The sequence below is a fragment of the Bacillus rossius genome (assembly GCF_032445375.1).
Source record: "Bacillus rossius redtenbacheri isolate Brsri chromosome 9 unlocalized genomic scaffold, Brsri_v3 Brsri_v3_scf9_2, whole genome shotgun sequence".
Lineage (NCBI taxonomy): Eukaryota > Metazoa > Arthropoda > Insecta > Phasmatodea > Bacillidae > Bacillus > Bacillus rossius.
In genome coordinates this window covers 28,718,253-29,006,610 of record NW_026962013.1, presented here as the reverse complement: position 1 = coordinate 29,006,610, position 288,358 = coordinate 28,718,253, and the positions used below count along the sequence as shown (strand labels likewise).

The 288,358-nt window shown below is 37.6% G+C and overlaps 7 protein-coding genes across 9 annotated transcripts; all 7 read left to right on the top strand.

The window, feature by feature from the left end:
* Positions 1 to 72,113: 72,113 nt before the first annotated feature.
* Positions 72,114 to 93,572, top strand: LOC134543299 (uncharacterized). The gene is made up of 3 exons (XM_063388215.1): positions 72,114 to 72,449; positions 87,627 to 87,758; positions 91,979 to 93,572. The coding sequence occupies exons 1-3, from the start codon at positions 72,392 to 72,394 to the stop codon at positions 92,128 to 92,130; spliced, it is 342 nt and encodes a 113-aa protein (XP_063244285.1). The 5' UTR covers positions 72,114 to 72,391; the 3' UTR covers positions 92,131 to 93,572.
* Positions 93,573 to 96,529: 2,957 nt separating this feature from the next.
* LOC134542889 (uncharacterized) lies at positions 96,530 to 117,825 on the top strand. The gene is made up of 7 exons (XM_063387474.1): positions 96,530 to 96,584; positions 97,635 to 97,782; positions 99,337 to 99,380; positions 110,102 to 110,239; positions 114,174 to 114,341; positions 117,464 to 117,636; positions 117,676 to 117,825. Exons 1-7 carry the CDS (start codon positions 96,530 to 96,532, stop codon positions 117,823 to 117,825), a joined length of 876 nt encoding a protein of 291 aa, XP_063243544.1.
* A 20,834-nt stretch (positions 117,826 to 138,659) lies between these two features.
* Positions 138,660 to 164,810, top strand: LOC134543194 (uncharacterized). The gene is made up of 3 exons (XM_063388089.1): positions 138,660 to 138,886; positions 157,640 to 157,795; positions 161,998 to 164,810. The coding sequence occupies exons 1-3, from the start codon at positions 138,814 to 138,816 to the stop codon at positions 162,213 to 162,215; spliced, it is 447 nt and encodes a 148-aa protein (XP_063244159.1). The 5' UTR covers positions 138,660 to 138,813; the 3' UTR covers positions 162,216 to 164,810.
* Positions 164,811 to 171,862: 7,052 nt separating this feature from the next.
* On the top strand, positions 171,863 to 183,190 carry LOC134542861 (uncharacterized). The gene is made up of 3 exons (XM_063387432.1): positions 171,863 to 172,013; positions 176,722 to 176,874; positions 180,796 to 183,190. The coding sequence occupies exons 1-3, from the start codon at positions 171,938 to 171,940 to the stop codon at positions 181,026 to 181,028; spliced, it is 462 nt and encodes a 153-aa protein (XP_063243502.1). The 5' UTR covers positions 171,863 to 171,937; the 3' UTR covers positions 181,029 to 183,190.
* Positions 183,191 to 193,206: 10,016 nt separating this feature from the next.
* LOC134542997 (uncharacterized) lies at positions 193,207 to 202,611 on the top strand. Its single transcript, XM_063387652.1, has 3 exons — positions 193,207 to 193,359; positions 197,699 to 197,869; positions 200,332 to 202,611. The coding sequence occupies exons 1-3, from the start codon at positions 193,296 to 193,298 to the stop codon at positions 200,541 to 200,543; spliced, it is 447 nt and encodes a 148-aa protein (XP_063243722.1). The 5' UTR covers positions 193,207 to 193,295; the 3' UTR covers positions 200,544 to 202,611.
* A 5,401-nt stretch (positions 202,612 to 208,012) lies between these two features.
* Positions 208,013 to 216,208, top strand: LOC134542756 (uncharacterized). 2 transcript variants are annotated; one of them, XM_063387259.1, is made up of 3 exons: positions 208,013 to 208,353; positions 213,798 to 213,959; positions 214,994 to 216,208. In XM_063387259.1, exons 1-3 carry the CDS (start codon positions 208,296 to 208,298, stop codon positions 215,200 to 215,202), a joined length of 429 nt encoding a protein of 142 aa, XP_063243329.1. In that variant the 5' UTR covers positions 208,013 to 208,295; the 3' UTR covers positions 215,203 to 216,208. The 2 variants fall into 2 exon arrangements, with proteins under 2 accessions (XP_063243329.1, XP_063243330.1); XM_063387260.1 differs by having other exon boundaries at positions 208,036 to 208,167.
* An 18,646-nt stretch (positions 216,209 to 234,854) lies between these two features.
* LOC134542956 (ankyrin repeat and SOCS box protein 2-like) lies at positions 234,855 to 284,948 on the top strand. Of its 2 annotated transcripts, none has more exons than XM_063387582.1 (9): positions 234,855 to 235,211; positions 239,738 to 239,892; positions 242,170 to 242,232; positions 242,345 to 242,428; positions 249,766 to 249,828; positions 249,945 to 250,019; positions 263,316 to 263,390; positions 271,396 to 271,449; positions 283,944 to 284,948. In XM_063387582.1, exons 2-9 carry the CDS (start codon positions 239,812 to 239,814, stop codon positions 284,445 to 284,447), a joined length of 999 nt encoding a protein of 332 aa, XP_063243652.1. In that variant the 5' UTR covers positions 234,855 to 235,211; positions 239,738 to 239,811; the 3' UTR covers positions 284,448 to 284,948. The 2 variants fall into 2 exon arrangements, with proteins under 2 accessions (XP_063243652.1, XP_063243653.1); XM_063387583.1 differs by having other exon boundaries at positions 234,855 to 239,364.
* Positions 284,949 to 288,358: the final 3,410 nt, after the last annotated feature.

Here is a 288,358-nt window from a genome sequence, read left to right as displayed (position 1 = left end):
TGTTTCCAAAAATGTTATATAGGTAGCGCTGTATTCTTATTACGACGATTAAAAAAAATACATGTGGTACCTAGTATTCCATTCTGCCAAAATTCCTTATACATTCTACGGAATGAGGACGACGAAGCTGGACTCCCAATCATCCGTTTCATCCGTCCGTCACCCGTCCGTCCGTCAATCACGTGACCTGCAGCCAATCAGATGGCCCGAAAAATTCCACCCGTCCGTCCGTCAAAACCTTGCCAATCTTTAGCTTTTGACGGACCAACGGATGGTTCACCGCCTTGTAAGTCGATCGTCTTCAATACGACTTTCCGAAAACAGTGTTCCATTTTTCTAATTTGCAATATATAGAAGGCTGTGTCGTATTGACCGATTATTATTGTCATAATAACGGTAAAGATTGCTTATGAGAATGAGCTTTTCGGAAGAAATGCTGATAAATTACGTCCGGGAAAGGGAGCATTTGTATAATATTATATAGCAAAAACTATCGGGATAAGCAACTGAGGAAAAAAAAGCCTGGATAGAAATAGCTTCTTTCTGTTTCCTTTGACGCAGTAATAAAAGAAGCATAATTTTATTTATTGCTGGCATGACTAATGTTATTTTTAAGATGGCACCAGTTTAATCCATTTGTCAAAGCACGGTTCCCGCCTGTAAACTTATTATCACATTCATAAAAAGAAAAAGTTAATTATCCCAAGTAAATTATTTTCACCAAAAGTTAACTACAATTGAGAAAGTATGTGGCGGAAAGTTGTAGCACTGATATTTTAGAATAGTGACGGACGGACGGATGGCGGATGGTTGAGAGTCGGTAATAATTGCCAAGAGAAATAACGGACCGAAATTGACGGACGGACGGGTGACGGACGGATTAAACGGATGATTGGGAGTCCAGCTTACTCATAAAATTGTAATGTAACTACTACACGCCCAAGCCAACTGTGGTCCCGGGAAAAATGTGAACTACCCAAGGTCAGACGGACCCCTCCCTCCGTCGTCATCCCTTCCACCACACTGTCCCCTCCTTTCCCTAGTCCGCCTCAAGGCTCGGAGCGAATCATGTCGCGGGTGGGACGGCAAGTAGAGTTGTCACCATACCCCTCCTCATTCCCCACCCCTCTCTCGCTGCGACACTAGCGCTCCCGTCACTCCCCTCCTCGGGATCACAGTTGGCTTGGGCGTGTAGTAGCTTCAAAGAAGTTACATTTTTGCACACTCGAATAATTGAAGTAATTGTAGATAATTATATAATGAGTGCAAATCCAATTCAAATATTCAAGGATTTTCTTATGTAATGTGTTCATTATTATGGTGATAGAACACAAAAAACCCAGATATGCTGAAATGCGAGGGAAATATTTTTGTGTAGTGTAGTTTATTGGCACAGGGCAAGCAGCACAGGCGTTCTAGGGGAGACATAGGCTCGTACATTTCAAATGTTGATGGGCTTCGCACAGGCTTGCAGTCTTTAAAAATTAAACTCTGCCGAAATTTAAGTATTTTTTTTATTTTAGAAAATAAAAAATATTACTTTGCGTAGCATATTATCCTGCTTCATTAAAACTGTCATATCTAATTCAAATTCAGTTTTTGTGCCTTACAGCATGACATAAAATAACAACAAAAACACAAGATATACACTGATACACATCAATGCAATAAAACACGAAACAACACAACACACAGATTGATAAAGTTCAGTTAACCAATTTGTTACTTTGGTTTTTACAAAAATCTTAAACCGAAACTAAAATGGAGTACACAAAATAAATATGTAGATTACAAACGTTTTACCAATTAATATTTGTAGATTATTCAAACGGAGTTATAATTTTTTACACATTTTATAGTTACTAATGGTTTTAAAAGTGTCACTAATTCTGTAATTGCAAATTGGAATTCTTAATCCAAACCGAGTCATTATGTCTGAACCAACAAAAATGGTAATAAAATGTTTATAATAAAAAGTGAATCACTGATCGAACGTCTAATAAATAGAAAATACAAATAGGGTATAAAGGAATGTAGCATATTCAAAATAATTTGAATGCCTGAAATCTTTAAATATTAATTTAAGAACTTTTTCTGCATACTTTTAATTCTTTTGATGCAGAGAAAGTTTTAAATTTAATAAAACCTAAAGATCTTCATGTTGGTGAAAAATGCTTGGCATCCAATAACACCACGTTTAATTTCATTAGGTACTTACTATGTGATAATTCTGATTAATTAAATTAGTTTTTTTACTAAAGGTAATACAATAAAAGCTGTCTTAATTCAGAGACGTTTGTTAACTTGAAAATCAGATCCAGACAGCTGAAATATTTTGCTGAATAGTTTCACAAACATATTTTCCAATTATATATTTTTTTCATCACCATCATCTTTTCTTGATCAATTCTGATGACAGTTGGAATATAATTTTTTAATATTAAAGAGTAGTTGAGATAAACTACTACTTAAGGAACACCTAATACCATGAAATTGTATTTGCAAATTTGACTACAAAGCGTCTATTTGTAAGATAATTAAAACGTATACCACGCATTGCTTGACGAGGCCTAAAATGAACAATTTTTCAATCATAAGATTATGTTGGAAAGTATCAAAGGTTTTGCTCATGTTGAAATAAATAGAACATTTTATTTAAATCTGGATTTAAACTGGTACACACACAGACACACATATATATAAAGTGTGTGTTAAAGACGAATTCCTGATTGAAAAACTATGTGGTTTTACAGAAATAATATTTTTAGGAATAAAATTCATGTGCATTTAAATATTTTTTCGTCAAAAACTGCTAAAATACCTACTACAAAACAAAGGTTTCTGACTAGAATTTAACCGTCAATAATACTTCAAGAAAATATATACCGATAAATGGTTGAACACACAACCACTCACTGACTTATACACACTTAATTCAAATATTTTATGCACAAAAGCAAAAAAAAAATAAATTTTTTAAATGTTTGTTTGAACTTTATTTATAACATGTTGGAATTATAATGCTACAGTTACTAAAAACTAAAACGCTACAAAACTACAAAAAAATTTTTGCAAACCTCCGTTCCCCCGGAGAAACCCCCGGAATGGCCACCGCATGGGGAGCCCAAGAAAAGAAACGGGCTCCCCATTTGCAAGCCACCTGGAAGGTTTTTTTCTCTTCCACTCACCGTTTCTTTGGTAGCCTGACTTGTTACAAGGGATTGCATTCATACCAAAGAAAATGTCACCATTTTGTCTGGGCAATCCGCCTTGAAGGAGCCGGGGCGCGAACCCGGGTCCTACAAGTCACAAGGTAGGCGCTCTACCCCAGAACCAGAGTGGTAGAGCGGATACTTGCAGTCTTCTTAACACTGACATGATGTTATTCCACGAGTTTACTGTAGTTTCGTGTGTCATTAACACGTGCAGTAACATCTAACCTCGGTAACGAACAAATTTATTTGTTCATATGTTGTTCGTTCAGTATGAATTATGTAATTTCATAACAGTGAAATATAATTTGTAAAACTTGTCTGGCAATTTTTTATTTGATTATCTGCAAACAATCTTACACTCCCGCTGTACAATAATTATATAGAACTATAGACTGGTAACAAACAAATTATGTATGTCCATGGTAAAGTTATTTTGAATTTAATGCTAGATATTAAAAGAGTGTGTTTAGTTAAAATATGTGTGTGCTTACAAGCATGAAGTTATTGTATAAACATTTTATTTATTTGGTTTTAAAGCCACATAAAAGTTAACTTGTTTATATTACTTTTGGCTTTCTTTTGTTTTACCGTGCTTAACATGCACAGTTAATCGCTGGAAAGCTATTCAAACAACTGTTTGCAAATAACTAAATATTTGAGGTACTGGGGCAACACGAAGCATAAATGTTAACACTATTTTGTAGTGATACAGATATTTTCATGTAAATGAACAAATAGTTAAGGTTACATAAATATTTCAGTTCCATTTACAAAGAAAATTTACGGTGCACAACGGCAAACAGAATAAATCAACTATGAAACTTAACAGATAAAAATTGAAAAAACCAAGGGCTATACAGAGATGCACAGGTGAACCCAGCGATGTGAAGAAACAGTGATGACAGCACAGACAAACACCGTAAGCAACAGTTGAGCGAAAAAACAGATATTTTGAAAACCACAACGATCATAGCGCAGACTAACACAGTATATGATTCCTAAGAGAACATTTGCGACGTTTCGGGAAAGAGATCTTAAGGCACAACCAGACTGATGTTTTTCATGACATACAGTTTAATTAGTAATGGCGTTTGTCCGAAAATACATCTTGAATTAATTTACCTATTATTTAAAATGTTGTTACGTAGATTTTTTTTCGTATACAGGTAGTACCGAGCCCAAGAAAAAAAATTTCAAAACTGTAACCCGACAACGGAAAAAACACCAAAAGGTAAGAAACAAGTTAGGTGTTGATCAATATTATAGTCTTATTAAGTAAGATCAATCTTTTATAGTTAAAATATTCTATCAGTTTTATATAATAACATTATAATTTAATTTACCATTCTTGTATATCAAACTAAAATGCTTGCTTGTGTATCAAATTAAAATGGTTGCTTTTTGTAGTTGACAAAGCACGACTACGGCATTTTAATTGAATTATAATGTAATTAATGTGTAAGTGACAGTGGATTTCAACTGAACATATCAAATGACTTGTTTTACTCAATAAGACGATATCAAAATGCATCTACCTTGCTTCTTACCCTTTTTTTCCCGTAGTCAGGTTACAGTTTTTTAAACTTTTTTTCTCGAGATAATACTGATTATTTCTTCCGAAAATTGGCGCATGATATATTTTAACTAATAATTTTTTAAACAGTATAAATAAAATCGTAAATTCAATAATTAAAATAATTGGGAGTAGTAAAACAATACTAGAAAGAAAATATTTATAAAATATAGGCATTACCCCCAGTTATTTAATGAAATGATTTTTTCTACAGCAACAAAATTTGCTGTGGTTACATAACATCATTCAATTATACATAATTTTAGTCACCCAATGTTCAATCTTAAATAAATTCTCTATTATTTGCAATAACGTTGTTGTTCAGCTACAATTTCAAACATCTATACCAGCCTAGGGAAGATCTTTAGACCATAACCATTAGAGGTTTTCAATTTATTTTGTCGTGAAGAACCTGCAGTCTAATTCGGACTCACTATTTATACATCTGCTTCACGTTCACTGACTTCAGTGCTCTTGACAACACGTCACTGACGACCCTCAACCAGCAAAGAAAAAAGATAAGAAATTGTTACTCGAACACGTGTACAATCCGCCAAAAGCTCGACCAATTAGCGCTCTAGAAAAATAAAAGGCTTGGTTATGTATTGACAAGTTGATGAAATGAAATGAATACTTAAAATAATCGTGGCTCTAAAATTAAATTTTTATGAGTCGTTTAATGTAAGAATTAAATTTCTTAGCATTATACACTCTTTCTTGGTGTACACCAGAGAGTGAATACGTTCTTTCATTAAAAAGTTACGAGCAGCCAGTTTTTCAATGGTTGATTGAAAAAAAAATTCAGTTAAATACGGACTCACCATGATCCGTCGCATCCGTCCGTCCATGGATCATGTGGCCTCCAGCCAATCAGTTGGCCTGAAAAAAAAATTCCATCCATCCTCATCAAACTCTTTCCAAGCTTTATAACTTTCGACGGACGGATAGATAAAATTACCTCCATCATGTCTGCAACTTATTGCCTGCCAACTCTTATTACCTTAAAAAGTTAGTAAGTTTCTTGCTTAGTTCAAACACATTTCTAACTTGCATTTGAACACATTTTAGTTTGATATTTGAAACGAAAATTTACTTAGACACAGAAGTGCAATTAAATTTCGTACGGAAAAACTGACTGTTTAAAATTGATATTGGAGAGAAAAAAAACATTTAGTTAATTGATTTATAAGCACTTAGCATAAATGATCTTTAAACTAATCTACCCTTACAACAGAAATATTCTCCTAATTTAAGTATTCTAGTCAGTTGGCAGCATTGAAATGTATATTTATTGTTACGAGTATACTGGAGGTGAGGCCCCGAGGCAGGCCAGCTGGCCCGTTAGCCCGCTGGCGCGACACGCCTAATCGTATTAACAACGGCGCCTCGCTACTCCCCTCCGCCACCCGTTTTCCAACGCTTCCTCCAAGATCAGGGCTTTCCCATTGAAATATCAATGGCTCCGGAGGGTTCGGCGCTTTACTAGAGCCCCGCCTGCGTGAAGTGACGTACTTAACAAGGACGCCATTGTTCTGGAAGCTTCGGGTGTCTGATGACGCCACGCTTCAAAGGGGTGCGAGGACATTCCAGAAGTGGGCTGAGGGGTATAGAAACGGCGATGCCAGCCTCCGAGGCAGTGAAGTGAAGGGTGCGAGTGACCCCACGGTGAGCGAAAGCGGTCGACGAGCGGCGTGCTTCACGTGCATCGGGACTGTGCTGTGTGCGACGGACGAGTGAGTGGTGTGAGGACAGTGTGTTTTGACAAAAGTGCTAGGTAGAAGAGACGAGCAGTAGGGAGAGCCACTGTCGAACTGAATTATAGTGGGGAGAGTAAACGGTGGGCAAAATGAAACAGTGATTGATTTGTGAACAGACATTTTAAGTGTTGTATTTTAATTAATAGTGTAAATAGTAGTTAATAAATAAAACATTATTTAATTAAATGGGCTATCCTTTGCGAACCTGTTTTCCCACTCGTAGCGGACGGGCGTGCCATGCAGAGTGTTGTGAATCGCTCGGCTGGTTGATGGACGAGCGGATGGTGGAAGGACGGATTACGGAAGGATACGACGGATTATTAAAAGTCCACCTTAATCTTGAAGGAACTTTTATTTAAGTCATGTGACTCAAAACATGTGGCGGAAGCAATTCGTATTGACCAGAAAATATATGGAATTTTTCAGCGAGACATCCAAAGGTGTTAAAAAAAAAACGCGGTTCAACCAAAGCAGATGCTAGCGTAGGGGGGAATGTTTTGTAAAACGATAGTGTTTTGTAAACCAGTCTTGTGGTGTTTGGTGACGTTTGTTGAGTCAACAGAACCCAGTGGGCTGCGTGTCTCGCGAAGCGCAATATTTGCCGAGGCGTGTCAACATCGCCAAATAGTGCCAACCGCAGAAAATAAACAATTTTTTTAATTCAGCAATGATTTTTGCTGCAAGTGGTTTCCGTTGTAACCTGTCACACCGTACATCGCAACAAGCACTGAAAATTATGCACACGACGGTACTTACTGGCTGACTGACCTCTTAAGTTCCAGTCTAAGGTATGAAGTGGGATCAATGACCGACCTCCTCTAAAGTCACGGCGTCCATCTTGATGTCGAAATTCTTCAAAAAAAGATTCAAAATTCCTCCAAATTTCTATAAATTTCCCGTTTTCAGAGAAAATTTCCTGTTTTCAGGGAAAATTTCTCGTTTACTTCCCAAATACTCAAAAATTCTCAATTCTAAACACATTAAAAGATTTTGCCTTTAAAAAAATCCCCAAAACGTCTTAAGTTTCCCCACGACATGCCGTCCTAAGCCTCTGGAGGGGAGCTTTGACCTTGACTTTGACCTTTGACACTGCATTTGACCTTGTACTTTATTTTGACCTTAACCTTTAACCTAAGTCGCCATCTTGGTTTCGACCATCTGTTCTGCTGGAGACAAACCATAATAGCGGCCTCCAGCAGACCACAACAAGATGGCGACTGTGTCGTCAAAATAGGAAAAAAGTGACTGTGATATCAGATCTAAAATTGCGGACGTGGCGTCATAATTCAAGATGGTGACCGTAACGAAAATTGAAACGGGCATTCGATTTCAAGATGGTCGAAACCAAGATGGCACTTTAGATAAAATGTCAACGTCAAAGGTCAAGGTCAAATCTCCCCTTCAGAGGCTTAGGGCAGCTTGTCGATGGGAAACTGAAGCTGTTTTGGGTAAATTTTGTTCTTTTAAAAGGAAAAGTCTTTTGAGACATTTTGAAGTTTGAATTTTTGGAGAATAAAACGGGAAATTTTCCCTCAAAACGTGAATTTTACCCTCTAAATCGGGAAATTTATAAAGATTTTGAGGAGTTTTGACACCAAGATGGCCGACGTGACGTTAGAAGTCAGTCGGTTATTGACCCCACATCACACCTTAGCCTGGAAACTGCGCTCGAAGCCCCTTTCCTATATATTTATGTCATTGACCTCACCTCACAACCTCAACTCCAAGCCCCTGTCCTATACTACTCTCATCAGAGCTTAACTAGAAGTGCAACACTCCGGAGTGAGGCGACCGACGTCATAGAGGGTGAGTGGAATATTGAGTGCCCCATTCCTCACTCTCGGGAAAGCGTTGATGAAGAGACGTTACAGCGCTGAATTTTTTTTTCTCGTTTCAATTAACTTATATTATAATTGTGAAAATATTTATGACCTTTTCCAACATTATAAGGGTGCTTTTTTTTTTGTATGATATTGTGAACTCTTAGAATGAAAAAAAAAAAAAAAGCTTGCACATCAATTAAGTAGCACAAAATTTTACATGATAGTTTATTGCTGAGACAGCTACGTCATCACACACCAAACCTTAAAGCAAGTATGCTTATAAAACTCCTACGCGACACACTCGTCCTGACCGCCGCTACTCGTGGACGCAGCTCGCTGGAAACACCCAGGCCTCACCCAAGCTGCACAGTTCGTAGACATGATGGTGTTTAATATATATTGTACCCATAGGCGTGCCTACAGGGGGGGGGGGGGGCAGGTGGGCCATGCCCCCCCCCCCCCAAATGTAATCACTCAGATCGGCATTTTCTCTAATGCGTTCGTTAATATTCACATATTCCTGGCACTGTGACATTCAAACTGTTTTTCAGTGTTGCAGCGTGCTAATTAACAATATTTTAAAACATTTTATCGTACTGGAAATACAGCCGCCTTAGTTTATTTAAAACACGACGTCCCTTAAAAGGGCCAAGCAAAAAAAAAAAAAAAAAAAAAAAGAGGTTTGTTAAAGTTCTGTTGTCTGCATTCACTAAAAAGTTCATTTCAAGGTAGATCTGGACCAAGCTATTGGAAAATTCGAGAGGGAAAACTGTGTAAGTACCCTTTAAACATTGTCTATGAAAAAAAAAAACATATTTTAAAGATTGTTAAAATTATACGGACATAAGTATTAACTAGTAAACATATCTCGTTGATACTGCACAAAATTATAAACACGGCAATGAGTGAATGTATTTAGGCTATTTAAACATTCTAAATTCAGCTTCTGATTTAAACATTTAGCAGCCCCCCCCCCCCCCCCCCAAATGGAAATGTCTGGGCACGCCTATGATTGTACCCTTCATTCTTTAGTTTTACATTCCAAGTGGATTATCAAAGAGCGAAGTTTCACTCCTAACGCGCGTGGCTACCACGCGCCGATTTTATTTTCCGGCCGAGCTGCAACCTCGAGGAACGCCCGGAGGAGAATGTTACTGCCACGGACACCGCCCGCCGATCGGGTGACCTCGTTCGGTTCCAGACAGCCGCGACGCAGCTGCGGGCCCCGGAGACGCGAAGTGGCGAACCGGGTCGGCGTCAATCACCGGCAAGCCTGACATTTCACTGACCGCCGCGCCGGTCGTTCCCCGCTGCGCTGTCCGCCGAGTCCGCTAAGGGCGACGCTGACTCGCGCGTCTCACGCCTCGTCGCCCCTACGGAACTGGCGTGCTCGTCTTCGCGTCGGTAACGCGCCTCTAAAAGGGATCTTTCAAAGCCCCCGGCTACCCGGGTACACACATGGTGCGCAGAGCTTCAGGAAAAACAACGTTATTTCAAAACTACTCAAGACATCCGAGTGGGGCATGCATACTAAAAGCATTTAAGAATACGCTGAGGGGCAAAAAGTGCTTTTGATTCATTTCGGATTAAGTTTTAAAACCGTGTTTTTAGAAGAGAGAAAATGGTTGAGAGGTGTGTTTTCGTAGTAATTTTTAGGCGTAAAACAACCGGTACAGATTCTTGAATGCACTAAAGGGACTTGCATTACACCTTTATCTTCATTTCTCCGCCGTATAATGTTACGGTCACCGCTCAGATTTCACAGTTATCCTGTGACGACGAGAATGCGCGTCAGTTCAGAGCCTTGCGCTTAGAGGCTATACCGGGCTAAAAATACCAGCGAGCGTCGCACTTATCATCCCGACTTACTAACACACATACACCCCTGAGAACGCGACGGAGTGGCGTATTGATTATAATGGCGATTATACTATAATAATTTTTTTTGTCATTGTTAAATTATTTTGTAGCAATAAAATAATCATAGCTGCAAAAAGAAATCTTGTATATGTGTATGTGTGTGTGCGCGCGCGCGCTTTCCTCGTGTGTTTTTTTTTTGCAATAGAAACTAAGTTATGCTTTTCAGCGCTCAAAATTTTCAGCTATTCATTTTTTTAATATTTGAAACAAAAGATAAAGCATTTCAATATAGTGTTTGGTTTGTTTGAATTGAAAAATAAATCATCTCAAACTTAATTCGGTTCATATTCCCAGAAAAGCAACGAACAAAAAAAAAAAAAAGGTTACCAACATTTACTTTTGATAAAGGTTTATAGACTTTCAGGTTGTTTGGGTTGCCTCTGAAACCCTCACATATCTCGTATTTCCAAAGAGAATGAGAGCGTTGGTTATAGCATTGTGTCGCGAGTGACGGATCCAAGGGGGAGCACCAGGGGCAAGTTCCCCCCCCCCCCCCCCGAAAAACCAGTTGTCTGCTACGTTAATATTGCCGGCAAAAATGATTGTTTCTGAAACCAATAACATATTTTAATACAATTAATTAATTTCTTGTAGAATCATAAAATCTGGTTGTTGGATGTTATGTGTAGTGCGAGTAGATTAAATACAATTTTAGTAATTTTAAGAGATTTTTTTCTCTGGCTATTCTGAAATCCTATTCTGGATCCGCCACTGAGTCGCCACTCTTATTTTTATCTCCCTTGCCTCGCAGCCTCATCTCGTCGGGGCACGTCCTGGCGCCGGGCGAGCCGAACACGCCAGTGCGCGTGCGTGCCTCCGGGCGTCGCTGGTATCAGCGCTCCGAGCGGCGGTTCTCGGAAACGTGCCGCCGGCATGACACACCTCGACGGGCGACTGCGTACAAAACAAAGGAGGGCGAATGGAAGTGCCACTCCTACAGTGGGATCTGAAACCATGTTTCACGCATCAAGTGGCGTTACCTGTTGTGCGGGCCCGTAACTACTAGCAAAAAAAACACACACACACACACCAATTGCTCATTAGAAGAGATTTAAACCGTGCGAAACAAAACTTAACGCTTTTTGTAATAAAGAAAAAAGCATGTCCTAAGTAAATTAGTAGGATATGTATGCCACACCACACAATATGTGGCTACCAAAATAAAGTTGAATTAATTTTCACTCGCATTACTTCTCGCAGTTAATATTTAGCTATGTCAGTTATACATTATGGATGCTGAACTCTAGCGGGTGGGCCCAGAACTACTTCAAAAAACTCGGTCTCAGTCTCGGCAACCAGAGTTTCTGCCCCGTGGGCGACTGCTGCGTCTCTGCGCTGCTAGTGTTCTCGTACGTTGACGGCTGTTCGATGTGTACGCGGCATTTGGTGGGCGTAATTTCGTGAATGCGACGGAACGGAAATGTGTAACAACTACGGTGCTGCCATCCATGGCGGATTGCGTGAGCCTAAGTTCACAAAGGCTTTTTAGAGAATAATAAGATAAAATTCCTTGTCGAAAATCAAATCCAAAGCCGGGGCGGGGTTTAGTATATTTTTTCCAAAGTTTTTTTTTCGCTCTTATCGGAGCCGTTTCATTATATAGTTTAAACTTTCGGTCTACCAATCAAATGATTCGATAGTTGACGTGCCTGCTCCGGCAGCGAATTCTAGCGGCGGGTGCGGAAACTACGTGTGATTCGCGTCCAGAAATGTAGTTGAAAACACGACTTGCGTACATGTATCACGCTCGGCATTATTTTAAAGAATTCTACGTTAAATTTCGTGTCCGAGTTTCGTATTATAGGTTTATTTGCTACATGAGAATACATGAATTTGCTCGTTACCGGTTCTTACTCGGGCATTTATACTTTGTGTTCTCCCAGTACCTTAATAGTACATGTTATTTGTCAACCATTCCCTGAATAGTTTTCCAGTATTAACTGCACACATAAATAAAAATAACAAAAAAAATATTAAGTCCAATCTTTATATATTCTATTATAATTTTTTTTGGTGTAAAAAATGTTTGAATGAAATATAATTAAATATATAAAATTATGCGACAATTTTCGTAAAAAAATACTCAGCATTATCTCGAAAAATGTATTTCATGTATGCAAAAAATAATCATAGCAATGTGTTGTACAAATTTACAATATATTTCTTGTAGTATTACAAACTATTTATTGACAACTGGTTTCTAACAGGAATTTATTTTGTGGTAGTATAAAGAATTGTTTTTTTTACTTGGCTTCTGTTTTGTTTTTTCACTTGTAAAGTAGTAGATCACATAGAGTCGTTGTGGGACGGGTATTTTTTTAGGTTGTTCTTAAAACTTTACAAATTACCAGTGTTGCAGTTGTGTCGTGGGATTTAAGGCCCCGATGTCTCCATGTGTGACGACGCAACTTCGTACCCAGCCGGCCACGAAGGACGCCTACGTGTATTCCCTGGATGTCATGTTCAAGGTCACGCTGACACAATGCTGGCCGTCAGTCACGCTCTGTCTTTCTCGCTCTGTGTTAAGGTCGGTTCACGACGAGAAACGGAATCCTTCTGACACATGCGCGTAAAATCGAGGGTACGCGTTTTGAGACATTTTATGTTCATCGCGGTTTGAATACTTGAAAAAAAAAATGTAGGTATTCTGCATTTAATATAAAGTTTTAATATAATATTACGTATCTCAAATTCCAGGCTTTGCTCGGACGACCCAAATTATATTACTATTGTGGTATCTGGTAAGGGGGAACTCCCTTTCCCATTTGAATAGCAATTTTTTTTAAAAGTTATAATTAAGTTTAACGCAAATTACTTACTGGTGTACGTATGATATCATCTTTGTTTGACAATACTCACTTCATGGTGGCAAATTTTTTTAGGATTATTCGCAGTAAATTCGTTACAGTCTATTTCCATCATTAGCCTTCATACAGGTACGATTTTATTTCGGTAACAATTTGCTAACCAAAGTGATTTTAACTTCAGAACAGACACAAACTCCGTAGACCAATGGGTAAAACTATCTATAGCTGTATTTAAAATTAACAATTTTTTTTTGTAACATGTTAACTGAAAATTAAAAAAGACATGTTTATATCTATGGTCAATAACTCTTTTTTTAATATCTTCGTGTCTTCATATCAATAAATATGAATAGTTTATAATGAATGAATAATACATAAAATTAAAATGTAACTATAAACGTTCCATTTCTCCAAGATAAACAAATTTAATTAGTATATATGTTTACTACTGCGTTTTCCTTAATTATAATTAAAAAGTACATTAAAATATTATCCTACAATTGGAACCTCGGTAGATAGATTTCTTGTCCCTTAAAACAGCTATTCTGTAAATTTCAACGAAATCGTTTGAGACGCTTTTCAGAAACCGTGTATTTAGGTATATTTATATATGGGATCATGAAACACATATTAGCATTAATGCATCTAGATATTTTAAGATGTATTTATTTATCAAAGTTATTAGTTTGAGGGAAACATTTGATAGCCGCAAAAAAAAGTTAAATCCATTAAAAACTAAAACTGAAAAATCGCATTCAAAAAAAATTATAACACGTCTGAAAATAAAATCTGTAAAAGAAAAAAAAATAATCTCTCGAAGCAGTGTCCAAAATCAGTAGGATTTCCGGGGGGATATATTACGTGTATCATTCCCGTTTCACAGTTACGATTTTGCAAGCGCCCTCACTGAGCTGCTTTTTGATTCCGTTGAGAGGGAAAAGGGTTGGGGTGGGGTCACTAACACCCCTGCCCCTCCGGACTAACGTTCATGCCTTGAAGGACAACATGGATGGTCGCGGTCATGAATTTTAGTGACGTCATATGCCATTCTATGGACTGAATTCAATAAAAATAACTGTATGTGATTTGAAGGAAAAAAAAATTTGAATATATGAAATGGCCATAAGACGTAGGAAACACCCACTTATACGATCCACGATACAGGTTTTACCTAACGATGCTGATGTGTTTACTCTTTCAAGTTGTAGTCCTTGGATACGTCAACATGTCTACATATAGCTGGCGAGAAAAATTCTTAGCTATTTATCCTTTTCCAACAAAACACTCATAAACATTTTTGGCTTTTTTCGAAGGCTAGACAGTCAAACATTTCAAATATTTTATTTAAAAAAAAGTAAAAACAATCGGTAGACAATACTCTACCTCTATTGGTTGAAATTAAAAAATTTAAATAATTAATTTGCTTCAGGTTTACTTGAACACCTTAATAAGTCAAAATTTCTTGGCTATAAGCCCATGGCCAAGAAACGGTAGCGAAAAAGAAGAATAGTTATGTTTTAGTAACTATAGAGCTAAGATGGTCGTAAGTTGCTTAGTAAGAGAAATGTTTTGGCCGAAATCTACGATGCCTGCAAACACTTGGCACATTCGGTAGAACTACACACATTTTTTTCCTCTTAAATTCGCATTCTAATACTAGAAAATCGTTTGTAAACAGCCAACATCGAATAACAAGTGTCTAAAAACTTGGTAAATATCATAATTGTTCTCATACTTGCACAGTAAATTTGGGAAGGGGGAGGGGGAAGTTTCGCAATCACGATGAGGTATACATACATCTTAGCACGGTGCGCAGCTCTCGGTACACGGCAACTGGTGGGAGTAATTTCGCGGGTGGAACGGAAGTCGCATGGAACGGAAATGTGTAAGAACGTTGGTGCCAACTGTGGCGGATGGCGCAAACCAAAGTTCACAAAGCTAAAGGGAAACTTTATAGTATTGCCTATTTGATAAAATATTACAAGATGGGCAGTATTTTAGTGAAATTCATTGTCGAAAATCAGGTCCAAACTCAGGGTTTAGATTTTTTTTAAGCCTTTTTTCGCTTTTATTGTAGCCGTTTCATTATACAGTTTAACCTTTCTCTCTGCAAATATAATGATTCAATAGTCAATGTAGCTTCTCCGCAACGAATTATAGTGGCGGATGCGGAAACTACGTGTTATTCACGTCAATATATGTATTTGAAAACACATTCGTAGTTTATTTATCACGCTCGGCATTATTTTAAAGAATTCTACGTTAAATTTTGTGTCCGAGTTTCGGATTATAAGTGTATTTTCAACATGAGAACACATGAATTTGATTCATACCGAGGTTAGATGTTACAAATCTCTGGCGAGTACTGAAAGACTCGTTCACTTTTTTTTTTGTTTTTGTATTCAATCCAAATGTATAATTTTTATTTTAATACTTTAGTATTTAATCCAATATTTGTTGCTTTCCGATGGATGGGAACAGTACACGATGGAAAGATGAAGATTGCCGTCAGTGGAGGATACCGGAAAAATTTTGGGGAGGTGATTTTTAAAAGTAAAATAAAATTATAGTTCATGTATTAAAACATCTTCCGTCTAAAAATTACATTAGGATTTTCAACATTAAGTACTTCCTGTGAGGTTTGTAGTTCCAAGTAATGCAACAACAAAATTCTCGGGCCACGTGCCCCTTCCCCTCCCCCCCTCCAAGAAATTTCCGCGGGCCTACGCTTGCGATTCCTACAGATTTACGCACCTGCTTCCTAGGTTCGAATACCGCGTAGAGTGTGTATTTTATGGAGTTTTTGACGTGACAACGTCTAATAAATCGATGAACGCCGGCTGCACGCACGAAAAAGTGTCCCGTAACGCACATTGTCCCACTACGATGTGTCCCGTTACGCTCATTGTACGCTTGCGCCGGATCTATCTCTCTTCCACTCGATTGGAACAATCATCGATTTGACTTTTCAATCATGTTTTCGTCGTGTGAATTATTAATATTATGTAATTTAACGTTCGTCCACCGATTTTCAGCACAATCGGTACGGTTATTTAAAAGTAATGTTGAATTTTCAAATACGTTTTTGTACGAACAATGGTGTTTTACAGTTACACATAATAAATCAAATTACACCTGGGATCTTTTGCACAATGTTTTAAAAAATATTGTAACACATTATAAATAAGTTTGGTGTATTTTGATGCGTATTTGTTATAAAATCGTATTATAAAAACGAAATAATATTATTCCCCTACGGTGACGGACGCGAACCAAACGAATCGCGCTATCTGTCCGCGTTCGCGGCAACCAGGCACTATTTAATACATATTTTCCTTTGTTTATCGCGAGGAGCGTTATTATTAATGAATTATAAATAAAATTTCGTGCCCGGGGCCACAATTGCATATCATTTTGAGCACTGGAATACATAAAAACGAAAAATATTCTCGACGAATTTTAATCTGTGGTTTTCATTGCTTATTACAACAACAATTTCGGCAATAAAGGATAATTATTCTTGCATTTTAAAAATCTGATTACTAAGTATAATTTCAAGTATTTATTCTTTTATTATTTAAAAAAGTAGCATCTGTCGGCGAGTACAGTAATAATAGGTTACGTTACAATTGACTAAAGTATTATGGTGATTCATATAATTGATGATAGATATTTGATTACAGTTTATTGATATGAAAACTTGTTCATAATTATATTCAAACTTTATGGCTAAACGCCAGTTTTTAAAATTAATTAAGAGTCATCTACACGTGAACTGTTTCGTCGACTGTTTATAAAAAGATGTGAAAAGTTAATGTGGTTTTCATTGCTTATTACAACATCAATTTCGGCAATAAAGATTAATTACTCTTGCATTTTAAAACTCTGATTACTAGTAAAATCTCAAGTATTTATTATTTTATTATTAAAATAAATTGATTTAATTTTATTCATAAAAGTATGCAATCATTTCATCAATTTTTTGTTATGACGTTGTCACGTTAAACTATCGTCCGTAAACCGACTTTACAGACAACCAATTTTTTTTTTTTATATCTAACATTTATTTTAAAATAACTTTACCATCGACAGTGCAAGCTCTTACATATGTTTTTACTAGTCTATATTTCTATATAATTATTGTACAGTGGGATTGTATGTTTGTTTGCAGAAAACCAACTAAAAAATTGGCACAACCAATACTGAAGTCCTGCGCACGCCTATGTATGAAATTACACAATTCATGCTGAACGAAGAACATAAGAATCTATAAATTTGTTCGTTACCGAGGTTAAATGTTACTGCACGTACTGCACGTGTTAATGAGACACGAAACTACAGTAAACTCGTGGAATAACATCATGTCAGTGTTAAGAAGACTGCAAGTATCCGCTCTATCACTCTGGTTCTGGGGTAGAGAACCTGCCTTGTAACTTGTAGGACCCGGGTTCTCGCCCCGGCTCCTCCAAGGCAGATTGCCCAGACAAAATGGTGACATTTTCTCTGGTAGGAATACAATCCCTTGTAACAAGTCAGGCTACCAAAGAAACGGTTGGTGGAACAGAAAAAAACCTTCCAGGTGGCTTCCAAATGGGGAGCCCGTTTCTTTTCTTGAGCTCCCCATGCGGTGGCCATTCCGGGGGTTTCTCCGGGGGAACGGAGTTTTGTAAAAATATTTTTTGTAGTTTTGTAGTGTTTTAGTTTTTAGTAACTTTAGTATTATCATTCCAACAATTTATAAATAAAGCTCAAACAAACATTAAAAATATTAAATTTTTTTTGCTTTTGTGCATAAAATGTTTTAATTAAGTGAGCATCAGTCAGTGAGTGGTTGTGTATTCAACCATTTATCCGTATATATTTTCTTGAAGTATTATTGACGGTTAAATTCTAGTCAGAAACCTTTGTTTTGTAGTATTTTAGCAGTTTTTTAAATATGACTTTAGGTGTATCAGTTTTTGTTTTTAATTTTTTTGTTACTATTTGTTTTAATTTCAACTCAACCCCCCTTCCCCCCAATTATTTGTTTCTGGCACTTAGTTAATAGCATAGATTTATAAAAATATAGACAAATACTTCTCAGAATATCCACGAGCTTAACGTCCATACGTCCATTTCTTTATTTTACCATCTCATGTTTTTATGTTGCCTGGTTTAAGGGGAATATATAGGTTGGATTTGACCACCTTTTTGTTATAATTCTTATTTTGAATTGTTTATCCCAATTTGTGGCATGCCAAGGCATAAATAATATTTTCGAGACCTTTTTTGCAACCACATGTTTACTAATATACTCTTAGTCTGTAAGCACCGCGAGGAAAGTACTTATTCCACGCGGGTGACCAGGGCCGCAACTAGAGTCTCTGGCACCCGGGGCATGAATGGATTCATGAGCCCCCCTCCCCCCCTTTTTTTTGCACATACCACACCAATAAAGCGGGGGGTCCGGGGGCCCTCCCACGGAAAAATGGTGCTATTTAGGCATTTTCCATACCCACATGTAACAGTTTCTGTGCTACTGTAACTTCCATGCATGAACCCACTATGTCCATAAAGTAGTCCGTATGATCACTACACTTGTTCATTAAATTTTCGTTTTTAAATGTTTTTTAAGGATTCAAATTCAACTTGCGAGACCTTTATGCAGCAAAGATTTTGATGATATCATCATAGCAAATAGAGGATGCTCTCTTGTGTTCATGGAAATAATGCTCAAATTCGACAGTCTGTCTTGCCTCATACTATTTCTTAAATAATGTTTTTACAATTTTCAATTTTCTGAAACTTCTTTTGCCTGAAGAAATTGTTACAGGAAGAGTAAGAAATATCTTAAGGGCTGTGGTCAGGTTTGGATATCCATCTTGAAGTCTGTGTTCGTGAATGAGCTTCAAGAGGGTCGCTGCAGATGCTGTTTTCATAGTGTCATCAACTGCCAGGCTTTATGTTTAAAACTTTCCATTTCTTGAACTATTTCTTCTCCATTGATGTCATTTTTGTATGTTTCATACAACCATTTGGCTGCAGTCTTCAAATCTTTAACTTAAATTTTGTAGATGTTATTCCCATTTAAAAAGCTAAACTTGTCATTAATTGCTTGAAGAGCCTGAAACCGGGATTTTTAAGCATTTACTATTCCATCAATGATATCTAACAAAGCTATTCTAAACAGATCGTGCTCTGATAAGTTGGAAATTTCATCTTCGCAGCATTCGTCAAACATTTTCTTCTTTTTTCTTTTCCTTTTTCCTTTAAAATCAGCAGGTACATTGTTGTTCTCAGCAATCTGCTCATGTCTGTAGATGAGATGATAGCAAAGCTCAAAAGCTGCAGTGTGCAAAAATCAAAATACATAATTGACAACCGGAGTCGGGTGATGTAGCAAGATTATACATCAATTATCATCACACAAGACATTAAAATGTAGAAATATACGTATAATTTTATTCAACATACCTTTGTTGCAGACTGTCTCAGATAACCATGACGACATAAAACATGATGATAGATGTGCTGCTTTGTTTCGTTCTTTGGTTTTCTTTCTGTTTTCAGATCCCGAAGGTTTCTTTGACATTTTAATCAATTAACAATTAATTGCTCTAAACTAATTTACCACAAAAAAACTGCTAACTCTTGATCAACACAACCACAACACAACCAATTATAGCCACGGTCTTATAAATATAAAACTGGAAACACTACAGGCACACGTCGACGCCACTCCGGACAGCTGAGCTCTGAGTGCTGCATGACCCAGGCGTCACGCCACCCCGACGAGTGACTTGAGTACCGCCTGCGGTGCGCCACTGCTTCCTCACAGCCAGTGTATACTGTATTTGTATAGAGGACGCATAACAACTTTCTAACTTCTCCCTTTACAATTTTTTATGTTAATGGTGAACTTAACATTTTTCTCAGAGTATTTTAAAATAAATATGTTGAGATGTTATATTGTAAATCAGATTAGACATTCCTGGCATGCAAGTTAAAAAACGTTTTACCAGTTACCAGTTGTAGTAGGAATTACAATGCAAGCGATTTCGGCGCCCCCACGGCTTTGCGCCCGGGGCGTATGCCCCACTTGCTTCCCCCTAGTTGCGGCCCTGCGGGTGACTACAACTGTAACGATAAACACACCAGTTGACTTCAACTAGTAACCAAAACTAAGTCCTATGCCGCGTCAAACCAACAAATTTAGCATAGAAGCTTTTTTTCAAGCGGTATAAAAATATTTGTAACTATAAGTTAGCGAGGCCCGATCCCCCTTTAACAATTCCGGGTGGTTTTCAAACAAGTAAAAAAATGAAGTGTAAATAAAATGTGAAGATAAAGTGGTACAATGAGGTGAAAAAGAGATTTACGAGAAGTGGGGATCGCACTTGATGATATTCGAGGGCGTGACCTTACGATGGAACTCAGAGCATGGCCGGAGTTCACAAGAAAATCCTGAGCTTAGAACAGGCAAGACGCGGACTCAAGAAAGGAAGCAGCGACATCGCGAGGTGAATGCGAGTGTACTGGGCAAATGTTGAAGACCGAGGAAGGAAACAGTTGGAATAACGTGGTCCATCGCTGGCCAAAACGACAAAATAAATAAAAAAAGGGGCTAAAACTGTCCGAAACACAGTTTGTGCGAGAACAATATTTTTTTATTGTGGTAGACATGATTCAGCTACATAAGTACTTTACATGTATTTTCCATCATTGTATAATCTGAATAAATAATAGGCAATTACTGTTTATTTTTTCGCTAATATGAGAAAAACAAGTAAGTAGAACAAAAAAATACTTTACATTGTATTACACTAAACAAATACGTTTTCTAATTTTTTGCTGCCATTCGCTTTTGTCTTTTTGTTTGTGTGCTATTCACTAGGTAACTAAAAAAAGAGCACGATATTGTTCGCGTTTTTTAAATGGCGAACCGAATCAGAAATACCACATCATCGAGTCACACACCTAGCGTTATCACGTCCGTGCTTATCTGATTCACCTTGGATTACCTCGAAATTCTCAGAACTTTCCCCTCATATCAACTCTTTGAAAGCTCTTCGCACATACACTACGTATTTTACCGCACTGAAATAAACTGTACTGAATTTGTGTTATGTGGCTCTCAATAATTACAAAATGGCAAATAATTATCCAAAATTTTGATAGACAGTGTGTTGCGTTTATTACCAAATTTCGTTAACCTTAGTAAACGCTATTCTTTCAATGTTTTAAATTATTCTTCTGTTAAGTGTTCTCCAAACAGAATTCAAATAGTTTTCTTAACTGCGAAGCTTAGTTTCGGATTCTTTATGATCACTGGCCAATTTAAATCCTACATCCATACTCCTATAGTCTACACGTATGGCATTACCTCATCACAGGGGCTCTTATATGAAAACAGGAAATTATTGCAGCGTTTTATTAATCGCATACTTGTCTGCCCACATTTATCCCGAGGCATTAATTTCCTCCTTCCTCTTTATTTATCTGCTTATAGATCAAACTGAGGTTTACGTAACTATATCACTTAAAACTCTGCGCAATAAATTTTTCACAGCTAAAACTGTCAGTGACAAACACCTGTTTCAGCCTTAATTTGCTGTCTAAGTAATACAGGTATATAAACGGGAACCACGAAACAAAATTGTCATAGAAAATTTGCAATGGCTCTTACGTGCTATTGTTAATCAGACACATATCATATATCGTTAACGGTTTGTAGTCGCGTAGGTTTTACGTTCACCTCAACCCCGGAGGACTTGTAAAAGCATTAGACTCCCCCCCCCCCCCCCTAACCCGAGTCTTGACGAAATTCGAAAGATTTTAATAACACATACTTTGCACTTTACAGTTTTGGTATATTTGTACATTGGTACATTTGCTTTGTTTTTTTGCTTTTTGTAGTCTTTTTTGGACTCAATGTCTTCGTCTTCGGTATGATGCTGTACCTGACGAACGGGCTTGTTTTTCGCTCACGACGCCACCTGCGGCTGCTCAAGGCCGCTAGACCCGACCACGTCAGCTCCGTGTTTGCTGCGCCTCGCGAGGTGTTTACGCTCTCCGTCGCCAAGTCCGGTAACAAAAAAAAAAAAAAAAGTCCTGCGAGAAACCTAGGATTCTCAGACACGGAGTCAGACGCCCGAAAAAATCCAATAATCCATTTTGTTTTTTTTAATTACCTCTTTAGGTGCGTTATGAAAAAAAATGGTGAGTGAATTTATAGACAAAATTTTCACATGATTGAAAAATAGGCTACATACAAATTAAAATTACATATGTGCTTTTAAATCTCATACATTATTGATTGACATTGAATACTGGTCCATATCATTCAAAACATTTTATTTATTGTGAATATTATTGTTAGAATTTGTGTCTATAATTTTTTTTTCATTGTACTAGATAAGTATGGTTGTGTTACACTTTTTAGGCGGCTTATGTAAAAATGACGAGAATTAATTTTTACGTTACGGACACAGCATGCCACAAAAATTGACAGTATGAAAAAAAAATGCTACATACAATAAAAATTATATATGTATGTGTGCTTATAAAGCATGTATACTGTATAGCCTACTGTTCCAAATAATTAAAAACATGTATTTATTGTGAATATTAGTGATAGAAATTTTGTTTATAACTTTTTCAAATGTATATATAAGGAATTTATGTCTCAGAATGTATATTTGTTTGTATTGTAGATTATGAACTATTACATTTTTTTAACATTTATGAACTATTTTTAAAAAAATATTATTATTTTAAATTTTCATTATTAATTAAAATGTGTCTTGGTTATTTTACTAAATTAAAAAAATATATATGATTTCATACACGTGTACTGAGTGTTAATTTAAAATTTTAATTTGATTTAATTTGATACTTTACCAACCGTATTTATAATATCACTCCCGTCCTTTTATTATTTTTATTTATATTTATTATTTGCATTCGAAATTAAGGTTAGATTTTATTACGCAATTCTGGAAAGTCGGAACACGGTGTAAATTTATATTATGAAGTTATTTGGACTGCGAAGAACTTTCGTTAAATTTTAGGCACGTTCTTCGTTTTAAAGTTCGTAAGTTTACTGTGATTTCGAACACTGTAGTGCTGGAAAGAGTTACCTGGTGCAGGGAGCTTGATTATTATACTCTCGCAAATGACCTTGTTTACGAGTGCTTTGCTTATAAATAGACTTGGTTTCCTGTCGACTCGAAAAATGATAACACGCCAGATAACACTGGCAGTTGTGTCCCGAAAAGTAGGTTCACGTAGGGCTCACTGCGTTCCAAAGGTGGGAAACAATACGGAAGTTTATTTTGAAAACAATACCCTGAATAATCACCGTAACTCGTTGTATATGTAAATATTACATCATGTAGATGCCTCAAAATTCTGTAAATTAATTTAAATATATAATAGTTTAAGAACACCTACTATTAGTATGCAAACAATAACACATTTAGAGTTATTTTTAGTTCAATGGCACATTGGGTGGTGATGAGAGGGGGAATTGGAAAAAAAAATTAAAATTACTTTTTTGAAAAATATTACTTAAAGGTTCGTCGTTGATTTTTTATCACTTTGAAAGAAATTTTACTACGAAATATAGACACTACCACATCTGTGAGAAGTCATAAGAACTACAAACTGTAGGATTTCTCATAAAATTACACCTCTTCCAAAAAAACGACCCATTTTCCGTTTTGAGCTGGATATATGCCCTTGTCCACAATGGTATTAGACGTATCAACTTGTTGGTATACGTATTATATATATATAATATATATAATTTGTATGTCGATGAGCACATGGTTAAGTTATACCGCGAATTTCCAGTTTATGATTGAGTTAGTCGTCGTTAATTCAAGCCAATGAAAACGGGCTAGAATGTTATGAAAGCTGAGTTTTTTTAATTTGTAGGTATCGTCTGCATTTTTTAGTGCATTTTAGTTAGGAATAGTTGCCGATTTATATTTTGTTCAATGTAGCATTTTTATCTAAGGAGTAATTTTTTATGAACCTTGAAATATCAGTAGAATGATTACTAATTAATGTAATGCTATTATCATCTTTTCCTAGCCTACATAAAATGGCAGTACGGTTTAAAAAAGTTCATTAATTATGAATACATTTTTATACTACCGTGCAATAGCAAAGGAAAACCAGAAACCCATAAAGAATAAAGGCTTTGATCAGAGATTTTTTTTTCAAATATCTCCTTTAATTTTCTTATAGTAATTATATAGTTTCTTGACATTATGATAATAGTTCCTTATTTCCTACTCCTTTCGTATCATACATAAACTTCTTTCCCCGAGGAAACATTATTTCGTGCCAACAACACAGTCTACTATGCTCTGATTGGTGCTTCCCATATTTATTAAGGAAAAAATATAAAATATAACCGTCTATGTTAAGTTTTAAGTCAACATACGATTGGCACACGACCCGTCAAAACTCCTACACGATAATCGTGAACCATCCTTCTAGTGTCGTATCGTAAGAATACTTCTTAATTCTTAATTTTGAATGGTAAACCCACCCTTAAGCCCTGTGGCAGCCATTCCGCTTCCCGCGAACCATTTTCGTCCCGCCACATAAAGGCCCAGCCACAATCAACATTAAGGATTCACAAGCACAACACAGTATTATACATAACAGTTTAAATCCGTGTAATTCAGTCTGACTAGCTACAATCGTGCATTGCGATAAGCATTTACACAGGCTTGGTATTAGTATTAAGTAGAGTTTGCTCTAGGTTTAAGACTTCCTTAATACCATGTAAATTGCTAAAACCGTGATATGTTTTCGGCCAATCAGAACGTTCTACTACGTCGTCATTTCAAAAACTTATTTAATAAATAAGAAAATGCTTGTGTTGGCTAGCTTGTGCCGAATATTATATTATTTTGTTTGTTAAGTTCGCACAATGTAGTCAAGCTACAGACATGGTCCGAATTTACGAAGGAGAAAAAAATAATTTTGCAATTTTTGTGCTTAGGTATGTGGATTTTATTCTGTTAGTACTAATTTTGTCTCATAATTACACACTACAAATTACAACGGCATTAATTTTCCGAGGGCTAAAACAACCAATTAAACAAAGAATGGGGTTAAATTTATGTCCGTTGTAGCCAGGCCGAAGTTCTAGTTTAGTGCTGTGTTAAGTGCTTATCGCTAACTATCCTTGTGTAAAAACTATGTTAAGGTCTGGCTAGTGTCTATGATAGTGTTCCTACTCAACTGATTAGCGCCCTGTCGCTTTGTCAAATTTTCGCTTCCAACACGTTCCCATATGTTGTGTCAAATAAAGTTGGAGGTTTATGACGTCACCGAAAAATTAATAGCACAGCCATGTTTGTTTGACAAGTTGGATGTCTTTAGTTGCCATTAAATATTTTGCATATAGAATAGGTTCAAAAATATGTTAGATGCAATCAACCAGAATCGTGCCTATCGAAAACGGAAATGACATTCGTTTCCGTCACAAATAATCTTTAAAATTACAAAGAACACATATGTGATTTAAGAGGTTATTAAAGTGAATAAACTAAAATAATGATAATATGAATGTCGTATGCGAATTAATTATATGTTTAAAAAGAAAATTATGATTCTAAAACCTAAAAAAAAAACACTGAACATTTATTTTTAATATGTATTGAATATTATCGTGAGTTAAATTTATATATGTTTAAAAAAATTATAAATGCACAAAATGGCATAACAAGCTCAAAGATTCCATCCAGCACTACTATGCGTTATTTAATTTCAAAATGAGATCAAAAATTGGAAAGTTTGAGATAGGTAGCTCTGACCAAAAGTTATCTTTGATGGTGTGACATTATTAAAAACATATTTAAGGTTATCTGTCCAAATTTATTTGAGGTAGAATATTGGAAGCCATTTTCCGTCCAATACTATCCCACCCCTCCAACACTATTGCCAATTATAGTTGGAGATGAGTATTTGGCAATGTGACAAGGCCTTTGATAGATTCAGATCAAAACAAATATCGTAATAGGACAGTATGGGAAACTCTGGCCAGTTAGCCTTGGCGAAGCGTGAGACAATTTACTGCTATTTCACACTCCGCGCCGCTAGATTCCACTAGAGTAAACCAATTTTACGCACTTAAACGTAGGTACACTCCACACCGCCAGGTTCGCTTGCATCACTTGTTTCTTACCAGTTTCCCGTATTGTCCCTATTACAATATTTTATCAAACAAGTCAACGATTTCTTTAAAAATTTCCGTTCGTGAACGATACTTTTCAAATGCTGTACTTTAGAGCTGTGATTTTACTTCTACTGCTACAGTCTGTGCCATTTAACGTGTCAAATTTGACAGTTTCTCGCAAGCAGTACCGAACCTCTACGCATCCTTATGCCATTTATTGTCCCGTCAATATTGTTGCGATTGATTGTGTGTTCGCGTGCAACCATCATAAGCTGCTTCGCAAGTAACAGTAAAACTGGTCATATTTGCTTAAAATGAAGTGTTCTTATGAACCAAAGTGCCATAAAAAAAACCACGGAAAAAGGTGGGAGTGAAAGAGAGATAGTGTTGTTGACGATACTGTTTTTTTTTAATGTTGACGGCCCTGTGCTAAGCTGCATAGTCGATAATGAATGTGTGTCGCAAGTAGGCTTCTGCGCGGATGCTAATCCTTTAAGACTGTAGCTGATGATATAACGTTTCAAAACACACACGCGGTAAAAATTAAAACTCTCCGCAGTTAAGGGATACTGATTAACTAGACGTTGGTTAACATCAACAACAATAATATTCTAAACGTGCGTTTAAAGTTTTGATAAGGATGCACTTTGCCACAAAAAAAATTGTTTTTGTTACAAAGTTTATGCTGAAGCAAACAAAAGGTTTGACGTGTATATTTAAAGCCATTAAAATTGTGACAAGATACTTTTTTAAGTTAATAAAAACGTGTTTATATCTAAACAATTGGGTTATTCTTTCAACCTGATATCTCCCACTGATAAAGATATATATATTTATAGTGAACACTTTACGAGTTTTAGACAATTATTTTAATCTGGCAATCTAAAAACGATATTTTATTAATGATTTGAGACCTACAAGAGAAATTATAAAACAAAATTTGAAGTATGACTACATAAGAAAGTGGTTGAAAGTTCTGAAATGTGATGTAAAAGAATAATGATGGAATTCCGGTGGATAGATGACAAAACAAATGAAAAGGGGGGGGGGGGGGGAAGTAACGTTTGTATCGTCATCGCTAAAGCGCGATGACTCAAGTGGCGAAAGTTGATGTTTCGGATTCCACCCGAACACCCCGGCATGACTAATGGCCAGTTGTAACGTAAGAGTTCAGGCGTGGTCTCATGTCATTAGCTGATACGATCATTGTACGATCACATTTCATGATTCACCATTCTGTTACGAGCGCCGATCGAAGATTATTGGGAACTTCGGTGTGAACCAACTCTCGGGTCGGTTCATGGACAATGATCTCGAATCGACACGGCCGGCATTTTCCCGGACTTTATACACACTAAAAAAAAATATTGTAGATCATATATAACTTACGTATCAAAAATTTCACTTATTCTAGTGGTACAACTTCTCACGCGAAATGCCTACTCATATTTTAAATGTATGAAATGTTTGTTATTTTAGTATAGTTTTTCTAACATTTTAATTCACCATAATAATTTTCCATATTAAAGTTTAAAATTTTTTGACGTGACAACGTCTAATAAATCGATGAACGCCGGCTGCACGCACGAAAAAGTGTCCCGCAACGCACATTGTCCCACTACGATGTGTCCCGTTACGCTCATTGTACGCTTGCGCCGCATCTCTCTTCCACTCGATTGGAACAACCATCGATTTGACTTTTCAATCATGTTTTCGTCGTTTGAATTATTAATATTATGTAATTTAACGATCGTCCACCGATTTTCAGCATAATCGGTGCGGTTATTTAAAAGTAATGTTGAATTTTCAAATACGTTTTTGTACGAACAATGGTGTTTTACAGTTACACATAATAATTCAAATTACACCCGGGATCTTTTGCACAATGTTTTAAAAAATATTGTAACACATTATAAATAAGTTTGGTGTATTTTGATGCGTATTTGTTATAAAATCGTATTATAAAAACGAAATAATATTATTCCCCTACGGTGACGGACGCGAACCGAACGAATCGCGCTATCTGTCCGCTTTCGCGACAACCAGGCACTATTTAATACATATTTTCCTTTGTTTATCGCGAGGGGCGTTATTATTAATGAATTATAAATAAAATTTCGTGCCCGGGGCCACAATTGCATATAATTTTGAGCATTGGAAGACATAAAAACGTAAAATATTCCCGACGAATTTTAATCTCGGCCCCAGCGCACCACGAGTGTCTGGGTTGGAGATTAAAGCCGAAATTCTTTCTTAAACTTACTAATACTTATTTTATTAACTGCAAGGGCATTTTTTATTAAATTCAACCAATTTTTTAAAGTCAAAAGCTATTCATATTTTTCATATTTCAGACTTTCGTTTTGTATTAACATTTAAATACCAGTATATGTATTCAGTTATTAAAGGTCGAAGGGTAGGCAGAGATTATATATGCTGCTATCTTGTGAAAATCGCTACAACCATTCGTTCGCCGAGTCACAATCGATTGTAGCAACTCGTGTCACTCCAGCCTACCAATAGAAATGCAACTAACATTTCTACGATACTGTTACTACCTGTAGTAGATTGTAAATGTATGTTCACGCAAGCTAAGATATTGTTGTTGCAGTATGTGTTGGCGCAACGATTAGAAGATCATTGGATCGCAGATCGAAGAGCAGAATAGTGCAACTGGCCATAAATAATTTACGAAGACTGAAACAGTAAACGAGTGCCTCAGAAACCACTATAATCTCGGACACTACTAGCACGCCAGTGTGCGTTACTGCCTCAAATTACAATCCTGTTGACGAAACGTTAAGGAAAAAAAAAATGTGAACGCTTATTTCAGTGTTCACCAGTGATGTCTAACATCTAACCTCGGTAAAGAGCAAATTCGTTTGTTCTCATGTTGCAAATACACTTATAATACAAAACCCGGACACGAAATTTAACGTACAATTCTTTTAAATAATGCCGAGCGTGATAAATATACGCAAAATGTATTTTCAACTACATTTACGGACGCGAATCACACGTAGTTTCCGAAACCCGCAGGTACAGAATTCGCTGCCGGAGCAGCTACGTCGACTATTAAATAATTTGATTAGCAGATCGGAATTTTAACTATATAATGAAACAGCTACGACAAAAGTGAAAAGGCCTGAAAAAAAAGAACACTAAACCCCGCCTTTGAAAGGTATTGACATGGAAGTTTAGTAAAATACTGCTCATCTTGTTAAAATGTACTAAATATTTAATATTATAAAGTTTTCCCTTCGTCTTTGTGGACTTTAGTTTGCGCCATACGCCACAGATAGCAGCACCGTGGTTGTTACATATTTCCGTTCCTTGACTTCCGTCGCATTCACGAGAGCTAAGATGTTACATATAAGAAAGTAAAAAAAAAAAAAAAAAAGAATCCCGGAGGTACCACGTTTTTAAAACCGGGATTGTAATCTTAGTGCTCGGGATTGTCAGGAGATCGCATGGTGTGACGTGGTTGAAGTCACTTGCCACGTCGCCATCGCCACATTGCAACACGAGAAACACTGCGGGAATGGTTCTTGACCACGCCTGGCGGTGGTTAACAAGTACTAATTAGAAGTACAGTCCCTTGAAACTGTTTCCACAATGTCTCGCAAACACGGCGCGGACCATCAGCTGGACGGAAAAGTGGCCTCACGAAGTGATCGTGTAAATGGGAACGTATGCGTGGCCATCCCCTTTGTTAGAATTGTTATGGTCGAGCTGGCAACGCTGCCTCCGCGTCGCTGGAACGTTTCGCCCGCCAGCCCGCCCTGCCACGTGGTTGCCGGGGAGACTGTACCCGCAGCCCCGCCGAAGCCTCGGCGACTAATCTCCGCGGAGGGGCACTGCGCTGTTGACTGAGTGTGTACGGGGGATCACGTGAGGAGGGGATGCCTGCGCTGGCATTTCAAGGCTTCCCTCGCGGCACGCTCCGTTCCGCTCGCAAGTGGAGCACCGGCACACGAACCTTCCCCCCCTTGACACGACCAAACAACTTCCCCTCCTTCTGCTTGAGTCTCTTCCCCTGCAGGGCCGTCAGCTCTCCAGGCCGCGCGCCCTGTCAGTGTAGCCGTGCATACCAGAGATATGGTGCATGCACCAAACACTCGTACCATATAACTAGTGCGCATACCAGAATTATACGCTTTACATCAATCACGCGCCAGCAATTTTTGGTCAAGTAAACTTTACTTGAAGTAGATAAATTAATATAGTGTTTTAGACTGCATTATTAGCTACGTTTTAAATGAATATCTGCCTCGAGACTATTATATCAAAAGTATTTATTTTTCTTTTTAAAAATATTTCTACAAATATTAAAAACTTATAAAATATTAAAAAAAAGAGCTAGTGTTTTTAAAAGAGTAGCAGGAATATCTAAAAAAAAATAATAATAATAAAAGCTTAATTTGATATTCCTGGTATCAGAAATTTCGCCTTTGTTTATGCCTACATTGCGTTTAGCGAGTTCACTAGCTACTCGCTTGAGATTACACTTGTTGGTTGCCATCAAACTCGCTCGATACAATCACGCCGACTCCACTAACTGTTCGTTCGCTTTGGTTCAGTATGTAAGGTTCGATGACTGGTTTTCGGTTCTCGCTAATCGCCTACCATTGCTGGGTTTCGATTGGTCGCTGAAGACTCGATAAACACTTGAAGTACAAAATTGCTAAAGAATAATAATAAACTATACGATTTTCTTTCGTTTTAAAAATGAAATAATCATAAAAAAATAAAAACATCCAGAAAAAATGCAAACATCGAAAACTTCAAGAAAGAGTGGGTCTAAGCGAGATTTAAGTTTTAATCGTTCTGTGTAATCGATCCTCGCTGAGCTAGTAACGGCAAGCTCGAACGCAAAATTATGTTTTTTCTCAGACGAGTACTAACTCAATATAATTGAGCTTCAGAAGACAAATCTTTTTCATCACATAACTGCATAGCAAGACCAAAGGTTTCAGTCAAGAGGAAATTTTATGAGGCCAATTTACAAGCTATAAGTCGGTGACGAAGCCGGGTTTATAATCTACAAAAATGAACGCAAGACGTATAAAGTAAAATAATGACTTTTTCAAATACCCGCTAATAAATTACGCAAGAACGCAATGCGAGCTTCGGGCAACTTTAAACTTCTTCCGTTTCAGCTTGTTTCCGCCTTTTATTCAAAGTTAGTCTGAATTAAACCGGCAGACTTCAGCTTCAGGTTCATCACAACAAAATAAGTTGAAAACCTCTATACAACCTATGGTTGAAAGTGCTTCCCAAGGTTGGTATGCGTCTTTGAAGTAGAAGCTGAACAACACTTCTATTGTAAATAACAGAGAAAGTATTTAAAATGTTACACTGAACGTCTAGATTATGTTTAACTGTTTGAAGTTCTACAACCACCGCGAATTTTGTCGCTGCAGCAAAATTAATTCGTTGAAATAATTTTCACAAAAATACGTGATAAATGAAAGTGTTACGCCAGCTTTTTTCAGTGAAATAATTTTGCTACAGCGATTTAATTAAGCATTATAAAGGACGGTCAGCGTTCCATCTTAATAAATTTCTCTATTATTTACGATAAAAATCTTGCTCAAATCTTCAAAGATGTATACCAGCTTTGGGGAAGCACTTTAGACTATAAGTCGTATAGAGAGAGGTTTTCAATTTTTTTTTTTTTATTATTTGGTCGCGATGAACCTGCAGGTAAAGTTTGTCGGTCGAATTCAGAACGAATTTAAAGTGAAGTGTCCCGAAAACTCTTTTTTAAGTTTCTAACATATATGTATTGGAAGCTGCAAAAAATTTTTACCACACGCATAAAGTATTCTCCTACCAAAGTATCGCACAGTGAAAGCAAACGACGCTTTTTAATGAAACTTTTATGAAAGAAAGCCCGAGGAAAAAAATTTTTTTTTAGAGTTTCACAGTTTCAAGTTTTAGTGTTGGTGACTGAATTTTTGTAATCTTCTGTAATTTTCTTGATTTTTTGCCTATTGCGAACTTGCGCTATTGCAAAGTTTATAAACCCAGCCTGAAAATGGAAAGCTTATTTTGTCAATAGTTTGGGAGAAAAAACTTTCTTGCTCGTTCATTGTAGTATTTGCGCTAGATCGTCATTTTACATCACAATCATCAAGAGCCTGTTTCATTTATGTGAACTTGTTAGCTTAGTCACCAGGTCGTAAAATAGTTGACACCACTTCATAAATTTTATTGTGATAGTCTCGATGCAAAGTCAGAATATTACTAGTGGTAGAAGTTAAAGCTAAAAAATATTGTATTGAAAAAATGTATTAATCTAAAGTGAAAGTTTCAAGAATATCCAATAAATAAATGTAATCATTTGTGCTTTCCTTTACTAAGAATAGCTTAAACCTTATGTTAACTGGTTGGTTCTCAAATCAGCACGTTCCCAACAAGTCACCAAATGACGTCATCTCATGAATTTCTTCTCCTTCAGACCCCAAGCACATTAGTCGGTAGTTCAATGACGTAGGTTATAAGCCCCGTTCTACAATGGCATGGAAACGGAAACGGATCTTCCAGAACATTTCACTGTCGCGTGTCTGCTGCTTCCACAATGACCGGATACGTAAAAATATAAATTAATAAGATTCCATTTGAAAGTTACGAAATAATAATAAATTAAAAAATATATTATGCCTCAAAACCTTAGGCAGAATTTACATTTATAATAAAAAATAAAACCCTAAGTCAAAATAGAACACTAGATATGCCTGTACAAAAACCAATTTTTTTTACGTATTTAGAACATAAACAAACATGGCTACCACCGCAGCCAAGAACTCGATTTCTATTGGTCGCATGGAGCAACGTAAACGGAAGAGCTCAGCATTGCCAAGCTAATCCGAACGGTTACGTCTCAGTCTGCGTGCTGTTGTAGAAACTCTGTTCCATGAGATCCGTCTCCGTTTACGTGATCCGTCTCCGTTTTCCGTGTCATTGTAGAACGGGCCTAAGCTGAATCTCTAGCTAGGAGGGGGGCGCGGAAGACTGCCATATGGGAAATTTACCATAATGACTGTATTCCGCCTGGCCTCTTCGAAAAAGGCGAAAAAGTACCATAACGGAAATATGCCATAAGTTCAAAGGACGAGGCGGAATTCTACCATATTTCCTTATACATTCCATGGATAGAGACCTGCAAAATTCGCGGGTTCAATGACCTCCAGGATAGACTCTACTACACTCTACACACTCGGGCAAATGCCACCTGTCCATTGGCTGCTGACTTGTGAGTCGTCTCGACCGAGTGTCTGTGATTCGACACTTCTATGAGCGAGGGTCTCTAATTGGCCCTCATTACTCCAGATTAACAGTGAACCAGTGGTAGAAGCAGCGCTAAGGTATAATTATTTGAATTGTAGCATATCACGAAATGAATCCGCGAATTTTGCAGGTCTCTATCCATGGAATGAGTACAGCTGCTTGGCTCTCGAAGTAGTGTATAGAATACGTCGCTAGGTAGCACTGTTAACCCCCTAGCGCCTAGCTGTATCTTAGGTTAACTTAAAAGGTTACAGATAGCGCTTATGACGGTTACTATCTGTAGTTCCAGTTATAAATCAACTCAACAGATCGCGCACTAATAGAAACAAATGTTTCCAAAAATGGGTTATAGGAAGCAGCACTGTATACTTATAGCCGCGATCTGTAAAAATAAAAATATGGTACTTTTCCTCCTGTTTTGACGGGTGTGGTGAGGCGACGGAAGACTGCCATACTGGAAGACTGCCATACTGGAAGACTGCCATACTGAAAGACTACCATAATCGAATAATTCCGTCTAGGGGCGACGGGAAACTACATAAGTTAAAACGTGGCCATACAATCCTAATACTCAAACGACACGAGTAAATTATGTCAATTATCTTAGAAAGAACTTGAATAAATAAACAGCATACAAAAGTAGTATGTAAATGACGGACCTGGGACAGGCGCCAGGCGGTGGATTGTGATTGTCGGTCCGCCATCTTGGATTGTGACGTCACGGCGGCCATCTTGGATGGTTGTGACCTTGACCTTTGACCTTGACCTTGAATTTGATCCTCAAAAATCGCCAAAATCCGCCAAAATTGGGCAAAATTTGCCCAAAATTCCTCAAAAATCGCCAAAATTTCCATTTCTGTGGAAAAAAGTTCCGCCAAAAAATCTCAAAAAATTCCACAAATTAAAAATTTCTCATTTCGAGGGAAAAATTTCCCGTTTCGAGGGAAAAATTCCCGTTTTTAGTCCTTAAAAATCCCAGCGGCTGAAAATTCCTAAAACTGGCTTAAGCATCCTTAACTCAAGCCTCAGTTAAGCCATTTCTAGGAATAAGGATACCATGACCGCCATCTTGAATTATGACGTCATCGTTGCAATTTCCGTTACGGCCGCCATCTTTAAATTTATTATCCGATTTTAATGAAAAAAAATTTAAAATTCATAAAACAAATTAAATAATAAAATTTTTAATAAAATATTTAAAAAACAAACATTTACGACACGGAGCTCGGAGTCCTCGGTTCGAACCCGACGAGTGCAAAAAAAAATTAAAATGGCGACCGATCCTTCCCCCGAGGTGGCTGCAGGCATACTGACTCCCACCACTTTTTATCATCATCTAGTATGATGTCATGGCCGCCATCTTGTCTTCGATGCTGGAAGCCATCATCATTGTATCGTCGGCTAGAGTGCGCCGATGACATGTTAGTTTAATTCGTATCCGCAAGAGTGCAGTAATCATTTATTACTGTGACATCCGCCATCTTGTCATTTGGCCGCCATCTTGAAAATCCGTAATTATTTAGCTAGAAATTCGGGAAAAGTTCCAAAAGTCATTAAATAAATCACTCATTAATTTACATATTGATTCGATCGATTCCCGTCCTCGGTTCGATACCCGATCGTTGCAATAATGTTTAATCTTATGTAAAAAAAATAATTTAAATAAACCATGTTCAACATTCTTAAAGAGACTTTAAATCCTCTACTACCACCATCCTATCAGACATCAAGACCACCATATTGGAAATGTGTAATTTTAATGCTAGAGATCCGGGAAAAAGTTCAGAAATCATTAAATAAATTTCCGATCAATATACTGATTAATTAGATCGACTAAGATCCTTGGTACGATCTAGGATGATGCAAAAAAAATTAAATATATCATCAATTTAACATAATAGTAACAGGTTCGAGGAATTAAACACCGCAAGTTCTTTTACAAACATAATATTTATTACATAATTTCTATTCTACTACAGGATCACTTACGAAAGCCAACAATCTTATAATCATTTAGTTCCGCAGCGGTGTGAAATGACTAATTCTTAGCTCCAATCGGTTTATACTAGACAGAGTCCAGCCAGAACCTTTACAGACATAGTCCACCTCTTCTTGACAGAGTTTCTGGATGCCGTTTTTAACAGTTTGCTTCACATCGTTAGAACTGTAAATTACTGCAGCAGATGTCTTGAATGCACACTTCTTCACTTCGTCATCGAACGGATATGGCTTTCCATATATACAGTCCAACCACAAGTTATATTTCAAAGGACCGTTTGTTGCTACATCATCAGTAGTAAGCTGATTGATTATCTTCTGTCTGATATCGTCAAGAAAATTACAAATGTCCTTCGACTCACCGAACGTATTTAGATAATAGTAGTCTTTCAACGTTCCACGAAATGCAGACTGCGCCAAGTAGAAGCCATTATCGTTCACTTGTAATGCTACGAACACAGTCTTAGGTTTAGTTCCATGTTCAGACGTCATAACAATCGGTTGCTGGGCATCTGTTTTTTTGGTTGTACGCTTTCGTGTCTCCAATCTAAAGCGAGGAGTCGAAATGTCGGCAGGTAGTTCAGCAGTAGGAGCACAGACTCCACCTTTACAAATTTTCGCATGATGTCGCAAACTGTCAATTCGAGTAAACCATTTAAGGCACTCATCACATCGAAACTTCATGCGAGAAGGATTCTTCGCGCATTTGCTCCGCTCATGTCTTCGTGCATCATGGTAAAATGCGAACGACGTATCACAGTAGCTGCAAGGATACCGTGGTGATGAAGACGATCCTTTCAGACCCGATCCAGATACAGGCGTTGCAACAGTAGTACCATTTCCAGGCATTCTCTTATGCACATCGATGCATCGTTGTTGCGCCGAAACCTTTACTTTCTGCCGCACAGCAGGACCTTTGCATGCCTTCATGTGCGTTTTCATATTATCTTTTCTGGCAAACTGCTTATGACATTTCTCACAAACAAACATTTTACGATATAGGTTCTTGGCACATTCGCTCCTCTCGTGTCGCCGAGCATTGCTGTTGTTTGAGAAAATCTTGTCACAGTAACAGCACCGATGTTCGCTAGTTGTCAAATCAGCATCCATTGAAGTCTCCATCGAGGTCGTATCGTCGATCGTCGTGGTTTACTGCACATCCAGCTCAGTAGTCATTAAGCTATCTTCTGCTGGTGGTATCACATCTGTTGAAATCTCCTCCAATGTTGACATCGTCGTCGTTGCCAACGGGATCTGCACCACCATTGTCGTCGCTGTCGTCAAGGTTCCCGTAGACGATGATACAACGTCCATCGAGTTCGGCGTTAAAGTCGGTAAATATGCCATCGAGTTCTCAAGAACAGGTAATTACGCGACTTATTCACCAGATGAAATAATCTAGGTGATCCTTACACCGTCGACGACAGTAACAAACTGAGTGACCTGCTGTCTAGGACTCGCTTATATACATGCACCGGATGGAATAATACGCAAGTCAAATCAAGAACCACTTACTATAATACCAGAGTCAAAACAACATTAAAAATAGAAGGACCATCAACGAAAAGGCAGCACATTTGGAAGCACCGACAACGAAAAGGCAGCACCGACAACGAAAAGGCAGCACATTTGGAAGCACCGACAACGAAAAGGCAGCACCGACAACGAAAAGGCAGCACATTTGGAAGCACCGACAACGAAAAGGCAGCAGCGACAACGAAAAGGCAGCACATTTGGAAGCACCGACAACGAAAAGGCAGCACCGACAACGAAAAGGCAGCACATTTGGAAGCACCGACAACGAAAAGGCAGCACCGACAACGAAAAGGCAGCACATTTGGAAGCACCGACAAAGAAAAGGCAGCACCGCCAACGAAAAGGAAGCACATTTGGAAGCACCGACAAAGAAAAGGCAGCACCGCCAACGAAAAGGAAGCACATTTGGAAGCACCGACAACGAAAAGGCAGCACCGCCAAAAGAAAAGACAGCACATTTGGAAGCACCGACAACGAAAAGGAAGCACCATCAACGAAAAGGCCGCACCGCCAACGAAAAGGAAGCACATTTGGAAGCACCGGCAAAGAAAAGGCAGCACCGCCCACGAAAAGGAAGCACATTTGGAAGCACCGACAAAGAAAAGGCAGCACCGCCAACGAAAAGGAAGCACATTTGGAAGCACCGACAACGAAAAGGCAGCACCATCGACGAAAAGGAAGCACATTAATTTGTCATTGACTGCAATATTCATTGGTTCCAATATTCATTGGCTCCAATATTCATTGGCTCCAATATTCAATGGCTCCAATATTCATTGACTCCAATATTCATTGGCTCCATCAGTCATTGACACCTACAGTCTTTTGGTTCCAAAAGTCTTTTGGCCCCAAATATATTAGGCTAGAATTCTTCGAGTCTAAGAGACTATGAGACCACATGGCTACGAGTCTAAAATGATCTAGCTGGTTACGAGTTATACATGACTTGCGAGGCTACAGAGCTACGAAGTTTCTAGTACACAGGTTTACATGACTGCGAGGATACAGGACTACAAGTCTGCAAGAGTACTTGACTACGAAGGTACTCGTCTACATGACTCCAGTTACCGCATCTGTCTTCGACAGAATTTTCTCTTTTGCTCCAACTGCTCCATCAGCATTATGTTATAAGATTACAAGGCCTCTTGCTTACGTAGCTTCAAGTCTACGAGCCTCCAATGCATCATGACTACGAGACTACGAGCCATGAGGTTACGAGTCTATGCGATTGCGAGTCTTCTAGGTTACGTGATCGCGAGGCTATAGGACTACGAAGCTTCCAGAACGCATGGTTACGAGACTGCGAGGCTACAATTCTACGAGGTCCCAAGACATCCTGGCTACGCGACTACGAGCCATGAGGTTACGAGACTACGTGACTACGAATCTTCAAGTTTACGAGACTGCGAGACTACAGAGCTACGAAGCCTCTAGAAAACGAGTTAACGTGACTGCGTGGATACAGGAATACAAGTTTGCATGAGTTCTTGACTACGAAGCTACTCGTCTACAAGGCTCCAATTGACACATCTGTCTTCGATGGAATTTTCTCTTTTGCTACATCTACGCCATCAGCATTATGTTATAAGATTACAAAGCTACTTGCTTACGTAGCTTCAAGTCTACGAGGCTCCAATACATCATGACTAAGAGACTACGAGCCATGAGGTTACGAGACTATGCGATTGCAAGTCTTCAAGGTTACGTCATCGCGAGGCTATAGGACTACGAAGCTTCCAGAACGTATGGTTACGAGAATGCATGACTAATTGGCCGCATGGCTACGAAACTTTATGTCTCTAACTGACTACAATAGCACTATTCAGTGGTGAGAGTTAATTTATTTCATGCAAAGGTACTTGCTGCAAGCAGTTCCGCTTTTCAACATCAGATGACGTCACGTTTTGCTTGCAGGTAAAATAATATTTATTTATTTTATGCGGGATGCGGGTTGTTCACTATCGATCGCATAAGAAGAATGGCATCGATAGTCTTCAAGGAGAAGGAAGTTCGTCCTTCCTGCTAGTGCTTCTCAGATTTCTCACGGTCCGCCATATTGGATTGCGACGTCACGGCTGCCATCTTAGATGGGTGTGACTTTGACCTTTGACCGAAACCGCAGGAATGATCGCAAGCACTCGGATTAATCATCAAAATATTGATAAGAATAATCAGGAGCACACGGAGAAAACCATCATAATATTGGCAAGAATAATCAGGAGCACACAGAGAAAAACGACACACGTTTTCTTTGATATCATAAAATTACAGAAAAAAATATTTAAAAATAAAAATAAATTAATAAAAAATTTAAAATAAAAACAAAAAATACATAAAATTCTGGCTTGTACTAGAACTCTATCTTTGCTCAACAATGATAAGTTTACAAGCTAGCAGAATCTGTTTATGTATTTTTTGTTTTTATTTTAAATTTTTTATTAATTTATTTTTATTTTTAAATATTTTTTTTCTGTAATTTTATGATATCAAAGAAAACGTGTGTCGTTTTTCTCCGTGTGCTCCTGATTATTCTTGCCAATATTATGATGGTTTTCTCCGTGTGCTCCTGATTATTCTTATCAATATTTTGATGATTAATCCGAGTGCTTGCGATCATTCCTGCGGTTTCGGTCAAAGGTCAAAGTCACACCCATCTAAGATGGCAGCCGTGACGTCGCAATCCAATATGGCGGACCGTGAGAAATCTGAGAAGCACTAGCAGGAAGGACGAACTTCCTTCTTCTTGAAGACTATCGATGCCATTCTTCTTATGCGATCGATAGTGAACAACCCGCATCTCGCATAAAATAAATAAATATTATTTTACCTGCAAGCAAAACGTGACGTCATCTGATGTTGAAAAGCGGAACTGCTTGCAGCAAGTACCTTTGCATGAAATAAATTAACTCTCACCACTGAATAGTGCTATTGTAGTCAGTTAGAGACATAAAGTTTCGTAGCCATGCGGCCAATTAGTCATGCATTCTCGTAACCATGCGTTCTGGAAGCTTCGTAGTCCTATAGCCTCGCGATGACGTAACCTTGAAGACTTGCAATCGCATAGTCTCGTAACCTCATGGCTCGTAGTCTCTTAGTCATGATGTATTGGAGCCTCGTAGATTTGAAGCTACGTAAGCAAGTAGCTTTGTAATCTTATAACATAATGCTGATGGCGTAGATGTAGCAAAAGAGAAAATTCCATCGAAGACAGATGTGTCAATTGGAGCCTTGTAGACGAGTAGCTTCGTAGTCAAGAACTCATGCAAACTTGTATTCCTGTATCCACGCAGTCACGTAAACTCGTTTTCTAGAGGCTTCGTAGCTCTGTAGCCTCGCAGTCTCGTAAACTTGAAGATTCGTAGTCACGTAGTCTCGTAACCTCATGGCTCGTAGTCGCGTAGCCAGGATGTCTTGGGACCTCGTAGAATTGTAGCCTCGCAGTCTCGTAACCATGCGTTCTGGAAGCTTCGTAGTCCTATAGCCTCGCGATCACGTAACCTAGAAGACTCGCAATCGCATAGACTCGTAACCTCATGGCTCGTAGTCTCGTAGTCATGATGCATTGGAGGCTCGTAGACTTGAAGCTACGTAAGCAAGAGGCCTTGTAATCTTATAACATAATGCTGATGGAGCAGTTGGAGCAAAAGAGAAAATTCTGTCGAAGACAGATGCGGTAACTGGAGTCATGTAGACGAGTACCTTCGTAGTCAAGTACTCTTGCAGACTTGTAGTCCTGTATCCTCGCAGTCATGTAAACCTGTGTACTAGAAACTTCGTAGCTCTGTAGCCTCGCAAGCCATGTATAACTCGTAACCAGCTAGATCATTTTAGACTCGTAGACATGTGGTCTCATAGTCTCTTAGACTCGAAGAATTCTAGCCTAATATATTTGGGGCCAAAAGACTTTTGGAACCAAAAGACTGTAGGTGTCAATGACTGATGGAGCCAATGAATATTGGAGTCAATGAATATTGGAGCCATTGAATATTGGAGCCAATGAATATTGGAGCCAATGAATATTGGAACCAATGAATATTGCAGTCAATGACAAATTAATGTGCTTCCTTTTCGTCGATGGTGCTGCCTTTTCGTTGTCGGTGCTTCCAAATGTGCTTCCTTTTCGTTGGCGGTGCTGCCTTTTCTTTGTCGGTGCTTCCAAATGTGCTTCCTTTTCGTGGGCGGTGCTGCCTTTTCTTTGCCGGTGCTTCCAAATGTGCTTCCTTTTCGTTGGCGGTGCTGCCTTTTCTTTGTCGGTGCTTCCAAATGTGCTTCCTTTTCGTGGGCGGTGCTGCCTTTTCTTTCCCGGTGCTTCCAAATGTGCTTCCTTTTCGTTGGCGGTGCGGCCTTTTCGTTGATGGTGCTTCCTTTTCGTTGTCGGTGCTTCCAAATGTGCTGTCTTTTCTTTTGGCGGTGCTGCCTTTTCGTTGTCGGTGCTTCCAAATGTGCTTCCTTTTCGTTGGCGGTGCTGCCTTTTCTTTGTCGGTGCTTCCAAATGTGCTTCCTTTTCGTTGGCGGTGCTGCCTTTTCTTTGTCGGTGCTTCCAAATGTGCTGCCTTTTCGTTGTCGGTGCTGCCTTTTCGTTGTCGGTGCTTCCAAATGTGCTGCCTTTTCGTTGTCGGTGCTGCCTTTTCGTTGTCGGTGCTTCCAAATGTGCTGCCTTTTCGTTGTCGCTGCTGCCTTTTCGTTGTCGGTGCTTCCAAATGTGCTGCCTTTTCGTTGTCGGTGCTGCCTTTTCGTTGTCGGTGCTTCCAAATGTGCTGCCTTTTCGTTGTCGGTGCTGCCTTTTCGTTGTCGGTGCTTCCAAATGTGCTGCCTTTTCGTTGTCGGTGCTTCCAAATGTGCTGCCTTTTCGTTGATGGTCCTTCTATTTTTAATGTTGTTTTGACTCTGGTATTATAGTAAGTGGTTCTTGATTTGACTTGCGTATTATTCCATCCGGTGCATGTATATAAGCGAGTCCTAGACAGCAGGTCACTCAGTTTGTTACTGTCGTCGACGGTGTAAGGATCACCTAGATTATTTCATCTGGTGAATAAGTCGCGTAATTACCTGTTCTTGAGAACTCGATGGCATATTTACCGACTTTAACGCCGAACTCGATGGACGTTGTATCATCGTCTACGGGAACCTTGACGACAGCGACGACAATGGTGGTGCAGATCCCGTTGGCAACGACGACGATGTCAACATTGGAGGAGATTTCAACAGATGTGATACCACCAGCAGAAGATAGCTTAATGACTACTGAGCTGGATGTGCAGGAAACCACGACGATCGACGATACGACCTCGATGGAGACTTCAATGGATGCTGATTTGACAACTAGCGAACATCGGTGCTGTTACTGTGACAAGATTTTCTCAAACAACAGCAATGCTCGGCGACACGAGAGGAGCGAATGTGCCAAGAACCTATATCGTAAAATGTTTGTTTGTGAGAAATGTCATAAGCAGTTTGCCAGAAAAGATAATATGAAAACGCACATGAAGGCATGCAAAGGTCCTGCTGTGCGGCAGAAAGTAAAGGTTTCGGCGCAACAACGATGCATCGATGTGCATAAGAGAATGCCTGGAAATGGTACTACTGTTGCAACGCCTGTATCTGGATCGGGTCTGAAAGGATCGTCTTCATCACCACGGTATCCTTGCAGCTACTGTGATACGTCGTTCGCATTTTACCATGATGCACGAAGACATGAGCGGAGCAAATGCGCGAAGAATCCTTCTCGCATGAAGTTTCGATGTGATGAGTGCCTTAAATGGTTTACTCGAATTGACAGTTTGCGACATCATGCAAAAAAATGTAAAGGTGGAGTCTGTGCTCCTACTGCTGAACTACCTGCCGACATTTCGACTCCTCGCTTTAGATTGGAGACACGAAAGCGTACAACCAAAAAAACAGATGCCCAGCAACCGATTGTTATGACGTCTGAACATGGAACTAAACCTAAGACTGTGTTCGTATCATTACAAGTGAACGATAATGGCTTCTACTTGGCGCAGTCTGCATTTCGTGGAACGTTGAAAGACTACTATTATCTAAATACGTTCGGTGAGTCGAAGGACATTTGTAATTTTCTTGACGATATCAGACAGAAGATAATCAATCAGCTTACTACTGATGATGTAGCAACAAACGGTCCTTTGAAATATAACTTGTGGTTGGACTGTATATATGGAAAGCCATATCCGTTCGATGACGAAGTGAAGAAGTGTGCATTCAAGACATCTGCTGCAGTAATTTACAGTTCTAACGATGTGAAGCAAACTGTTAAAAACGGCATCCAGAAACTCTGTCAAGAAGAGGTGGACTATGTCTGTAAAGGTTCTGGCTGGACTCTGTCTAGTATAAACCGATTGGAGCTAAGAATTAGTCATTTCACACCGCTGCGGAACTAAATGATTATAAGATTGTTGGCTTTCGTAAGTGATCCTGTAGTAGAATAGAAATTATGTAATAAATATTATGTTTGTAAAAGAACTTGCGGTGTTTAATTCCTCGAACCTGTTACTATTATGTTAAATTGATGATATATTTAATTTTTTTTGCATCATCCTAGATCGTACCAAGGATCTTAGTCGATCTAATTAATCAGTATATTGATCGGAAATTTATTTAATGATTTCTGAACTTTTTCCCGGATCTCTAGCATTAAAATTACACATTTCCAATATGGTGGTCTTGATGTCTGATAGGATGGTGGTAGTAGAGGATTTAAAGTCTCTTTAAGAATGTTGAACATGGTTTATTTAAATTATTTTTTTTACATAAGATTAAACATTATTGCAACGATCGGGTATCGAACCGAGGACGGGAATCGATCGAATCAATATGTAAATTAATGAGTGATTTATTTAATGACTTTTGGAACTTTTCCCGAATTTCTAGCTAAATAATTACGGATTTTCAAGATGGCGGCCAAATGACAAGATGGCGGATGTCACAGTAATAAATGATTACTGCACTCTTGCGGATACGAATTAAACTAACATGTCATCGGCGCACTCTAGCCGACGATACAATGATGATGGCTTCCAGCATCGAAGACAAGATGGCGGCCATGACGTCATACTAGATGATGATAAAAAGTGGTGGGAGTCAGTATGCCTGCAGCCACCTCGGGGGAAGGATCGGTCGCCATTTTTATTTTTTTTGCACTCGTCGGGTTCGAACCGAGGACTCCGAGCTCCGTGTCGTAAATGTTTGTTTTTTAAATATTTTATTAAAAATTTTATTATTTAATTTGTTTTATGAATTTTAAATTTTTTTCATTAAAATCGGATAATAAATTTAAAGATGGCGGCCGTAACGGAAATTGCAACGATGACGTCATAATTCAAGATGGCGGTCATGGTATCCTTATTCCTAGAAATGGCTTAACTGAGGCTTGAGTTAAGGATGCTTAAGCCAGTTTTAGGAATTTTCAGCCGCTGGAATTTTTAAGGACTAAAAACGGGAATTTTTCCCTCGAAACGGGAAATTTTTCCCTCGAAATGAGAAATTTTTAATTTGGGGAATTTTTTGAGATTTTTTGGCGGAACTTTTTTCCACAGAAATGGAAATTTTGGCGATTTTTGAGGAATTTTGGGCAAATTTTGCCCAATTTTGGCGGATTTTGGCGATTTTTGAGGATCAAATTCAAGGTCAAAGTCAAAGGTCAAGGTCACAACCATCCAAGATGGCCGCCGTGACGTCACAATCCAAGATGGCGGACCGACAATCACAATCCACCGCCTGGCGCCTGTCCCAGGTCCGTCATTTACATACTACTTACAAAGTATTGTGATTCTAATTCATGTGTTAATTCCAGGTCACTAGTTGAAATGAAATGCAATCTAGTGACTGAAAATCTCAATTCCCTGACAACCGACGGTTAAGTAAGTAAAATATTGCATGATTTAATTCATATGTTTAAAATGCCACGACATATTGTCACCATCACGTGTATAACCATCTATAGTACTGAGGTTGTAATTCCATTGATTTAATTTTACGTTATGTCTATCAAAAGAACGATAAAATAAATTTAACATGAATTATTTCACAGATAAACATATGTTTACGTTAGTAAATCTTTAATAATACCCACATTATATTTCTGATGGGCTATTGGGGTTCACTTTTCGTGGGCTGACATCACTACTACCTTACTTCTTAATGGCGGTGGTGTTGTTTTTGTCATGTTGGGGATGTTACAGGGTATTGCGATTCCAGCATTATGTTTTTAGCATGTGCTGTGAAAACCATTAGATGAGTATTTTAACATATAGATGTACAGAAAAAAACTATTGCCATTAAGAAAAGATAAAAAAATCACATTTCCAACCTGTGAACTGTGAATACGGAATATTTGTTATACGTTACTTGAGAACGATTTAAGTTTGCTGTTTAAGTTTTACTGATTAAGTAGTTGTGAAATGAGACCTATATTTTAAATCCCTCAATGACTAAGAAATCATTTAGAAATACTTTAATGACCTGGTTAAGTGAAAACAATTCAGAATATTAATTTATGAATGCTTTGAAATAATTTTTATGTATGTTTACCAGGGGAATAGCCTATTTCCAAATTATTTTTCTTCTTATTCTGAAATGCTTGCTTGTCCGTAAACATATTAATAGCGAGGTCAATGCAGACGGCAAAACACAGCGCCACAGTAGAGCGACAATGTGAAAAGAATGAGCCGTGACCTATAGTACGGAACCATCCCACTATTTTTCTAAAAAAAATCGGTGGTGCTGTATCGAGACTCAGGGCCGTTGGTTTCACGTGAAACTTCTATATCAGCGAGTCGCTTTTAGTGTAATAGTTTAAAATAAAAACAATAAAAATTGGTTGTCTGTAAAGTCGGTTTACGGACGATAGTTTAACGTGACAACGTCATAACAAAACATTGATGAAATGATTGCATACTTTTATGAATAAATTTGAATCATTTTTATTTTAATAATAAAAGAATAAATACTTGAAATTATACTAGTGATCAGATTTTTAAAATGCAAGAATATTTAACCTTTATTGCCGAAATTGTTGATGTAATAAGCAATGAAAACCACATTAACTTTTCACTTCACTTTATAAACAGTCGACGAAACAGTTCACGTGTAGATGACTTGTAATTAATTTTCAAACTGGCGTTTAGCTATAAAGTTTAAATATAATTATGAACAAGTTTTCATATAAATAAACTGTAATCAAATATATATCATCAATTATATGAATCACCATAATTTTTTAGTCAATTGTAACATAACCTATAATTACTGCACTCGCCGACAGATGCTACTTTTTTTAATAATAAAAGAATAAATATTTGAAATTATACTAGTAATCAGATTCATTTTCTTACGTACATTTGACGTAGAAATTATTTCATATTACACATTTATAAACAAAGTTTTAAATTTTCACTTTTATCGGTGCGGCGCAAGCGTACAATGAGCGTAACAGGACACATCGTAACGGAACAATGAGCATAAAGGGACACAGCGTAACAGAACAATGTGTGTAACGGGACACTTTTTTGTGCGTGCTGCCGGCGTTCATCGATTTATTAGACGTTGTCACGTCAAAAACGAGAAATTGACTACGTACTAAAAATTTTAATTCAAAACAGACACTAAATTGTAGGTTACTATTAATTTCAATTAATATTCGGCGAAAATTGTGTTTAACATTGGCTTGTGATATGTTAAATGAGATACCAAAGGCATAATATAAAAATTAATGATTTTTGGTGAACGTACAATCTGTATTGCCCAATGTTGTCAGTTCTCTATACACAATCACACGTATCACCGCGCTATCACATCTGAGTCGTGAGCTACACAGAACAGAAATTTTTTCCGAACCTAAATTAAAACTAAGTGTATTTGAGAGGTCTAGGTAAGGAGTGCGTCTCAGGCCGAGGCCTATATAGTTAGAAAAATGTTAAAGCAAGATAATACACACCTTTTCGTCAGACTTTTTCTGGTACCCATATGTTTCGTTGTGATTTTTTTGACGTTTCACGTCAAAATGATACGACAATTATTAGTCGAGTTTTGAACCTATGTTCTCTGGAATACGAATATAGTGAGTGTCTTACGACTCGGTCCATAAACTTCGATAATGTAACTTTTCTCATCATTAGATTGCCTTGTAGTGATTCATTATGCTACAGGCGTGAGTGTACGATTATTGCATAACAATACAAATACATAGTTTCAGGCTATAGTACTCAATGTAGGCTATCATCACATGTCTTAAAAAATTATTGACATCTAATATTATAAGTACAACTATCAAATATTACGGTCTCCTCAATTTTAATTCACGTCTTTAGAGTATATCCTGTACTAGTGCGTGTAACTACATGTGATTTTGTTTACACATTTACCATGGGTGTAGACAGTATTTGTGCAAGGGGAGGGCAGAAGCCCGTTCCTCCTCCGGAAACTCTTTTACGAAGATAATGCTTGAAAATACATTTTTAGGTTAGTTGACGATCCCTTAAGTACTTTTTAAAATTCCTGCCATTGTAATTTTTGTAAAATAAAATTCTTTGTCTAAATAAATCTGGAAACCCTACTTTCCCCCCCCCCCCCTTTTTTTTTACTACGCTCTTGACACTTATTGTTACAGAAACAGGTTCCTCTTTTGAATAAGCTTCTCTGCACTAATACCTGAGCCTTGTTAACAGAAGTGTAAACAAATATACACATAAAACAAACAAAACACAAATCTGTTCAAAGAACGTCAGTATCTATGTGAACATCAACAAATTCAGTATAGTTAATTAAATAAAATTTCCACTGACAAACAACATTTTAAATAATAGGTAAATTAATTCAAGATGTATTTTCGGACAAACGCCATTACTAATTAAACTGTATGTCATGATAAACATTAGTCTGTTTGTGCTTTAAGGTCTCTTTACCGAAACGTCGCCAGAGTTCTCTTAGGAATCATGTACTGTGTTAGTCTGCGCTATCATCGTTGTGGTTTTCAAATTATCTGTTTTTTTCGCTCAATTGTTGCTTACGGTGTTTGTCTGTGCTGTCATCACTGTTTCTTCACATCGCTGGGTCCACCCGTGCATTCTGTATAACCCTTGCTTTTTTTCAATTTTTATCTGTTAAGTTTCATCGTTAATATATTCTGTTTTCCGTTGTGCACCGTAAATTTTCTTTGTAAATGGAACAGAAAAATTCATGTAGCCTTAAATATGTGTTCCTTTATTTGAAAATAACTGTATCACTACAAAATATTGTTACCATTTATGCTTCGTGTTGCCCCAGTACCTCCAATATTTGTTTGAATAGGTTTCCAGTATTAGCTATGCATGTTAAACACGGTAAAACAAAAGAAAGCCAAAAGTAATATAAAAAAGTTAACTTTTCTGTGACTTTAAAAGCAAATAAATAAAATGTTTATACAATAACTTCATGTTTGTAAGCACACGCATATTTTAACTAAACACACTCTTTTAATATCTAACATTTATTTCAAAATAACTTTACCATCGATAGTGCAAGCTCTTACATATGTTTTTACTAGTCTATATTTCTATAAAATTATTGTACAGCGGGATTGTAAGTTTGTTTGCAGGAAAGTAACTAAAAAATTGCCAGACTAGTTATACAAATTATATTTCTCTGTTATGAAATTACATAATTCATGCTGAACGAACAACATAACACATAAATTTGATCGTTACCGAAGTAAGATGTTACTGCACGTACTGCACATGTTAATGACACACAAAACTAAAGTCAACTCGTGGAATAACATCATGTCAGTGTTAAGAAAACTGCAAGTATCCGCTCTACCACTCTGGTTCTGGGGTAGAGCGCCTGCCTTGTGACTTGTAGGACCCGGGTTCGCGCCCCGGCTCCTCCAAGGCGGGCAAATGGTGGCATTTTCTCTGGTAAGAATACAATCCCTTGTAACAAGTCAGGCTACCAAAGAAACGGTGGGCGGAACAGAGAAAAACCTTCCAGGTGGCTTCCAAATGGGGCTCCCCATGCGGTGGCCATTCCGGGGGGTTTCTCCGGGGGAACGGAGTTTTGCAAAAAAATTTTTTGTAGTTTTGTAGCGTTTTAGTTTTTAGTAACTGTAGCATTATCATTCCATCAATTTATAAATAAAGCTCAAACAAACATTTAAAATATTTAATTTTTTTTCGCTTTTTGTGCATAAAATATTTGAATTAAGTGTGCGTAAGTAAGTATTATTGACGGTTAAATTCTAGTCAGTCAGTTTTTGACGAAAAACATTTATAGGCACATGAATTTTATTCCTAAATATATTATTTCTGTAAAACCACATAGTTTTCAATCAGGAATATAGTCTTTAACACACGCTTCTTTATATATATATATATATATATATATATATATATAATGTGTGTGTGTACCAGTATAAATCCAGATGTAAATAAAATATTCTATTTATTTCAACATGAGCAAAGCCTTTGATACTTTACAACATAATCTAATGTTTTATAAATTGTCAATTTTAGGCCGCGTCAAGCAATGCGTGGTATATATGTATTAATTATCTTACAAATAGACGCAAATGCAATTTCATGGTATTAGGTGTTCCGCAAAGTAGTAGTTTATCTCAACTACTCTTTAATATTTTATAAATGATATTCCAACAGTAATCAGAATTAATCAAGAAAAGATTCTGATGAAAAAATATATAATTGGGAAATTTTTTTGTGAAACTATTCAGCAAAATATTTCAGCTGTCAGGATCTGATTTTCAAGTTAACAAACGTCTCTGAATTACGATAGCATTTATTGTATAACCTTTAGTAAAAAAAAACAAATTTAATTAATCAGAATTATCACATAGTAAGTAATGACATTAAATGGTGTCCTCATTTAAGACCTTCGAGTTATATTGGATGCCAAGCTTTTTTTCACCAATATGTAGATAATACTATTAGCACACATGAAGATCTTTAGGTCTTATAAAATTTAATACTTTCTCTGCATCAAAATATTTTAATTAGAAAAGAATTGAAAGTATGCAGAAAAAGTTCTTAAATTAATATTTAAAAATTTCAGGCATTTACATTATTTTGAATATGCTACATTCCTATATAACCTTTTTTGTATTTTCTATTTATTAGACGTTTGATCAGTGATGTACTTTTTATTATAAACATTTTATTACCATTTTTGTTGGTTCAGACATAATGACTCGGTTTGGATTAAGAATTCCAACTTGCAATTACAGAATTAGTGATACTTTTAAAACCATTAGTAACTATAAAATGTGTAAAAAATTATAACTCCTTTTGAATAATCTACAAATATTCATTGGTAAAACTTTTGTAATCTACATATTTATTTTGTATACACCATTTTAGTTTCGGTTTAAGATTTTTGTGAAAATCAAAGTAACCAATTGGTTAACTGAACTTTATCAATCTTTATCTACCTGTGTGTTGTGTTGTTTCATGTTTTGTCGCATTGATGTATATCTTGTGTTATTTTATGTCATAATTCGTTTATAGGAATAATTAGAGGTTACTCACTTATTTTACACACATTTTTGTAAAGGTGTTGTCACCCCCAATTATTTAAACGAAATATTTTGTATAGTGCGAGGAAGTTAGCATGTAAATACAATAAAAATAAAAATTATTATGTACTGTCATACCCAGGACCAAGTCAAAGGGAGGGTGTTCGAACCTCCCACAAAGAACTCAGGTTTGTAACTTAAGCCTTTTCTAAAATGTTAAATTCCATTTAGCTTTGGTTGAACTTTAAATATTTCTAAAGATAGAGACAACCTACTTCAGTTAGGTATTAAAGAAACTGTATACCAAAAATCGGCTTAACTACTTTGTAAATCTAGATGCTAATACATAATGCAACGAAAATTTAACTGATACAATCGACACATAATCTAAAAGTGGGCACACAAGAAAATAGCACCCGGCGTTCATTTTGAAAGAGTTATAGTACTTCTAGACGACTTAAAACTGTAATTAATTTTTTAATTTCATTTCGAGCTAGATCCAAATTACCAAATCTAGAAACTGGTAGAAACAACTGCACTTGACAACCTTACTTTGAAGTTTTTTTTTGCAGGTGGAGACACAGCAAAAAGTTGCCCACGCCAACTGTTTTTTTTCGCAGTGGAAAAAACCCTTCTGCCCACGTAAGCAGCTAAGCCACGCCTCTTGGAAACAGAAGCAGTGGTGCACGTAAGACATATTCTTTGGGGAGGAGGAGAGTGATGTTTCTAAAGAAACGAAACTTTCAACCATTTGCTGCACAGGCCCATGTAAGATAGAACTATAGCATTAAATATGTTAAATGTTTTATTATTGAGATCTCAGGTTCGATTCGCGCTCTGTCGGAAAATATTTCTCTTGTAACGTTCTGTTTAAAGTAACTTGCTACAAATTCTAAAGTTATAAAAATTAGTACTATACAGACAAACAATTTCTGCACTATTATAAAAAGATTCCTTTGAAAGCCAGTTGCCAATACATAGTAATACTACAAGAAAGATATTGTAACTTTGTACAGCACATGGCTATGATTATTTTTGCATGTATGAAATGCGTTTTTTCGAGATAATACTGAGTATTTCTTATCAAAATTTGCGCATCAATTAATATCTTAATTAATGTTTCATTCAATCATAACTTTTTTAACTATGGTAAAGGTAATAGAATATTGAAAAACAAAGTACTTTATTTTGTTTTATTATGCTCATTAATTAGCGCAGTTGATACGGTAAATTTATTCAGGGAACGGTTTACAAATAACTTCGACTGTTGGAGGTACTGGGTCAACACAATGCACAAATGCTCGGGTAAGAATCCAAACACGGTGTTAACGTGAACATATATTATTATTTTTTTTTGTAGCAGGCTTCTTTAGTCTCGTCGTTAGCTCCCTGTTCGCTGCCGCGAGCTAATTCTCTTTCTCGCGCAGCTGTAGTTCTCCCGTCACGGTCAGTTAGGGCTCGTTCGAAGGTCCGAATTAGCACCCCGGCTGTGCGACTCATCCGCCTCGTGTGCCGGTTAGCGTCTCCGTGAGCACTATCACTCGTGGCCTTTGCTTTCGCCACGTGAAACAATGCAATTGTTTCAAAGCTACACTGTATTTTTTTTTTGAAAATGGAAAAAAAAATAATTTACTTAGAATTACAGATATTTGTAAATCTCTACATTCACATCAAAATAACTGTAGCATTACAAAAGTGTTTCCAGGACATTTATTCTTTGCATTGTCCCAGTACCTCCAATAAAAAATATCTGTAAACCGTTCCCTGAAAAGCTTTCCAGAGTTAACTACGCACATTAATTAGCATAATTAATCAAAATAAATTCCAATGTTTTTTTTTTAAATATTCGATTATCTTTTCCATTGTTCAAAGAAAATTACAAACTATTTCTTGGTAACTAGTTTCCAAATAAATATTTTTTTATAAACGTACAGAAATTTTTTCGGTGTTACAATCTTACTACCCAAATAATTCTTGCTCCAACAAACCAATTTGTGATTACAGCAACTTGTAAATCTTAAATTGCTTGCAAAAGAAATGGGTTTCTGGTATTTTTGATTCATATTTTTTTTGTTTTAATTTATGTTTAAATCACATATCCAAATCATTTCCGTAACATGGTAAAGATAATAGCAGGCTTAGCCATTTGTTTAATTTCCTTTCGCGGGGTGTATTTTCTTTTAGCGACGTCTTCCCAAAATATTAATCACGGAAAAGGGGGGGGGGGGGGGAGTGAAATTATGATTACTATACGTTAGCTTTATTTCTACGCTATAAATTGTTAATTTCTCGTCTCACCGTCCAATTGTCACTGTTATCATTCCTCTACACTAACAAAAATACAGGGGAAAAAAGGTTAAACCATACAGCCGTGATCATATAGTCGCGAACAATATTTATCAAATGCTGTTCGTAACGTTCGAGAAATTCCGAGAAGGAGCGAGTTGGGTAATTCGTTATGACACTCGACTCGTATTTGGCGGCCCGGCCATCTTTACTTTGATTTTCCCGGCTGTTTCCCGACTTTAACAATGTTAGTCCTGTAAATAAGTAGCCTACATAGTAAGTATAACACATTTGATTTAGTCCATGCTGTACATACCTCTGTAAATGATAAAAACATGCATAAATGTATAACAATTGTGTGTGCACAAGAATATATTTATATATACACACCTTTCACCATACACTTCACTGATCTGACGAAGAATTTCAGCCACTGTCACGTCTCAAGCACTAAGAAAACGAATCACTGCACGTATTTCACAGTCGGCGGGATTCTCAATCGGCGGAGGCATTTTAAATACTCACGAAAAAAACCTTAACACGGTCGAATGTTTCCGTAATGGCGTCTGCGCCTTGCCAACAGACGTAGGTACGCAGCCCGCACGCACGGAATGCCGACCGCAGCGCTGCAGCGGCCTAATTTCAAAACGGCAGTTAACTTGGAAAAAATACACACACCTCGTAAATAAATTTCTCCGGGCGGATGCCGGAATTGTTATTTTCAGTGATTTCTTACACCAATACACCGTGTCTGGTGTTACCACCAAAGGTGAACCCTGAAGAAGGGGGAGGGGTAGGGGTAGGGGAAGAGAGACGGGAAATATACATCCCTCCTCAAAAAGCCCAAAAAATCTAACGTTCCCAGCAACAAAGGAAAGAACTGAATTCAAACAGCTGGCAAAGAGGTCATTCCCCCACTTGCCCCCTTTTCTAGATCGCCTCTGATAAGCTCGTCAAACAGGAAACGAAAGGCCCAACTTAAAAAAAAAACTGTTTTTAAAACATAATTGTTTCTCCGAACACGCTAACTTCGTTTAGCTATACAATACAAAGAATTTTTCTTCTACAGCCTAATTAAATTTGCTTCTAATATTTCGTGTTTTCGCACATAATTTAAAAAAAGTTCATAATATAACAATATTGTTATGTAAATAAAAGGTTTTTCTTTCTACCAAAAGACCTTAAATAATGTTTTTTATGAACGCAAAGGTAACCTTTTATTTCCGAAAACCCTGAAAAACTAAGGTTGGTTTTGAGTAAACCTAATTTTGATTGATTTATAAATAATGTACTATAAATAAATAGTTTTAATTCCTAGATTACATATGAACGGTTAATTCAAAATTGTGTTAAATGTGATTTCATTCTTTTGGACATGTTAGTACCGACTTAAATATTTTCCATTAATTTAATGAAAAAAATTAAGTAAGGTCTTGTTTAGAAGAATAAATACATTTTTAAACAATTAAAAATTAATTTATTTTAAAAAACACGAAATGAAAAGAAAAATAATTTAGTATACTAACCCCTTGTGTCAGTAAATTAACTGTTTTTTGGACTCTTTTTGCATGGGAATAGGATTTTAGCGGAACTACTATCATATTCAGACAGGTTTTCTTGTACCATAAATTCATCACTCTATCTTTCCCTTTTGTAGAGGAAAAATCACTGTGTAATTATAACTTACTATAGTTGGTTTCTACAGTGAAATACGCGACTTCCTGAGAACCTGCGCTGTCATTGGTGACCATGGTCGGATAGATTGTTGGGGCGTTAACCCGTTAACACAGTCGGACATTCGATAATTAGTGGCGGTAACAACAACCGGTCCTTGACACAGTTCCATGCGGACAGCGCGCCTCTCGGCCAGTGGAGTTCACATTGTGCCAGTCAAGGTGGAGGCAGTTCCCCAGATGTCGGGACCATGGGCCAGCGTGGTAGTAGACAGCGCGCCTCTCGGCCAGTGGAGTTCACATTGTGCCAGTCAAGGTGGAGGCAGTTCCCCAGATGTCGGGACCATGGACCAGCGTGGTAGTAGACAGCGCGCCTCTCGGCCAGTGGAGTTCACATTGTGCCAGTCAAGGTGGAGGCAGTTCCCCAGATGTCGGGACCATGGGCCAGCGTGGTAGTAGACAGCGCGCCTCTCGGCCAGTGGAGTTCACATTGTGCCAGTCAAGGTGGAGGCAGTTCCCCAGATGTCGGGACCATGGACCAGCGTGGTAGTAGACAGTGCGCCTCTCGGCCAGTGGAGTTCACATTGTGCCAGTCAAGGTGGAGGCAGTTCCCCAGATGTCGGGACCATGGGCCAGCGTGGTAGTAGACAGAGCGCCTCTCGGCCAGTGGAGTTCACATTGTGCCAGTCAAGGTGGAGGCAGTTCCCCAGATGTCGGGACCATGGGCCAGCGTGGTAGTAGACAGCGCGCCTCTCGGCCAGTGGAGTTCACATTGTGCCAGTCAAGGTGGAGGCAGTTCCCCAGATGTCGGGACCATGGGCCAGCGTGGTAGTAGACAGTGCGCCTCTCGGCCAGTGGAGTTCACATTGTGCCAGTCAAGGTGGAGGCAGTTCCCCAGATGTCGGGACCATGGACCAGCGTGGTAGTAGACAGCGCGCCTCTCGGCCAGTGGAGTTCACATTGTGCCAGTCAAGGTGTAGGCAGTTCCCCAGATGTCGGGACCATGGGTCAGCATAGGGGTAGACAGCTTTTGACCATTTATCGTGAATAGCTTATTTAGATGATTACATTGATTTATTTTTGAAGCAGGAATAACCTGTGCTATGTAATATCTCGTAAATGTATTGCAATATTGTGATAAATATAAAAAGTTCCCAACTCCTCCCAAAATGCCACCTTACTGTGCTCTCATTGGCTGTTGCGCCACGTGTTCGTAGCAGCAATAAAATATTGTACTAATTAACATCCCATGCAAACGACCGTACTATGCCTAGACCTGAAACATGGAGGTCAAAATATTGTTCCCAGACCTGAAAATCCGCATTATTTTCTGGTACCGGAATGAGTTTCACTCATGTGTACACAAATAATATGGGTGTCTGTTGTCCATTGGCTACACCCACATTTTGTCTTCCTATCGAATTGCATGTGATGGGTCATTTTAATTTTGTTACGTTGCTATTGGCCTCTTATCCTTCGGAAAGGAAAAAAAAGGAGGGTGAAAAGAGTGTTAAAAACTACATACGGTCCAATGAGAACACAGTTCAAGTATATAATATTAAAAATCAGCCTCTCTCCACGAATTAAAGTGAATTTTTGATGTGTCTAATTTCTAAGTTCTTGTCCATATAACATTTCATCTATAAAGAGTTATTTAATTTTGTTTATTTGAGGCCATATTTTAAATATTATTTGAAATGCTTACATTTACGCCATTGGCTTGCAATCGGAGGAGAAAATAACAAAAGAACTAACGATCACAGCACTACCCAGTATTTTCTCACGTCCAGCCGCGGCAAAACAGGATATCCTCTATCCGGTGGTCGTTCGCGTCAGCAAAGACGTCCAAAATTTCCGTTCAGCCGAGGGTGTATCTGCGAGGCGAAGCGAAAAAAAAACCCACACACGTGCGACGAAGAATCGAGTCGATGCAAGCACTCGCCGCCCGAATGATTGGCCGGCTCGAACGAGAAAGGAATTCGCTGCACCGGTTCGACGGCGAACAGTTTTTTCCAGTTCGAAGTTCGTCTGACGCGGTGAACGGAAGCTGGAAACGTTGGCTGCTCTCCGAAAAAAAAAAAAAAAAAAAAAAAAAAAGCTGGCGTGAGCGCTTTCGCAACTATCGATGGGAAAAGTTGCAATAACTGGGGAACGTCTTTCCGACCCTCTCATTATTTTACACGCAAAATAACAATTTTCTGTACATTTATTCCAAGAAATAGAAAGATATTGTAACTTAGTACAACACGTGGCTATTTTTTTGCATATAAGAAATACATTTTTCGAGATAATATTGAGTATTTATTACGAAAATAAGCGTATAATTATATATTTTAAATGGTGTTTCATTCAAGCATAATTTATTTTGAACCATGGAAAAGATAATCGAATATTCAATAATGGGACTTTATTTTGTTTTATTATGCTTATTATGTGCGTAGTTCATACTGGAAAGCTTTTCAGGGAACGGTTTACAAATAACTTGAACTATTGTTGGTACTGGAACAACACAAAGCGTAAATGCCCGTGTAAGAAACCGAACTCAGTATTACTGCGAACACTATTTTGTAGTGATGGAGGTTTTTTTTTATTAAAATGTACAAATTTCCAAATATCTGTAATTTTACATGAATATTTCTGTTCCATTTAGAAAAAAAATACACGCATGAAATGATTTCGACACAATTTTTATATGTATAAATATATTTTTTATCAAAACAAATTCATAGGCTTAGTGGATCCATTCAGGCTAGGCCACGTCCCACCATACATACACACACACACACACACACACACACACTCTCTCTCTCTCTATCTCTCTCTCTGTCTATCTCTCTCTCTCTCTCTCTCTCTCTCTCTCTCTCTCAACAATTTCTTTCAGTCACAGACATGATCTTCAATGCTACACAAACGCACTGAAGCTGATGGCAAATAAAATATTTTATTTCATAGTTTCTGTAGAGATACGTAAATAAAGTAGATTTGTCAACTAAAAGATGATACTAATTTGATATTTTTGAATTTCCCTCCCTGAAATAATTTTATTCAAATAATTTTCCTCGAATGTCAAATATTTCAAGGTTTGATAGTATTTGACAGAATTTTCTTGGAGTGAGCTCGTAAAACGTAGGCATACATAGAAAAATTGCAATCAGGAATGCGTGAAACCCGAGTTTCGATCCCTTTTGATTTTTTCATAAAGTTTAGAGGGTCGAATTTTTAAGCACAGAAGATTCATCTCACAGTCATATATTTTTTTGTCATTACAAATAATTAGGACTATTTCTATCAGTGGCGAATATAGGTTATAATTTTAGGGGGGGAGGGATATGGCCATTCTTGTTGTTTTTTAAGCGAACTACAAGGTGTATTAAACAAAGTGTTGGGATGAAACCATCTAGTTATCATTATTACTTTTTTTTAGTTTTTCAGGTTATTTTTATTTTTGAACTGAACTAATAATGCTTTATTATATGATTGCGCGTTGTTTTATAACACGCGCGCATTTAACATTATCTAATTTTGTATGATTGGTCTTCAACATATGATATACAAAGAGAAAATTGTTCTATTTGGCTAAATATATTAGTGGTTTCATCTGCTGAAACGGACTGAAAAATAGACTTCCTGACATTTGTCATAATTTGAGACTGGATTAAATGACCTAACGTGTTAATGAGCTCGTTTTGAATAAAAGAACTTGTTGTGTACATGCTCTTCCCACCACTGCTAATTATTTGGTTTATAAGGTCATTATAGCCACTGTTAGCTATGTATCTCAGCAGTGATCGAAAATTTCCGCCAATTTTTCCCGACTTTTCTAGGCCTATTCTTCCACCGTCATAATGACCTCTTACTGCCATTTGCTGCCTTCCGCAAAATAGTATAGATAATCCATTTTGCAGGAGTATAACGACAGCAATTTCATTTCAAGAACGTGGGGATAAATAACGTAACGAAAATACAGTGTTAAGCTGTCGCGAGAAGACGCGTGTTAGCTGTCGTGAAGCATCGTGTGTGGTTTCGTGCTTTGTCTCGCTGTGTCGCGTCGCGTATTGTCTGATTCTGTGTGCGCCGAGCCTTAAAACCATCACGGATACCGCAGGATGCAGACTGGGATCGCAGAGCTGGCATTTTGACGTGACAACGTCTAATAAATCGATGAACGCCGGCTGCACGCACGAAAAAGTGTCCCGTTACGCACATTGTTCCGTTACGCTGTGTCCCTTTACGCACATTGTACGCTTGCGCCGCATCTATCTCTCTTCCACTGCGTCCGAGGAGAAGAAAGACAGCGACAGCACACAACTTACATCTTCACGTGAACTGTTTCGTCAACTGTTTATAAAGTGAAGTGAAAAGCTAATGTGGTTTTCATTGCTTATTACAACAACAATTTCGGCAATAAAGGTTAATTATTCTTGCATTTTAAAAATCTGATTACTAGTATAATTTCAAGTATTTATTCTTTTATTATTAAAATAAAATTGATTAAATTTTATTCATAAAAGTATGCAATCATTTCATCAATGTTTTGTTATGACGTTGTCACGTTAAACTATCGTCCGTAAACCGACTTTACAGACAACCAATTTTTTGAAGTGTAACATCCATCTTAGCTCTCGGTATACGGCATTCGGTGGGAGTAATTTCGTGAATCGAACGGAAGTCGCATGGACAGGAAATGTGTAACCCCGGTGATGCCGTCTGTATCGGGTGGCGCGAACCAAAGTTCACAAAGCCAAATGGAAACTTTGATGTGGTAAATATATGATGAAATCTTACAAGATGGGTAGTGTTTTAATAAAATTCCTTGTAGAATGTCAGGACCAAAGCCAGAGTTTAGTATTTTTTTTTCAAGTTTTTTTTCCGCTTGCTTTAATCGGAGTCGTTGAGTAAATTTCGGTATGCGAATTTAATGTTTCTATAGTTGACGTAGCTGCTCCGGCAGCGAATTATAACGGCGGGTGCGGAAACTACGTGTGATTCGTGTCAAGAAATATAGTTGAAAACACAATTTGCGTAATTATTTATCAGGCTCGGCATTATTTTAAAGAATTCCAAGTTAAATTTCGTGTTCCGAATATCGTATTATAAGTGTATTTGCGGCATTAGAACACGTGAATTTTGCTCGTTACCGAGGTTAGATGTTACGCATATCTTCTTTTTTGACGTGAAAACGTCTAATAAAGCGATGAACGCCGGCTGCACGCACGAAAAGGTGTCCCGTTGCGCGGTGTCCCGTTACGCTCATTGTACGCTTGCACAGTATCTATCTCTCTTCCACTCGATTGGAACAACCATCGATTTGACTTTTTCGAAGCACATTAAACTTGAAACACTCCCATTCGTTTCCTACTTTTCCTATCATCGTCCTATCCTTAACAGAATAACACAGATTGGAAGAAGTTAAATAGCAAACATGTATAAAAGTTATAGTTAAAATAATCTCTTCGTTTAAGTAATAAACATATTTGGATGAATGAGTGCAAATAAAAGTAAATGTATCAATTAAATTGTAGATTTCATTTCACTCCTTCTTTGTATCCATACAAAATAGTGATAATTCAATAAAAATGAATCAATTGTATTCATAAAAGTATGCAATCATTTCTTCAATGTTTTGTTATGACGTTGTCACGTTAAACTATCGTCCGTAAACCGACTTTACAGACAGCCAATTTTTTTTTCCCCCCCAGCTCGACTTCGGAGCCACGCGGCCTCCCGGGAGTCCTCGCCAGCTCCTCGCCGCGCCCGTTGACCCAATTAGAGGCGCGACCCGACTCGACTCGACTCGTCTGCACGAGCCAGGCTCGTGCGCGGCGCTGCTGGCGTCGTCGGAGCTCCGCGCGCCAGATGCGCGAATTGGAGCGCGCCTCGCACTCTTGGGGCGACCTCCTGCCACAGAACAAGGAGGGAAATAAAGAAGTGCGACTCTTACAGTGGAAACTGAAACCATGTTTCACGCGACATGTGTCGCTATCTGTTCGGCGGGCCCATAATTACCAGCAAAAAAAAAAATCGGAATAGAGGTTCTCATACATTTTAGTTAATACAATTTTTTTGGTTATATTAAGTTATCTTCTTGGCGGCGCAAAACTGATTTAATCGATGCGAAAATACTTAATGCTGTTTTGTAAAAAAAAAACCGTCATGTAATAAATAAAGGAGTAGGAGGTGCAAAAACTCATTGTATTTCACACCACAAAATTAGTGGCTACCTAAATAGAGTGCATTTTCACTGGTTTGTTTGCCTGATGATAGCTTATACATTAGTTCTCCTAATAAATTAATGTAGTTATGTCAGCAATATATTATGAAAACTACTATCTAGCGGACGGGCCCATAACTACTTCAAAAAACTAGGTCTCAGTCTCGGTAATTAGAGTTTATCCGCCATGTCTCCTGCCAGACTGCGTGCCGCAGCACCAGGGCCGCGCCACCGGACAGGCGGAATATCACCGCTCAACAGAAATACATATAACATTTGTGCAGGTTGAGAAATGCCAACATCTAAAATTATGTTTAAAATAGAAAGAAAACTTAAAAATTTCCTAAACATTATGACTTAAATAAAAAAGGAATATTAAATAATTTGGTTCAGAATTTATGATATGGTGTATCATATATAATCATTTATCATCATTATCATTCATCTTTTCTCATAAACATTCATCATCTTTCATTTGATTCATCATTTATTATCATTTATCATCATTCATCATCACTCAACATTATTCATCAACATTTATCATCATTCATCATGCATTATCATTCATCATCATTTATCATCTTTCATTATCATTTCACATCATTCATATTCATTCATCATAATTAATCAATCATAACAATTCATCATCATCATCATTCATATAAAAGGAGTGGTGTATTTAGTAAAATAGCAAAATATTACACTTTGTAATTTTTTTTTTTGAAAATGTTGAATTATCTTGGTAGCAAGTGTAAACGGAGGCACGTGTGTATTTTTTTTTTTTTGCAACTGAAACTGAAGTTATGTTTTTCAGTACTCCTACTTTGCGGCTATGCAGTTTTTAAGTTTTGAATAAAAAAAATAAAGCATTCTAACATAGTGTTTTGGTTGTTCCATATTGTAAAATAGATAATCTTAAACATTTATGGTGAAATTTACCAGCAACTAACGACAAAAAACAATCAAGGTAGCCAACATTTTCTTTCCAAACGTTAACGACTGCTAGGTTGTAAGGTTGTCGATAAATACCGCACAGTTAGCTGATTTCCAAAGTAAATAACAGCGTCAGTTATAGCATTGAGTTTCGACTCTTTATCTTTCTTGCTTTGTGGTGCAGACCGGATGACAACGCGCCGTTCGCAAACCGCCCAACTTTTATTACAAAAGTCCGATTACGAATATCATTTAAGAGCCATTGCACTCGTCTATGTATGTTTTGTTTCATTGTTTCCTCTTTAACGTGTAATTTTTGGACAGTGGAAAAAAAAATCTAAAAGTTTTTAGGAACGAAAAATTCAACACACAGTATTATAAGTGGTATAGGGACGTGCAGAGAGTCTTTATCTTTAATATTACAGCATAAAATTGTAGGGTCGCCACTATATGTCTCACAGATGCGCGTTACCAACGCTAAGACTGCACGTTAGTTCGGCGCTTAGCACGTAGAGGCGAAGAGGCGTGCGGTGCACGAGCCAGTGTCGTCCTTAGCGCCCGGCCGGCCGGGCTCACTCGTCTCTACACGGGGCGACGGAAGACTACCATACTGGAAAACTACCATAATAACTGTATTCCGCCTGGCTTCTTCGAAAAAGGCGGTAAAGTACCATAATGGAAAACTGTCATAATTTTAAATGAGGCGGAATTCTGCCATATTTTCTTATACACTCCATGAAATTAGTACAGCTGCTTTTCTCTCAAAGTAGTGTGAAAAAATACATCGCTATGTAGCACTGCTAACCCCCTAGTTGTTTCTTAGGTTAACTTAAAAAGTTACAGATAGCGCTTCTGACGGCGACTTTCTGTCGTTCCAGTCATAAAACAACTCAACATATCGCGCACTAATAGAAACAAATGTTTCCAAAAATGGGTTATAGGAAGCAGCAATGTTTACTTATAACCACGAACTGTAAAAATAAAAGTATGGTAGTTATCCATTATGACACATTTCCTCCTGTTTTGACGAGTGTCGACAGAAGACTGTCATACTGAAAGACTGCCATACTGGAATACTACCATACTGAAAAACCGCCATACTGGAAGACTGCCATACTCTAAGACTGCCATAATGGAAGACTGCCATACTAAAAGACTACCATAATCGAATAATTCCGCCGGCGGGCGACGGAATAGTGCCATTATGAAAATATCATAAGTTAAATCGCAACCATACAGACCTAATATTGGAACGACATAATTAAATAATTTGTATAAATAAGTAGCATACAAAGTCTTGTGATTCTAACTAGAGTTTTAACTCCAGGTCACTAGTTGAAATGAAATGCAATCTAGTGACTGAAAATCACAATTACCTGACAACCGATGGTTAAGTAAGTAAAATATTGCATGATTTATATCATATATTTTAAATGCCACGACCGAGTATCACCATCAGATGTATAGTCATCTAGAGTACTGAGGTGGCAATTCATTTGAGTTTATTTTACGTCGTGTCTATCAAAAGAACGATAAACTAAACTTAAGCATGAATTATTTCACAAAAAAAAAGTTTACGTTACTACATCGTTAATAATACCCACATTATGTTTCTGATGGGCTGTTGGGGTTCACCTTTCGTGGGCTGCCTTCATTACGACCTTACTTCTTAATGGCGGGGGTGTTGTTTTTGTAATCTCGGGGCTGCTACAGGGTATTGTGATTCCAGCATTATATTTTTAGCATGTGCTGTGAAATCTCTTGTTGTGGGATTTTTTTGTACAAAATAATTTTTTAGGACGAAAATAAACATACACAACCATTAAATGAACTTTTGATACTGTAACATTTAAAACATAATATATGTTTTATAGTATTACACGTAGAAATATTACACATCTAAATTAAAAACACTGAATTCCTATTTTTGTTCCACTAAAATTACAAATAAAAAAATATCGATGTCACTGCGATGTGCACAAATAATAAATAAAAACTTTCTGTAGTTGTGTACTCATTTAATAATCCCGATGATTTAATTAAGTTTCTGAGGGTTTAATTGTATGAAATAAAACATTTATGCTCCTGCTTAACCTTGAGGTAAGCTATTACCAAGAATTCTGTACTCAGTAGTACTGCAAGTTCCAATAAAATATATTTGTATTCAAATAATGTAAATATTTCTCAGTTAGTAAGCAAATCTTCTAAAACTATTTTCATCTAAATTCTTAGTCTTCAGAAACTGATCGATTTAAGGTCAGTACTGTCATTACCTAAAATTCCGGCAATGTCAGTGTAAATGTATCTTTTAATTTGACCTCTCCAACACTATCATTGATTTTATTTCTTAATTTAGATTTTGAAAATGCCCATAAGCAAACAGTTGTTTGAATAGCTTTCCAGTATTAGCTGCGCATATTAAGCACGGTAAAACAAAACAAAAAAGCCAAAAGTGATTTAAAAAGGTTAACTTTTCTGTGGCTTTAAAACCAAATAAATACAATGTTATACAATAACTTCATGCTTGTAAGCACACACATATTTTAACTAAACACACTCTTTTAATATCTAACATTTATTTCAAAATAACTTTACCATCGACTGTGCACGCTCTTACATATGTTTTTACTAGTCTATATTTCTATATAATTATTGTATAGAGGGACTGTATGTTTGTTTGCAGAAAAACAACTAAAAAATTGCCAGACTAGTTAAACAAATTATATTTCACTGTTATGAAAAGACACAATTCATGCTGAACGAAGAACATAAGAATCTATAAATTTGTTCGTTACCGAGGTTAAATGTTACTGCACGTACTGCACGTGTTAAGGACACACTCGTGGAATAACGTCATGTCAGTGTTAAGAATACTGCAAGTATCCGCTCTACCACTCTGGTTCTGGGGTAGAGCGCCTGCCTTGTGACTTGTAGGACCCGGGTTCGCGTCCCGGCTCCTCCAAGGCAGATTGCCCAGACAAAATGGTGGCATTTTCTCTGGTAGGAATACAATCCCTTGTAACAAGTCAGGCTACCAAAGAAACGGTGGGTGGAACAGAAAAATCCTTCCAGGTGGCTTCCAAATGGGGAGCCCGTTTCTTTTCTTGGGCTCCCCATGCGGTGGCCATTCCGGGGATTTCTCCGGGGGAACGGAGAAATATATAATATATTAAATATTATTATAAATTAAATATTATTATAAATTAAATATTATTATAAATATAAATATTAATTATTTTTTTTCAGTAACATTTAGTAGCATTATCATTCCATCATGTTATAAATAAAACTCAAACAAACATTTAATGCTTCTGTGCATAAAATATTTGAATTAAGTGTGTATCAGTCAGTAAGTATACCGATGTTGTGTATTCAACCATTTATCGGTATATATTTTCTTGAAGTATTATTGTTAGTTAAATATTAGACGTTTTTGACGAAAAAAATATGTGTGTGTGTGTGGTTTGTGTACCAGTATAAATCCAGATGTAAATAAAATATTCAATTTATTTCAACATGAGCAAAGCCCGTGATACTTTCCAACCCAATCTTATAATTAAAAAATTATAAATTTTAGGCCTCGTCAAGTAATGCGTGGTATATATTTGTTTTAATTATCTTACATGTAAACCCTTTGCAGTCAAATTTCAAATGCAATTTCATGGTATTATGTGTTCCGCAAAGTAGTAGTTTATCTCAACTACTCTTTAATATTCAATAAATGATATTACAACTGTAATAAAAATTGACTACGAAAAGATGCTGATGAAAAAATATATTTGAGAAATATGTTTGTGAAACTATTCAGCAAGATATTTCAGCTGTCAGGATCTGGTTTTCAAGTTAACAAACGTCTCTGAATTACGATAGCTTTTATTGTATAACACTTAGTAAAAAAACTGATTCAATTAATTAGAATTATCACATAGTATGAAATGACATTAAACGTGGTGTCTTCTCTTAATACCTTCGAGTTATATTGGATGCCAAGTTTTTATTTTTCACCGATATGTAGATAATACTATCAGCTGCATTATTAAATTTATAACTTTCTCTGCATCAATAACTGATTGTATACTTTGTTATTCAAATTGATTAGCTACGAAGTAGAATATTGTGTCGTAATTTTGAATTAAATAACTAATTTTGTTTTTAAAAAGAATTGAAAGTATGCAGAAAAAATTCTTAAACTAATATTTTAAAATTTCTGGCTTTTAAATTCCTTTGAAATATGCTACATTCCTATATAAAGTTAATTTGCATTTTCTTTTTACTAGACGTTAAATTAGTAATACACATTTTATTTTATACGTTTTATTACCATTTTTGATTCTTCAGACATAATATCTCGGTTTGGATTAAGAATTTAAACTTGCAATTATTGAATTAGTGACACATTTAAAACCATTAGTAACTACAAAATATGTAAAAAATTATAACTCTTTTTGAATAATCTAGAAACATTTAATGGTATAAAAAGCTATTTAAAACTATTTTAGTTTCTGTTTAAGATTTTTGTGAAAACCAAAGTAACCAATTATAACCAATTAGTTACTATGAACTTTATCAATCTTTATATTTATATCTGTGTGTTGTGTTGTTTCGTGTTTTGTCATAAAGTTAATGATATGTATTATTGTTTTATAAGTGTCGTAAGGCACAAAAAACAGAATTTCAATTTGACCTGACAGTTTAAAGAAGCATTGTAATATTTTTTATTTCGTAATATAAAAAATATTTAAATTTTAGTAGAATTTGTTTTTGAAAGACTGCAAACCTGTGTAAAGCCCACCAACATCCTATGTACGAGCCTATGTCTCCCTTAAACACCTGTGCTGCTTGATCTGTGCCAACAAACTACACTACATTACACAAAAATATTTCCCTCGAATTTCAGCATCTTAAATATCCCTTTTTTGACTTTAATTTAATATGGATATTAAAAACCCTAATAATGAAAACATTACATAAGAAAACCCTTGAATATTTGTGTTGGATTTACAATTACTTCAATTATTCCAGTGTGCAAAAATTTAAATTCTATGAAGCCAGTTACATTACAATTTTATGAGTAAGGCCGTTTTACTCATTCCGTGGAATGTATAAGAAATGTTGGCAAAATTCCCCTTCGTCCATTTTTTGTTATGGCAGTCTTCCATTATGGTACTTGCCCGTCGCCTTCGTCAAAACAAGAGGAAAAGTATCATAATGGAAAACTACCATATGTATTTTTTTTTAAATCGTCGTAATAAGAATACAGTGCTGCTCCCTATAATACATTTTTGAAAACATTTCTTTCTCCTCGTCCGCGATCAAGAAATGTTTTGTTATTGCAACAAACACCGTCAGAAGCGCTATCTGTTCTCTTTCTGGAGTATGGCAGAATTCCGTCTCGTCCTTTGAAATTATGGGGTTTTTTCCGTTATGGTACTTTTCCGTCTTTTTCGAAGAGGCCAGGCGGAATACCGTCATTATGGTAGTCTTCCAGTAAGGTAGTCTTCCGCGGCCCCCTCTACTCACCGTTGAGAAAATTTGTGACCCAGCAGAAAATGCAAGCGTGCCAACTCAATAAATTTACAACAATAAAAAGGCCCTAATTTATTACCAGTAATGACAAGAAAATGTAATAACCAAGCTGAGCGTTAAACACCTCTTCCGGGTCCGAGAAGTAAGTCGTACGCCCGAAAAACCCGCGTTCTTGCAAATTCGGACATGTTTTTTTTTGTAGCATAACAACATATGTACAGTTTTAATGTGGATGTCATAACCTAACCAAACACTTAAGGTTTATGTCCTTGGCTTGGGGGGGGGGGGGGGGGGGGGCGGCAGAGCCCACTATGCCGGTGTGTAACTGATGATTGGTCAATCTGAGGTCGCCTGCCGTCCGGGTCAGGCACGCGGCACATTACCAGTGTTGCCAGGTGAAAAATAAAATACGTCCAGCCTAAATAAAAAATCCCTTTTAACCTCAAAAAATTCCAATATCCAAAATATTTTAAAAAAAACTAATAGTATTGAATTTTAACTTATAAATTATAACAGCTCTTGAAAATAAAATTAATATTTCTTTGTTACATCCTACGCACTTCGCAGTAGGAAAAAAAGTATGACAAACCAACATTATTTTCATGTTAAAGAAAGAAAACTGTGTTTCTAAAACCCACGCAAAAAAAAATCTCGTACTTTTGAAAATATATACGTTTGTTGGTGTTAATAATTGATCAATCTATATTTGCTCGAAAAATACCTACAGTTCAGGGATTTATCCTTCGACTTGGCAACAGTGCGTATTGCCAGGGGTGGGAACAAACGGACCACTGCGCCCCTCCCTTTCCGAACCGTTAAGGAGGGGTGGGGGATAATAAAACAAGGAACAAGGCCCTGTAATCAGAGGAAATAGTAACTTATCATAACAAACTACTATTCATTTAATTTTTATACAATATATTTGATATTGTTTATTATTGCACTGACCCATGAATCCTCCTTCCCCATGAAAAAGGTCAAATTCAGAATACTTCCCCCCCCCCCTTTCTGCCCTTCTTTACTGTTTTGGGTGGATACACCCTGTTATTGTGCCCATTGTAAGACGTTTCGCATCTGGTAAACAATGATTCGAACCCCCGAATCTTTGATATATATTTTTTTAAAGACTTTCAAACGATTTAATTATAAGACGGCCGCTTGAAGCGTCATTGCATGTAAGCACGAAGAAAAAACTGCTGTGTGTGTTTTTCCTTGTTTCGTTTACCGGGAATTGAGCTAGGCTTGCCACAACATGGCTTCTCAAGAAACAAACTAATGTTCACTCTGGAAGAAGATCCAGGAATAGTGCAATGTAAAAGTGCAGGTCCATTTTCCTCGATCAGATTGGAATAAAATGGATTTCGTTATATGTAGGCTTATACGCAGGGGAGCAAACCTACAGGATTCGCGAGCTGGTAAAATAAAGAAGGGGCTTGGGTTAGATTCAGCGGCCCTAGGTTATTGCGCTTGAGGTTAAGAGAAATTAGGCCCCGCCGTCTTGGATTTTTCCATCTTTTAGCTTTAAATATATTTTTTAAACTATTTATCCCGATTTGTGGCATAAATCATATCTGCCAGACATTCTCTCTATGCCTTGGTGCAATAACATTTTTACCAACAGGCTCCAGTCTGTAAGCACCGCGAGGAAATAACTTATTATTTCACGCGGATGACTGCAACTATCATGATACTCACACCAGTTCACAAGTGCTGACTTCAACAATTAGCCAGAAAGTCCTATGCCAAGTCACACCAAAAAAAAAATCAGCATGGAAGCTTTATTACAAGTGGTATCAAAATATTTGAAATTGCAAGATGGTGAGACATAATTACCTTTTACTGACACAAATATTGATCTTTAGATAGAGTGCTCGTATGTATTTTTTTTGGGGGGGGGGGGGGGGCGGGACCTAGATTTTCACACACATTATGTTTACAAGGTAAATAGAGAAGAGTAGCGTAAGTTTTCGCAATTATTAATCTGTGACTACTCGTATAAAGAATGGAGCATGAAATACTTCCCTGTACAATTTATTCCTGAGAATTGAATTTGAACTATTTCGCTAACATAGATATGTATTACCATTTTCCCATTAAATGTTTACTCTTATTTCAGATCTAAATGCAAAATAATTTGCGAAATTATTAAACAAAGCTCATCCATTCCTAAAATAAACTGAAAACTTCTTAAAATTAATTTTTTTCTCCTGAAAACACAGTTTGTTATTACGTTAATCATTCCCGTTTCATGGTTACAGTTTTTCGAGCGCAAGCGAGCACCATCAGTGAAGTGATTTTAATTTTAAAGTATTGAAAAGAGGGAGGTGGTGCAGGGGCGCTTCCTGGATTCATGTCCTTGGGTATGCTAACAGGAATACAAAAATTACACTACTTGAATGCCAGACTATTAACACAAATACAATCTAAATTATATATTCGTATAAGAGGATATATATACATATATAACTTTAAAATATTCTTCACTGTACACTCTACAAATAAAATAATTAATAAATTTGATCAAATACCAAATTTACTCTCATATGACTATTTATGTGTAGTTATATAACTGACGTTTAGTGAAGTCAGACCCCCCATATCATTCTGTGGGCCCCGTTGCTAGAAGTCATTATGCCCCCCCCCCCTTTTTTTTTCAAACAGAGATAAAAAATGTTTTTTTCCCTTTATGTATATTGTTTAATTATATATTTTTTAACATTTTTACAATTATTTTTAAAACACCTTAAAACTAGTTTTAAGTCAGTGTTTCGATTGTCAACGTAAATTGATTTTGAATAAAGGCAAATAAATGAGTGTAAGTGTTCTGCACTGTCAACATGGTGTCACGTCATTTGTTGGTGGTTTTATTACTCACAGTTGTAGATTCAGACACGTTCTGTACGCACAGCAATTTCCGAATGATATTACTCTGGTGTAATATTTCATCGGTGACTAAATTTAGGCCTTACTGTTTAATTGTTTTCTATGATTTATTTAAAATTGTCTACTGTTTTGTTTTAAGTTTTTTTCTTCTTTCCTTCGCAGGCCCCCTAGACCCATGGGCCCCGTTGCCATAGTAACGGTAGCACCGGCCATGTGGGGGCCCTGCGTGAAACGTAGGGTTTACCAAAGACTATACAGATTTATAGTATTTCGCATTACACATAAACCCCTATGCGAGATCTCGGTGAAAGCAGAACGAATTTTTGGGTGAATCTAGGTGACCTGTTGAAATAGTCTACCTCAGGAATCACAAACCTCAAAGGCAGTAATGCACGTTGTTAATGATAATGTAACTGTCCAAACCGCGTGTTAACATTACTTTTGTTTTTAGTACAAAAATTTTTATGATATAAATATATATATATCTTTTTTCAAATTCCCTCCCGAAATAAATTTCTGTGTCCGCCACTGTGTCCTTACTCCTAAAATACATTGTTAGTGAAACGAAAATGTAATTTTTACACTGTAAGGATATATATATATATATATATATATATACTGTATATATATATTCCATTATTGTAATACATTCATTTTTTTTCAAATTTGTATATATATTTATAATTTATTTTTATTTTCTTTAGTATTTTAGTATTTATAATTCTTGTATTTAAGTAATTTTGGGATTAGATTTAATAAATAATGTTTAAGATTGTCTGAGTTCTAAATGCTCTGTGTTGGAAGCCTAATGGTTAAGTGCAAGAAAAGCTAAATGCCCTAATTTCAACTTAAATTAGTTTATAAATAGATAAATAAAAAGTAAGGACAAGATTATATGCGGAATTGCGATAAGAGCGAAATAACACCAAAAAGCATGTCAGTAACCATATAACACTGAAATGTAAGTTAATGCACCATGGAGCACCGAAATGCTACTATTATGAAAATAATCAGCATTTTAAATTAAAACTTAAATTCAAATCACAAAAAAAACCGTACTATTTAATATAATAAATTCGATGAATTTAATGTATTCAAAATGAAGTATTTATTAAAATGTATACACTAAGTAGATTGGAAAAATTTATTTTTCTCTTTTATGATCTTACAACTGTTATTAGTAACTCATTTTTTTTACATTACAATGTTGATAAAAATTTTAAACGAATATTTGCAGATTTATTTTTATTGTTACAAGTGCATCATATACCAGTCAAAATGACACTGTTTTGGGAAAATAAGTATAATGAAACATTTACGTCATGTATATTCAATAATAAATGCTATCTTTACGGGAGAAAAAAAAAAACAGAAAATTATAAATAATAACACCGAAATCTCATGTTTGAAAAACGAAATTGGCTAATTATTAAATCATAAAATCTTGTCTCTAATAAACTAATCATTAAGTTCGGTATATTTGCCAACACAATTGTCAGCTGAGTGGTAAATGAAAATGTATTTCTTGGCTGCCGTATTACTAAGTATTTATACTTAATATTTAAATTGTATTTATATAATTTATAACTGCATTTTTTTTTATCTCGTTCATTCACTTAATGATCGTTTGTATAGCACTCGTCGTCTACCGTCCTCCAACATTCTCAACTATTAGGTATCACTTATGATTAAAAAAAAAAAATAGTATCCTCGACCGAAGGTGTTTTACAAACGAAAATGACGGCATTGGACGATTTCGGACACTTCGAACGAAACGCTAACGTCAGATAATACAGCTGAGGACGCGGGCGAAATGCCACGCGCCAAGCCTCCTGAAATGACGTAACCGTGCTCCATTTAGCAGCGCGCCGCGAGTGTACCGGCGCACTGATTCGTCAGAACAGCTAAAGCAAGAGAAGTGGTGGGGATACAGGAGGGAGGTGCGGCCTAGCCTCGCGATGTATGAGAGGAGGGGAAAGGCAGTGCCCTTCCACAATTGTTATAAAAGCTGTTTTCGAAGCGCGCGCGTTTCAGAATTACGTATCGAGCTGAACAGAACAAGAGAGCAAGAGCGCGCAGGGAGCCCAAGTGGAGTTTGGGTGCTGTGTGCGGGGACTCGAACCCACGCTCTTTCTTTCCTTCCTCCCCTCTTTTTTCCAGCCCTCTGGAACTCCTTTTCCTTCTTTAAAAACAATCCTTTTATTTACGCCCTTTACTTTCATCCCCTGCAACGTTGTCCCTTCAAACGAACAACTCGACACAACATGGCTGCCGTGGCGTTCGTTCTTCTGCTCGTCTCTTTCTGCTTCCTCGTGCACACTGGTGAGTTATTATTTTTTATTAATTTTCTCTCTGATTTGTTATTGTACTTTTCGCTGATGAACCTTTTTCTTAGTAAGTCTTTCATCGTTCTCCTGCTATGCGTATTCGTACATATCGCTAAAAGTTTTTGCAATGTCGTTCAAGAAGTTTAAACGTGCTCGGGATGAAATATACCGTTTTATAGGTTTGTCTTTATTTTTTGAAATTGTGTGTTTACTACTTTACCGTGTATTTTACAATTTATATTTCTAGCTCGTGAATATTTGAATGATTAATATTGTTTCCAAGTGGAACAATTAGTTTCATCGTTAACACAAATCATATTTTTTTTTCTGTTGCGTTAAAATTTATGAATTTCTATGGTTATATTATCTTTCGGAAATAAGGTACATGCATACTAGAAATTTTGAATTGGTTGCATTTAATTACATTGGTTCAAAAGTATACTTTTGTGAAATAGTCTAAAGTCTAAGTTGCTTACTGGGTATGAAATATTGGCTATGGTTGTGAAACTCGTATAGGATATATTCGCTGTTTTTTTTTACCTGCATAAAAAAAAGTTTTGAAGCTATCATGTGTTGTCTTAAAGGTTGTACGTACGTAAACGAGAAAAAAAAATTGATTTTAATTCTTAACATGTGACTAGCGTACACTTTGTACCGAAAAATAGTATGCAGTTAAACTACATATTTCACTTCGCAGTGTAGATTGGACGGTTGTTCCCTTCGTTTCTGCTGGTAGAGGTTTCAGCCATTCTCAAACAGATGTTCATGCCTCGTGGGTTTGCTGCGCCACGGGCGTGACTGTTTTGGGACGGGAAAATGGCGCCGAACTGATGATACCCTGTAGTGACGTCACGTCCTTTGCACGTGGCGCTCGCTGCTTTCCCTCTGATTTAAAAATTAATTTGCTAAAAAAAAATTACAGCTCATTACTGCAGTTGCATTAAAATAATATGCTGCCACATTCAAAGTAAGCACTGTAATAAGGGAGTATGTCTAGGTCTTAAAAAGTACAATGGAAAAGATATTGTTCAAATGTGTCATTGTTTGGAGTTTGATATACTTTATGTAATTACAAAATAGTAGTTTTTATGTACAAACATTTGCCATTTAAAATTCGGCCTGAAATTTGAAATGAAGCAAATATCTGCCAAAAAAAATCATAATCATTAACCAAATGAAATATTAAAAGACTTTTACAGTTAAAATGTCCTATTTAATGAAATTAATTAAACGCAACTACCAAAAGTTATAATTTCACCACTAATGGTTTGGTTAAAATAACAATTATTAAAACCTTAAATAATTGCCAAGTAAAATAATTGGTAAATCTGTATTGTACGGATTAGCGCCAAAAAAAATCGTAAAAATATGAAATAACTTTCATTATATGCTATCTTACGTCCTCTTTTCAGAACCGCCTGCGGAGATTAAAAATTCCAATTACTTTTGGAGATATCGAATTTTTTAATATTAATTTTTTGGCGATTTTTTTTAAAAAAATTTTAAAAATCCGAAAATACCTTTATTCTGTGCTCTTTAACTTCCTCTTTTCATTAAACCCGGCGGAGATCAGAAATTCCAAATACTTTAGGAGATATGGAATTTTTTAATTTTCGTGATGTGCACTGATGCGGAGTTCAGCCGGAAGCCTACGATTCACACATCCTTATGGACATACCCGAATACTCACGTTGGCAAGCCTTCTTTTCTTAAAATTAGCAAGAAGTAATTAAAAATACTTTAAAACACTGTGGATGGTTGGTTATATTAGGTAAGTATAGCTACATTAAAAAAACTGTAAAATCATTTTATGGTTGCTTAGCAAATAACTTTTTAATATGTAGCTATCCAGCGCTAGGTAACCCTTAACATGATTTCACAGTATTTTTAATGTAGCTATCCTAACCAAATCAACCATCCACAATGTTTTCAAGTATTTATAATGTAGCTAACATAACCTAATTGACCATTAGTTTTCATGAGTTGCATATTTATTTACAATAAACAAAAAAACCCGAAGATGCACGATCGGGCGTTTGCCTCTCGTCTGTTGAAAGAAGGCTTGCCAACGTGAGTATTCGGGTATGTCCAGAAGGATGAGTGAATCGTAGGCTTCCCGCGTTCCACCAGTGTTGCTTGTTTACGAGTATGATTTTTTTTTTTTTTTTTCGCGACGTAGTAGAACGACTACATCACGTAAAAAGAAAATTACGTGAGTTCCTACTGTTCATCCTTTTTCCCGGTTTGTTAGGTCAGGTCAGCTACATTATAAATACTTTAAATGTAAACAACCATTAAAATTAATTTTATTATTTTTAATGTCCGTTCAGTTTCAAAGTATTTATACTGTAGCTGACCTGACCTAATCTACCTTTGTCCCGTTTTGTTAGGTCAGGTCAGTTACATTATAAATACTTAAAACTATACAAGTAAAATTAATTAATATTATTTTTAATTTCCGTTTATTTTGATGTATTTATCATGTAACTAACCTTACCTAATGGAAAATTTCTGTTATTTAGGCATTCACGCACACACGGCAAAATATAAAATGGCGTCTGTTGAATGATTACATAGGGCTTGTATTGCAAAATAAGAACGGCGATATCTCCAAAAGTAATTGGAATTTTTAATCTCCGCAGGCGGTTTTGAAAAGAGGACGTAAAAGAGCATATAATGAAAGTTATTTCATATTTGTACTATTTTTGTTGGCGCTAATCCGTACAATACAGATTTACCAAATAATTTGTAAACTTTATTTGGATCGCTAGAAAAGTGTTTATATTGTCTGCAGTTGATATAAATGAGGAGCTATTTCAGGGATCATGGCTTTCAGAAAACATAATTTGTTTACTGCACCAGGTTGCCGGTTTTGCCACTTACTAATCGCCGGGCACGTCATGCCGGCCGTATGGTCAAAACTAGACACGTTCTGATTATCCGCTATCGACTATGATAGCTCATGCGTGCCACTTTTGTAATGTGTTAAATACTGTCCGCAAAAGGTGATGCTGCCATCTTAGCTTGAATTTTGAGATTGATGTATGACAGTACCCGTTCGGCTCTCAGGCTTTGGGATATTCCTAGAGGTCAAGAGTTCAAGTACCAGCGTTTTGTAGGGTCGTTGGGAATTTAACTGACGAGCGGAGGCCTTTATGCGTTAAATTCTTGCTGTCTATAAATGATTTAAATGCAATTCTTTACATTATGTTTAGGATAAATTCTGATGCTTAAAAACAGCAAGGTTGAAGCCTATACATAAGTTTATTTTGACGGTGACTGGAAAAAGGATTAAAGGGAATGAACGTATTATACGTTAGCTGTTATTTATTTATCGTATTTATTGGTACCAAAGTAAAGTTGATAGCAGTTTTCCAACTAATAACCACATTAAATAATTCTGTACCATTGCATTACATTTAAAAAAAGCATAACACTTAAATATACTTGAGGAAGTAGATATGAGAACCCCCCCCCCTCCCCATCCAAAAAAAATCTTATCATTTTAACCAACAAAAGTAAAGTAATTGAAAGTTTAACAGCGAGCAAAGTGGTTCTATCCCTCCCTTCTCCCCCTTCTTGAAATGAAATATTGGGTATGCACCTGACTTGGATCTATCTCCCATTATACTTTTAATTTAAAAAAACTTATATTTTTATTTGTTCGTTACTTTACAATTTTGTTGTTTCTCGTACAGCAATAATTCTTAAAATAAATTTTCGATTGTGATTTAAACATCCCTGATATCCTTTTACCTCCACCTCCACAACCGTTAGCATTGTATGTTTATATATACATACATATATATACATATATAATATACACACAGAAATAACGTAATCCATATCTTTGAAGTACAGCGACCTAAAACACAAGTAAACCAGTGTGACATAGTTTTCCACTTTTTTCTCACACGCCTATTGTGTATTAGCGTCTAAAATTTTCAGCTTGAGAATTTTATAGTCGGTGAATACTCGGAAGTGATTGCGATCTATAGTGTTCCCGTTTGTCCGGACATGAGCTTTAGTTGTCTGTAGAAAGAAAATCTGGTCAGGAATAATTTGGTTGGACAGTCACTATGACCAAGCGACCACCACATTTATATTTTGGGTCGTGACTCAATTTCGTGGCAGTCTGGCTCCATCTCGTTGGCCTAAAATTTTCGAACGGAAAAATTAATGAGAAACTATTTTTTTGAACCTACCAATATTTTTACAGGATTAAATTTCAATGAGTTAATTTCCGCAACATGCTTTTTTCTGCGCAATTGTGCTGTGTCAGTCTTGTAAGAAACAAAATTACTCAACTTGAAAACTTGTAGAACATTAAAATTCTGTTGGAAAAGAAGCAATTTGAGAGTAGAAGTGGTTGTGGTTGAGAAAAAAAAAGTACGCATTTCGACAATGGCAGTATTAAATCATGTTCCAAAACGCATACAGTGTATTCATAGTGCTGCAAAAACAGAGGTTTGTTAGATAATAGTTTCAACCATTAAAAAAAAACTAAGAAGTTGAAGGTGCTGATAGATAAAAGCCTGTAATCATTGGCAAATTAATTTCATGGTACGTTAAAATAAAAAATACTTAATTTAACTTCATGCTGCTTCTGCCATTTGCTCGCAGTTTTGTCTGGAGGACTCTGGATCATTTGAAGTTTCTCAATCTAACAAGTATCGAATTAAAGGCCACCCGGCAGAAACACTTTACACATGAGCATACATGAACAGATGGAACTAACCATAATGTGCGGAAGTCACACGTGTCATTTTCCAGTACTGTTGAATAATTAGCAGTCGAGTAGTAGTAACTTCGGACCGCTCCTCAAGTCTTGGCGGGCTATGATTTGGTCACCACCGCGCGTACGTCCTGTCAAAAGCCTAGCAAGCTAGGAAGAAGTTGATTTGTCGTGGGCCATTCAACCCAGGCTACTTGTTACGACACACGTGGCCAGGGAGTGCCAGCCTTTGGGGGGAAAAAAAAATGGCACTTGGCCATTTGTAAATTACACCATCTTGGCAGGAGTGCAACGGACGGGTGGAAAATAGAGCGACATGTTGTCACATTATAGCTGGACAATGATCCGTCTCATCCTTCCGTCACCCGTTCGTCAATCACGTGACATACAGCCAATCAGATGGCCCGAAAAATTCCATCCGTTGTTCAAAACGTTACCATGCTTTAACTTTCTACGGAAGGACAGATGAAATTATAACCTCAAAGTTGTCTGAAGGAAACTGTCTTCACTTAAAAAAATTTTTTTTTTAAATGTTTGTTTATTTGCTAAGTTTCTTTCGTATTATGGTTTTAACTTGCTTATGAACACGTTTTAAGTTTTATATTTGAAACAAAAATTGTCTTGAGACACAAAAGTAATTAATAATGCATGGTAACAAGAAAAAATATATTTTAATAAATATTTTAAGATTTTATCGTTTATAAAGGGCTTAGCACACATGATCGTCAAACTGGTAAACCTTTACACGATAAATTAAAAAAAAATTATAAGTCTTAATAGTTGTAGAAAAGTATAACGACGGACGTGCGAATCATTGTGAATCGCTCGGCTTGTTGAAGGACGGACGGACACGACGGATCATTGTTGAGTCCAGTTATACTCGTTGCGCTGTTGAAACAAATAACTAGGCCTATGCATTTATTCACCTAAGGTATATCTTAGAAATATAACCAGGTTAGTAGTGAATACGGTCCACTAGGCAACTTCAAAGAAGGAAAATTAAAAACAAAAAAAAAACATCCATTGTGTAGACTTGGACCTGCATATACATCATCCATATGTTTTAGTTGTCATATTAGGCACATGTACCCTATTAGGTTGTAAAATACGGTAACTTCAAAACAACAGATATTATTTCATCATGACTGAGAACTTTCTAGCACGTACAAAAATCGATATAGGATATTACCTATTCTTCGACATTCGTTCGCGTCAAGGTCTAGGTGGCGGTAAAAGTTCGACATCTCTTGAGTGGCCTCGGACACTAGAGTCGTGGTAGATCCATGGCCTTTTTAGAGAGAGGAAAACCGATTATCGTTTAAAAATTGTTTAGTTTTCGGCTTCTGACGTTCTGTCTTAAGTTATCACAACTACTATGCAGATATTTGCGTGGATAATTAATCAACCAGTTAGGCTTTCAAACGATACCGATATTAAAGTAATTCTAATTCTTATATTTTGGCCCAGAGCACAAGTACGTTTTCATGCACCGTGAGCATATTGGTAGCCATTTAGAAAATAGGGGTGAAATTTATCTTTGCCGATGTTTTATACAGATCTGAAAAACCTGGAAAAATCGGGGGATTTAAAAATGCTCCAGGAAAATCAGAATGTCAGCAGAAAGTCACTAGGTTGTAAATTAACAGGTAATCTGAAATACAGTGTTAATTAAATAATGTTTTTAGAACCATGCACTTGCCAACCTTTACGATTTTTTCGTAAAATGTACGAAAATCACGTCCGTTTTACGATTGTACGAGGATGTCTGCATTTTTTTACGAATTTTAAGTACGAGAAGTTTATTAAAACATGTATTTTCCGTCTGCCTTAAATGTTTTATTGTATGGTTTGTGAAAGCTGTTGCCATGTGTTGTTGCTGTGGAAACGAGTGCGGTAATTGTTATATTATTGGTCGAAGGCCAGCGAACCACGTAATTTGTTGTTCGATTGTATATCTTTCCTTATTAGCCGCCTGAGTTACATTGATGCGCTTACAACCAATCACGAACCAGTTTAAATAGCATGTTTTTAGTTTGGCAAGATAGTGTCGTGCATAAGCGTATGTTGTGATTCTTCAGTTAAAGTTGAGCCAATTTTGATTTTGTTTATTACAGATTAGGAAACAAATTTATTGCAGGTGTTTAATAAAAACGTTATGTGCACAATTAACGGAAGTGGAATCAAGTGAAGAAGAAAATGCCCCTGAAATGTGATACACATTATTCTCAGGCATTTCGTGATACATACACGCGGGATTTTCCGTGTATTCTTAAATCTAGCAATTTCGCATTTTTTCAGTGTGTAGATGCGAAATTAACATTGGGCACGGCGGAAGATATGACATCAATCTCCACGTGAACTGTTCAAAACATCTCGCAAATGTTAAAAGTGTCGCAGTTAGTTAAAAGGTTAGTGATTATTTCGCTAAAAATAACAGCACGGACAATGCTGTAATACGTGCAGAATGTATGTTTACAAACTTTTTGGTTGAACATAATATTACTTTAAATGTTTTGGATCGCGCCGGCCCGTTATTCAGAAAAACGTTTTCAAATTCTGAAGTAGCAAAAAAATTGGTTGCGCAAGAACAAAGTCGACGGCTATCGTGAAAGAAATGGCAACAGATGCAACTATAAAATTGTTTGTAATTTACAAACTGTGGCATTTTCAGTCGCGGCCGACGGCAGCAATGACTCTGAATCCAAATTATATCCACTAGTAGTAAAATTTTGTGATGCAATTTTGAAAATGATAGTGTCAAGGTTGCTTTCATTACCAGTACTCCAGGGATATTCTACTGGAAGTTAACTGATATCAGTGTATATTGTAACAAAGGTACACTCTGTTTATTTGTAGGGTACCACAAGGAACGAAGTTTTTTCTTTGATGTGATACTAAGCAAAAATGTTTCGTAAATATGTATTGTACGGATTAGCGCCAAAAAAAATCTTACAAATATGAAATAACTTTCATTATATGCTATCTTACGTCCTCTTTTCAGAACCGCCTGCGGAGATAAAAAATTCCAAATACTTTTGGAGATATGGCCGTTCTTATTTTGCTATACCAGACGTGTGTAATAATTTGACCGTCGCCATTTTATATTTTGCCGTGTGCGCGTGAATGTCTAAATAACATAAATTTTCCATTAGGTAAGGTTAGTTACATTATAAATACTTCAAAATAAACCGAAATTAAAAATAATATCAATTTATTTTACATGTTGTATAGTTTTAAGTATTTATAATGTAACTGACCTGACCTAACAAAATGGGACAAAGGTAGATTAGGTCAGGTCAGCTACATTATAAATACTTTGAAACTGAACAGACATTAAAAATAATAAAATTAATTTTATTGGTTGTTTAGTTTTAAAGTCTTTATAATGTAGCTGACCTGACCTAACAAACCGGGAAAAAGGATGAACAGAATAAACTCACGTAAGTTTCTTTTTACATGATGTATTCGTTTACGTGAGAGTCCTTAAGATCCACATAAAGTTCTGCCATTCCCGATTACACCCGAATATTCACCTTCGGCCAACCTCGGGATTTATTTATTTTTGCGCAGGAAAAATGAATTGAAATATTAAAAGTGGTCGGATAGGTTAGCTACATTAAAACACTTTAAAACCATTTGGATGGTTAGTTAGGTTAGTATAGCTACATTAAAATAAACAGAGAAATATTAATAAATAAACCCGAGGTTGGCCGAAGGTGAATTGTTCGGGTGTAATCGGGAATGGCAGAACTCTATGTGCATCTTAGGTTTCTCCGTTCGGGAACATCGCAAAAAAAAAAAAAAATGATACTTGTAAACAAGCAACCGTTATCGCCGCACGAGTGCACAGGATGAAAATTAAAAAATTCGATATCTCCAAAAGTATTTGGAATTTCTTATGTCAGCCGGGTTTAATGAAAAGAGGAAGTTTAAGAGCACAGAATAAAGGTATTTTCGGATTTTTAAATTTTTAAAAAAAAAAAATCGCCAAAAAATGAAGATTAAAAAATTCGATATCTCCTAAAGTAATTGGAATTTTTTATCTCCGCAGGCGGTTCTGAAGAGAGTACGTAAGATAGCATATAATGAAAGTTATTTCATATTTGTACGATTTTTTTTGGCGCTAATCCGTTTAATACATATTTACCTTTCGATTACTAGAAAAAAAATGTGATATCATGAAAGTTTATTAATTTTTCAATTGCCGCGAGCAGTTTACGCGTGTTATATTATTTTTTATGTATTTTACTAATTGAGGGTTTCAAAAGTTGCCAAGTCTGCATGCAAACTCTAACTGCAAAAACAATACCCATGGTGCCAATGATAAAATTTGAATCATGGGCGGAATTAGTATTAAATAAAATAAAAGTGATACCAATAAACTCAAGGCTGATGTACACTATGGAAAGCACTTTTAAGACCGTTAGTCGTATGCATGTTTTAAACTAATTTTTTTTCATGGCGAATTTACAGCCGAATTCTGGTGGTGAAATTTGTAACATTCTGTAGACGTAAGAGCAAACAATCTATTAGTAACTTTTAACCTTGTAACAGCTGGACATTTTGTTTGAATTGTGCATTTGGATGAAATAGCTACTAGGTATGTAATGTAAAAAAAAGGGCAAAATTATTAGATTATTGTTAGGAAAAAACAGAAAGGTCAGGGAACTTCGAGCATGAAATTCTGTAATAACCTTTCTTTACATTATCTCCATACACGTTGCCCGCCACGCGAATGTATTTACGCCTGAGGCAGTTTCCCCATGCGTGAGATGAGACGCTAAGTGGAACCGGTTCCATTAACACAAGGAAACCAGCGAGCAGCTGTTCACCGTTATTTTCTAACCATAGTCTGTGGAATATAACTTGGCTTATATTTGACAGTTTTTAACCGAAGGTCTCAACTAAGTTCTCACAGAACCACGTGGCATTTTTTTTGTAGAGGGAACATAAATATTGTTATGAAATTACAGATATTTGTAAATTTGTGTATTTACATGAAAACAACTGTATCTCTAGAAAACAGTGCTCACAGTAATAACTGGATTTGGATTCTTACCCGAGCATTTATGCTTTGTGTTGTGTCAGTACCTCTCAATAGTTAGTTATTTGTAAACTGATACCTGAAAAACTTTACAGTTTTAACAGCGCACATTAATAAGCATGATACTCAGTATTATCTCGGGAAACGCATTTCATGTTTACAAAAATAACCAAAGCCACGTGTACAAATTTACAGTCTCTTTCTTGTTGCAATGCAAACTTATTTCTTAGCAACTGGTTTCCAATGGGATATTTTCTAACAGTACAGAGTTTTATTTTCTATGTAAGAACACTAACAACCACATGGAGTTGTTTGACAGTGGCATAAAATACGTAGACCATTGGATGCTTCTTTTGAGAACTGTCAAAATTTGAGAAAAGTAACATATACTATATCACTCAAGTGCCGTTAAATTACAAGGTTGTACTCTGGAATTGTTGCCGGATGTTGCTACCTGAATGGGATCAGGAATGATGGATGAGCTATTTCATACCAGCTGTTTACGGAAATGTTTGAAGAAACGTTCACTGAGACTAGATCTGGAAATCTCTCGTATTCCTCTCCCGAATCATATACTGTTACACTCAGTTACAGGTACCTACTGCGAGTATATTATTTTTGGCATATTCTGCTCTGACATTAATGCTGTGGCGTAAGAAACAACAAAAAAAAGATTAATGTAGCACCACACTAACTAATCATGCATAAATAATAATTATTTCAAAATTTTGAGAATATTTAGGTGTCAGTCTGAATGTTCTTTGCAGAACGTGTCAAAAATGTCCCACATTACATTAAACACAGTATATAGCCTATGTCCTAAGGAAGTTAGTGTTTTGATTTTATACCGAACGATAACTATTTTATCAGTCAAGTTGGTAAATGGAATAAATGGCAATGGCAATGATAAATGTGGAGCACTTAATTAAAATTTTGTGTTTCCTTGATTAATAACTGATCGAAACTTTGCAGTGCCTTAGGCCTTGGATAACCTGAGAAATTATAATTGCCATTTCATCAAGCTGAGGCCGGCTTGCTGAATCGGGATATAAGGAAAACGTAAGCGTAAAACCTCGCGTTGTAATCAAGGGGAACGAATAATAACTTCGCAACTAATTTCCCTTCCTTTCCTGGAAGCCAGGCTTCCTGGCAACTTTCACATGGACGCAAGCTATTTTCCTTGTCGAATTTTTGTTTGACAGTAGTTGGGTCTAAATCTACAAGAAAAATCTTTTAGCAAAAAAATTTATTTATTGCGATGTTTTATACAGTTTGTACGCACATTGGTCAGGGAAAGTCAGGGAATTTATATGAATTCCCGGAAAATCATTTGTAATTCCCAAGTGATAGTTGTCATACTCCATTTTGCCATCATCACTTCCAAACTGTAACATAAAATCTAGTAGTGGAAAATCTCGGTCGAGTTTGTTAATGGGCAATATCTGACCAAAGGCGTAACGGGGAAGGTTTTTTTTGGAAAAACAGAAAAATCGCTGTAACTCCCATAATATGCAAAAAATATATACACGTTTGAATTATTATAATTCGTAGGAGTAATACCAAAATCTTTATTATATGATTAAGCTTTTGATACGACCAACCACAACTGCAAGGAGTTGATAAAATAAGGGGTAGGATTTAAAAAAATTCATAACTCCCTTAGTAAGAACATTATCAAATCCGTTAAAATTGTTTGTAATTCTTATATTTTTTATCTAAAACTTAGTCTGAAACAATTTTTGATATGACGAACAAAAAAAGGGGTAGAATTAAAACAAATCATAACTGCCTTATTAGGTACACTATCAAATCAGTTCAAATTGTTTATAAATTTAATTTTACCCTAAGACTTTGAAACAATTTTTGATAAAACGAATTATTACCGTTAAAACATGGGGTTGAAATAAAATAAAATCAAAACTTTCGTAGTATCACATAAGTTTGAATTTATTTCAAACCATCTTAATTCTTGGTGCAAAGAAAATTTTTTGGCGACCACATTATTAGTGTAAGGGAGGAAAAATAGTGTTACTAGTGTTACTAGTAGAAGGTAGAATAATTACATAATTACCTTAGTTGGCATGTAATATGAAATTCGTTTTAAGCTATTCGATGCTGCGTTGTAAACTATTCAATGTTGAATACATAAAGTTAAAAATATTAGTAATATTTTCGCTGCATGATAAATGAGCAAATATTTAATAGAATATTTTGTAATATTGGATGACAATATGTTACGTACATTAAGTTTATAGAAGTTTCCCAAAATATTTCCAGAATAAATAGGTACTTCGAAATCTACCTACGCATGTAGACTCTGCAGAAAGGTTTTTTTTTTTTTTTTTTTTAAAGGTTGCCGTTTAAACACGTGTAACGACTTGTAGATGTAAAATGTAAGTTTGACTGAGCCCAGTTGATCCGAGTCCTTGACTCCAGTACGTTCGCGGGAAAGGTTTCAGACAAGGTCGCAGCATCTCGGGTAAGCTCAAGTGATGTAACTGCGTTTAAGTTTCGAAGGTTTTCAAACCTCGTTAGCCTTCACGTTCAAAGTAAAGGACTTAACGCACTTCGTCCTTGGTCCAAAAAAAAAGATCGGCCGTGGCAACGCTTATTGTACCGCGTCAAATATTTATTTGGCTCGTTAATCTGTATGTTAAAAACTCGTCCTGTACTTGGGAAGTGAGTTGTCTCCGATACACAAACCCGTGCACTATATTCGCCACGGAGTGTTTTGAATTTTTTTTTTAAAATTATGACCTGTTTATTTGACGGCTCAGACTCGTTGCTTAATCAGGCAATACCGCCGCAGGGTAAGCTGCAACTGTACTGTCATAACCATTGCGGGCCTCTAGGTCCGAATGCAAGATCCGGGCATCGAACCGTGGGCCACGGATTGCCGCCCACTACCTCTAGTTGTGAAAATAGATATTAGGTTTTAATGGTGATGTAGATAACGGATGTTTGCTGGCCCTGGTGTGTTGTGTCGTATGACTGTTGGTACCAAGGGCGTACGCGCAGTTGGGGGGGGGGGGGATATGGGAGAATGCCCCGTCCCCGAAATAAAAAAAATCTTATCATTCCCACCATCAAGAAAAGAATTTGAAAACCAACAACCTCCGCCCTACCCCGAAATGAAATTCGTCATTCGCTCCTGGAGTTATTACATTTTAATGTCTCGTTGACCGAATAATACAGGAAAAAAGCGATTTTTAAGTGTTATCATATTAGCTTAAATCCACAATAGGCTTTAAGGTTACTTAACGATTCGCTTAAGCCCCGCCCTTAAAATATGATTGTGTATACATGAGTATAATGGTTTACGAATGTCGTTTTAGGCTTCCGCGGAAAATAAAAATTGTCCTATTTCCGCAAGAAGCCTTGTAATTGATTGGTCAAGCGAATGTGTGAAGTCAACGTTTGTTGGTGCCGTAGATGTGTTGGTTTCAAAAATTCGTTACTGCGCAGCACAGCGCATATTATACAGCTGTATTCACACCGTGGTCTCGACCATTGATGAACATAGACTGGGGCCCATTTCACAAAAAGAAATATTTGTAACGAACAAGCAATACTGCTATTGCAATCACACAAGATACAAACTTCTTGAGTTTACGCCTTCCATATTTGAAGTGTAGTTTACCGAAAACTTCTTAACGACGCAGACGTCGTGTGTATAGAAGCCACCATGTTTTTTTTTTTTTTTTTTTTTAAATTTAGACCTCAATAATGTATTTCCTCCCCAGTAAAACCCAACATGTCCCATGCACAGAAGCTGCAGGAATTGTTTTTCCAAGTATGTAGTTAGTTTTAATATCGGTTAGCACACGTGTTACTATACGCATGTTTTCCATAAAAACTTGACATGTGCCTTTCATGTTACTAATAACATTATTGTACATGTTTTATATTTTTTTTTCAACGAAATCATCTAACTTACTTCACTTGTTAAACTTGCGCTCAGTGAAAGAAAATAACATTTTAAAATAAATTTATTGACAATATCTTGTTTTCGTGATGAACATGAATTATATAAAGAAACCCGGGGAATAAATTATATTTATACTGTTTTGAAACTTCAATTTGAAGGGTTGGTGACGTCTTTGTGTCTTTCGTGCTTTATAAACGAGCGTGATTATTTGCGTTGGTTGCGTTTTTACGTCGTTGCGTTCGTTGTGTAGTTTATAAAACCCGGCCGTAGCCCGTGGGCGCTGGCGGGCGCGGCGCGGAGGAGAAAGTCAGTCGGGGCCTATGGCGGTTTTCTCTCGCGGCGCCGGTTCGAACCGGATCCGGGCAATCACGGCCCCGCGCAGGCTAGGCAACCCCAGCGGGCGCGATCACGCGCCGGCGGCCACCTGTTCACGTGATCGGGTGACGTCACTCAGCGGGGAACATCTGGCGGCGGTTGTCGTGCCGCGATTGCCCCACCACCGCCACCGCCACGGTTGGCCAGCAAGCCTGCGTTTTGTTCACTGACCCGCGATCGGTTCGCTGCTCGCTCGGGCGCGCCATTTTGCGAGACTTCATTAACGATTTTAAATAATTCCGCCGACCTTACAACATCAAATTAACCTTTAATTTTAGCATCGATCACCTGGATGGGCGAAACCTTCTCCCCTCCCATTTTTTCCCCCTTTTCAGAAAAAAAGCTAATTTTTATGAGAACTTTTATTTGTGTCAAATTACTTTTACAACAGGAGAAAAAAAAATTAATGATGAAAGAACATGGATTCTTAGCGTCTGACTCGGGGTCAATGAATATTAGAAACGACGCTGGGTTTCGCGAACGGCTTTCGTTACCGACCGGCCTTGCCATATAGTTGCATTCCAGCTAAACAGAACCCGTAGTAGGAATTCTAGCCGGTTCCAGTTAATCTAAGCATGACGGAAGTTCTTTGTGCATGTTCACAGTCAGCATGTATTGTCATGCATTGGTATGTGAGGAAGAGTTGGGTCTCACAACTACTATACTATACTTGTTAATTTTTTTACTTTTTTTCACCATTACAAGTGTTGTGCCGATTTATCATAATAGGTATTTAAAAATAGGAACTATAACCAAATGTTAAATTAAAAATGGCAGGGTGTGATTCCCCTTGAACACTAAATTTGTAATGATGTTTTGCTATTCAAATTGATAATACTAGGTAGTTGACTCATCCAGATCTCCGGACCCCAATAGCAATATGGAAGCACATTCTGAATTCCATACTGTATTGTAGCATTTAGTTAAGAAACTATTGTAGCCTCATTAAAACTACTAGTCATGTATAAAGCGGTTATAAACAACAGCTTTTCTTGTAATAAAAGCAGTTTGTTGTAAACTTTACTGTGAGAGATTATGAAATATTTACTTCACATATGTACTATTAACATTGTCCATTTCTTTGTTGTAGGTGCAGCGATATCCTGCATCAAGTGTGGTGACCTGTTCACATTCAAGAAGGAGTGTGGCGAAGTCACGAACAAGGCCAATCACCTTGTGGAGTGTGATCCTGATGTGACAAAATGTTACTCCATGATAACACGTGAGTGTCATGCCATGGCTCCTAGGGGTGTGTGTTGGTTGTGTCACGTGCTTGTTCACTGCTGTAGTCGACTAGAGAAAATTACTTTCCATTTTGGATGTTCCCTATGCTTGCCAAAAATAGCGAGTTTCACTCTTGAATGGCCCAGTTGGAATATAACAGCTATGTTGTTCAATTTACGTTATTTGTCTGAAAATAACCATGCAGTGTAAAAAAATACTTTCCTGTGGCCAAAAGAGTTATAACCATTTTTAGTTTGTGGAAAACTTATCAGGTGCTAAAGGCATGTGTGGTAAATCATGTCTCTACTAATGACTATGTGGTTAATGAATTTACATATGTGTACAAATTTTTGAAGTTATACTTCTTTAGGCGAGTTATGAAAAAATGATGAGAGTGAAATTTTAAGATGCACGCGCATCACTGTAACACAAAATTAACAGGTTGAAGCTGCCCACTAAACCGCTCATTAAGTTTCGACCAACAAAATAGAAATAGAACCTCTATTAGGCATGCTCGTCGCCTCTGATCACTGTTTTCATATTTATAATATTTATCCACATGTTTCTAGTTTCTACATTCACAACACGTGTTTTAGTTTCATACAAGTGTGAATTATATATGTGCTAATAAATTATATTCAGCAGTGATTTAAATTGAATATTTTGATTAATATTATTTACTATTTGTAAACATTAGTAAAAAAATTGTGCTCCAATATAATTGAGGTTAACGTATGTATTATTTATTGATATAAATTAAAATATTATCATTTAATATAATATTAATACTAAATATTATTAAATTATTAATGTTAAATATTTATTATTGGTTATTTAATATTTACAAAATATATAAATAAATTTTTTAAAACATTTAATAAAAAAATTGTGATACAAATTAACAGTGAACATCAAATAAAAATATTAATTTTTAATATTTATTATTAAATTGAATAAATTATAAATATTTATAAAAATAAATGAACAAATTTAATGAAAACTTTTTGATAAAAATGAAAGGTGTGAATATTAAATTAAGAAAATAATAAATATTTAAAATTAGGAATCTTATAATATTTAGTACAAATTGTCATATATATTTATTCTATAAATTTTATTTATTTAATTTTTCATATTTAAACTGAACTTTATTGACTGTTAACTATCTTTTTCCAGCCCTTTTGTTATTTTATTGTAATTAATTATTTGCATGCCATTAAAAACAATTTTTTAATGATGCCAAAGAAGTAAAACTTCTCACGTGCATACATAAGTACACGCACCCATTTTTTTTACATTCTGTGTGTACTTTGAATATTTAATTGTAAAGTTATAATTTAAATATGCAGAGGTTTGGGATTTTGCCAGACAGTGACATTGTAGATAGACAAATTATATAAAATTATATAGTATTTTCATGCCTTAATTGAGTCATTAATCACATATATTGTGTACACAATTATACACGTGCTTTCAGTTTGCCAGCAATGCATAGTGTTTTTTTTTAAATGGGTAATTCTAATGGAAACTCGAAATTCCTGTCCTAGCAATTTTTACAATAATCCTAAGCGATTTAGGATGGTATTTTTTTTTTTCGGAAAGAATATCATCAAGGCTAATAATGTTGGTCATAACTTAAGAACCGTACGGGCATTTGTGAAGAATAATAAATATATAGTACTCTGAATATCATTCCCTCACTATGTCCCAAACTCCAGATTAAAACATTGTCTAAAGTTTTTATCGAAAACTTCTTAAAAAATTTGTTTGCAACTATGGCTTGTCTATTGTAAATACAACAACTTTTCAAAATTTCTCTGAGTTTAGGATCATAAGTCATGAACAAGTTGTCTAATGTTGACTTAACATGTGTCCCATGAAAAATTATCATTCCCTCACATCATTACCAACAGTCGATAAGTATGTATATTCTTGAGGACTTTAGTAATAGTCTCATTAGTTTTTGATAGTTGGTAGTATGGTCACTTGTTCGAAATGGCAAATTGACTTCAAGCTTGTTAAAGTACTTGTTGGAAGAAGATGTCATTGTAATTTTTTAAAGATTACATTTTAAACAATCATTCCATCACAGCGAAGAATAAAGAAGGTAATAGTAATATTTGAATTTTGATGACGTAGTAAAGTATGTTTTTAAAGGTAGAAAGTGTAGAGAAAACTTAGATCGTTACAAAAGGTTATGTTGCGAGATTTTTTTAGGTTATGGTTTATTTTGTCATTCCCTCACATTTGATTATTTTCAGTTATATTATAAGTTTGTTCAAAATAATGTTCAAGAATCTCACTAAGAGATTTTAAAAATTTCTAAAGAAGTACAACATTTTTGGTAATTTTATATTGATAGTTTATTGTTGTAATTGAACTGTGATTACTACTACGATAAGAAAGTTTTGGTTTAAGTATTCTTTTACTCATCTTGCAAGTTGCAATATGAGTTTTAATACATAATTTTTAAGTTAATGTAACCTAGTAGTATTCTAAAGATATTTAAAAAATAAATAATACGATTTCATATGAGAAATGAATATAAACATCATTTCCTCACCTCAGTCATCATTCCCTCACATTTGATTATTTTCAGTGCTCATAAATTCGTTCAAAACTCATTTATTCTGGGGACCACTATATTTTTCACTTCTAGTAACATGAGTACTACAAATTTAAGATAAAACGAAGATGAATTTATTTAATTATTTTTCATTAATCTATTGATAGGTAATTTCGGGATTTCATGAGAATTACCCTAATACTTAATTCATCATGGTCATACTTTGGAATAAGTTAATGTTCTCTGTTTCCATAACTGGGCAATATATACAATTTAACTTTTATAATCACATTTCTAAAAATATTTCTTCATAAATATCTGAAATTAGGAAAAGTAACAAAAGAAATCCATTGTTTAATAACTTTGGTGTGGTCTCATTATGGAAGTGCATTCTGCCTAAGAATTTGGGCGATGCTGGATTTACCTTTGATTTTGCACTCCGTTATAAAGAATAGTGGGAAAAGAATTAAAAATATATTTGAGACACAGTTAAAAATTGTGGTGAATTATTGCCAATGATAAATTTAGATTTAATTTTATGAATAATGTATATACCAAACAGTTGCAATATAAAGTCGCTTATTCCTTAGATGTTGAGAGAATTATTTCTTGATGTATGCAGTCTAAACTTATTAATACAAAATTGAAGGTCCATAATTTTGGCACTTATAACAAGATTTGTGCTAACAAAACTATTACAAAATTAGCTTAATCACTACCGCTATGTAAACCCATTTGTTAATTACTTATAGGTAAACTACAATTATTTTAGAAGAATATTTAATTTTCTAGCTTTTTTTTTCAGTTATATGCTAAACCAAAGAGATGGGATCAGTATAATTTAAGTTGAAACTTTGCTTTGTTTCCCCATTCTGGAATATTATACATTATTGTTTAGCTTGAGACATAAAAAACTTTTGTTTGCATAATTACCTTATTTTGTATAAAAAAAAGCTGGTTAGCATAACTCCTAAGTATCTAATTTATAGAGACTAAAAATAGTTTGTATTAATGGTTTTGTACTACTAGGGTTAGGTTTTTTTATGAATGAGGTTGCACTGTATTTTAAATTGCTGTCGAAAGAAGAAAGTAGAAATGTAAAGTAGTGTTTATCTTATTTTTTTTTGTTTTGGTTTAGTATATTTATGTGCAATTTATGTAGGGGGGCTAGGAAAAAGGAAAACCTGGAAAATTAAAGAGATTTTCAGCAACATGGAAAAGTCTGGGCTGGGTATTTGTGAGGTAGTTGGAAATTTCTTTTAATGATTCCTTCTTTCCCCTTTGCAACCAGCATCTAATTGTTCAAAATGTTTTCCTGCCAATTATTTTTGCTTCTAAGTATATCAGCACTTCAACCATTGACTTCAGTATTATCGACAGGCAGTATGATAAAATAATTATTAGTTTATCAGTTGCCTTTTGCAATAGTGAAGTTTTGCATGACTGAGAGTTGTGATTTAGAATGTGAATTTTTTTATAGTTACAGGTAGGCAGCTATGTAATTTAGTGGCCGGGGAATACTTTTAAAAGTCAGGGAATTTTGTATCACAGTTTTGCTAGCTGTCCTGGTGAGTGATGTGGAAACACAACCACAGTTTGGCAATATTGAAACTCAAGATTTTTGACGAGAGTCTATTCTGTCTGTTGTGCAGCTCTGATGGGGAAGGTTGCGGTGCGAGGCTGCTACACGGACGACGTGAAGTACTTCTGCAATGCATTTGGTGCATGCGAGAAGTGCAGCAACGACTTCTGCAATGGCAAGAGCAACCTCAAGCACAAGTTTCTGAAGGCAAAGTACATCTAGGACCTGTGGAAGAGAGATGGAGAGAGAGAGTTCACGGTGGTTTTCGAAGTTCCTTGTTCGTCGAGTTGACGAGTCTCTTGTTTCCCACACGCTGTTGACATTTTTCTACCACTGTCAGTAAGAACTTAAAAGGTTGGAAACCAAATTTGAAGAACATGATTAACTTTTGTTTCTTTGTACTTTAGGACTAGCCACTATGGTTTTCAAAAAAATTGTTTTAAAACTAAGTAAAATTTTGCATACATAACTAGTTAAAAAAAAGTAGCAAGATTTTTTTTAAAAAGGCTACAATGATCAGGTGCAAAGGAATACTTTTTGCTTGTTAGTTAAAATGGAGGGAAGAGTCTATATTTATATATATTTTTAAAAAAAATTTTTTTAAGATTTTTAAAATTTCGGTAGCGTTCTAGAACAAACGTTTTGATTCATGTGGAGTTAATATGTTTGTCAAGTCGTGCAAGCTGTTGGGCAACTGGATAAGTCGAGTCCTCTCTCGTCTACACGTTTCACCATGTTATAAGGGACCTGGGAGATTCCTTGTTGGTTGAACACCAGCTTGCACCAATTAATTTTGTTCGTTCAAAAAGTATTCCTGTGTGATGTGTACATACGTACACATATATATTAACATTTGGGCACTGCTCATGTGTTTGAATTTTCGGATGTCTTTGTAAATTCTGAATGTTGACTGCTGTGAGACTCATATTGTATTAAAGTATTATTTAAAATGTATGTATTATATGTTAATTGTAATCATTCAACAGAAAAGTATTTTTTTTTCTATTTTTACATATTTGTAATGGATACTTTTTCACTCTGAATGTGTGTTGTGTTAGGTTTAAACTCTCGCCATGAAGATGAAATTTGGTTTCTCAATAGGCAAAATCCAAAAGTTAAATTGTTTTGAATGAATACATATATTCATAGGATGATTATTAATATTAGTTTGACTTTCTATTTGTGTGATTGAACATATTTGTTGCTTTTCTTTCATATTATAACTTGCTATTAACTGAAACATTGAGTTTTTTTATGTTTATCAAAATTGTAAATTTTAGTAATATATTTAGTACCTACTCTTTTTCATAGTCACTTTAAAGGAATAAAAAAATTGTTATATAACTAAATTTTTTTAGTAGTCAATACATCCAGCCTAATCATAAAAATATTAGTAGTATCGTTTGTGAATAAATATGTTTTTCATATCCTGAAATAAGCTGCAAGTAATTAAAATATAAAATAGTAACAACTAAATTTTTATTATATTAAATATTTGTTAATTACAGAGAGTACTGGTTTCATTTGATATTTGATACCATGTATATACTATAGTGTGACAGTGTTGTTAAATTATTTTGGCAGCATTTGATAATGTTGCATGACTGACTTCTTTTGTACGAATGATGAAAAGAAAGTATTTTCAATAAAATTTGTAAAATCAATCATGTTATATTATTTGTCTTGACAGTTCACACAGTTAAAAAACAGTTTAATCAGTGGTTTTATTAGTAGCTAATCATTGATCCATAGTAATTTTTTTTTTGCAAACTAAATGTATAAAAAAAGTAATGACACACACTAGTACATTGTTCTTTTACTAGGACAATTAGATTGTTGAAAATTCTAAACATACTCAGAAGTGAAAACACTGAAAAAAATATTTCACAAGCTTTTTGGCTTGTGCATGTTTCAAATAGTGTACTACACCTGAAGGTTTAAAAAATGAATTTGTATTTGTGAGAATTTTTTTGAGAATTATTGATTCAATTGGCCCAATTTGGTTGTGTGTTATACACAGTGTTGAAATAAGAATTTGAATGATTGAGTTTAAAAAAAAAAGAAACACTAGCGTATTTAAGGGGGAAAATAAATCTTTGGCTTTCGGTTTTACCAATTACAATTTTGATTCGCTACTTCCAAGGACTATGGTCGTTAGATGCTTTGATAATTTATATGAAGTTTATTATTGCTTTTCAGATATAATGGGGGATTTTTCTTTTCAAAGTTAATTAACTAAATACTATCAAAGGCCACAATAATGAAGAAAATATTAATTTGTGTTTTGTACCTAATATGAACTAATGAAACTCATCCAGGATTACTTTTTTTCTCAATGAATGCTTGGCTGGGCTTGTTCACGAATTTAATCATGGGAAGAAACAGTTAATATTGTACATACAATGCTGAGAATGCTCAAACATGAGAAAGACTGTTTTTACGTTTTGTCTGCATGTGTGCGACACATTTAGAATATTGTTAGGCGATTGTTTTTGTATGTCTGATATTCCCAGGTAGTTTCACACTTTTATTTTACTGTAAATACTGATTATTAACTTGGCAAATAGTATACTTGCCTGCATAAAACATCTTTTATGGTCTGAAATTGTAAGTAAACAGTTGAAGGACTTAGCAGTGGTTAATTTGGTTACAATGAAAATTGGCATCTGTATGATGTATGTTTACTATAATAGGTATTACAACAAAGAATATCACTTATTTAAGCTCTTGCATAACCCATATAGGCCTTAATTCTGCAATGACAAAGCAAGCTACTGTATAGTTTTAAAAGTAGTTTCTTTCAATAGCAGATTACATACCTACATTTGTTAAACTAAAACAAAGCGTATTTGTATGGTAAATTGACCCTCGAATGTGTATATAGGTTTATAAATTTCATGTTGAGTAGGATCATTAAAAATAGCAATTTTAGAGTGCCCACTCTAACAGGTAATTATGTTCCTAAAAATCTAAATGAAACTATTAATTAACCTCTACATTTTATGTGAAATTTACCATATAAATAAATGCACTCTTAATTTTAAGTGCTTCCTTATAAAAAAAAATTATGGAACCTGCAACACAAACACAAAATGTAGACATAATTGGAGATTTTGGAGTTCGCTTAATACATATGTAATTTTGGTCTTAAGTAATATGCGATAATGTTCCTTGAGGGAGTAGTATCCTGAATTATTTTTCTTCTAATATTTAGTGTTTTTGCACTTAATTTTTAATAAATACATAATATAACCAAATTAAATTATTTATAGAGGTATTGTTTACTGAATAAGATCTTATTTGCTGGTTCTTATTAACTTGCCGACTGTAGGATGGTAGTTTTTATGAACTTGCTGTCTTAAAACTTAATTTGTAGTGAATCATTCATTAAATTAAAAAAAATTCCAAAACTCTGAAAAAATTTAGGTTTCTATGGTTTTTGAAAAAACTAGTTTTCATTGAGTTTATGAATGACTAGGTAAAACCCACAGCTTCGCTTGTGCAATCTCTTGATTATTGCTAACATCTTACCATTTAAAGAGAAGTATGTAATAAACTCCAAGAAGACAAATTTTAAGGTGCATAAAATATTTATTTCATAACAAAATTGTTTTTAGTATAATCAAGTATAATCAAGTACCTATCTGATTTGATTTTAAAACTTCAGTTATAGTGTGTTCAAGTATGTATTTTTTACCTTATGAAATCACATTTACCTCAATTTCACGAGGCAAACAATTAAAAAAATTGTTAGTAAAAATGCACATATTTAACTATGTTAACACGAAACTGAGGACCTGGGGGCAGATAATTTTGTCATAGTATTTAATGAACAACTTTTAAAACCCTGCAGCTTAAGAAAAATAAATTTATAAACCAAATATTACAGGGGTGGTAACTGTGAACATAAGTTCTGCATATCGCAAGTAAATTTTTTAACTAAAGATTTTCATCCTAGCAGGTTAAACCCAAACATTACAAAATAATATGGAAAATTAATCAGCTCTCCCCCCCCCCCCCCCCTCCTCTACACGACAGCTCTGCCGCAATGCATGTGAGTAGAGACGTGGTTTGTGGTTTTAGTTCAATTTTTGTTTTTAAAACAGGGGTTTTTGGTGTTAATTTTTTTTATAAAAGCTGTTTTGTAATACATACTCAACAAAAATTGGAAAAAAATTTATATGCTGCAGTTTTACAGTAAAGTAATTTTTATTAAATTGGTATCAATGGATAAATTAAAAAAAAAATTAACAGTCATTTAAGGTATAAAATTGATTCAATAAGAGATGTGCAATAAAACAAATTGAATTAATTTTTCTGCACAAAATAAAATTGAATAAATTTTTCTGATCCATGCACTTTGGTACAATTTTTGTCCGGAGAAAAAACATTCCTTGAAATTCAAACGATAAAAAGATTTTTTTGAAATTTGAATTAAGGTTTGGTTAAATGCTACTCAATTGTATAATATTACTTGCATTTCGGTGCTTAATTGTGTGTTAACTTTCATTTCAGATTTGTACTGTGATTTGACATGGTTGTCTGTGTTATTTCTGTTTTATTGAAACTCATCTGATAATCTTGTCTCTACACGAAACTTCACGGAGAGAGGGGTATAAGAATGTACTGGAATGCGTGCAAGTACACAAGTGAAGAGCAAGTTTGTGAGTACGCAAGTATGTGACAAGTGCTCAAGTATGCAGATGTGCTATGATGCAAACATGCCGTCAAGTGCCGCAACCCTGAACCGTCTTCCCCCTCGCTATCAGTATCTCAGTTCTGATTATTGCTCATTTAGTTGCCCTCTTGATTGTTTCACTTTCGTTATTACTCTACCAGCTGTTAAGAAGTTTCACTTCAAAAGTATATGAAAAATGCTCGTGTTTGTTTTTTTTTGAAGAGGGAGCTACAATTTTTGAGCGCTGTAAAAATTCTGATCTCATGAGGAAAATAAGTACGTGATGGGGGAATCGGGAGAGAAGGGAAATAGTCAGGTATGAGTAGGGGAATCCAGAGAGGAGGAGACAGCAGGGAAAAGGTAGAAATGATGCAGTATATTGCACAATTGCATGCTTGCATACTTCTACACTAGCACACTAGCACACTGCACACTACCACACTTGCACAATAGCACACCTGCATGCTTGCTGACTTTCACACTCGCATACATACTTGCGCAATGGCATAACTAATTGTTTGCATACTTGCATACATATATATTGTTTTGTATGTAACCTCCGACACAGAGAATAATGTTTCCTATGCCTAATAATATAATCAAGAAGTTTCACTGCTGTTGGTGCGTGGACTCTGTGCACACAATTTTTGTTTCTGCTGTTAAAGAATTCTGCTGTTATTAGTAGAGACCGGAAAAATTAGCGAATTCATTTCGCAATAGGCTAAAATACAAATAGTTATACCTCAGTGCTGCCTCTGCTATTGGCTCACAATTCACCTGGATGACTCTGGGCCAATGAGAAACACCCAACCAAAGCTTTATCGAATCACAGGCTGCTGCTACGTTGGGACGTCTCACAAGACAGCAGCCAATGAGTGGGTGACATTTGACCGAGTGTACGTGGAACTATGGAGTTCATCCTGCAGGTCATTGAACCCGCGAATTTTTCCGGTCCCTAGTTGAGTTTTTGGTGGAATATTTGTCTTGAGCCACTTGTTGACGTGGGTAGTGTTTGATGTTTTACATTGTGGAGGCATTGGGCTCGCAGGGAACGTGTCGTTCGATTGGCGGCGAGGTGAGGGCAAGATCTCCAAGCAGCAATGGTTCTCAAGAGTAGTCGGTGAGCACGGTCGTAGGCCAGACCATGATAACATTATCGAGCCGTGTGTGCTGCGCACCATGATGGAGCAGTCTTGGTCTGCGAATGTGTCATTATTTGACAGCAATGTGAATGAACAGGTACGAACGTCAACAAATTTGTATAAAATATTGTTCTAAATGAGTGATGACTAAATTCACTGATCCAAGGGGTTAGACACACATGAATTAATATTATTTTTTACTCTTTTTTCTATCCTTTTTTAAGTTTTGTACAGTGACCAATAAATACGGTATGTGGCATGAGTTGAAGTAACTAAAAATTCTGTAAAAAATTTACAAGAAATTAAAAGAAAAAACTAAAAATTTAAAGAATTTATAATGGAATTAATAACATGATTACATAAATAGATATAATATTTTTGATTATTATTGAGACAATAATGTTCGTTCTACTGACAATTTATTCAACAAACATGCAAACTAGGTAACACGCAGCTAAGTGTTAACAATTAAAGTTCTTTAATCGGGCTCTCAGTGTATGGTTCGGCACATTTTTCAATCCGGCTTCAATCAAGCTGCTAACATACACGTTTTTTCAGGTGGATTCTTTCTGTTTGACTTTGGCTGCCAGGTGGCATTATCTGCCTGCGATTTCAGTTAACTCAAATTTTATTGTAACTGTAAGTTTTTATTTCAATACAGTGTGAAAGTTTTCTAGTGGGTTGAAATTTAACATTTTCACATTCATTTTTCCAGTTAAAAATGTATTGACGTTCAATATTCAAAAAAAAAAAAATTGCTGAACCGCAATGCCAGTGGTCCTTACATTGCTGAATTAAAGACCTTTTACCTGTACTTCGAATAAAGTTGTGTAGGTTTAGGCCTGTGCCAATACTAGTTTTTTTATACAGTGCAAATACATATATCGAATGGTTAAAACATTTGCAAAGCAGAATCAAATTGTGCATATTGTTCTCTGCAAACTGTATTTATTACACTTAATGTATTAATTATAGCATTGAAGTAAAAAAAATAATGGTTTAATGTTTGTAATATTTGAACTGATTAACTGACTAATCAGTTGGGTCCTAAATATATAACACCATTTAATAAAAATTATAAAATAACACTGCATAACATTAATTTTGACCTTTCGTAAAAGCAAATTGAGTGTCGTCACCTTGAGATTTTTTTTAAGAAACCAAATTCTTTTTATGCATAACATATATATATAACAAAAAAAAAAAACTAAATAATTCCATAAGCAAATGCTATGCTTCAAAATGTTTTAAAGCTTTGCAACAAACAAAAGTTTCACGTCCGATGCAAAGCTTTGCATAACAACCGAAGCTTCAAAATAAAGGAATAGTAAATGTCCTGGCGAAGTATAATAAAATTTAAAAAAAACTTTGATTTGCTTAGTCGAGGCTTTGCACAGGTCTACTTAGGTTTTGTTGGAACTGAACGAGAAACTGTACAATTATTATTGTGTGCCAATGAACCATTACATTAAATATTCCTTGTGTTGCAGCAACCCCTCTGGACATGTGGGCTGGCCTCTCAGGCATTGGGTGTTTCTGAAGGAACTTCGCGGATGAGGATTCCATCGCGGCAGGCTGTGATGCCGTATGACCATGTGGTGTTTCCAGGCGGGTTCCTGACCATGTGTACACGCTCCGCGTCGTGGCGGCAAGTAAGGTGAGCCTCAGTTACACTGGGTGAGTTTACTAGCCGCAGGTGGCAAAAAAAAAGCTAGTGAGCTTTAGTGTGTGTTGTCTTCAGCTCAGCAAGTGTCAATTACCTAATTTCTACCTTATTCAGATGAATTGCTTGTGAAGTAATTTAGTTTATGACAAAAAAAACAATAGAAACAAAGTGTCTTTATGGGTACAGTTCGATACAACTCACCAAACATATACTATTCTGTAGGGTAAATAAATTTAGTTTAATTACTCACAAGAAATTTGCAGTGAGATAACATTTCAAAAATTAAATCAGTTTGCTTTCTAGCTATGGTTCTTTTTATTTTTTAATTTCTACTTTTAATGTTGGTATACAACAAACTCACGAGGTGTTCTACATCAAATATTATTAAGCTTAATTGGAGATTACATGAACCAGTAATATTATGCTTTACCTTAGTTTATTGCATCCGTTTAATCTTTGTTTATATGTACAAATTTTAACAAAGATATTGGACAAGTTATTTTATAACAAAATACAATGATAAAGTTATAAAACACCAAATTAACAATATGTAGTGTAATTTTTATTTTTTGAAACAGGCAGTGTCTCTGTAGTAAGTGTATGTGATTTTTATCAATTTTAACTCCAACTGTGTGTTAAAAAGATATTCATTTAAATGATGTGGTGCAAGGGTCAATTTTGATCTAAATTAAATGCCTAAGCTAACTAACATTTGATTGGATAAGGGTTAATACTATGTCGGTCAAAATAGCTTTGCAAATAACTCATTATTTTGGAACCATTTTGAAAGATAAAAATAGTTACTGTGAAAATCCTTAGAAGATAGAATAATGCTATTGCGGACTTCTATGTAGGCCTTTTCAAGACCCACAACTCTATAGTACATTCATTTGATGTATCAGTCATGTATATGTCAGCATAAGGCACATAAACACCCTAAAAAGTCTTTTTTATGACATGATTATAAAATAGAGATTTCTCTACTATCTTTAAATTTAATATGAATGAATTATGCACATAAACATTCTGGAAGAAATTTTCTAAAGAACCGAATCAAAATCCATTGTGAAGTTTAGAAGAAGTAAGCGAACATAAAGATTTGGATACCAACTTTGTTTAGTACTACATTTAGAAATAATATGTTTGTAAACAGCATATTTATTTTGATTTATTTTTACCTTCAGATTTTTATCATTAAAATTTGCTGCTTTCATGATAAAAACATTTGTCAACTATTATTTCAAATTATATTTTTCTTCCTTCCTTTCTGTGAGTAACCAATGCTAAAATATGTAATTTGTGTTTGGAGTTTCACACAAAATTTACTTGAAGTTTTGCTCACAGCTTGCAAACTATTTTAGAGGAATATCTTTTTTTAGAAATCCTTATTTAAAGCAGAATATTTCGTATAATGATATGAATTTAAAAAAATTTCCTAACAATCGTTTTTATATTAGTCATCTCATAACAAAAATAATCCAAAATATCTAACTGGGACAAATTTTCACATTGTGATCCTTCTAGAAACATTTTCAAACACATTTGTAATTTACTTAATGGGCTTTTTAAGACATTTGTAAATCCAGTTTTTGACAAATGATAATCTTCGTTGTGTTTCCTTCACTGGCACCGGCAGTGATGGGAGCAGTTTGAGTGAAACCCTCTGCATTCAACGCCGACTGTCAATGTCAGTTAACCATACTGCCAACCGTCAAGGTGGACAGTTCCAATAGAACAGTACCTTCAGATGGCAGTATGCAGTGTACCGGCTTTGAATATATATACTGTATAGAAGTCGCCAGCCCAGGTTAAAATTTCTAATACGGTTTTGAGGTAGTTGGTTAATTCACCGCTGCAATCGCCACCATCTCTAGGGCATCGACTTGTGGTGGTCCCTAGCAGACAAGTGTCGAACTCTTCAAACACCCCTTCCCCCTTCTCCAGAATGACGTTGAGCTGCAGTGAATGATGGATGAGGGGTGCGGGGAATGACAGCGGACGACAGCGCTGCGCTCTAACGTGTAAATAACAACTAAGACGATACAGGGCGTTACGGCAGCGCACTGCAGCGGTGAAGTTCCCAAGCTGCTCATCATACGATTCTGAAAAACGTAGAGTAAATCCTATCCACTCGCGACTTCTATACAGTATATATATTCAAAGGTACCGGTAATGGGTGTTAACTGAAGGCCATATTTCAATAGTCGTAGATATCTGTTTAAAAAGAAAAAGAAAATTTGAGTTATCCACACATTCATGTTCATACAGGTCATTTTAAAGGAAGGTTAATCCTTAGCAACAGGCCATGAACTGCAATGTTTCTGGTACCTATCTCATTGACGGAATTTTTCACCACTCATTTGTGTTAAACGTACTGTATCTCAAAATGCAACGAATGGGAGGTGTACCGCTGCTGAAATAAGGCCTTCAAATTTCTCTTGTTCAATGTCTGGTTGTCTGATTCAGGTGGAAGCCCAGTGGATTCAGCCCGGGCAGCTGTCGAGACAGCAACCTATAAAGGGGACCTCAGCCATTGGACGAAGAGATACACGTTGCGAATACAGGACATGCAAATTATTGTCACTTTTTCCCAAAGAAATAGAGAGTAGATTGAACACATGGTTAGCAATGGTTGCCTTAGAAAACACCTCAGGAATGTACAACAAAGATGAATAAATAAACACCCAGAGAATAAGCCAATATTTGCTGATGTCAAATGTTACATGCTTAGACTACACAGAGAACTCTGTGGAAGGAATTGAGTAATTTCTGAGGAATTTTCTACAACATGCATTAACCAGCAATGGTGTATAGTATGTGCAAGAATTATGTTAAATCCAGGTGTGAAGCCATTCTTTTTCTTCAGCTAAATGTTGCTCCATATTGGTTACATGTCCAAAACATTGGCTGAAGTGTATTGTTTGCATTGTGGAAACAGTATTATTAATGTATATGGCTTTTTTTTTATGAAAGTGACTGTTTTTAAGGACGGAGTTCTTAATTTATTTTTAGTAATTTATTTTTTGTTGTTAATGGCAGCCAGGTAAATTGTATTTTAGTTCAGACTTTATGAAGCACAATTGCTGTAATGCTTTGGGCGAAACAATATGGCGATGGCAAAGTTAAAAAGTGACTTCAATCATGTCTCAGCATGCCATCTCCTGACAATTCCCTTCTCCGAGGCAAGAATCATTCAAAGAACAATACAGAAAATAATTGTGAGTTCTTAATTTTTCCATGATTCAAGTGCCAGTGCTCTGCCTCTGTGTGTGTTCCTAGTTTTCAGTGCTGAAGATGATAAATAATTATTTAAGATCCGCACAGAATATTCAGATATAGTGCAGTCTGTGGACTATGGTAAAGTTATCCATTCCTTTGCAAAGAGGAAAGTTAATCGCATGGCAATGTATGTTATTCTGTAGTTGTAATTTTGAATGTAAATATTATAATATACTAGCTGCAGTACCCGGCGTCACAGAATAAACAATTGATAACATAAGCGACAAAATGTGATTTTATCCTTGGTTAGTGCGTACTAGCAATCTTATGCTCTCGGGGCGTACACAAATGTAAATAAACAATGTTTTCCCATTGAAAGTAAGGGGCGTATGATTTAATGAACCGTTTGTGTGGTAGTAAATACAATAATTCGTCGTAATTTCACAAATATGTTTGAATTCATAGTATTTAGAGTATTCATGTGTGATTCCAATCAACATTATTCTTTTGTAGTTGCTAGTTCGTGCGCATTCTAGACTTGTGTTCCGTGATTCAGGGAATTGTGCAGTAAATTCCGAACAAATTTATTTCAGAAAGAATGCATAATTTTTGGTGTAACTCGTCGACATGTTATTAAATAATGATTGAAAGCCAGTAGGCGTCTTCTTGTCCATCTCGTTTGCTGGAAAGAATGCGTAATATTTGTGTAACTCTGTGCTTACTGCCATGCAACGTGTCTCAATGCCTTCATTTATTTATTTTTTGCCACAATTCACCTAAGACTACAGCAATCAAAATGTAGAGTGATTTTTGTCTATAATTTAATATGCCATTTATATTACAAATGCCACACTTAACATACATGTGATTTATTTTCCTGTAGGCCTAATGTAATATTGTTGAGAGTGAATTTCTTTAAGTCGTTGCTTTTAATTGGCCCCTACGTTATGTAGTTAACACGTATAAAATATGTATTTACATACTTATAATAAACTTTGTAAATGCACATCATATCTAGGTATTTCTAATGTAGGCCTAAATAGCTACCTACTTTTTTTGGCTTGTTAAATAAGTAGAATTTCATAACAAATTAATTTAACATTTAAGTTTACTTAACCATTTTCTTATTGACATTAACTGAAGAAACTTTCTTGTCTGTAAATTTTAGCTCTTAATGGGAGGACAACATATCATTATGTCATTTTGTTTAGCTTATTTTGTCCATCTTGTCAGATCTTTTGTGTTTACACGTTTGTACAAAGATATTAGACGTCAATACAAAACAACAAAAAAACCTTGCATAATGTTAATCAATGTACGCAAATGTGAAGCCTACATAATTAAATCATTTACAATGCCAGAATTCACTCGCAATCACTAACTAATACAGTACTTAATTCAAATCCGACTTAACTGCTATCCCAGCATTGGCTAAACGCGCCCCGAAAAGATGGCGACCGAAAAGTAAACAAACGATGAGCGAGTACGCGGGTAAACCCACTTTGTCGCTTCTGTTACCAATTGTTTATTCTGTGCCGGCGTTGCCCGGGCTGAACACCGGGTAAAGGGGACCTTTTTCGAAATCAGATGTAGTTAGTAAATATCTTCTTAATTTGAATGTCAAGTATGCAAAATAATTTACATCACTTTCAGATCCCGACAGACGTTCTGCCAGTGTTTAGTTATTTACCTGTATATATCTAAAATTGGTGGTCTGTATGTAGTCTAGACTCTATAAAGCACTATAGAAAAAACCTAAAAAATAAGAAATACTAATATTGAAAAGATTCCATTATCTAGCTAATGCTCGGCATGCATTGCAATGCCTTAATTCAGTTTTGTTTTTTAATATGTTTGAAGTAGTTACACATATACAAATAATATATATATATATATATATATATATATATATCTATTTATCTCTTTATATCTACATATATACATATATACCTCCCACTATCTCTCTCTTCTATATTAAATCTCTATATAGCTCTATACATCTATATATCTCTTTATCTAACCCATTTAATTATCTATACCTCGCTCTATCTCTATTTATCTCTCTGTCTCTCTATCTCACTCTATACATATATCACTCTATCTCTGTCTCTCTTTTATATTTACATAAATTGTGTCATGCGTGCGCACAACAAAAACAGACGAAGTGCCGCTATATAATATGAAATAAACACATTTTTTGAAACGATTTGTGCTCCAACTATTGCAAAATAGTTATACCGTCTCAGAAACCTTCACGAGCATGCGCATAACCACTCACCAAAATTTCATCGCAATCGGATGAATGGTATAGGAACGCATACGGCACAAACAAACGAAAATTAAAGACATGACAAACGCATCAAACGTTGGTGCGTTTAAAATTCAAGGCAACTAACTCTATCTATTGACGAAGTTAAGAACAAAACTCTTATGAGCGCCTTTATTTTGCTAGCCGCTGCGAGCTCCACTAAGTGGGCTGGTCGCACCAAGGAGAAAAATATGAATTTTCCGGACATTACTATGTGTATGATCGTGTGTCAGACATAGAGAAATGACACTCACTCACTATTTGTATGTGTAGGCCTATGACCTATGATTTTTTCTGTTATAAAATGAAATTATCCCTTTTTCACTCCCTTAGGGATGGAATTTCATATTAATATGTGGTCTATGTGTTAATCCAGGTAATGAGCTCGCTGTAGGTAGGGAAGGTTGATCAAGTGATAATTGATCAGCTTTCGACCGGGGTTGAGAAATATAAAATTCTATTAAAAATTAGGGGTTGGTAATAGAAGTGTGAAAATTTAGGGTTGTATGTATTTTTAATGCCATATTATAAAAAAAAAATTTTAAAAAATTTGTCAAAAAAATTAAAAAAAATTTTTTAGTGGTGGACAACCCTTATCACTTAGGGGTATGAAAAATAGATAGTAGCCGATTCTCAGACCTACTGAATATGCATACAAAATTTGATACAAATCGGTTAAGCCGTTTCGGAGGAGTATGGTAACTAACACTGTGACACGAGAATTTTATATATAAGATATGAAAATTGTTAATACTTGTATTTTTGTTTGTACGCTATTTGTCAATTTTATAAAGTAAAATTAGTTTAAAAAAAAAAGTATAAAATAATTGAATTTTTTGTTAAATAACTAGGCCTGTGTGAACATTAGTTTTCTGATGCAAAGCAAATATCAAATCAAATGTTTTAAGTATTTGCAAAGTCAAATTTAATTGCAAATATTGTTCTCGGCAAAGCTGTATTAATTAAACTACACGTATGAAATACAGGATTGAAGTTAAAAAAAATAATAATTATATATTGTATAATGTTTAAACTGGTTAAGTAATTAACCAATTGGGCTCTATATGTAACATAATTCAATAAAAATTATAAAATAACCATGCATGATTAAGCAATTCATAAAAGCAAACGGAGTGCCATCTTTTGATTTTTACAAGTAACCAAGCATAACAAGCAAAACATATTCAACACAAAAATTACCTAAATTTTTTCAAGAATCGAATCTTAGACTTGCAGTGTTTTAAAGTTTTGCATTAAATGCGCCACAGGTACTTAAGCAGCGACGCTAGCCTCCGCGGGAGTTCCGCGAGCGTTCCATGATAGTTCCGAGTGCGTGGAGAGTTCGGCGAGTGCAGGGAAGTGCGACACCGGCGAATAGAGTGAGAGACCCCTCGAGAGCGGCATGACGTGGAGCGACGGGACCGTGAGAGTGCGACTGAGTGGCGAGAGACTGTGTGTGTGGACAGGCGCCTGGTAAGGGGCGAATCACTGTTGAGCCTGGCTCCAGTGAGTGGTGCGAACTGCTGAACTTGACAGACATTGAGAGACTTGCGAATAAACATTTTTAAGTGCCAGTGATTGGTGATCGGATATTGTTTAAGTACAATTAGTTATCAGTAATGTAAATATTAGTAATTAATAAAACTGTAATATTGGGCTACATCTTACGAACCTAGTTCTCCCCACAATAGATCGTAACAGTACTAAAATTAAGAGTTGGTTAAGTCTGCTACACAAACTATATATGGAAAATAATTGTTGAAATATTTAAATTATGAATTAAAAATATTGTGTTTTTAATTATGTAGCTAACCGTACTTTACTTAACCTAACTTAACCTAACCAACTAACCTTTCCTTTCAGTTCCTATTTGCCATATTTTCCAAGACCTACTGCTCTAAATATTTATCCAGAAAATTTTCATAAACCGCAAAATACCATAAAATCCAATGCAATCAATTTCATAAAATATTTTAAAAAACGTGAATTTTTTTTAAAAAGCTATATTTTCTAATAGTGACTAAATGAGCTCATATTTACATATTTAAACCCTAGGTATTCAAGATTTTTTGTTGTTAATGGCAGCCAGGTAAATTGTATTTTAGTTCAGCAATATTATAAACACAATTTCTGCTAATTTGATCTGGAATCTTAAACCATTATTTACTTATTATTTATATTTTTAAGTCACAGCATGTTATGTTATAGATACATATAGCAAGTAAGCTGCTACTGTATACATAGTTTTAGATTGATTGTGACTTTTGTTTTATATGCCTTTTACTATTTTAATGGCCATATTAATGGAGTGTCCGTGTTTTGTAGTGGTGTAGTCCATAGTTGTTGATTATTATTAATTTTTTTCCCCCCACTTCTGGTGTATGTAATTAAACGAATACAAATAATATTTTGTTTTCAAGTTTTAAATGACAAATACACCGTGTTTAAAATAGTTCACGCAATTATTCTGTTACTGTTGAGTGAGACAGTAGTGAAAAAAAAAAAAAACTTTGAATACTTGTTGCATGTTTAAATCGTCGCTTATTGTTCATGTGTTTTGGTTATGAAGTCCCATTAAAACATCATAACAGGCTATTTATATCGCACAAATGACATAATCTCAACATTAAATGTTGGTATACGACAAACTCTTGAGGTATGCTTCTGTACTCTGTTTTTCATTTGCAGTAGATGACACAAACCCAATATAATTTTGTCTGACGTTTGTTAGCCTTTCTTAATTTTCTTTTATTTTCTTCCCAGTTTTGAGCACCTGATTTATGTCAATATTCCACAATTTCCTGGAAAAATTTAGCATGTTGTATGTTACGTGATTTGGATTTTTAAATAAAAAAATAAAAAATAAAAAATTTGCACGCATCTATGAGCTTAATGATACTGCTCTAATATTTCGAACTCTGATCAAAACTGGACTCAATGTATATTTAATATGTCAAGCAACCAATATTTTTTAAGCTACACTAATTTATTATTTGCATTTTCAACGATACACACCACTGTTTCTTGCGTGACATTCCTGATCTTTGTACTTACTGATCTTTTAATTAATATTCCAAGCAAACTGGAGACATCTGGAACGAAAAAAAAACAAAAAAAAACACATGCAACACGATTATGCTTCGCCAACTGTGTATGTATGCAGTGCCCACTGTAACCCGCTAAAAATGAATGAATACAGCAAGGTTTTTAACATCATTGTGCCGCCAAGCGACAACCAAGCCAATGTGTGTAGATCCTGGGGGCAGGGAGACCTGGTCCCCACTGGAATCAAAAAGCCCCTCAATCAGCTTGGTAAGCTGATAAATTCTATGGAAGTTTCATGGTGAAACAGAAGTGAAAGATAATTTAAATTTATTTATTTTGTTTATTTATTAACTTTTGTTACTTGCCTACAAACAGTTTTGGAAACCTTGGTGGTAGGTACAAACAAGAAACATAAGAGGCAACAACAATATTACAAACAAACTAAACACAAAATGAACAAATACTAATAAAACAACAAATATTAATACAAGGAAACAACTATAACTATAAACAAAAGTTCTACGATATTAAAAACAAATAAGTACTAACAGAAAAAATACAAAAAACAATTATATAAACATAGAAAAAAATAAAATAGTATAAATTAATTAAACTTAAGGATGGGCAGATGATATAATTTTTTAAGGTGAATTTCATTACTATGTAGTTAACTGAAAGAAGCTCTAATATTTGTTGAAATGATTTATAAGATTGTATACAATATCATTCTTTTTTTAAGGTACATAGAAAAGATGGCTTATGGCTGTTAAAAGAAGGAATTTTAATGCCAGTATTTTCGAAATAATGTTGTATTTCAAAGTGAAAAATTCCTTATGACTATTCAAGTGTCCAAAAATATTTTTATTATTATGGTCTTAGTATTTCATAGTATGTTCTTCAAAAGGATTCAGTAGTGCAAGCTATTTTATTTTTTTTGTAACTATTCAAAATTATAATTTTAACTTTACTTTTAGTTAATGTCAATTCAAATTTAATTATGGTGTATACAATTATTCAATGCACTAACAACAGAATTGAGAAGTTTTCACAAAAAAAAAATGACTTTGTGTAGTTCATCAGTAGTCACATTATTTAAAGTTTAGTTCTAAAATAAAAAAAATTACAATAGTAAGAAATTAAATGCTAATTATGTGAAAGAAATAAGCTACAATTAGATGAAGCCCATTTTGTTGCATTTACTTCAAGAGTTATTCTCCCTAAAAAAAAATCTCAAGGGTAAAAATAAATTTAAAATTATTTTTCAGTATAAATAAATATAAAAAATTTAATTAAATTTAATTCTGTTGGTTGGCCAAATATTTTAATAATTACATGTACTCTCTTGAAGTGAGGTGACTCAGTGGTGAGATAACAAACTGACTCCTATTCCGGGAGACCCGAGTTCGAATACTGGTGTGCCTGGGCCTATGATAAAATTCCATTCGTGACTTTTGTATTTAGAAACTGAAATGAAAATACTTTTGCAAACTCGAAATCACACATGTAAACAATTATGTGGCCGACGACATCCTAGCTGTATGAAATTTTTTTTAGGTCTTTCAATAATATATTTATTTTGTTTGGAAAAAAAAAGGGGGGGGGGGGGTGGGTGGAAGAAGTGTACCTTACAGACAGCCCTTCCCCCATTCTCCTCGTTGCAGGCCTGTATCGGTTCGGAAAAAAAAAAGTATAAATTATGTTTTGAAAATAAACAAACCAATAATTCTGAACAATTGAAAAAAAAAAAAAACCTTTGATCTCTGTTGGCGAAACCGACCTCCTGGTTGTTTTTGTTTTCAAGTGCTTTTGCTCGCGCGCGCATGTGTGCTTACCGATGGCATTCTTCCTTCCCCCCCTCCTCCCTGCTCGGTAGCCCCTTCGTCCAACCCGATCACATTCGGCAATGTTGCTGACCTCAGTGTTGGGATGGTCGCGACGGGTACGTGTATGGGGGAGGGGGGGGGAGGAGGAGACAAGCCCTGGTGTCAGGTGCACAGTCGGCTCGTCGTCAGCAGAGATCCCTCCACCCCCCCCCCTCCTGGTACACTTGTCCATTGTGGCGAGGGTATGGTGATGATGACGGCACAAGGGAACAGGAGCAGGGGTTGGGTAGGGGGGAGGGGGTTCTGGGACAGCCTCCCTGCGAGCCAGAAAGCCGTCAGGTGCACTCCAGAGGACCCCAGCTGTGGTGGTCGCCGCCGCCTGCAACTGCTGCTTGATCATGGTTCGAGTCCCGCTGGCAGCTTTGCTGCTGTCTTTGCTGTTCCGCGCAGGTGAGGAACCGACTGTACTTCTTCCACCTGCCGCTACAGCGCATTCTAATCCTAACACTTTCTGCGTGTGTGTGTGATTCCTTTTTCCTTTCGGCGAACAACACATCGCTTGTCATGGGTTATCAGTTTGGAATAGGCGTGTAAGCCAAGTTACGTACGTCTTGCTTAAATTATGCGCAGGTTATTTTTTGACAGGAAAAAAAAATGGCCAGAAATCGATTACAAAAGGCTCTTAATTAGTTTTAGTGCATCATGTTTTCCCTGCTTACATGTATGAAGTCAGGATCACGTAATTCGTTTCAATTTTCGACAGTTCTCAAAACCAGTACCAGTGGTGACGTTTTCCCAAATATCACTTGCAAAGCAACAAGTGGTGTTTGTATATGCGACAATCACACTAAGTTGTTTTTTTTTAAATAAAAAAAAAGTAAGCGGGTCTTTCAGTACTCGCCAGACATGTGTAACATCGAACCTCGGTAACGAACAAATCCACGTGTTCTCAAGTTACAAATGCACTAAGAATACGAAACACTGACTCAGAATTTAACGCAAAGTTCTTTAAAATAATGCTAAGCGAGATGAATATACAGAAATAGTTTTGAAATAGACTTCTCATCGCGAATCACACGTAGTTTCCGCACCCGCCGCTATAATTCGCTATCGGAGCAGCTAAGTCGACTGCAGAAATTTTAAACTATATAATGAAACGGCTCCGACACAAGCGTAAAGACCCCGGCTTTGGGCCTGATTTTCGACAAGGAATTTTATTAAAATGCTGTTAAAATTCATCAAACTTTTTATTCTATAATGTTACCTTTTGTTTTTGTGAACTTTGAATAGCGCCATCCACCACAGATGGCAGCACCGTGGTTACATATTTCCGTTCCGTTCACGAAATTACTCCAACCACATGCTGTATACCGAGAGCTGAGATGTTACACGTCACAAATTGTTGACAGAACAACGGAGGCAGAAGAATACGCAGACCATTGGTGCTGTCAAATTTGAGCCAAGATAAATGACGCAGACCACTTTTTTTTTTATAGGGTATTGATGATAGGCTTTAGTGAGCTAAATGTTACAAACTTACATCCTTTGCCACCAGGGCCGGATTTAGAGGTCTGGAGGCCTCGGGGCAACAGAGAGCGGAGGCCCCCTGGCCCCAAATTATTTTCCAAATAAAATGAAAAAAATTTTCAGTCGAGTTTTCCAATAAATAATTTATTGTGAAATCAAGTAGATTCTCTTAGTATTTAAAAAACATACATAAATATAATCGGAGACAAGAATTATATGAAATTAAATTTTAGTGTTAATGAATATTTCTGTTAATATTTAACAATAATATAATCATGTATGTACAAAGTACTCTAGGTAAAGGTAAAACAGTGAAAAAAGAATATCAAAGGAAAATATGTTTACTAGTGTTTACTTGTCGGAATTTAAAATTTTTTTTTCCCCGAAGTCTTTATTGTGGGGACCCTCCGTTTGTGGAGGCCCCGGGGCTTTGGCCCCGGTTGCTCCCCCTAAATCCGGCCCTGCATGCCACAAGTGGGGCTCGAACTAGTGACTCCATGGTTTGGGCCCAGGTACGCTGACCCATGTAGGCCTACCACTGAGGTCGGCCACTCTGTTCACAACCGCTCGCACATAACAACTCCCAACGTGGTGAAGGCTTGGTCTAGTTAGAGTTTTCAATTTCTTGACAATACTATTACTCGAAAGCGTTCCCTGTAAATGTATCACGATATCTCTTTTGAATTTGTTGATGGACCACAAAATTTTCCTCATCTGATGTCTACCAAACATTTCTCTCAAACAGTGAAAGTTTATACAAGTGATCGTTAGGGACACCTGTATTTCGCGAATAAATTTCGTGTCAAGGTATTTCACAAAATACTATAGCTTTTCTCCTGTGGTTATTGGCTGAGGTCGATGAGAGGTGTCGTCCCACTCTTGACGGGGCCAATGAGAATGTGGTTACCGTACTGCTGCACCCTCACAATTTACCATGACTCTTAGAAAAAGCTACAGTGTTTTGTGAAATACCTTGACATGAAATGAAATCGCGAAATACAGGTGTCCCTAGTGATCGTAGTAAAGAAAACGCGTGGGACTTTTTACCGCTGTTAGATGATAATCTTCAGTAAATATTCGTTGAGAAATAAGGTAATGATACCGTGATAAATTTACAGCAACATCCCTTAGTTAACAATAACGTGAAGCTTGGCCGCTAGACGGCGTATAGAGCTTCGCGTGTTTACGCGCCATTCAGAAACCGCTACAGATTTGTAAAAGTTGCCTGAGAACAGGTGGTTTCGTTTCATAGTTTCGTTTCCAACACGTTTTTAGGTAGATTTCGAAGAAAGACTGCCTATTGTAGCCGTTACCATACTGCGACTTTGGAATTTTTTTATATAGTTATTATTATTAAACATTTTTTTCGTATTCCATGCAGCTGATATGTTTCGAATGATTTTAACTAGATGCATCCAGCAGTGATTAGCATACAGCGAATTTCATTTTATGCCTACTAAAGTAGTTACTTTTTTTGACCAATTTTTCATCCCTTGCGTGGTCGTATAAAAATTTGCTTTCAGTTTTAAGATAACATTAAGATTGTTTAAAATAGACTCGAAAGAATTTGATAGTAAGGAAGATTTGAATTTTTTTAATTTCAACCCCGGTTTTTACGGAAATAGTCCGTTTCATCAAAAAAATGTTTCAGCTAAACGTTTAGATAATGACGTAGAAGTGATGCTATGGAATTCTCGAAAAAGCTGCTTGTGTTTGTGTTGAATATGTTCCTCCTCAGTTTTCGTAACGGCTAACGATTGACGCTACCAAATTTATTTTATTTTACTTAAAGTATCTACAATTATTTTATTCGCGTGGAAAATATTTATTGATTTATGCAGTTAGCTTTATGTGGATAGTGTGATTGAAAATGTAAACTCAAGAGGTCAGCTTTATAAGTTAAAATTTATTTTTAGTATTTGAACACTGATTTGAAATTTCAAAAGGACTCATGGACTTGTGAGATAAACTTTATAAATTTAATTTATGTTCAATTGGTGTGTTTTTGTTCTAAAAATAATAATAAAAAGGGCATAAGCAGATAAGAGGTATTATCAAAGGCAACGTGGGAACAAACCGCGGAAAGAGGCGCCAAAAAAGGTTCCAGTGTACGGATGCGAGAGTACAGGGCAAGGGATTTTTTTTAAAATTTGAGATCATATCGAATCCTTTTTGTTCAGTAACAATATACTAATGATTTATCTCTATCTGTAGATGATAAGCAAGAATTTCACTTCTGTCACCCGAGACACCACGCACACTTTATTTTTTCCAATTTGTGAAACATATACTAATATACGAATTATTGGGGAATTTTGAACTTTTTTGACGTGACAACGTCTAATAAATCGATGAACGCCGGCTGCACGCACGAAAAAGTGTCCCGTTACGCACATTGTTCCGTTACGCTGCGTCCCGTTACGCTCATTGTACGCTTGCGCCGCATCTATCTCTCTTCCATTCGATTGGCCTATGCGTCCGAGGAGAAGAAAGACAGCGGCAGCACACAACTTACATCTACACGTGAACTGTTTGGTCGACTGTTTATAAAGTGAAGTGAAAAGTTAATGTGGTTTTCATTGCTTATAACAACAACAATTTCGGCAATAAAGGTTAATTATTCTTGCATTTTAAAAATCTGATTACTAGTATAACTTCAAGTATTTATTATTTTATTATTAAAATAAAAATGATTCAATTTTATTCATAAACAGTATGCAATCATTTCATCAGTATTTTGTTATGACGTTGTCACGTTGAACTATCTTCTGTAAACCGACTTTACAGACAACCAATTTTTTTTTTTTCCCCCCCAACTCGTCCCGCGAGGTTGCCAGCAGGACCGACGCTGTTGCAGGCGCGCCGCTGCTCTGCTACGTGTGCGACGCCGCGGAGGACCCGTCGTGCGCCGACCTGTCGTCCAGCCTGTACTTCCGGTTCCGCCACCTGGGCAAGTGCAAGGGCTTCGTGGACGAGGACGGCTGGCCGATCGGGCGGCCGCTCTGCTACAAGACCGGCCGCCCAGGTGAGCGATGCATCATTCCCGCACCAACAGAAGGAAATAATTTTACAGCAAACGGTGGGTAAAGATGTTCTATTTCCCCCCCCCCCCCCCTTTCCCGAAAAACCCATCCATGAAATTAAAAATGCCAATTATAACCGTGTAACAAGAATGATAAAAGTAACAATAAATCCAAACCTTATGCTTTTTTTACGGATTAAAAAAATATATTATAAAGATTCATACTTTTTGCAAGCATTCAGGCCTAAGTGAGATGAATTACCCCCCTCTCCCCCACACACACAAATCTCTTACCCTCATGAGACTGAGGAACAACCTGTATTTATTGGCCTTGTTAGTTCTATCAATGTTTTTATTTACGTAAATTCGTATTTTACAATGAATGTAGTAGGCTACTTATGATTAATATTTATTTTAATCTTTTTTTTCCCTTTCATCTGGAATTAAATATTTCCAAATAACATTTCCTGCCTCAACGATTATGCATTTTTAACCTTGCATGATACTGGACACACTTAACTTCTAAAACGTTTTTAGCCCTGCCTCCACCAAGTAGGCAAGGTTAATTCCTTTGCCATTTCAAACAAAACAAAAAAAATGGAAGCTTTATTGCAAGCGGTATCATAATATTTTAAATAGTAAGCTGGAGAGGCGTAATCCCCCTTAAAGCGACCGGCGTGTTAGCTGCAAGCAATTTCAATCGGTGATCGTAATTTTTGTGAACTATGCTTGAATTTGAATACTGCGTGTGTTCATGGTCCCCTGGATTCAGGGCCCGGGCCTGGAGGGAGTTTGGACTTATACAATAGTAACCATAATCATATCCTGTATTTTCAGGTTAAATAACATTGTAAAAAGAGTGTAGGTAAGAAATAACCAAGCAATTATAATGTAGTACGGGGGGGGGGGGGGGACACGTATCCGATCCTGGGTCCAAGGCCGTAATCGAATGTGGGGTCATGCGTGTGTTATACTACAAGGACAGAAGACTAAACACCATTGATATGATTTTTACACTCTTTCATCGATATATAAGCTAAATAAGGCCACAAAGCCCTAGAAAAAAATGTGTGGGAGTGTTTAAGTACTCGTCAGAGATGTGTAACATCTAACCTCGGTTACGAGAAAATTCATGTGTTCTCATGTTGCAAATACACTTATAATACGAAACTTTGACACGAAATTTACAGTAGAATTCTTTAAAAAAAAGTTGAGCGTTATAAATATACGCAAATTGTGTTTTCATCTAAATTTCTGGACGCGAATCACGCGTAGTTTCCGCACCTGCCGCTGGAATTAACTGCCGAAGCAGTGGATCCTATAAAATAGAAAAAGACTTGAAAAAAACTAACTAAACCCGGGCTTTGAAGACCTGATTTTCGACAATGAAGTTTATTAAAACACTGCCCATCTCGTTAAAATTCATTAAACAGTTAATACTATAATTTTTTCTCTTTTGACTTTGTGAACTTTGGTTCGCGCCATCCGCTGTAGGTAGCAACACCGTCTGTTACACATTTTCGTTCTTTGACTTCCGTTCCATTCAGGAAATTACTCTCCCGGAATGCCGTATACGGAGAGCTTAGATGTTACACATCAAAAATTGTAAGGCTGCTCCTCCACATGCTAAAGAAAAAAAATCCCTAGTTACCTCAAACAAATTTGTTTACACATTTTGACTATTTATTTTACACCTACACAGAAGCTAGCATTTAAACATATATTTTTATGAACAACACATCATTTATTCACTTGCGACCCGTTTATTGTAAACTGAAAGCGTGACAGAACCGCAGTCCTTTTGTTCACAAGAAGTTTGAAAAGCACCGAGTGTCAACTGTGTTGTAATCAGTATTTTATTTACTCGGTAACTGTTCCGTATCGCGTATCCAATTTTATTCCTTGATGCTGATGGCATGATCCTGTACTACATGATGCTTACTGTACGTCGAAAGATCCTGGACACAACAAAACTTGTGTTATAGCAAAGAAGTATGAGTATTAGGTGAACACAAATTAAAAAAAAAGGGGGGTGGGGTTGTCTGTAAAGTTGGTTTACGGACGATAATTTTACGTGGTAACGTCATAGAAAACATGATGAAAAATTGCATACTTTTTAATTTTCAAATATTATTTACAGTTTTTGCAAATTTAATTTAAATAATTTGTTTAAATATAATCACGAACAATTAGTTAAAAAGCCCGCCTTAACCTGTTTGATATTATCGAAGATTTTCTCGCACGGTGGTTGGCAGTTCTTGCACACTTGGCTCAGGCGGAACGTGACAATTTTTCGTGCGTGCAGCCGGCGTTCATCGATTTATAAGACGTTATCACGTCAAAAAGAAAACCTGATGATTTTTTTAATTGTGATATTGGAGTTTTTTTTTTGGCCAGAATCTTCTGACGTACTAAATTTAAAAAAAACCAGCATTGTGTACCACAGGATCATGCCATCAGGATCGTGATATCGTAGAGACCGGAAAAATTCGCGAATTCATTTCGCAATAGGCTAAAATACAAATATGTAGTTATACCTCAGTGCTGCCTCTGCTATTGGCTCACAACTCACCTGGGTGACTCTGGGCCAAATGAGAAACGCCCGACCAAAGCTTTGTCGAATCACAGGCTGCTACGTTGGGACGTCTCACAAGACAGCAGCCAATGAGTGGGTGACATTTGACCGAGTGTACGTACAACTATGGAGTTCATCCGGCAGGTCATTGAACCCGCGAATTTTTCCGGTCCCTAGCAGGGGCGTAGACAGGGGGGGGGGTTAGGGGTTCAACCCCCCCCCTCCTTAGCACCAAATCTTTAATTAATTTCTTATTCATCACTCAAACAAATTTCATATTAAAATTAATAAAAAATTTACCATTACAATATTTAAATTTTAAGTATCGAAAACTGCTAAAATAGCACTATTTTACACCTTAAAATCCAAATTTTCCCGGGGGAGAATCCCCGGACCCCCCGCTTTAATACGGCGTGGGGGGGGGAGGGGGGCAAGCTTCTTAACACCCCCCATACACAAATCCTGGCTACGCCACTGGTCCCTAGTGATACGTGATAGTGTGCTGTGTACGGGCGGGCGTGCTCAAGTGCGCGCGTGTGTGTGTGCGCAGGCGCCGTGAGGCGGGGCTGTCTGTCCGCCGAGCCGCAGGCGTGCCTGGGCGAGCCCTGCAACGTGTGCGACTCCAACGGCTGCAACGGCTCCGCCGCCTCCGGTCGCAGCTGCCCGTCCTTCCTGTGGAGCGCGCTGCTGCCCGCCGCGCTGTCTGCGGCGCGGCGCCTGCTGGCCCGGTAGCCCGCGGTACTGCGCCTGCTGGCCCGGTAGCCCGCGGTACTGCGCCTGCTGGCCCGGTGGCCCGCGGTACTGCGCCTGCTGGCCCGGTGGCCCGCGGTACTGCGCCTGCTGGCCCGGTGGCCCGCGGTACTGCGCCTGCTGGCCCGGTGGCCCGCGGTACTGCGCCTGCTGGCCCGGTAGCCCGCGGTACTGCGCCTGCTGGCCCGGTGGCCCGCGGTACTGCGCCTGCTGGCCCGGTAGCCCGCGACCACGGCCCCCCCCCCCCCCCTTCTGCGGCTCTCGCGCACATGGGGTTTGCACGGGTGACGGGAAGCCTTCTTTTCACAGACGAGACAACCAAAAACCTGAAGTTCCCCGAAGTTCATGTTTTTTTTCCCCCCGTATCTTTAATGTAGCCAGGGCCGGTGCAAGGTAAATTGGAGCCCTAGGCGAAAAACCTTATTCCCCCCCCCGCCCCGGCTGGACACCCCAAAAAAATTTTCCTTGCCTCAAAATACATCACGTAATGTAAGCAGGCTTGTGTTTTTTTTTTACTTTTTTTACTTATTACAAATCATAAACAGGTCACCGTGGACTTTAATTAATTACTTATATCAATTTAAACATTCCAAACTGTTACGAAAATCCATTTTCATCTAGTTTCAATAATTGTTAAACATATTATATCAGCTGTTATGTGTCGTGCTGCGCCGCCCCCAGCTACTTGGCGCCCTAGGCGGTTGCCTAGTTCGCCTGTATGGACGCACCGGCCCTGAATGTAGCTATCCTAACCAAATCAACCGTCCACAAAGTATTTATAATGTAGCTAACCTAACCTAATTGACCATTAGTATCCTTTTATAAACACCGCCATATTTATTTACAATGAACAAAAAAAAAAACCGAAGATCCACGATTGGGGTTTGGCTCTCTCGTCTGTGAAAATATGGCTTCTCCACGGGTGACAGCCACAACCGATCAATTCCGAAGTTATCCGGAGTTTGCCGATCGCTCGTGGGAAAAAATAAAACACCGCCTAGCCTAACCTAACCTATCCTCCCGGGGAAAGAAAATAAACAACTATTATTTATTATACTGACCGAACCTATCATAACCTAACCCTTTACTTCAGTATAATTCGGAACTGTTCGGGTTGTAGTTGTGGCTTTCATCGCTGTGAAGTGTAAGCTACCCCGTCCATGGTGGTTGATGGGGTAATTATTCTACGAAGTGGGCGTCTGTTCTGAAGTTGAAGTTGGAAATTGGATAGCAAAACAAATCGTAGATGTTTAAAGGATAATTATGATATAAATTTGTTTTATAGCTTGAAGAGAATTCGCCGGGAAGAATCGTAAAGATGCCATCATGTAGTGAATATTGCTAAACAAACATATCACCAACACATCTGCAAGAAATTAGCGTTAAACGTCATTATAACCAAAAATTTGTTTTGCTATGCAGATAGGTAATGGGAGTGAGGGTTCGTTCTCATTTTGACTTCAAGAATGAACATGGCAAAGATTTTACACGCCAGCTTCTTTACTTCTTATCTCCATGAGTGTGACCGACGTTATTGGAGCCATCTTCAAGGGGGATAGACTAATCACCGCCAATTTGGATTCATCATTGTCTGTGTTTTTTTTTTATAATTTTGAACTATTCATGCAAATAATCGGCATGACAAGGCATAAGTAATATCCGCGCAACATTTTTTTGTTCCAGCATGTTACTGAAGGGGCGGCAATAGCCAATAATAGCTAAGAAGTAGAGACCTGCAAAATTCGCGGATTCATTGACCTCTAGGATAGACTCCACAGTCCTTTAAATACTCGCGGAAATGACCCCTGTTCATTGGCTACTGACGCGTGAGACGTCTCAACTAGGCTGTCCGTAATTCGGCACTTTCTTGGTTTAGTGTTTCCCATTGGCTCACAGTTCCCCGGATAAAATGTGGGTCAATTGCAGAAGCGGTACGAAGGTATACTTGTTTTGATGCTAGCCTATCGCGAAATGAATCTGCGAATTTTGCATGTCTCTACTAAGAAGTAGTTAATGACTCTTGTCACGAAAGCTTAGGATCTAGATTCGGCAGTTTGTTCCCAGAGTGCAAAGAAAAGAAATGCTTTATTCAAGCTTGCACCATGCTCGCCGCGACAAGCCAATAAGCCCACAGCAAGCTTGTTATGGCCAGGGTCGTGTCTATAAGACAGGCGAGGAGATGATGCAAAGTATGTCTCTCACTCTCAATTTATTCGTTTCTGAAATTTACATTTACGTTAAAATATATAAATAAATTAAACTCTATCACAATTCACCATTTAGAAAAGAAAAAAAAAACATTGCACCATAAGACATGTTTTGGATAACAAATCCAGTGTTTGATCGTAATTATCTGGTAATTTTTTTACATAATTGCAAAACTTTGCTAAAGCATGGTCATGATAAATCGTTTAAAAATCCACCCCTCTAAAAAGAATTATTCAAAGATATTTAAAAAATGTTTTGTTTTTGTTGCGTTGTTGCGGAAGTTTTGAAAATCACGGCAAATACGATTTATCTCGTGACATCCTATCTCAACTTATCGACAACCCCTGGATATGTAATAATAATAAAAAAAACTTTAAGTGTGTAGCCTTATTCGTTTGGGATTATTAAGTATTCCTTCGCAACTTAATTTTGTGGCCCGGGGTTCAAATACTGGCTACATATGAACACCTTAATTTTAAATTAATTATTAATCAAGCTGCAGTAAATTGATTACATTTGTAACCGCAATCAGAAGTCACTAATTAATTATTTCTCTTTCTTTTATTTTAAATTGCAGTCGACTTATTTTAGCTGTAACTCATTTTGGCAATACACGCTAGGCTATAGCATACATAATAAAAAACTTTAATTTTTAATATTTTGTTTCTAAAGCTCGTTTGCAAAGGGATAAAATAAATCCAAACTATTGGGGACCTCTCCACCTCAAGGATAATTTATTTCCAGCTATTTCAATAATTTTAATACTATCCACAGCTTTCTGCGAAAATTTATTATTTAAAATTTTTTATGACCCGAAAATATACTACACTTATTAGTGTGAAACACGTATTTAAAATGTAATGTCTTAGCTCTCGGTTTTCAGCATTTGGTAAGAGTAATTTCTTGAATAGAACGGAAGTAGCATGGACCGGAAATGTGTGACCACAGTGCTGCCATCTGAGGTGGATGGTGCAAACCAAAGTTCACAAGACAAAGGAAATTTTATAGTATTAACAGTTTAATGAATTTTAACAAGATAAGCAGTATTATAATACAATTCCTTGTCAAAAATCAGGTTCAAAGCCGGGGTTTAGTATGTTTTCAAGCATTTTTCGCTTTTATCGGAACCGTTTTTTTATGTAGTTTAATATTTTGGATTGCTAATAAAATAATTTAATAATTGACGTAGCTGTCCTGGCAACGAATTCTAGCGGCGGGTGCTGAAAATAAGTGTGATTTGCGTCAAGAAATGCAGTTAAAAACACAATTTGCGTACGTTTATCACGCTAAGCATAATTTTATGTAGGTTATAATTCTAGGTTAAATTTAATATCCGAGTTTCGTATTATAAGTGTATTTGCAACGAGAACACGTGCATTCCCTCGTTACCGAGGTTATATGTTACACATCTCTGGTGAGTACTTAAAGACTCACTCACATTTATTTATTTTTCCCAGACTCACAGCAAAGTAAAATATCTCTGGAACAAATTATTTCTGCCACGTCATGTCAAAAATGCTTGTAATTTGGAGAATAATTTAAAAAAAAAACAGTATAAAAATAAAATATGGTAGGACTTTACCTTGAGACTAAAGCAAAGACGAGAAAGTTATAATTATGTATATAACATAGCCACCAATATCACAACGATCTGTATTTATGTAATGAAAAAGATTTTTATTTGTATATATGTATTTAAAAATAAAAGGGGAATATTATTATGCTTTCAAATACTTTCATGTATATTATATAGTAGTTTTTTTAATAAATAAATTTAATTTGTACTTTGAATGAAATTTCTTTGACTAGAAGTAGTGTCATCTTAAAAAGTGAAATATTTAATTTTTATTTTTTTTTGCATATTATTTTATACATTTTATCAATTTTTTTGAAAAATAATGTGATGTAAATAGCCATTAAGGAATTTGTAAATTATTTATAGGTACCTTTTTATTTAGTTATCATATTTACTTAAAATGTTTTTTTAAGGACAGAATACAAAGCTAGTTGAAGTATATTTTACATATTTTGTGTTGTGATACTTAACTATGCTCTTAATTACAGTTATGAGCATGCTCTGTCTTTCTATGATACAAAGTGTACATATTTTTCATATGTCAAACATACATATAAGTTTATTACTAAAAATAAAGAAAGAAAATCTTTTTAAAGTTGTTTGATTTCTGAGAATTTCAGCATAAAATAATGAACAATCTATTTAAAATTATTATGTGTAGAAAATTACACCTGATTATTTCTCAGGTGACATTAAAATAGTTTGACTGGTTTGAGGCACCTTCTTCTTAGAATAGGACTCATGGTTACAAATAAAAGTATGCTTCTAACAATCTCATATTTTTCAGTAATGTTTTAAGCCTAGTACACACAGGCTCCTTATTGGTACAAAAATGTGCACACATTCTTGTACACACGGCCTAGTGGCGAACTATCATGTGAACGGCTGTCAAGCATGCTAAGAGACTAATGCGCAAGGACTTATCAACTCTATATTGCGATATAGGAACGATACTATTTTTAATTATATATCGTGCACATGTTCTGTGCCAACATTTTGAAAAATAAATAGCTATAAATCATTGAGAAAGTTAATATTTGATTTAGAATTTTCCGTTATTAAAGTATAAATTAAATATGGTTTTATCACATATATGTAATTTCTGGTTAGCACAAAAGCTTAGTAACAAGTCTCAAATTTGACAGTTGTCGGAAGTGGTACTCATATCCCAAATGTTACCTTTCAAAGCAACGCATAATGCTGGGTTAACACCGACAATCACTTGAAGTCGTTTACAAACATTATTGACAGAACTGTGTGTACGTACATCATAGGTACAACTTTTGAGAACACTGTCAAATTATTAAACACGTTACATACTATAGAATATACTGAATTTCCCATTACTCAACGTTAAGCCAAGGATAGTTGATATGCCAAATAATTATGGTTCTGAATTTAAAAAACAAAATTCAAAATGTTTTGCAGTTTCCGAGTTAAAGGCATTTCTTTCAAGAGTTTTTAAGTCCCCACCCTGCACAAATTATTGTATACTGTGGCAAATTGTTTGCTACGCAATCATAAATAACCCTACTACTGATAACAATTCAAAATAAAATCAAACATGCTATACTTTTCTAAAAAATAAATTCTTAGCTCAACTTTTGCGGGAACAAGTTTTAATCGAGTAACTTTGACTATCACACTGTAAAAAATACTTTGCTAACCAAGCAAGTTATTTTAATTATTTAGCCATCTTTTCAAATGACTTGCTAAGAATGCAAAATAATTTTTTTACAGTATGACTAGTAAAATTTACCTGATTAAAAATTTGTACCAAATTACTATTTCCTTAAAAGTATAGCATGCGTGTTTTTATACCTTTACCTTCATTTCTACTTCATATAATTTTATGGTTACAACTCAAAGCTCATGCTTGTCCTATGCAAATTGCTTGCAAGTTCAGAGCCTAGCGTTTAGAAGTGACACCGCGCTATCGAACGTCCTATAATCATTCCGTCTCACGAACACAAATATACCCATGACCAGACGGGGCCTTAAGCTCAAAAAAATTGCAACTGTATAAACCATTGTGTTATTTTCAGGAGATGGCATGCTGTGACGAAGTTGCAGTCACATTGTTGCAAAACCCGAAACGTTGCGGAAACGGTGCTTGACTACGCCTGCTGATGTTTGATGAGTACGAATTACTCTGTCCGTCGTTAAACAAAGTCACTTCCACAAAGCACAGTCCTTTGTAACTGTTTCCTTAATAGAAACACCAAACGTCAACCAGTGTTTTTTTTTTTGGTGTAACATATTAGCGCATTTGGTAGGAGATTTCAGGAATGGAACGGAAGTCACATGGAACGGAAATGCGTAACCACGGTGCTGCCATCTGTGGCGGATGACGCGAACCAAAGTTCACATAGACAAAGTGCAACTTTATGGTATCAACTGTTTGATGAATTTCAAAAAAGATGGGTAGTATTTTCATAAAATTACTTGTCAAATATCAGGTATCAAAGTAGCATTTTTTTTTAAAAAGTCTTTTTCGCTTTTACCGAAGCCGTTTCATTATACAGTTTGTTATTTCAGTCTGCAAATGGAATGATTTGATAGTTGACGTAGCTACTGCGGCAGCTGAAACTACGCGTGAGTCGCGTCTAGTAATGTATTTTGGAAACACAATTTGCGAATGTAGAATTGCACGTAATATTTCGTGTCCGAGTTTGTAGGTGTTTAGCGCGAGATGAGAAGCCACGATATTTGCTCGTTACCGAGGTTAGATGTCTAGAGACCGGAAAAATTCGCGGATTCCTTTCGAGACAGGCTGGAATCCAAACTCGTTTAGCTTAATGCTGCGTCAGTTATTGGACCGCAATTTACCTGAGGGAAAATCAAGGCCAATGGCAAACATTCAACAAAAGAAGTATCGAATCATAAGAATCGCAGTAAGCAGGTGTCCCGAGCCGGTGATCCAATGACCAGGTGATAGTTGCCCGAGTACATAGAGAATCGTGGAGTCCATCCCAGTGGTCATTGAAACCGCGAATTTGTCCAGTCCCTATAGATGTCACACTTCGCTGGTGAGTACTGAAAGACGCGCTCGTAATTGTTGATGTTGTTGTTGTTGTTGTTGTTGTTGTTTTTGTCGTCTCGCAAAGATGGTTCAGACCGTCAGCGGGACGAAGAGGTGACTCCTGAGCGGTACCTAGGGTTACCAACCGTTCCGTATTGTACGGGATTTCCCGTATTCTGTGACTAAAAGAATTATCCCGTACGTAGGAAGGACGGGACGTGATATTTCCCGTATCTTGTTTAAAGTTCAATTCACACACCTGCATAAAATTGAAAAAGTATTTTCCCGCCTGCGCCGCACCACCTGCTATATGTATTGCGACATTGCGAGGCTCCGTTTACTCCGGAGTTCACTGGCCACCAAATAGTTCATGTTGACGCCGACAGGTGGCATCACTCGTCCGCGCTTAGTCTGTTATGTTTATGTTGATATTGTGTTGAGTTGAAAACGGATAAAGTTATCTTTATTATCATATCTTTATGTATTAAATTCATCACTCAAAAAATTATTAGGCCAATACAAAAAATTTTAATATTTCAACCAGGTGCATAATTTATTTTCAGATACAAAAACTGCTAAAATAGCACCAATTTGCATCTAGAAAATCAAATTTTTCCGCTCTATTAGGTGGGGTTCAGTGTCCCTTATGGTCAGGGTGAAATAGTTTGTAACCCTAGCGGTACCTGACCGAGGACTTGCGGCGCACGACGAAGGTAGAATTGTTCACTCCTGGTCGGAGGCTGTGCAGCGCGCACTCACGCAGCGGGTTGTGACCGGGAGGTCAATCGCGCGTGTCCCGGAGTGGTCACGCCTGGTTGTAGCCCCGTCCTCGACCCAGATCCCCCTCTCCCTCCTCCACTCCTGCAACACCTCCTACCTCGTCGGCCGCTGAATACAACCACGGAGGCAATAAGTTTTAGCAAGTTGGCATGAGCCGTGGAGGTTTTACCAGTGCGTGTCTTTTCTGAAGGGGGAAGCCTTCTATTCACAGACGAGAGAGACAAACTCCCGATCGTGCATCTTCGGTTTTTTTTTTTTTTATGTTCGTTGTAAATAAATATACAACTCATGATAACTAATGGTCAATTAGGTTAGGTTAGCTACGTTATAAATACTTTAAAACATTGTGGACGGTTGATTTGGTTAAGGATAGCTACATTAAAGATACTGTAAACGGTTTTCCCTCCACCTGTTGTGGTACGGGGGAAAATAAAAAGCGAGCATGAACTTCGGGGAACTTCGGGTGTGGCTCTCTCGTCTGTGAAATGAAGGCTTCCCGTTCTGAAGTTTAAGTCAGCTTTTCGACCAATTGTACAGCGAAACAAATCGTAGCTGTACGAAGGCTAATTATGCAATACATTTTAATAGCTCGAAAAGAACTTTCCAGGAAGAATCGCAGAGATGTCATCATATAGTGAATATTGCTAACCAAACTAATACCAACACATCTGCAAGAAATTAGCGTTAAACTTCATTATAACTGAATTTTTGTTTGTCATGTGGTCAGGAAAAGAAGGTGAGAGGGGTCGTTATGATTTTGACTTCAAGTATTTACATGATAAAGATTGTACACACCAACACCCTTTCTTCTTACCTACAGGGTATTTGCAGGGCTTGCTATATTAACAACTGAAGTCAAAACTCCCATTCTCATCCGGATAACAAAATATATTTTTTTTATTACATTGGAAACGCGAATACATTCGAATTAAGATAGCTGGATATTCTTGTAAAATTAACCACCAAATGATTTATACGTATCTTCCTGGTTCTGTTCCTTTTTTGTTCATTACGTCAAATATTCAGCTGCAAACGTCTGATTTTTCGCTGCTGCAACTGCCAAAAAAATCCCACCTTCAACGGTTCTACGGTTCTATGTCCAACAGCAGTCAAGGTTTTGGTTCAACGGTTCTATCTACATCAGTCTAGGGTTAGGTTCTACGGTTATATTTCCATAATTATTCAATGTTTTTGGTTCGGCGGTTCTATCTGCATCAGTAGTCTATGGTTTAGTTCGGATGTTCTATCTGCATCAGTCTATGTTTTGGTTCAGCGGTTCTATCTGCATCGGTAGTCTATGGTTTGGTTCGGCGGTTCTATCTGCATCAGTAGTCTATGGTTTGGTTAGGCGCATGGCCGTGACGCACACTCGAGGACTACCAAGTAGAGCGGGACAACTCAGTTCTGGACTAGCCTCTGCATTCGTCACCCGTGGATGGAGACGGCCGGAACAAAGGTTGAATCATTTCCGTGTCCAAAGAGGGGGAGGGGGGGGGGGGGCGCAAAATAACACCGTGTCTACTGAAGCAACAATCACGCCCGGCGTGTCTTTGGACTTTTCCCAATACGCGCGATCTTCAGCGGCCTATACTGACAGTTGAAATGCTACGAATTATTATTTTTTTTTTGATAAACGCAATAGATGTAGAGCAAAGCTTACATTTCAAACTTTTGACGTGACAACGTCTAATAAATCGATGAACGCCGGCTGCACGCACGAAAAAGGATGACTCATTGTCCCGTTACGCACATTGTCCCGTTACGCTCTTTGTACGCTTGCGCCGCATCTATCTCTCTTCCACTCGATTGGAACAAACATCGATTTGACTTATTCGAGGCACATTAAACTTGAAACACTCCCATTCGTTTCCTACTTTTCCTATCATCGTCCTATCCTTAACAGAATAACACAGATTGGAAGAAGTTAAATATCAAACATGTATAAAAGTTATAGTTAAAATAATCTGTTCGTTAAAGTAATAAACATATTTAAATTAATGAGTGCAAATAAAAGTATATTTATCAATTAAATTGTAGATTTCATTTCACTCCTTCTTTGTATCCATACAAAATAGTGATAATTCAATAAAAATGATTCAATTTTATTCATAATAGTATGCAACCATTACATCAATGTTTTGTTATGACGTCACGTTAAACTATCATCCGTAAACCGACTTTACAGACAACCAATTTTTTTTTTACTTAGCACATAAATTGTACTGTTTTGGTTATGTATCAAGCGCTGACGTTCTTCATGAACGAAAATATTTACTTGTTCCCAGATGTTGGGGGAAAATAAAAGTTTGGAGTTAACCATAGAGCTTATAAGATGCAGAGAAGTCATTCAAGTAAGATATTTCATGATTGCTAAATTTTTCATTTTTATTTCGGTTTTGTAATTTCCACATATACAAGTATACACACACTGAACTTACTTTCCTATTTTTTGACATTTGGTAGCTTTATTATTTGATGGAAAATTTTACTTCTAGCACTTATTGCAGATCGTATTCGTGTAATTGTCACAGCTATGGAGAAAAATATACACTTCTTGCTTAATTCTTTTATTTATTACCGTAAGAAGAATTAATTGTTTCATACTTTAAACTTGAATGTTGCATGAATATCAATAGTTTAGCCTTAAAATTAACTCCTTATGAACCAAACGTGTATTAGATATACAAAAAAAGCTGAATATGCTCATATACATAAAAGTTATATTAAATAAATTTTTTTTTGCAATATTTGTAGGATAAATAAACAAAATACAGTTGAATAATGCACATAACGATTTTTCCAACTCAACATGAAATATTTTTCTTCAGTCTGTTATACCAATTTATTAACAATATGCAATAATAATTATTATTATATGCAGGGCCTTCAAGAAGGGGTTAGAGCATGTGAGTGTGTGTGTGTGGGGGGGGGGGGGAGGGGGTTAAGATCCCCGGATGTATTTACCCTAATGCAGGACAAATAATGATAAGTCTGGAAACATTAAATTATGCAATATGCTAAAATTAAGTTGTAAAAACAAACAGTATAAAATATGAAAGTGACAGATTTACCTAGAGCGACAGTTGTAAGCCGCTTATGAGCCTATGCGCAAAACACTAAAATCTATACATACTCAAAATATATCATAAAAGTGAAAAAAAATTAAATTAACGCTAATGGTTGTTGTTTTCACTCACATATTATAAAAGTGAATTGTAGTATAAAATAGTAAAAAAAAAGCGTGGTTCTTGTGAAGTTTGGCAACCCGTAGACAACCCCCAGGTGGGCTGGGGCCTTAATAAAAATAAACCTCTTAACCTCTACATACGTGTTCTGGCTTTTACACTCGGCGGCCCCTATAACGTCCGTGCCTGTGATGCAACTAAAGTGCTCAGCGGGCGTATAAAGCAGAGATAAACGTATTTAATCGTCGCGGGGTGGTGTCGCAGCCTCGAGGCTCTGGCCTTCGGTAGCAGCGCCTCCCTGCGGGCGACCGGCGAAGCTCGCTGGCACTGACTCTGGTGACCGACCCAGTGGACACTGTGCGAACAATCTGCCGCTCTCGCCTCGCCAGGTTGAGCAGGTGTCAAAAGATGTGCGTAGTTATGACATTGCATTTGTTTAAAATTTACCACACCAACATTATGATAGCAAAAAAAATACACGTAGACCATAGAGTGGATGTCTGTTCTGAGGTTCAAGTCAACCGTAGTTGTATGACGGCTAACGCCAGAAGTTTGTTTTATTATAACCATAACAATGTTTGGCTATTAATTAGGGAAAGTTTTAGGAGGGATGGTGTTTGATAACAATTTTTACTACAACTATTATATGATTTTAAACGATATATTTGACCAGTCGACGTATAATTTGATCATATTTAGTTTGGTACTAACATTTGATATAAATGAACGATGAACCCAGACAACACATTTTTGGGTTTTTGACTGTCAAAAAATCGTCTCAAAAGGACTGGAAATCGGCTTTTTTGGTATCGCTGCCTCATTTCATTCAGGTTCCCTTTTTCAGTCTTCAATAATTGTTCGTCACGCCATTTTCATGGGACGAATAAAGGCCCCATCCAACGGCTGCGTCAGATGAGTGAAGTTACTTGGCAAGAACACAAAGTGAATATTGTTGTCGTGACTAATTTTAATGACTTCAATCGTTAAGTGAGACGACAAGTTGTCTCCAATAAGAATTTTTTTTACCATATAATTTCTTGAAATAAGGTATAGCATTAGTGTCGATCCAATTGGAGAAACAAAAAGAGTCTAACCGACTTGGTACGATTGTATCTGGAATTGTCAGGACCACTAAAACTCCAACTATCGTACACGTGTTGTGCTTTGTATACAACGTATGGAGGTAATATCTTACCATCACCTGATGCGGCAAACATTACGGAAGTAGATGACCTACTTGAATTAATCACAGGTTCCGGATATTTGTAGCCTCTTCTTGTTATCTCCAAACGTTTCCCAGAATCATGCACCAAGTTAGTTTCGTCGTAGTTTACAGTATTACATGGGGAATATCCTTCAGATCCTGACCAAGGTGGTCAAAATAGGCATTTATTGTTTCTGGTGTCACATCAGCTCAAGATCGTGTGATGCTCTGACACATTCTGGAAGACAATTGAATTCTATGACTTTTAAAAATCTATAAACAAAATCTCGGGTTGGCAGGTTGTTAAGCCATCTAGGGATTGTTTGTCCTTTTCCATCTAAATAATCTTTCACTATAGATGCCGTAAAGTTAAAGATTTCACTGGGTAGCCCCAATTACATAACGAACAGTCGCTCATCTGCCTCATTCAAAATGGTTTGTGTTTCGTGATTTTTTTTTAAATTTAACATCAACTTTTTTTTTGTGCTATTGAGTTCAACGCTGTTTTTATCTGTTATTCAGAATAACTCCGGTATTTATTCAACGACGCATAATTTATTGGCATTTTTCCTCATCCTAAAAAAAAGTAAAGCCAGTACGGTCAAACAGTTGGTGTATAAGTAATATGTGGCTGAAAAAAAAAATCAACATTTGTTTTGCTTGACAAGTGTAGGGAGGAGAGGAACAAAAAAAAAACACAGTGTTCCTATTTACCCTACACTTCTCAGATACGTGTGACACCATAACCTAAAAATTTTACTGACTAAAAGTAATCTGAGATATCATTGACTTTACATGTAAGTTTGGCTCTGATAATAACGGTTTAGTACTTACTATAGAAGTTTTGTGATGACACAAATATTGAGTTAAAGTTTTCCGTTACGTTACTTTTCGTTACGCTCGGATGACGTAATCGGCTTGACTCACCCTACCTGCTGTAAAGAAGGTATTATTAAAAATTGGTCGTCTGTAAAGTCGGTTTACAGACGATAGTTTAACGTGACAACGTCATAACAAAACATTGATGAAATGATTGCATACTTTTATGAATAAAATTGTATCATTTTTATTTTAATAATAAAAGAACAAATACTTGAAATTATACTAGTAATTAGATTTTTAAAATGCAAGAATAATTAACCTTTATTGCCGAAATTGTTGTAATAAGCAATGAAAACCACATTAACTTTTCACTTCACTTTATAAACAGTCGACGAAACAGTTCACGTGTAGATGACTTGTAATTAATTTTAAAAACTGGCGTTTAGCTATAAAGTTTAAATATAATAATGAACAAGTTTTCATATAAATAAAGAGTAATCAAATATATATCATAAATTATATGAATCACCATAATTTTTTAATCAATTGTAACATAACCTATTATTACTGCACTTGCCGACAGATGCTACTTTTTTTTAATAATAAAAGAATAAATACTTGAAATTATACTAGTATGTAATCAGATTCATTTTCTTACGTACATTTGACGTAGAAATTATTTCATATTACGCATATATAAACAAAGTTTTAAGTTTTCACTTCTGTCGGTGCGGCGCAAGCGTACAATGAGCGTAACGGGACACAGCGTAACGAGAAACAGCGTAACGGGACACAGCGTAACGGAACAATGAGCGTAACGGGACACAGCGTAAAGGAACAATGTTTGTAACGGGACATGTTTTCGTGCGTGCAACCGGCGTTCATCGATTTATTAGACGTTGTCACGTCAACAAAAAAACAAAAAAAAACATTCTGGCGCCTGGAATCGAGAGTGAAATCTTGGTGCACGTACCAGATATTCGGTACGTAGGGCGACTTTGCCTGCAGTGAGTGGTCTGGACGGTCGCCAGGGAGGAAGGAGGCGGGGTGATTGTTTTTTTTTCGACCTCCTTGGCAGGCGCTTCGCGCCGTTTAGCAGGCGGGACGGCGTCGCGCTCCGGGCGCGGCCTTGAGCCGTGCGTGACGACGCGACGTGTCCGTCGCGGGCGACACGTGTCCTCTGCGCGGGGCCCCGGAAGTGACATCACCAGGGCTGTCCCGACTGCGAACGAAACTGCGTACCGTCAAACTTCGATTAAACCGTCGTCCCTCTTTTAACCACCAGTTTCCGCCATAAAAAATGGCCCGAGTATTAACAAACCATCAACATTCTTAAAAACCTTTTACGCCCTACCGTGTAAATCTGGCAGTGACCGCACCGTATGACGGCGGAAAGGGACTAATTAATCGTCGGTGCGCCACAAACTTACCGCAAACCACTCGCCAAGGGCGTCGCCAAGGGGTGGTAGGGGGGGGGGGGGCAGCTGCCCCCCGCTAGAGCCCTGGAGATTCAAAAAAATGTAGCCAAATGCAAAAAAATACACACTTTTCCCACAACTTGCCCCCCCCCCCCTAGGCCATCGGCTGGCCATCGGCTGGCGACGCCCTTGCCACTCGCTATTGTGTTTACATGCGAATTTTAGTCCCGGGCCTGCAAGTGAAATCAAGTTGCTGTGCTCGAGAGAGTTCTGTTATTTCTTTTACCTCGGTTATCCGACACTGTGGGATGACTAATGCCTAGAGACCTGCAAAATTCGCGGATTCAATGACCTCCAGGATAGACTCTACTACACTCTACACACTCGGGCAAATGCCACCTGTCCATTGGCTGCTGACTTGTGAGTCGTCTCGACCGAGTGTCTGTGATTCGACACTTCTTTGAGCGAGGGTCTCTAATTGGCCCTCATTACTCCAGATTAACAGTGAACCAGTGGTAGAAGCAGCGCTAAGGTATAATTATTTGAATTGTAGCATATCACGAAATGAATCCGCGAATTTTGCAGGTCTCTACAGTAATGCCAGAAGTTTTTTGTTTGATAACTTGAGAGTAGCTCGCTTCGAAATTAACTACAAAAATGTCATCATGAAATGATTATCTAGCATTTCATCTGCAAGGAAGTAGCATTAAAATTAATTATAACTATATATATATTGCTATCCAGGTGTTCTCATTTCAATTTCAATATTTTAAACATAGCAAGAATGCACACACCCCACAATGGCTTCCGGGCGTTGCGATATTTCGATGGGGGAGGTCATGGGGCGACTTCAAGCGTGGCACGTGGCTTCTCCGGACAGTTGGTAACCCTGTGGTGCTAATCGCACCGGCCGACCAAGGACTTCTTCTCTCACTGCCGAAGAGACGGCCGCAGAGCTACCCCCCGAACAAACTTCGGCGTTTATCGGCCGTGGTCGGCGCGACGACAACTGATAACTAGTGACGGAGTAACGAAACCTCCCGCTAACTCGACCGATAATTGGCGTCGAAGACAAGTCCTCGCCTCTGTCGCCGAATGCCTCTCTGGGGCGCCTGTTGATGTTCGTTGGCTCGTTAAAAAAAATATAATCATATTAAATATATTTTTTGAAATAGTATTTTCGTCTTTTAATAAAGAGTACTAATGTGTTTAAGTTTCATAAAGCAATTTTTATTACAATTCAGAGCGAAGAAACCATAAAATAAAGTTAAAACAAATCGAAGACTATATAATTATATGACACGGTTTCATTTACCTCCGGGGGCATCAGTGGCTGATGCATAAGTTCATGTCTATAAACCACCCTCCTCCCCCCCCCCAACCACACACTCCTGCTGATTCACCACTGGAATACGACTTATTCATAAATAGCACATTACAGGAATAAATCCTCTTCGTCCTCTTTTGTGCAATTTTGCGTTATATTATCAGAGAAAATACGTATTTTTTATAATGCACTATACATAGAAAATTATATCTGCAGGCGAAATGAGTTCTTAGAGGTGAAAACAAGTTTTGAAATTTTTACTTGTACTCGGCTAGCTGGGTAGCTTTTTAGAGAGACAACGGCTCTTCTAATGTTGGTAAGACAGTAGAAAAGCTCATCTCCCCCCTTTCCCAATTCTCCTTCTGTCCAAGTTTCCATTGGAAGATTACTCATCAGGACAGCCCACACGGTCTCGTCTGCCGCGCCGGGTGGGCGGGGCCTAACCATCACAATCACAATCACCGCTCATTAGTACCGCGTTCATTCATTTTAAGAGATCTAACCACATCAATTGTGTGATTTACTTTCTGGAAAAAAAAACACTACAGAATATTGACTACTTATTTTTCCCTCCCCAAAGTCTGGCATAAAGAGCGCCAGATAGGCAGCACACGTGGAACTTCTTCCACCACGATATGAACCCGTGTTCCCGATTCTTATGCGTCAATATCTTGTGTCTGAGCTTGCACTCAGCTCAGTGCATATTCTCGCCCCGAACCGCAACCCGGCAGTTTTCTCTATTCAGTCCGCAGTGACAGTCACCTGAACTCATTTATGTTGTTTGTGTCTCATCTAGAATATGACAGTTCTCGAAAGTAAGTACCAAATTCACACGTATTCTTCTGCTCCACTGTTGTGCCATCAACAGAGTTTCTAAACAACTCCGTGTGGTAGTCGGTATTCGTAAACAAACTTCACGTGTTTGTTTGCAAGTGACATTTGAGAAATGAGCACCACTGGTAATATTTTTTGAGAACTGTCAGATTTGATACTTGTAGCATGGCACGTAATTTAACATAGCATATCAACCCATTATTTCTGCACCGTGTAAATAGAGGTAGTGTAACTTTCACTAGGCCTGCGGTTCGATTCCTGGATTTGGATGTAAAAATAATCATAAACATAGAAAACAATAAACAAACGAAGCAATAGCTAATGTATGGATTTAAATAAATGAAACTAAACTAAAACAACCGTTGCAAAAAAAAAACAGGAAGCGTGTGAGTGAATTGTGGCTTAACGTTTAAAGAGGTAATTAAAAACGGATAAGAGATGGAGCTGGAGCAACCACGGAACCGTTTTGAAGGGGGGGGGGGGGAGGAAAGAAACGGGAGTACCCCAAGAAACCCAAGGCCATCGGGAAACGTCCACCGTACGCAGACGAGAGGGAGCATACCCACTCCTGCGTCGAGAATCTGTACATCGGCATCGACCCCAAAAGTGGCGGCTGATGGTCGCTGACTCATCCTGGAAGCCCCGATAGCGCGTCGAGTTACCTGCTTAAAAAGCCCTGCGAGATTTTTTTTTTTCGTTGGGTTGGAGGAAGGGGTTGGGGGTAAGTAGGAAAAAAGGGGGAGGGGTTACGTGACAGCCTGCAACAAGAGTCCTCAGGCACACGATAGTTGGCCAAGTGACCCCCCAGTATAATGTCCTCCTACACCGGGGGAAAAAACGAGCAGACAAATGCCAAATAATAAGTAGACACCTGCACAAGATGCGTCATTATCCAGATCCTGGCGAGACTGCAGACGTGTGTAAAATCGAGTCTTTGTCGGGTGTTTTTATTGGCTGCTGCCACGTTTCACCTCCTCTCTTGTCGCACGCTGCGATGTCGAGAGAAACTTAAGAGCCCGAGGGCAGGTAATTTTGGTCGGGCTCCCCTCCCCATTACTTAATGTACGATTTTTCAAACTACACAGTAGCAGACCCCTCCAGCAGACGAAAACAAAATGGCTGCGGTGACGTCGGAATCCAATATGGCGACCTACATGATGTTCGAAGTTAAGATGGTGGAATCCACGATGGAGGGTAAGGATAAAAGAAAATAGCTATGGCCCAAAGTATCCTTGAACAGGTTTTTCTGGTATATTTGCAGACTGAGTGGAGGTTGTAATAGTTCTTGTGCCTTGGACATAAATAAATGGCAAATTCATTCTTTCATTTTGTCTGTGTCTGCGGATGTGACATAACAAACTGCAGCTTAATATGATGATTTCTAAAGGAACAGCTGGAATGTGATTTGTGTCCTGACGGGAGCAAATTTTTAAACGTCCCCTCCCTCCAAGATTGTATCCAGCTCAAAATATAAAAATGATGATAGGAGAATTAATTTTTTTTTTGGGGGGGGGGGGCATTATTGGAAATTAAATCACATAAGTATATGTGGGAGGAGAGTCAGTGATTTATCATTTCTTGTTTATTAGAATAAGTTAACAATTTTCTAACTACAGCTCATTGCCTCTTTGTTTGCGAAAATCCATTGATGGTTAATGCATACATACACTTTGTAACGCTCAGTACGTATTATTTCATTAGACTGCAATGAGGTATGCCCGCGGTAGAGATTTTTCCCATGTAATTGGCGGTCGTCTGCAAGAGAAGCCATCGCCCTATCTGGCCGAGCCATTCAGGAAGCGTTTGCTTCCGCGCTGGGTGGCTGTGATTGGTCAGCTGACGGGTGGACACGTACCTGAAATAAACCCAGACAACCACGAAACCAAGACAATGCTAGAATGCTACACGACTGGTCTGGAAATCGTTTCGCAAAAAAAGAAATATATACATGGCTGTATCTATAACTAGAGACCGGAAAAATTCGCGGATTCATTTCACGATATGATAGAATTCAAACAACTGTATCATTATATTGCTTCTCTGATTGGCTCACAGTTTATCTGAAGGACTTTGAGCCAATGAAAAACCTTTAACCAAAAAAGTATCGAATCGCAAGCGTCCCAGTTGACACGTGTCACGAGTCGGTAACCAATGAGCAGGTGGAATTTGCCTGAGTATGTAGGGGATTGTGGAGTCCATCCTAGAGGTCATCCAAAGCGCGAATTTTTCCAGTCTCTATCTATAACGCTACCAACACCTCCTCCAGCAGATGACGCGAGCCAAGAAGCGGGTGACGCCAGCCAGCATTATTACGGTCGAGGTCGCTGGCAAAGAAGTGCTTGGTAGACCGCTCCGAGGATGTGCTGATGACGTAGTGCACGATGCGTGTTTGTCGAGAAGGGGAAAGGGGTGGAGTGGGAGGTAGGGAGTTTCTAATGACGAGTCCAGAAGCAGGAACTGGCTCCATCGCGCGCGCGGGGGCGCGTGGAAAGCCTCAGTTACCCTGGGCGAGTTAACCGGCAAACTAGCTCTGTAGCGTCGATTACACTGGACGAGCGAGACTCGCGTACTCGCTCGAAACATTTTTTCTGCGCGGATTTATGTTTACGCATATTTTTTATTTGCAAAGTTTTCCGCTTGATTTATTTCGTGTGATTATTTTTATTTGAAACCAAAAAATAAAACAATAACAAAGTAAATTATTTTTTGGATAAGCAATTGCTAGTAAGGATGCGTCATTTGTAGGCGCCGCTTTAACCAAATGATCATTTAGTTTCAAAGCTGCTTTCAGTGATAAACTTCCCAGGATATCAAAGAATATTCTCTCACACAGCTAAAACAATAATCATATAAACACTGTTAAACAATACTGATTTGCACAAGTAATTGAAATAATACGTACCGTGGCGCGGCGCACAATAAATGGGGAAACGCAAAGCGTAAATTGCCCGGTTAAGAATCCGAACCCCAGTACAACTGAGAACACTATTTTGTAGTGATACAGTTGTTTTCGTGTAAATGTAGGCATTTACAAATATCTGTAATGAATGGATATTTCTGTCTCATTTACGATCGCATTGAGCGAATTTTGTCGCGACGAGAAAATTCACAGGCGAGCAGACACTCACTGTATGCTCTTCGAACAATCCAGAGCAGGTTTGAATTCAGTCAAGACGGCGTCAAAGCGCGCAACTGTGTTCTGCCATAAATAACGTGTTACAATTTGAAACATACGTAAGGCCGGCATTGTTTAGGTTGGATTTCGTGAAGTTGTCAACAGGAACGGGTGCCAGATGGAAATTATAAGATGTTCACAAACTGTTGAAAACTGAACACCTTAAATTCTAGAGAAAAAAATTTCATAAGAACGCTGACTGAAAATTATTACCCAGGGATATTCATAATTTTACGTGTACTAAATTCACTTAATTAAGATTTGAATTCACACTAATAAAATCTTGATATGTACTAACAATACATACAGAAAACTTGAGTCAACAGCAAATGCCACTCTTCTTCCTTCCACACTGGTGTTTACTCTGTTTGCAACGGAACACAGAACTCGGATGCCGGAATGCGGCGTAGTTTCCGCGCATATGTGAAATTACTAATAACTCTTAAGGGCGGTATTCCAATACGTTCGGGTAAGGTAGCGAATAAGCACTGCCCTTGTTGGGACACAACCGGTACCTAACTCGCGGGCCGTATTCCAGAACGTGTCCCAAACCGAATCCCAGTAAGGAAAAAAAAAATCGACAACCGTTTTAATAAACGGTGCCCTGCGCGAGGCTAGAAACTGGTTACAACGCATTCTAGCGGACGTGTTGCAACCATCGATATAATTGTTACTGCAAAAACACTAAAGTTAGCAGCACCATCGCATAAAAATATACCCGCCCTCTAATTTTTCAAGTACTTTTAAAGTTGCGATTATTTTTTGTTATGACCATTAAAGTGTACAAAATGTATTCCAGAATAGTTTCGCTATCACAAAGTTTCATTTGGCACACCAACATGCTTGGTACGTCCCCCGATGATCACAAAAGTAACTATACACGAGTTAATGGCGCCAGACGCGGGTTCGCTGGTCGAAATCAACCAAAAATTGAGCTCTGCGCATGCGCGGAATTTGGGCAACAGATCGGCAAAGAATAATACACAAAAAATAAGGGACTGAAATATGGTTAGGTTAAAGATTTAACTTATTCAACACCCAAACCCTTATTTTTTTTGTGTCTTGGAATAACGGCCTTAGTTTATTTGATGAAAATTCTTCGTTGGAAAGTTCGTAAATGTGGTGTAATTTCTAAGAGCATGCTGGATGGAATGCATTGGGGTAAAATCGCGTAACTTAGTTGAGGCTAAAGATACGTTTTTTTCCTAACCTAAGTTAAAAAAAACTAAGTGTGTAAGGGAGAGACCTAGGTAGGGGAAGATTGTAAGTGCGTCTCAGGGCAAGCCCTATACGCTCTAAACGCTTTAACCATGCAGAAAAGGTCACGTGCATGAGACCTTCCGCCCTTCCCAACACTGTAATGAGTCGGCGCGTGGGCACCAGTCTACGAAGAGGACTGAGGGGGGGGGGGGAGGAGAAAGTGAGGAAGGCGGGGAGAGTTGTGGTGGGGGGAAACGAGGGGAAGGTGGGAGTGGCAGGCACCTTTACTGTTGCCAAACACCGACGGGCTGGCGGCACTCCTACAGCGAACCGCCGCTGGACAACCCGCCTCGTACACTCGGGAAAAGGACACCCAAGGACACTCCTTCTCGCCCGAGGATGACGGCCGCTCGAGGACTTCCTTCTTTGCCCCTGGCGGCAGGACTCGTCGTACTGCTGGCTGCCGGCACAGGTAAGGTCCTTTTCAGGGGGGGCTAGAGATTCACTGCACGTTTTAAGAGCATACTACTTCATGAAACAGGCCTTGTCCGAATTCACCTGAAGTATGTCATACTTCTCCCCGAAAGTGACATCACGAGGGCTGTCCTAACTGGAAGTGAAGTATGCAAGTATGCGAGCAAAGGAATTTTTGTACTTCTCGCTTACTTCCAGACAAAAAAAGTCGCTAATTTTTTAAAAAATCTTTTTGTAGATTTTTAGAGTGATTAAAGACTCGTAAAATTGTTTCCACTGTACTTATATTTTACTGGACTTAACAGATTGAACGAAAAATTTTTACACGTTTATAACGAAGTTTCAAAAAAATACACGCCTCGTATATAATGATTGTAACTTACAAAACAAGGTTTCTGTAAATGTGTGTGTCAGTAATGAAGTATACCAAATTAATTATTTCACAAAAACATTTTAGTTGGAATGAAATTTATTTACATAGTAAAATGAAAACATGTTTAGTTGGTAAAAACCACTTTAAGAAGCCAAAAATTGTAAACGTCGAAATTGCTTTAGTACACCCCAAGAGCAAGTAAAATATGAAGGGTCGCAAATATATACGTGTTCACTTGAATTCGGCTGACTTTATCCTTACAATAGCAATTTAAAGTGTTAAAATTTATATTAAAAAATATTATTGTTATGTTTAATAATTTTGAACCCTGGACGAAAAATTAGTCCAAAGTCATGTTGGAATGTAGGTGGTTTTCAACAATTCACAAAATGCTAAAAACATTTTTTTTAAATAAACACAATTTTTTTTTTTCCATTTATTGTAGGTATGCTGTAAACATTTTTGAGTGCATAGAAAAAAACATTGCCAAATTATGAAAATTCAGTATGCGGCCACAGCCTATTAATTAGGGACCTTCCAAGTATTGGCCTTTAGTGATCTCAAGGAAACCCTGGAAAAACCCAACACAATAATGTATCGGGATTCGAACCCACGTACTCTCGACTGCTAGTACAGCAGTATTACCGTCATGCCAGCTCACTCTATATTTAATTTTTGTCTTTTTGCATAAAGTGACTTGTCAGGTGTTTTCGTGAAGAAAATTTTTTCGGTACATTTAAAAAAAGATTACTTTGGAAACCAGTTGCCAAAAAATAGTTTGGAATACAAAAATAAATATATTGTAAATTTATACTACACGTGGCTATGGTTATTTTTGCATGTATGATACACGTTTTTAGAGTTAATAATACGTATTTCTTGCGAAAATTGGCACATCTGTTATATTTTAGTTGGTGTTTCCTTCAAGAATATATTTTTTAAACAATGAAAAGCAATTTGCCTTTATTTTGTTGTATCATGCTTCTTATGTGCGCAGTTAATAGTCGAAAGCTATTCAGTGAACGGTTTACAAATAACTTTAAGCATAAATGCCCAGGTAAGAATCCGAATCCAGTATTACTGCGAACAATATTTTTTTTTAGAGATACAGCTGTTTTCTTGAAAATGTATAAATGTACAAATATCTGTAAATTTACAATAATATTTTTGTCCCATTTACAAAACAAAAAAATTCAGCGAAAAGCCAAAGATACGACGAATGCAATAGACTAAAGTGAACTATGTTCAACAAAGATGAGGTGAATACTTGCACGTGGGTGGACAGACACGGCTATAGGTGAAGATCTCGGCGATGTGCGTGTGGTGAGGGAGGTAGGGGGGGACGATAGGAGTGAACTCATCTCTATTAACGCCGACGAAGGCTGGGCCGCGACCCAAAAGACGAACGCCACGTGTTCCCCCCTACGGCGACCTCGGCTCCTGGGCGGATCCCCGCCTCTCTATTCCTGGCGGTTAGCGCTACAGGCGCGCGAGGCGCGGGTCGCCTACAGTTGCTTGCGGGTCATCCTGAACTTGCCCCGCCCAGCGCCGCGGCCTGCCTTTCCAACCTCTGTCCCTTTCCTCTCCTCGAGTGAATAGCTCTGTCCCTTTCCTCTCCTAGAGTGAATAGCTCTGTCCCTTTCCTCTCCTAGAGTGAATGGCTCTGTCCCTTTCCTCTCCTCGAGTGAATGACTGTCCCTTTCCTCACCTCGAGTGAATGACTCTGTCCCTTTCCTCTACTCGAGTGAATGACTCTGTCCCTTTCCTCACCTCGAGTGAATGACTCTGTCCCTTTCCTCTCCTCGAGTGAATGACTGTCCCTTTCCTCTCCTCGAGTGAATGACTGTCCCTTTCCTCTACTCGAGTGACTGACTCTGTCCCTTTCCTCTTCTCGAGTAAATTGCTCTGTCCATTTCCTCACCTCTGTCCCTTTACACTCCTCGAGTGAATGAACGAGCGACAGCTACAGATAGGAAAATTTGGCGGTTCCATTTCGCTATAGGCCGAATCCAAATGCGTATAACTCCAAGCAGTTTTCCGTGATTGGTGAATTTGTTTTGAACTCCCCCAACGCAAGAAGTATCGAATCACAAACATTACAGTTAACAGGTGTCACGAGTCAGTAGCCAGTGAGCAGGTGTAATTTGTCCGAGTATATTTGAGTATCGTTCATCCTGGAGGTCAGTGTAACCGTGAATTTTTCCAATTCCGCCTGTGTCCAGCCGCGAAACTCAAGTATTTCCACGGTCGATGGACACGGCAATCTGGCCCCATCCATAGCCAGAAGGTGCCGGTCGAAAACCAAGAAAAGATAAGATAGTGCATGACAGCCTAATAGCTTGCTGATGGGTTAAAATAGTGGTTGTTGAACGTTCAGCCCGACAGTATCGCCGTAGTTAATAGATTTGCCATCCTTTATTCACGTGAAATCCAAAGGACATTTAGGTACACACGAACGAACGTTCATCAGTTTCAATTGAATTAATTCACTTGAAAGGCCCATCGAATGACACTTACACTTTATACCTGTGGCCATCTTGTCATTGAATGGGATTTTTCTGTCTCAATTAGAATGGCTTCAGCACTTTCATGACAATATAATGAGTCCCGAAAACGACTTGAATAATTTTGTGAAAATTTTAAAGCGGTGCTAGCTAAAATGGAAAGAAATTACAACCGGAAACATTTGTTGCTGTAAAAATAATCAGTACATTTCAATTGTTAAGACTTTGCGAGGCTGATTCACTAAATAATTTTTTTCTGACCAGTAGTATATAATAGCCGGTCCTGAAACTGGCTTCTGGCTGTGGAGCGTGTGGGCACGTCCGCCATCTTGGATTGTGACGTCACGGCGGCCATCTTGGTTGACCTTGACCTTGACCTTTGACCTTGACCTTTAATTTGATCCTCAAAAATCGCCAAAATCCGCCAAAATTAGGCAAAATTTGCCCAAAATTCCTCAAAATTCGCCAAAATTACCATTTATGTGGAAATAAATTCCGCCAAAAATCTCAAATAATTCCACAGTTCAAAAATTAGGATTTCGAAAATCCTCAAAAGTCGCTTTGCCCTAGAAAAAACGAAAACTCCTAAAAGCGGCTTAAAACTCCTAAGAGCTAGTCGCTTATAAGCCGCCGACCTTGAAAATAAGGATGTCATGGCAGCCATATTGGATGATGACGTCACCGTTGCAAATTTTGTTACGGCCGCCATCTTTAACTTTTTTATTTATTATCCGATTTTAATGAAAAAAAATTAAAAATTATAAAAAAAAATCAATTTAATAAAATTTTAATAAAAGATTTATAAAAATTATATTTTTACTACACGGAGTTCGGAGTCCTCGGTTCGAACCCGGTGAGGGCAAAAAAATTAAAAATGGCGACCGATCCTTCCCCCCGTGGTGTGTGCTAGCAGACTGACTCCCACCACTTTTTTTCAAAGCATATAGATCGTCATCTAGTATGACGTCATGTCCGCCATCTTGTCTTTGATGCTGAAAGCCATCATCAATGTATCGTCGGCGAGAGTGCGCTCACGCCATGTTAGTTTAGTTCTTATCCGATAGAGTGCAGTAATCATTTATTACTGTGACACCCGCCATCTTGAAATTTGGCCGCCATCTTGAAAATCCGTAATTATTTAGCTAGAAATTCGGGAAAAGTTCCAAAATTCATTAAATAAATCACTCATTAATTTACATATTGATTCGATCGATTCACGTCCTCGGTTCGATACCCGATCGATGCAATAATGTTTAATTTTATGAAAAAATAATAATTTCAATAAACCATGTTAAACTTTCGTAAAGAGACTTTAAATCCTCTACTACCATCATCCTATCAGACGTCAAGACTACCATATTGGAAATTCGTAATTTTAATGCTAGAGATTCGGGAAAAAGTTCAAAATTCATTAAATAAATTTGTAATCATATACTGATTGATTGGATCGACTAAGGTCCGTGGTTCGATCCCTTGTCGATACAAAACAACATTAATATTTTAAAAAAGTACCACTAAAGTGTAAGGTTTGAGAAAATAAAAAACACCGCAAGTTCTTTTAAAAAAACTTTTATTTCATACATACTACACTACTACAAGTACAAAAAAAAAAACACTGACAAATTACTAAAGTTTTGTGGATTTCTCGATTCAAACAGTCTTCTTATTGTACGTACTAAGCCTTTTACATGACTTTAAATGTCTATACGATCCGTTCATCACCACAGCCAGAGACGGACTGAAGTTCATATCACTTATATAGTCTCATTAGCCGGTACAACACATGAGTCGAAACAATAACCATGTTCATTATACGTCTCGGAGCATTTTTTATAATGACGATGTAAGCTATCGAGACGTGAAATTAGTTTATTACATTTTATACACTGAAAATGTATTCTTTGAACATTATTAGAACAACCGCTCCTTTCATGTCTGCGCGCATTTGAAGTTCTAGTAAATGATGCGTCACAATATTTGCACTGATGCGATGCACGCTCTTCATGAATTGAAGTCTGGAATGCAGATGGTGAAACTTCAGCTGATGGTGGAACAGCACATATCGAAGTCTCCTCCAGTGTTGTCAGAGGCGTTGCCAACGGGATCTGCTCCAACATCGTCGGCGCCGACGTCATGGTTCTCGTAGTCGATGGTACATCCTCCATCGAGTACGACGTTAAAGTCGGTAAAGATGCCATCGAAGTCTCAAGAACAGGCAATTACGCTACTTATACACCAGAAGAAACAAACTAGGTGATCCGTACACCGTCAACGGCAGTAACAAACTAAGCGTCCTGCTGTATAGGACTCGTTTATATACATTAACCGGTTTGAATAATACGCTAGTCAAATCAAGAACAATTTACTAAAATACTAGAGTCAAAACAACATTAAAAAAATAGAAGCACCATCAACAAAAAAGGAAGCACATTTGGAAGCACCTTCAAAAAAGGAAAAACAATAGGAAGCACCGACTACGAAAAAACAGCACATTTGGAAGCACCGACAACGAAAAGGCAGCACATTTGGAAGCACCGTCATCGAAAAGGCAGCTCATTTGACAGCACCGACTACCAAAAGGCAGCACATTTGGAAGCACCGACTACGAACAGACAGCACATTTGACAGCACCGACAACGAAAAGGCAGCACATTTGGAAGCACCGACTACGAAAAGGCAGCACATTTGACAGCACCGACAACGAAAAGGCAGCACATTTGGAAGCACCAACTACGAAAAGGCAGCACATTTGGAAGCACCGACTACGAAAAGGCAGCACATTTGGAAGCACCGACTACGAAAAGGCAGCACATTTGGAAGCACCGACAACGAAAAGGCAGCACATTTGACAGCACCGAAAACGAAAAGGCAGCACATTTGGAAGCACCGACAACGAAAAGACAGCACATTTGGAAGCACCGACAACGAAAAGTCAGCACATTTGGAAGCACCGACTACGAAAAGGCAGCACATTTGGCAGCACCGACAACGAAAAGGCAGCACATTTGGAAGCACCAACTACGAAAAGGCAGCACATTTGACAGCACCGACAACGAAAAGGCAGCACATTTGGAAGCACCAACTACGAAAAGGCAGCACATTTGGAAGCACCGACAACGAAAAGGCAGCACATTTGGAAGCACCGACTACGAAAAGGCAGCACATTTGGAAGCACCGACTACGAAAAGGCAGCACATTTGACAGCACCGAAAACGAAAAGGCAGCACATTTGGAAGCACCGACAACGAAAAGGCAGCACATTTGACAGCACCGAAAACGAAAAGGCAGCACATTTGGAAGCACCGACAACGAAAAGGCAGCACATTTGGAAGCACCGACAACGAAAAGGCAGCACATTTGGAAGCACCGACTACGAAAAGGCAGCACATTTGGCAGCACCGACAACGAAAAGGCAGCACATTTGGAAGCACCAACTACGAAAAGGCAGCACATTTGACAGCACCGACAACGAAAAGGCAGCACATTTGGAAGCACCAACTACGAAAAGGCAGCACATTTGGAAGCACCGACAACGAAAAGGCAGCACATTTGGAAGCACCGACTACGAAAAGGCAGCACATTTGGAAGCACCGAAAACGAAAAGGCAGCACATTTGGTAGCACCGACAACGAAAAGGCAGCACATTTGGAAGCACCGACAACGAAAAGACAGCTCATTTTGGATGCACTATCATAAAGGCAGCACATTTTGGAAGCACCATCGAATAAGGAAGCACATTTGGAAGCTCCATCAACAAAAAAAAAAAAAAAAAGCAAAAAGGATGCAAAATTTACGAGATCTAAGTCTTAGTTAGAAATCAGAATACAAGAAATAAAAACATTAAATTCTTATAATTTAAATTATTTATTTTATTTCTTTACATTATACAAATGCAAGTAAAACAAGCCATTATTGTATGTAGCCAGCTTCCCTCAGTTCCTTTAGTATGAAGGATATTTCTTTGATGCACGAATAGTTTCCTGCACAAAGCGAACCATGTAGAAGTCTTAACCGGTCAACCAATATGTTTGGATCTTTCCATGATGTGTAATCATTCTCTTCTACCACCATCTTCCTTGCACCTTTATAATAAATATTATGATCTCTGGTGTCTTCCGTTTTACCACCAACCTCAGGGTAACTTTCATGTTTGAGACGGTGATCATCACAAGCTTGATCAGATTTATTTAATATATCACGTCGTTTCCAACGTTTCGGTCTCAGGACACCGCCACATTCTTCGATCTTGGCAGCTTTAGGTGCTTCATCATAGTCTATGTCTTTGTCAGCAGCCTCAGAGTCACTGTAACAATCACCGTAGAAGGAATCGTCTTCACCCAATTTACCATAATAATTCGATGTTGATGATGTTGAAGTGTCTTCATCGTCTTCATGCTTCCTTTTTAGGAGTCCATCATTTTTACAAAGTAGGAAAGAACTACTTGAATTCGGCTGGAATATATTCTCACTTTTCACGTTAAGGATTCTTCCATTGTCTTCATTCTTCCGTAAATCATCATCCTCCTTCAATTTTAGTTCTTTGTCGAGATCGGAAGAGCCAAGAAAATTATTGTCGTAATGCAGATCACTCTTCCTTAGGCTAGTAGATTCATCGTTGTCCTCTAGCTTGTACGCAGGCTTGGCGCTACAAGTTCTGCCATGTCTTTTTAGGCTCTCTCTCCACGTAAACGACTTGCTACATCGAACACAACTTATCATATTGCGCAGTGGATTTTTAACACAGTCATTCTTCTCGTGTTGTCTTTTATTCTTTCTCAAGATAAACTCTTTACTGCAAAACTTACACCTATGTTCTTTCGATACAGCGTCAGATCCCAAATCAGAATTCATATTAGTTACTGAGACTAATGTCAGATGCAAACTAAGAGTTTTAAATTAGATATATTACTTAAATATAATTTTTTAATTATTTCATCAGCGATAATTAATATATCTCATGCAAAAGTACTTTATGCATGTAGTTCTGCTTTTCAACAACAGATGTCGACACATGTTGCTTGCAGGTAAATAATATTTAGTTCTTTTATGCGGGATGCCTGATGCTCACTAACGATCGCAAAAGAAGGATGGCTTCGATAGACTCCAAGGAAAAGGAAGTTCGTCTTGCATGTTGGTGCTCCACAGATGTCTCATGGCGTAATATTAATTTGACTGAGTAATGATATTTGTCAATTCCACCTGATAAAAAAAATTGCAAGTTTTGATTTAGTAGCAGAAATTATCGAATTAAATGTAAATCCAATTAAAATGACATGTCTCATTAGACAAAAAAAAAATCCATGCAGAGAGCGGTTCCTCAGAATAGTCAGAAACACTTGAAGAAACCACAGGAATGATTGCAAGAACACGGGAAAAACCATCAAAATATTGACATTAATAATCAGGAGCACACGGAGAAAACCATCATAATATTGGCAAGAATAATCAGGAGCACACGGAGAAAACCATCATAATATTGACCAGATTAATCAGAAGTACTCGGAGAAAACCACCACATGTTTTCCTTGATATCATAAAATTACAGGAAAAAATATTTAAAAATAAAAATAAATTTAAAAAAAATAAAAAAATGCATAAACAGTTTCTGATAGCTTGTAAACTTATTATTGTTGAGCAAAGATAGAGTTCTTGTACAAGCCAGAAATTTATGCATTTTTTTATTTTTTTTTTTAAATTTATTTTTATTTTTAAATATTTTTTCCTGTAATTTTATGATATCAAGGAAAACATGTGGTGGTTTTCTCCGAGTACTTCTGATTAATCTGGTCAATATTATGATGGTTTTCTCCGTGTGCTCCTGATTATTCTTGCCAATATTATGATGGTTTTCTCCGTGTGCTCCTGATTATTAATGTCAATATTTTGATGGTTTTTCCCGTGTTCTTGCAATCATTCCTGTGGTTTCTTCAAGTGTTTCTGACTATTCTGAGGAACCGCTCTCTGCATGGATTTTTTTTTTGTCTAATGAGACATGTCATTTTAATTGGAGTTACATTTAATTCGATAATTTCTGCTACTAAATCAAAACTTGCAATTTTTTTTATCAGGTGGAATTGACAAATATCATTACTCAGTCAAATTAATATTACGCCATGAGACATCTGTGGAGCACCAACATGCAAGACGAACTTCCTTTTCCTTGGAGTCTATCGAAGCCATCCTTCTTTTGCGATCGTTAGTGAGCATCAGGCATCCCGCATAAAAGAACTAAATATTATTTACCTGCAAGCAACATGTGTCGACATCTGTTGTTGAAAAGCAGAACTACATGCATAAAGTACTTTTGCATGAGATATATTAATTATCGCTGATGAAATAATTAAAAAATTATATTTAAGTAATATATCTAATTTAAAACTCTTAGTTTGCATCTGACATTAGTCTCAGTAACTAATATGAATTCTGATTTGGGATCTGACGCTGTATCGAAAGAACATAGGTGTAAGTTTTGCAGTAAAGAGTTTATCTTGAGAAAGAATAAAAGACAACACGAGAAGAATGACTGTGTTAAAAATCCACTGCGCAATATGATAAGTTGTGTTCGATGTAGCAAGTCGTTTACGTGGAGAGAGAGCCTAAAAAGACATGGCAGAACTTGTAGCGCCAAGCCTGCGTACAAGCTAGAGGACAACGATGAATCTACTAGCCTAAGGAAGAGTGATCTGCATTACGACAATAATTTTCTTGGCTCTTCCGATCTCGACAAAGAACTAAAATTGAAGGAGGATGATGATTTACGGAAGAATGAAGACAATGGAAGAATCCTTAACGTGAAAAGTGAGAATATATTCCAGCCGAATTCAAGTAGTTCTTTCCTACTTTGTAAAAATGATGGACTCCTAAAAAGGAAGCATGAAGACGATGAAGACACTTCAACATCATCAACATCGAATTATTATGGTAAATTGGGTGAAGACGATTCCTTCTACGGTGATTGTTACAGTGACTCTGAGGCTGCTGACAAAGACATAGACTATGATGAAGCACCTAAAGCTGCCAAGATCGAAGAATGTGGCGGTGTCCTGAGACCGAAACGTTGGAAACGACGTGATATATTAAATAAATCTGATCAAGCTTGTGATGATCACCGTCTCAAACATGAAAGTTACCCTGAGGTTGGTGGTAAAACGGAAGACACCAGAGATCATAATATTTATTATAAAGGTGCAAGGAAGATGGTGGTAGAAGAGAATGATTACACATCATGGAAAGATCCAAACATATTGGTTGACCGGTTAAGACTTCTACATGGTTCGCTTTGTGCAGGAAACTATTCGTGCATCAAAGAAATATCCTTCATACTAAAGGAACTGAGGGAAGCTGGCTACATACAATAATGGCTTGTTTTACTTGCATTTGTATAATGTAAAGAAATAAAATAAATAATTTAAATTATAAGAATTTAATGTTTTTATTTCTTGTATTCTGATTTCTAACTAAGACTTAGATCTCGTAAATTTTGCATCCTTTTTGCTTTTTTTTTTTTTTTTGTTGATGGAGCTTCCAAATGTGCTTCCTTATTCGATGGTGCTTCCAAAATGTGCTGCCTTTATGATAGTGCATCCAAAATGAGCTGTCTTTTCGTTGTCGGTGCTTCCAAATGTGCTGCCTTTTCGTTGTCGGTGCTACCAAATGTGCTGCCTTTTCGTTTTCGGTGCTTCCAAATGTGCTGCCTTTTCGTTGTCGGTGCTTCCAAATGTGCCGCCTTTTCGTTTTCGGTGCTGTCAAATGTGCTGCCTTTTCGTTGTCGGTGCTTCCAAATGTGCTGCCTTTTCGTTTTCGGTGCTGTCAAATGTGCTGCCTTTTCGTTGTCGGTGATTCCAAATGTGCTGCCTTTTCGTTTTCGGTGCTGTCAAATGTGCTGCCTTTTCGTAGTCGGTGCTTCCAAATGTGCTGCCTTTTCGTAGTCGGTGCTTCCAAATGTGCTGCCTTTTCGTTGTCGGTGCTTCCAAATGTGCTGCCTTTTCGTAGTTGGTGCTTCCAAATGTGCTGCCTTTTCGTTGTCGGTGCTGTCAAATGTGCTGCCTTTTCGTAGTTGGTGCTTCCAAATGTGCTGCCTTTTCGTTGTCGGTGCTGCCAAATGTGCTGCCTTTTCGTAGTCGGTGCTTCCAAATGTGCTGCCTTTTCGTTGTCGGTGCTTCCAAATGTGCTGCCTTTTCGTTGTCGGTGCTTCCAAATGTGCTGCCTTTTCGTTTTCGGTGCTGTCAAATGTGCTGCCTTTTCGTTGTCGGTGCTTCCAAATGTGCTGCCTTTTCGTTTTCGGTGCTGTCAAATGTGCTGCCTTTTTGTAGTCGGTGCTTCCAAATGTGCTGCCTTTTCGTAGTCGGTGCTTCCAAATGTGCTGCCTTTTCGTTGTCGGTGCTTCCAAATGTGCTGCCTTTTCGTAGTTGGTGCTTCCAAATGTGCTGCCTTTTCGTTGTCGGTGCTGTCAAATGTGCTGCCTTTTCGTAGTTGGTGCTTCCAAATGTGCTGCCTTTTCGTTGTCGGTGCTGCCAAATGTGCTGCCTTTTCGTAGTCGGTGCTTCCAAATGTGCTGACTTTTCGTTGTCGGTGCTTCCAAATGTGCTGTCTTTTCGTTGTCGGTGCTTCCAAATGTGCTGCCTTTTCGTTTTCGGTGCTGTCAAATGTGCTGCCTTTTCGTTGTCGGTGCTTCCAAATGTGCTGCCTTTTCGTAGTCGGTGCTTCCAAATGTGCTGCCTTTTCGTAGTCGGTGCTTCCAAATGTGCTGCCTTTTCGTAGTTGGTGCTTCCAAATGTGCTGCCTTTTCGTTGTCGGTGCTGTCAAATGTGCTGCCTTTTCGTAGTCGGTGCTTCCAAATGTGCTGCCTTTTCGTTGTCGGTGCTGTCAAATGTGCTGTCTGTTCGTAGTCGGTGCTTCCAAATGTGCTGCCTTTTGGTAGTCGGTGCTGTCAAATGAGCTGCCTTTTCGATGACGGTGCTTCCAAATGTGCTGCCTTTTCGTTGTCGGTGCTTCCAAATGTGCTGTTTTTTCGTAGTCGGTGCTTCCTATTGTTTTTCCTTTTTTGAAGGTGCTTCCAAATGTGCTTCCTTTTTTGTTGATGGTGCTTCTATTTTTTTAATGTTGTTTTGACTCTAGTATTTTAGTAAATTGTTCTTGATTTGACTAGCGTATTATTCAAACCGGTTAATGTATATAAACGAGTCCTATACAGCAGGACGCTTAGTTTGTTACTGCCGTTGACGGTGTACGGATCACCTAGTTTGTTTCTTCTGGTGTATAAGTAGCGTAATTGCCTGTTCTTGAGACTTCGATGGCATCTTTACCGACTTTAACGTCGTACTCGATGGAGGATGTACCATCGACTACGAGAACCATGACGTCGGCGCCGACGATGTTGGAGCAGATCCCGTTGGCAACGCCTCTGACAACGCTGGAGGAGACTTCGATATGTGCTGTTCCACCATCAGCTGAAGTTTCACCATCTGCATTCCAGATTTCAATTCATGAAGAGCGTGCATCGCATCAGTGCAAATATTGTGACGCATCATTTACTAGAACTTCAAATGCGCGCAGACATGAAAGGAGCGGTTGTTCTAATAATGTTCAAAGAATACATTTTCAGTGTATAAAATGTAATAAACTAATTTCACGTCTCGATAGCTTACATCGTCATTATAAAAAATGCTCCGAGACGTATAATGAACATGGTTATTGTTTCGACTCATGTGTTGTACCGGCTAATGAGACTATATAAGTGATATGAACTTCAGTCCGTCTCTGGCTGTGGTGATGAACGGATCGTATAGACATTTAAAGTCATGTAAAAGGCTTAGTACGTACAATAAGAAGACTGTTTGAATCGAGAAATCCACAAAACTTTAGTAATTTGTCAGTGTTTTTTTTTTGTACTTGTAGTAGTGTAGTATGTATGAAATAAAAGTTTTTTTAAAAGAACTTGCGGTGTTTTTTATTTTCTCAAACCTTACACTTTAGTGATACTTTTTTAAAATATTAATGTTGTTTTGTATCGACAAGGGATCGAACCACGGACCTTAGTCGATCCAATCAATCAGTATATGATTACAAATTTATTTAATGAATTTTGAACTTTTTCCCGAATCTCTAGCATTAAAATTACGAATTTCCAATATGGTAGTCTTGACGTCTGATAGGATGATGGTAGTAGAGGATTTAAAGTCTCTTTACGAAAGTTTAACATGGTTTATTGAAATTATTATTTTTTCATAAAATTAAACATTATTGCATCGATCGGGTATCGAACCGAGGACGTGAATCGATCGAATCAATATGTAAATTAATGAGTGATTTATTTAATGAATTTTGGAACTTTTCCCGAATTTCTAGCTAAATAATTACGGATTTTCAAGATGGCGGCCAAATTTCAAGATGACGGGTGTCACAGTAATAAATGATTACTGCACTCTATCGGATAAGAACTAAACTAACATGGCGTGAGCGCACTCTCGCCGACGATACATTGATGATGGCTTTCAGCATCAAAGACAAGATGGCGGACATGACGTCATACTAGATGACGATCTATATGCTTTGAAAAAAAGTGGTGGGAGTCAGTCTGCTAGCACACACCACGGGGGGAAGGATCGGTCGCCATTTTTAATTTTTTTGCCCTCACCGGGTTCGAACCGAGGACTCCGAACTCCGTGTCGTAAAAATATAATTTTTATAAATCTTTTATTAAAATTTTATTAAATGGATTTTTTTTTATAATTTTTAATTTTTTTTCATTAAAATCGGATAATAAATAAAAAAGTTAAAGATGGCGGCCGTAACAAAATTTGCAACGGTGACGTCATCATCCAATATGGCTGCCATGACATCCTTATTTTCAAGGTCGGCGGCTTATAAGCGACTAGCTCTTAGGAGTTTTAAGCCGCTTTTAGGAGTTTTCGTTTTTTCTAGGGCAAAGCGACTTTTGAGGATTTTCGAAATCCTAATTTTTGAACTGTGGAATTATTTGAGATTTTTTGGCGGAATTTATTTCCACATAAATGGTAATTTTGGCGAATTTTGAGGAATTTTGGGCAAATTTTGCCCAATTTTGGCGGATTTTGGCGATTTTTGAGGATCAAATTAAAGGTCAAGGTCAAAGGTCAAGGTCAAGGTCAACCAAGATGGCCGCCGTGACGTCACAATCCAAGATGGCGGACGTGCCCACACGCTCCACAGCCAGAAGCCAGTTTCAGGACCGGCTATTATATACTACTCTGACCATTGTTGTATCACACTTTTGTCATTTCAAGTTTGATAATGAGATGCGTTATTATTGAGGGAAAAAAATCAAGTGCGCGTGTAACTCATTACACGTAATAAAATTGAAACTTCTATGTATGTATATCGCAAGGGGTAAGATGGCAGAGAGAGAGAGAGAGAGAGAGAGAGAGAGATAGAGAGAAAGAGAGAGAGAAAAAAGACAATTTTCCAAATAAATATTACTCACTTTTGAAATACACCCAAAGAAAAACTGTGCGTGTTACTGTTTCTTCGAACAATTCTGTCATTTGGAAAACGCCAAATCTCTGAACGAAATACGAAATTCATAACTGGTAGCGCTATCTATGCGGTAAATGCAGGGACTGTCTCCACAGTGCTCTCTACGCTGCTGGCTGAACAAGGAGGAACGCGAGCGCACTGGTAGCAGGCATTCACAGTTGATTGTATATGATACATATTTCTATATTCTGAAACAAGCTCATGCACACTCTATGACTTATTCCTTCGTTAGTATTATCTCTCTCGGTTCTATTTTTTTTTTTTGGGCGGGGGACGAAAAATCATTGTTCAAAGAGGAGAACGAAAACGAGCCCAACAACGTATAAAGCATAGTGCTCTCGCTGTATCTTTTTTAGCCAAGTACCTATTCTCTGTCCTTTTCGGGTCAGAAACGTTTCACAACATTGTTTCACGAAAAATTTGGCATTGAAATTTTACTCTCATTGCGCCCAAAGAAGTTTCACTTCAATAAATTATGCGTCAGTCTCTGAAAAGGTGTTGGGGGAGGGGGTGGGGGGGTGTTTCACCTCTTTTTTTCCCCTCCGTGACTACGCCCTTGTATGTTGTGGCAAGAAAGGCAGAGCTTTATTCTTCCTTCGCCGTTGGTGAACGCGGCCGCGTCAGGGTGACGAAACGCAGGACGGATGTGTGCGGTGGAAACCTTCGACGCGCGCAGCTTAGTCACGGCGATAACTGCGTGTCGCGTCAAACAGCCCGCGGGTCGCGGCGGCAGGACATCACCGGCGAGAATAGCTTCGACGACGTGGGCGCTTGTGGACTCGCGCCTCTGGTTCTGACGGTAAGGTCGGGTTCGCTTACTGCGCGCAACGACGCAACGACGCAAAAAAAAAAAAAAAAATCACGGTCGTCTACAAAACCACGAAAGTTGCAATGCGTCACAACCTTACAACTTGAAATTGTAAACCAGTGTAAAAAAATTATTCCCCAGGCTTCTGTAGGTAATTGTTTTTTTTTATCATAAAAACGCAATGCGTCACAACCTTACAACTTGAAATAAATTGTAAAAGAGTGTACACAAATTATTCCCCAGGCTTCTTTAGATAATTGTTTTTCACCATGAAAACATATAACATGATATACAATAATAACATACAGTATATAATAAAATTCATAATACAATATATGATATATACATGTATATAATACAATATATAATAATTGGTCTAAAAAGTTATTTTCTTTCACGCTGCAATTTCTTTCTTTTACACGAAAATAATTGTATCACTACAAAATAGTGTTTGCAGTAATACTGGGCTTATGCTTTGTGTTATTTGTAAACCATTCCGTGAATAGCTATTCGATATTAACTGCGCACATAATAAGCATGATACAACAAAATAAATTTATATTGCTGAATATTCGAGTATTTTGACTATGTTTTAAAACAAATTGTGCTTGAATGAAACATCAATTAAAATAAAAAAGAATGCACCAGTTTTAGTAAGAAATACTGAGTATGATCTCGAAAAAACGCAAAAATAACCAAAGCCACGTGTCGTACAAATTTACATTATCTATCTTGTATTTATTGGTAAGAGGCGAAAACGTGATGTATACAGTAAAACAAACATGATGGCTTATGTGCACATAACGTCTGCGTCTTTAAAAGTTTCCTGAAAACATTCACTTCGAAAATTGTAGGCGGAAACGCAAGCCGTAACGAAAAAAGGCAAAAGTTGCCCGGTGCTTAAGTTGCGTTTTTACGCCTTGCGTACTTTATAGACGAGTATTTGAAAAAATATTTGTTGAACTTTTTGCGACTTGCGTTTATTATGTTCTTGCGTTTCTTGCATAGTTTGTAAGTCCGGTCTTACAGCTAAATACAGTATTTTAAAGGCGCTTTGTGATAAAACCGTAATAACACCGAAAATGATGTGAATATTTTAAAAATTTAAAACTATTTTGTGAGTTAACATTTCGTTTAGAATGGCAACGTGTTTCGAAATCAGCATTTTTATTAAAACGTAACTCAAATAACATAAATATTACATTTTAGTACCTGATTTAAAATAGAGAATGTCATCTATTCAGTGTGAAGATTTGTACTAAATTGTATAGACCAAATGGAAAGAAAAAAAAATTACTTTGTTTCATCCGAATTTCGTATCAACTGATTTTTACATTACTGACTTTTCTTATATTTTGCCAGTTAATAATTGTTACTACATCCTATACATGCTTATTGTAATCTATATCCTAGATATTTTTATTACAAATTGTTTTAATATGGAAATGTGTCGTGTAGCCTATCGCAGTTAAATTTGACAAAAAAGTACTAATCATGTTTGGCTACAGTATTTTTATATGTATATGTATAAAAATAAACTCAATAACACCTAAAACTCCTGTTTGAAACAAAGATAATTGATGTAAAAAACAATACCATAAAATCTCGTCTCTATTTATGGCACGTTCGTGCTGATTCAACCCGGTGCCTGGAGGTCTCGCGGGGGCGCTAAGGGCGACACTGGCTCGCGCATAGCACGCCTCTTCGCCTCTACGCGCCAGGCACAGGACTGGCGTGCAGTTTTGACTCGTCGGGAACGCGCCCCGCCCACCCGGCTTCAGAACAAACCACGCCATTTGAAAACTGCTCAAGCTATCTCAAGTGAGGGTTGTTTATGAAACGCATTTAACAATACGCCAAAAGCGGATTAGTAGTTCTGTTTCCGTATTTCGTTTTTTCAAACTGTATTAGCAGATTTAAAAGGGCTGAAACGCATGTTTTCAGAATTTTTTTTTTTTCCCGGCATGAAACTCCCGGTATAGATACTTGAAAGCGCCCAACGGACCTGCATTACACCTTTATCTTCATTTATTTGCCATAATGTCATGGTTACCGCTCAAATCTCATGGCACGACGAGAAGATTGCGCTCAAGTTCAGAGCCTTGCGCTTAGAGGCGACACCGCGCTGGAAGCACTAGCGTGCGACGCACTTATCAACCCCTGACTAGGCGGACCCCTTCAGCGGTGTATGTATAGTTTCAGTCGTTGCTATGGGTTATTTCTGTCTCCACACACACTCTCTCTCCCACAAATTTATTTAGGCTCTACTACATCGACATAATAATTAAGTTCGCCACTCATAATCTCTAATGCCCTCGATATGTAAACAAGACGATAAGCACCGATCTATTCTATTTATTCCATCATTTCGAACAAACTACTGTTTTTTTTTTCTTTTCCGATACGAATTTCGTTTTTGAACTCGACCTTCCTGAATTTCACCCTTCATGCCCACAACAGCACGGAAGCAGTTGTCGCCAACTTCGTGACCTGGAAAACCTTCTTCGCTTGACCGATCGTGAGGTCGGTAGAAACCGCGAAGGTCAAACCAAAACAAAACCGCGAAGGAACCACCGGAAAAACTGGGAAATTAGGTGGTTGACGCGATTGTAAAACAAAGAAAGTGATTTGAAAAGTACACGTGATCTTGTGTGTCAAAGAAGCTGGAGAGTTGGTGTGTGCAGTTCTTGGATTATTAATCATCAAAGTCAAACCAAGAACGACCTCACTCCAGTTTCTCACACGAAATTTAACTTCGTTTATGGAACGGAAGTCGCGTGGAACGGAAGTGTGCAACCACGTTGCTGTCACCTGTAGCGGATGGAGCGAACCAAAGTTCACAAAGCCAAAGGGAAACTTTATAGTATTAACTGTTTAATGAATTTTAACAATGTGGGCAGTATTTTAATGAAACCCCCTTGTCGAAAATCAGGTCCAAAGCCGGGGGTTCAGTAATTTTTTTCAATTATTTTTCGCTTTTGTCGGAGTTTGAAATTACGGCCTGCAAATGGAATGATTCTGTGGTCGACGTAGCTGCTCCGGCAGCGAATTCTAGCGGCGGGTGATTCGCGTTCAGAAAATATTTTTTCGTGTATTTATCACGCTCGGCATTGTTTTGAAGAATTCCACGTTCGTATATTACACAAGTGTATTCGCGACACGAGGAGACACAAGTTCGTTCGTTCCCGAGGGTTGGATGTCAGTCACGTATAGCTAGGGACCGGAAAAATTCGCGGGTTCAATGGCCTGTAGGATGAACTCCATATAGTGCTACGTACACTCGGTCAAATGTCACCCACTCATTGCGCTGCTGTCTTGTGAGACGTCCCAACGTAGCAGCCTGTGATTGGATACAGCTTTGGCCGGGTGTTTCTATAATTGGCCCAGAGTCCTCCAGGTGAGTTGTGAGCCAATAGCAGGGGCAGCACTGAGGTATAATAGCTATTTGTGTTTTAGCCTGTCGCGAAATGATTTCGCGGAATTTTTCCGGTCTCTACGCATAGCGGAAGACTCGCTCACGCAACAGTCTCTTGGTCTGTGTCTGCCCCGCAGCCAGCGGCCTCAAGTGCTACTCGTGCGCCTCCGACACGGACACCATGTGCAACGACCCCTTCAACTCCCGCCACGCGCTCACGGACTGCGAGTCGCAGCGCACCTACAACCAGCACGCCAACATCGTGTCCTACTGCAAGAAGGTGCAGCAGATCAGTGAGTATCTTCTTTTCTTTTTGACGTAACAACGTCTGATAAATCGATGAACGCCGGCTGCACGCAACGAAAAAAAGTGTCCCGTTACGCTCATTGTACGCTTGCGCCGCATCTATCTTCTCTCCCACTCGATTGGAACAACCATCGATTTGACTTTTTCGAGGCTCATTTAAACTTGAAACACTCCCATTCGTTTCCTACTTTTCCTATCATCGTCCTATATCCTTAACAGAATAACACAGATTGGAAGAAGTTAAATAGCAAACATGCACAAAAGTTATAGTTAAAACAATCTCTTCGTTAAAGTTACAAACATATTTGAATTAACGAGTGCAAATAAAAGTAAATTTATCAAATAAATTGTAGATTTAATTTCACTCCTTCTTTGTATCCATACAAAAGAGTGATAATTCAATAAAAATGATTCAAGTTTATTCATAAAAGTGTGCAATCATTTCATCAATGTTTTGTTATGACGTTGTCACGTTAAACTATCGTCCGTAAACCGACTTTACAGACAACCAATTTTTTTTTACGACGGGGAAAAAATATTTCCCTAACCTAACTGAAAACTAAGAGTATTTGGGAGGGGTCCGGGGTAGGGGAGGCACCTAGGTGCGTCTGAGGCCGAAGCATATACGCCTGGTCATCTTGTGCTCTGCTCAGGGATTGGCCAGCCATGGCAGCGATTGATGCCGTGACTAGCTCCCCTCACTCCTAAAATCTAGGCTAAGCTAGTCTTAAAACTAAGACTTAAATCTATGTTGGGTTGGGGCCAGGTTAAAACCTGGAAACACACTGGGGGAAACCTTGAGCTCAGTCATGGGGCGTGCAATTATGCATGCATTATTAGCTTAGAAGATTTCAGGATGAGGATGGACCGGACGAAGAAATGGTTGGGACAGAAATGTTCCCAGGTAAAACCTTGCGTGCATTAGGCGTAGGAGAATACAGGCGACAAGAGTATGGTCTGGATGAAGAGTTGTTCAGAGTAGAAAAGAGTCTACCATCCGGGGAGTTTAGGCACTTGAAATCGTGGTCCGCTCTCATGTTTTATCCGTGGTTGTATTTCATGACCAGGGACGTGGGCGCCCCTAGTGGTGAGTGGCTGCACTGACCACTCACTCCGCCAAGTCCTGCCGCTTGCTTGTGCAGCTTTGCCGTCGATATGATTTTATTTATTTTTTATATTTTTTGTTTATTATATTTTGAGTTCCTGCCAACGGTCATAGCGTTAAATGTGTTGGCACCTAACGAATAATACACAAAGAACAGAGACAATCACAATCACGAACATAGGACAACATTAAACATAAACTATGATGACAACAGACGCATTATCAAGAACCTAAAATAACAAAAAAATAACATTATCATATTAAAAATTATTTTCACAAATTTAAATAACAACAATAAAAATAACGCTTAAAATAGTTAATTTAATGCACTAAAATTAAGAATTCAAAATTTCTTTCAAGAAAATTTTTGATTTTAAAAATGAGTTCAAATTTTTCAAGTAACTATTACAATTATCAGTGAAACGTTTGGAAAACTCATTGTTTTCGCAAGGTGTTCGAAATAATGGCGATTTTCTGCGTTTAAAAGCAGGAACTCGTATGTGCAAATTTGTTTTATATTTCTGTGCTAGGATATAAATTAGTAAAACAATTTATTACAAAAACAGTGTCTGTCGCTTATTTTTATAGGTTGCAATGTGTTTACTTATAGGATCTCTGGGGTTAGTTCATAGCAATCATATAGTCATAGACGTCATAATAACAATAATAACACGTCCAAGTGCCCAAACCCCGCATGGCAGACATTTTTCTGTCCAAACCATTTCTTCGTCCGGACCATCCTCCTTATCCTGAATTTTTCTAAGCTAATAATGCATGCATATTGCACGCCATATGACCGAGCCCAAGGTTTCCCCCCAGTGTTTTAACAGGTGTTAACCTGGCCACAACCTAACATAGATTAAAGTCTAGATTTAAGATAGGGGAGTTGCTGCTGCCATGGCTGGCCAATCCCCGCACAAAGCTCACGATGCATGCCACCCTCTTCCTGCATGGATAATTCCCTCCCCTAACCTGGAACTTTTCCACAAAACGCACTTAGTTTTAGTTAGGTTAAGGAAAAAAATTAAAAAGGCACCATTTTGCAAGATTTCGTACCCTCAAAAAGGTTTGGAGTGTTTTAAATGTCACCGACTTAACCAAACCGAACTTTAAATTTAGTTAAAATCACCTAGAAAAAAAAAGAACGAATGTTTTTTTTTGGGGGGGAAACGAAAATCCAAAGATGCACGAATGCGGATTATTCGGGCATCTGACTCGGATTCGGCAAATCTTAGGTTTCTCACTCGACAGACATCCGCTCTCATTCGTTAAAAAAAATATAATAAAAAGGTTGTAATTGACAGTGACTGCTGGTACGTAACGCGTGTGTGGCGATGTTCGTTGGTTCGAACCCAGCTCCGAGGCGTGACTCATTATAGGTCAGTACCTCTTTGATTCTGAGCCCACCATACAGTCTTTGGAAAGATTTACTTGCAAAAACGACAACAGTTTCATCCTGTCTTCTTTCTTCGTCCTTGGCCGTCCTGTAAAGTTTCCATGGTTTTTAATGTATTTTTTTTTTAAACGGGAAGATGATCCACGATCCAGGCAGCGTATTTTCTGATAGGGTGACTCCTTTGCGAATGTAATAAATATCGGCACGCTCTGCAGAGGTGCCCCCCCCCCCCAAAAAAAAAAACACTATGACTCACCCCCCCCCTAACCTAATGATGCCCCCCCCCCCGAAATTTTTTGTGCCATTTTCTCAATGATTTTATAATATTATACTTTTTTAGTATTATCTTTTGTCACATTTTGCATTAATTAAAACTAATTTTGTTCATAATAATAATAATAATAATTTTGTTCATATGCGTGTGTGCACTTATTGTCGAAGCGGGGATAGGGACCATCCTGAACCGACAGATGCCAAACTGCTTTTGTTGAGGAAAGTGCGGGGTTGCCAATTTGATATACAAGATCCCTTTCAATTATCAAAGCACCAGAAACGTATTTTCACATTAGAAGCTATAAGTATGTAAATTATATGTATATTTTCTCGTCTTTTGACAACCCCCCCCCCCCCTGAAATTTTAATGACGCAGTCTGCGTCGTTACCCCCCCCCCCCCCCTTGTGGGCACCCCTGCGATCTGAGTTCCGGGATGTTGTCGCACCGCGCGCCCTCTGCCCTCCTCGGGCGAGTCACGCGACTGATGACGTCTTCCGGGCGGTCGGCAAGAGCGGTCCTAATCAGCTTAGCGGGCGTCGCCGCGACGACTCACGTCTCGGAGCGTGTGACCGAACTGGGCGTGGCCACTTCCGCGCGACGCGTGCTATTGGCGCGCGAGCCGTCCCTCGCGCCTTACGACTTGGGGCCATGAGATTATAGGTAAATACACACGAATTAAATTTCCTAAACAATTAGGCGTTAACAGGCTTTGCATGGATAGGAAAAAAAATATTTTTTTAAAATCATTATAAAATAACGATAAGATATAAATTAATGCCAAATGTCAGGCTCCATATCTGTATCCCGAATTCAAATCTATTCAAAAGGGATTAGGTCCCTAAACTTTAATTTTTTTTATTTATTTTTGTTGCTAAATTCTAAGTTCGTGTTTTTTATGTCAATTTTTTTGGCATGTCAAGGCACAAATATTATCTCCAAGACCTTTCATAACTTGTCGCAACCACACATTTTACTAACAGGCTCTAAGCCTGTGAGCGCCGCGAGGAAATAACTTATTATTCGAAGCGCCAGTCCACAATTAGCCAAAGCCAAGTCTTATGCCATATCAAGCCAAAAAAAAAAAAAAAAAAAAAAGGCACGGAATTTTTTGTGGCGAGGCCTAGTTCCCCTTAACCAATACTGCCACTATGTATATGTTTGGAAATACCGTTACAGGGAGAATGGATTAAGATTTTAAAATTATGTTCACTTGTGAGATATACTACGTGCATATCAGATTTATAAGTTGTAGCAAAATTTCTAACGCACGTGTGACCACGTGCCAAGAAGCACAAGAGAGTTCCACGCCGGTGCGACGTTGTTATTGTGTTAGGCCTGTAACGGTTTAATCAGCGGAAATACAAGAAAGCGGTCCAGTTTGGTAGTTTTTTTCCCCCCTCCGGGTTGTCCGCAGGGAACAACGACCACATCACGGTGAGGGGCTGCGCCTGGGCGTCGGAGATGGACAAGGACAGCATCTGCCGCAGCACGGACACGCCCTTCTACATGGAGCAGAAGTACTGCTCCGTCTGCAGCACGGACGGCTGCAACTCCGCCCCCGGGTCGCTGCTGCCATCTGTCGTCAGCGTGTTGGCGCCCGCCGCGCTGGTGGTCCTGCTCAAGACCGCCTGAACCCACCACCCCCTTCCCGACGGCAAGGACTGCTTCAAGACTAGCTAGCGCCCGGCGGGTCGAGTCGCCGACATTTTGTACATAACACTTGTATCGATGTTCACATCAGGCTTTCTGAGGCCATCGTCTGTGTGAAGTAGCTTGGCTTCCGGGTTGCAGCCTCGCGTCTCCTTGGCGAATGGTTCACCCGACGTTTCGGTCGACATTTCAGTCGCCATCATCATCATCAAGGAGCAGCAGAAGCCAAGCTGCTTTATACTTATGTATATTATAGTTGGGATTAAGATCTTAACGTGGCGTAGGACCGTTCTGCGATGACACGAATCTCCCGAAACACGGAAACGAAAAAAACAAACAAACAATGAAATTGCATTTTAAGGTTACGGAATATTAAAATATATATATAGTTCTTCGAGATCATAGCACGGGCAGAATGAAGATATATGACAAAATTAAACGACTCAGTAATAATAGAACAATAGATCTGATTGTACTTTAAACAATTTCTAACACATTTAGAACATAAAAAATAAAATAACCACCGCAGCCAAGTACTTGGATTCTTATTGGTCGCACGGAGCAACGTAAACGGAAGAGCTCGGCGTTGCCGAGCTTATTAATCTGTGCGGGTTCGTCTCCGTTTACGTAATCCGTCTCCGTTTCCGTGTCATTGTGGGACGGGCCTCATAAGGAATGATTTATAAACTACGCAAGAATGCAGGACGCATAATGCTCAGCAACCACGTTATAGAGTACCGTTTTTTTTTTAAAAACTACGCAAGGCACCAAAAAAAAGAAGAAAGAAACAACTCGAGTGTTGTTCAACTTTCAGTCTCCTTGCGTTTTGGCGTGTGTTTCCGACGGTCAGATTCGAAAAGGAGTGTTCTGAAAACTTTTTAAGATGCAAACGTTATGTGAAAAGCAACCCTTGATGTTCTATTTATTATGTTTTACATATTTTTAAACTTGTTAAACTTTCTCACAGTAAAATAATATTATACTTAAAAATCAAAATGTTGAAAATTCCTTTCGTTTTCGTGAAAAATACTAATTATTAAAAAAAGGCCCAGAAAAGAAAATTTGTTTTCTACGGTTTTACAATTTCAAGTTGTAGGTTTGGTGACGTCTTGCGCGCTTTATAAATGGCCGTGATTTTCTTGCGTTGGTTGCGTTTTGCGTTTTTGTGATGTTGCGTCTCTTGCGTAGTTTATAAACCCGGCTTAAGAGTCACATGTCTGTAACAAAACATAACATAACCTCACAATTATGTCAAAAAATTTGACTTAAGGACGAGTATTTCTGATTTGTAACGGAAAATTATGCCTGCAGGTTAGTCTGAAATATAAATAGCTATTTTACTTATTTTTGTAGTTAAACAGAATAAAATATTTTTGAAAGATTTCATCTGTACTGCTTGTGAATACAAATATGTAACTGGCATTTAGCTGCTCGAAATATATGTTACAAACAGGGGACATGATTTTGGGACAAAAGTGCAATCATTTGTAATTTTTTTTCACCAACATAAAAATCTGTGAGGTACCGATGTTTTTTTTTATTCTGCAGGACAATCACAATGAACGCAATAATATTCCAGAATTGTATTCACTTGCATGTATATTTGTACTATAAATAACTATTTTAATAACTACCAAAGATTGAATAAATTAATCAGACATAATAAAAAAAAATTCATCTCAATCTATACTTGGTACCAAACATTTTATTTTCTAGTTTCTATCAGTGTAATTTTAATTATAAAATTGTGAACATTTGTAGTTTTAGATGCTTTTCTCAATTTTATTCGTGCAAAATTAGCTAAATTTTGTGATTTTGGTTACAATACTTTACTATTATTTATAGTTTCCCAACAGTTCACTTTAATTAGTACCAATGACTATCAAGATATAATGGGATTTCTGAATTCGTTGCGTTTTCCATAATATTTTGTAATATACATTTACAAATACTTAAATGCTTGGTCACCACGTAATACAAAATTTATACTATATATTTATTCTGTTGATATCAAGTGGGATAAAGCATGATTAGTAGAATATAGAATTATATAAAATTATATGTAAATCAAATTTATAAAGAACCATAGTTATTTTTTTCCTAATATTTTATTCCCAATGACTGTCTATTCACATACCATACAAAAGTAAATTATGCACGTGAAAATATGTAAATTCACTATAGAAACTTATTTTATTATTTTTCAAGACGAAAAAACATGCATTAAAAATTTATCCTAGCTTATATGTAAGAAGATCCATGGATTATTTTGCGGATAACAAATACAATCATCAGACAGTTAATCACAACTTATTAAAAATATACTGGTAGAGAGATACCTTTACTACTAGAGGTAAAGGGTACTCCAGCTCAAGAACAATCATAACTGGTAACTCAGTACCAGGACTGATAGTAAGTTATAGTAGAAATTACTTTCGCAGGTAAATCAATCCCCGTCAAAAAGAAACATGAAACAAAATCTTCAAGTATTTTTAATGTAATATTCATTGAGAAACAAATACTCATTACTTTCATTTTACAGTTTGATGGTAATGTTGATGTAAAACAATAAAATGAATCAGTAAGAACATTTTCCATTGCTTAACATGAGTAAAAAAAAAGGCAGGACAACAACCAAAAGACCAAACAAGACTACACAGTAAACTTCTTGGATTCTGTATTGAGACCATGTCCATGTAACTGACGAACCCGCGACGTTTCGGCATGCCTTTTTGCAGCCATCCTCAAGCTCGACTGACAACTGTCAACTCAGAAGTCAATAACTAGTTAGTGACTCTCGCCACGAAAGTCTACGTTCTATAGAACTGCACGCAAATATGGATCAACATAGGTTTCTAGCAGCCAAACAGAAGGAGTCATCGTTAGGGCCATGCATTTTTCGCGAATAAATCTTAACGCCTATTAGACTGCAACAAGGTGTACCCGCACCAGCGGTTTCTTCCTTGTGATTGGCGGCCATCTGCGAGAGAAGTAGTTACCTTATTTGACCGAGCCACTCGGGACGCGTTTGCTTCCGCACTGGAATACTGTGATTGGTGTTGTGACAATCGACATGCGCCTGAAAGAAATTCACCCAATCACGAAACACAGACGATGGTATGGTGTTTTAACTTATAACTAATCTCGGAATATTTTCGCGAAATATGTATGGCCCTAGTCATCGTTAAACTTGAACTCACTTCAAAGTCACTTAGCAGCCTTTATTTACATCCGTGATCTGTAAATATCAGCGGGCTAGTGGTTCGCTGGCCAGTTATGGTAAAAGGAACACGAAACCACGCAATGGCGGTACGTTGACAGTATATTGTACAGCTCATCCTGCGATGGTGATGCCTGATCATCAGGGGTATGCACACTTCGTAAAAAAATGACCGAGACTAGCTGAAAGTTAAAACACTGTGGCATCGTCTGTGTTCCGTGATTGGGCGAGTTTCTCTCAGGCACAGGTCGATCGTCACAACACCAGTCAGTCACAGTAATTCAGTGCGGGAGCAAACACCCGCGACACGTAACGCCCGGTAAAATAATGCAACGACTTCTCTAGCAGACGGCCGTCAATCACAAAGAAGAAACCGCTGGTGCGGATATACCTTGTTGCAGTCTATTAGACGTTAAGATTTTTTTTCCGCCAAAAAATGCCTGCCCCTACTGATCATGCAAAAAGTCTGAAATAATAGATGGATTCACCGTCATAACCTATGTGTACACGCGGTATTTGTATTTTTCATGCAAGTTTAATTTCTAGCGGATTATTATTTTACTTTCTTTAAGTTATACGTCGTAAAAATTTAACTTATAATTAGAGACACCTGTATTTCGCGATTTCATTTCATGTCAAGGTATTTCACAAAATACTGTAGATTTTTCTAAGAGTCATGGCAAATTGTGAGGGTGCAGCAGTACGGTAACCACATTCTCATTGGCCCCGTCAAGAGCGGGACGACACCTCTCACCGACCTCAGCCAATAACCACAGGAGAAAAGCTACAGTATTTTGTGAAATACCTTGACACGAAATGTATTCGCGAAATACAGGTGTCCCTACATATAATCAATCATCTTCATTCGTAGTTTAGGCTACACCAGCCAATATATTGCTGTTGGGGTGAATATCAGCACCAAGGTAAGCTTTAGTCCTTACACATTTTGTTTATTAGATAGGCATGAGGTATATTTATGACAGCATTTCGTACTTGTTCTTAAGAAATATTCTAGGTGTACAAAGGCGAATGATCAGTATATTGCTGCTACCAAATGCCGTACACCGAGAGAACAGATGTTTAAAAATGAATAAAATGAAACTTATGTAAACGACACACATTATTACAAAAAAAACTGTTCATTATTTAGCCGTACTTATAAGATAATTAATTTATCACAAAAATGTATAGGCCAACCATATAAACTCATACATGAAGTTGCTTCAAAATTATACACATGGGTGCGCGTATTTATGTACGCGCGTTCGAAGTTATACTCACTTGGTTTAATAAAAAACTTACTTGCATGCAAATAATAAATACCTAGAAATCAAATAATAGAATGACTGAATTGATATTATAAATACGGCTGATAGTGTATAAAATAGATTAAACTAAAAATGTAAATAAATACTTAGTATTCAATAATAATATAAACATAAAGATAAATTTATTATTTGATTTAGTGAAATTTTTACCTAATAATGAAAATCAATAAATTTACAGCATTTTTATTCTTAGTTATTAAGTTTAATAAATAATTTCATAATAATTTATAATGTAAATAAATTATACATACGGGGAAATAACTTCAAAAACACACCTATGAAAACGGCCAGGAGACTATTTAACCTTCCACAGACACCCTCTGCCAGCGACAATGGAAGCTTCCAATCAACAACATCAACGGGAACATAACCTAACTTATATAAATATACTTGAAAAGACAATTGAAAAAATTTCCAAACCCAATTTCTATTACTAATATTCATATTAAATACGTGATTTAATCATATGAATCAGTATTCAGTATCAATTACAAAATATTTTTTTTAACCATATATATGTTTTATTTGTATGTAGCCTTTTTTTTTTCATTCTGTGAAAATTTCGTTTCATGTTGCGCGCACAGCGTAAAAATTCTCTCTCGTCATTTTTTTTTACAACGCGCCTAAACAAGAATAACTATTCTAAAAAATTGTTCGCTCCGTGGATGAAAAACCACACGTTCACGAAAACGCTAAAGTGTTGCTGTCGCATCGAGTCCCGTTACGCTACTGCGACCACACAGCCTGAAGAAACATCTGCCTCGTCTTCACGACGGAACTCCTTGAGAGGCGCGTGCGCTGCCGAGCGCGGCCGTGTCGCGTGTTGCCGCCACGGCAGGCGCTGAGCCTTGCCTGCCGCGACGACTACTTGAAACGAGGACTAAATGGTAAAGTCGCCGGAGATCAGAGGTTGAGGTCAGAGACGAACGCGCAGGCAAGCGGAAGCGACGTATGAGTGCTCCTAGCGGCAGCTGGCTGCCCGTGAGTCACTCCCAGAGTTCGTCTTACCATTTTACCCCCCCCCCTCCCCCCGCCATCGCTTCCCACCAATGCACGGACATCAGCAAACGAGCACTTTTGAATGGGCACTCCCTATACTCTCTCTCTCTCCCTCGCTCTCTCTCTCTATATATATATAAGATTAAAATGAACCTAATTTTGTACATTCCTTTACCCACCTACGTTTTTTCCGTTTTGGGAGTTAATTCCCATAAAATAAGTTTTCAGTAGATGCTCATGGAACATAAAGAGCATACTCGCCAAATTTCAAGTTTTTAGTACTTATATTAGTTCCAGAGAAATTTGTCTGAGGTAAACTAGCATATATAGGTATATTTAATGTTACTGTAGCTTACATTTCTGTTTGAATAATTCTTTCTTCTTACACATAGCTTTTGATTGTTTTCTATGAACACTCTAAAACACTATTGCAAGGCGTGAGTAATTGCACTGACAATAATTCATTACACTTTTTTAAATGATTAAACACTTATTAACTTAATGTCTTTAATTCATTTCTTTGCGTGGAATTATATAAACATAAAACGAGAATATTTTGTGAAATAGTATGCATAACTCTTAAGCTGGGTTTACGGACGAAAAACTTAAGAATAATAAACTTAACTTGTCAGCAGATGAGCACATGGTTAAGTTATACTGCGAATTTCTGGTTTATGATTGAATAAGTAGTCGTTTATTCCAGCCAACTGAAACGGGCGAAAATGCAGCCACGTTATATAAGAGGAATGTTTTTATTTATAGGTATAGTCTGCTTATATTGAAGTGCGTTTCGGTGGGAAAACGTTGTCGAGGAAGTAGTAGTGAATTGAGAAGACAGGGACATGGTCCAGAGTTTGGTACTGTGGTGCAAGTCAATGAGCGACCACCATCTTGGACTGCGAAGTCACAGTCGCCATCTTGGATGACAGTGACTGAAATATGATACTTAGGGTGTAATTCAACTCCTCGATTACATTTTTACCTGAAAACTCACAAAGGATTTTATTAAAAAATTTTTTTAAAAATGTACTTTGCTCTCCATGGACTTTTGAGACATGGGATTGATTCTGAAAAAGGCAATATATTATATTTTAAAATAATTTCTCCACATTATTTACCAGGCAACTGACCCCACCACTTTGACCAAGAAATACATATTTTTTTCACCCTTATGACGTCGTGGCGGCTATCTTGGATCGGCCATTTTGTTTTCGTCTGCTGGAGTGTGCACCCGCCATCTTGGTTTATTTTTTACCCGCTAGAGTGCAGTAGTGTTAATCACAAGACAGTCAACTATTTTCGCTTCTGCCATCTTGTCGCTCATTTTAGTCGCCATCTTGTAAATTCGTATCTAATTATCAACAAAAAAATTCGAAACAAATTCTAAAAAAATATATATATATTTAAATAATATCTAAAATATATATTGATCGACTCGTTCTATTCCTTTCCTTGGTCTGACCACAGGCAGTACATGGTTAATTAAATTATCTCATTATACAAAGTCTAGGTTCCAGGTGCAATAAATGAAAATATAATCATCATGACGAAAAATTGGACAGAGGAGAAAGGAGATAGCACACACAAAGTGCCAGTCACCCATGTGGTGAGTGTTGTGTGCTCGATACCTACCTCGGGCATAAAAGCAACTTTGTTATTGCATCGTGATCGATGTATTGTTTATAAACACACATTAAGTTAAAAGTATTCATGTACAACTAGTCGAAGTACCTGAATTCCAGCTCGTTGATCACAAAGTACTAAAATATTCTCAAGGCCACGGCCAGAGGCCGACCGAACGAAGCCTGCATGTCGCTGCGGGCAGGAGACTGCGACCCAGCGCTCCAGTGTTGCCAGCTCGCAGACACGTTGTGGCAACCAGCTGTTCGCGCGACGCACACAGCGACACTTTACCGAACAGCTCGCCAACACGTAAAAACTTTGTTCAAATAATAATCCCTTACACGGTAAAGAACTTGCTGGAATAACTTAGAAGTACGAAAGATGGAATGAGAATTAAAAACTATCCCACAACTATATAACTATATAACTCACGACCGAAAAAAAAGTTGTAGTGCATATACCAGAGTCGAACCCAGGCCATATGCCACAAAAAGACATCGCTAAGAAACCTATAAACAACAAATCTACAGCAAGCCTCCTTCTGGTATAACACACATGATGCTTGAGCCCAATGTGCCGAAAAGTATCAGGTGTTAAAATCCAAGCGAGATCTGAAATAAATTTTTTAGCCATTTTTTTGCATATTCGTTTCTACAGACATACTAATCATCCTCACTGCAAACAGGGACTCTATATAATATACATGCCCAGCTGAATAAATATGTTACTATCACTACTTAATGCATATCTAGATGGCATATTACGAGTTCTTTATGACTACTAGAGTGCCAAATACAAGAATACATACCAAGGGTCTCCGAACCATGAGGCCTTCTTTGTACAGACTTGACACGCCTTTCAAACAAGTCATGAACAATGCCAGGCATGTATACCAAACATCTCCAAACCACGGGACCTTCTATTTCGAGACTTGTCACACCTACTTTCCAACAAGCCATGACCATATTTCTAGCAAACAAGACAAGACAAGACAAGATGATAGATTGACCAAATATCTTATGTTTCATCTATAGAATCAAGCATTCCTGAAAAAGGTTTTACGCTTAATACAAGACCAAAAGGTGCTAAACCTTCAAAGCTTCAGTCCTGACTACAGACTTGACTTCGCACATTTAACGAAAAGGACTTAAAGTTTGGACCCTCATTCAAGTCGATCGGTAGGATACAATCGCAGCATACAATCGATACTTATCATCTACCATAGTGAGTTTTGCAAAATAAATATGTACCAATAAAAGTCTTGAAATATTCTAAAAATAAGGGACAATTCATTCTTATTGGCCTTTTTATCACTCTGTCATAAAAATATTTATGCATTTACGAAATATTGACACATCAATTTAACAGTTAACTTATTAAGGTCTGTCATTCCATTTGATAGTCCGTCGCACTCGAAAATATTTACAAGCAATACATAAGAATTATTTCTCTTGATAAATTATTGCAACTTTAAATAAACTTGAAATATTTATTTTAATTATTAAATATATGAATTTTCAAAACAATAAAAATAATACATACATATAAACAAGTTTCTTCTCGTGCTTTATCAGAACGTGCCCGTGTGTGAGCCATTTTGTTTCTAAGGTAGGTTTAATGAAGTACAGAAATTACCAAAGAAACCGTTAAGAAATAATAATAATAATTTTAATCACTGATTCAATTGCATACCTTATATTAGAGTACCTTCGATGGCAAATTAAGGTCCCACGTTTAAAGTTGTGGCCAAAGTAAGGTTTTCAGTAGAGATTTTTTGATGTGAAACATCTTAGCTCTCGGTAAACGGCATTTGGTGGGAGTAATTTCGTCAATGGAACGGACGTCGCGTGGAACGGTGCTGCCATATGTGGCGGATGGCGCGAACTAAAGTTCACAAAGCAAAAAAAAAGTGAAACTTTATTAAATTAATTGTTTAACGAATTTAACAAGATGTGTAGTAATTTAATAAAATTCCTCGTCGAAAATCAGGTTCAAAGCAGGGGGTATCGTATATGTATTTTTTTTTAGAATTCTTTATTCGCTTTTATCCGAGCCGTTTCATTATATAGTTTCTTTTTTCTTAACTGTGGGGTTTGAAAAAATTGGTACATTTGCACAATAGGGAAAGGGGGACCGACAAAATTATTTGAACCAGGGCCCTTTGTCTCTCTCTCTCTCTCTCTCTCTCTCTCTCTCTCTCTCTCTCTCTCTCTCTCTCTCTCCCGTTTCCCTCGTGTCTGATGACCACCGACGTGCATGAGACATGAACACTCTGGTTCGTTCGTTCGCTCTCTCTTGCCCCCGCCCTCCCGCCATACATTAATCCCGACGGGATGAATGGGCCCAGGTCAGGAGGTCGGGTGTCGCAGGGTCGCGCGCGCCGACGGCGGGACGGGGTTGGGGGGGAAGGGGGGATAGAAGATACAAGAGCGAGCCCGGGGGCGCGCCGGCCCGTCAGTGTCAGGCGGAGAGTCGAGGAGAGAAGGGCCCGGCCGTCGTCGTCGTCTTCGCCGGTGAACACACCTCTCCTCGCGATGTCGTCGTCGGCGTCGTCGTCGACGCTGCGCCCGTGGGCGGCCGTGTTGCTCGCTGTCTTGCTGGCGCGCGCAGGTATGTGACGACGTCGTCTTGCACGGGGCGATCCGCTAGGAACTACCGCAACTCACACGTGGAGGCCCGGGTTTAACTCGAGACCCTGCTGTACACAAACAAGCGGGCGTCCGTTGTCCATCGATAATAGGGGCATGCAGATTTGGCGAAAAGATTTCGAGACTAGATGAAAGTTAAAACACTGTAGCACCGTCCGTGTTTCGTGATTGCGCGGGTTTCTCCCAGGTACACATCGATTGTTACAACACCAATCACAGTGATTCAGTGCGGAAGTAAAAACGCGTCCTGAGTGGCTCGGTCAAACAAGGACACGACTTCTCTCGCAGACGGCCGCCAATCACAAGGAAGAAACCACAGGTGCGGGTGTACCTTGTTGCAGTCTAATAAGTGTTGAGATCTTTTCGCGAAAAAAGGCCTGCCCCTAGGCATGTAGATTTCGCCAAATAGATTTCGAGTTCTAGCTGAGAGTTAAAACACTGTATCGTCTGAAGTAGCTTGGCTTCTGGGTTGTAGCCGTGTCTGTGGCAAATAATTCACAGACGTTTCGGTCAGCATTGCAGTCGCCATCATCAGGGAGCAGTAGGTAACTGCTCTCTGATGATGGCGACTGCAATATCGACCGAAACGTCGGTGAATTATTCGCCAAAGAAACCGGCTACAACCCAGAAGCCAAGCTACTTCAGACATTGGACGTGAAAGCCTGCGAACATTATTACTGTATCGTCTGTTGTTTCGTGATTTGGTGAGTTTCTCCCAGATACATATCGATTGGAACAACACAAATCACAGCAATTCAAGAAATGCGTCCTGAATTGCTCGGTGAAATAAGGCAACGACTTATCTCGCAGAGTGTCGCCAATCACAAGGAAGAAACCACAGGTGCGGGTATACCTTGTTGTAGTCCAATAGGCGTTCAGAACTTTTCGCGAAAAATGCCTGCCCCTAGCTATCGACTACTGTCACATTTTACCTCGCCGCCGGATTGCACGCGGTTGGGTCATCTGAAGTTTGAAATGTTGTTATTGGTCTCCTTTTCTTGGGAGGCGGGTAAAAACTACCCACGGTCCAATTGCATGCAGACCAGTCTGTGTCCAAATTATAACGCGAATTTTCCATTGTACCATTGTTCCAATTATACCATTGTGCTGAGCCTGTTACTGCCTCACAGTTCATGCGGAGTAGCCTGCTGTGGATCAGGGAGAGACCTTGGACCAGAGAAATGTCAAATCAGTGACAAAATGTCTCTAAAGTCAGTAGCCAATGAACATGGGGCATTTTCCCGATTACGGAGAGGACTATCGAGTCCATCCTGAAGGTTATCGAACTCACATATTTTTCCAGTCCCTACTCATACAGAGAAGTCCGACATTTTCGCGAATTCATTTGGCGTAAATTCATAGTTTTCACACACACACACACACATTTATATATATGCACTATACCATCATATGCTTCCATATTGGCTGGTTTTTTATTTATAACCTCCCCTTATTTGGAGTGGGTCGGTGTGATTAGGTATCACTACTACCAGCTGGTAGTTGATTGGCCCATGGTCGTAGAGGGGAGTGGTAGAACTATCGTGAACCTATCATCAGTGTAGTGCTAAGGTATATAGTATTTTTGCAGTCTAATCGGTGACAGAGATAATCTGCGAAATACCCGGGTGTCTTAACTCATATGGCTTATTCATAAGGGCACGTATTTTTCGCGAAAACAATTCTGATCCCTCATTACATTGCATCGCGCCAGTGGCTGTTCTCTTGTAATTTGTGGTCGTATGCAAGAGAAGCCATTGCCCTGTTTGGCCGGGCCATTCAGGACGCGTTTGCTTCCGCACTGGATGGCTGTGATTGGTGTGCTGACAGTAGACATGTGCCCGGAATAAACCCAGCCAACCACGAAACACGGTTTTAACACACAGCTGGTCTGGAAGTCTTTACGCGAAAAAGACATGGCATCATTTGAAGTAAAAAACGTAATATAATAGTGCATACTATTCCCAATATTGAAGGAGAAAATTAACATATAAAAACATCCCTTTTGGCACAGCCTACAGGCGTAGGTAGATTTTGAAGTACCTATTTATTCTGGAAATATTTTGGAATATTCTATAAAATTCTATAAAATTCTGGAACATTTTAAGATATTGAACAAACTCTCTTTATGTTCTCCAATAATAAAAAAAATGTTTGATTACACATTTTCTCATTTTCCATGCAGCGAAAATATTATGAATGATGCATGATGCAACCAGCTTAGAACAAATTAATATTATGCCAACTAAACCTTCAAAAAACTATTTTTCATCCCTTACACTAATAACGTGGTCGTATAAAAGTTTGATTTGCACCAAGGTTTAAGATAATAATAAGAGTGTTTAAAATAAATTTGAACGGATGTGGTTCTAAGAAAGTTTAAATTTTCTTAAATTTCAATCTCTGTTTTTACGGTGATAATTGGTTTCATCAAAACATTTTCAGCCGAAGTTTTAGATAAAGTTTAGGATTTGATAGTATACTTTCAAATCTGTTTATTTCCACCTCTTGCAGTAATGGTTGATTAAATAAAAAATTATTTTAACTAACGTTTTAGGCAATATTCATAAAGTTAAACAAAAAATTAAGAATTGATTTGGTAACGTACGTGGTAGTGAAGTTTTATTATTTTTTTCTTATTCCAACCTCAGTTTTTTAACCTTTTGCAATAATTGTTTCCATTTTCAAAAATTGTCTTAGACAAAAGTTTTGGATAAAAATGACCAGTTTTACAAACAATTTTCGTTTTTTAACCTCTTTTTTAACCCCTTTTCAGTGGTTTGTTGTATCAGAAATGATTTCAGACATATGTTTTAGGTAATATTTGTAGGGTTTGCAAACAATTAGAACGGATTTAATAGTGGGCCTACTAACGGAGTTACACATTTTTTAATATTTAACCCCTGTAAAATCCCACTCCTTCCAGTAATGGTAGGTTGTATAAAAATTATTTAAAAAAAGTTGTAGACAGTAATTCGTGGTTTTACAATACATTAGAACAATTTTATAGTTCACAGGGTACGGAAATTATAAATTTATTTTTAATTCTTCCCCCCCCCCATGTTTTTCAACCCCCTTAAGCAATGGCTCACCAATGCATCAAATATTTCAGACAAAAGTTTTAGATAGCAATTATTAGTTTTACAAACGATTAGAACATATTTAATGGTTTAATTACTAAGGTAGTTATGCATGAATTCATTTTTTATTTTAACCCCTCTTTATCCACCCTTAACATAAATGGTTAGTTGTATCAAAAATTGTTTTGGATAAAAGTTTTAGAGAATATTTATAAAGTTTATAAACATTTTGAACGGAATTAATAATGTAATTACTAAGGAAGTTGTTAATTTTTGGTCAAAAATTAAAGAATTTCAAGTCTACGGTCAAGGTCAAGATCATGACCTTGTCGGCTTAGGGTGGCTTACTATTAGGACTCTTAAGCCTTTTTAGGAATTTTGGTTCTTTTTTCGGTTTCTTCTATTTTCGAATTTTTGAATTTTTGAGGACTAAAATGGGAAAATTTTCCTCAAAACGGCAATTTTTCCCTCTAAATGGGAACAATTTTTAGAATTTAAATATTTTTTTAGTCATTTTGAGTCATTTTTAAGGAGTTTTGAGGAATTTTGAGTCCAAGATGGCGATTGGCTCCAAGCTCCACAGCCTGAAAACCTGTCCCAGAAAATACTTTTGTATACTACTCTTTTTTTTTATCGGAGCATTATAAAGTTTGAAATTCCGTAGCAGCTCCGGTGGCGAATTCTAACGCATTCTCGTATATTTTATCACGCTCGGATTTATTTTAAATTCCGTGTCCGAGGGTTTGTGTCGTGAGCGGCATCTCCAAGATGGGAACCGAGGTAACGACAGGGACGTCGGAACGTTTTCATGAGTGGAGAAGGGGGGTGGGGGCGAAAATATGTATCACACTTACCTCAGTCCTAGGGCGGGGGGTCCGGGGGTTTTCCCCCGGAAAAATTTGGAATTTCAGATGCAAAATTGTGCTATCTAATGAGTTTCCGAACCAAAATATTAAATATACCATTCCAAGAATTTGATGACGTAGTATGTATTAAATAATACTCTGACAGTAGATGTAGTACAATTTAAATAAAATACCATCTAGGAATTTGCAATCATTTTACAGTATATTGACAATCATAAATTTGATTTTCTAATCAATGTGATCACCAATGCAACGTTTGTAACTACTGGTTGAGAAAAATACTACTAGGACCAAACATTTATTCTGTGAAAAGGAGGGGGTGGGGGCGAAATGCCACTCTCGCCCCCCCCCCATGCATAACAGCACGGGGGCGACGCGCCCCTGCTGCCCCCCCCCCCCCTGTTCCGACGTCCCTGGGTAACGAAGTCTGCCGGTATGAACGCCCGTCGCGAGCGGGAAACGTTTGACGGCGCTGACGCCAGGGGGGTCCACCTCACCAACACCACCGATATAATGATGTTATATGTTTTCATACAATTAAATACTTGATGTATTGTATTTCGGTAGTTTTACATCTTATTTGTAGAATGCTGAAAATTTAATTTCCAAATAAAAGGATTTTTAAAAGTATTACAGATGAGAAACAAGAATGATTTATGTTTAACTGAAATATATTTAATCTAAATTCCTCATTGCAAGACCTCACCCCCTCCCTTGTCCCGTCCAGGCGGCGCGCTCAAGTGCTTCCGCTGTGAGACGGGCACCGACCCGCGATGCCGCGACCACTTCGAGCAGAGCCAGCACGAGCTGTTCGACTGCGAGGAGACCCGCTACGGCCACGCCACCATGGAGGCCTACTGCAAGAAGCTGGTGTACGCAGGTACCGTGCACTGGCCTTCCCCAACTCACACACACACGCACAGTTGAACCTCTAACATCCGTGACCCGGTCAACCGGGCATTCGGTTAACCGGGTTCTCAATTAAAAATTAAACATTTTTGACGTGACAACATCTAATAAATCGATGAACGTCGGCTGCACGCACGAAAAAGTGTCCCGTTACGCTGTGTCCCGTTACGCTCATTGCACGCTTGAGCCGCATCTATCTCTATCTTCCACTCGATTGGAACAACAAGCATCGATTTGACTTTTTTCGAGGCACATTTAAACTTGAAACACTCCCATTCGTTACTTTCCTACTTTTTCCATCATCGTTGTCCTATCCTTAACAGAATAACGCAGATTGGAAGAAGTTAAATAGCAAACATGCATAGAAAGTTATAGTTAAAATAATCTCTTCGTTAAAGTAATAAACATATTTGAATTAATGAGTGCAAATAAAAGTAAATTTATCAATTAAATTGTAGATTTCATTTCATTCCTTCTTTGAATCCATACAAAAGAGCGATAATTAAATAAAAATGATTCAATTTTATTCATAAAAGTATGCAATCATTTCATCATTGTTTTGTTATGACGTTGTCACGTTAAAATATCGTCCGTAAAACGACTTTACAGACAACCAATTTTTTTTGGGGGGAGGGGGTAAACTAAGCCCGTGAAGTGTAATTCATGAGGGACGGGACAGCTAAAAACTACGTATTAAAATTATAAACGGTCGTTCAAAGAAACGGACATACGTTTTTGTACATACTTCCAGAATTCCATGTTGATTCAATGCAAGTTATTCGATGAATTTCACGTACCTATGGATACATTAATTTTTAAATATAATTCATAATTTTTAGTTGAATCTGTGTATTTTAGGTCATTAAAATAATGTAATTTATTAATATTTTTTAAAAATAAAAATTACTGGAAGTTAAACTTGTAAATTATTTTTGTGTAAATCACAACACTTTGCTGTATTATATATACCAAATATTTTTGAATTCAATTACCCATGATTTTTGCTTATCCATGCTGACCTTCCACACATTAACCCGGTTAATCAAGGTTCTACTGTATACAAATATACCCACATGGGGGTTATTTTTTTCTACCTCCGATTGGCTTTAAAAATACAAATATGGATAACATAATAATTTTACTACCAAAAGTTCAGCAGGGTCTTACTTATTTTCCACATAATCGCCAAAACGATCGAGAGGCATTTTTCATATCGTAACACAAGCTTGTCGATGCCTTCTCCGAAGAAGTTAGCCGCCAGTGAACAGAGACACAGGGCCAGCGCCTGGTCTCCCTCTCCCTCACGACGCCGCTGTGAGGCGGGTGGACTAATCGCGCGGCGCAGTCGCTCCAGCGGCAGCGTCAAGACTTATCGCAAGATTTGTGCAAATTTGGGCAGAATGCGCCGCACTAGTAGTCTATCCGCCTTACAGCGACGTTTCGAGGCAGAGGAGGAAGATCCAGGCGCTGGCCCTGTATCTCTATTCACTGACGGCTAACGTCTTCGGAGAAGTCATCGAAAAGCTTGTGTTACGATATGAAAAATGCCTCGATCGTTTTGGCGATTATGTAGAAAAATAAGCAAGACTCTGCAGAAATTTTGATGGTAAATTTATTATGTTATGAAAAATTGTTTTTCTTTACAGCCCATCATATATGTACCAGCCCTCGTATGTATGTATTTTTACGAATTATATGCCAAGAAATAGTTTGTAATTCTACAAGGCAGATATTGCAAATTTTTACAACATATGGCTATGCGTAGAGCTCAGTTTTTCGTTGATTTCGGCCAGTTGGTTAAATCGCATCTGGCACCATTAACTCATATATATATATATATATATATATATATATATATATATATATATATATATATAAATTTTTATGATTGTGGGAGGATGCAACAAGCATGTTAGTGTGCCAGACGAAACTTTATGACAGTGAAACTATTCTGGAATACATTTTTGTACACTTTAATGATCACAACAAGAAATAATCACAACGTAAAAAAAGTACTTGAAAAAATTAAAACCACACAATTTAATTCGCACTATAGTGCTGCTATCAGTGGGATATTTGAAGTAGTACATTTATCGATGGTTGCCAAACGTCAGCTAGAATGCATTGAAATAATTTTCTAACATCGTGCAGGGTACAGTGTTATTAAAACGGTTGGTTCTTCGTTACCTAACAGGGATTTATAAGGTCTGTGCGTTAGATTACATTTGTACCCCAACAAGGTAGTTGTTATTCGCTCGCTGCCTTATCCCGAATGTCTTGGAAAACCGCTCCTAAATTCTTAATTTTTGACGTGACAGCGTCTAATAAATCGACGAACGCCGGCTGCACGCACGAAAAAGTTTCCCGTTAAGCACATTGTCCCGTTTAGCTGTGTCCCGTTACGCTCATTTTATATTGCTCTTTGCTAACCTGAACCTCCTAGCATTGCGACCGAGTCCGTGGCGTAATTCTGTTTTCATGCATTTCGATGTAACATTTTCATTGCTCTTTGCTAACCCGTTCCTCCTAGCATTGCTGCAGAGTCCGTGGCGCAAATATATTATTTTTGACTGCATTTTGATGTTGGGTAAGCCATTTTCCTTCACATCATCCTTGAAACACTCCCATTCGTTTCTTCTTTTCCTATCATCGTCCTATCCTTAACAGAATAACACAGATTGGAAGAAGTTAAAGAGCAAACAGGTATAAAAGTTATAGTTAAAATAATCTCTTCGTTAAATTAATAAACATATTTGAATTAATGAGTGCAAATAAAGGTAAATTTATCAATTAAATTGTAGATTTCATTTCACTCGTTCTTTGTATCCATACAAAATAGTGATAATTCAATAAAAATGATTCAATTTTATTCATAAAAGCATGCAATCATTTCATCAATGTTTTGTTATGACGTTGTCACGTTAAACTATAATCCGTAAACCGACTTTACAGACAACCAATTGTTTGAGTGTTGGAACACCGGGGCCCAGACGGATCCAGACGTGACCTGCAGGGAGACGGACTAACGAGGCGGAACCGAGGAACGTGCCAGCTGCCTCACGGCGGGGGACCCCCTCCTTAATTCCAATTGACCCCCCTTATGGCATGGCCGCGCACCGCGCAGCCAATTGAACGCGCGCCGCAGTGGCGTGTGGGAGGAAGTGGGCGGCGAGCGCGACTCCGTCGATTGTAGTCGCTCGTTACGTTATTTTTTTCCCTTTCATATGAGGTCCGCAGATAATTGGATGCGTTTGAAATAATGGAGGCATTAGTCCATGGGAGTAGGTGCCTGATCCGAATTTGAGGTCAAAACAAACTGTAGCTGCATAAAGGGCTAATGCTAGAAGTTTGAGAACTCTAAAGGTACTAGCTAGGAATAAGCGTAAAAAAATCATTCCATCGTGAAGTGAGTAGGCTACTATTAAACGAAGATGTTAAAAACACATCAGCAAAGTATTAGGGGAAAAAATTGATTATATAAAAAAAATGTTAACTATTAAAATGAAAAAGAGGTGATGAGGGTCGTTCTTATTTTGATTTAAATTTACTGTGACGGCAAAGATAGCACACACCTGCACCCTGACTTCTTACCTTTAATTGTATTTTTTTTCCTTGCCTCTCTGCCAGGTGATAAACATTGACATCGAAGTCACGTGACAATTTAAGGTTGAATTTTCTTTTTCCAGTTTTGCAACGCTACAAAAAATTGTTGCAAAAATTTAGAAAACGTTTTACTGTGTTATTGAACGTTTTCATGTTTCGTAAACAACCAGCATGGACTTTTACTATTTTTGTGATGGATGAAAATAAAGATTGCAGATTCCTCTGTCAAAATTTTAAAGTTTCTGCAGCTGATGTTTGGCGTTGTAAACGTGGTTTGTTTGTCCCCCAGTTGACCAGTACCACCTGCAGCAGAACGACACGATCCGCGCGTGCGCCTGGGCGCGGCCCGAGGACTCGGACAGCATCTGCCGGGAGTCGACGCCCAACAACGGCTACCAGCTCCACTGCTCCATCTGCCGCGCGGACCAGTGCAACGGCGCGCCGCAGCTGGCGGCGTCCGCCGCGGGTCTCCTGCTGCTGCCGGCGCTCGTCGCAGTCGCTTCCGGAGCGGCGCGCCTGTAGCGCGTCGCGCGATGCATTTTTTTAGCGCGGCGCGCGCTGTCTCCTTCAGAGACGCGTCACAATCGGAGCGGAGCATCTGTTGCGCGGCGCGCGCTGTCGTCTTTTGAGACATGTCACAACCAGAGCGGCGCGTCTGTAGCGCGTCGCGCGATGCATTTGTTAGCGCGGCGCGCGCTGTCTCCTTCAGAGACACGTCAGAACCCGAGCGGAGCATCTGTAGCGTGGAGCGCTTTGTCGCCTTTTGAGACATGTCACAATCGGAGCGGCGCGTCTGTAGCGCGTCGCGCGATGCTTTTGTTAGCGCGGCGCGCGCTGTCTCCTGCAGAAACGTGTCACGATCGGAGCGGCGCATCTGTAGCGCGTTGCATGATGCATATGTAGCGTGGAGCGCGCTGTCTCCTTTTGAGACGTGTCACAACCGGAGCAAGAGAATCTGTAGCGCGTCACCCATTTAGAAGTATCTGCAATATCCTAGAAAACGTATACGTCAGAGAGTTTTTTTATAACCTACGCAATACATGAGAGTAGGAAAAAAAATTTGACAACTTGTGTTTCATTTTGCATTTCCACCTTTTTATTTGAAGTGATGGATTGGAAAAAAAAATCCCTTTACACAAAAACATTGTTCCAGATGGCTTAAGTCTTTCATTTATAATATGTTTACATGAGTTTTTTACTTATTTTATTTCATACAATGAATAAGTATTGTACTTCTTTTAAGGTTTATTTCAGGATATCATAATGGCAATTGTAAAAACGAACAATCAAAAAACTGCACATTTATGATTTTAAAGGCTGAATAGTTTCACGTCGTGCTAATTTTATAAAACGACAGTTTTATCTTTGTGTGTCAGTTGCGTGTTACGTCCTTGCTACGTTACGTTTATTTAGTACTTTATAGGTTAAGAATCAACGAGGGTTTAAGATTGAGTTACTTTAGAATTAACAGTATGCAGTATAATTTCATGTGTAGTGTTTTACAACTATCGTTAAAAATAATCATAAATCACTGCGGTTAAACAAATAAAGTATTATTTTATGCAAAATACGTGAGGATGTCACCGAGTATTTTTAATTTACTCAATCAAAAATACATCTTTATAAAATATCTATAGCCTTAAAGGAGTTAGATAATGGCTATTTTTAAATAAAATAATTTCAAAAATATACATAAATAAACGTGACTGTTAGCATAAACGCCGTATTATTATAACTTAAAACTTTAATATTATATATGTATATTTATTTATTATTGATTATTGATTGATTATTATTGATTATTCATTATGGAGTCTATGTTATTACCTTAGTTAAATTGTATCTATATACTTCATTAAAACAGTTATACTCCATCCATTCAAACATATGTACTCTAATATCAGGTGAAATAAGATAATACGCATTTAATATTTCTTACAAAACACGAAAGAATTTTCATATGTATATAATGTAAAACTTGTTGCTAAATAAAGTATTTTGTTAATGATTTAAAATGTAGTATGAGTGAAAATTTTCTCCATCGGAGAGAATAATTTCTGTTCACATTCCGTCCAGTTAGTAGAACACGAAACTTTGACTACATCTGCGAAAAGCAGAGGAGGTTTCGCAGCTTTAAGAATGGCATTAGGTAGAAATTATACTGCTTTGTAGACTTTAAGAGATTTAAAACTGAAGTTAGTAAGTTTATGATGCCCGTTTAGATCATTTTAATAATGATCAGGCAGCTATTTTGTACATAATTTAGATAAACTGCACTCAGGGATAATGTGTAAATAGAAAATTTTTGTAAGAAAATGTACATAAAAATAAAATATTTGCTAAAGAAAATTCATCCATTGACGAAGTACATTTATTATAATTTTCTTATAAATTTAAACATGGTGGTTTAGAAACATTTAGCCGTACCACGGATAATCGATTAAACTTTTATAATAGTTTATAAAATTAATTGAAGCATGTTTTTGGCTCAATACGAAACACTGCCTCAATTAATTAATCATAGGTAATTTCAAAACTCGACAACCCGTTGTTGAAATACTTTAACAATTTTTGGAATTATTTTTTAAATTTTAATATGTTATTTTGGCTCAATTCTCATTATTCAAACTTTATTTATTTTTTTTGTCTTATCATTGAATGAATAAATTTTGTTTACGTCAAAATTATTATGTTTGTCTATATTGAATTATTTTATTTTTTTAAATAAAATTACTTTCACGCGCATCTTGTATCAATTGATCGCACCTAGTGTATGTATCTGGAAGTTTCACTCTGACATGATACAACATAGACTGAAACTGAACTAGCGAGACAAATGTTGGTAAGATGAGAGTACCCCGCTTCTAGGAAGTACTGCAACTAAGTGACGTGCGCGACGCGACAGTTGAGATACTTCGAAGGCTGGCAATGCTTTGTGCTGCGCCTGTAAGATATGCACAATTCGTGCTCTGACACTTCTAGAACCTAGAAGTGTTCGTTTGCTGTTCAAAACTTTGAACAGGTCTTTTGTCTTAGCCTACAGTCCGCTGGGTATCTAAAATAATGGCAAAGTGAAAATAAGTAATTTACGTTCCCCAGTCGTGCACAAAAGATTATCAAGGTGGAACTTATAATAATATACACAGAAAAAAAAATCTTTACTTTACCAAAAGATCCCTTTAAACCAGTTGCCAAGAAATAGTTTGTAACACGTACTACAAGAAAGATATTGTAACTTTGTACAACACATGGCTATGGATATTTTTGCATGTCCTATATGAAATACGTTTCTCGAGGTAATACTGAGTATTTCTTAAGAAAATTGACACATAATTTTATATTTAATTTGATGTTTAATTGAAGAATAATTTTTTAAACAATAGTAAAGATAGTCGAATATTCAATAATCTATTATTTTTACTATGCTTATTAATTTGCGCAGTTAATACTGGAAAGCTATTAAGGAAACAGTTTAAAAATAACTTTAACTATTGGAGGTACTGGGGCAATACAAAACATAAATACCCGGGTAAGAATCCAAACGCAGCATTACTGCGAATACTATTTTGTAGTGATACGGTTGTTTTTATGTAAATGTACGAATTTACAAATATCTGTAATATTACATGAACTTTCTGTTCCATTAAAAAAAAAAAAATATTGTGGGCTCCGAACTATTCGGCCACCGACTTGATTCTCTTAAATTCAACCATGAGTGTAAATCCATGGTATGCCCCCCCCCTTTTCTCCCATGGAATTAAAAAGCCACTTAATGTGGAGGCCACGCTTCCGTATGCGCTTACAAAATCGTAACTGTGAAACGGAATTGACAAACGATATCCCGCGGACCCCCTCTGGGAATACTAAAGCTTTTCTCCCCTAAATTCAACTAACAGCAATAAATATTTTATGCTAATTTGGGTTGAACGTGGTTGGCAAAACTATCATTTAAATACAGTGATATCACTGTTATAATGACACTGGTGTAACGTATGTTACGACAAAATTTGAAGTTTATTTTTATTGCCTCTTATTTTAGGATGTCCAGAAAATATTGTGGACATTTTAAAATTAGAGGCTTGTTTTTTCTCATTAGCTTTACTGTACGTGGAATAAATTTTGGCCAGTTATGTGCATTTGGTTCATTGCAGTAATTTTCTTGCGAGAAACACGCTTAGCCACATGCTGGGATTTGCGAAAACTTCTGCGACCAAATAAAAAATCCTACGTCATAGTGAAGGGTCTATTCATACTGTTTTCTTTCTTAAATCCAAATATAAGGTAAATCTATTAAATTTTATCAAAAAAGGTAATAATTTACTCAAAATTTTCAAAATTATTTTTTTATGTATCACAACATTAGAATATACGTCTACTGTAACTCGAAATAATCATGTAATCATAATTTGTTTAGTAATTACTTAAATAATTAACTTATATATTCAAACGCGAAAGAAAACATTTACAAACCAAATAATACAAATAATTTGACCACAACGAATGAGTTAAACACACTTGGAGTACCTAGATTTTTTTTTATTTTTTTATTTTTTAGCTACGACAGTCTTGTTCTTGGGTGCGATATGTACTATGCCATTTTCTACGCGATTAAATAACATTAATAAGCGTTAACAAAATGTGGTTCACACCTACATCTCTCCCTTGAGGACCCTGCCTACCCGAGCAAACACACGGTGTGCAGGATTTCAGAAAGAAAAAAAAAACACGGTATTTGAAAACTGCTCAAGATATCGGAGTGGAGTTTGTTTGCGAAAAGCATTTATGAATACGCTGATGGCGGATGGGAAGTTATTTTTTTTCCGTATTTCGTTTTTTAACGGTATTTTTAGAAGAGTGAAAAGGGCTGAAATGCGGAATATTTTTTAACGCGATGCATATTATTGAAAGCACCCAAGGGCTTTGCAGTACACGTTTGTTTTCGTTACTCCGCCACACAGTGTTATGGTAATCGCTCAAATCTCATTGCTGCCGTTCGCACGACGAGAAGACTGCGCGCCAGTTCAGAGGCACTGAGAAGCACCAGCGAGCATCGCGCTCATCATCCCGCTTCGCCAGCACAGATACACACACGCCTGACCAGGCGGGACCCATGTGGCTCTTCAAGTCGCGACGAGTACAATGAAGACGTCTGCGGGAGACTCGAGACCTCGGGCGAATGGGGCGTAACTTGACACTGCCCAGAACGCGAGTGTCCCGGGAGTCTTTTCAGGAGTAATTCAAGTCCATCTTCATCAGCAGCACGTCAACAAAGAAGGGTGGGTGAGGCGGAGGGAAGGACGAAAGTGGGAGAGACTGCGGGAAGACTACTTACGTCTTGCCTCTTCTCGCAGTGTCCGCTCTGCAAGTTGAGTAGCCAGTTGAACCGTCGCTATTACGCAGTCGGCGGCCGTTCGGCGCGTCCTGTAACCCTACGCCGACTCGTCTTAATTGGCTCGACTTATTTCATTAAGGTGGTCGTCAGACCCACGTTCTTCTGGCCGGCGGGTGTTGAGTTACCCGCAGGGGCGGCGCGGACCTTCTAGGGGAGAGGGGGAGGGGGGCACAATGAATACACACATGCTGTTCCCGATTACCTCCTTAAAGGACTCTTCAGCCTGCAGTCATGATGGCGAACGTCTCTCTTTTTGAGTGTCCGATATTATTTCCGAAACTCATCCGAAGGCCAAACACACATGAATAATCAATGCTGCATCTTACAATTTTTTTTTTGTATTCTATAATGACCTGTACAGTGAATAACTAATATGTGATGAATAAATAAATCAGGATTCTTTTTAGAAAAAGTATTGAAAATAATGTAAAAATCTAATACATACATATTGAAATAAGTAGTTTGGCTTCTGGGTTGTAGCCACATCCAAGGCAAATATATCACCGACGTATCGGTCGACATTGCAGTCGTCATCATCAGAGTAGAGTCACGTACTTACATTTAACTAAATGCATAGCGATAACCACCCACGTGGTCTAGTGGAAGTCGGCCTCCGTGCCGCAGTCGATAACGCACCGGGCTACGGTGCGGGGGCTCTGGGTTCGAATCCCGGGTAAGACATGGATGTAATTTGTGTTGTCTTAATACACCAACAATCACAACTCCAATTTCACAATGACTCGGGGTGACATAACAATAGAACGTTAAGGGGGGTGGGGGGGAGATGATTGGCACACCGGTGACTGTCAAGACTTGCCTGTGTGCCACCCATCTTAACAAAATAAATGGCTAGCTTGTCTGACTGGTGAGTCAAGGGGCCCGGGTTAGATTCCCGGCCGGGAGGTTCTTTTTTTCAAAAACCTTCTCCCAGGGGTTCAACGGTGAACTATCGCGGAATAATCATGCCTTGGCAAGCATAGGAACGTCTCGGTTTGTCAACACCGAGGCATTGCGTGTGAATCATCAGAAATTAGTAAATGTAAACAATTAGTTGTTGAAAAAGTATTTTTTTCCTTCGTTAATACTCTATGTTGTGTCACAGTCTAAAGAATATATATATATATATAATTAACCGTAAATTTACGGACTTTTGAACGAAGGATGCACCTCGAATAGACGAAGAGTTTTTCGTAACTTCAGATAACTGAATCTCCGTAGAAAGGACGCCGTATTGCAATACCCCATACCTGTGTGTTTCGTTGTAAACAAGACACACACCAGGGCCCCCACATGGCCGATGCTACCGTTGCTACGGCAACGGGGCCCGCGAGTTTTTTTTTTTTGGGGGGGGGGGGGGGGGTAGTCCATGAGTGTAGGGGCCCCGCGAAGGAAAGAAGAAACGAATTAAAACAAACAAAAAATAGATAATTTTAAAATAAATTATAGAAAACAATTAAAAAATCAGGCCTAATTTTAGTTACCGACGAAATATCACGCCAGAGTAATATGATTCTGAATATGCTTTGCGTCAGAACGTGTCTGAATCTACAACTGTGAGTAACAAAACCACCAACATCCGACGTGACACCATGTTACTCATTTATTTGCCATTATTCAACATAAATTTACGTTGACAATCTAAACACTGACTTAAAACTAGTTTCAATGTGTGTTTGAAAAATAATTGTGATTAAGGTTAAGAATTAATATAACTAAAACAATATACATAAAAGTCAAATTTTTTTAAAAATCTTTTTAGTATAAAAAATGGAGGCGGGGGGGAAATCATCATGACCTCTAGCAACGGGGCCCACAGAATGAAGTGGGGGGGGGGGCTGACACACACACACACACGTGAAAGAAACATGAGTGATTTTGAATGTTTCCTTACTGTACTAAAATTCTTCTTGTTGGTTCATGCTCAAAGTAAATGAACACAGTGGCCGTAAATTTACGAATAGCTCTGTACAATTTGTAACCAGCATCCTTCAGATTTGAATGATGTTGATATGTTTAACAGTGTAGTTTCACTCTGAATGCAGCTTTGAAATCGAAGGATCCTTGTGATAAGGCTGCGTCGGTGAAGGACACATCTTTACTATTCAGAAGCAGCAGTAATAGGTGTTTTTTTTTTCCGCGCAGATTCTTTCATAAAGGTAAATACATGTGTAGGCCTGCAAGTTCGGCGTAGAGTTGGCCTTTTATTTGGGAAGTCGACAGCGAGGTCATTTGGAGGCCCGCCCAGTCTGAGGTGTATCTGTGTTAGTGAGGCGGGATGATAAGTGCGACGCTCGCTGGTGCTTTCAGCGCGTTGTCGCCTCTGACCTGGCGCGCAGTCTTCTCGTCGTCACAGGAATACTGTGTGAAATTATGAGAGGTGACCGTAACATTATATGGCGTATAAATGTGAATAAAGGTGTAACACAAGCCCCCTGAGTGCCTTCGAAAATCTGTTCAGGACTTTCATGTCCAAAAATTACTCTGAAGGAACACGTTTTAGCCAATTCCACTCTCCTAAAATTACAATTTATAAACGAAATACGTTAACATAACTATCCGTCCGCCCTCAGTGCATTATAAAATACTTCTGTAAACAGACACCACTCGGATATATATATATATATATATATATATATATATATATATATATATATACAAGTTTTGAAATCGCGTTAGTTATTTTCTGAAGCTCTGAACACCGTAACTTCAACACCCAACTACACGAAGCAGGGTTATAGAAACAGGAATAGGCTCTTGGCCAGCGATTTTTAAAACTACAGCGACTCACGCATCGAATAGACCGTTGCATCATCAGTATACGATATGGTAATCGGGAGCAAAGCTACTTATTTTTAACACATCTTACTAGCATACCAACTTTACTGCTGAAAAGTTCCCAGTGCACTAGATCATTAATGCGATTTCATAATTGCGTGCCAACTGCCGTGGTGAATTATTTTTTGCCGTTGATGTTTAGTTATGTATAAGATATGATTTCAAATTTTGAATTTTTAAAATATTTTAGGCCTATCATATTTTGAGTTCATATACAACAGACACAATGCAGGTAAACTGAGGAAAGAATAGGCCAGGGTATATTCGAAAAACGATCCTAGAATTTGCCTGCAGTAACTTCAGAAAACCACTGTAAACATAAACAAGGTTGGCTGCAAAGGTCACGCAGATGACATGAATCGCTATATTAGATAATATTCAGTGAAAAATCTGTTGGCGGAATGTGAGACTAAAAACAACATGCAAGAGAGGCTATCGAGAATACAATTACACGAAAAGCTTCCTCAAATAATAGAAATGCAAAAAAAAAAAAAAAAGAAAAAAAAAGTGGGCAATTCTTTCAGCACTCGCCAGAGATGAGTAACATATAACCTTGCTAAAGAGCAAATTCATGTTTTCATGTTGCAAACACATTTATAGTACAAAAGTTTGATAGAAAATCTCAAGTAAAATTCTTTTAAAAATATATATATGCCATGCGTGATAAATATAAGGTTAAACTATATAATGAAACGCATCCGATAAAGGCGAAAAAGATTTGGAAAAAAAACTGGTCCCCGGTTTTGTACCTGATTTTCGGCAAGGGATTTTATTAGTATACTGCCGATCTTGTTAAATTTATTCAAACAGTAATTACTATAAGTTTCAATTTGTCTTTGTGAACTTTGGTTAGCGCAATCTGGTAAATGTTGCAGCAGCGTGGTTACACATTTCCGTTCCACGCGAACTTTCGTTCCATTCGCGAAATTACCACCACCAAATCCGTATACCGAAAGCTAAGATGTTACACATATAAAAAAGAAGAAAAAAATAAATAACCAACATGGCGAGTGGTGGGATCGAGCCTTAAAGAGCCCAACTGCTTGGTATTGCAAACAGCGACGCGCCGACAGCAGGTAAGGAAGGCAGTGTCGCGTCTTAACGCCCGGCAGACCACGTAGGCGCCGTGACCACCGTCGAAGGTCCGTCAAGGCCTGGACCCGCGCGCGGGTATGGTTCTTGATGGCTTCCTCCCGGCCCTTCGGCAACAATGGTCCAACATCCCCCACCCCACTAAACATGGCGACCACTTCCGACAAGACCAGCGTCACTGGGGCAGCGGGGGCAAGGAAGCCTAGGATTCACTTCATCGGCTGCACACACCAACAATCCCGATAGCGCGTTCACGCAACTTCGGTTGTTCATGTTACCATCAACATGCACTAATCCAGTGCGTAAGTTTTTTAAGTTTGTTCTTTCTCTTTCCACGTAGTGTTTAGGTTCCTTGCCGAAAATCAGGTCCAAAGCAGGATGTTTAGTAATATTTTTCTTCAAAATAATGTTCGCTTTGTTCGGAGCCGTTTCATTAAAAAAAATAGTTTAAAATCACGGTATGCAAATTGAATGATTCGATAATCAACGCAGCTGCAGCTCCGGCAGCGAATTCTAGCGGTGGGTGCGGAAACTACGTGTGATTCGCGTCCAGAAATGTAGTTTAAAACACAGTTTGCGTGTATTTATCACTCTTGGCATTATTTCAAAGAGTTGTGCGTTATAATTTAGTGTCCTTGTTTCGTATTATAAGTGTATTTACATTTTGGGGGACACATGTATATAGCCACCCACCACCAGGAGCGCTTGCGTCCTTGTCATAAAAATCCACACGTGAACTAAAGAACGAAAGTGGATCTAGCATACAAGTGCCAAATCCCCCGCATGGTAGACTCTTTTCTATTCTGACCAACTCTTCATCTAGACCATCCTCTGTCCCCTGTATTTTCCTATGCGATGTGAATTCATGGAAATTTTTACCCCGCATGTCTGTGCCCAGATTTTTCTCTGGGTCCAACTTAACATAGATTTAAGTGTAGATTGAGATAGGGAACTAGTAATGGCTTCACTTGCTGTCATGGCTGGCCAATCCCCGCACAAAGCACACGATGCATGCGACCCTCTCCCTGCATGGCTAATCCAAACACGACTAGGCGTATAGGCTTCGGCCTGAGACGCACCTATATCCCTCCCCTAACCCGGGCCCCTCCTATAAATACACTTAGTTTCAATTGGGTTAGGGAAAAGACATACTTCCAAAAAAAAGAGAATTGCAATTGCCCCTCCCTACTCTCAAAAATTTTCAGGTTGTTTTTTGTTTACTTGAATTCTTAAATTTTTCTTCCGTACACAGTGTTTTAAAGTACTAAAGTTCAGTATTTAAGACTTTAAACTTTGTAAATACTTCCAGGCCAATCTATGACTTATTTAATGTATTTTGTTTTGCAGCTGCGTTTTTTTTTAAAAAGTGGTCTGTATCATCACGACCTAATATCATTTATTAGGTATAATTATTTGGAGACAGGGATTCACGAAAATGTTTTTGATACCTATGAATATACATATGAGGATATAAATATACATATTTTTCTATACGCAGCCTAAAATGTTTGTAATATTACTTATGCCTAACCTAGGAATGCTCTACAAAGTATTGTTTTGGTATGCCTGTGGGATAGGTAATTTTAGTTCAGCTCACGCTAACGACACATCATCACTCAAAATGCGTACGGTTGAATGTCTAAAAGTTGCACAAGTATATTCTACAACAATCAGCTAAAAAACGTAGATCCTTCGACATTTAATTCTACGTTCTTGTAACTTCCATTGTATCAGCTGATTACAGAGGTGCTGTCACAACTTAGAAATACACAACTTAGAAACAAATAACTTAGAAACACAACTTAGAAACACACAACTTAGAACATGCATAACTTAAAATCTTCTAAGTTATGCTTGATCTAAGTTGTGTTTCTAAGTTATGATAGTTCTAAGTTACATGGTTCGGCATTGTGTGTTTCTAAGTTATGACAGTTCTAAGTTGTGTGTTTCCAAGTTGGATAGTTCTAAGTTATGACTTTCTACGTTACGAAGTTTCTAAGTTGTGTAGTTCTGCGTTGCGTATTACTAAGTTACGTGTTTCTAAGTTATGAAAGTTCTAAGTTGTGATAGTTCTAAGTTATGACTTTCTAAGTGATGACGTTTCTAAGTTATGATCGTTCTAACTTATGACAGTTCTAAGTTACGTGGATTTTTCGACGTTTCTAAGTTATGACTGTTCTAAGTTGTGTGTTTCTAAGTTATGTGTGGTTCCCCTGATTACATGAGAGATTTTTGCCACTGGGTGGAGATCACATACTGGCACATATATAAAAAATGAAATTTTTTACATACGAACTATTGTAATTTGAGGGATGAAATACATAACAGACACAGCTTTCTTTATGCCTTCAACACTACACTTTAGAGGTCAACATCGTACAGCTGACAATGATTTCTGATTATAGAAATTCCTCAACATTTTGCGGGATATTTTGTATAATAGTCAAACTTTGTGTTGAGAGTGGCTCGGAATTGATTTCTTATGTGTATAGGGTAGGGGGGGGGGGTGCTGGCAGCCGATGGAGTGAATATTTAAGGCCACGCCTATCCTGGCACACTTACAGTGTGCACAGCTTCAGTAAAACCCACGCGATTTTAAAACCGAACAAGCTATCCGAGTGGTGTCTGTTTATTACGAAAAGCATTTAAGACTACTCTGAGGGCGAATGATTAGTTATGTTCCCGTATTTCGTTTTAAACTGTATTTTTTTAATGAGAGTGAAAAGGGCTAGAACGACCTTTTTTTTTTCTTTCAGAATAATTTTTAGTAACGAAATGCCCTGTAAAGATGCTTAAAAATACCAAAATAGCACCTTTATCGTAATTTCTTCGCCATCCAATGTTAATGGTTACCGCTCAAAAACTCATGTCCTATGCACGTCGAGAAGACTGCGCGCCAGTCCAGTGGACTACTATTTTTTTATTTTTTAATAATTTTTTTATATTATTTATTTATTTCAGAGGACGTGGAAGGTTACACCTTATTTGTTATAAAACTTTATTTTCTTAATAAATGTTACTTGTTCAAATTTTTTTTTAGGTTTATCTTTTTTTCTCCCTCAGTATCCTGATTTTTCAGTTCTTGTACGAGGATGAACCTAATGAAATGATTCTAGAGCCGATAAGCTATATAGCTAGTTAAAGTATATATATATTTTTAAATTATTTATCTGAGCTACACATTTAAGAAGAGAAACCACTCACCCCCCCCCCCCCCAACCCCCTTGAAAAGTGAGACGTGACAAATGGCGCCAGTCCGGCGCTAGGGAAGCAACAGCCCATCGTCCCGCGGGAATGCGCCCCTGACCGTGGCCGGGAGGGAGGGAGGAAGGGAGGGAGGTGATGTGACGTCACCGGGGTCGAGCCGCGAGCTGGTCGTCGCGGGGGCGTCTGGACGCCACTCGACCGGACGTCCTCGCGAGCAGCGGAGGCAGCGGCGCATCAGACTCTTCAGACGGCGCCGTCGGAAGATGGCAGCAGTCGTCAGCCAGCTCCTGAGTTCCGCCCTGCTGCTGTTCGCCCTGGCGGACACAGGTACGGGCTGACGAGTATCATCAATAGGCTAATTCTGCTTCCATAAGGTCGTTTTTATTTTTTGGCTCATCATTTTTAAATAAATTCATAATGTAACTATAGTTGATCGTTGATAAAGTGTTTTATAAATTTAATTAATATTTATTTAATGTCTTTTTATGATATTAAGGACAATTTTTATGTAAACCCCAGCAAGTAATTAAGTATCTGTTTTAATGTGTTCCAGAATATATTTTACCATGGTAAAATCACAATTACTTTTTTTTTTTTTTTTGCATTTCATTACGTACACAATTACACCTTATTACAAATACCATCCATTAAAAAAAACTACATTCAGGAACATTCTGGCCAGTCTCGGTCACTTCGGCCTTTCGGTTTCCAGCAACTTAGCCGACTTGTTGTAAGAAGTCCATTGGTGCGATTCCTTCTTTTGACACCCGTATCTTCGAACCAAAATCCATGTAGTTCCAAACCGAAACCTTCTTCATGGATGGGCGATGGAGCGCTACCGCACCATACAACCCCCATGGGACCGCGGGGGTGGGTTGCGGAGTTATAGCGTCGTGCACGGACAAACCACGCTTACATTTATCATATATATTGATATTGTTTGCATATCACTCATAAATCAATAACAATTTTGGATTTACGAAAACCCTGAATTACTCAGGTTTGTAGTACCTATTGTGGAAAACCAATTCACTCAAGTTTTAATTATAGTTAAGATTACTTGCGTGACGTTTTACAGTTCACAAGTAAAGATTAGTGTATGCTTACCTGGTGACAAAATTTGCGAAAAAAACAACAAATGAAATATAGCCATTAGCGGTAAATTTTCAGGAATAGCCATTAATATAATTATAATAAAACAAAAATACCAGCATGAAACCTGAGACCCAGCCTGCCAACTTTTATTTATTAATGTTTTACTATAATTTCTTATTTAAATTATTCAGCTGAAATTATTAGAATGTGAACCCATAAATGAAATTATTAAAAATATGACATAGGTGTTTATAGCTTAGTATTAAATAAAAAACTACAGCTGGGAAAAACTATTTTTTTGCTGAATTGCGATTTAACGGTAATAACACCGAAAAACATACCAATACACGGCGAAGCACAGAAATGCAATTCCATACACTCATACGGCACAGAAAAGTAACCGAAATCGTGAAACTAATCAGCATTGAAACTAAACTTGGCTCAAACCACAATTTTTTTAAATTTATTTAACTGAAAGTATGTCAAAGGTCTATAGGAAGAAAAAAAATTACCGAATTAATCTGTTCATTTCCGACAACGGTACAGTATCAAACACACAGATGTTGGCAAATTTATTGTGATTGCTCCAAGTAATTCTGTCCTAGATACATTTTATTGTAACAATATACATATTATGTTTAAAATAAATTTTTATTAGTGTGTATATGACATAAATACTTGGAACAATGAAAATAAATTGAAAATGATTTGTGTGTGTTTCAAAAAATGTACCGCCTGTAACTCATAAATTAATTAATATCTTGTCCCTATCTTCAGCATTTAGTAAAGACCAGGAGGGAACCACCGGTTATTCCACAAGAGTAGTTGCAGTTGGGTCGGGCACCAAGGGAATCCGGTTGAGTTTTGAATTAATTTTTTTATGTGTGAGTATGCCCTGATAGAGTGACGAAAATTACGAGTCTGTTGATAATAAATTAAATTGGAAACCTCGCAATATGGTACAGATAATTTTTTGCAATTATGGCCACGGTAACAAGTACGGTCTTAAGATTTTCTTTTAATTCGTGAATATCTGTCCGTCAAGTTGACGACACCCGTCGGTGCTTCCTCTGCTCGCACAGGCGGTTATGCCACCTCGCTGCCTCGCTGGGGCGACTGGTTTCCAAAAGTAACTTTTTGTAACAGAACAGAAATTTTTTTTTCTTGTTAATTTAGAAAAATAAGTTGAAAACCTCTATACGTCTTATGGTCTAAATTCCTTCCCAATACCGGTGTACTTTTATTTCCCACACATTTTTTTGGTGACGTGTTTGCTAATACCAATTATTTTAATGAAATAATTTTGCTAAACTACAAAATTCAAGGTGGTTGTATGATTTCATTCAACAAAAAAATAATCCAGGCGTTCAGTTTCATCTTAAATACTTTCGCTATTATTTATGGGTCTGAATACAAATTTTATTCAGTCCTATCTTGAAAGACGTACCTATACCAGAATTGGGAAGCACTTTAGACCATGATTCGTCTAGAGGTTTTCCCCTCACACCTGCAGCCAATTTTGTCGGTCCATTTCAGAATTACACACATACATACATATACATACATACACACACAAGAAGTACATATATAGTCACTTCTGAAATTGCTGCATATAAATTTGATGGATGGCAGATAATATCAAAACAAACAATTTTTGTTTTTGAGGAACATACGTCCGGAAGCGCAACACTGCAGCGGTATAGGCACGTAGAGTTAAATCAGTACAAATAAGTTATATTTCGCGCGCGTCCAGGAATTATCAGGAGACACGCGATGGCAGCGCAATGCCGCTCAGTCGCTCGCTGGAAACAGTCGACGATCTAGACGCACACGTTTAGAGTTCGCCACACGCACTATCGACCAGCAGTCTTGAACCCTATTGAATACTCTTACACATTAAAAAATAAATAAAAATTAAGTATTTTTACAAAAGATTCCTTTGGAAAACAGTTGCCAAGAAATAGTTTGTAATACTACAAGAAAGATGTTGCATCTTTGTACGACACATGGCTATGGTTATTTTTGCATATATGGAATACATTTTTTATTGAGAATTTACCATTTCTTACAATTGAATGATTATTTTAAATCATGGAAAAGATAATCGAATATTCAATAATTGGACTATATTTTTTTAATATGCTTATTAATGTGTATAGTTAATACAACTGGAAATCCATTCAGGGAACGGTTTACAAATAACTTTAAATATTGGAGGTACTGGGAGAACACGAAGCAGAAATGCTTGGGTAAGAAATGGAACCCAGTATTACTACGAACACAATTTTGTTGTGATACAGTTTTTTTACAGGTAAATGTACAAAAATCTAAATTTTACGTGAATATATATGTTCATTTGGCAAAATAAAATACAGCATAAACAAATTTGCGGTGGTAAATTTCTATGTAAACGCATGCCAATTAAAACATCTGATTTTGACATCTGATGGCAAATCGTAAGCTAGCATAACGTGTATCGTTATTTAAGTCTATGACTGTGCATACGAACCGTTCTGCTGCCGGTCACAGAGTGGGGATGGGTGTACTGCTACGTTGCAAAAACTGTCACGGGACTGTTCTGTTGCCAGCACTGCTGGGTGCAGCCACGTTTCAGACCTGGTCACGGAACTCTTACGCTGGATTCACAATTGAAAAAATAAGATTAACAGTAACAGTAGGTCGTGTGCATAGGATATGGACGCCATGTTTCCTAACCTAACGATTCACAATAGCAGAAAGTTGGTCGTGTGCATGGGAGCGAGGTCGTGCGCATAGAAGTGAAATGAATATATTTTATTTCGGTCGCGTACGCATGGCACAACAGCCAATGAGAGAAGAGCAGGGTGCCTTTTTTTGGCGGGACTAGAAATATGTTTATATTTACTAACCATATTGTGGTAAGAAAATGTCGCGAGATAATAATAGTATTATCGTTATTTTGAAAGTTAATATGTTTATTTACTAACACTGCTAAGAGATGTCGCATAGTTCGCAAAATTTCATTGGCTGAAATTAGCAGTAAGAATTCAATTGTGAATCGATTTCGCAGTTCGCACAGGTCGTGCGCACAGGTCGTGTGCATGGCTTGCTATGCACTCGCTTGATTTTTTTTTTTAATTGTGAACCCAGCCTTAAGGGGCCCTCACACTGGCAAAAATTTTACTCAATATTTTGAAGGTGTTGTGTTTGTACAAAAATATTGATAGCGTGAGGAAATATATTGCGCAAAAAAAGGTGTGTTCAATATTTTGTGGAGTGTTCAAAAGTTTTCTGAAATTTTAGAAAAGTTTTGCACACCCGTCAATATTTTGTAGCACGAGAATGCCGTGTGAGGGGGCTGACAAAATATTGCGCAATATTTTTGCGTAGTGAAGGGGTCCAGACCATTCAATATTATTGTACAAAAATGAGCTCAATAATTTTGCGCAAAATATTGAACGAAATTTTTGCCAGTGTGAGGGCCCCTTTACTTTGTTCCTTTACGTCTGCTCTTCTCTCTCTCTCTCTCTCTCTCTCTCTCTCTCTCTCTCTCTCCTCCCTTCTCGGCGAGCACGCTTCGTTGACGTTTCAGGCGACGCGCTGTCCTGCTGGGACTGCTCGTCGGACAAGATGAGCCAGCAGTACTGCAGGGACCCGTTCAACATATCCATACCCTTCGTGTACGCCAAGGACTGCTCGTCGAACCTCCAGCAGTCGCCCAGACCCGACTACCGCCAGTACTGCGTCAAGCTGATCATCAAGCGTGAGCCGAAACACAGTTCAATCAGTAATCCTCGTTCGATCATTGCCAATCGCGACTGCGCACTGAAAATAACAACATGCAATAAAATAAATAAAATAATGCCACCGATATTTTAATGGCGAGGGGAAAAAAGCAAGGGGCATCTGTCCCCATTTATAAATTAATATATATACTTAATAAAACTCTAACATTGATTGACAGACAACGCACATCTTAAACCAGTGAGTCTATCTAGAAGCACGAAATTTTGCACAGGAGTTCCTTGTATAACGTAGTTGAGCGTTAAGAAAGTTGCGATGGGGTGAAATATACTCTTGTAAATATACTCCTCAAAAGATATAAAATAACACGGGCCTCTTATTTCTTAAAATTCATCTCCCCAGGGAGGGTGTCAGGGGCGTTAAAGATCAAAATTCCCCATAGCAAATGCCATTGCATTGTTAATGCATGCATACTTCGCCTCCGTTAAAATTTTTCGGGGGCGTTAAGTGTAAGTTCTACAGACTTGAAACTCGGCAGTGATGTTCCTTACCTTGCATAGCCATCAACTGAGAAGGAGATTTCCCAAAAATCAGCTGCCAAGGGTGGTTTAGCCCGAGCAACGGCGGGTACTTCTGCTAGCTTATATAGACACTACGAATTCATGACAAATTTAATAGCATGTTGGTTGTTGGTATTCCAACCCCTAAATAAAGAGTCTGTGTTGCCTATTTATTATTGTATGGCTGTATGGCGCTATGGGTCCTCCTTCCTCATGAAAGAGGATGGATTCCTTAAATTCTCCCCTCCCCCCTTTTTTTCATTTTTGAGCTGTAAACTCGCTTGCTCTAACTGTCAGAAACGTATGCCTTGCTTGATGGACGCATTTGGCAGTTGTGGAGATTATAGAATTTCGTAGTGCTAGGAATCACTGAGTTGAAATGAAGAATGTAAGTATTTCAAATTACATTAAAAAATGTTCTGTGTCAAATTACTACTTTACTATTAGTAATTTTATCCAAAAAAAAAGTGTACTATATGTTTAAGTAGCCTATCATTTGTATGAAAATAAGAAACATTGCATTATTTACATAAGCTTTAGTATAGTATATAAATTGCCTAGCAATCAATAAATAGCCAGGGCCAACACATTGGAAAAATGTAAGCGAATGTAGGCCCATGCGCAGAAGCAAGAATCAGTGTCTAGCTATTAGTGCCTATATATATTTTTCCATCGTTAAATCAATAAGGGCTTGGGATTGTCTCATTCGCTTGTCCGCTTGCTGGGAGCATTATGCTAATAATGAGAAAGACCACGCCCTGAAGTTGCGCAGTAAGAGATATTTGGGCTAGACATCGAATACTTAAAAAAAAAAAAAAAAAGTTAGTTATGGCACTGGTAATACTTAGGGGGCAGACGAAGACACCGCATGGCACCATACTTTATTTAATAGATCATAATAACTTTGATATCTTTCGCTATTAAGGGTTTGCCTTCTGTAAGGTAGAGGGGACACATTAATTAATTTTTGAGACTTTAAAAGAGTGACAATTTGTAATGGCCTTACAGTTTAAAGTAGTCTGAAGTGTAGTGTGTGCATTGTGGAAACAGTTTTAAACAACTGTATTTTACGTGACTGTGTTTTAGCGATGGAGATTATAATTAATATATACTAACCATTTCACAATGTTTTGGGCGTAACAATATGGAGATGGTGAGGTTTAAAGCGACTACGCACAGCACGCCGCCCATCTCCTGGCAATTCCTATCGCCATTCTGCATGGGGGCTGAATGTGAGGTCACACAGAAAGCTACACTATGTTCGCGATGTTCACTATGTTCGCTGAGCCAGGTGGCCAGACAGGTCAGTCTAGTTCGCGATGTCGGAAAGACGCATGCTGTGGGATTTGCATTATGATTCCGACGGTTATACTTAAAATAAATTGGGTTCATGAATTCAATCTAAATAGAAAACAATTTGGAATATTTCATTATTTGTTGTAGAAGTTGCGCGAGGACGAAGCCAAAATTATGGATTATCTATTTCAGAATAAATACAACTCAGTATAATAGCATTCCCTTGAAATAAAATGCAAGGAATTGTCATGCATATCCTGACTTCTATGGTCTTCCATCGATTTATTACATAAACATGCAATTTTCATACTACTTAAATGAACTTCTCTATCGACATGGCTATTTAAAGCACAAAACTTCATAAAAGGCAAACGCAGAAGTACAGCCCAATTCCGCGCGAAAACATATATAGATTTTTTTCTTAATGCGCATGCGCAACGTCAGCAACGTTTGCAAAAACAGGCGAAACAAATACCCGGCGACGTCGCCAGGATCGCCAACACAGCGAACACAGCGAACACGTCTTGGCGTGGCCAGTGGTGACACTGAGATGCAGCTCGAACATGGCGAGCATCTAGGTGTGGCCGAAGCTTGATGTTTTTTTTTGTTTTTAAATCCTGTTCAGCCCAAATCGGGAGCGCGGTGACGCACCGGAAGTGCATGTGGGGCCCGAAGCTGAACCCTGGGGCGGAGCTGTGCGCGTCGCCTCCCAGCCCCGCGGCGGAGACGGTGCAGGAGTGCCACCTGTGCGCCACGGACAGCTGCAACACCTCCCCGCGCCACCTGCCGTTCCGGGCGGCCGTCACGCTGCTCGGCTGGCTGGTGCTGCGCTCTTGAGCCGCTCCCGGGAACCACCACTCTGCCGCGCACGCTGAATCCATAGACTAGTACATCACGTAGACCGACACTTGTCGAGAAACCTACGAGTATGACGCTCGTATTAACCCCCACTCATTCATCTTCAGATTTTTTTTTTGCATTTGTAAAAGTAAATTTAATTCAAACCTAATACACAAATAAAGTTTTTTTTTTTAAATTCCATTGATTTACATGATTGGATCATGATTTGCCGATAGAACTGCCAAAATAAGCTGATGGAAGCAACAAAACGCCGGGGAAAAAAAAACGCACAAACATTATTTGAAATAATTAAATGGTTTTGCAGTAAATTAATTCGACTTAAACCATCAGGAATATACTGCATTTATAACTTAGCTGAGACATAAACTGTGGTATGGGATATAGCCTGAGCACTGAGCCAACTGAGTCAGGTATAACACATTTTTGACAGTTATACCTACTGAGGATTAAGAGTCAAATTTTAGGGGCTATATAAATAAATTTTTGTAGCTCAAATGGCGCAATGAAACACTGCAGGAAAGCCAACCGCGAATTAGTAAAAAAAAAAAAATATGAGTACATAAGGTGTTATACAGTTGACACTTCACACTCAAGTAACTCGGAATTTCATAAATTTTTTACATAAAACGAAAATGAGTTAAATGTGAAATGAAGTGGTAAAATTATTTTATGTAGTAATCCTAAACATAACGTTTTACTGGTATAGTGATCCGAAAGCAATCGATCAAATATTAATTCATATATTTTATTTAATAATAATAGTTAAAATGAAGCACTGTCTTTTGTCATTTTCTCATATTTTCCAAACAGTAGGTCTATTTCCATCAACTAACTCTTTGTGCGTGTTTACTTCAGGTAGTAAAAATGTTTTAAAACTGAATAAATACAGCTTGTATAAGATTTAATGTCTACCCCTCCTCATAACTGCTCACGATTATCTAATAATTATGTTTTGTTTTAGAACCAGTCTGCAATACTCAGGGCAGTCTCTATAGTTCTGATCTGGGTTGCAAAACATGGTTTGGTAATCATTACATTATATGTTGATAATTTTTCATTATTCTTGGATTTTGGAATCAAACAACCTTGTGTATGTTCTAACTAAAGGTGCGACAGAATTAAATGATTAATAAAATAATTGACTCATTTAATAGTAAGTGGTAATGGTAATTTTATATGGAAAGACCGAGTTATTGGAGAATGTGGGTGAGATGTAACTACAGAGACAATATTATTGTGATAAAAAAAAAGTGATTTTAATACTAAGTACAGTCAGAAAAATTGTTACAGTTAACCAGATAAATGAAAAGATAGCAATTAAAGTAAATATGTAATTTATTATAAGATTTATGTAAATAAAAAAGTCAACAGAAGGTTAGATCTAAGTAAAATGGTGTAGTATTGAATTTTTTTTGTATTATTGCTTAACATAAATTTACATAGCTAACTTAACCCTTAGAGTATAATTGCTACAACATGAAAATAAAAAGATAGATTTGTCATAAACAAACATATGTTAATGTTATGAAATTAAGCACGTTCTCCTTACCTTATGTAAAGTTTTGATTCAATCTACAAATTAAAATAAAATTGCTTATAACATACCCAATATTGCAGAAATTGAACCCATTGGTACTTACTTTGCCTTTATTTTAGGGCAGTGTGCTTAAATTACTAAAAAAGCAAATTACAGAACCAAATTTAATTTATTACATGCACACATTTCAAGTGCCATACATGAACATGTCACAAACTTTTATACTTTTCAGACACTGCTTTTTAAAGTATTCGTTTTTTTAACATCATTTAATAGTGTTATACCTACATCGCCCCCAGTGTGTTTCAGTTGTGTAAGATTATTTTAATTTATAAGGCCTGTTCATAGTATGTTTACCTTTTTTAAAATATACGAATAGAAATATTAATAAGCCATTCTATTATATGTAAACCTCACAAATAATAAAAAAATGTTATTAACAAAGTGAAAATCTTGCCTGTTGTAACAAAGTTGACAAAATAAATTTGCCTTTTACTAAAATTACTTCTTGGAATGCCTGCATCTGTAACGAATCCTTAAAGAAAGAATGTCAATCTACTTTTGTAATGTAATGTGAGATGTATATCCTCATCATTACTCTACCTACGCTAAGAATTTGAGACATGCTTAGTGTAAATTCTTTGTAACTATCTCAGGTGATTTATGATAAACAAAGTAAATTGATACAAGGAGCTGTCGAAATAAAATAACACTCGTTTTCACGTTATGTGGGAAAAATTATCATACACTTATCCATTTTTTTTAACATAATACATTTTGGATGAGTAAACTGTATAAAATGCTAGGTAAGGAGTTTCTGAGGACAACTAGGGATAACTAATATGCTGCAACAGTTAACATAGTTTGTCGTCGTCCCTCCGAAGGCCATAAAGCCCGGCCTCCACCCGCCAGTATTAAACCCCGATAACGGAACGCACCCCTAGCACGAGTCAAGCGAGCCGCCGATGTCGGTGAGTGCCTTCCCAGATACGTCCATATGCCAACACCACCAAACAGTTCTCACGCATCATAAATTGCTGTGATTAAGTGATTTTTAATTAGCAGAACAACACTTAATAGTGAAAGTGCGTCGTAGGGGTGCAGCGGTTTCCCCCGTGGGAAACCGCAATTAATAAACGTCCGGAACGTCCCTTGCGGCCTTCCGCCAATAATTAACCACAGTGTTAACCAACCTAATTTACCTCCCTGTTTTTACTTGCAAATAGCCACTGGAGTAGTCAACAAGTGACAGACAGTCTCCAGCTTGACTTTTTATTTTCAAATATAATTAATCTAAATTTTGTTAAGTATTATTATTATAGGCCTTCCGCCAACTAATTGAGACAGATGTCATTAAGATACGAGTGTTCTATAAAAAAAATTGGTTGTCTGTAAAGTTGGTTTACGGACGATAGTTTAACGTTGACGCCACTCCCGCTGCCTGTTTAAGTTTTTATTTAAATATTAGCGTTGGAAAAGATCTCAGGGGTTTTAACGGGGGTTCGACCTCGTGGCTGCAGGCAGGAGCGCGTTGTTGTTCGAAACCTACCTGGGCTGTTCAGGCCACCCAGGACGCCTTGTAAATAACTGGTAAACGAATTAACAGGACACTGCACTTTATTCAAAATCGATACACTTATTGGTCCCATTACTGGCCGCGTCCGTTGTCTGACCGCTGCGACACGCGTATCTCTATACGTAAACGGTGCGCGCGACCAGGATAGGTTGCAAAGTAGTATCTACGAACTGATACAGTGGTTACTTATCCATATGAAGGATTTGGCGGATAGTCGCGGAGCTTCTGTATTGCAACAACTTATGCAGACACGTTAACACGAAGAGTAGCACCTATGTTCAAGATTGTTTGCAATCTAACCTGCGGCGAAATATTAATGTCTCGAAAAATACGTAGACCCGGTAAGCTGGAGACGTACACGTTATAGTCACTTTTGGAATTGAAAGTTATTCGGTTAGATTACACATTACAAGTTACACGTTTAAGATGGTGAAAATTTGTTGTGTCCTATATTTGACCTCGGCCTCCTCTCTCTGCAACCAACATGGCCGCTTCACAAGGAAAGCTGTATCCCAACAGACTTCTCTACACCAGCCATGGGATATAGGCTACGAGTGGTGCCGCAAACATAACATAGATGGCAGCACACATCCTTTTGAACGTTTATAGCAGTGCATATGGATTTATTAAGGACTATATAATATAACATGTGTGTCAGTGCTATATATGTTATAAGTAAATAATATCCTAGTGTGTGAATTCCTGGGGAGGGCACAGGATGGCCTGTTTTTCTGTATTGGGGAAAGATATGTCGCTCTGTCAGTGATCATTGTAGGGAGGAGATCTATATAAGCTCGGTACAAATTGTGCCTAGCGAGAGCTCCTCTCCAAGTAATTGGCAAATATGACTTGGTGAAATTGGATACAGAGGAAAAGTTATTTAATCTATCTCTTGCTCTCAGCTCCCATCCTCCCTCTGGAGCGGCCTTCGGGTGCTCGCTCTAGACTCACCTCCCTCCTTCCTCTGGAACGGCCCTCGGGTGCTCGCTCTAGAATCTCCTCCCTCCTTCCTCTGGAGCGGCCTTCGGGTGCTCGCTCTAGACTCGCCTCCCTCCTTCCTCTGGAGCGGCCCTCGGGTGCTCGCTCTAGAATCTCCTCCCTCCTTCCTCTGGAGCAGCCTTCGGGTGCTCGCTCTAGAATCTCCTCCCTCCTTCCTCTGGAGCGGCCTTCGGGTGCTCGCTCTAGAATCTCCTCCCTCCTTCCTCTGGAGCGGCCTTCGGGTGCTCGCTCTAGAATCTCCTCCCTCCTTCCTCTGGAGCGGCCTTCGGGTGCTCGCTCTAGAATCTCCTCCCTCCTTCCTCTGGAGCGGCCTTCGGGTGCTCGCTCTAGACTCACCTCCCTCCTTCCTCTGGAGCGGCCTTCGGGTGCTCGCTCTAGACTCGCCTCCCTCCTTCCTCTGGAGCGGCCTTCGGGTGCTCGCTCTAGAACTCCCACCCCTCCCCCCTCTTCGCCCCTCTCGACCTGTTTCTGCACTACCCCCCCCTCCTCCTGCCCACCAAGAGGGCTGGCAAGAAACACCCTAAGGGGAACAAGGTGTGTGGCCAAGAGCATCAGGGATACTTCTCTGGACCTGTGGACGCCGTGGCATCCAGCCCCGGTACCGGGACACGTCAAATTAAAAGGCGAAAGTTAGTCAGTAAGCATTCAACACTCGTTACAAAGATTCTCCGATGATAACAATTAATTGGCTATGAAGCCGAAACTGCGTAACACTATTACGCTGTCCTTAATCTCTGGACACGTTATTACGTATAAAAAGTAAAGTTCCCTGTTGGGATGAATTTAATTAGTTACGAGTCGCATGAAGTATCGTGCGACTGGGTGGGGTCGGCGCCGAGCTGATTAAAGGATTATTAAAAACTTACACTATTGCTGATATGTGGATGTAGCGCGAAAGTTGATGGCCCGATGTTCGCGGAGCGACCGACCCCTGCGAGCTCCCGACGGAACTGAGCTCGAGACCGCCCTGCGGCCTCGCGCCTAACCACGTGGAACGCGGGAAAACCGACCCGGCCAGTTTCAGACTTAAAGACATGTTACACAATATATGCTTATAAGACAATTAGACATAATTTCCCTTACATGAATCCTCTTTTAAATTGTTATTAAGTAATTGTTTTAATTTGATAGAATAATTATATAATTAATTAGGCGTATTGCCACACCTGGCCGGGCGCTGACGTCGCTTTGGTGTTCGTCGCGGCGCACTTTCCCACACTCGGCGGTCATCACGCTCGGGCGTGTTCGATGCACTTAAGAGTAAGTGTTGTTGTGACATAATGGCCTGTGCGAACCAGAGGGAGCACCGGCGGTCGGCATCAAAGTGACAAAGTCATAACAAAACATTGATAAACCCAGAAGAAAATGAAATATATTCGGCCTGAGACTGAGCCGTAATAGGTTTTTGCAACAAAACCATTTAGAAATTATATTCTTTGAGGAAGAAAATTTTTAAAAAAATTTTTCTATCTTTTGTATGATAAAATCTACCTCTGCATACTCTTATGAATAAAATTGAATCATTTTGAGTGAATTATCACTATTTTGTATGGATACAAAGGAGTGAAATGAAGTCTACAATTTAATTGATAAATTTACTTTTATTTGCATTCAAAAATTCAAATATATTTATTACTTTTGTAGTGTCTCACGCGCCGTATTTATTTTTATAAGTACAAAAATAAAGTATCACGACGGCCGGGATGCGATCCGTCAACCATTAAATTGGTAGTCAGCGACGCTAACCGCACGGCCACGAGGCCATATTAGAAGCAATTGTTTCAGATGTTATATATATATATTTATATATTTATAAACATTTTGTTTTTTGTTGTGGAAGTTTTAAAAACGTATGTAGTCGGCCCGTTTTTATAACACGATTTTATAACAAATACGCATCACAATATTTTTTAAAACATTGTGCAAAAGATCCCGGGTGTAATTTGAATTATTATGTGTATCTGTAAAACACCATTGTTCGTTAAAAACGTATTTGAATATTAAACATTACTTTTAAATAAAATAACCGTACCGATTGTGCTGAAAATCGGTGGACGATCGTTAAATTACATAATATTAATAATTCAAACGACGAAAATATGATTGAAAAGTAAAATCGATGGTTGTTCCAATCGAGTGGAAGAGAGATGCCACGCATGCGTACAATGAGCATAACAGGACACATCCGTAGTGGGAAAATGTGCGTTACGGGACACTTTTTCGTGCGTGCAGCCGGCGTTCATCGATTTATTAGACGTTGTCACGTCAATAATAATGACTAATTATGATTATAAAGCTGGAATAACGACACATTAGAAAGTTTGGCGCATCACGACGCTTCCTCTCCTCCCAAACCGGCACAAAGCGGCAGTAGAGTTTTACTCACGGGCCGGGGCGGACGTGTGTTCCCGCGGGGAGACTTCAACTTTTTGTGCTTCTGATTAGTCATTCCGGTAACTATTATAATTCGCTAAAACCGTTTTCCTCCTTTCCCCGCGTGCCCCCATGCCCTTTTCTGGTGTAGGGCTTATCCCGGCCGCTTTAATTTTTGCTCGTCGCGAAACAAAGGTTCGCGATGCAGTCATCGTACGGTCTGGGCCGACTCCCGCGAACAGAACTTCACGTAATTCGTCGAGCATACGCCTGCCGACTGCAATCTTAAAGACTTTGCTATTTAATATTATCTTCGTGGTCCCGCGACTCACACAGGTGAGCCCGGGCACGAATTTATCTACAGCTTATCACGGGAGTGGCCGTTAATCCACCCAAACTCTTCGTCGACCCACAAATCAATGTAGGGATCTTGTTTGCAAGTGTGGTAACGTAACATCCATGTAATACGTAATTAATTATCAGTGCGAGTGTATGTAGTGCCAAACGTGTTTTTTTTTGTCCAGTGTAATTGTGTAACTTGTGCCTCCGTCCACTCTATGTGAGATGCGAGATTAAAAAACCAGCACCTAAATACTGTTTCTTTATTTCGCAAACACCTCCTGAACAATTAGGAAACAGTCCTCTATACGGTTTAGGGCCAGTGCTTATTAGAAGTAGGGACTCCTCCCACCATCAACAGCCGTCGATCCTAGTGGGACACGCAGGGGCACAACAGTTAAAATACCTAGTAATCCAGTCAATTGAATTTCGCGGGATATTCATCACACCGTTAGAAAGCGTTGCAGTCAGGGTGTCCACAGTTAATACTTTCGTACTAGATCTAGTACTTTTATAAGTATTTTTTAGTGTTCTAGTACATTTACGCTCAGATCTAATACTTTTTTCTTTAATATATTTATATTACAGTAACTCTAATATGTTTTATTATTAAGCGTAATTAATTTTAAGTCTATGGAATGTATGTGTTGTGTGTGGTGTAATATTTAAGTTAGAGCATTGCAATGTCATAATAACTTCCTTAATTGTTAAAACCATAACAAATTATAATTTAGTACTTTTTTTTAAAATCTAGTACTATTTTCTCGCATAAATTGGTACGAAATATTTATTACTTTACTTGTGGACAGGACACCCTGGTTGCAGTGACTTTGCGCATCACAAAGTGATTGGACGTAGTGCTCGTATTGTGTTATTACATTTTTTAGTTAAATATTTTACTGCAATGGGAGCGTGTACATTCAATTTATTTCTTGTATTTGTTACATGTGCTCTTCAGACAAGTAAGGTTTAAATAACAAAGAGTTCAATAATAACGAATGCTATCACTAACACTGGAAATGGCATGTCTGATAATAACCAACCCTCGACTAACCTTAATGTCAAGAATAAACAATTTTAAATGATGAAAAGAAATTTTTACGATACAAATAAATTCAATAGTAATGTAAGTAAACTTATCTGCAATAGTGTTTTTTTTTATTCAGTAAATTGTAATTTCGTAGTAACTTTTCATTAATGGTTAAATTTATAGTTGAGCGACTGATGCAAAAATAAAAAAAAAGACTGAGATTTTTTTAAAATTCTTCTATCATTTGTGGTGATTTTTTAATACAGGAGACCAGGTGTGTTAAATTTAATCGATTTGCAAAATTCTATCCTGGCCATAACGCACTGACATTAACGATCCTGCCTTTGTGAAAACATTCTCGCTAGTCATTATTTCTAAATTTGCAGCTAGTATCAATAAAACAGTAGTGCTGCGACAAAAATCAAGGAATCACTTGAGTCAGTCTGGGCTATGCTATTAAAACACAATATAAATTTAAGTTGCTATCGGCTGCCACATTACTGCACCTGCTACCTAATCTAACCTGTCGTAGTTGCAATGATGAAAACCTATACATACAAAACTAACTTCATCATTAATTAAATGCTTCTCTTGACACAAGTAATAGAAAAACTGATAGAGGTGCACACTGAAATCCTTCAATGCAAAAAGCCTTTTCAACATTCTCAAATACTTGCCTTCACTTATGAAGTTGAAAAAACAGCTGGAAAGCTAAAAAAAAGTCATAAGTACACAATGAAAAATATATGGGCATGTTGAGAAATCTGTGTGCATTTTAGGTTTCCCATATGCATAGTTAAAATGGGACTGTTTTTATTCTGACAATACACCACTTCACCTGTAACATTTAGTTTCTCAGAATTCATTAGCAATTTTAAACTCTGTTTTTAGGATAAATAAAGGAAGATCTGTAGTGCTCAAAAATACCATTTGAGAAAAAAAAAATATTTTGTCATCAGTTTATAAATTATAAAATTACAATTTAAATGGTTTTTGCAGTATTTAAAATCTTTACTTAATGTTACTTAACCTGATGTAACCTAACCTAACCTAAACTAACCTAACCTAACCTAACCTAACCTAACCTAACCTAACCTAACCTAACCTAACCTAACCTAACCTAACCTAACGGTTAAACGTTTTGCGGTATTTTAAAAGTCCTGAAGTAAATATTGAGAACAGGGGAGTATCAAACCAAAGGCAACTAAAATTTGAAAATGCATTTCTTTTTCTCCATATCCTTATCTTTTTTATAATTATTGTGTAAAACAGCATTTTAATACTCTAAGCAGTTAAGCAGAAATGACCAATTTAATGGTTACTGTCGGTATAAAATTATTGTAAATATTATCTGTCATGTAAATATGTAATGTAAATTTGGGTTGTGCTTAAATAGCGTAGAACTGACTGTTATCCACTAGCGTTATCCCTGATCAAAATGCTGCCTTACTATGATCCTGTGGTTCTTCAGAGATCCTTAGCTGTATAGTGTAGCCGAGACTGTTTTTAAAAAAGTACAGGGATACGTTATGGCCGGGGCCTAGACGGTTTTCTGCCCTATTTGGTTTTCCATTTCAAGTGAATATTGAACAATATTCTCTTAAAAAGGAAAACCATTTAGGGTAGAAAAGAGTCTTGGTTCTGGCCGTAACATACTGACACTAGAAATTGAATGTTGAACCATTTTCACTTGACATGGAAAAGAAATTTCAGTAAAAAACATTCTTCATCTTGGCCATAATGTACCTATTGACATTAAACATTCCTTTCTTTTTTGAAAAAAAGTCTCTGCTCTGCTATATTCCTAATGATCTCTGGGGAACCAATTGGCCATATTGCAGCTAGTATCAAGTAAACAGTAGTCAGGTTTATCACTCGTGGAAAATATTCTTGGAGATGCTATTAAAGTACAATACAAATTTATGTCTATATTTACATTAGATAATGAACAATTTGAAATTTACCTACTTGATGTATCCCACTCAAAGTGATAACTTTGTTTTCACAATAACAAGGTATTGTGTAAAATAAATAAAAATTATAAGTTAACATTGCAAAGGTTATCATGGCTTTTCAGAAACATTACATATTTATTCGGCCAATAAAACAGCAAACTATAGGTATCTCAATTACATTTTATTTAATGATTGCGATAAACAGCAGGAATTAATAATAATATGCATTTTCAAAGTTCAAACGAAATGCAAACATCTTGTTTGAAGAATTCAACATGGGGGAAGTCATATCCGTGAATGAATAAAATAATTCTACGTACCTGTTATTGTTTTTTTTAACAGAAACTTTGTTCTGAAGTGTGTTGTAACAGTGCATTTAGTACCTGTAGCAAATTGTTTTGGTAATATAAAACAATATTACACTAAAACTGTTGATGTTTAGGAAATATGTTTATGTTTATGTTTTAGGAAATATGTATATGTTTAACTAGTCGTGGATTTGAGCACCAACACATGGTTGGGCACGTGGACCCGGCTTACGACTATACCCTAGGGTCATGACTTGGTCCCTTTGGGTGCTAAGCTCGATTCCCCTTATGATCGTATTGAAACACTACCAGCCTGCTCTGAGCGGCGGGCATGCTGGCTGTTATGATACTGATACTGAACGGTTGTTGTCAGTGGACTTTACAGGAGGCGTCCCACATTCCTTGGTCCCTGTGGAGGTGCACATGTGGTCGAGTAGACAAAGTACTCACAGTTTCTGGTAAAATGGTTTTTATTTATGCAGTAGTCCACACTATAGCTCTACACACAATGATGATTTAATAATGCCAATGGAAATTCAGTCAGCTAAGGTACAGACCAGAACATCACTGAACTGGCCTAGAAGTTAAAAGTGTCCATTTCTGATCTAAAATTATTTAGTAAAGCAGCCTCCTATCCGGGGTAGGTCTCGAAGATAGCGAAAAGGTGGATGCTAATAGATCAGAAACACAATCGGTAAAGTCCTCAAGGTGCGGTGGTCAAGAAAGACTGGGCATTGGTCAACTGTACGAATTACCATTAGGTCGTGAACAATTACGTGAGGAAACAGACAACATAGCAAAACATTTCAAGTTATTTATACTAATTTAATTGACAAGTATTTACCTTGTGTTAATATTATTTAATTATTTATGTATTTAGTACCTGAGTTCAAATCTGAACCGCTCGAATCAGGGTGTGTTTCGAAAGGCACTGCTTTGTCCTTACTATAGTGGCCTGAAACACACTTGGGGAGTTTAAATAAAAAGAAAAAAAAATGATAATTATGGTAATTAGGTAATTAACATTAGGGGTGCATGGCACAGATTCTGTGAGAGCTTCTTATGGTGGTGGACTAGCACACACTTGCACACACGCACGTTGGCGGGACTTTTGAAATATGTTGTGGATATGGAGTGTGTTGTTGGGTGGAGAAGAGATCTGAAGTGGGGTGAGAGACATCAGGCTTAAGGGAGAGCTTAGCCCTGGTCGACGTCACTGTATATGTCGCGTGAAATGTGTGATGATTTGGTGAAGCAATTTGAAGGTAACTTATCAAGTGGTTTTTATTAGTCAACTGATTTCTTTGGTATATTAGGTATATTCATATTTTATATGAGCTGTTGAAAAACGTTCTTGAAATTGTTCCTTATTAACGTATTTATTGTGGAATTTCAAACTGTCTACATTCATAAATTTTTAAATTCTAATTTGTGTAATGCTGCAGTTTGGTAACTTCAAACTTTTAAACTAAATTAAATGGAAAATATTTAGAACAAATTTTCATATAATTTGACAGATCTGAAAGGTACAACAGAAACCAGACCTTAGATCGGAATGGGCATTTTTGAATTGACCTTTTATTTTAGACTTTAAATTTAAATTTAATTGGGAAGTAAATGGAGGTCATATTCAATAATAATGCTCACTGAAACATTGTCAGCAGGCTGCAAGAATCACCAGGTAGGCTGTAAGTGGCCTTGGGGGTTTAATCACTCTTACTTGTTTTCTGTACATTAATTATTAGAGTTTGTTGTGAACACCATTTGTATATTGTAAAATAAATATTTTTTTTTGTCATTATAGATTTGCCTAATATAAAAATATTTATTATTTTCTGATTGATTTTCCAACTCAAGTTCCAGAAAATTATAGTCAAATTATGTTACGCTAAATGAAAGCTTGTAGGTCAGCCCTAGAGTCATTTGATTAGGTGTGCTTGCTTCGTTGTAAGCCTCCTATTATATAAAATAAAATTTATACTGAGAGTCTTTCACAATTTTTTTTCTTCCATAAAATACTTAGTTGATTAAAAAAACAAATTTGGTGGGGGTCCTAGCTTTCAGTCACTTATAGTTTTTATAGATGCTAAGCATTTTATCTTTAATATTTTTACTAGTGGAGGAATATAGATCCTGATAGGATTGAGTCCACTATTCACTCTTCTCATCGGAACTTGTCTCGACATTGGCTCTCTCTACTATTCATCTCTTTACCACGCACCTCGCTCCCAACACACTGCTTCGCACTACTCACTCCTCCATCGCACACACTACACTGTCCTGGGTGCTTCGGTCTCCATGGTCGGATCTTCACACACAAAGCTTGTCGCTCATTGTCCGCAATGCGCGCGCGCGCGCGCACACACACATACACACACACACACACACACACACACACCTGTGTCACCACCAGCCTTTGTCACTCTTATACACCTGTGAAGTTTCTCTGGAAACGTCTGGTAGCCCTCCAAAGTGTCGTGTCCCTGAAGCCACGAGAACAATGGTGTCCCAGTTACGCCACTTCACGCGAGGGTGCTCTCGAGACGTTAAACAGGAACGAGACAGTAAGGCGCCACCTCCAGACTCTGCGGTACAGAGGTGTTTTTTTTTCTTCAGAAAGCAGCCCAGGAGGAGGGGGAAGGGGGCGGGACTGGCATTACCTGGGTTGCAGTGGAGTTTTCCCGGAGATATGTGTGACTGGCAGTGCTCCAGCCATCTCTGGCCGCATAACAGTTTTTTCAGCAGTATCTGCCAAAAAAATACACATTGTTTTCCGTTTTGCTTTTAACAGATTAGCTTTATATCTTATAATACAATCTTCCTAACTGCAAAATATATTTCTTGGAACTTTCTTGTGACATAATATATTTATAAATCTGATAGAAATCAAAGAAAAAAATATATTTTCTTACCCACACTCTTAAAAATAGTGTTATGTGATTTAGATTTCCTGCTGACAATATTACTTCTAAACTTGTATGTCGTATTAGTATCAACATTTCTTCAATAAATGTATAGCTCTAATTTGATATTTTTTTATCAACCATTCTTCTTCAGGGTGCAGTAGTCTATGTAGCAATAAACTCAGAGTATGTTTCATTTTCTTGTTTCAGGTCTGGCCATCAAGTGTTTCACTTGCAGATCGGACATGGACCCTAAATGTGCAGATCCTTTTGACAACTCGACAATTGCGATAAGTGATTGCGCTTATGAACGAGACGTAGAAAATCTTCCTGGCGTGCGACCTAACGTGTGTATGAAGGTGCGACAGAAAGGTAACAAAAACTGCACTGCACATTAATTGGTTTATTTAAATTTAGTGGGGGAGGGGGGGGGGGGGGGAAGGTTTCCAAACCAAATTTGATTTTCAATCACCTCTGTCTACTAGTCCCTTATTGGTTATTCTATGCCTTTTAAATAACCAATATCTTAATGACTGAGCTTTGCTTGGAAGAAGTGAAATTTGTTTACAATAATCCAAAAATGAAAGATTTAGTGAAAATGGTGGTACAAATTTGGCACTTCAATGAAATTGATATCTCTAAGTTGTAATATTTGTTTACTTTTGAATTTGTATAGTAAACCTCTCTTCCATTATATACAAACTTCTGTGTGTGGCAGGTGACTGTTTATATGTTCTTGATTGTACATACATGTAACATTGTTATAAGTGTTGAAAATACAAGTCTGAAAGGATAGCAATATCAATTTTATTTATTGTTAGCTGTTTATACTAGTTAAATTACAACAACTCAACTGTCTGTCCAGAAAATAGTCAACTTTCAAAGTACACTGTTTACTCCCCCGAATAGAGTTCGGCTCGACAGTGGCTCTCTACTTTTCGTCTCTTACCATGCACTTCTCTCCCAACACACAGCTTCGCACTACTCACTGTAGGTTTTACTCACTGTAGGTTTTGATACTTTATTTTTAGCATCAAAATTCTGAATGTTTTAGGAGTTTGATATTGCAGTACAGTTGCATTTATTTTTCTGAGGTAAATAATAAGTATTCCAAAGTAACTGATAAAAAGCCTATTGACTAATACTGGATTGATTCAGTTCAGTAATGATTTTGTTTGTCTTCCTTTTTTGTAGGCATCCATAATGTAAATAAAATGAGGTTTTGACTGAATTATGCAATAAAAGAGTATTTTTTTAATTTTTTTTTATTTCATGTAGATAGCATGTCTCAATATAAATGTCTTCATACATATGCATTATTCGCATAAATATTAAACAGGAACTGTTAGTGGCCAAATTCCTTTAAAAAAAAAGGAATGGAAGAAATGAGTTTCTTTTGTTCGCAGGAAACAATGGTTATTTCACGATGAGGAGTTGTGGATGGTCTTTGGGAATGGATAACAACATCTGCAATAACACCAACGTGGAGAAAAAGTACTGCTCCATCTGCAGCAACAAGGACGGCTGCAACTCCGCCCCCGGGTCGCTGCTGCCGTCTGTCGTCAGCGTGTTGGCGCCCGCTGCGCTGGTGGTCCTGCTCAAGGTGCCCGCCTAGCTGACATCTTGCCCCCTTGGCCAGGCAGTCTTGGCGGGCGACAGCAACCGCGACTGATACTTGTTTCGGCACCGCGGGAGTCCCAGCCATTTCCGTCCTTCCGAGGAGCGCCTCAACCCAGAATAATGTGTTAATAAAGCGCACACCACTGCTGCTCTCTAAGCCACACTTTTTTTTTTTTTGGAACTGCAGGCCGAGTCAACACACTCACTAGTATAGGTTTAGCTTCTAGCTAGTTTCGCAGCTAGTTTTCATATAGCAGTCTAGTTGTCAGCACAAACATATCTAGTATCATGTACTGTTTTTAAAAGTCAATTTTATATCTTGTACAAACTACACATTCCTTATAATTTTTTTATGTAGTAGTTATTTAGAATGCTTGAATTTCTTTTATTGATGCATAAACAAAATTTTCTAAAATGAAAAGCATGCACCAAAAAAGTTATGGAGATTAACTTTCCAAATGTTAACAGTGTATAATCATAATAAGATTAACTATGAGTTCTACAGAAATAACTACAAAATTACTAGTTCAAAGAATTTTATGGCACTTACTTGCAAGATTGGAATCAAAGTGTAGAAAAAATGCAGTTTTATATATTAGGCCTGCCTTCATTATAGAACCGGTGTAATTTATGTTATATATTATAACTTACTTTCGACATTTTACAAGGAATTTCATATTATCTTTGATAGATTTGTGCAATGGGAGTGCATGACTTGATGTAATCTTTTAGACAAACGCCATTGCTTAGCAATTTGCTTACATGTGCTTAGCAATGGTGTATGTCCAAAAGCTTACATCAAGCCTAGGAATTTCACTTAACTGTGAGTGATACATCCATGTATTCCACTATATCAAACAAAAATCTCTTGGCTACATGTTTTGTAATACCTTACACTAGTAGCCAGATGTTAGTCATTTTCAATGTTTATGGTGCCATTCTTAATTTTAAATATTGTAACCATTTGTATATTGAAAATTAAAGTGTGCGTGGAAATAAAATTTTACATGTTTTTATTATGCATGATAATTTTTAAGAGACATCTGCAAGAACAAATCTTATTTTCTAGGAATTATCCATACATCAATCTACCTAACAATTTTGTATTTTGATTTTGTCGTATATAGGTTGAGACATGATAAAAATAAAATTATTTGTAAAGGCATGTTTTCCTAGCGCACTACACTGCTGACTAGGACAGTGGAAAAACCCAAGAGAGTATTCCTACACAGCGGGTGACGTGACCTGCTGGCATCATGTAAGTATGACAAAGATGACTGCTCCAAGAGGAGTCACTCCATCGTACACTGCTTTGTGTGTGTGGGTGTGTGGGTGTGTGGGTGGGGTGTGTGAGGGTGTGTGGGTGGGGTGTGTGTGTGGGTGGGGTGTGTGTGTGTGTGGGTGGTGTGTGTGTGTGTGGGTGGGGGGGTATATGCATGGGTGCGTGCGTGATGCGTGGGTGGGTGCGTGGGTGTGTGGAGAGAAAGTTGGTTGTGTTTAAAATATTTTCCTGCGAACAAACTAAATCATGTCTCGAATTTGTTTCTCAGCGGCAGAGGTGCACCATTTAATAGGCATAAAATTTTTTGGAACGTGGAAACAATTGAATACGTACCTATTGAAGAAGAATATATAGTCGGAGATAAGAATGGTGAACAAATCAGGTATTTGGTTAAGTGATACTGTTTTTATTAAATATTGAAATAATAAAAAGTCATAGCAGCTATGGGCTATTTGCGGTAAAGTAAGCTCTGGTTATTTTTATCTTTCATCCCAATTGAATCCTTTCACCTCTTGTCACTATAAACACTGCTAAATACAGAGAGTACAATTCATTCCACACAATGTCTGAGGCCACAATTAAATATATTAATTGGTTATTTCTTAATCTCAGTGATTTTAAAGCACTAAAAATGTTCCCTTTACCATGCTAATAGTGTATTGAATAATTAGTAGGGCTGGGCCGATACCACTTTTCACCGATTCCACCGATAGCGATTCTTATGGGCCGATACTGCCGATACTGATACTAACCATAGAAATGTTTGTGTTATGAAAGGATATTTTACGTATAAAGTATTTTTTAATTTCATAAGAGTACCATCAAACGGTCAAAACACTTACTAACATGCATCTTACAATAATAATGAAACACACACAAATACTTTTTTTTCAGCCCACATGTTTAAGCATTGCCCCACCTCGTGATATTTTTACATGGCATAAAATGCATGTAGCCTTGTATCTTCATTTGATTGAAGAGTGAAGTATGTATTTCCAAACTTCACTTCTCTTCCCTGCCATATCATCACACTCAGAAAAATCTTTAAAATATCACTTTAGGTTTATATTTTAACAATTCAAGCTAAAGTAAATACTAAATTGTAAACAAACCCAACAACATAACGGACAATCGAAGATTCACCCCCTTAGATCGACATGCCCTTCGGGCTGGTTCGGGTTTTTTTTTTTTTATCTGTACGTTCAAAACAAACATTGCATTATTAATCAAAGAATTGTAGACTAATGTTATTTTATATTTTTTAAGAGTAAAACACATGTACACCAATATTGCCTTGTTACTAATTATGAGATTTTCAAATATACGTACAGTGATTCTAAGTACAGTGGAATTTACATTTGGTTAGCTTAGGATAGCGCCAATTAAAAATTATGTAAAAACAATTGAATGGTTGGATGTTACTAACCTAATTTAACCAATAAATATACATTTTACAGTGATTTTTTAGGTTATTATCTCACGTTGCTGCATTTTGTATGCAAAATAAACTTTGGTCTCTATTTATTTTTTTTAATCTCTAAACATGTACCTACCTGTTTTTACTCTGAAAAAAGTTTTTCTAAATTCAGACTGGTTTTTGAGAAATCACTGTTTATAGGTTACATTACATTACCTGTGCAGTAAAGGGCCTGTCACCATGTTGTTCTTTAATTGAGTTGCAGATCCTGTTGTTTTTCATACACAAATTGTATATTTTTTATTTGGATATTGAAATGCAGTAACATAAATTATAACATTAAAAAAGTTATGTGACTCCTTATTGTGCATTCCAAACCCAAAGCATCAGTCCTTGAGAGCGATATTTTTTAGCAGTTTATAGGTGCAAAATTCTGATTTTTTACATGAGACAACATACAACCTGACATATAAAATAAATTTTCATTTTGTAACAAATGATTCCTTTTATACGTCAGGTTACGTGCTATTTCAGGTAAATAATCTGCGCTTTGCGCCTCCATACTGCTATAAAAAAATCCCTGTCAAGGGTTGGCGTTTTGGTTTAGATACACATTAGGGACTCGTAACTTTTTTAAAACTATTATTTACGTTTCATTGGGTTATAATATTCAAATAAAAAAATATATACATTCTTATATATATGGAAAACCACAGGATCTGCAGTGCAATTAGAGGAAAAAATTGCGACAGCTGCTTCACTGCATAGGCTATCTAGTGTAACCTGCAAAATGTGATTTCTTGAAAATCAGTAGGAATTAAGAAAAGCTGTTTACACTTTTAATAGAGGAAGGTTTTTAGTGTCTGAAAAGGTATTTTCAGAATTTTATAATTTAATTTATGGATAAACAGCAAAAAAAGAATTTTTTTTTTTTTTTAAATTTAGCTAACCAACCATTCACATGATTTTACAAATTTTGTATTGTTTATACTTATCTGCTTGAACATTAAACTACTGTTAAACCATTTATTTAATTTTTTTTAAATATCTTTGGGAATTAGCGCAGTGTAATCGTAGATGTTTACTGTATTGATGATTGATTTACTTTATTGATGCGCAACGAAGTTGTATAATTGTTGGATTGGTTAAGCAAATTCAAGCATCAAGGGTACTGATCAATGGTTTTTAACATTATACTTACTTGAGTCCATTGGTAAAACGTTAAAACACTGGATAGGCTAAATTTCCATCGACTGCTTATGTTTTTTACTAATGCTCACTTGAAAACAATTACAGGGTTATACTGTAGTTCACAGTTGCAATACTTGGTTAGGTTAGTTACATAAGTGCTGTTAAATCACGAAAATGGTTTGGGAAAGGTAACTTGTTCATAACTTACTACTGTAAAATGGTGTAAGCAATTCTTTAGGTAAGTTTACCTAGACTTTAAAAATAATTTATTTGGCGAAGTACGTAGTACAAAGAATTAATATTTATCAAATTTGATTTGTGTGGAAAAGTTGTTACTTTAGGAAATTTCTGAATCCATCTTTGTAGGAATATTAACTAATATTATTAGAAACAAAAAATACAATGTGTGGTATATTTTAATTTTCTAACTCACTCTGAACTCTGCAGTTATGCGATTATCGATAATAATTGTAAATCATTGCAATATACATCCGACACATTTTGTAGTGATTTCACAACTGTAGGCTACTATGAAGTAATGCCATCGACTGCTGCAAAATAACATGCTGACATATATTCTCGTGTAGGCATTTTGTTGATACGACTAAAATATGAGCATATAAGATACATATAGAATCTTACAAATTTTGGTAACCTACCTACTAATACTCTCCCCGAAGACTTAAAAAAAAGAACTGCTTATGTGACATGCATTACATGAAATGAATTCAACTTGTAAACATTTTGCTTAAATCAAAGCCTAGATTTGCTTAAGCTAATACGTAACAAGCAAATACATCACTTGAGGCCCTGAGAAACATACTTCTAAAATTGTGTAGTTACTTGGATTGTTAAATACCTAGTTTTTCTGCAATAATGGGCACAAGAGCTTAATTTTACAACTCAATGTTGCTAAAGCATCAAATAGAATTATGTTTTGCATATAATTTTTTTTCACATAAATGAGTTTTTGTCAAAAAGTATTTGGAAAAAAATATCTGTTTGAAAGGACAAAGAAAAATGTTAATTGTAGTACATAAATAAGAATTTACCAAAAGTATTTGTGAATGTATCAAAATTCTAACTAAAATGATTTTAAAAGTAATTTATCATTCTGGTACGCATAACTTTTTTCTTTGATACATTTATTTATCAGTTTCATTTCTCTTTAGTACAATATAAATCATTTAACTTTGATTTATTTTTTGTTTCAGGCTTGTGGAGAACAGCTTTTTTTTATCTACTCTTAGGCTGGCCAATGTAAATAAGCAATGATTTCATGAATGCAGCGAGAGAGTTTATTTGATGTATTTTAAAATCACTGATAATATTTATTGGTGTATTTTAAAATCACTGATAATATTTATTGGTGTATTTTAAAATCACTGATAATATTTATAGGTGTATTTTAAAATAGCTGATAATATTTGTTTTGTGGCTGGAAGATGGTAACCATGGTGACTTGTGAATTTTTATGAAGGATTAATAAAAAGCAGTAAAAATTATTAATGTTTGTCACAAGGAATTTTTTTTTCAATAATCAATCAATCATCTACAATCAACAGTAACAATTTTGCCTAACTCAAATAATATTTCAATACATATCTTATAAAGTATTCATATATGTACAATATAGACCAATTTTTAGCTATTCTGATATCAGTATATTAGTTATTATGAACATATACTATCAGAACTACCATTTGCATATAGTGCACATACATACATAACACTAGCCAACAACCATTAAAAAAAAAAGCACTACTATATACACTTACATAAAAAAACAAACAAATCATAGACAAGTACAGATTATTCACTATTATATTCTAGAGCCAATTCCAATAAGTGTGAGGGCGTACCGGTGTTATGATTTGAATTATTGGTGGAAATAGTGGGCGCCACCACGCGAGTGGGCACGTGGACCCGGCTTGATACTCTTGTTCAGGGCGTTACGTGGCCCGTGTGCGGTGAGATATTAGCCCTCCTGATTTTTAATGCACACCTGTTCCTAACCAAGCCTGCTCTCAGCGTCGGGCACGCTTCTAATTAACCGCAGTGGGCTCTTAGGGCGTCCCACACGCCGCTGACTGGGTTAAGGATCCATGTGGCCCCCTCCGAACACAAAGACACGTGATTCAATTAAGTTGGTATTATTTACTTACACGTTACACGCCCTCATACAATCCTTTCGTGATACTGTTAAAAAACGCCCGAGGCACGAATCGGTTTAGTTGAGGAGGCGGACCACACACGTGGTCGCCTCAAGCCTTTACTTAGAACACGGGTGGTTAAAAACTCTGGAGAGTATATAAATCACTAATTAAACATCCCCACCGACCGAGAGAGACCCCGAGGGTGAAGAGAAAAGATTTGAATTAATTAACTGAACAGAACTACTTCTCGGTGAAACAACGGTGATGTCCTCGGGGTGTCTGCAGAGACGTCCGCTCTCGGCCGGCTGAAGGAGGAGACTGGGGTGAGACAAGGCCTTGCGGTAGGAAACATGGCGCTCTTTATAAAATTACCAGATACACATCCATGACCAGACCGTCTGTAATAATTAATAATTACTTATGTGATAAAATATTGTTTGAATAAAGTTATGTGTTGGTTCCGTCGTCGCCCGCTAGGGAGCGTTCGTGGCCGTACTTGCACGTACTTTATTACAAAAATATAACATATTAATAAAACAAAAGGCACTCACTTACTGAATCGTCATGACACTATTTTAGGGGCGAAAAGAAAAGGTTACAATAATATTAATTATAAATAGGGGTGCGGCGCACTGCAGCTAAGCGCCCTCTTGCCGGGCTACCAACACACGCACGCACTCGCTGGCGGGAGGTTTGAATATGAACAGAGAATGGAGGTGTTTGGGCGGTGGCATATCGGATTCGAAAGAGGGCCTCAGGCCCGGACGACGTCAAGTGTATTATCAACAAAAGAAAATAATTTTTTTTAAATAACAATATTTCGATATGAAGGAAAATCTGTATTCTGAAGTTCTTGTATATGTTTGGTATCAATCAATGTAAATTAATCAATCTTTGATAAAAAAAATCCCAAAAATGATTAATAAATAAAATAAAATATTGCCAACCATCTCTGGGTTTTGCATGAGGGTTCAACTTCTCTGACTTCTGAGATTACAGACAAGATTTTAATTAATAATACTATTGGCTTCATTACTAGATTATCTTTCAACCTATAATTTATTATTTGAATCAGTTCATTGAACTCAAATATTTGCAGCAATTTGTTTAAATATTCATGAACTTGGATTATTTAACATACGAATGTAGGTAGGCTTACTAGACCTTTAATGCTAGAAGATTGTAATCACATAGGCCTAATTTCACATTTACAACTAAGTCTTGGAGCTGATTTACATTAATATTTGTGCTAGACTATGTAATTCTTAAAATTTTATTTTCTGCAATGTTCCAAAGAGCATTGCTCTATTTTGGAACAAAACAATTTAATCTGACAGTTTGTTACAACACTATTCTTAATAAAACAATGCACATTAGCCTGTATAATATGAATTAGATCTAACATAAGAACTACAAACTGCACATTTGCACTTAAAATATTCATGAAACAGTTAGGGAAAGAGATTAAACATAACATTTAACTCTTAAATCGTCATAGTTAATTTTAGTTATCACACTATGCTTGTATGTGAATGGGATCAGATATTAGCACTGCAAATGCTCATTTAACACTAATAATTATATCAGTAACATCATACTTCATTTTTGGTGTTACAGTAAGCTTCCGTAAATGTTTCTTTATCTCAGAACATACATCAGAAAACTTTTCTTGAATTTAAACATTACAATAAATTTTTAAATAATGATTTGTTACATAGCAAACCTTCAAAAAATGATTTACTTCCAATTTTTGGATAAACACCATTGAAGTTTTGCATTGTTTGCCATGGAAAAATATGGAAATAAATAAACAAATAAATAATTAAAAATATAAAGACACAACTGAATCAGCTGTAGTTGAACATACAGAACCAGCGAGGGGAATAAAAATATAATAAAATATAATATGTTAACTAAAGGTATTCAATGAATGGAGGATGCCCTACATTAATAATAATTAGTAACAGAGAACAAAGCAAATTTGTAGAGAAGAGACTTTTAACAGTAGTAGAATAATAAAATTCAGAAAAGGGCTGTTTCAAAAATTGCAAACATTCCTACACATAAGAAGCCCTTAAGGGCGCCATCTGGACGATGGAAGGAAGCCACTGTAGACATTTACCTCTATATCTCTCCTTTAGAAAGTACTTGAGATTTTCAATTTTTGTTTGGGCAGGAAAGGAGAAAAAAGGACACTCGACGTCGGTCTGGTGGATTTAAGTTGTCACATACCCACCTTAACACTTTTGCGACCCCGCCAATATCACGAAAATGGCTCTTTTCAACCTATTTTTTTGTGCAGTAAAAACCGTCAGAATTTAAGGAACTCACCAGTCAGACGCCCCTGTACCTTCTTGCATTGATTCCTGCATTTAAACAGGAATGTCACCGCGGAAAATCTTCTTGAGGCACTAATAAAGGTAAACGTATGCACGGGCGAAACCGCTAGCCACCTCGTGGCGCCCTCTGTAGCTGTACCGGCAGCCGGCTGCTATCTCTCCCGCCGCGGAGGCGTGGCGCGTAAACGGTGGGGGGGGGGGGGGGGCCTTGACTGCTCAGGGCGATAGTGGCCCTTCTCATCCTCTTTCCCCTGTCAGAGGAATAACTGAACAAGAATGTGTAAAGGTATTACGGAGTGATATTCACAATGGACCATTTCATGTATTCGGGGACCATTCAAAGTGCAGTGAACGAGAATACTATTGTGATGGTTCTAGAAGCACAGAAGAGAATATAGTTCCAAGTATGAAAAGTATGGGCATGTGGGATGAAATGATGTCAGAAAATAATGTGGTAGTTCATCATGCAGAAAGTTTCTTGAAAAACATGACAACAAATAGAGCTGAGTGTTTTAATAATACAGTTGTAAAGTTTGTTAGTGGTAAAAGAGTAAACTTTTCTCTCCGCGGTGGATACCTTACCAGAAGTGAACTTTCCGTTATTTCGTGCAATGCAGATGGTAACAAACAAGCCGAAATTCACAAAAAATTCACAAATCACAGTCCTGGTGAGTATTCAAAAAAATATTTAAAAGCAAAAAAAATTCTACTGAAAAAAGAAGAAAAGAGGCGCTTGGAAAACCCCACAAAGAATACTAACAAGAAAATTAACTTTTCAGAAGACTCACATTATGGCAATGTTTCTCAGATACCAGACATGAATCCTGAAGAATACGAAAAGAAAAAAGAAGAATTTTTGAGAGGACTGCAGTGTGACAGCAAAAAAATTCAGGATATCCAGTCATCAACCACTGGACAAAGGCACTGTATCTTGTGGAAATGTGAAAGAGCAAAGCGTCTGACGGCTTCAAATTTCGGAAAAATTTTTCAAATGAGAGAAACAACACCGCGCTCTAAAACAGTTCAATCTATTTTATATTCAACCTTCTCTGGAAACAAAGCAACTAAATATGGAATTGAGAACGAACCTCATGCAGTCACTCAGCTGGAACAAGAGGTGGGCTTAGTCATAATTCCTTCAGGACTTTTCATTGATAAAAATATACAATTTCTAGCAGCATCGCCTGATGGGCTCATTGGTAGTGATGGCATCATTGAAATCAAATGTCCTGCAACTGCCAAGACTATGCTTCCTGAAACGGTAATTCTGGAGAAAAAAAAAATAATTTTTGTGAATTGAAGGATGGAAAAATGCATCTCAAGATCGGTCATATGTACTGACGTCGTCCGACCGAAGGCCACCCTAAAGCCCGACCTGCAACCGCCAGTAGCAACCCCGCTAACGGAACGCGCCCCTAGCCATGGCCCACCCGAGTCAGGCGAGCCACCAACAACTAAGGTAGAACCCGGCCTCCCCCAAATAAACAGACCGTCACTTCAATCAACCACGTATAAAAACAAACACTAATTATTAAACTATATTACGTAGTAATTTAAAGTCGATTGACAGAAGTGCGACGTAGGAGTGCCCGGGCACTCACGTGTGCAACTACATAAATACGCGTGTGAGTGTTCCCCTGGCGGCCTTCTGCCTGAATCAATCAATCAGACCTTATGACATAATTATTCAAACCTTGTGTTGCGTCATTAACCACACCAGAACAATCTGACAAGAAACGAACAGTCGCTGGTGTGACGTAAAAAATTCAAACATAATAATTCTTAAATATAATAACTTTCAATTCATAGAAGGGACAAATGACCTTAATTCAGCCTTTATAATTTATATAAGAATTTAACATCATTAAATTCTCTTATTAACTTATCAGATCAGAAATTAACGTAATGAGGTCAACCCTGGCGCGAGGGCCACCGAGCCTCGGCCGGACGCCATGACATGACGCCAGTACAGCGCGACTCGTGGACCGGGGCGGACGCACGTCCCACGGAGAGACATCATCCTTTGTCCACACCGAGTTCACTTCTGGTAACTATAGTCATTCTTCAAAACCTTTTTAATAATCTCTCCGTGTGTACCCGGTCCAGCTTTTTCGGTCCAGGACCTAATCCGGCCGCATAAATATCACACCCCCCCCCTGCACCACACTTGGTCCGCCGGGTAGGTGCACTATCCGGTACGGGCCGACTCCCGAGGACAGAACTTTTGTTAATCTCAGTCGCTCCGGCGCTGACACTCCCCGTAAGGGAACTCTTGAGCGAATTTAGCTGCGGTCCGCGCTCCACTGCCGTGGACGCGAGCACCGCCTCAATACGCAGATTTACGGGATTGGCCGCCTCCAATCACCCTCACCCCTTGTTGAGCAGTCAGGCTCAGAAACGCCTAGGGACACGATAATACGGAACAACTACTGATGTTGTAACATTCTTTTATAAACTTGTGCAACGCAACCTTGTGTAACATTTCTTTTGTAAACTTGTGCAACGCACCCTCGTGTAACATTCTTTTGTAAACTTGTGCAACGCAACCTCGTGTAACATTTCTTTTGTAAACTTGTGTGACGCACCTCTCCACGTAACATTCGTGAACTTATATAACGCAACCTCGTGTAACATTCCTTTTGTAAACTTGTGCTACGGTAATTCAGTAACTCTCAGACTCAGTTGAGTGTAATTGTGTAATTTGTATCTTGTAACGTCACCTATTGTACGACGTGGCGTGTAACCGACAACGTTACACCAGAGCCACTGTCGACTGAATAAATGACACACGTCATTTATTAACTCACTCCAGCGTACGCTTCTTTAAACCTGCTATCCCCAACCACCACCGAGTAGGGAATCTCTCAGACCCACGTAACACCGCCGACGGTCCTAGTGGGCCACGCAGGGCAATCGACCCCACGACCCAACTACCGACTAGCACCAGAACTAGTCTGGCGCCCACCCGGACTCATTACATTCGCAACAGCCACTCCCGCTAGGAACCGCACCGGGACTCGAGCCCGAGACCCCGGACGACGGCAGTACATGTACCAAATTCAGGGACAACTCCATGTTACAGGTCGCTAATTATGCCTTTTTGTCGTTTGGACTCCAAAAGGAATGCTTTTTCAGAAAATCACAAAAGATGACCATTTCTGTAAAAGTTTAATGGAAGAAAAACTTATACAGTTCTACATGAATTCATTACTGCCAGTAACACTAACGTGTCATGATGTAGTCCTTCAATGAAGATATTTAGAAAACACGGTGGTTTTATTTCAACTTAAATATTGGGTTTTACAATGTACTTTTTATAGGACTAGTATTTATACAGGTAATATGCCAAGTGTCATTCTGATTGGAAAATTATGTTTAACAAGAAAACCAGTTTAAATGTGCTCGTGCATATGTGTGTGGTGAGTTTGAGAAAACTGAATGCAGAAGGTGATTTCAAACCGAACATGTAAAATTGGTATCTGCATAAATAAGAAAGTACTTAAAGGTATGAACATTGCTGGGAAAAATGTTTATTTTTGGTTTGTATGTAAATACATTCAAAAATTTAATTAATCTTTAACACAGTTCTATATTTAAAAACAATTTTATATTGTGGGTTATCTCTAGCATTATTTTCTTCTTCTATTTTGTTTGGTTTGTCGATTCTTAGGTATATTTCGAAGAAAGACTACCTATTGTTATTGAAGCCGTTTCCAAAGTGCGACTGCAGGAAAATTTTAAGATAATTTTTCGTTTAATGTTCTATACATACCGAAGCCCATTTCCAAACTGGTAAATAAAATATAGTAATACAATTTTGGTCGAATTTTTTAATGGGAATAATCCCACCAAAGTGGTAAAATGGGGAAGGTTTTGATTAACTTAACATCCCTTTAAATCCCATAGTATGACAAATACTGCATCGTTTGAACGTATTATAACTCGTAGGAGTAATACCAAAAACCTTTGAATACATTTTTTTGATACGACCAACCATAAATGCAAGGGTCGGAAAAAACATGAGTTTGAGGACAGAAAAGTTCGTAACTTCCTTAGTAGACACATCATCAAATCTGTTAGTATTGTTTGTAAATGTTATAATTTTTAACACAATATTTTTTCTGAAACAATTTTTGATAAGCCAAACGATTGCTCAAGGGGTTGTAAATAGCAAGGGTAGAAATATAAAAAAACTCAATTTCCATACCATGTACAATATTAAATACGTTATTATTTATGGTAAAACCCTTAAAAAATTAATTATATAACAATTAATGTTAAATGTATATTTTTATTTTTTATCTAAAACTTTGGTCCAAAACAATTATTGATTAGACCGCAAGAAGTTGAAAAAAAACTCATGTGGAGATAAAAAAAACTAAACAAAACTTCCGTACCATGTACCTACACTATCAAAGTGATTCATATTTTTATTTTACTTTCTATATATTGCCAAGAACGTTTATATGAAGTAAAATATTATGTAACCAGCCATTACTCCAAGCCGTGGGAATAAAAACAGTTAAAAGACAAAAAAAAAATCATTAACTTTTTAGTTGTTATACTATCAAAAATGAAATAATTTATGCAAAACTCCTAAACATTATCCAAAACCTTTGGCTGAAACAATTGTTGCTACGACGAACTATTTACAGTTATAATAGAGGTTGAAAAAAGTTTTATAGTTCCTATCAAATATGTTGAAATTTATTTTTTACTATCTTCATATTATCATAAACAATGATCCAGAGCAATTTTTTTGTGACCACTTATTAGTGCAAGGTATGAAAAGTAGTGTTAGAAGGTAATAAATGCATAGGCGTAATATGAAATACGTTCTATGTTATTCAGTCCTGGATGAATTGAACTAAATCTTTTAAAATAGTTTTGGGCCATGGAATAAGACAGTGTTCATTCGATCAATTTTGAATATTGTGGAACGTACAGGATACTTAAAAAGTTTCAGAAGTTTATATAAGTTTTTTGAACATTTCATGAAGTGATAGGTACTTCGAAATCTACCTAAACCTGTAGTCTGTGACGAGAGGGATGGATTTCGTTTACTCAGTTTGTCATACTGGAAAAACTGTGTAGTGCAGTGCTTATGAAGAAAATTAAATGACAAAAATTTATTTTGCAGCTGCCTTGAAGAAAATATTTTTTGCTGTAAGGTATATTTTTATTTTGTTACTTGAAGATTTAATGTTATTGAATAAATATTTTTCTTTGATGATTTAGATTCGTTTAATTTGTTATCAAACTTTTTTAAAACTTATCTACTTTTATTTCATACCAAACATTCTTAAACTTAAAAAAACATATTCCATTATCAAAACTCAAAATGTAACAGCCGTTAGTAAAAATGTGTGCCTTTTAAATGATTTGTATTTAAAATATCGCTACTAATGATTTTAGTCTGGAAATTTGCCTGTTTGCCTACGTATTTATGACACCCTTGAGACTGAATAAAACTGCCCGCGCCCTTGGTGCAGAAATGCTGTTAATTTAGTAACCGATCAAAATTGAAAAAAATATATAGATAAAAATTAAGAAAAAAGTTCAAAAGTTAAACATTTTTGGTATTAAATATATGTAAATTAAAATGGTCATTCAGAGCGTGACTGTACTGCTGGCACCATAGAGGTTTTCAAGTAGTTTTGCGAATAACCGGGAAAACATCACATTGTAATCAACCATCAATGTAAAGTAGTGTCCAGACATGTATTTCTAAGTCAGTAATTCAGACAGAATTATTTTTTACGTATGCAGTCACATTTGTCTGTGTGACATATACACAATAACTTATTGTTAACACGTTAATATCAACCACTAAAATAAGTATTTTGCTATATCGCTACACTCTAAACATATATGCAATTGGCACGCCAGCTACGGTAAACTAAAGGACGCAGAAAGATTCAGACACATAGTCCAGGCAGGGTGGTAGGTGGGTGTAGTGTCATGCTCCACCCCCCACTGCGCACAGGACATTCGCCAGTGTCTCCCTGTGAACTGCACCCCATTGTCCATCAGGAGGACTGTGGGGTACCCGTATCGCGGGAATAACTCACACTCAAACAGGGCAATCACGGTGTTTCCTTTATGTTCGGCACAGCGAACGCCTCCGCCCAACGGGTGAAGTCGTCCGTGACCACCACGATAAAACGCCGGCCGCCGGACGTGCGAGATAACGGCCCCATGATGTCCACCGCCACTGTGTGGAAGGGATCCCGGGGCCGTCGCGGAACCTGTTGCTCCTTGCCATCAGGTCTCCGGGACTTATGTTCCTGGCAACATTGGCAGTCTCTGACGTAATGTCGCACCTCCGCCAAATCACCTGGCCAGTGAAATGTCCGCCGGTTCTCCCGAAGTGTCTGCTCTGTGCCGGAACTCTAGCCAGGGGGTGATCGTGCAAGTATCCCAGCACCCAATGCCTGACCCTTGGCGGCATGTGGGTCCGCAACCTGCTCAACCTATGCGTCCCCCTGGTCTGGAGCACACCTTCAAGGTTCCGGTGGCCAGGTACCTCCTCCCCGCACTCGGTCAGCCGGGACTGGGTGTCTGGGTCCCAGAACTGCTCCGCACGCACCCGCGAAAGCAGGTTGGCTAGCATATATGGCGGGGTGTCTGCTTCAGGGACAGTGGAGCTGGGCAGCACATACATCTCGCACGACCGCAGCCCCGGGTTCTCGACGACGGGCTCATGCATCGGGGGAAGCACCTCCTCCCAGCCCTTGTCGTCGCGGAACACACTCGTAGGATCCGGATTCCGGGACAGCTCGTCGGCCAGCTGATTTTCCCGTCCCGGGGCGTGTTCAACCTAGAACGAGAACTCCTGAATCAGCATGGCCCAGCGAGTGAACTTGGACTACCAGCCCTGAGTGAAGTCCAACCAGCGAAGGCACTGACTGTCGGTCCTCAACGTGAATGAGCGGCCTTCGAGATGGTGCCGATAATGCTGCAGGGCCCAGACCACCGCCAGGCACTCCTGCTTGTTCACGTGATACCTCCTCTCAGTCGGGCCAACCTTCACGCTGGCGTACTCAATCACATGCCTAACACCGTTGCCATCCAGCTGGTACAGGACCGCGCCCATCCCCTCCTGACTCAAATCCGTTTGGATGAAGATGGGTTGGTTGGGTGTCAGTCGCGACAGCATGTGACAGCTCCATAAACGGTCTTTGACTTGACGCAGGGCCTCGTCCACGGCGGACGTCCACTGGAACTTAGCCTTCGGCGACAACAGGTCAGTCATCGGGGCCGTGATCGTCGCGAAGTCAGGCACGAAAGACCGCAGCCAGTTCAGCTGTCCCATTTAAGCTTTTGGAGCTGCTTTCTGGTCTTTGGTGCCTGCTTCCCCTCGCTGAGTTCCAGCTGGTCAAGACACGGATGGCATCCCTCCACCGTCACCAGGTGACCCAGGAACACGATCTCCTCAGCCCCGATGTGACAGTTATTTGGGGCGCACCTCAGTCCATGTTTGGCCAGTCTTTCTAGGACCAGCACCAGGTGGTGCACGTGGTCATCCCACGTTCCAGAATATTTGATGATGTCATCTAAATAGGTACTGGCAAAGATGCTGATGTACCTGTCTAGGACGTGCACCTTCATAGACTGGAAAGTGGCCAGGGTGTCCATGAGCCCGAAAGGCATGGCGCAGAACTGGTACCGCAGTCCGTCCGGAGCGGTGAACGCCGTTTTAGGACGGTCGGCGGGGCATACTGGCACCTGCCAGTATCCCGATTTCAGGTCCAGGGTCGAGAAGATTTAGGCGTCCCCCAGACCGGCCGAGGCGTCAGTGATGTTGATTTGTGGGGGGGGGGGGGGGGAGGGGGTAGGGCAGGAATCATCAGTTAGTTGACTGCCTTGAAGTTAATGCAAAAGCGTAAATTTCCGTCCTTTTTGGTAGCCATCAACACCCTTGAGTTGTATGGGGAGGTGCTGGGCTCGATCACCCCATCGCGCAGCATCTCGTCCACCTAGGAATGGATTGCCTCGCGCTCCTGTGGCCAGAACCCATGCACCCTCTCGAACAGGGGCCGGTGTGGTAGCATTGGTATTCTGTGTTCTGTCATCGTCGTGCATCTTAACTGGTCTGCCGCCACAAATACCTGAGGTTGGGACTCCAGGGCCTGGATGATGGCGTCGACTTGTTCCTCCGGGACGTTGTGCTGGAGGTCCTCCAGGCGGATGACTGACTGAGGAGGGCTAGGAGGACTCTGATGAATGCTGTACACTGTCCAGCAACCACGGGTGCCGAAGTGCATTCGTCTGACTCGCACCTCCACAGCGGCGTCGAATTAGTGCAGCCAGGGTGCCTCCAGGATCAGCTCCTCTCGCAGGTCAGGGACCACCCAGGCCTGGATTCGACTAATATGCCAACGATGTTCAGCGTTACCTGGATGGTGCCTCTCGCTGTAGTGGTGGTGTTCTGGGTGGCCAGATGCACCTTCTCTGGGTGTGGTACCACCACCTCCTTGGTGACCAGGTGAGCTTCAATGTAGGAAAGGCTGGTGGCCGTGTCCACCAGGGCCTGCATCGCCTGGCCATCGGCACAGACTGGTGCCCGCAGCAGCTCTGTATCCTCGGGTCCGACTCATCCCAAGAAGACCAGCACCTGGCCCCCTTCGTCCCCAGGCTCCTAGTCGCCTGGACGCGGGGAACCCCTGAGGGCCTCCATTGGCAGTGCCGGCACCGACGCATCGTTATCATGGTGGGTGTCTCCACCGGCGTCAGGCCGACAGAGTGGCGGGTCCAGCCCCCGGTGGACTTTTGACAAGGCCACGAGAGTGGCAACAGTGCTTCTCCATTCTGACAGCGACCGGTTCTGCTCTGTCAGCCATGCCTGGATCCCCGGGGCATGACATGGTAGGTGAATCAGTTCGGATGCTGGTTCTGCTGATGGTTGATGGGCCGGGGCACAGCACACAGCTGTCTGACCACCCCTGGCTCCGCGTTTCCCGACGATGGTGTGCGTGACTCGTGCGCTTCTTCCAGCGTGGAACTCGTGGGGAACACGCGGTGCCAGTGGTACGCCTCTGGACAGAAACAGCAAAGCGGCAGATGTTCGTCTCTGTCCTTACTCGTACTGCTGTCCCCCGCCCGGGACTACTATGGCCGGCCGCCGGTTCCTCCCCGACTGGGCATCTGCCGGTAGCCTGAGTTGTCGTGGAACCTCACCACCGCTCGGTCGCCATCCGGTACTTTGGTTAGGTTCTATCCACTTGTCCCAAGCTGGGCCTCGAGCCCTGTGCGGTCCTTGGCTCCACTCTCCATTGTAGCAGATCCTGTTCGATTTCATGGGCGAGGGCCACAAAGTCTTCCGGACTCCGTCCGACCGCCGCCCTCAGGAAGGGCCGAAACTCTGGTAGCATTAGTTCGACGACTGTAGGTAATGCTGCGCGCGGGTCCCTTCCTTCTGCCATCTGCCTGTGAAGGCGCAGCTTCTCGTAAACGAAGCGTTCTGCCCCCTCCTCCATCCTTTGTGGCTGGCAGTATAAATTCCTCTGGCATCTCGCGCGCACCTGGTCATTGTCGTAACGGGCCTCGATCTGACGTACAAAATCACTTCATTCTGTGTTAAAACTCCCCACTATCGACCACCAGTCCCTCTCATCTTCACGGAGCTGCCCGCTTGACCGTGAGGCCCATTCAGCCGGCCGTACCTTGTATAGTTCTAGGAGATGTTCCCACGCCTAAACAAACTCCCGTGGATCCTCATTGTCGTGACCCGTAAATGTCGGCAACGTGAGTGGCACACTCATGTACTGAATCACTGTCACCTCGCTGTCGATGCGCCTGTTCCCGCGGCCACACTCATGGTAGTGACCCGTAGAGGCCCCCACGTGATTGCGTCCTTAGGAGCTGCCTGCTCCCTTCTACGTGTTTTCTACATCACTGTTCTCCGTGCCATCACCATCATCCTTCATTGTGCCCTGCATGGTGTGTTTCACTGTGTCGCCCACGTCACTTGTAATCGTGCCCCGCATGGCGTATTTCACTGCCTCGCCCACGTCCTCTTTGTCGGGTCCCGCGCGGCATATTGCCCTGTACCGCCAATATCACCCGTTATTGTGTACTGCGTGGCGTATTTATCCGCATCGCCAACGTCACTCTTTGTCGTGTCCAGCGCAGCTTATTGCCCTGTACCGCCAATGTCATGCTATCGTGTCCCGCACGGCATATTTCTCCATGTTGCCAACGTCACTCATTGTCGTGTCCCGTGCGGTGTATTTCTACTGTGTCGCCAACGTCACTCGTTATCGCGTCCCGCATGGCATATTGCCCTGTGTCGCCAACGTCACTCTTTATCCCGTCCTGCAGGGCGTATTGCACTGCATCGCCGTCACTCGTTATCGTATCCCGCACAGCGTATTGCACTGTGTCAAACGTCAAACGTGGGTCGGGCGGGACGTCCCATATTTTGCAGTACAATATAAGTGCGTGGAACCGTGCTTCGCCCTATAGAAATAGTCACAGGCGGAAACACATCAGTTCCATGTGTAAAGGGTTCCTCTTACCATGCATAAAGAACCAAGAAACTTTATTCGAGTTGTGTTTAATTCTGGAGAGTAAGTCCCTTGGCCACGCGGCCCGAACCCCTCTTTACCAAACCCTGAGTAGCCGGCAAAATAGTATCACTTCGGGACTAGTCGACCAGCCGACGACAGACGCGACTGTAAAACTATATGACTGAAAGCTGTTATTACTCCCGCACGACTCACAAGTGAACTGTTGACGGACCCTACTACTAAATTTGTAAGGGATTTACTATTTTGAAAATTTTAACCGTAGCTTATGTTGTATCACAATTTTAATCGCAAACCATTATGCGTCGATTGTAATGAAAAAGCAACAAATAGGTGTTGAAAATTATTTATTGACAATAAAATTTAAACAACATTCTAACGATAAATCCCATAGTACGAAAAATGCGAGTAACGAATTGCATTCGTGTGTAATGTTTCGTGATTCGTAACTAGATGGCGCACCCATTGCATAGTACCGAATACATACGGTTTGCTACAGCTCTAAAAAGTTGGCAGATATGCAATTGATCTTTTAAATAATTTTGATTATAATATTTTACCGTTTATATTTTTTTCCAGGTTAATATTTATGTTTGCTTATGTTTTATGAATGTACTCTCAATTAATTCCCTTTTCCGTTTTTTGTGTATTGTTTAAAAGCCTATTTGCTTTATTATGAAACAGCCATGTAACTGTAAATTTACCGAATTCTACCTAAATAATTACGTTTTCATGTGTTTTAAAATAGTTTTTAAGCTTTAACTATTTTGTTTATGTACACAAATGCACTGTAATGTATTTTTTGTAATTTTGTCTATGGGATGATGCAGCAGAGCAACTAGCGTGAGAAAATATTTTGGGAGTCCTCGATTTTGATGTCGATTTGAAAAGAGACAGATCAAGGGAAGTCCCGGGTTATGTGTGTACAGGGTTCTTTCATGTATTGTAATTTGTTCTGTGATTGGCTGGTGTTGGAGGGAGCGTTTGATACTGTGATTGGCCGAAAGTTACATAATGGTGCAATCCTTGGTCTCGCCTGAGACCAGTGTGCCGTGGTTTTTTAGTCATATACTGCATTGCGACTGAGGAGGTAGGTATTTAAGTAGGTGGCTCAAAACATTATGATATTATGAAGAGTTAAGAGAGTAAATTTCGCGGCTGTGGTCCGGGCGCAACCGGTTTATAATCAACCTTATTTTAGTTTTTTTTGGACATAAATTAGAATTTAGTGACTACAGTCGTCGGTAATCGCCCAAAACATGACTTAGTTAAATTCGTCATTGTTTCCGAGGACATTGTCCTTTGGCATTGTACCGAAAAGTTGAGTGCAACTGCGGGACTTAACTTCGAACTGTTTTTAATATTCAATTTTCGGCCAGTCAGTGTGTGATTCAAATTAATGAAGCGTATTCGTTGCGAGTAAGGAAAATACTGTTTCAATGTGGTCGCAAAATGGCGGCAAATATCTCGTGAATTTGTATGGTATAAATAAATAAAAAGTGAAAAACATTGTTATGTACGAGAGACATCATTGAAATTCAACATCGCCCATAACTAATATTCTGAGGGAAACATAACCTCACTTTTTCAGCGTCCTAGGTTGCAAGTGTATCCTGTAAGGTGTAAGTTATCCTTCAAAGACTGAAACGTGAAATAGTTGAGCTAGTCCGGGAATCTTTGGAGTGTAACAAGGTCATGTAAAATTTTATTTTCTCTGATTGAAGACAGCAACTGTTTTTTTTTGTTATAAACATTCTTTATAGAACTTTGTAGGTTATAATGTAAATGGAACTATAGGGGGAAAAGTTAAATCTGAACCGTCTCTGTTATCGCTGTGTGCATGGGCTGCCTTCCCCTTTACCGCCCCTTAGCGCAACGACAGTGTCTGGAGGGGAAGGTGTGGCGACCCCTCTAATTAATAGCGATGGAGTGTGAGACCGTCTTACACGAACGCGACACAAGGGTTATAACGTATGAACTGTATGTTTGCAGTCATAAAAAACCTGTCTGTGAAAAAACTATCTTATCATAAACAAAAATGCTGCATGTGTTAAAATTACTCTTTTGTTTTGAAGGCTTGGTTATCAAATTATCATTTGGTTAAGGGTTCTGTAAAAATAGCATTTTCTTAAAGGTAAAATACAGAACATTTGCGTTTTGTCACTACTTTTTCCGTCACTAATGTTCGACGCAAAATCGCGTGTTGATTATAGATACATAATTTTAAGATGCCAATATAATATTTTAATAGTTAGATAGTTGTTAGATTATGTTATTTACCTAGTGTGAGTCTGATGTGAAGCTGGCATTTTCCGTTTCACTAGAGGAATATTCGTCTGTAGATTCTTCAAGATTAACAATAATCTTATCTATTTCAGTATCTAATAACCGATCGCTGTTTCAGTATTCATTCTCGATTTTTTCTACTTGCCGGCAGCATTCTTTCCATTGCTCTTTAGAGTAGCTACTAAACAGCTGTTCACATAATGTCTTCTTGTCTTCGAGTGAGGATGAAATTTCATCGTACACTTGTCCTTTAATATATCCCCACACTAACTCAATGAGATTGAGGTCAGGATGATATAGTGGAAGCCTGATTACTTCGTGGGAGTTCATTTTAATGATTTCGTCAATTTTGAAAGTTTTGGTAGTGGGCACTTGTTTTGCAAGTAATAGTAGGTTGGCTTTTGTTAGGTCAGAGGAGAAAATTACGTTGTTTATTTTTAGCCACTCTTGAATCACTTATTTGGTGTTAGCAGAAGTCTGCTTCTTATTTGTCTGTATATTGTGATACATTGCATTGTCGAGAACAATGACTGAGTTTTCAGGCAAATTTGGAAGCAGTTTATGTGTAACCCATTTCGAAAAGTTTTTGAAATTCATGTCATTATGATAATCTCCCGTTGTTTGTTTTGACCAGAATATCAACAATTCATTCTGTACAAATCCTTCCTCTTCTCCTGCATTCACAATTATTAAACGCTGGCCTTTCCTGATTGGCTCTGTAACACCCAGCTCATTGTCCGTTTACCAACAAGAACTAACGCTGTGGGTAGCATGTATGTACGTTTCATCTACATAAACGATTGAACGACGATCGTTTTGAAACTTGCACATTTCTTGTAGGAAACCTCCCCTCCATGCTGCTATATCAGGCTTCTCAATCAAAATCCTTCTCCTTGACTGACACTTCGTCCAACGGAATCCCAGTCTCTTTAACAGTTTTCTCAAAAATTCTTTACTGCAGTCCAAAACACCATCATCTCGGAAAGCCGTCTTTAATTTATTTAAAGTTGGCACAGTTTACCGGACGGTGTAAAATTCATGCACTTTTCTCCTCACAGCACCACACGTAAAATTGTCAACTTCTAACCGTTTTTTGCGATCTTTTTTTTTGCCAGTAGGTGTTGAAAAATTCAGACCATTTTCACTATCCCCTCAGCCAAAATCCTTTTTACCGTTGATTCAGACACACCCATCGCAGCACTTGTCGCTTCAGTAACATTGTATTTTAAACCGTACAGCAACTTCTTTTCTTTCAGATGCGTTGCAACGTTGTATACAATTTCACGCGCCTGTCTTCGCAAGGGTCGTCCTGGAATAAGGTTCGACTTAATTCCCGAGGTTGAGATAGGCTCGCTTGTTGTACCGTGTAATCCAGGTCCCGGCATGACGCGCTGATGCAATCCTCACGCAGCCGAGTGAAGCGCATAACTGATCCCCTCCACTTCCCCATGCGGCTATCACGTGACGGTAGTGTGCGTCAGGCCACAAATTGGGGTCTGCGCAAGTTCACAAGTATCTTGCTGGGTTATTGTGACATGTTGTGGTTGTTTTGAAAGAGAACTAATAAGTTTAATTTTAAAGTTAATTTTCTTTATTTACAGAGGGATTAGGAGTTTTTTTTAAACCTTGTTTAGTTTGGAATTTAAAGACAATAGCTTAGTATAAATGTGTACTAACAGTTGTAGTTCACAGTTCTGATAGGTAGGTAAGATGATTTTACTGGGTTAATGATTTATTTTTATTTGATTTTAAGTGATGTAGACTAGACAATGAAAGGGTTCTGAAAACCTTAAGAAACTCAAGAAATTGTAATTTATTTTAATTAAAGGACACCAGAATTTAAATTTTTTAATTAGTAATGTTTGAAAATTTCATACTTTACAAGAAAAGTTATTAAAAAACTGATGGGATGAAACAAAGGATGCAGTAAATCACAGTTTCAGTTAGTTGATTTGCTTTTGAGGTTCTGAAGGAAAAGTCTAATTTAAAATTTTGAATAAAAATGTTTTTTTAATTTGTTTGAAATAAAAATTTAAATGGTAGTCATGGTCTAGGTGGGTGATGGGAATTAGCCACTCTTTTTCCCTATAACCTCCCTAACATGGCCTATTACATCTAACAGATGGAAAAAAAGAAGACGAATAAAAGTGAAGCATTATTATGAGTTAGACTTTGTTTTCATGAAGATAACTTGATGAACTCTTAATTATTGTTTGGAAGAATAGTAGCAAGGTTAATCAGATGTTTATACTCGGAGGAAGAAGAAGAAGATAAAGCTGTATTTATTGCTCGAGAAGCCAGAGAGTGGTGTTTCCCTCTGAGCTTTTATTGACTTCGTTGTTTACTCACATGGGATAGCTGGTTCGGCACCATGGAGAGAGATTGGTGGGCATTGTGGTTGCCCCCAGAAGAAAAGAAGAATAGAAGAGGTGATGGATGGGTGGGTCATGTAAGTGACCTTCAACCCAGTTACTTTGTGGCGACTATATGAAGTTGTATAAACCATGTCAAGACTCAAGTGTTAGGGAAAATCATTGGAGGTCATGTTTTCCTTCCTTAAGTTTTTCCTGTGAAATTATTCTCCAGATTAGACTATGCTAAGGGTGGGGTACTTTATGGTAGCAGTTGAATTTAAAATGAATTTTTTTTGTGTTTGCATCCTTACTCATCGATTGCAGTTTAGTTGTTAGTTCTGTATTTGTAAGGCGTGTTGGTAATGCCTGTTGATGATGTTTCAAAATTGTAATCTGTTTGTGGTGAGGATGGCTCAACTCCGAAGTAGATGTTGGGAGAAGATGTGAGCTGCCCTGGAAGCCAGTCCAGTAGCTGTTGGAGTTTAGTGGTGTTTGTTGATGGCCAGACCAGGGAGCTACTCTTCTCGACCACACTGACTTTGGGGTGTTGCACCAACCTTCACGAGATAAAGAGTTTAATTAATTTGACACACTGATAAAATGGTAAGAACAGTTTATTTTTTTTTTTTTAAGAATGAAGGAAGTATTGTGATGAATGGAAACTGAAAAAGAATAATTATCAAGAATTCTTACATTGTTTAACAAATACTGAGAAACTAAGTGTATTAAATTAATTTGTAAAGAGAGCTTCACTATCAGAACAATTTTTTGAATCCTAGATATAGTTTTCGATGGCTTTAAGTTGACATTTGATTTGATTGATTTTAAAACGAATGGAACATTTATTTAACTATTTTATTTCTTTTATTGTTTAAGTTTTGTAAACACGCGTAACAATATGTAGTGACCACATATGTACACAGCTTATTTATAACATTGCAAGGTCAAATAACAAAAAAAATATATTATTTTTCAGTTTTGTAGCAAGTCTCGATTGGACAGTTCCTGTACGGAAAATATTTGGTTTAGTCTTGATATTCGTCTGGAAGAATGCCTCTACAGGGACATTTTATAGCTGGTCCAGACTATCAACCTGACATCAGAAACATCCTTGGAGAAGTAGTAAACCTGGTAAGTTATTTTAAAATGTTAAAATTATCTTCAAATTTTCCAAATTGAAAGTATTATTCTATTAAAATTGGACATTAAAAATGCATGTGAAATATATATAAACTAGCACATACATTAAGTTTCATGGAATTATATATATGCATATAGTTAGTATTATCATACCGTAATATTGGAGTAATAAAGTCAGACACATTTTACTTTTAACAAATAAAAGACGTACCTACTTAAGCTGTATTTATTATGAAATTCAGATACTATATGATCAATCAAACAATTAAGCAAGAAATGTTTTATTATTTGTCTGGAAGGGTTTAGGGAAACTCAGAAACTGAGTAGTGTGTTAAAAATGTAATTCTGCGAGTAATTATTTTTGAAATTTAATATTTATCCAAATTCACGTTTTGATACTACATCATCTGTTTATTTGGCATAAAAAATACATGTGTATTTTTTTTTTTTTTCCATACATCAAAATATCTACTCATATTTCTGGTGCCTTTGAATTTGAACCTAACTTACTCAATCTTACCTAGTTCAACAAAATGAACTGCTGCATAAACATCGCTAAGTAGGTTTTAATAAAATTTTATCATTTTTGGCAATAACTAATACCTACATATAATAAACTATATTAGCCTGTGTTGATGGTCAGATTTCCAATTAGTCTTAAAGCATTTTGATGCAATCATATTTTGATATCAAAATTCTAATGAAAATAACTTAAATATCTTCTTGAGCATCATCATAAAGAGTTTTGAATATATAAAGTTCTCTGAATTATCTTTCTTAATTATTAAATTTAAAACGTAACTATAAAGTAAACAAAAATTTAATGATTGCACTTTGCCAACTTATGCTTTATTAAAACAAATGCCAATTTTTGCAATTTGATTTTAATATTTATTCCAAAGGTTTTGTGTGTATTTACGAGATAAATAGAAACCAATTTACAAATCCAGCAACCAGCCTTGTTTAAAATTTCATAATATTGGGTAAGTGGTAAAGAAATGTTTTTGACTAACAAACACAAGAAAACCATAATTTTAACATATTAGTAGAATGGAAAGTAATTATTTAAGTTCGTTAATTTATGTTTAAATTATAAGTTTTTTTAACTTTGAAAATATTTGATGATGTACACATTTTATATGGTAGTCTAATTTACGGGCTACTTGTGTTTAAAAAGTTCAGTTGTAATTATGTGTTTGAGTAAAGAACATTATAAGTTAGACTTTTTGCATTCATTAAATAGTAGTGTATATAATTTTGGGCAAAATTAGTTCTTATAAATGATGTTCAAACAATAAATAAAACTGTCATAATATACTTCTCGAATACATGCAGAGAATTCCTTTGTTGATATTTGCATGTTAATTATGAAAAAAAAATTTAATACAAAAAAAAGTTGCTATTAAAATTTTACTCTCCCTTTAAATACCCCAAGTAATCACTAGAAAACATTTAAAAACTGTGAAAACCTTTGGGTCAGGTTATAAGACAAAGTTTTCAGAAAAATAATGATATATTTCTTTAGTGTCCTAATAGGAATGACTGTTTTTAACTATTTATTTACAGCACTATTATTAACATTTTCTCCCAGATAATCCATAAAAGTAGATGGTAAAATGTTCCAACCTAAAAAAATCTTTCCAGCGATTTCATCAAAGCCTACTATGACACACGAACGAGCTAACGGGACTTTTGGGGCGTGACTAAAACGAAGTTGTACGACATAACGAACTAACATTCTTCCCGCATGTGCACTAAGAAAGGTAAATGCAAGCATTCATTTCCAAAGAAAGATTCTAGCATTAGCGGGAAGGAACGCATAGGCTACGTGATACTAAAATAAATTATTAAAATATGAACAAAATTCATGTTTGAATTTACTATTAATAAACAAAATTTCGGGGCTTGTCAATACATTATGATGATTAGAAATTAATTGTGTGTAGTTTGAATTAAATGGACATATTAGAAAAAAATTAAGATAATAGGTGAAAGATAAGCAGTTCTTCTCTGAAAACCGTAATAAGTCACATTGCTAGACCATACATAAAAAAAATGTAGGAAATGTGTTTCATCAAATTTGGTGTTGGTTCCTTAGCATTTAGATTCAGTGATTATTATACTTAGTTTGTTTTAATATTATAATTTATAATACTAATTTATATGAAAGATTGTAATCATGTCTTGTCATTGTTAATACGTGTTATTCAAGAAACTTAAATTTAAACAGTAAGTTTTTTTTCAAGAAGTTACGTTAATATCTTCCAGGTGAAAAATGTTGCAGCCTCTTTGGAAAAGTTGAGTGCGGAGAATGTGGACTTAAAGCTTCAGGTATGTAATGTGTAATAATTGAAGATCATTCTTAATGTTTATACATTCTGCATAGTCATATCAGATGTGACCAACTAACAGTTTATGGATTTATCTCTTTTTTTGGGTTCAGATAAAATCCGTTGGAAATCAATTGGGTACCGTACGAGCCGATTTTGATGCTTTCAAGAATGAAATGGATAACTCAAATAAAAACGTAAGTCGTCAGATTAATTATTTTATTCAGATTTCCTACAGGTGTAAGCTGACAGTGTTATTTGTTTTAATATTAATAAATTTAGTGCATTTAAATTGATACAACACTTATAATCAATAAAAGGATATGTCAGTTTTTTAGGAAGAACATGTACAAACTTTCATATCTATAAGAAAACCATAATAATATAAAATTTTATGACGTGTTATTTTTTAAAAAATATGTTCTTTTAAAAATGAAAACTATGATTAATTAATTATTTTATTATTTTATTTAAATTTGTTAAAGTAAGTTGGACAGTGTTCTATTTGGTAAACCAGACAAAGGAAATGACTGAGACTTAAAAAAATTTTTTAGTAGAAACAAACTGTCTAAATTTTTATATGTTTATAAAAAATTTCTTCACCTTATTAGAATGAATGATTTTCACAAAATTCTAACTTATTAGTAGAATGGAAAGTAATTATTTAAATTCGCTACTCTGAAGTTTAAATACAGTCAAACCTCTCTGAAACGACCCCTCGCGGTTCCCAGGAATAGGGTCTTAATAGAGGGTTGGGGGGGGGGGGGGTGTCGTAATAGATGTTTTCCTAAATTTTCAGTTGATTTTCACCCCCCCCCCCCCCCCCCAAACCGCTACTCGCTTAGAAACCAGCCGTACAATGGCAGGATGCTGTCACTCACAATGCTAGGCGGCTTTGCTTTAAACCCACTTCAACCTTCATGACAAGTCCGTCACCCTACAGGCCGCTACTAAAGAAAATATGTCAAAAGACAGTTTATTTTTACTGGTTAGTTTACATGTACGTTTTCTGCTTGCCGTAGTTAAATACACTAGAACCCCGATGTCACGAACCCCGGATTTTACGAAGCAGTGATTTTACGAATACATTCTCGGGAACCGTCAAAAAATTGGACATTTTGACCAAAATGTGAAAATCAGAAAAAAATAAAAAATAAATAAAAATGAAATGAAAGATCATTAAAATTTGTTAATTTTAACACACAGCGTATTTTTGTGTTGGCTTTAATACTTCCAATAATGTTCATGTAAGAATAACAAAAAAAATAATAGGACATTTCCTTTAAAATTATGGCAGCGGTAGCTTCCGCAACGCGAGTGGGCGCACACGAAGCTCGCCCGGCTGGCTGGCGGCAGCGGATTCATGACACATAAGCTCACCCCTCCCTCCCCTCTTTTACATTTTTCAAGACTAGCTCATCCCTCCCAGACACACAAACCATCTAGTGTCCTCCTATAACACCCCAAATTCGCTCCCCTGATGGCAACAGACAAACTGTAAGTGTTGAAATTTAGTTTTCGTCTAGATTACGTCAGACGGACCTTCTGTGGACCTTCCCTGGGTAGACCTTGTGGGCTATGCTACGCCGGTATTTTTCACCTTCGAGATAATGTTTGGATATAACTGTAATATTTTTGAAGGAAGTTTTTTTTTGATTAGACACAGCAGCAAGTAACTACGTCGTCAAGTCTGGAAATGAGTCGTTACCTATTTGGGAGGGAAGTTGTTAATATTTTGTACCCTTCATGCGAGTTATGCGCAGTGGGTATTTTTTCTAATGAGATTTTATTGTAATTGTTTTTGCAATTTTTATAACGTTATAAATTTTTATGTAGCTATATTTATCAAGTTAATTTCGAAAGGTGTGTAGTCAGGTGCTCGATAGGCTATTTTGTGAGGCAGAAAATTGGCTGTGAACTATTATAATAATTTATTGTAAATATATATTTTTTCTTTACTGCCTGATCATGAACTTTCGAATTGGACTGGAAGAGTTTGAGGCAACAAGTAATTAATTTGCCAAAAACATTGAATGAGTAGATTAACTGAACCGAGCACCTAATTTATTGTGTGAAAGGTGGTAATATTTTATAATTCTCTCTCTCTCTCTCTCTCTCTCTCTCTATATATATATATATATATATATATATATATATATATATATATATATATATATATATATATATATATATATTAGGTGCAGTTTTAAGTGATATTGTCTTTTAAGTTTTTCTTGTATTTTATATTTATTGTGGTGGTTTTTGATGTTAACCAAGTCAGTAAAGGAACAGTATCTAGTTCATGTGCAACACCCGTGGTGCACCGGGGTGGTGTAGGTGGGTCATTCTCATGAAAATGTACAATTTGTAATTCAAAAAGTTGAAAAGATAAAATATCTTAACTGTATTTGTTTAAGTTGTGTAATTGTGCCACATATATGTATAACACTGATGACAGCAATGGCTACAAACTTTGTCGAATATTTTTAATTTTAAAAAATATTAATGAAAAGTGTTGATCACGGAGGTGACAGCCATTGACACGGAGGTGACAGCGAAACTCAAATGGATAAAAAATTGCAAATTAGTGACACATTTTTTATTTCACTCATTAAAATAATTATATTTATTAAATCAACTCTATTTAGCATCAAAATACACTCCGCTATCTGATTGGCTTGTACAAAAGTTGGAAATGAAGCGATTTTATCAATATTTTCGTAATAGTTATTTGAATATCAAAATAAAATATACTGCAGCAGTAGGAGACAAAATCCAAAAAGGACGATATTTACAGAAGGCACTGTAGCTGAGCCTCATTTCTGGATGTTCCACATTAAACTTTGTATACAATGTTTGCATTGTGTCATTGAGGAGTCTACGTTGCTTCTTCGATTTTTTCATTGTGACAGTTTCTTTCTTACCTGCACATAGGCGACTTAATCGTCTTTCTCTAAAAATGATTTAACTGCTTGTCGTTTTTTGTCAGCCTCTAAATATCTCTTGGCCTTCTTTACCCACTGTGCCATCAGTCTTCGTGAAGTGAGTTTCTGCATATGACTTAGACATTTTATATTTTCTCATGACTATTGCACTCAATAAATTAGTTACTAATTTCGTCCTGTTTTTAACATTTAGTTTCTTAGATGCCCCTTTTAAATTGTCTGCAAATACTTCGCCAAACAACAACTTTCTTCTAACATCATCTGATACTTTTTGTCCCTTTAAGAGCTTAAGTAATTTTCTCCGTGGTGTGCTACATTTAGAAGATTGTTTTTTTTTTTTGTATACCTTCTTTGCACTTTACTCTTGCTAATCTTTTCCTATATTTATGTAATTTCTTTTTCATTATACCTATGGTATTCTCCATTTTGATCAACTTTCTTTTCAACTCTTCCCTATTCTTTCGTGATCGACGTTTTCCATTCATTACTCTCTTAGCAGAATTCATTGTTGCATTATTCTTTCTTCTTTCAATCGGCTGACTTTCAAATTCTTGAAGGTTGTCACTAACTTTGTTACTCATAGGAGTAGGTGAAGCGTGAAGCTGAAGATACAGCCAAAGATATTTGAAGAGTTTCTGCTTTTTTTTTTTTTTTAACTGGCGATGTCTTCTAGTTTTATCCTTCCAGTTCTTTCTCATACTCGTCTTCTCTCTTTCAGTCATCTGCTGTACAAGTTTTATTTTCCCTTCATTCTTGCGCTTGAAATATCTCTCTCTCTCCTTTCTTTTAGCTTCTTCGTATAATATGAGGTTTTACTTAATTTTTTCTCTAAGTTTTTTCATATTATCCCTTTTATGTTTCTTTCTGTCTTCAGCAGATATATTTTTTACTCTTCCCATGTTTGTAATGTAAACTGAACCACATATATGTTAAAATAGGTAGGTCACATCACTATATGTAAGCCAAAACTATAACCTTCACTATCATAAACATTATTTGTGTCTGTATTTTAAATTATATTTTGAACATTAAACTCAATCTATGCGATGTAAAACAACAACATTTATTTTATATGTTCTGAAATTAACAGTTTGAACAAATAAAATAATAACCAGAACTTAATTCAAAAGTTTTGCAGCCTTGGTTCCAAGTAAAAGTTAAATGTCACCTCCATGGTAACTAGGTCACCTCCGTGAACATTACGCGACCACGGACGTGACAGCCATGGAGGTGACAAATTTTAATATTTTGGTTCACAGATTCCATAGTTTTAAGGTTAGAAAACTTATTTTTGGTAATACTGGAAGCAATCAATAGACAATAGTACCTATACAAATTGAAATAAATACATAACAATATTTTACCTCAGTTAAGCTGACACGGAGGTGACAAATGTTAAAAACACATTCCCATTTTTTACATTACACAATTAATAAATCACAATACACATTATTTACTCTCACTCCAATGATACTAACATAAAATAGCGGCTGCTGTCATCATTCTGCCAAAGATAAATATACTTTTCTGCACTCTTTACAACTTTTAGCGAACTAAAACTGGCGGCCAAATTGCTACGTCCATTTTCATAGGACAAATGGGTAACATACTACAAATATCTATTTTGTTACATTTATGATTAGATCAATGAATATGTAAGCAATAAAAATTATTGAGCTTGTATGTTCACATAAAGAAATTAATTATAAGTAGTTAATTGCTACAATTTTAAAGAAGTTTGGCGCTGACTCTTACTTTGGACAGGCCACGGAGGTGACAATTTGAACACTTTTCCTATTATAAAGGGTAAAAATTGTAACTTTCCTCCAGACAAAATATAAGATAAAATTCAATCCATTTATCGCCTAATGATAAATTATCCAGATAACACATAAATTAAAACATATATACTAGAAATAAATATGGACTACAGATTGTACATTTATGAGAATGACCCAGGTATACTTGTTATTTTCTTGCGTTATGTACTTCTAGTCAAGAGGGGCGAAGCCTGATATACCCTGTTGTTAATTGTTAAATTTAATATACTTATATATTGTTTGGCATGTTCTGCTTATACTTTTTCTATGTTCATATAAAGAACCAAATAATACTTAACTAACTCACTATTTCGCTGTCAATTCTTTGTATCCTGCCTTCTGAAAATTTTTGGTCAAAGGGGGTACAGTTTTTACAGACATAATAATAAAAAAATATGAACTGGTTATTTAAATAAAAAATCACGAGTGAAATTAGTTTAATATTTTATTAGAAACAAATACTTTATTTTTTTACAGTTTATCAATCAACTACGTAAGTATATATATTTTTTTGTCATCACAGTTTTCTCAACGTCTTTGTTCTTCTATTTGGTATTCTCATTGTTATTCATCATTAGCTACACGTTGTGCCGCAAGCTGCCACAAATCTCGCAGATGTCGCTCTTGTTGTTTGTCATTTTCAGTAGCTACACAATGTGCCACACGCTGCCGCAAATTTTGCAGACGTTGCTCTCGTTCGTCATTTTCAGCGGCCACACGTTGTGACGCACGCTTTCATGAAACATCATAAATCATAAGACCTTTCTGCACGAATAATGTTAGTCAAGTTTTGCAAGCATATTACTTTAGCAGCACGTGTGGGATGAGCGGAAACCTGATTATTTTCATGGGTTTTCTTGAAATGAGTTTTTACTGTGTGACGTTTGATAAACCTGACCAGTTTGATGACGATGTTCTTCAAGGTGTTCTTGAGACGAGTTGCGGCTTCGTGAAGTTAGATTGTTTATAAGAGTTTTTTTTTCAAAGATCTTTTAGGCATTTTTAAGTGAACACATGAGTTAAAAAGACACAAATAATATAAGTAAACAATGGCTTTTCTTGGTCTAACCTCAAACCAAACACTCATTGGCTTAGTGTTGCTTAAAAATGCCATCTACTGGAGTAGGTAGCTTTAGTGTTGTTGTGTCGTTAAAGCAGTTTTATGTTTAAGTTGATCATCGATAAAGTTGATTATTGAAAACACGGATAAAAAGACATTTTCTAAAAATGAATCCTAGCTAGATCAATTTATCGCCCCCGAAACCCCCTGCATAATTTCATGAAAATCGTTGGAGCCGTTTCTGAGATTTAGATTATATTTGTGTATATATTTACAAGAATTGCTTGTTTAAAAATATAAGATTAATATTCAGTAGATTAAATGTCACTCGCATTACAAAACTTTTCACCTAGTTACCATTAGCTATACGTGTTATAAAAAGATATGAAAAATAATAATGAGAGTCAACAAATCCATAAATTTTTCCAAAGTTGGCACAATTGGTTTCAACAAATCTCTTAATACACAGATATTGAACATCATGTTAAGCAAAACAATATAAAAGTTTTATAGCTATGTTATTCATTCCCAATTAATTATTTAAAATTTTATGTGTTTCGGGTAAGTGTCATCCCACTATCCCAATAACAGCTGGAAATATTTGATAATGTACACATTTTATATGGTAGTCTAATTTACGGGCAACTTTTGTTTAAAAGGTTCAGTTGTAATTATGTGTTTGAGCATTCATTAAATAGTAGTGTATATAATTTTGGGCAAAATTAGTTCTTATAAATGATGTTTAAACAATAAATAAAACTGTCATAATATACTTCTCGTATACATACATGCAGAGAATTCCTTTGTTTATATTTGCATGTTAATTAATGAAAATTTTCTTAATACAAAAAAAAAAGTTGCTATTAACATTTTACTTTGCATTTAAATACCCCAAGTATTCACTAGAAAACATTTAAAAACTGTGAAAACCTTTGAGTCATGTTATAAGACAAAGGTTTCAGAAAAATTAGGATATATTTCTTTAGTGTCCTAATAGGAATGAATGTTTTTAACTATTTATTTACAGCACTATTATTAACATTTTCTCCCAGATAATCTATAAAAGTAGATAGTAAAAGTTTCCAACCTACAAAAATATTTCCCAGCGATTTCATCAAAGCCTACTATGACACGAACGAGCTAACGGGACTTTTGGGGCGTGACTGAAACGAAGTTGTACAACATTCAGAGTTCTTCCCGCATGTGCACAAAGAAAGGTAAATGTAAGAATTCATTCCAAAGAAAGATTCGAGCATTAGCGGGAAGGAATGCATACGTGATACGAAAGTAAATGCTTAAAATAATAAAATTCACATTTCGATTTACTATTATTAAACAACATTTCGGGGCTTGTCAATATATCATTATGGTTAGAAATTATTTGAAGAAGTTAGAATTTTACCGCCGTATTAGAAAAAAATAAGATAATAGGTGAAAGATAAGAAGTTCTTATCTGAGAACCTTAATAATTTACGTCTCTAGACCATACATAAAAAATGTAGGAAATGTGTTTTATGAAATATAGTAGTCGTTCCTTAGCATTTAGATTCTGTATTTTTTAATTAGTTCGTTTTATTATTATAATATATAATGCTAATTTATATGAAAGTTTGTAATCATGTCTTGTCATTGTTAATACGTGTTATTCAAGAAACTTAAATTTAAACAGTAAGTGTTTTTTTTCAAGAAGTTACGATAATTTCTTTCAGGTGAAAAATGTTGCAGCCTCAATGGAAAAGTTGAGTGCGGAGAATGTGGACCTAAAGCTTCAGGTATGTAATGTGTAATAATTAAAGATCATTCTTACTGACTATACGTTCTGCATAGTTATATCAGATGTGACCAACTAACAGTATATTTATGTAATTAACTCTTTTGTCGGGTTCAGATTAAATCCGTATTGGACACAGTACGAGCCGATTTTGATGCTTTCAAGAATGAAATGGATAACTCAAATAAAAACGTAAGTCGTCAGATTAATTATTTTATTCAGATTTACTACAGGTTTAAGCTAAATATGTTATTTGCTTTAATATTTGTAAATTTAGTGTGTTTAAATTGATACACAACTTAGAATCGTTAAAAAAGGTTTGTTAGTTTTTTTAGGAAGACTTGCACAAACCTTTATACATATAATAAAACCGTAACAATATAAAAATTGATGAGGGGTTATGCTTTTAAAAAATAGGTTATTTTAAAAGTGAAAAATCTATTGATAATTTTTTTTTTTTTATTTAAATTAGTTTATTATAAGATAGACAGTGTTCTTTTAAGCTTGGTAAACCTGACGAAGGAAATGACAGAGTCTTGAAAAAACGTTAATAGTAATAAACTGTTTAAATTTTTTTTATTTTTTTAATAAGAACGTCTTCACTTATTTAAAATGAATGATTTTCATTAGCATATCCTAATATTTCTCTCTGGCACAGAGTCCAGGGTGAGGAGAGAGTATCAGCTAAACTGGCTACCATATCGTATTTTGTTGTCAAAATTTCCAGTTTTCTCTCTAAATTTACTGGAAAATCCTCATATAATTTAAAACATTTCCATTTTTTGAGAGAAAATTTCCCGCTTAAAAGGGAACATTTCTTACAAATCTCCCCCCTCCTACACAAACCTCAAAAAATTCTGAGGTGATATTTTCTTAAAGAAAGTTTATTTTCCTAAAAACAAAACTGGTTTTAAGTTTTGTTTTTTTGGAATTGTTAGTTGTTTAATTTCAGTTGAATTGTGATCCTGCTGTATGTTCATCGCAATCATTTCTTGAAATGAATTTAGTTACATCGTTTTATTTCACACAGATTTACATATTTACTTATGAAATACAGTGTGTTTTGAGGTGTCAAAACGGTTATGCAGTGTTAATAAAGTGAATCAATTTGTCCATTTTTAGTTGAATTGTAATTCTTCGCTACGCTCATTGCGTCACAATTGAAACAACTGAATTGAATGTACACATTTTAATCGCATTGCAATGCCCCCAATAAGACGAAGCAGTTTAAGTCTCAAACTCGCAATGCTACAAACCAAACAAATTTTCTATCTAATTGAACTGCAGAGCAATGCAAAGTACGAATTAAAATTGAACGGAATTGATTATCACAAACACATTCAGCACTGTTATGACTTGCTCTGAGCACTCTGGCAAGCGGCTTCGAGGCTCGCCCTGAGTTTAACACGAGGTGTCAGCAATTTCAACACTGCCAGCGAAACAGCGACGCGGGTCGCCGAAGGCCGACCGCCGCTGCGAGAGAAAAGAGGACAACATGGAACATCAACACAGACGCGGACAGAAGGATAAAAACGACAGCCACCGTCGAGAAGGGGCTTCTTTTGGTCACCGGCGACTGGACGGCTGAAGTCGTGACATCGGAACCACGGAGCGCCGTGGTCCTCGGCCGCCGCATACCGTCGTCGAGAACCTGCCGCGAGCGCGACCCAGCACAGCGTGGGTAAGGAATCTGCCGAGGTGTGGTAGCGAGGCTTCCTGTTCATTGTCGGAATTAAGATGACAGCTAACACTGTAATGGTACTTGACAGTAAATCAAGTCTCTATATTGAATTGTCTTTCATTCTTAGTCTTGAGCCCCCTATCACCCTGTCTTGGAATAGTCAAGAATTGAGATCATCTTAAAGTTGAATCATAACAATGGTGGAGGCGCCTTAAGTTTCCCACCTCTTGCTGCGAGCTACGAGTTTATCACCCCACCATCCACCCTTTACTGTAATATTTTGTTTTACGGGTGTAGCCAGACCTATCACACCTATTAAATAGACATAATGCTTATATAAAATTTGCATGCAAACTAACCTCTTTTAATGCTGCCTTGCTTATACTAACTCTAGTATTAAGATTGTAATTTGTTAGTAATGTTAATATATGGCGAATGACGAGGGACCACGATCTATTAAAAGTGCAGCCAAACGATTGTTTGACACACTGTCAGCAAGCCCCGGTTCCAAGGCTAGCGCCTCGCAAGTACGGCTGAAACAGGATACAAACACAAATGCCCCACAGGATTTTAACTCGTTAGTCGCACGAGCACAGCAGCTTGTTACCATTAATCCAGAGTTGGTACAACAGTTGGATCACACAGGGAGACGTATCACTCGAGCATTCCTCAGTAAACTTGTTTTACAATAAGTAGAACCAACACAGAACACTGACATAGAGCATGACGACGTTCTTAACCAGATAGATTCAGGAAAGTCAACTGGGGAAGACAATGGTAGGATCGCTGTAGACATAAACAGGGTGGCCACCAAACCGGGAAAACGGAAAAAACCGGGAATATGTCGGGAATTTGAAAGGGCCCGGGTAAAACCAGGAAACTGTCTGGAATTTTATTTCTTTCCTGGGCAAATGTTGCGGTGTAAATGCGCACAACTTATATAAGACGTACATCGCGGCGTCTGATAATCACGCGGCAAATATGTACAGTGTCATGTTGGCAGCGACTGTAGTGTTCCCAGGCGTGTCATGTTTCTTCTTTCCTCATAGACGCAATACGTCACTAAGAGGCGGAGGGGGAGGGGGAATATGAACCGCACTACGGCGTGCAACACGGGGTGTTCTAATTTGTTCTGTTCAGTACAAGTCTTCGAGCGGTTTTAGTCTTACGCTGTGCAGTTTGTTAGAAAGCTATTGCGGCAATGTCTACTAGGTATTCCTGTCGTTATGAGTCTTGAGGTTCCATGGGCTACTGAGGATGCGAAAGACAACTTGTGCGAGATGCAAGATATGCAATAAAAGTTTCAAGATCGATACGATGGGTAGGGGAGCATTTACAAGCCATGCCAAATCTAAGAATTACAATAGAGTTATAAATAACCAATCAAGAAACCTGCAAGTTACAGAATTTTGTTTCCACTCAACCTGCTCAGGATGAAGCCCACGCTCCTGTAACAAAGTTTTATTAGTACTTTAATTTATACTAGTAGCTTCCAACGGTTTAGCGGTGTTATAAGCTACGACGTCTTGTAATCCATCGCTTATCAATAAACTGTCAAATATGTCCAGTAACTAACGACACTGCACGTTTTTTTATGAATATTCGCAGCGTGTTGAGGCCGGCCGATAAACCTTCCACATTAAATTCCCTTTAACGTCGGTAATGCTATGTTCACTTAAAATTTGTAAAATAATAATACGAAACATATAATTATTATGTACACCAGAACCCCGATTTCACGAACACCGGATTTAACGAAGCAGTGATTTTACGAGTACATTCTCGGGAACCGTAAAAAAATTGGAAATTTTGACCAAAATGTGAAAAACAGAAAAAAATATTTAAAAAAAAAACGCAATGAAAGATCATATATACTGAATAAAAGCATGTTGGACCTCCTGCGGTCACCAGCCAAGCATAAACACGACCCAATGCGTGGTGCAACTGCTACATCGCTTCGTTATTGCTCGCGCGAGAGGCGGGACGTGGAATGTTAGAAGAAAGGAAGGGGGAAATGCGGGGGATGACAGACAGCAGCCAGTGTGTTTCCTGCGTGGGGAATAAGTGGCGTAGCTCCTTTTTTTATGCTGTGTGAAGCGACCTTTTTCTATCAACTCACGGGAAAAGATAATTGCTTGAGCTGTCAAAATAAACATCGCTGCGACAGTTAAAACAAGACGCGGGCGAGCATCCGGTAGGTCGATGTGTATATCTACTCGAAAAACATATCTCAATTCATGACACTAATAAGATTCCTTATAACTTACTCGTATAGCCTGATATTTTCAGCCTGATCCATGCAAGTTCTTTAGCCACGTTTTGAATGAAAACAACCACCAGCCGGCCAGTGTTGTGCCCTGTTTAATACGCACAAAATATACTAAATATATTTGGTAAAAAAAAAAAAAAAAAAAAAAAAAGAACCTCGGGGAACTTAAGGCAAAAAAAAGTCAAAATAATGAGTGAGGCCTTAAAACAGACCGCTCTCATAGACGAAGAAATTTTAAACACAAAAAAGGTTAAAGTTATGTGGCAAATATATATTTAGTAAACTGCCACCTGTTTTTTTAGTTGGGTATGTATCACATTTTGTGCATTTTTGTTTTATATTTAGTACTATACAGTTCCGTGTTTTAAAATGTGTGCTTTGTATCATGTATTACATAAATAAAAACATGTCATTTTGTATATATATTGCAAAACCTGGAAAATACCTGGAAAAACCTGGAATTTTTTATCTCAAATATAGTGGCCACCCTGCATAAAGGACAAACACATGGAAACACACACATACGATAATAACATGGCACAGCAACCAATTAAAGTTTTCCTAGAGTCTCAAATACCTATAGGTACATTCGAAGGCAAAGCGTTCGAAGATATAGAAGAGTTCCTACACAATTACAATACAATTGGAGAAATCAACGAATGGACAGACCAGGACCGACTACAGCGGTTAGGACTATATCTACGAGGTACAGCTAAGAGGGCGTATGAAAACTTACAGACAGCACAGGACTCAAACAGGACGTGGCAACAGACGGTCGAAAGATTAAAAGCCTTGTTTACGCCGCCAGACAAACTTAATAGACACAGACAAGAATTGCTCTCTCAAAGACAACAGACAGACGAGAGCAGTCTCTTGCATGTCGAAAATATAGTGTACCTAGCAAAACGCTATAAGGCAGATATGAAGGACGAAGAGATTTTGGACATTTTGTGGAAGTCACTTTTACCATCTGTCGTGGAAAAGTTGATCTTGCAAAACATTCATACGTTAGATGACATGAAATCATGCTTGAGAAAAATAGAAATAGGAAATAGTAGATACAAAGCCAACATTGAAAACACAACACTTAATACAGAATCATTAGAAAAGGAAATAATTAATTTAAAAGAAGAAATACGTAGTCTGACAGTCTACAAAGCTAGCACGAAACAACACTTACAGCAACAAGACACCCACGAAAAAACAAGAAAACCACATTACAGGCCAACGGAAGTAAGATACATACAGGGACTCAACATTTATAAACAATAGATCGGGATATAGAAGCAAACCTCCACAGTATGCTCTTAGTAATAGATGCGCACAGTGTCAGCATGCTCAACACTTTATGCGACAGACACATTACAGGCAGTCGCCGAGCCAAAATAACAGTGAGAGTCATAGAAGAGAGCAGGGTGCGAATTATGACAAAGCTGAGAATATACGAAGAATTGAAAAGAGAAATGAAGGTTTGAATGGGAGAACGTTCAATGAACGAAGACAGTACGAAGACAGACAATGGAGGAATAACAATGAAGATGATAGGAGCAAGAGCAGAGAAAGAAACAGGGATAACTGGCAATACAGAAATAAGGGCAGGTCGTATGAGCAACATTCAAAAAACGAATATTGCAAGGAGTGAAAACGGTGATTCCCGCGCTCCCAAAGCAGAAAAAAATAAACGGAAATCAATCAAGAATTAAAAGTAGTTACGCCGAAGTTAGCAAGCGAAATGCTAGGCCTGATAATAAATGCATTTCGCTGTATAGAAACCAATATAGAGCAATTATTAAAAAGACGCCTAAAAGAACAGAATACGAAGAGCCAAGGTGTGAAATAAAAATTTCAAGAACTTCAATAGCACAAGAGAAACAACACTGTGAACGTGCAACAAGGAGAAAGTCAAAGGATAAGGAAGGTCAAGAAATTAATGGTCAAGAGCAAACAAGAAATTATAGCAGACACAGAACAACAAGACGGAATAAATGTAACAGAACGACAGATTTAAGAAAGTCGCACAGGTAAAAGGACCAAACAAATTCCGGGATACATGCGCAATGTGTTTTTACACAGGACATCATTTAGATAAATGCCCATTATTTACCAATCAAGATTTTGAGTGGCACACTAATGTGTCAGAAAGGTTCAAGGAATTTCAACGTAAGTTTGGTTTGCAAAAGAAACAACCAGACTTGCCGTGGAGAGAGAACAATACACACAGGAAGTATCGCAGCAAACTTGATGACGAGGCGACAGCAGGCGCGCGCACCGCTACAAATGCAGAGTAAGCAGGGAGGCGACGTAGCTGACAAACAAGGTCGTGACGAGAAAGGAAGAGAATCAGCTGACCACATGCGGGAAAAATATAACCAGACACGAAGAACGCCCAAGGTCGCTGTCAAGATAGGAGAGGCCACTAGAATTGCATTAATAGACACAGGAAGTACGCGCAGTTACATTGCGTCTACTATCGTCACGAACCAACCACTAGAACCATTGAAGGAAAAAATCACACTTGTGGGAGCCACAGAATCACTCCCGTCTCCGACACACCAGGTGAAATTAAAATTTAGTATACAAGGATATTCATACACACATACATTCCTGGTAATCAAACATTTAAGTTTAGATGTAATACTTGGGTGTGACTTTCTACAAAAGTACAACGTGGTCCCATTTATGAAAGAAGTCATAATTGTCATGGAAACAGCAAAATCCCAGAAAATGATTCAAATAGAAATGATAAATGAAAACTTCCAAACATATGCAGGTTCTATTCAAGAATGTACTCGTAAAGTAGAGGAAATGCAGGACGATCAAGGGAAGTCACCATATGAAGGAATAAATAAAAAGTTATCTAAGCAGGAACAAGCAAAGTTACGACGACTTATTAAAGAAAACGAAGATCGCTTTGCATTTAAAATACAAGATATCACAGAAACTTAAAAATTATCAAATAAAAGTCGAACTGACAACAGACAAACCGATCCACACAAGACCATACAGAATCGCGCCAAAAGTTAGAGATATCCTTTAGATTGGAAGTCATCCACGCTAACCACACGACCACGAGTTCATTTTTAGAATAATCGTTTCAGATGGTCTAAATTAATAATATTCCACGCACAATATTTGTTTGAATTTCTTTTAACTAGCATATTCTCTGTTGGACTCGAAATATTTACACGCTCGTGGGCTCATAACTATAATACGGTGTGTGATTTAGTTGATCAAATAATAACTCATGACAAATAATTACCAATGTCAAACTAAAGCGTGAAAAGTATCATACCAGCAATAAATATTTAGTTACACAGCTAAAACAATACTCATACAACACTGTTTAAATATACTGATTTACACTAGTAATTAAAATAATACGTACTTGTAAGAACGCCATTTCCTTGCGAATATACTCCCGTGGCGCGGTGCACAACAATAACCTCGAACCAGTACGCCGCCACGTGCCGGCCGAGTTCTCTGTACCGTCCGCAACATACCAGAGAGATGCCACGCATGTAGTGGGACATCCGTAGTGGGACAATTTCGTGCGTGCAGCCAGCGTTCATAGATTTATTAGACGTTGTCACGTCAAAAACTACGCAACAGTGGCAGAACCATTAATAGAGCTTACAAAAAAAACAAACGAACCTCCATTGGGGGGTAAAACAGCAAACTGCTTTCCAACAGTTAAAACAGGCAGTCTCGGAAGTACCACTATTAATAACATTTGTTGAAAACCAAGAAACAGTTTTAGCATTTGACGCATCACAAACGGCAATAGGTGCAACCTTAATGCAAAAGGATGAACGCGGAAACCGTCACATTATAGCTTATGCATCAAGGAAACTGACATCCAATGAAACAGAATGAGAATTAGGCGCCATAAAATATTTCTGCCATCTGTTTAAGCAATATTTATATGGCAGACATTTTATTATTGAGACAGACCATGCTAGCCTGAGATACTTAAGAAGCATGGCGGAACACAATATGCGAATACAAAAATTTGCCACATCAGTTGCTGAGTTCGACTTCGAAGCAAAAATAGTGAAAGGTGTGAACAATAAAATTCCAGATGCTCTATCACGTGTGCCGAGGACAGATGAGCAATACATAAATAAGCGCGTAGGAAACAAGGAATATATAGTAAGAGCATGTCACGCTCGAGGTAATTCAATTTTTCACTCTCTTGCTGACGCAATATTTCCGGAAGAAAATAAGGAAAGTGAGATACAAACAACCATTGCTAAACACATCCACAAAAACTGGAATGATTACAAAACATTTTACGAAAATCTGGGTAGCCCTATATTGAACAAAGAAAAAGTTCTACTAATAAACATGAGTAAGGACGAGGTATTAAGTGAGCCTATATTACACGCAGCCGTGGAAATTTATCAGATCAATATTAAGATAATTGATATCGAAACAGGTCAAGAGAAAATATTCAAAACTAAAATGCCTACTCAAACAATAGTGCTACTCAAACATAACAAACATAATAAACAAGTATTTGAAACAGTAGTGTTGAACTCCAGGTACGATATAGGTATTGAACGAGATGAAGAATTACTATTTTCAGTGAACGACATTGTAAACATTTGTCAGAATAAAAGTAGCCCTTACAGACCCGGAACATGCGGAGGGAAAATACATCAAATTAGCTCGACGTTATGGAATGAAAAATAATGGGGAAATATATATAAATTAAATACACCGGGAGGAGAAATTCATCTGACAGTAGTCCCTAAAAATTTTCAACGGGAAATTATACAAGCCCACCATGATGCACTTTTAGGAGGCAGCCATTTCGGCATATTTAAGACAATTGCAAAAATATCCCAGGCATATTATTGGGATACAATGAGTAAGGACGTAACAAATTATGTCAAATCATGTGAAATATGTCAAAGAGCTAAACAAGGGCATGAAAAACCATCGGGTCAATTACAACCAATTGAACCGCTACCAATATTTAAACAGTGTGCACTGGATGCTAAAGGTCCACTTACTTGTACCAGGAATGGCAACAAATATATTCTTGTTATGACAGAATATGCGTCAAGATTTGTAGTTGCTAAGGCAGTACCAAGAATCGACGCCGAGACTGTGCAGAATTTATCAAGGATGTTATTTTACGTTTTGGATGTCCAGACAGGCTGCTGACGGACAGAGGAACGTCATTTAACAACGAGTTAGTAACAAAACTTTTACAAAAACTGCAGATCAAGAAGCTCCAGACAACAAGTTTCAATCCCTGTTGTAATGGATTGGTGGAATCTATTAACCGTGTAATTGGAGAAAAACTGACAATTTGGGCAGCTGAAGACCCCCGCGGATGGGAAGAATATCTCCAATACATAATTTTTAACTATAACACGACAGTAAATTCCAACAGTAAATACACACCCTTTTTCCTTGTACACAGGGTTGAGGCCATGCAACCATCACACGCTGTGCTTGGGAAATTTCCACGTCGGCCGGTAGATTGGGAAAAACACTTACGTAGTGATAGAGAGCAGGCAAAAATAAAATTTCATGCACAGTCAAAAAACACAGGAAACCAATCAATATGCCTAGCTTTCGTACTCATGCGGGTGTGTATTGGCTGGAGAAAAAAGGAATTGATTCCCTTGCTATATAAAATTCCATTTTCACCATCTAGTGATAGCAAGGTAATAGAGGAATGGATTATAACTTTTCTGGTCTGCAGTAACATTTTTATGTACATAAGGATCATTCAAATATCAGCGATCATAAGGAAAGAAATTAGACGTTAAGCCCAACTGTAATTACATCTCCGCAACCAATAGACACCCGTAAAAAAGAGAGAAAAAAAATTATGAGTAAGTATAAGGATACAACAAGACGGCCGCAAACCCGTTCCAACCTTCTAGGAAACAAGCAGCCAAGGTACAAGTCTATATGAAGAAGAAAAAAAGCACCCATATAGGTGCAGGTAAAATGGTTAATATCAACCTTATCCTATAAAATTCCCTCGCCATGGTACCAATTTTCACTCCCGGGAGTTCACGTTATGTAGCGCTACAGTGGACAAGAGTTAAGGGTCGACCCTTTTTGTACAATAAAATAATGGTATAAATCTTGTAGATAAGTGTCCATGTAAATAAGTTACTGAGATATAGGATATAAGGAGTAGTTTAATAAAATAAATTATGATATTAGTAATAGTTAATTCAATAAATTATAACTTACAGCTTATAATATAGGAGGATGGCATATGCTATAGATTGTAGGGAAATGTTATTAATTAGATATAAGATAAAAAACAAAGGATACGTGTGTGTGTGTGTGTGTGTGTATGCGTATATATATATATATAATAAGTACATCATTATGTGGAAATTATTTTTATGTCTCCATACAGAACTTAATTTTATATTCAATTTGTGTCAAAGGTCAAAGATATGTTCCTTTTAGATAATATAATTATTTTTCATTACTTTATAAATGTGTCTGTATATTTTTGTTGTCCAAAGTGGTTTGTATTGTAATTTGTATATTTTGTTATTAGTTTTTTCCTTAATTTTGTTTTTGTTTGTATTTACAATTTATTTCACTTTATTATATGTCTTTTGTATGTAGTAGTTGTCTTGTATGTCGTGCACAACATTTAGACTCACTTTGAGTGTTACTGTGAATGTAACAATGTATAAATAAATAAATAAATAAATAATAGAGTAAAATTACAAAAAAAAAATCTGGTTACCATACATATAGTCAGAGTTTGTTCATATAAATTATATTGATATATTTATAATACAACTAACATGTATCAAGTTGTTAATACGTTGATTATATTAATTTGTGTTGTGTTATGTTATATCGGTTGTAAAGAATCAATGTAATCACAAATCGGTACCCTCAGAGTACAAAATAGAAATGTTATAACAACTATAGAAAGTCTCGCTGTTACACCACGTCTGAGCACTCTGGCAAGCGGCTTCGAGGCTCGTCCTGAGTCAAACACGAGGTGTCAGCAATTTCAACACCGCCAGCGAAACAGCGACGCGGGTCGCCGAAGGCCAACCGCCGCTGCGAGAGAAAAGAGGACAACACGGAACATCACACGGACGCGGACAGAAGGATAAAAACGACAGCCACCGTCGAGAAGGGGCTTCTTCTGGTCACCGGCGACTGGACGGCTGAAGTCGTGACATCGAAACCACGGAGCGCCGTGGTCCTCGGCCGCCGCATTCCGTCGTCGAGAACCTGCCGCGAGCGCGACCCAGCACAGCGTGGGTAAGGAATCTGCCGAGGTGTGGTAGCGAGGCTTCCTGTTCATTTTTGGAATTAGATGACAGCTAACACTGTAACGGTACTTGACAGTAAATCAAGTTTCTATATTGAATTGTCTTTCATTCTTAGTCTTGAGCCTATCACTCTGTCTTGGAATAGTCAAGAATTGAGATCATCTTAAAGTTGAATCATAACAGCACGTACGCGAGAAGAAAAAGAAAATGCGAATGAAGATGATATGCAACGAATGAGACATCATTTGTCAGTAGAATCCAATCGCTCGACAATGAATTTTTATGATCTTGCGAGAAATCAAATAAATGTTGCATTGCATACTCATCGATATGCATTCCGTTACGTGACAATTGATTACAGTGCTAACCAACAGGTTGCTATTGGATCGATGAGAGTTGCGTGCCCACATTGTAAGGCATTGAAATACAGAAATGAACTTCCTGGATTGTGTCGTGCAAGTGGTAAAGTCAAATTAGCGCCATTGGTCCTTCCACCAGAGCCATTGCGCTCATTGGTTGTTGGAACAGGAACATACTACACTTTCCACAAATACGGCCATTGATTCCAACCGACGTGCCATTCTACTTTAAGGGGCCCGCCTCGTCAGGGGTGTATGTGTGTTAGTGAGGCGGGATGATAAGCGCGACGCTCGATGGTATTTCTAGCGCGGTATCGCCTCTAAGCCCAAGGCTCTGAACTGGCGCGCAGTCTTCTCGTCGTCAATTGATAACTGTGAAATTTGTGCGGTGACCGTATTTTTATATTACGGGGAAATGAAGATAAAGGAGTAATGCAAGCCCCTTAAGTGCTTTCAAAAATCTGTACCACTTGTTTTACACCTAAAAATTACTCTGAAAACATGCGTTTCAGCCATTTTAACGCTTCTAGAAATACAGTTTAAAAACATGATCCAAAATTAAAAGTACTTTTCGGGCCTCAGCAAACTCTTAAATGCTTTTCGTAAACATACCCCACTCGGATATCTTGAGTAGTTATGAAATCGCGTTGTTTTTCCTGAAGCTCTGCGCACCGTCTGTGTGACCAGGTAGGCGGGCCCCTTAAAAGCTTGCAGTTTCCGGTGCGGCTTGAATTCGCAATGGCCATAAACAAATCACAAGGGCAGTCATTGAAAGTTTGCGGTTTTAACGTTGGAAATCTATGCTTATTGCATGGTAATTGTATGCCGTCTTTTCCCGTGTTGGAAAACCATCAGCTTTGTTTGTTTAAATGCCAGGCAACAAAACAAACAAAAAATGTCGTGTATCATAAAGCATTGCAATGAAAGAAATAGCGATGTACAGCACACCAATTTCATCGAAGCATTTATTTGTTTTGATTGTTTACTTTAAATACTGTTTTATTTCAACTGTGAATTACATTTTGAAACAAAACCACATGGTTCCTATCACATACCAGGCACATCACACATTGCCAGTAATTCAGCGATGAACTGCTGTTACAATTCATCTCGCATGTAGAATTTACATATTGGCTTACTTCTGAATGTACTCATCCTCAAATAAAATATTCATGGCCAAAAACATTAATAAATACAATGATCACTCAGAAATACGTTTATTTCAGGCTCATTTTTGCTTCGTTTATACATATGCAATATATTTTCACAAATTCACAAAATGGTACACACAAAAATATATTTTTACAGGACAACGTTTGTCAGTACAGCTAGATGTAAATATTTTTCACTTTGTATTAATGTAGGACACTGGTTACAAATTATCCAGGGATCTTTGTCAGTTTACGAATATCTTCATAAATATATGGACATTGTATTCATTAGTATGAACATGAACACGTTTTAGTAAAAACAAATATTGTGCATTTTTAACTTATTTTTTACAACCAAACCCATAATTTCTAGGTTATAATTCAGCCTTATCTCTGCCAAATGTATATGTATTTGAAACTACTAAACACCGTTTGTATATCTGAAGAGAATTCTTCTTCGAAAAAGTCCATAAATCACTAACGCACCATAAACGTATTACTGTTGGTGACAATTTATACTGTGCCATAAATCATCAAGTTAAATATCTGCATGGGTAAATTGTGAGTGTCAACAAAATATTAAATATCCTTTGTTTATTTTTTTATTAGTTTAAGTCAGTTGACAGTGAACTGGACCAAGTTCAAGCTGACTTCAACATAGTGAAAAAGGAAGTTGCCGTATTTTAGAATCAAATTCCAAACAACTTGTGTTAGTATATTCCCAGAATGAAAACATTTGCACTTGTTTCAGGTTTATGCCATTCTGAGTACCATCAAAGAAGATTGTACATATTGTAGAAGTGAACTTGCACAAAGTTCTCCTGAGGTAAGAATATTTAAAAAAATTTCAGTGCGTAGTGGTAACGCATATTGTATAATACACGTTTAAAACATCATTAATTAAAATTTGATATTTCATAGTATCTGTCTTCATTAATTTGTTTGTACTTAATGGCCATAATCTTTGCCATTTATACACCTTATCTATTGGTACACGGCATTTGGTAGGAATATTTTCGTGGCTGGACAGGAGACACATAGTTATGTGGTGGATTACGCGAACCAAAGTTCACAACGCAAAAGGGAAAATTAATGGTATTAACTTTTAAATGAATGTTAACAATATGGACAGCATATTAAAAAAATAATTTTAGAAAATCAGGTTCCAAAACGCCGTTAAGTATTTTAACAAGTCTTTTCCGCTTTAATCAGAGTCGTTTATTTGTATGTTTAACCATTCGTTCTACAAATCGAATGATTCGATAGTTGACGTAGCTGCTCCGGCAGCTAATTCTAGCGGCGGGTGAGGAAACTACTTGTGAATTGTGTCAAGAAATCTACTTGAAAACACAATTTGCATATATTTATCACGCTCAGATTTATTTTTTAAAGAATGTATGTTAAAGTTAGTGTCCGAGTTTCCTATTATAAGTTTATTTGCAACATGAAGTCACATGCATTTTCTCGTTACTGTGGTTAGATTTTACACATCCCTGACGAACACGGGAAGACTCGCTCATTTTTAAGTACCAAATAAAACAAAGTTATAAAGGACCTCCTCCCACCAAGACCACCCGGTTTACATTCCTGGCGGGGTTGACCCCGGATCTTTCGCAAAAGGGATATGTGGCGGACGTTGATGTATAACAGTGCGTTTTCCTTGGGTTCTTCCTCCACCCCCCTCCCTGGAAGGATTCTATTAAATCTCCATTCTCATCTCGTCTCCACTCATTGTTTCTAGTGTAGCTGAACAAGAATGCATTCTATCAGCACTGTATAAGGTTTATATCAAAAGAGAATATATCATATGTGAGAGATTAGTTCCTATTTATGTAGCATAATAAATGGAGTCAATTCTTGTTATAGTTCCAAGGCAACATAACTCAATCGCACAAATTGGATACACCATGTCCCATAATTCAAAATCAAGCTGAGCACAGTACACAGACCAATCAATTTTGCTTCCGAATAAACAAAATATATAAAATGTCTTAGTTTAAGTCATATAGATATGTTTTCAAAAGTTTTTATATATTCACAGTAGTGTAAAATAGGGTCGGATATCGAACTGATCAATCATGACTTTAACAAACAAATTTTTTTATAATATTTTTTTTAATAATTCCAAATTTCTAAGTTATTAATTACAAATTTACAAGATGGCAGTCAAGACGGCATCGGTAGCTTACTGGCGGCATCAATTGAATCAATTTTATAAGCCAATTTGTTGATAATAGTTAAAATTTATTCTCCCGGATTTCTAGCTAAATAATTACAGATTTTTAATTGAGGACACCAAGATGGCAGATGTGGAGTCATCAAAAATGGCGGACGAGATCTTGATCATAAACTACGAGCGGCGGACATGACCGAACATGGCCGAATCCTCATGATTGGTAAGCCACACCTGAGTAAGCCACCAAGCTACAGGGTTATTTGAATATAGAGGATTCGGTCTCTGAACATCGGTAGGGACAGGTGGTTCCTGTCTTCTGTATCAGGCTGAATATAAATTTAGATAATGTTTCTCAATTTGACTTGACAGTTGCGAACACAGTCTCGATTTCGCAAGATATGGATATGGATTCTAGTAATTTGACTAAAAGGAAATTACCGGAAGAAGAAACGATGGAAATAAATTGTCATACTAAAAATCATAGGACAATCAAAGTTTCTCAGCCAACATCAGAAAATGCCAGGTATGTACATGGTTCAAGGCAGCTATTCCCATCTAACCATCCGGGTCCATTTATCATACTTGTAGAATCAATCGATCACAATATAGGCAATCTTCATCCCATCTCTCTGGGAAGAAAGTTGCACCCTAACCAAGACATTCTCGAAATAACTCGTTCAGGTCCTAACAGGTTAAAAATTTCCTTCAGTTCCTCTCGTGGGGCTAATCAATTCATGTCCTCCGATATCCCTGATAAATTACATGTTAAATGCCACATACCTCAGAGTCTAACTCAACGCGAAGGATTGATTTATGGAGTGCCACTTGACATAAATTTGGAAGAAATTATTATAGGTGTGGAATCGCCACAACCTATCCTTCAACTAGAACGACTAACTAAATTTGTTCCAAATAATGCCAGAGTGCCTACTAAACTCATCAAAGTAACCTTTGAAGGTCTAGCTCTCCCAGATTACATAGCTATCTACAAGGAACGCTATAAAGTAAAACCTATAGTGCAGTCAGTGATACAATGCCACAAATGCCAACGTTTTAGGCATATAGCTAAAATTTGTAGATCAAAATTCCCTTCATGTGGCATTTGCTCTGAGAATCATTTGCAGGATGACTGCAAAAATCAAAACGCTCCAAAATGTGTTAATTGCCAAGGCTCCCATTCTTCAAAAGACAAAATCAACTGTCCCATCTGGGAACTCGAAAGGGAGGTGAAGAGAGTAATGGCTTACCTCAACTTACCATATATGGCAGCTAAACACCACGTGTTGCAAAATACAGGGCAATAATTCCCTAACATCAGACCTTCCCATCAACAGTTGGATATCCCTGCACCCAGGGACTTTCCACCTGTTCACAAGCCACTTACTCCATCTCAGCACAGACACACATTTGACCATACTTACGCACAATCAGTACTTAATAAATCTCATTCTTCTCACAGTAGAAAGGATGGATATACCGTCTGCTACAAGGCAATTCCTCCAGTTTAACCTTCAACACTATTATTCACAATTCCACCCAGATACCCCAGATATTACTCAAGGAAATCTTCCTCGAGAATCAGTAACACAGGGTTTGGCTCATACCCCTACAGGTTCCCCTGCCTTACCACACAGACCTACAGAAATCTCGGACATGTCTAATACACCCACCTACCAGCAGTCCTCCACGCTTCCCAAGATTAACATGGAAAAGCTCCAATCATTGATAGACACTCTAGAAATAATGTTCACGGAGGCTAGACAACAATCCTCTTATTCCTTAGACAAGGAAAGTCTAGTTGCTGCCTTTGTTAAAGTGTTAGAATAACCCGGTATTCTGTATGCATTTGTCCATTATACAATGGAACATTCGCTCCTTCAATGCAAACCGCTTTCCGCTGGTACACTACCTTGAGAATAATCCTTAAACTTACAGAAACCAGACTCTCTCAGGATCATCAATTTCATATCCCGGGATTTTGTCTCGTTACTGCACCGCGGGGCGACCGGGGAACTGCAATCCTAATAGCACATAAACACATTTGCTCTGAAATTCTCATCACCTTTCCCCCCAATACTGCGGTTCAATTCAATTTTCAAAATTACACCTTGCACATTGTCTCAGTTTGTGTCCATCCTCATACAGTCTACGAGACCCAGGAGTGGGCAACTTTCTTCAATCAATTTCCCAGTCCATGTATTATAGGAGGAGACTTTAATGCTCATCACACCTTCTGGGGTAACTCTTCCAATGACACGGCCGGTATGCGTTTATTTGACTTAATACATTCCACTCCATTCCTTCTGCTCAACGATAAACAACCCACATGGCTTGGTCCACCGACCACCTCTCCCACAGCCATTGATTTAACCTTCATCTCTCCTGACCTGGCAGGATTGCTACAATGGAATGTTTTGACAGATAATTGGGGTAGTGACCACTTCCCTATTCACATCCATACTCATTCCACTTCTTGGGACAGAGCCCCTTTTCTAGAATATTACACTTTTATAACCTCTCAAGCCAACTGGAATAAATATACAACAATAATTAAAGAACTAACTGCTCATACATTATTAGAGGAGATGGGGGATCTTTCAGAATTATATGAAAAATTTATCATACTATAATACAGCCGCCTCTGCATCTATACCACATAAGAAGAAAGGTGTGACTTCTCGAAAGTGTAAAGTCCCATGGTGGGATAATCATTGTAATGAAATCAACACACAGAGAATAATGGCCCTCAGAGAATATAGACGCGCTGCTACTACGGTGAATTTCATTAAACTTAAAAAATCTCAAGCCTCTGCTAAATTAATTTGGAAACTACGCAAGAGGGCCCACTGGCAACAATTTTGCTCCACGCTGTCGCGTACCACCCCATTAAAAGTTATGTGGAAAAAATTTTCTTCCTTCAGAACTAGTATTAGTCAATCCCCTTCCACCATTATACCCAACACACTGTAACCAGACTTTATGAAGATGATTGCCCCGGATTACGCTCCTAATATTCAACCATTTACACAGGCTGTGCAGGTTCCACCCGGATGCTTCATTCCAAATCCACATATGCTGTTAAATAATTTCTCTATTTCAGAACTTCATAAATGCCTCTATACGGCCAGAGAATCTTCCCCGGGTCCAGATCTCATAACTAATAATATGATCAAACATTTACCAGCCAATGCTACAAGTCTTCTATTACATATATTTAATATGATTTACGACACCGGTTATATTCCCCCTCCATGGAAAGAGTTTTATGTTCTTCCAATTCACAAACCAGGTAAACCGCCTCTCTTACCTTCATCCTACCGTCCCATAGCCTTACGATCTAATATAGCAAAACTATTTGAGAAACTAATTAAAAATCGATTAGTTTGGTGGTTAGAACATCACTCCCTAATCCGACAGGAACAAATATGGTTTTAGATCTGGTGTTGGTACGGTGGACACTATTAGTTATTTCTATTCACGTATTCGTCAAGCGCTCCAACAAAAAGAGATCCTTTGCTCACTATTTATGGACATATCTTCTGCATTTGACAGTGTACAATTGCAGATTTTATATCAGAAACTAACAAAATTAGGCATTCCATTAAAACTTAATAACATCATTCATGACTTATTCGTACATCGCATCTATAAACCTCGAATGATAAATAATGACCCTTATACTCGACACGTCTTTCAAGGTTTAGTACAGGGTAGCACATTAAGTCCTATTCTATTTATTCTTTATACACAAGACTTAATCTTCCATATCGGACCCTATGTCTACCTTACAGCATACGCTGATGACATAGTACTCTGGTACCAAAGTCCCACTTTTCAAGATGTCAGTGCAAAGTTGACTGTTGCTATCCAATCTACCAACAAATGGTTAACTGAACATGAGATGTCATTATCATTATCGAAAACCCATCTTGTATATTTCACCAATAAACGTTACAGACAACCCCTCCCTACTCCATCATTAGAAGGTTACGTTTTTCCGGCAGTCCCTTATACCCAATATTTAGGAGTAATTTTTGACAAGAAACTTAATGGTCTTGAACACATAAATTATGTGATCGATAAATGCTCCCGCAGACTTCAACTGCTTAAAGCTTTAACTGCTAAAAGATGGGGTGCGGATATCCACACACTGCGTGCTTTATTCCTCTCTACAATCAGAACTAATTTATTGTCTGGCAGTATAATTTTACAAAACGTCTCGAAGACGCAAGCGTATCGATTGGAGAAAATACAGAATGCAGCCATGAGAATTATTTTAGGAGCTTTCAAATCTACCCCAATTACATATATGCAAGTCGAATTAGGCCTTTTACCTTTAACGATATACCGACAATTAGCTTACGGTAAACTTTGGATTCATCTACATCTGTCCAGATTTTCATGCCTAAACCGAATATTGGATACGATCTATGATATTCCACAGTCCATGAAAGGCAGTTCTTTGTTAATGTTGCCGACTCAGATTCAATCAAAATTTTCCTTTCCTTATGAATGTCAACATTATTGTCCCACTGTCCACATTTTCGGCTTCAAAGATAATTCGCCCATTGCTTTGCGTCAGATAGCCACAGAAATGCTAGCACAATACATGGACTCTACCCATATATACACCGATGGTTCAAAAACTTCTCACGGAACGGGAGCAGCCTGGTTTGATAAAACTAATGGCAGAACTGGCTTATATCAATTGCCTTCTTACGTGACTATTTATCTCGCTGAAGCATTCACAATTTATCAAGCGTTGCAATATGTGTTAACCTATCAGATAAAGTCTCCTCTAATAATATCTGACTCGGCCAGTGTTTTAACTGCTTTACGATCTTTACATGATCCTTCGGAGATTCTTCTTTTTGAAATCAAAAAATTATGCTTGAACATTCGTATAAGCACACCGGAACCGGTTTTTATATGGGTTCCCAGTCATATTGGCATACATGGCAATGAAATCGTTGATAATCTTGCGCAATTGCCAATTACGCGGGGCATCTCTATGTATCCTCGATCCCCGCACCTTCTACACCCTATTATCAAGGCCCACTACCATAACCTCATGATTTCCGACTGGACAAAATTATCAACGTCACGCTCTACTTTATATCACGACTTACATGGCACCTCATTTAATATCATATCCCGATACACCCATTCATCACATCACCATCGGGCTGTACTCTCTTTTCGTCTTCGCACAGATCATAATAGTTCACCAGCTCATCTTTATAAATTGGGGATTCTTGACACAGCTAGTTGTGCTTGTGGAGACCCTTATGGCGACCTAAAACATATACTACTCGAATGTCCTCAGTATGTTGGTAGACAACAGATGTTACAAGAATTGATGAAATTAGGATTGTCGTTCCCCTTCTCGTACCCTTCGATGTTATACGAACATACACACGAAGTATGCGCGATTTTGGTCGATTTCATTATACTTAATAATATTCTAATATAACCAGTGCTTAGTAAATCTTCCGTGGTGGCCGGATACTAATCCCATCCTAATACTCCTCTCATCCGTGGCCTTCACTTCCTGTGGTAGATCGGCCTCTACCGAGAAGATTAGACATCCTTACCGTTATCCTTCCCGTAAATACCTTACTAATATAGTAGTACCGCTGCTTTGAACCATGGCTGCTGGCTCACGCCGTAGGCCACCACAATAAAAAAAAAATATAATTGAATATCATGGTGCCTGTAGCACCTCTTTTACCTTACTCTTCACCCTTAAACAAATTATTAGATAGTTTAATTAAAACTTTTGGTTACGCAATCAAAAATTCCTTTCTATTGATAACAAATAAAATAAGGTGAAAATAATTATTTGTACGACTAATGCAGCAACAGTTTTTTATCGGATAATTTGACGATTCACACCTCAAAAAAGCTGTTTGCTACCTTAGAAATTATGTTTCTTTTCAATATGGCTAGTCAAATTTACCTGAATATTTTTTTTTGCCACATTAGTGTTCCAAATAACATGAAATCTACCACATATTTTTAATTTTGGGTTTTATTAATTGTCCTGTCAATTTTTCATGGTTTGACATTGAGCTATGGAACATACTATATAGGTATTGTAGATTTTATTTTTTTAAGGATTTTTAATATTGTTCATTCATTAGGCAATGAACAAAAGTATAAAATCTTGAGAAAACTAAACACTAGTTAAATTATTCTTTAGTTTGTATACCTGTTCATTAAAAATTATATTGCAGTTCACACACAAGGCACTTGAACAACGGAATTTATGCTATAAGCTAAATTCGGTATGTTTATTCCGAGAATTTTTTGTGTTGATTAAATAATTTTGTATTAATTTCAATCATATTTATTTTTCATACTATTTCATGACATAGATGTACTTACATTTAAATGTAGGCATTCGTATAATGTTTTGTAAAAATAATTAATCAACAAAGTTTTGATATATCTGTAAATTGATTTTATACAGCTTTGTTGGTATCTACAAATTTTGATTATGAATGTGTTTTAGTTGTATGTACAATAATTTAAGTGATTGTCTAAGTGAGAACCAAGCAAAATTAAAGTGTGTTTATGTAACCTAATATCACACAAATGAAGATTTGAAAATATTTAAATTATATAATTCATGAAGTGTATCCTATACTTTCAGCAAAGGAGTAGCTCGGAAAGCAGCGTAGAACTCATCACTGAAATACCAAAACAGGTAACATTTTTGTAACCATGTAGTTTATCTCAAAATACTCATGTGTATTTCCCCGACATTATAGCTAAGCTGTGCATTTTGGTGCATTATTAGTAACTCAACTTTCCGTGTAAAATAATTTTTTTTTTTTCATTTACAGGACGTAAAGAATGTTAGTTTGTAATTACAAATGATTTTTTAACAAGATTTTGCTAAAAAAACAACTAAGCAAGAATATTTAATGGAGTTGATGAATTATAAATACAATGAATGCATGTATCGAAATTCTATATAATTTTACTCCACTAATGAAAACAATTACAAACTATGTTCTAGCTAATTTTTTGCTTCATATCCATGCCTGATGCAGGATTTAAGTTCCCTCCACTCCTGGTGGAAACTGACAGGTACTCAGACAACTGCAATGATGAGATGAACTGAAAACATCGTTATCATGTGTGCTGAATGTCCTTACTTGGTTTTGTTTATTTGCTACAATAAACTTTAATATTCTTCCTCAGATGCAACCACTTTTACGTTGATAAACTCACAATTTTTTTTTTGCAATTTTTTATAACTACAGCTTTTCAGATAGAATTTTGACACTTTTTACCAATCTTCAAACAAGAAAAAATATAAAATACATTGTATACTGTTCCAATGGTTCTTACAATGAGATTTATGTTAAATGGTTATATGACATAATAAATTTTATTCTCTGGAAAACCTGCTGGTCATGAATTGTATTGGCTGTTGATAGGAAGACCAAGAGATTGAATCACCGAAACAAATTTAAATTTATATGTTCAGACTCTTATTAATGTTTGCATTTTCGGACCATAACGTTAACAAAAAATTTTTACGCCCAGTCAAAAATAGTTTCTCTGGATTGTCTCCATTGATTTTAATCATGTAGCTACTAAAATTACAAAACGCCAGGCAAAAAAAGAAAATGAGAAAACAATCATAAACACAGTTTTATAAAACCGGTCAGTGTACATAATATTACAGTAAACTCCCGGTATACCGCGCCCCGATAGATCGCGGAATCGGGTATATCGCGGGTCAAACCATGTCCCCCAATCAGAAATGAATAATAATAATAATAATAATAGTAGAACCTCGTTAATTCGTGATGGTCGGGACCGAGATAATCACGGATTACAGAATTTCACGGACTAGCGATTAAAAGCCCGGAAGGTCTTGTCAAGCTTCTCAGACACCGGCGTGCAGCTGGGTTAAGGCCAAGGTCATGTGACGTAACATCTACCGAGGCTTACTGCGCCTTGGCAGCAGATGGATAAAAAATAGTAAACTCTCCATTATTCGTGTTAATTGGGACCCGCCGATGCCCGGATAATTAAAATCCTGTAAAAAAAAAAGTAATAAACCCGGATAATCCGTTCACAGTAAGGGCCGTCTTCGAATCAGTCTCGGCTTAAAAAAATACGGCACTGCCTAGCCATTAGTTCACGGTCATTTACAACAGCCGAAGAGAGAAAGATAATATCGTGCTGAACTTGCACACATAAATTTTGGGTAGCGCCCCCCTCCCCCCCCCCCCCATCCCACTCATCCCACTTCGTCCAGCCGAATGCCAGCCAGCCAGACACGTCACTCGCCAGGCGCCTGCCGTGCGTTGGCGGGTGGAAACAAACAAAGGGAGACGGGAAGCAGAAGTCATGACATCCCCCTCAAGTTTAAAGAGTGACAAATGTGACAGCTGAAAATGGGGCGGCACAAAGGGTCGGTACAAACAGCGTTGCAGAGTTTGGCGGCCTATGCGAAGGCTTGCAGTGTTTGCCGGCGGCCGGCCCGCGTGCCGTTAATTTTAAGCGCTGACAATTTTTACTTCTCTTTTTTTTTCTGCACTTTTAAATCGTCCTGGATTATCCGATTCCCGAATTAGCGCGTCACGGATTAACGAGGTTCTACTGTAATAACAATGGAATAAATGGTTGACAGCCGATTAGGATAATTTTGCGTTGTAACTCACAAACTAAGCATCGGGCAGAAAAAAGCCTAGGCGTAGAAAATGTCCGCAGTGAAATTCTAAACAAGATATTTCCGTACATTATTCCTCTATCTTGTAGTGTTTTAAAATTATGGTCCAATCCAGCCCAGTGTTATTTTCTGAAACACTAGTTCTTAACATTTTTTTTAACCCACAAATAAAGCATCGGACAGGGGACCCGATAAAGCCCACCGTCCAGCGACATTATCCAGCGTGACTCGGCTGGGGATTGATTTTGGATAGGTTTGGTTGACGGCAAGCGCTGGGAGGGGAGAGGCGAGCCGAGAATATGCGACCAAGACACCCGGGTAGACGGGAGGAGTGGAATATAAGCGCCAGTGATGAGAGGGGCGATTAAGCCGAAAGGGGGGAAGTCTGGTGACCTTGAGTAGTTCACTCATTTCCGTCGGCACACTTCTCGTGTTCACGTGTGTTGACAAGCGGAGACATATAAATGTTTTGTTATAACTTGAACCTACAGACGTAATTTTATTCGTTGTATTATACACGTTCATCTTTTTACTTTGGTATAATGTTTTAACATTAAATAGTAAAGTAAATCAGCTAGCGTATTTTTAATCTTTGCCGAGGAATTCCCAGTGGACCAATACTTACGTGAACCATACTGTACCACTTTTGCCGTGAGGTAGTAAACAAGCCCCGGATATGTTTATGTGTAGCGGCCTCCCGACCTTTAACCAGAGGCTAGGGAATATAACACTTGCCGATCGGAGCCACACACACTCAGCAACTCGACACAGCGTTTGATGGAATAAGTAAAGACAACGTTTAACAGACTTTTTAATACGGCGCCACTGATTGCGCTAAAATTATTTTGGCGCAATTTTTGTATCCCACATGTGACCATTTATAATTTAATGTAAGCATGGATAACAAAGTTTAACCACTTTACACGATAGACGATTCTTTATTTTATATTGTACGAATGCTAGAATCGTTTTTCACGTATCTGCTGCATACTTCTGCAAAAGACACGCTATCTGTAAGTACGTAAATCTAGAATTTTTATTTTGTCAATCAAACTCGGTACTTTGCGATTCATATTCGGTTTGAAGTATTACTATGGCCTTTCTATTTAGAAGACTTTGACCACAGAATCGTGTGTAACCGCACACACTGCCCTTACTTTGTTACGGACACTCAGACGAAGCAGATACTGTGGCTGACACCACGAGACTGGCAGCAGCTTGTGTGCCGCACGTGTGTATGGCGGCGTGTGGCGCGCTCGTAGGCCGTGCGACAAACTGTGCGCGGCATGCGGAAAAAAAATATTCAACATTTACTATTTATCTTTAAAATTTATTATTTTTATTTTCTCACCCGCGTTTAGTGAAAACTGCGGATGCAAAGTCCGCACAAAGGCGGGCCGTCTATACTGTGCGTGCTTGCCGACCTATTAGAACACAGGCGGTGTTTTATGCCTTTTGACCTTGGTCACATCGAAACATCGCGGTTATACAACAACGCGGGTAAAAGTTATGTCCCCCGACAACCGCGTTAAATAGGGAGTGTACTGTACTTAACTCTTCATTTCGAATCTAAATGTTTAGCATAGTTATATTATAATTAAAATAACGTGACTAAAGAATGTTATTGATTTTAAGTTTCTCATGGTATGCAGGTAGAAACAAACGTCCAGTGAATGTTGGAGCACAAACTGGCTATGCGAATTCACTAAATACTTAAGATAAATTTGATATTAAATTCCTTATATTTGTTTGCTGCACGTCAGCTGTTTATGTGGGAGAAAGCTATTAAAGGAACTTGTTACACTCCAAAGACCACCGGACTTGCTCAGATATTTTACGTTTTGGTCTTCGAAGGGTAACTCACAAGGTACACTTGCATATTCGGATGCTGAAAATGTGAGGTTATGTTTCCCTCAGAATATTAGTTACAGGCAGTTGTTGAATTTCAATGATGTCTCTCGTACACAAAATGTTTTTTTTTTTTACTGTTTATATACTTATACCTTATGAATTCATGAGACATTTGCCACCATCTTGCAACCACAACATTTACAAATTGAAACATTATTTTCCTTTCTCACAACAAATAAGCTTCATGAATTTGAATTTGACTGGCCGAAAATTGAATATTAAAACAGTTCAAAGTTAATTCCTGCAGTTGCACTCAACTTTCGGTACAATGCCGAAGGACAGTGTCCTCGGAAACAATGACAAATTTTACTAAGTCCTGTTTTGGGCGATTACCGATGACTAGTCACTAAATTCAAATCATGTCCAAAAAAACGAAAATTAGGTTGATTATAAACCGGTGACGCCCGGACCACAGCCGCGAAATTTACTCTTTACATCTTCATAATATATTTTTTTGAGCCACCTACTCAACAACCCACCTCCTCAGTCGCTGTGTAGTAGATGACTAAAAAACCAAAACGACACACTGCCATTCTAAAAGCTAGAATTTATTGTTCTGGAGACTGTTAACATAAAGATAATGCACCTTTTACACATGTTACTCGCACATATAAACTGTAAGTGTTTTTTATATGAGGATTTAAAAGCCACTGACTGTGGTCCCTTTCTGCTATAAATCTGAATTTAAATACATTCGCGTTGTATTGCAAGTTGATATTATGGTTTAATGGCTGCATAAAACAATATTCAGTAGTCTTAACATACAAAAGGCATGTTCAAAACATAATTCATTAATGACTGACACAAAAAGCACTGCTATGCACAAAAAATATTTGTACTTTGACTATCATGTAGTACCATCTGCATTTAGTCACATACAGGCAGCTGCATTATTTCATCATAAAAGTCTTGGAACTCGCTTGGCACGTATCTCAATACCTTTCTTATGTCTCCTTGGTTTTCTTATTGGGTATACATCCCAGTGGTTATGCAGGGATGTCGCACATGTACACACCTAGGGTATTACCCTTGGACAGATGGAAAGTGGAGTAGTAATAACCCTGATTATCTTCAGAGCTCAGTTTGTGAATGAATTCTGAAGTCAAGTTAACACCCTTTTTATCGGAATTGTATTCAAAATAGTGATATTTAAAGATAACTGAAGTGTTCCCTCTCCATGTATGGAAGCCTCGCTGTATCCACTGAAGAGACAGTTATTTTGTAGAGCACTGGCCACCATATGTCATAGTTCATTATGTGTTGAGTTTGAACAAGGTTATTTGTGTTTCGAGAACGGTCCATGGCAATAATTAACTCAAAAAGTTGTTTGATTGTATAAATTCTGCTGGAGCGCTTTATTGGACGTTTGATTACGCTAAACTTCCTGTCGCATGGAAGAAAAGTGTCCCCTCAGAGGGAAGAAGTGTTTCACTGTTTTGAATCTCCCACTATCCGTTAAAGCAAGCAAAACCCTGGTAAAAGTGTGGTTTTTGTTTTGACCAGGGCAATTATCACAGAATAAGTGCAGTTCTGTTACTGTGTTAGGAACATACATTTCAATGTAGTCGATAAGGAATGAAGCCACTTCATTTGCCCCCTTTTTTGCAACACCTTCATGGTAAATGTAAAACTGTGTATGGTCCGATTTCATGTTACAAACCGCAAAAATATTCACAGGTAACTGTCGTAAGTAGTACACTTCCTGAATCTGTGTCTTGGGTAAGTCTACATTCTGCATAAAATCAAACACTAACCCTATAATGTGTTCATTATTTATCGATAGTTCCTTTGATTCTTGCAGAGTTGTATAGAACCGTTTAGCACGCCTTTTGTGCACAATTAACTGTGCTGCTTCAACTCTCTATGCATGATCATTGAGACTGGGATTTCTGAGGTTAATACTTTTTTGTTTTTTCTTCAAGAAGTTGCAAACGTCTACTGGTGGCCTTCCAGATTTTAATACTTTTTTCTTCAAGAAGTTGCAAACGTCTACTGGTGGCCTTCCAGATTTTAATGTAAAAGTTTCTCTGAAATACTTGTCATAAAAACTGTACGTGATCTTAGAATCTGGGAACTTGGCCTTAAACAGTTCATGCATTTTTACGAGACACAAATCTTCGTGCCAATATTTTACATCCTGGTAATGTCCATCGGAAACTGGAAATGAAGCTATATGTTTGTGCTCTCTAAGCACTTCATCATACAGTATAAAAAATGCCTTCCTACAAACCTGAGCTAATTCATCACAATATTGCACATGATATTTAAAACTTTGATCCTTCATCACGGAATCTTCTTTTCGTGGACAATTTTTTTTTAATCTCTTCAACATGGATCATTCTTTGAAGATGAAGGTCTTGTTCATCTTTTGTTTTTGATTTTATAATATGTATTCCTCTTATAGCATTCAGGATGTCTAATCCCTTTCTTACGTTTTTGTGGTGACGAATCAATACTAGAATTCATTATAAAAGCTGTTAAGACCGCAACACACAGACCTACTTGCTTTCCATAACCTTTCGAGAAAACTAAACGTCAACTAAACAAAATGGGAGCGAAAATGGACAGGAGCAGTGTGACCAACATCAACTATGATTGTATTGTTGAATGATTCAGTGTAAACAAAGTGTATTACAGTAAAGTACCCGAGAGTCAATGACTGAAGTACTTTTCTGCAATACATTCAGTTTCAGAAATCTCTATTAAGCAGTGCATATACATGGCACAGGGTTCCTTCCTGCACTAGAATGTGCATCTTTATTAGGAGAAGAAACATCTGTTCTTAATGCAAAATCACCAAAATAGTGACTCAGGTCTTTTGTATTTTCTTTATTTTCATACACTAGCCACACACATTCACAGCTCTTGTCCGCCATCATGCCTACTACCCACTCTTTACAGTCCTGCCAACCTGGCCCTCCTTACAGTCTCTCTGCACAGTCACTTTCCCTAAACTTATACACTACACTCCATCTTCTCTTAAACATTTTTAAAACACAGTACAACACTAATACCAGCAACTCCAATGCAGAACTCACTCCTTACCATGTCAAATACCCTACTTACAAATCAAGCCTATCTGGAGCCTTGACCATCCTGCCAGAACGCCTGACTACACCCCATTGTGGTAGCTCGTGGGAGAATCCTTGGGAAGATGGAGCAGGTGTGCTACCAGTACCCCATCCTCGGAAGGGTGAAGCAGGCGTACTGCTATCCCTACTACTTGACCTCCTTTCTCTAGTGGGCGAGCTGTTACCACTTCTCTCACTGCTCCCTATCTTCTCTAACACACTACTGTGAGGAGGAGAGTGTTTTATCCCAGTACCACAAGTCCCCGCCAAGTCTAGTGTGGGAGGGCCAACTGGGCCTCTAGCTGACGGAGACCCAGGATGACGCTCCTCGGTCAATTGTGACTTCCGCAGTTGGTCTACATGAACCACTCTCCGGTGCTGTTTTCTATCCTGCAACACTAGGTATGTCATGGGACTTAAGATTTTCACCACCCGACCTGGAAACCATTTTTGTCACTTTGCTTTTACACCTTGTACCCAGACCTTTTCCCCTGACACATACTGGATGTTGAGATCCCTGTCTACTCTGTCATGGAGTATTCTGAAATGCAAATAGAAAATTTTGCAATCTGTGTTGCATGTCAACTATTTGACTGCATTTATTTGTTGTCGATGACCTGTTTTTTTGAGTTTTGTTTAAGGGTTTGCACCGCCCTTTCGGCTAACCCGTTAGATTGTGGGTGGTACGGTGGACTTTTCATTTCTCGAATGCCTTTTTCTCGACAAAAGGTACTACCTAATTCTCCCGAATTAAACGGTGGCCCATTGTCAGACACAAGAGTCAATGGTATTCCAAAAATGGCGAAGCAAGATCGTAGCCTTTCAATGACACAACCTGCAGTTGTTTTCTGCATTATCCAAGCTTCAATCCATTTGGAAAACTGATCACACAAAATCAACATTGTTACTCCTTCATGTTCCAGAAAATCTATGTGGATCCTCTCCCATACCTCAGAAGTGTCAGGCCACGTCATTGTTGGAATATCATTCCTCTCATTCATCACACTCTGACAAGCTTCACATGTCTCCACTGTTTGTTTTATGTCATTGTCTAAAGTGGGTTCACCATACCATAGAACGAGCCAGCATTTTCATCCGTACGATACCTGGGTGTTCGGCATGTAGGAGTTTCATAACTTCGTGTCAAAGTGCGTTAACAATGTTGCAGATGTTAGTGCTTGTTTGGACCACTCAAATGCTGTTTGGCTTTCCTCAGTCCAATTCCATACCCTGTTTGATTGTGTCAGCTCATAAGGGGTTTTAGCTTACTTGACAACATTGGGAAGAATTTGTGGTAGAATTGTATCAGTCCTAGAAATGATCTTAGCTGCTCTACATTTTTAGGCACCGCTACCCTTTCCACTGCCTCAACCTTCTGAGGGGTTGGATGCACACCATCTTTGTCCAATCTATGCCCTAAATATTCTACTGATTCCTTAAAGAACTGGCACTTTGACATATTGACCTTAATGTTAAAGCTACTGATACGCTCTAACACTTGTTCTACCTTATGTTTACAATCTTCATATGACTTACCTATAATCAAGACATCATCAATATAACACATCATCCCCTCCAACCCTTGTAACACCCTATCCATCACAGACTGGAAGATTGCAGGTGCACTTGCAACACGGTATGGTAGAGAGTCCATTGAAAGAGACCCAGGTGTGTGTTTATTGTGAGGTATTTCCTAGATTCCTGCCCAACTTCTAGTTGCTGATAGGCATTACTGAGGTCCAGCACAGTAAATATCTGTCCTCCAGCCAACTTTGCAAAAACATCATCTAGCCTTGGCAGTGGATATGAATCTACATTTAAAACTTTGTTTAATGACACCTTGCAATCAACACACAGCCTAAAAGCCCCAGATTTCTTTCTCACCATTACAATTGGACTCGCCCACTCACTGTGTTTCACTGGCACAATTTTTCCTAACTTCTGCAGGTCCCTCAGTTGGTCTTCTACTTGCTGTTTCAATGCATAAGGTACTGAGTAGGCTTTGGGAAAGACAGGTGTTACATCCTTCTTTAGCACTAGGTGCGCCTGGAACTGTTGTATAGCACTCGTCGACTTCTCTTCAAATATTACAGGAAACTTTCCTTGTAGTTCTTGTTCCCAGGACTTCGTTGTCAGCCCTATAGTTTTGTTTACACTGGCACTGTTATTCGGAGGTGTCAGTGCTTCCTCCCTAATGATCTTATCTGCACCCATACACAACTGTTTTCTCCAGTGGAGTAATATTTTATCTAGCCAGTCTCTACCTAAAAGTAGGGCCGTTTTTCGGCGCGATGCTGTCACTACAAGAGGCAAACTGTGCTGTTGTCCATTTTCGCCTACCACATTTACTTGGATTTTGCCTACTACTTTCAAACAATCTCCAGTGACCGCTTTAAGTGTCAAGTCACAGTGCTGCAACTTGACTTTGGAAACATAGCCTTATATGTTGCTACTGACACAATGGACACACTTGCCCCGCTATCGACTTCCACTTCTAACCTATGGTGATCAACCGGGACAAATACTGTGAGCGGATTATTTACAGCATTCATCTGCGCCCCTTTACCACGCACCTGTCTGTGCAGGTGTTTTATTACCACTGATCCCACTGATTCTTTATCATATAACAATGACCTCTCTTAGGGCATTCCCAAAGAAAATAACAATTCTCCAGAACAAATTGCAAACAAATGCACAATAGCAATATCGCCCTAACTGATTCGTTACCAGACAAAATGACACAGGTATTGCCAGACCCCGAATTCAAAAGGTGAGTTTCTCAAGGTTAGTGTGGAAAAAAAAGGCGAAAACGTTTATCAAAGAAAAATAATGATTCCAGTCTATCATGACGTAATCCTGCATCATGAACGACAATTTCATTATGAAATAAATTTAAATTTTCTTTACAATAAATAAAAAATCTATGAAACTACACATGAGAACACCACCATATTATCATAAGATTACTTTAACTACAACATAAAAAATAAGTTTCTTATTTAAATGTAAATAAACAAAAAAATAATAACTCTCAAACTCATTGCATTTTTTCAATAATGCGTCTTGCCACTGCGTGGGCAAAGATTCGAAACAATGTTCATCTTCAAGACTCAAACTATGAAATTAAGGGCACACCGCAGTTCCATGCTCATCAGATCCAAGGTTACATGTAGAAACTGCTCTATGTTAAACCCAGAGTGTTGACAATATTCCGTGGTTACCTGTCCCGCACTGGGCGGATTTCTCGCTACAAACTCGCAAACTGTACTCGTGTACAACTTCCCAAAGCGAACTGGAGTCAGATGTTTATCCACAATGCGCTCAATGTAATGTTCAGGCAAGACAAAAGTGTCCTCACGCAGGCAATTGATAGTCTCCACGCGACGATCTTCGTCCAAACTTATCTCAAATCCTTTGGGCTGTGATGGTATAACACGTAAAACACATTATGTACATCAGGAAATGGCCAACAGTTAATATTACTAAGAGTTTATAAGAGGGATCATTTTAATAGTGAAACAAAATATAAAAAGTTTGCGTGCATAAAATGTTTCATAATGTACTTCGCATGAAGTTAATGAAAAAATGCCTCATCAATACTGCATAGTATCAAATAATAGATCAAAGGCTGCAAAACAATCGTCCGGACAAAAAAGCATATTGCACTAAATTCCAAGTCCACAATTACGGTCGGAAGCAGGTAGCATTAGTGCAGGCAAAAAGTAGATAGATCAAAAAATAATTGTGTGCGTAGAGTCCACGTACGACAGGAGTGAAATTTCTTTATTTTTAGGTATAGATAGAGATAAATTATTTTCGTTTTCGATCAAACTATCCACATAAAAATGAATAATTATTATAAACTCAATTGCACAAATCAATAACTCTTTTCCAAACGAATAAATAAATTGTAGGATCTTTAAATAAAATAAAATAATATGGCAGCATTAATCGTTAGCCGTTACGAAAACTGAGGAGTAGACAAACACAAGCAGCGTTACGAGAATTCCGTAGCATCACTGCTGAGTTTTTCTACCTCTCTCCTGCCGTCTCCCTTTACGGCCGTACAACTAGCTTATATACCTATCGCCCCCTTTTTTGTCGTCTTCCCATTCAACCGCTAGCGCATGCGGTGGAGTGGCGTCTATGCTGACGCACTCTCCTCCTCTACCGGTTAACTCACCACGTTACTAACTATTCCCCTCATGCGATCGTAATTTTCGTAACGCTCCAAAATTGTTGCCCCCCCAGTAAAGAAGTTGCACTTCAAAAAATTATCCTAAATTTGTCACCAAGCACATTCAACCTGGTCAAATGGGGACACCATGATTGCGCAGTGCCTCAAGTGTCAGATGTGAGGCACACACTACGGACATATTCATCCTTGTACATGCGGCGCAATTACAGACCTTGCTTCAACACGCGCCGGCCACACGGGCTTGCTGCATAAGCCTCGGTGAATGTGACGGGCTGGAAGTCGCAGGTGCTGTTTGCTGCGCCGGCATTCGCCAAGTCCGCGAGCGGGCGACACGACAGCGCGCATGCCGGAACACACCAACCACCTTCTTCGTCGATGCTCCCAGCTTGTACCGGGTCGCTCATGCCGCCCACGGCTGTTCCTCCCGGACACTCGCGCCGCGCAGTGGCGACGACACGAGAAACAATTCAATCGTTCAATAGCACGGGCACCCAAATTAACGTACATATTAACTCGTCTACACCGCAACTTACCATCAGCCTGGATGTTTTAGCCTTAGTGAGATTCTTTACGGTATGAAAATAAAAAAAAGCCAATTACTGTAAGAAAGTGAACATCTCTTTAAATGTGAATAAATAAAGCATAAATAAAGTGTAGTGACTAAAACAAAGCTCAACTCAATGTATATAAAAAGGAAACACATAACCAAAGTAAAATATATTAGACTAAAATTGAAATACATATAAATATTTAATGGGGAGGCGTAAGCAACATGCTTTATTACTAAGCTTAAATATTAATTGCCTAAAATTTACCATATTAAAATTAAAAAAAAAATATGCTATTGTTTCAAAAATTAAAAAAAAAAAGTTTTGGTGTGTGTAATGAGGTGAAACGGGAAATTTTTGAATATTTTTTTTTTTTCATATAACCAAATTAAATAAAAGAGGAAATGTTTAAAATGGAATCATATAAATTAAAAACAAATACGTAAGTGTTTCACAGATTTTAAAATATGCACTCTCATGTAATGTAAAGGAGATAAATTTAATTTCATTAAGATTATATGTATCTCCAAGTCCAAGTACACTAAAAAAGGGAGGTATAACAACTGCTATCTATTATAAAAATTTAACAGGTTTCATTGCTACGAAATTTTCACCTTAAAAGTTGTCTATTTCTTTAGTTAATAAATTTTTAATTCATCAGAAACTTTTATTACATCGGTTAAAATGTTAGCAGTCACATGGAACATGCAGGATCAAAGCCCGCGGGTTATCACACAGTGGAGTACAGATTACTTAGTTTGTAATGTGATGTTCGGTCGGCAGTTGCTGGAGGCGTACAGGTCAACGAAAGACTGGGCCGCCCTGAGACGAGGTCTGGAGGCCGTCCTGCACCAGGACAGCGCCGCGCGCAAGCAACTACAAGGCATCCAGAGTGTCCGGTCTGGGTTCGTGAGAGCCTGGCCGCTGTACGAGGTCGGCGAGAAGGGCCACCTGGAGCTGGCGACAACGCTGCTGTCCCACGGGGTGCTGGTGGACGTCAAGGACCAGTTAGGGTGCACGATGCTGCACGGCGCGGCGGGCATGGGCCACTTGCCCGTGGTGGAGCTGCTGCTGTGCCGCGGGGCCACGGTGGACGCCCGCAGCTCCATCGGGAGGACCCCGCTCATGCTGGCGGCGGAGTCAGGCCACCTGGAGGTGGTGCAGCGCCTGGTGCTGGCCGGGGCCAGCCTGACCGCCCAGTGCAATAGCGGCCGCACGGCCCTGGACTCGGCGCGGAATATCAGACAGACCCCAGTGGTGCAGTGGCTCTCTCAGCAGCCACAATAGCCCGGCGCTCAAGGCATCATCACAGAAGAAGCCAGGCCTGCTCGGTCACGAGACACAGTTGCACTGCGGCCAAACTGTCATCTTTTATAATTATTCAAACACTCTTGTTGAATGCAATTCATGTGCCGGGAAAATACTACAAGTTTCAGCCTTTTTTTCCCTAAGATGATACATATTACCTACCTCACAATTATTAACTTTTAATATTTTGAGTATGTTGCCAATAATTTTTCAAGGCTGGTTTTATATAAAAAATTCTCATAGCTTAAATATGCATTTTAAAATGAATCCGCTATAGAGTGTGTATCTTAAATACTACTTTCCATACAAATAAGTGTAATTTTATTTGTAAAATATCATGTGTGTCATTACTGAGTTATCTCTGAGCATTGCCACCGGGTTCATTGCCACCGGGTTCACAAAGATGTAGCCTACTTACGTATCGTGTAAGCTTTATTAATCTTTGTACACTGAATTACTGAAATACACTTTCAGAACGTATCTGGCTTTGGATAGTGTTAACACAATTTGATATCATGGTTGCTACAGGACTAGAAAACCGGGAAATGTCAGGGAAATTAAAATGGTCAGGGAATTCCGGGAAATGTCAGGGAAAATTCTACGAATTCTGGAAATTTCAAAGTTGCTTATAATTCAAACAAAGCTTTGTTTTGATGCGCTCGTACCGCTACCGAACGACTCCGCTAAAAGGCTGCTGCTTAAGGCACACTGCAACTGCAACTTTTTTTTTACTTGGTCTACGATTGTCCGTTGCAATAGGCTGTTATAACCACCCACCATAACTTCTGGCCAATCCAGGCTCTCGTTTGTTCATTAGCGAACCCGGCCTTCATTTGTTCGTGTTTTGATCCTTTTTAATTTGCCTTTGAGACTTTGTGTTTTGTTCCGTTCCATGCAGTGAACTACAGAACGGGCATAGCGTCGTTTATCCTTTGAAGGCTATTTTCACGTGGAATAAGATGAGTACAAAGCTTATTACGTGAATTTAAAGGCGTTGTTTCAGGTGAAGTTAGTTTTTGATGATATCATAAGAAAATAAAGTGCATTTTGATAAAGAAGCAATACCAATTCTCATTTTGAAAACTACCAAGCTGATACGAAAACACGTGGCTTTTGTGTGCGGTTATGTTTTTGCATTTTTTCTAACAATTTTTTTTAATTACTTTTTTTTCCAACCGTTATAATCCGTGAGTTCTGTTGCGTGACTCTTACATTGTGTATAAAAAATATGCATAACTGAACATGTTTTTTCCCAGAATCGTTAGTTAACATTGTAAGAATGTAAGAGTTTTGTATGTTGTAATGCTGCTATTGTAATTCTCTAAGTAGGCCCGTTATATTGCTATGTGTGAATTTGTAATAGTTTTTGTATTTGTGTAGTAATATTTTTTTAAGAATTCATAAACAATATTTTTTTAACCTAACCTGAGAATATTAATGTATACTTTTTTTTTTGCTTAGAGATGTCGAAGAAAACACTTTTAAGGAGAATTGGCTCAAGGAGTCACAGTTTCAGCATATCAAACCCTCTGCTAAAAACATAAATTCTGCGTACTGCACTTTGTGCTACAAAAGTATTCAACTCAGCAATATGGGCCGAAGAGCTCTCACCAGCCATGTCGAAGGAAAAAAAACACATTGGCAATTCTGCCGTCAAAATAACACAATAAAAAAAACCTTATTTTACCTCATGTTGAAATTTATATATTACATTTAATCATATGCATGTTAATATTTATGGTATGTACTTCATAAGAAAGTCAGGGAATTTTTCTTTTAAATTTCTGGAAAACAGGGAAAAGTCAGGGAATTCTAAGATTCTATTTCTGTAGCAACCATGGATATGTACCCGAATGCAAAATAAAATTCTCTATTATTTACTAAATGATTTTTTTAATCTGATATTTTCTAAACTAGGATTTGTATTTTTTTTTTTCAATTAGAAAAATTAAAAGTATAAACGTTAGGTTTCAAAGCTGCTCGCAGCACAAGACTGAATGTCATCTGATCTTCAATGTGAAGGTGACAAAGACCACAGCTCTCAGGCGATATATATATATATACACATACATACACAGTAAGTAGAGCCATATTGATATTTCCACGTTGTGTGATAGGTCTGTCGTATATATTGGTAAGTTCTAGTCCTGGAGTTGGAGTGTGGAGTTGGCTACGGGGTTCGCCATCTTGGATTGTGACATCACAGTCGGAATATTGGATGGCTATTTGTTCTTGTTTTCGTCTTTTGGAGGCTGTCATCTTGTAATAGTTTTCTGGAGGGTACCATATTTGTTTCTACTGTTTGTTCCTGGAGTGAGAGCCAGCATTGCTGTGTATCATGCAAGCATGGTCGATGTTACATTACCTACGCGTGTTGTTATGACAAATGTACACACATAAAATTTTTTATAGAAAATTATCTGGAAATGACGTAATTTGAACCATTAAAAGTTGTGCCTTTGGTATAGAAAAACTTAAGCCTTTGGACACATGACCATCAATATATTTACCAGACTAAGAATTAAATAAGATATTTTTACTCGCTTAAGTACAATATGTTTCAATCATTATATCGTCAGCTATTATTGCGTATGCATTTTTTTATTATGGGAGCCAGAGAACGATAGGAAATCATTTATGTACATGATACCAAAATCTGTGTTTTAATGTTAGGTAAAAATATGGAAGTTTGTGGAGGTTGTATTTTACTTAATTAGTAAATTTGTTTGTTTTTAAATAGATATAAGAATACCTTTAATTAAAAATGAAACCAATTTCACAACACCACTACACAACTCAGTTTCAAACCAACAACCCTCACAGCAATACATCAGCCAATAATATCACACCTTTTGTGCGCGACTAATCGCCTGCCATTGACTGTGCAAGGAGATAAAATGTAACATATATAAACCCATAGTTTTCCAGTGTCCAATATCAGTCACTTTGTGCCTGATGACGGGAAAAATGTTAGTTCCCGAAACGTCATAACTGTTGTCATTTTGTGTTTGTTAGTTTATGATCGTCGTGTTGTCCAAAGTAGTTGTTTATATTCATAGTTGTGTTTATATGTATGCTGCGTTGTCCAGGTTTGTTGTCTGCCTGCATTTAATTTGTCTCTTTTTGTTGTTAGTCCACCGTGTTGTTATAGTATTTTTCGTGACTAAGTTCCTTCCATGTCAAATCAACACACTTTTAATAAAAAATTTACCTCACCAACTCAGATTTTGATGAAATTTTGCACAGATGTTACCTCCATACAGACTAACAAAATTATAAAATGTTAGAATGATATATCCATCCGTTTTGAAAATATTGCTTTGTAAATTTTCGAAAAAACGCTCAAAAATGCATAACAGGCATATTTTAAAATTACCTTAACTCTTCTCCAAATTAAGTTAGAAAGGTGAGACAGGTGTCATTTTGCAGCATTTAGTTTTGGTTTGGCCTTTCATGTGATATGTAACACAATAATGTCTAGAAAAAAAAATAATTTTTAAAATTTTAATTTAAAATTTTGGAAAAAGTGCATTTTTAATTTTTTTCAAAAAATTCTATAAATTTTTTTGTACAAATATTAAATTGACATAATTGTCTACAAAGTTTCAAAGTGGAGAGTTAATGGGTTCATAGTAAAATTAATTGGTAATTGTAACCATATTTATACTTTACTTTACCCAATTATGATATTTAACCATTTTTATAATTATAATAAGTTATGTTGAAAGTATAAACACATAAAATTGATTTAAAAACACTAATAACACAATTGTAATTAATTCTAGTGCTGCACTTTGCTTGTCTCTGATACAGGATTTCAAAGATTAGTTCAGACAAGCATCCAGCTACTGGGGATTCCCCTCAATTTGCTTTGGGATTTCCCTAGCTTT

Bases quoted from the DNA above. Each gene is read 5' to 3' on its own strand.
- LOC134543194 (XM_063388089.1), top strand. From the start codon at position 138,814: ATGACGGCCGCTCGAGGACTTCCTTCTTTGCCCCTGGCGGCAGGACTC. The intron at 138,887-157,639 runs GTAAGGTCCTTT...TCTGCCCCGCAG, and splicing joins ACTGCTGGCTGCCGGCACAG to CCAGCGGCCTCAAGTGCTAC. The intron at 157,796-161,997 runs GTGAGTATCTTC...GGTTGTCCGCAG, and splicing joins CAAGAAGGTGCAGCAGATCA to GGAACAACGACCACATCACG.
- LOC134542997 (XM_063387652.1), top strand. From the start codon at position 193,296: ATGGCAGCAGTCGTCAGCCAGCTCCTGAGTTCCGCCCTGCTGCTGTTC. The intron at 193,360-197,698 runs GTACGGGCTGAC...TTGACGTTTCAG, and splicing joins GTTCGCCCTGGCGGACACAG to GCGACGCGCTGTCCTGCTGG. The intron at 197,870-200,331 runs GTGAGCCGAAAC...AATCCTGTTCAG, and splicing joins CGTCAAGCTGATCATCAAGC to CCCAAATCGGGAGCGCGGTG.
- LOC134542889 (XM_063387474.1), top strand. From the start codon at position 96,530: ATGTACTGGAATGCGTGCAAGTACACAAGTGAAGAGCAAGTTTGTGAG. The intron at 97,783-99,336 runs GTCTGCGAATGT...TGGTGTTTCCAG, and splicing joins ACCATGATGGAGCAGTCTTG to GCGGGTTCCTGACCATGTGT. The intron at 110,240-114,173 runs GTGAGGAACCGA...ACGCTGTTGCAG, and splicing joins GTCTTTGCTGTTCCGCGCAG to GCGCGCCGCTGCTCTGCTAC.
- LOC134542861 (XM_063387432.1), top strand. From the start codon at position 171,938: ATGTCGTCGTCGGCGTCGTCGTCGACGCTGCGCCCGTGGGCGGCCGTG. The intron at 172,014-176,721 runs GTATGTGACGAC...TGTCCCGTCCAG, and splicing joins TGTCTTGCTGGCGCGCGCAG to GCGGCGCGCTCAAGTGCTTC. The intron at 176,875-180,795 runs GTACCGTGCACT...TTTGTCCCCCAG, and splicing joins CAAGAAGCTGGTGTACGCAG to TTGACCAGTACCACCTGCAG.
- LOC134542756 (XM_063387259.1), top strand. From the start codon at position 208,296: ATGGGAGCGTGTACATTCAATTTATTTCTTGTATTTGTTACATGTGCT. The intron at 208,354-213,797 runs GTAAGGTTTAAA...TTCTTGTTTCAG, and splicing joins TACATGTGCTCTTCAGACAA to GTCTGGCCATCAAGTGTTTC. The intron at 213,960-214,993 runs GTAACAAAAACT...TTTTGTTCGCAG, and splicing joins TATGAAGGTGCGACAGAAAG to GAAACAATGGTTATTTCACG.
- LOC134543299 (XM_063388215.1), top strand. From the start codon at position 72,392: ATGGCTGCCGTGGCGTTCGTTCTTCTGCTCGTCTCTTTCTGCTTCCTC. The intron at 72,450-87,626 runs GTGAGTTATTAT...TCTTTGTTGTAG, and splicing joins CTGCTTCCTCGTGCACACTG to GTGCAGCGATATCCTGCATC. The intron at 87,759-91,978 runs GTGAGTGTCATG...TCTGTTGTGCAG, and splicing joins ATGTTACTCCATGATAACAC to CTCTGATGGGGAAGGTTGCG.
- LOC134542956 (XM_063387582.1), top strand. From the start codon at position 239,812: ATGCCTCTACAGGGACATTTTATAGCTGGTCCAGACTATCAACCTGAC. The intron at 250,020-263,315 runs GTAAGTCGTCAG...CACTTGTTTCAG, and splicing joins TGGATAACTCAAATAAAAAC to GTTTATGCCATTCTGAGTAC. The intron at 271,450-283,943 runs GTAACATTTTTG...TTCGGTCGGCAG, and splicing joins TCACTGAAATACCAAAACAG to TTGCTGGAGGCGTACAGGTC.